This window comes from Danaus plexippus, chromosome 8 (genome assembly GCF_018135715.1).
Source record: "Danaus plexippus chromosome 8, MEX_DaPlex, whole genome shotgun sequence".
In the NCBI taxonomy this organism is placed as follows: domain Eukaryota; kingdom Metazoa; phylum Arthropoda; class Insecta; order Lepidoptera; family Nymphalidae; genus Danaus; species Danaus plexippus.
Window position 1 is genome coordinate 732,885 of NC_083542.1, and position 252,210 is coordinate 985,094.

Genomic DNA, 252,210 nt, shown 5'->3' on the forward strand with positions numbered 1-252,210 from the left:
ATTGTCAAATTGTTAAATGTCATATCGTTATTTTCTTTGTATAAATTCGAACGAAGTTCCTAAATATACACACATATATATATGTATATATATTATACGCTTATGATTATGAAAACATACGAATAAATATTAAAGTATTCCCAAAAACAAAGGAATGTAATTAGTTTATATCATAGAGGCATTTGCTTAGATTATAGATAAAGAGTCTTAGTCTAATCTTAGTCTAGTGAATGAAACCCATTTTTTATTGAAACAACACAGCATACTGGTATTGAAAGTTGCGTAGTTCGTTTAACTCTAATAGACCCTACAGACCTTATCCTGTCATGTCAATTATATCTCTCAGACCAGGGATCTGGGTAAGGGATATAGTTCGTTTTTAAAACTATAGAAAATGGATTATATAAATAAAGTCTTATTTCTAAATTATATAACTCTAATTACAGCAAATATAATACAACGGTTCTTAAGAATTATGAGGTCTTCAAAACTCTTCTTATGCATAATGTCATCCAAATCCATGAAGCCGCTTCCAAGATCCTGTGAACGTATGTATATATACATACATACAAGAATTTCTCATTTAAAGGTTAAACGAAAAACATACACATTCAGCTTAATATATAGTGTAAGTTATTAAAAAAAAAAGTGAAAAATGTGAGAAGACTGATTATAACTGCAATTTATTTATATTATATAAATGATTGTGAACCTGGTAGATGATGAAATTAATATTCAGAGCCTCATGTTGACTCAGGACCATTGTTTAATTTGAATAATATAATTCTGTTCATTAATCAAATATAATTAGTAATATTAAATATATATTATAATAACGGCGAAAATTATAATCTCTGACAGGAATAAACATTTTAATTCATTTTAAAGGGATTCATGTACGATTCTCTTTATGTATAGCAAATGATAGTAAATACAATGATAATGTTATAAAATATTACTTAACAAAATAGAGCTCTATTATTATATTTTTTGTTTAATATAGAATAAAAATTTTATATCCGTATTGTTCAATAACTAGCAATGTTTTACATTTCTTTATTAATGTAAAAATTTTCTTTCAAATTACGATATATGCAAGAAGCAAATCAATATAATATACTAAAGAAATATTTTTATAATAAACGAAACATAAGTTTAATGGTTACTAATTATACGCTTATACGAATATAACCGTATATTATGCTATGAGGTGGAGAGAGGAGCTCGGACGGTGGAGGTGAGCGTTTAACGGGCGTTAGATAGGAGTCCCTTAAACCTACACCTGGCTCGCAAGTCCCAGGCACTGTTGAAGCTCCTCTTTCTGCAACGCGATGGACCCGGCACCCGCACAAAGAATCAATAGAATGCTAAGAGGCTTTGTCTCGTCATATAACCAGATGTCAATGTTTACAATGCATAGTTTATTTTAACAAAAAGGATACTGTACTCTCATTCACTGATGTTCTTTGAGAATTTTAAGTTTATTTATTAAAACAACAATGTTTTAACTCTCTGGTGTACCCATATGCAAGTGCTTGAAAAATGCAAGCGAGATAGATGATAATTTTCTTACAAGCAATATATCGTTTGACATAAAAAAATGTTGTCTAAATATAAGGTTAACTCTCATTTTATGAAATTGAGTCGATGTGCCCGTTTTTTTATTCATTTTGATAACTTTTATGTTTTTACTTGATAATATATTCTCTTTCGCAAATAGCAATAAGAGAAATAAAAAAAAATCGTAACATATTTCTTTAAAAGCCGTAGGCAATTTTTTTATTTAGTTTGAAATATCCCGAAATAAAAGTATGCTAAGAAAAGTTATGGTAAAAATTTAAAGATATTTATATAAGTCACTTTTCAATGATTACTAAACTAAGCGTCCCGTTCAGATACAACATTTATCTTATATTTATAGGAATCGAATCGTTAAATTAATCAATAAATAACAAAAGCAAACTACACTTAAAGCGATCCAATGTTTAGAGGAAAGTCACAAACTTTTTCATGACTTCATACAAAAATATAATATGTAAATAATGACTTTCGACCTGAAATCATTTTATAATCAGTTGTGATATTTTTTGTTATAGTATAATTAAATCTATCACAAAAATTTTAACGAACCGTATTTAATCGGAGCAAGGTATATAATAATCTATATATACTATATACTTATATATTAACCAGTAAATTATATGTTGCACGTAAATCCTACTCTCAATGTATATTTAATTGTTCACGAAACGCCCTATTATTAATGTACAAACGCCCTAATTAATTTATAATTGTCCTACTCTATGAATATTTAACTCTATGAATCATGTTGTACATACAATTAATTCATATTTATACCAAGTCTGTTAAATCTCCGTTTCCGTAATGTATATAGGATAAGTGATGACTATAATCAAAAAGATTATATATTTGATTATTTAATTTCAAAATCTGAAGGTATGATATACCCTAGCGGTGTTGGTTTTAATGTCATATGACATTAATGAATTGTGTCCTATGTATTAATCAATGTGCTTACCTTATTGAGAAATTTTACCATAAAGGTTTTAATTTTTATTAGCAACTCGTTACATTAAAAGAATTAGTTCCTAAATATCATTAAAATTGCTTTGTAGCAATAAAATCTGTTAGTTTTAGAAACTAATGATTTCCTAACATTGAGACTTTCCGACTTAGACTGAAACTGAGAAGGTTTTTACTTAGAGGACAGATAATAAATCGCCATTTTGTCTTGTACGGGTATTTTTAACATATTCCACGTGTGCTACTCGGGAAACAATAATTTATTTACAATTAATCAAATAATATATGCTATTATATAAAACTAATCAGTCTTCACTGTAGTCAGTGATTTAAATCGAAGTCTAATCAAATTTGACATCGAGGCATGATCACAAGACGTTACTAACGTTTCACCTTAAAATCACATGTTTAAGTAGTGTACACTTACCACAAGTTGGCAACGAAACACTACATACTGAGAGTAACCAGTTTTTCAATCGTAAGTCGTAAAAATATTGAGCTTAAGAGCCCTATATATTTTTTTTGTTTAATATTTTTCTACATCCTATCTTAGCAGCTTTAGTAAATTAGTTGTTTAGCTTTCAACATAGTGTTGTTACAATTGAATCAGAACTTATTTTCTTAAAAAATTAAATAAATTTGGTAAAATTTTATAATAATGAATTTCTAAGTAAATTTATACTTATCTAAAAAATAAAAAATCTGTATATTTATTTTTAACTACATAAAGCTCTTTCCTACTTTCTAAGAAAACGTGCTTACAAAAGTCAATTTGAATCAAATTGATAGCCAATTACGGAATGTAATAACGTTTACAAATACGTTAGAATTAAACGTGAATCCGATTCACTGATTTGGAATATTTTAATATATTATCACTTGATATAATATTAAATTTGGAATTCCTTTATTATAACGGGACAGAGTAACATTCATTTGACGAATATTTTTTTAGTAATGTTTTTTAATGATGGAATTTTTATGAGAAATATTTACTAAAATAATTTTCAATGTTCATGTCGCTAAAGTATTAGAACCCTAGTTTAATATTTAAATTAATATTTTTATGCTTTATGAATTTTATTTTCCTAGCAATTAAGTAAAATATTAAGAATAGTAAGAAAACTTAGAAAATGTTCTAAGTCTCTTGTCACTGCCTCTAAACGTGTCCATAACTTGAAGGACTTTCATATACACCATGACACAACAGACGAGTATATTTTTCACATAAAGCACAGGTTTTTCAAAGCAAGAATTAAATAAAAATAAACAAAGAAAGGAAAAGAGGTAAAAAACTATCCAATAAGAAACTATGATACATTATTTTCATCAAATATTTTAGGATTTAACTTATGTTAAATTAGATAAATTTGAAGAATATTTAAATAAAATTGTAAACAGGAAGGCGAGTGGAGAAACTTTATTACTTCATGTTCGTGTCATCCTCTATCAACCATGTTTTTTCACTTTATATTCCATAACTTTAAATATTTAAAAACTACATATAAACTTCACATTGTTATTATTTTATTAATTCAAAGATTTGTTTAATTTATTCTTCTTGTACTTCTTCTAACTTTCTTTCTTTCTTCTTTTTTATAGCTTCTATATCTCATATTTATCGCGATCAAAGACTTTTTGTCCTTTTTATTGTTAACCCTAATCACTTTTATTCGCTTTCTAGATATAACATTATTATGAATCTTGATTTATTTTATAATAATTTTATTTCATAACAAAATTGTTGAACATAGTCAAAGATTACAGAGATCCATGTATTTGTTCAAAAGCTTTTAACGTAAGATAAATTATGTTAAATTTTGTGACTCATGAATGAGATCATAAACACGTCTTGATGTTCGATCCTTTATTGCTCGACTTTTCGATCTAACGCTAACTCTTCAATTTTATAGCCATTCAAAGGACATGTCATAAAACAGACATAGAATTGAAGTGATGGCTCTCATAAAGTACGTCCCAAAAAGAACTCGGGATTTAACTTTTCGTATCATAGTCTAGATTAAACAAATTGCTATAAAAACTTTAATTGCAACAGAATGTAAAATGAAATTTATATTAACTTTTAATTTAAATCCTGTGAGAGGTATCAGGAAACATTGAAGGGGAAAAATAAAATCAAATATGAGAACAGCGTAGCAAATTTTGACTAACCTCGATTAACAGAGGTTCAGGTACACAGATCTCTATACAAATAAAAACATATTTTTCTTAGGTTATTGTTATCAAGTGGCAAAGTAATGTATATTTTATATCAACCATTCTTTTTAAAGATTTTCTTAGTTCAAGAAATATGAAGTAGATACTGGTACATGGGTGAACTGACTAGCTTTGTCTGATAGCTTTTTACCGCCATAAATAAGAAAGTTTTTACATCTTCTTTATATTTCCAATTACACCAAATATGAATCTTCCTTCAACTATACATATTTATAGATGTTACTTGTATTTTTGCTACGCACATGTTTACCAATTAAATATTTACGGTTATTTCATGAATCTTTGCAACTAAATGTACATTCTTTGTAGAATTATTGAAACAGAGATCGAAATCATTACAATCAAATTGATTTTCTTCAAAATCGTTTTTTTTCACGAGCCAATAAATTCATTTTAATGAATTATATTCTAGTAATATTTTTTATTCAGACACTTTCATCTCGTCTGCCCGTGATCAAGGGTGCTGTGAAATCACAGAACCGTCGAAATTTCGTAGATATAAAATAATATAAAACGGGTAGTATCCTTATTACTCAGCTTCATTTTAGATTTTTAAGATTAAAACTGAAATTTTCAAAGCAAATCATAAACGGTATCCTTAGCACGATGTTGCTTTGTCACACTATATGCGTTACCCATTACTCATTAATACTAAAAAAATTTATGAATAAAATAAGGAAAATAATGTTAAAATATAAATTAAACTATTAACTTTCGCTATAAATTGTGGCGATGCAAATTTGGGGTAATCATACAGAGCTCAAATTCAACATTTGTCTCAATAGTCACGTTTCCATTGTAAAATTAAGGCTAATGAATATATTCCACTGAAATAGAGGTCACAAACTAAACTAGGAACAGTGAACAGAGAGTCAGTAAATATGGAAATTATTTATTAAAGATTGTGATTGTTATTTGATTTTTAATATTATTACTTTTATTTAATGTTTACTGAAGCGTTTTGTAAAGAATTAATTTATTAGGATGGCAATATCAACACAAATAGGATAATAAGTCGTCTTGAAACATGTACACGTAACAAATTACCAAAAGCAGCTAAATATTACATAATTTAATCAAATGTTTTATATTTTTATATAATTCGGAGGATATATAATTATGATCATTCTTCTAGACCATGCTTTTTACTAATCTCGTTGATAGACTTCTAAACATGCCATGCCATATTATGTCACGCCCCACCAAACACTCCAGCATATTTTTTCCTAACTTATTATTAAACTAGCGGTTGCCCGCGGCTCCGCCCGCGTGTTGGTCGCTTTTCGTATAACCATATATCTATCAAACTTCTTTATCCCTTAAACGATTTTGACGAAACAAAGTTTTGACAATGCTCCTAATTATATGTAATCCAACTGTGAAAACCGCGTTCAAATCTGTTGAGAAGATTTGAAGTTATAGTGTACCAGACAGACAGACAGTCAAAAATTCCAAATATTGTTTTTTTTTGGTTTCTATGACTCTTCTTTAATTGCCTCCTATCAGTTTTTTGGAAAAGTATTTAATGTACAGACATCCGATTTTTACTGTCTTATTATATGTATATTGATAACAGGATACATTATTCCACATATTTGATTTAACTAAACATCTCTTAATTTCAGTATATAGTATTTATAATAAGTAATATCAACTTTTTAAATAAGTATCGTATTTGGAAAATATAAGTTAACAGAAAAAGTTAACAGATAATTATCGTATCAATTGCCAGCTAATTCGTTTCGCTTATTAAATAAAATTTGTGTAGCTAAATCTTTTCATAACAATATTTTCGTGGTCTTTTTAAAAGCAGGTACTGTTGGGAATCAATTAGGAGTAAAGCTCGTATACCATAATAAACAGGTAAGTATAAGAAAATTGAGGTAAACAGATCTTTAGAAGCGATACACGTCCAAACTTGTACATTACTTCCCACTAATGCTGGACTTAATTAACAGATATCAATAGTCAATCAATATATCCAATGATTATTATTCGACCCAGGAACGTACTAGCCATTCTCGTGATAATGTTTGTATACAAATAGTGATGGCCATTTCCTTAATTTGAACCACACATGTTAAGTTATATTTTTCAACCATTTTAAATAGAACTATAGAAATAAAAACTTTAAAGATATATTTATAATCTTCCTTCGTAACTTGGAACATTTTAATTTATCCATAATTGACATGTAAAATAATTTCCTTATTGTAATCAGATCTAAGACTTTCGCGAGTTTTATTCATTTAAATGAAACTAATATATTTTCGGATATACTACGCGGATTTTATTAGATGTGTGGCATCTCGTCTGCCCGTGATCACGGTTGCTGAAAAGTAACCGAAACGTCGAGATTGTGTAGTTTTAAAATAATAAAATCCGCGTAATATATCCGAAAATATATTAGTTTCATTTAAATAATTTTCTTATCTTTAATTATTTGTATTTACACAATGAAACAACCACAATTTTGACTATTCTTGTATAGCTAATGTTATTTAAGTGCTAATGAAATAAAATTTCGTGAAATACATTAATTCGCTATAGTGACAGCACTTCAAAACAAGTTTTTTCTCCTCCATAAGTAAACAAGGACTTTAACGTTTAAGAAATGCAAAATATCTGTAAACGAAATCTTTATTTGCATAATTTTGTCTTCCATCTAAAATTTTCTATAGAAATGTTGTTAGAAGGAAACATTTTCAATTTAACTGAGTTTTTGACTTTTTTAACATTTAATGATATTATTTCAACTAATCCTGAGACATGTTTACTTAAACAAACACTAGAGTTATATGACCTACGTAGTTCATATATTTTTAGTAGTTAATAAAATAATCAACAAAAGATCTCTAGACGAAAGTAGCGGAATCATGATTTTAACACTAAAATTATTAAAATGCTTCAAAAATAATATTACAGGCTAGGAAAATACTTGTTTGTGTCTCTTGATCTCCTTGCAGACATTTTGTTTTCTTGGTACGAGCACCATAATGAAAACTCATCTGCAAATTGGGGGTGAATAATGTTTGCGCGTTTATATTAATACCGCAATCTTTTCAGTCCTAAGTCCTGAACATGGCTTCAAGCATGTTGCGGAACAATTTCGCTATGACATCACGCTATACAACTCTGCTGTGAAGAAGATTAGTCTACTCGTTATGAATTTGGACGAACATCATTTCACCTTCGCCACGTTAGCTTTCTTTGGGACTGATTCTTGCAAAAAAAGTTATATAGTGCCTCTTTTTCCAAAAAAATACCAAATAAGTGTCCTCTATCATTACTGCACCACAGTTGTATGGGTCAATTGAGGATTTGTGACTAGTTTTTATTCCCTCTTTATCGTGTAAATCTTCCATAATAACGTTGACATGTGTTCCCGGAGTGTGGTGAAGAGCCGTGGACCTTTATGTCACCGTCTGAATTTGCCGAACACGGTGCATAAACGAGCACAACCACGAGGGTGTACCTCGCGATCACCCTAATTGTAAGATATGCTAGCCCTGGCGATATACTAGACATTTCCATAAAACTATCAGAAAAGATTGTACGTACCAAGAAACCGACTTCATCGTATAAAATTTGGTCTGCGTCTCTGAAATACAGATTATTCCATATCCTGGGCATTTGAGGTCTTTTCTCTCTATTCGGACTTCACTCGAGCCCTAATGCACTAAGTTACACTCTTTAGTTTTGATTTCAGTTGGAAATGATTTTCAACCAGGCTTAGCTCGCACTTGCATGACCTAACCAATTGGCGGTTGGTCAATTTATAATTGTGAGCTTGGAGAAAAGCATAGATGGTAGGCATCTCCCTTAAAAATCAAACCAATTATAGTTTCAAACCAAATAACGAAAGTTAAATAATGTTATAGGTACTGAGTCATAGAACAGATCATAAACACGTTTTAATATTCGATTATTTATTGTACGAGTCTTCGATATATCGCTGAGCCTTATCAGTATATTTTATAGCCATTTATAGAACATCTCATAAAACAGAAGTAGAATTTACAACGTGATAGTACTCATAAATATTATCCTGAAAAACAAAACATGGCCCCCGAGTGTCAAGTACATTTGATTTTATTAAAATAAGATACGAATGAAATGATCACAATAATCAAATATATTTATTTACAATGTTAATATATCCTATTTATTTAATGCTGAAGACAGTATCAGGAAATGATGATACTGAAAAATGGACCAAATATAGGAATAATGAGGTGAATAAAGCCTCATAGAAACTAAATAACGACAGTTGGACCCAAGCTCAATAGTCTAAGTAGCATAACTCGGTTCATTTTTTAACTAATTATTATTATTCTCCAATTATAAAAATATTTGATCCACATTAAAAACAATTGTTTGAGAAGCACTTATAATAATTTGGTTTTAGTTATGAAATTCAATAAGACAGTTCTATTATTGTTTTTCTATTAGTTTAAACTTAGTTGGGATGTTAAAATTCAGCGACTTAATATCTGAGTCCTGACATTTGTTAGGAACATTAAATATATATACAGCGATAATTGTCAGTTTCGGGTGATAAAAAGTTTTAAGAATTGAGCCATTGATGTTTTTTTTTTATGTGTCATTGATTATTTTTTATATGGAAAGGAATGTTATAGGTTGTCCGCGTTTTATTTGTCACAGTACTTACAATGTTCGTATATAACACTTAGTGTATGTTGATTTTAAATAAAACAATAAATCGAGCTTAGTTGTGGCATTCGTTGTAGTAAAAGTTTAATACATTTTCGAGTGACATTGTTACTTTAATGAGAAATATAATTTGATAAAGTTTAAGTGCTCTTAGTTTCACGTATATTATAATTCAATTCATGTCAAATTTAGACAACATGATGCTGCAAGTCCATTATATTATTCTCTCACTGCAATCCTCATTCACTCTGGAAATTAATTACACACATTTTGTTAATTACTTTGTAACTTTTCGATAATTCGTACTGATGAAAATAAGAATAATAAAATTTTACATACATAGATAACTAACATATAATTATAATTAAAATATAATCTATAGAGAATTTGAATGAAAACGCAATTCAGAAACATACATGTGAACGATAATAATATAACAAAAGAATCCATTATATATTTATATATGTGTGTGTGTGTGTGTATGTGTGTACAATGTTATATAACATAAATTCGTGGCTTGTTAAAACGGACTAACCCGATAAAGCCAAATTTATGTAATTACAAATGTATTTCATAACACGAACCAATAAATTCATTTTCCGTTTCATAAACACAACATCAGCCCTACATCGGTTAGCTGCCGGTTTGTTTCCAAATTAATTTAAACAGATAACAAATTCACTTACAGAATATACTTTCATTCTCGGCTGAAGTATCTCTTAATGTGTTTGAATTCATTGATTCGGACATAATTTAATTGATATCCACAAAAAACAATATGTCTAAGGAATTTCATCCATTATTTTAGTTAAAAATAGTAAATATACAGATTTTCTTGTATAGATAGTGTTATTAATATGTTTCCAAAACGTATTTATCACTGTAATTTTATTAAATGTGGTTCCGTAGCTTTATTTTTGATAAAAAAAATACACCTTAAGATGTTCGTATTTATCATATAAGTAGTTTAGAACTAAAAATGAGCAATTGAGCTGTTGTCTCATACAAGTGATTGTAATCCTGGTAAATATTGAGTAATAATCAACACCTTGTATTGACTCGGGACCACTGTTTTATTAAAATAATACAATACTGTTCATTAATCAAATGAAATTTGATGTTCGAGCTGTGATTAAGTAACCACAGCTCGAACATGGGCTGGCTCGACCGGGGAAGTACCACCCTCACACAGAAGATCGGCTTGAAGTAGTCTGTAATAGATGCTTTTCATTTGATGAGTAAGAGAGTCGGTTGCCCTTTCCCCTTTCCTCCTCTTCCCTGCCCTTTCCCTTTCCTACCCTTTCCTGCCTTTTCCCTTTTCCCACCCTTTCCTCTCCCTCTCCCACCACTAAGGCTGGTCACGCATCTGCAACATCCCTTATGGTGCACATGATCATGGGCGACATGGGCGAAATAAAAATTACTTACATTTTGATGAACTAGATGGCGTGTTTCAGATTACTAGTAATTCTTTTCAAATTAAAATAATATAACTAGAACAGTAAATTATTTTTATGTTACATCTACAGACACGAATACTTACGCCTTTAACAACTATTTTTATGAATAATCTTCGTTATTTTAAATCCTTCACGATAAAGAGTAAGTTAGGTTAAAATTTACTCTAATAGGTGTTAATAAAAAAAAAAACATTTCTCAGTGTCCTCTTGGTTCATGTAAGGTATTTTAATGTATTCATTATTTCATAGATATTTATATTATAATAATCTTAATTAAAGGTAATTCGTCCAGATGTTTAATTGTTACGTTGGTGTGTACTCATATTGTGTCTTATATTATCAAAAGAAACCAAACTCTTTTTATAGAACAACACAATGAAGCTTCTTTTCGTATTAAAATTTAGGAATGGGAACATTTTACAACTACAATGAACTGCCAGTAAGTACTCACAGAAGAAATAACTTTGAATTAAAATTTTATTAAGACGCTTTATGAAGAACTAAATTGAGATTTATGAAGGCAATGTCAATATAGACAGGATATTAAACACACATAGGCAAATATATTAATAAGGGAAGAGACTTCTTCTGTAATTCACGTTACGTTTTATGGGTTCTTAAGAAAGAAAGAGAAAAAATTTTAAACTCTTAGATATAAATATGTTTGTTATTATACAGTTCTATAAAAGCATTATACATGACGTGTAAACAATTACAGACCAAATGTTTAATAACTTTGATCCCTTCCTCTTCAATAGGATAGCAATAGATTTGTCAATTATTTTTACTTTAAAATTATAATTTTTCAAACTAAATGACATCCCGTCTTTTTCGGTGAAAAGTAAACGAAACGTTGAGAGTATGTAGTTTTTAAAATAATAAAAAACGAGTACAAGTCATAATCCGGAAATATTAGTTTCCTTTAGTGAATACTCGCGAAAGTCTTAGAGGACATTAAATGACGTAATTGTGTTTTAAGTTATTACAAAATATCTTTTTTTTTGTTTTTGGTTGTTATAGTAACACTATGTATATATAATATCATAATAAACGAAGCGTTGTTGGAAAGTCAAAGCTATTACGAAATTATATTTACTCATGTTTTATTAAATTAACTTGAAAATAGCTATTTGTTCTGGAATATATGTTTATTCTTCTTTAGCAATTGAGGAAAAAATACATACCTACAAGAGGATAGAACAACAAAGGAATGGCTAATATTTCCATTAATATATTACTAGATACCTACTGTACGAGAAACAAAACAAGCCGACAGATGTTATGAGAAATTTCACGGCTGGAGATTCCGTTATTTCACAATTGTGGCTTTAATTAAAGCTCCCTTTGTTTTAGATAAATATGTACATTTAAAGAAGTGTCGTTTAGATACGATACTAACATTATATAGAAATGTTTGATATTTATCGATAACATTTCTTCGAACACAATTATTGTCCCAATGACAGATTTAAAAAGATAAGAATAAGAGAAATTGAATTTTTTTTATATTTATATTCAAAATTGTATATTTATAAACTTGTACGTACTTAATGTAAACGAAACATAAAAAAAACAATTTCTTTGTATGAATAAAATATCATATAACAAGTGACGTTTGTGACTTCGGGAAATGGACATCTTCGTGTGAACCAGAAGATTCCTGATGAAGGCATGAAATGAAATAGGACTGCTATCACTTCAGTCTTGTAGTATTGGGTATAAGTTATGACTTTTAACTGTGTAATTTTTAATATAATACACATATAAGTCAATTTCGTAGTTTTCCTGGAACATGTGACTGGCAGCGAACCCTATATAACTCACCAATTATATACAGTAATCACAATTAACAATTGTAACCTAAATCATACTCACTGATATTAGCTATTATTTTATAATTAGTTCTTATATATGAAAACTAAATAATTTCTAATATTGAACATCTACACTCTACACCCATTTAGCCATTATTTTTATTATAACCTAACCAGTTGCCTTTGTATAGTTTGTGAGAATGAGAGGACTTATTTTTATTATACGGTTCGTTTAAATAAATTTAAAACATGGTTATTATACTATATATAGGTCAATTAACAGATGTTCATATATATTTTTTTGATTGTAACAAATATAATCTCTTTAAATTTTTGGCAAGTTCTACTTTGATTGTATATAAGGTATGATAAAAATTACATCCCCTTAACATAAGTCATATTTTTTTATAGATAAAATATTTTCTTCAAATAAAATAATTCTTGTATAATTAACAGAGCTTCAAAACAAGTTTTTTTGCCCTCCGTCAGTAAGTAAGTTCTTTAACGTTATAAAAATGCTAAATATTTCAAGCGAAATCTGTAACAACATTCATTAGCATAATTTTATATTTGAACTAATTTTGTTCTATAAAATTTGGTATGAAAAAAATATTTTTATTTTAAAAGTCCATGAAAATCTTATTGTTGGATTACTATTCAGTCGTTTTAGTTTAATCATAAACAACACAAATTTTATAAATGAAATTAATGCGAGGCTCCGCCCAATAAAGTATATTTGCTTTATTATAAGCTTTTATTTAAATCATTTGTATTTAAGGTATTCTTTCATAAGAATTATTGTTAAAAAAAGATACCTACATACATACCAAACCACTCAACCTACATAAAGTATTATAACAATTTGGATAATACACAGGTAACACTGAAAATGTTTAGAAAATAAAAAAGGGTTTAATGGAGAAATTTGCCAATACTTTTAGTATTTTTCAAAGTACACTCCGTTTCTCTCTACACATCATTGCATTCGATGGAACCACTGTGAAAAGCAGTGGGTCCATCCTTCCTTAGAGGTCTCTTCTATGGCGTTTTGGTACGCTGTCACCGCATCTTCAGAACTCGTAAAGCGAATTCCTCGAACTTTATCTTTAGTTCTTGAGAGGTTTTTTTTATGCGAAAGGCGGCAAACGAGCAGACGGCCTACTTGATGGGCAGTAGTCACTGTCGCCCATGGACATCCGCAACTAAAATGTTGCGTATGCGTTGCCAACCTTGGTTGTTGAGGAATGGGAGGGGTGGGAATAAGGGGATTGCAGGAAAAGGTGGGAACAGGGAAAGGGCAACCGGCTCTCTCACTCCTCAGACGAAACGCAGCCATTAAAAGCTACTTCACGCCGATCTTCTGTAAGAGTCTGGTACTTCCCCGGTCGAGCTAGCCCATATTCGAGCTATAGTAACTTGACCAAAGCTAGGCTCTACCACCTAAAAAATAAATCTCGCAGGACGTGAGGTCAGGACAGGACAGTATGGCGTATGACTCATGATGTCAACACCTGCCATAGTCAAATATATATATATATATATATATATATATATATATATATATATATATATATATATATATATATATATATATATATATATATATATATATATATATATATATATATAAATATTCACCAGTCCATTTTACGGAGTGAACTGAAGCTTTGTCGTGGTGGAGGAGGATTCTGCTTCGAGAGCACTGCTGTCGGATTTTTTCGAAAACGACAAACAAATAGTTATTGACATACCAGTCTGCATTAACTGTTTTTCCATCTCCTAGCACAAATGTCGCGAAATAACCTCTCCGACCAAAGAATGAAGCATTTATCTTTTTCCCTTGACTTCTTCATTTCTTTACCTTAGTTGGCCGATTCTCGAAAGGAAACATCCACTGAGCTAATTGTCTTTTGGTTTCGGGTTCGTAGCAATATATCCAGCTTTCATCACCTGTGACCATGTTAAATACAGCATTTGAGTCATCGTCGTTGATTTTGCAACACTTAGCAACACCAACGAAGGTCGACGATTAAAGTTTGGGGACCGATCTGACACAAAGCTTGCTGACGCCTAAATGTTCATGTAATATTTTTTGAACTTGACTCATACCATTTCCTAGGTTTGGTCGCATCTGCTGATAGGTCACTCTCTTATCTTCCTCTATCATTCGTCACACAGCACTAACGTTATCTTTAGTAGTCGCTGTTTAAGGACATTCTCACGCGGATTATCATTGAGATTGCAACGTCCACGCTTAAGCTCGTTAAACCAATTGTAAATAGTGGCACCACATGGGGCTTCATTAAGAAATGTTAATCGCAGCCTTTCAAAGCTTTGTCGTTGAATAAGCTCACAACGAAAGTCATAATAAATCATTGACCTAAAATTTTCTCGCGTCAGGTTCATTTTCACGTGTAACTAGAGTTTTAGATCTGCTGCCAATTCACAAAAGCAAATGACAAATGAATGCAATACACTACATTAGGTGATCAGAGAGTTTTAAAATTGAAATTTAAAAAAGTTTTCATTAACAATGTTTCTAACGAGCCAGTTTTAAATATATTCAGTGTTATCCACGTAGAAGATATATAGCTAATGAACAAGAAATCCTGACTTTGTCTATTGTATTAAATATTAATTGTATTATACTTACATTAAATTTCCTAATAAAAATATTAAGCGCTGAGAGTGAATTCAATTGCCAGGCGATGTTAAAATAATTAGCTGCTTATAGACTTTGTTATATACATACATATAAACCGATTTCTACATACAATTACGTACATTTATCATAGATTCTTTTGTGAGATGAAATACAAAGATATCAATATTTTCTCCTTACACTTTTTAATCTTTAAATATTACCAAGGAAGTAATGAACACAAGTGATTGACAAAAAGTATCCTAGCTCTTCTTTAAACAAAGATGTATTGTCACCTAGTAATTAATATAAGAAATTGTACGTTCTCTTTTACAAGAATTTTTATTATTACGATAGCATTATAAAAAATATACTTGCTTATAATATATTAAACACGTAAGAATAAATCATCAGTCTAATTTCTTATCCGCTGCAAAAAGCTTTTATGACAAACTTATTAAAATTTCTTATAATGAATATGTGCTATAAGAGACACTTTCTTTGAAAATTTGATGTGTCATGAGCGTATTTTGTTATTAATTTCCTACTCTTCATTCGCAGCTGTAGTTTATCAAGATCAACTGTAAGTCACTTGAAGACAGAGTAAATTTTCATTTGAATAAGTCTGCCCTTTAGTTCTAATGCTGACAAGTGAAGGCCACTTTATCTGGATTTCTTAACAACGGTTCCATTTTCACTAAAAATCATATATTTTTTCATTATATTAAGAAACATTCTTTCAATATCATGTTTTCATCCTCATTATACTTTACCTATTTGATTTCTTCTTCTTAGCCACCAGCAACAAAACAAATAAAAATTACGTCAGTTTGTTACGTTACGCTATGTTAGATATTAAATTTAAAATGGCGAACATCGTATTATATCATATAATATTCTACACAAATTATCTTAAAATTCAATTAATTTAAGAAACATGTTTAAATTCTACAGTCGAAATTAAGATTCCTTTCAAAAACCGTTTTATATAATAACAAAAGTATCATATGCAATCGTTATTAAATGTGCACAAATGAATTCACACTGAAATTTTGGTGCAATGACAAATTCCAGGCTCGTTAATTAGCTATTATGAGGGCAGAGAGCTACAATTTGAAGCTCCGATTGCACAATGGACTCGCAACAAACAAAGATCTAATTTACTATTAGTTTATATACCTTCAGAGCATGATTCTCATTTCAAAAACACTATGTAGTGACGTCATTTTTCGCATCGTAAGGACTATCTTTCATTATACACAAATAGCGATAACAAACAGGCTCCATGTAAATCAAAACTTTGTAAATAGCCTTAATACATCACTTCATTATATAATCTTTAATAAAACAAACCTCAAACATGTACATAATAATATATTGCCATTGAATAATATATTGACATTTAAGCTACCGGCTACCCAACACCTGAGACAGTATTACGGAGTACATTAATATTATATCTGAGACATTCAAGTTTGTTGGTAAATAATCCCTTGGGAACAAATCCCTGGACATGATATATACATAGATTTAGACAGATAGCCAGACACTCTCATCTCGTCTTCCCGGCAACAGGATTAGAGTAAAGTAATCGAAACGTCGGGTTTATGTAAAAATTTAATCCATTAAACTTCAGTCTTGCTTTGTTACAAACACAGAAGCATCTTTTATTCTACTTTTACTTTGTATTCTATGGATTTCTAAGCAATATCGTATCATTCAATAAACTATTTAGTTAATATCTTTAATATTCGTTAACATTACAGTCTCTTTCAGAAAAGAACCTGTTGTCGAAGAATCACCTAGTAAATGTTGTTGAGATTGTCAAGATTACCTCACCTTAAGTAACAATGCATAAAGAGTATGGCTAAAATTATATATTTAATCATCACTTCCTACTCATCCTACTTATATCCAAAATTATCATAATTTGTTGAATTTATGAGGTCAATTCAGAACCTGTTGGCAGTTTTACGAGTCGACGATTATATACAATTCCCCGGGGGTCTAGTCGAACAAAGCGATTAAAGTCTCATTAATTTTTATTTTTTTGAATAATCTTAATTCAGGGGTAATGAGGCGAAATGAAGTTTACCTTAATAACTTAGGTTTGAGTTTAATCATCTTTGAAAAACATTATTCAAACATCTCGGTGTCAATTATTTCGTCTTTTAAAATTGCTATAAATATGATTTCAAGATCAAAGATCGTTTGATGGGAGAAAATCACCAGAGGCGTCTCATTCATGTACCATAATCGATTAAGAAATTCCTTTGTTATATTGCTTTGTTTACTTAATAAGGGTTATATTGTGCTGCAGAAATACAATTATTGCCTTCAGAGATGAGATTCTTTGTTTCACTACAGGTATTTCCAAAATACGTATACGCTTCTGATGAATTGTTCTTCATAGTGTAATGAAAAAACAATGTTGGCCTTATCGTGATCTTAATGACAGCTAATAAGACGATCTCCTTTATCAACAGGGCCTCAGATACAAAGTGTTAAGTACAGTAAAACTATTCATTTCCTTGCTAAATTTGATGCAGTGAATCTCATGCTATGGAATAATAAATTAAAAAGGGTACGAATACTTTTAATGATTTCTAATTATCATTTAGATAGTGTATAGTGTATGAATTTCAATGTTTCAAATTACCATTGAATATAAAATACACATTTAAACATTTGGGGAACGCTAAGCACGTAGGAAGGCTAGAAATAAATTCTATTCAAACGTGTTAAAATTAAATAATAATACTTAATTTTTGCTCGATGTCCCTTGATTCCACTTTAATAAAACTTGCCCTAAGTTATCATCATCATCATCAGCCTATCGGAGCCCACTGCTGAGAAAAGGCGTCTTCTCACATGGAGGAGGTTAGATCATTAATCACCGCGCTTGCTCAAGACGGTTGGATGTCAATCTTATAATTTGAAATTATAAGACCAGGTTCTTCACGATTTTTTCCTTCACCGTCCGTTAGTGGTGTCTTAATACTCTTAGAAAGTACATATGAAAATACTAAATACTCTTAGAAAGTTCGTATCGGAAAAGATCACATTGGTACTTGACAGGTTTCGAATCCGCGCCCTCGCGTTTGAGAGGCGGGCCTTTAACCTCCAGGCCACCACTACTTCTACGGCCCTAAATTATACGAAACTTATATATCAGTGGTATTCCAAACAGTCTCTCGTCGTTCTAAATTCTATTAATAACCATGACTCATAACATGGTATGTACTATATACATTACGTGTTACTACGAGCATATTTTTTTATTTATTTGAACAACATTAATATATATGATTGGAAAACAATATGGTGTCATCATGAATTCACATAAATTTATAAGTATATATTTTATGTAATCTTGGAAATCAAATCGCTATTTTGGAAACTAGATTCAATAAACACAACATGATCAAGCGGTTAAAATATTAACTACAACCTTAACTACGTGCATACAATATAATTACAAATAAAGAAAAATAAAAAAATAAACCATGAAAGGCGGGTAGTTGGTAAAATAAACATAATATCGAAAAACAATGTGAATATATAAATGAGGAATGAAAAATTATTGGCCCTTCAATTCCACAAGGTATATAGCTTTTTAGTAATAAACACAGAATAAAAATATTAAGTCTATTTAATTCTCAAACAGTTCATCATAAGAGATTAATTGATTCATCTAAAAATTATCTTCTTTTTGTTAGTTTAAATGCTATATTTTCACTTATTACATATACTGTCTGATTGAAATCCATTTATCAGATATTTAAAAGACCAAATACGTATTAATTAGATAGAAAATATTGCCTTTCGTGCTCGTATATGTAAAAAAATTCATATCAAAATAAATGCACTCTAGTTAAACTCAGCATAAAATAAACACAAATGGAAAATGGAAATTACGGAAATGGTATTAATTCATTTATATGCCATTTCATTGAAAAGCTTTAAATTCAAATCAAACAAAAATATTCAATATAAAAATACGCGAACCAATCCCACAACCAAACAATCAAAATATTTGTCGCATACCTCGCGCCTTTTAACTGAAATAATTGACAATTGACTACATTTTTTAATGTGTATGTTTTTAATATAAAACAAATAGATTTTTTCTTTGTAAATCTTACGGTCGTTTATGGTATATCATATAATGATAAATATTTTAACGAATTAGAAGACGATTAAGAAGCCCTTTAATGTAAATGAAACTAATATTTTTCGGATTTACTACGCGTATTTTATTGTTTTAAATACTACATACTCCCGACGTTTAGGTTACTTTGCAGCAACCGTGATCACGGGCAGGCGGGCAGGCAGGCAGACGAGTCTTTTAATATGTTATTGTCTTATAATATGTTATATAATAGTTTCCTGTCACGAAAATGTATATGTAAGAGTGGGTACACAAAAAAAGGCAATACAATCAGTGAGTAACTCAGTGAGCACTTAATTCCCTAATGAAAATGAAGTCGGATAAAAATAATTTTTGTCAGATAAAATAAAAAAATATAATTTCCGGAATATGGCTTTTATGGGCAATATATATAATATACCATTATTTTTTGTCTTTCAATTAAAATAGTATTAAAATATAGTTAAAACACAGCCAATGTATCCGCCGTTTGGAATAATTTATGTGAACAAAATATGAAAAACCCACATACAAATCTAAAAAAATCTTTTAATGCTATTAAAAATATAAAAAAATAGTTAATGTCCAGAGCATTATATTATATTTATATGAAAGTAATCATTACGCTAAAATAACATTCAATGGACAGAAGATCTTAGGTATATCAGAAACGTTTTCAATTTAGATAAAATCGCTTGAAAGGAATGTCAAGTATTCTATCTGATAGATATAGATTATAATAAAGGCCTATTCAGGATACAGAAATTGAACGAGTGTGACCCGGAGTCTCATACGTAAAAGGGACTTGTGATTAATGACCGATCTTTTAAGAAGCCTCTGCGGTTTGAAAAAAATATAACATCACATCATTACGTTATGAATATAAATAAAAAGGTTAGTAGCCTTATATGTAATGCTATAGAAATGATTTTCTAATAAATTACAGACGACACTTGGAAGTCGGTTGGCCTGGATACAAGAAACAACAAAACTCCATGAATGAATTACTCGAAGAGTTTTATTTTCAATAAAGAGTTAAGTGTAAACCAAAGTATAATTAATAGACTGAAAGACCCTGAACTGGAATTTGAAAGATTGATAGCTAAAACGCTCAAAACAAGGACGTTATTGTTATATACAGATACTATCAGAGTAATCACTTATCACAGATGAAAATTTAAATTATTTACTCCAAATAAAATGTATGTATATTACACATGTATTCACATTAGGTGGATTTTATTACAGGAATTACTTATAAAATACATTCTGCACAAACTTTTGTTGAACGGTTCAATAAAATATTTTGTTCCTTCAATAGCTTACTTTCTTATTGTTACTGTTACAATTAAATTATACAACTCTTTTTGTATATTGAATTATCCTATTTATTTATTGTTATATTATTTTAAATCAAGCGTCAAACTTCACGGTTTGCGGTTGTTTCATTGATCTGGAAAGAAAATAAATGTTAGATCAAAAAAATATATTTCTCAATGTATCGTGTGTTTGAATTATTTTTTTGCTTCTATAGATCGTTTTTCCGACCTTTCTATTTAAGTTAAGAAATATTTTTTTCCTATATATTATTGCTTCTAATGCACAAGTTACTGAACATTTATTCATGAAATACTTTGATAAGTTGTTGGAAACAAAATATACTTAATTTTATATTTTTATAACAACTCTTAAACATCATCATTTCAAGATTAATGAAACTATAGTTTTCGCATTCAACTCTCGTAACTCGAATTTAAATAAGTGAGTTAAGTCTGAAAAACAAAGTATTTCTAAAATTTGCCATACATTATAAAGTTAAGTTTTTTCGTTATTTGTTTAGGGAATAATGATCTAACACTATGGCAGTTTTAAACGAATGAAGCAAAAAATATTCTTACTTAGGATGCAATATATCCCAGTTTTTCATTTCGCGGCACAACTTATCAACCTCATCGGGCACTCGGCAACTCGTACGTGAGAGACGGTTCGATAAACTCATTTCCGACTTGAGTTCCGGGAGGGATTGTTGACCAACTATAAATATAACTTATCATACAAACATGTTCTGTTAAACCATATATATTACTTTAAGCAGGAAAACGATATCTCCTAGACATATTATAAGTAAATATCAAAATAGAAAAAATGTACAGTTCCATCAAAAATCCTACTTGTTTCTTGTCCATACAATAAGGCTCTTTTAGTAGTAGAAAGGAATAATTCTGAACTAGAAAACACCCCTAACATAAATCTATTTCGTTATATGACTAAATTTTTCCAAAATAATCCCAAGCTCAATGATTTCCGTACAGAAATAAAATAATATTTAGCTAGATTATTCATCGTAACAGCTACTTTGTCGCCTAGAGCGGGTTCTTCATCAAATTTTATTAAATTAATGCTACACTCAACTTGTTAAATAATTGTGAACCATTGATAATTGATATTAATCGAAGTCTCTTCCAGACATTCAGAAGCTATAAACGTTAGTATTCTAGTTTCACGACGACTGAATAAATGAAGTGTAAATTTCATTGAAAAGGAGTATTCACATTCAGCGTAACATCACATACCACCTTCACGTCACGACTGACACAAATATCAAAGAAGAGAATTTCAGAGGAACTTTTTCCACCAGCTGAAAAGATTAACTGTGTTAGGTGATCAGGGTACACCCTAATCACCTTAAAAAATACTAACATTACCAAAATGAAAACTAAGAGAGGGAACGAATAAATGAATAGCCGTTATTATTGTAATGCTATATAAAAAAATAATATTATTGTATAGCTTTTGTATTGAAAAGCATAGTTTTTCTAACAAATCTAACATTACAAGACCGCTAGTTCACATACGATATGATTTAAGACCGTTACGTGGCGTGTGTCACTGTATTAGTTAGTTGTTTGATTTTTTCTACCACAATATATTTATTTCTGCTCTTGTTTTTAAACGTTTCATTAATATTTCAAAGGAATAATTTAGTTTTAACATATAATCATTTACGTATGAACATTTTATTTTTTAGCGTTTCCTTGTTTTTAAAACACGATTGAAGTTAAGTAAAAACGTAATTGTAGAGTTATTTTTTTTAAGTTTCTCATATAAAAACATGGTTATAAGTGCTGTATTTATTTTTAAACATAACTTTTATGGGATTGTTTTAATATGTACTGAACACAAGTTCTTATAATTCAATTACCTAATGGCCCTACTAACCGCGTCCGTTGTATCTCTTCTTTAATTTCACTTGACGTGGGTTCTGTTTTTGCACTTCGCCACTTAAGTAGTCGTCATCATGGTTCTGACAATCACATGACTGCTTAGTTTCAAAAATCGTCCGTGTAACATGAGCTTTGTTAGAAAACAAAGAAAGATTTAAATTCTTCATCCTTTTTTAAGACAGTATGAAAAAGTGTATAGACGTGTGCTCTCAATCGCTATATTATAATAAAACACATTTATCACAACTCCTTTACTACATTATGTGTCAATAAAGACAGGCTATTCTACAAAAAGTATATTCAAATAAGTAATATAAATCAAGATATTTTTTATTATGACAATCCCTAACATATTTTTTTATTTAACTCACCGACATTTTTAAAGACATGGATGGTCTGATTCACGCTATTGTAGGAATCACTTCTATTTGTAGGAATATTTGTATTGGTTTCCATTGTCAAACTATGAACCTCCTGAAAAGGAAAAGTCTATAAAATAGTTTTCTTTTTTGTACATAAAATAATTAGGTAATGAAAACGAGGACAAAAGCGAATTTTAATGTGCTGAACCTTTTACTAAATGTATGAAATAGAGGCAAAATTTCTGTTGATGAGTAAATTATAACCTGATCTCTAGTATTGTTGCTTTAACTGTTCCCAAAACTTTTGATATCTTTATAAATATATATAACATGCCTAATTTCTACAGATGAACATTAAATAGTTTATTTCTTTTATAAACTAGAAACAATTGAACAATAAACACACTTCAAGTCCTTTATCTGACAGACGCTGTAAAGTTGGGTTTCCATTAACAAATTTCCAGAATCCCAAGCATTTTTCCTGTAAAGATTCTACGTCGTCAACTCCATGGACAGGAGTGAAGTCTATACTAATATATTGAGGTGTCAAAGGTTCTCCAATATCAGCCCTTGCTGTGTCAGAATCTTGTAAATCATAGCTGTTAATGTCTGTGATTGTAACTTCGTCTTCATTTAAATGCTCTCCACCCTCGTCAAATTCGTCGCTGACACGTTCAACGTGGTCAAGAAATTTAATATTTTGTTCATTTGGTGGCATATTTTCGGTATTTCCATACCAATTATATTTTGAAGCACAATTTTCTTTCGTTTCTAAATTATTGCTAATTTCTCCCATAGCTATTTCCTAAGAGATAGATTAGTTGACAGCCTTCACTGAAACTCAGAAAACATTAAAATTATTTTCATGACATTTATTAGACGTTTCATAATTTAAACGATTTTTTTTTAATGTATTTGCAGAAGTTGGTTAGTTTGTATATACACGTATAGATAATTATATATTATATTTATATAGAAAAAAATATTCATCTTTATTATTTATATACCATTAATAACCCCTAATAATATTGACTTTTAATAACCCGCATTCATAAATCAATGCTTGCAAAAAAAATAATTAAAAAGCGGTCAAAGGACAAATCAAACTACTGACAGTCCGTTGTATCTGTACTCCATATATGTAGGCAATACATTATACATCATTTTCATATTTTTGTTTTTGTTTTTGTAGTAATATAAATTATTTAAGTTGAAATGCTAGAATTACCGAAATCAGAAGAAACAAATAGAAAAGACGAAGACGGGATATGCAAGTAAGTTAAAAAAAAGTAACATTTATCTTCGTAGCGTTGAGGAACTGTTATATAGATATACTTTCACTCATAGCTTATAATTTCATAGAAATTCAAATAAAAAAATATTGTCAGGAACCTCCGCGAGATCAAAGATATTTAAAAAATAATATTTTTTTAAATTTCATTGCTTTAAAGTCGTTAAAATCTAAACTCCAGATGCCGCCCAATATGTAAAAGTAGAAGACGAGTGTGGAAAGGAAAGATTCAGAATACCTCGACTGAACTCCTGCTAGAGAGGAAGCCACTCCAAGAGTGCTTCAGGAGATGGCCCACGGTTATTTATTATATAATATATTATACTTTGCTAATCATAAAAAAAATTACTGCCATAAAATGGATTAAAATTGCCAATGAAAAATATAATTAACAATCACTTATTGATAGGGTTTTAAATTAATATATTTATAAGTTTTTCAATATCTCCTTTAGATTATTTAATTTTTTTATTATAATTGTAGGCATATATGAATTAATTGAAAGTAGGACAAAGTGTACTATTTATAAAATGATAGGTTATATAATTGCAGAAAGTGTACGCGAACAGTCCCTGCCCTTTGTTCGCTCGTTCTCGTCGTGTAACTATCATGAAACATGACGAGCCGACTGTAGTTCGCATCTGTCAAGCTCCAATAGACGACACAAATGATACTCCTTACCTCAAGTTGAAAGAGTTAGCCCAAAAACTAGGTTAGTAACATAAAAATTATAAAACATTAATTATAACGACACATATTTTTTAAAACCTCATACTCATTCTCAATGGAGATCGTGATACAATTTTAGTAGTTGCTTTTCGTATGCTCAGCTAGAATACCCAAGTCTTTCAAATGGTTACTTTCCTTCCTACTTCGATATTTTATGTTTACCTCGTACTGTTTTAATTATTTTATTCTTTAAAGCAGCAATACTATTAGATAAACTCAAAGCTCATTTGTCGTTCTGTAACATAGACATAAGAGATTTCATATTAAATTCTAGGTGCCTGGCATGCTGTTAGAGCTCGATGCGCGTTCTGCGGTTGCTGTAAATGCTGTGGCTGTGGCACTCGCTGTTACACACTAGGCGAACATCACGACGATGACCGCAGACGCGAAATGCGAGACTTTGACGCGAGAGTCAAAAAAAATTATCAAGAAATGAGAATCATGTATGACAAAATTTAAATTTTGATCGTCACACATCCAACGAAAAAAGTTAAGTGTTACATCTAACCCGTATATTATTTATAACATTTACTTTACGTAAATGATATAATAATATACTTTAATAATTTTAAATAGATAAAAATTCTATTGTAATTTCCTTAGGAGTAGGTAGTTGACCTTAAGTTAAAATTGTTCGAGTAAATAAATAAAACAATACCACCATTAACTAAAACTAAGATTTTCCGATTTACTACGAAATTATTATTATTTTGAACTACATACAATGCTGTCTTCCTAGTACTTAATATAAAGTTTGTTTAAATGAAACTAATATATTTAGGATATACCACGCGAATTCGTCTGTCAGATATTCACATCTCGTCTGAACGTGATCACGGTTGCTGAAAAGCAACTGAAAGGTCGGCACTATGTAGTTTTAAAATAATAAAATTCGCGTAGTATATCCGAAATATATTAGTTTCATTTAAATGAATAAAACTCGCGAAAGTCTTAGATATCATTATATAAAGTTTGTTGATAGAAACTGAATTGATGATAAAATATATTACACAACATTCCAGTTTTCTAATGGAATTCGAACCTTCTGTCATACAGTCCGAGTCCAAAAATTAGTACAAATATTTTTTATTATAAATTCAAAATAATCAATACCACTAAACATTAATTAACTAGGATTCAACTGAACAATTCGTAGCTAACAATTTGCACAGTCAAAGTTCTGAGACACATAGATAACCCTTGTAAGGTCGACATCAACGAACATTCGATTCAAACCAAAACTAATATCAGGCCTTATTTAACACGAGACTTCAATTTATCAATGTCGGAGTCCGTTACTTCAGGATTTGGGCTCTCTCCAATTCTCAAATTGAGAAAAATGAAGATTACCCATGTTATTTTGTGTTAAGTTATAAATTATTTATTATTTCGAACTCGAGGCTATGTATTTAAAATATTAAAACGTTACATTATTCAAAAACCCTATTTTATTCATGCTAACTTTGAAATACTTAAATTCTTTTTTCTCCTACTATTTCTTTATATTTCCTAAACTTTCCTAAACATACATATATATGTAAATAACATAATACTTGCGTTTATATTTTTTAATTAATATTTATCCTTGTCATGAATACAAAATATATTTTTATTTATTATTCGTTTGTAGAACATTTTAAACAACACAGCAGCACTATGAAAGCATTTATTATTAAACAGCCTCTTAGATAGAAAATTAGCCTCTTACATCGCCGTGGGTCAAGAATTGAATACTTCAATTATCCTTTCAAATACTGTCACAGTAAAGGTATTGACGTCTTAATTGATTGTATATATTAAATTATCATTCCTAACTGGTCTAAAATATGTAATCCTTAAGTGTTTAATCTAATAATCTAAAACCGAATTTTATAACCTTCATAATAAAGATGAAATAAAATATCGCACGATTTCGTAAAAAGAAAACTTAATAAAAGTTAAAACTATGAAAACTTGCGGAATTATAAAAGATTTTCTTGACTCTCTGTCTGTGAGGAGCTTTCCAGAACATATATTGTAATCTTCAAACAGCCTAAAAGATTTTAATAATTACAAGAAACTAGTTTATTGTCAGCTTTATAAAATGCTCTTATTCAAAAGTACTTTCTTAAAAAATTGTTTAATTTTATCTATTCGCTTTAAATGGCGAAAACTTGCGTATATTTAAGTCAAGAGGTTCCTCAATTGGTATTGATATTTTTATAAAGTTATTGTGACATTTTTGTCGATATACAGGATCAATGAGTCATCTGTATTCGAAGGCACGAGCCCCGAATATATTTGCATATAATAGAATTGTAGAAGCGTTAGTCCTCTATATTGAATATTTTTGGGCCATTCTTCATAAAAAAGCAATTTTACCTGCCGTAAACATTCTGATGATTTCAATCATTTTATTGTTAGTAACCTGGTGTTATTGTTAGGATTTGATAATTTACTTAAGGTTTAAGAAAAATTAAAGTTTACATTGTACAAAATTATTTTTAATTTCTCTGTCTTTGCAAAATAATTTTTTTTCAGAAAAACATAACCGATTATTACAGTGTCTTTTTTCCTGACCATTGTTTTCATCAACATTCGTTATGAGTTTTGAACCAAAATTTTCAGCACATCCCGTTTAAAACAAATTTTATTTTGTTTTTTATTAGCAACCGTGATCACGGTTCATGAGAAATAACCGAAACGTCGGGAGTATGTAGTTTTTAAAATAATGAAATACGCGTAGTAAATACGAAAACAATAAATTTTATTAAAATGAATACTCGCGTAAGTCTTTGATCTCATTACCCACGGTTGATATGAAGGTTTAAAGAGGCTTTATAAGTACCTCGTGACTTGCTACAAAAAACAAAATTATTAGGTAGAATTTTTAATTATCTTCAAAATCACTAATTACAAAAACAATTTTCAAGGCTATTAATCTCTTTTTAAGAGGCATAATTTTATGGTCGTAAAACAAATCTTACAAGGCCTATAACGTGAGCACTAGAAATAAGATAAATCCTGAATTGCAAATACTTACCACGACTCCATAACACACGCAGAAAATGACGGAGAGAAATCTTTTTGACATTTTTATTGATGATAGCGAGAGTGATAGAGATGTCACAAAATATGTAGAATATTCCAATCCTTAAATATATGTGATTTTTATTTTATTTTTTATTATTGTTATCAACTGAAGATGGATTCATTAACTAAAAATATCTTTTACTATTTAGTTGTACAAAAACATTTCATTTTCCCTTTAGTAAAATCAACACCGGTACAGTCAGAAAACTCTATACGCCATCTGAATATTTTTAATTAATTAGAACAGACAACTTAATAAGATTTGTGTTTTCTTCCCCTTCATAAAAAGCCGGATATTATCTCTTATCTTAATTTCTTCACTAAAGATCATTTCGTAAAACATAATTTGGAGACATTGATTCGTATTTAAGAAATAAATTACCTGACTAATTTTTTATTCGGAATTAAACAACTCCGGAAATAATCCGGTCTATAGAAAAGCTGAGCAATTATTTGGAACATCTTCAATAATGAGATGCTCTCTAAATTCATCCATCAAGCAGAACACTTCCACTATTCCTGATCTCGTTGGACTAATTGATTTTAAGCATTTACTAGTGAATTCTGACAACTCAGTTCGCTTGTTTGCAAACGAGTGAAAAGGTTAAACATTGTAAATTAAGAATGAAAACAAAAATGTTTTTTACACAATGTACATTTAAATAATTAAGTGTTGTAGCCATTGTTATCTATACGTTTATAAACTTTAGTAGAGACAACACAAAACCAAAATGTTTTATAATTCCATCTATAAATTATTGATTAATTACAACAATGAGCTCAAACAGGTAGATAACTTGATTTAATATTTAAAAACTATATCGTAATATTTGCACAAAATACATAGTAGGAAACATCGTTGTCATATTTATAGTTGACAAATGAAAACATATCAAAAATAAATGCAGTATAAAAATATCAAAATACTCCAAACCACTCCTTATAAAATAAAACTATTTTGAGTTCTAAATAGCCCTTTGTTATTGCTGGTGTATTTTGAGAATTTTGGTTTTTTATAAATAGAAAACATATTAAAACAAACATACACATGTATTTATATATGTGATGTTTTTACAATACAAACTAGTATATTATTTACGTTAGGTCTACAATAACATAACTACAATACTGTAAAAGTCAAATACTTGAAACAGTTTTAGTGAGAATCGATTTCATGTTGTTTATTGTCTTGTTTAGGAATATTAAAAAAGTCTTTAATAGCTAATTATAACTTTAAGTACGATAAAAAGTTCCCATTAGCATCACAGATCCTTAGACATCGATTCTTTTCTGCCCCAATAAAAATTATTTGACCAAAATAATGTGTCGTTTTGTGATATTGTTTGAAAAGTAATTAGTAAAGCAAATGAATACCAAACATTACTATTAAAATTTTATATAATATTAAGTGAGAAAAAAACAAAACGACTAAGTAAATATCCTTAACAAGCCATTTTGTTTGATACACATTTTGTAGAGGTATATTAAAAATAGCTAGTCGGCCATATTGGATAGCTTACTTGTTGGATTAACAATGACGTCACAATATAACCCATAACTTTTAACATCAGAACTGAAGTTTTATTTTAAATTGTGGCTGCATACGTTGAATATATGTATGTGGTTCAAAATTTTGTTGCAAAAACATACACACTATATACATTGCTACTAAATAAAATACTATATAAATACCTTTTATACTCCCTCAATGAAAAATATCACTAAATATAAAGGAGGAACCTGATTTAGAAATGCACTAATAGATTTCGGTCGGCGTAACTTATATTTTACTCTACAGCATCTCTACAGCATAGGTTGATAGTATCTTGATAGAGACGATTCGTATTTAAGTTGCAGGTAAACTCACCGAATAAATTGACTTTCCTCATCTCAAGGTACTCATTAAAATAAAATAATACTAAATAAACATTTATTGCAACACGAACCATTCAAACGACGAAAGTGCCAGTACTATCACGTAGCAGTGATGATTTGTTCATACCTGAAATTGAAATTGTTTTGATGTATACACATTAACTTCAAAGTTACATTAAGCAACAATAAATCAACTATAATATTATCGTAACACCTCAAACGCCTTAACATTATCATAACGATGAGAATATCAGGAAAAGTTTTAATATATATTAATGTATTCCGCAGTTTTCTCTCATAAAAGATCGGATAATGAGTAGCTTGTTCAAATGTATAAGACACGAAGTATTTTCTGGCGAGTGAATATTATTACTTAACGGCAATTTCTGTTCTATATTTTGTGCTCTGTAAGTAGAACTTTTAACTTTATTAATTAATAAACCTCATCACATTTAATACTCTTGATAATACCCTTTTTCTTCCTTTTAAAAAACTTCTTAAACCTTTCTAAATTTTACGCTGTGAAATATTATAAATTTGCTGTGATTCTTCTCTTATATTCAGTTTACTTTATAATTAAAAATTAAATGACCATTATTACCTGTAAAGAAACGTGTACAGGCACTACTTTGTAACAAAATACCTATTTAATTGCAGTAACGGGCCCCGGACTTTGGTAGCTGACGAAGTGTTTCCTAGCTAGTTGGACCCCTTATAAAGTGAACTGCTCACAGCTTGGTTCTAATACCATACTGCGCTATTTTCTATTTATCAGTTTCAACTAAAGAACTCTAAGTAACCTTCAACTAATGTTTTTGCTTGCACCGTAAGATGATTGCAGTTCTTTGAACATGAAGGTACCTCCACAGACTCTTTTTCATCCCCCTGTAATAAGAAAAATAAAAGCATAAAATATTGTGCTCTTCAAAAATGCTCTAATTCTAGTTATTCTAGATATACTACCAATTAACTAATAAGGCTTCATTTATCAATCTAGTAATAGCATCTATCATGACAGCTTGTTCTTTAAATGTATACCTTACCTATCCTAACATTAAATGCAAAACAATTTACAGATATAAGACTTCTTCAAATATAAATAATTAAACAGTACCTAATGTATTTTAGTCTTTTCCTTATCACGCTCTTTATACTATATGTTAATAGTAATTTTATATGGGGTTTTCCAATAGGGACGCTTGAACTTTGACAGCTGATTGCGGCCATGTTGTTTGAGTGACAGCTGTCAAATGCAGTGTGTTATATTCATTCCGTCCTCCCAAACCACCATGGCAGGTTACAGTGTCGAGCAGCACGTGCAAATCATAAAATTGTTTTATGAAAATGGGTCTTCAGTTCGAGCAACGTTCCGCGCACTTCGCCCGTTTTACGGTCGCGATGATCGTCCTGCCGAGTCGACTATCCGTCGATTGGTGGACAAATTCGAGTCAACCGGGTCAGTTAACAATCAGCCGGTTCCCGTGCGTCAACGTAACGCGAGATCTGCCGAGAATATCGCCGCTGTGCGCGACAGTGTCCTCGAAAACCCGCGGCAGTCAATTCCGCGTCGCGCACAGGAACTCGGCCTTTCGCAGACGACAACTTGGCGAATTTTGCGTTGTGACTTGAGCCTGCACCCGTACAAGATCCAGCTGACCCAAGAGCTCAAGGTTAATGACCATAGACAGCGCCGTGTGTTCGCTGACTGGGCATTAGAGCAGTTGGAAGTTGACGCCGATTTTGGCAAAAAAATCATCTTCAGCGACGAGGCGCATTTTTGGATGAATGGCTATGTCAACAAGCAAAATTGCCGTATTTGGGACGAGACCAATCCACACGAGGTTCACCAAGTGGCAATGCACCCGCAGAAAGTGACTGTTTGGTGCGGATTTTGGGCCGGAGGCGTGATTGGTCCGTATTTTTTCGAAAACGATAATGGTGTGGCCGTCACCGTCAATGGTGAGCGATACCGGTCGATGATAACCAACTTCTTTTGGCCTGAAATCGAGAATATGGATCTGGACAACATGTGGTTTCAACAGGACGGCGCTACGTGCCACACAGCACACGCTACGATGGAAGTTCTGCACGAGCAATTTCTGGACATGGTCATCTCGCGCGGAGGCGACGTGAACTGGCCACCGAGATCGTGCGATTTGACCCCGCTGGACTTTTTCTTGTGGGGTTTTCTTAAGTCGCAGGTCTATGCCAACAAGCCGCAAACCACCGATGCCCTCAAAGTCAACATACGCCACGCCATCGATCAAATACAGCCCGATTTGTGCGCCAGAGTCATCGAAAATTGGACCTTTCGTGTGCGCGCCACCAACCGAAGCCGTGGCGGTCATTTGAATGATGTCATATTCCATACATAATGGGGTCGATAGACCTTCCAAATAAAAAAAAAAATTCGCAAATATCTTTCCTACATGTATTTTTTTTTTGCATTTCAAAGATCAAGCGCCCTTAATGGAAAACCCTATAGAACATGCTATAGTTATTCTGTGATAAAGCATATATCATCTAATATGTCTTGTAAATTTTAAACAGTTAGACAGTAAACTTATGTTGTTAAGTCAAACATTATAAAAAGTTAATATACACGCTATATATCTAGAATGATTTCCTTATTCCCACGTGAATATAAACCATTTCAGAATGTGTTTTATTGTTTGTGTTCAAATTAGATGTCATTGGAATCCATGTGAATATTAATTCTACGTAATAATTTGTACGTATTGTGTCCACAGTTTTGAAAAGTGGAATGAGAATGAATCTGTTACATAATTATACTCTCCGTAATGCCCAAAATATGAAAGCAGTTTTTTACGTAATACATTATTATTACGTATAAATAAATATGTAATTTCGTACTGAAATATCCAGTTGCTTCGTTTCCTCGTTGTTGATATCCACACTACAATTTGAGCTTTGTTCTTGATGGATATCAATAACAATGTCTCGAATTTGGATAGGTTCCCCCGACGCCTTAATGTCTTCCGCAATATCAGGAACAATCTGCACATTTATGCGACTCATGATTACAATCTAAAAGCAATTAAACTAAGTGTAATTACGAAGATTTTCTTACATCCTTTAATTCTACTATCTCCGCGCATGATGTTGATAGCGATATTTGTGGCGGGGTCCAACAACCGCAGCAGAGCAGGGATAATACGGACGTTATACAGTCCGTAACATACTGTACGTATATAAAAAGTGTAACGAATCTATGAAACAGAGGTTGGAATGTGTATGGAGTAAACGCAAACATTGATGTTTGCGATATGACAAACCGACAGCTCTGATTGATTATGACGTTACATTAATAATATTAAAAGCCTTCTTAGATATGACATGTTGAAACTATTGATTTGGCACACGTTTGATCATCAAATAAGTTTTGCTTACGTGACTAAATAAAGTGCCATACATGTCTAGTATAATATAAACATATATTTCACATTTATTTAAACTGCTATCAATTATATATTAGGTAAACTTATACAGAACTTTGGTTTCAAATATTTCTTAACCGCCCACTTAAGATCCATTTATAGTAAAAAGACCATATTAAAAGTAACCATTAGGTAAATTAAGGCTTAAAATGTTCAATTAATTAATGGTCGTACCACAAAATGAAAGCCTCTGAGTGAACACTGAATCCCTTTCATTCCGTGTTAGAACGAATTAACATAAAACTGCTCTACCAAAAGACATATTACGAAGCTGATTTATATAACAAATTACTATTCAGAACATTTACACAGCTTAACCGAAGACCAACAAACTCGTATAAACATAAGACTCGTGTTATAAGCTTGTTTTAAATATTTTTGTGTGACAAAACTTTTGTTATACAATTCGTTTCATCATACATGAGTTGACTGTTTCATTAATTTTAGCATCCATAGAAAACGTTAATTTCCTCACGGAATATCCATGCACGGTTCTCCCGACAGAACTTGACTGACGTCGCATCAGTTGCGATAAAAAAATACTTGTTAATGTGGATAAAATAAAAAGCAATAAGCTGCTTATAACTGTTAATATTTATAGTGTGAATCAAATTTAATAAAAACGTTGTGGAAATCTGTTGTATTTTGATAATTAGGTCATCACATTTCAGAAGTAAATAAAGATAGTTAAATAAATCCATATTGTATGTTTCAAAAGCTTGTAAGTGAATACACTGTCCTTAGCACGGCAGGTTTACTCCAAGGGTGATAGGGAAACTGATTCACAGTCTCACTTTTATTATTATTCTTCTAATGTTATTCTATTACTAAGGGTTTTGAAACCCTACTTAAATATAAAATTTTATATTATTATTAAACCATGCCCTAAATGCAGCTTTAACTTGTAACAAGGAAAAGATAACTGCAATGTGATATAAAATTCTCGAGACATTCTAAATTGTATGCACCATAAGACACATAAAGGGAACACTTTATAACAAACATGGATTCATCGGCCATGTAAATAGTTAACGTTGTAGTGAATCCAATAAGGTATACTTTATGTGCAATCAAAAGAGGAAATAATATTAAAAGTAAAATTAAACCGATGTTGATGTAAAAACCAAATAACCTGGCATTTCTTTTTGACAAAAAAAAAACGGAATGAAGGGAATAAGCACATCACTTGTACAGGTACAGTCAAGGTCATTATAAATTCATCACAGCAGGGAGATAAAAAGTATTTCTCTCTTCCCGCTCGGTCAAATAGCATGTGGTGTGTTAATAGCTACAAATAATAGGAAATAAACGGAACAATGTGGCACCATATATCACGGTTTATGCTTTTTAACGTAATGGTATGGCTATGAAACACTCCCCTTGTTCTCGAATAAACGCTATAGAATGATATTATATTATTTATAGCAAAAATCTTTATTTCTGATTTCGTTATACCTTATTATTAAATAATATATTGTATACGATACTTATTTTCAAGAAAAGAGGGCAAGAAAATTTTAACAGTGGAAATAATATTTTTATTTTAAAAATCGTTTTAAATTTCATACTTTACAATAATTTTATATTGAGAACTATTTTTTTTATAACATTATTGTATTACTGAATTAAGTAGCTTTCCCATTCTCCTCGCAACTGGGAATAATGAATCTTAAATCTTAGAAGTTATATTCATCATTCAGACAAATCAGAGCTCAATAGGATAAACTAAGATAAAGAAATCAATAACGTGATTAAATATTTTAATATCTGAATAAATTGTTTTATCTCTGTTGCAAACAAACATAAATTTTTCTTTTTTTTTTCTAATAAAAATATCATGTAAGCAACAATAAGAGTCACATATCAAACAACGGGACGGTCAACAAAAAAACGGGAATTAAAGTAACCAAGCGGAAAACTGACAATAAAATTGAGTAAAGCAAATGAAGATCGAGTGAAGTGGGGTTGTTTACGCTTGTTTAGGACGAGGGACGAGATCCGCTCACGGTCACAGTCAGTGTGACACATACCGACGAGGTTGTGTTAAATATACAGTTGAAGAGTTTTTAACGGCTCTTTAATTTCCAAAGTGCTTAATTTGACAAGGAAAAAGAAAGCATTTTGTCTTTTTCTATAAATTTATACTTTGAGGAATTTTTTCTTTAAAAATCTGTGGATAATTATAAAATACCTTATTTTCAAATACTGGAGCTTAAAAGACAATTTTTAATGGAGTGGAATGAACCAGACTGAATGTTATTGATAAAAGGTTTTTGTTTATAAATTCTGAGAAATCCTCGGCGCTGTGTTGTGTTTTATATGTTTGTAAAATTTACTGTATAATTAAAAGTATCAAACCGCACAAGACAACGTTTATAACACTGTCTAATATTGGTTAGTTGCAAGGTGGATGTAAATTACAAATTATTTTTATGAATAAAAATCTGATAACTTAATAAAAATTCAACATATATGAAAATAAGTGCACCACAAATATATTATATCAACTTCCAAGTACATAATATGATACCAAGTTTCTCTCCACAAACTCAATATCATAACAAATCCGCGTAGTCTTGGTATTAAGTTACCAACAATAACTTACTCGTTAAATATAAATCAAATGTTGTTATGCCCTGTTATATCCCACCACTTTGAGGAGCTACGATAAATTTTATACACGGAAATTATGTTTTATCATTGGCAGTGACAAAAAAAAATGTATTTCCGAACCCAAAAATCATTGATCCCCACTCAAGTTTTAAATCAGAAATTGATACCATTTGCATTTTTGTAAACTGAAACAATTTTCGTTATGGCGATGCGGTGCTACGAGGCTATCCATTCATAAAAATGCAAATTGATTAGTTCCGCCCGTCACCAACAAACAGGGAATATATCACAAAGGTAAATAAATTTATTATAACGACATTTTTAATCAAGTCCACAATATAACACATCACAGGGGAGCTCAATTCAATTTGGAAATAATGCAAAACAATAAACAAAAGCTCTGTCGAACAATGATTGACAAAGGACAGCTTTATCGTTTCAAACTTTATCAATTTATGTATTAATCTCCAGTGAGATTTCCTCAAATAGTTTAATTAAAAACGTTATACATTTTTAATTAAAAGCGTTGGATTTTTTGTTTTTATATTTTAGTGAAAAAATTGGTCTTCGCAATGAGATCTACGTACCTACGTAACATTTTACAACTTATCATATATTTATTATTCAAACTTAGTTACATATTAAATATTTCAGAATATATTTTGACTGATTTTTTTCATCATATTCTTATAAATTAACTATTCAGGTACACTTCTTTGCAGATTGTAAGCCTCCACTCGTATCGTTTGTGGACTTTGATTGTTTAATCTCCATCCACCCAATGGATATACTCTACTACTGAGCACAACCTCACCTTCACCACAAAACAGTTCTAAGCTGCAGCTATCCAAGAATATTCGCCATGTAGTTGAACCGATAGGTTTCCATTCTACTTGTCTTATATCTCCAGATCCTCTATCGACTACAACTTTACCGATATCAGGGTCCCATCGTATCCAAACTTTGCCTCCGCCTTCCTGACCATCTAATAACAAATCAATTTTGTTATAAAGGTCGCTCTCAATAATTATTTCCACAGCTTTTCCGAATTGGTGTACTTGTCCAGGCTTCACTTCATCCTTGAAAGCGACTTCATTCCTCAAATTCAGCATATCAGAAACTGGCTTCATAAGTATTCTGTTATTGACCAAGTTAAGCTCTCTAGTAATAGTCATCATACCTGCCCAACCGTCGACGTCTTCAGGGTAAGGTACATCCCACATACTAAACCAAGCTAACAGATATCGTTTTCCGTTCGCTTGTGTTGTTGTGGCTGCGTAAAAATCATGACCATAATCTATTTCCTGAAACTCAACTTCGGGAATAAATTGAAATGTGTCGTAGTCAAAACTTCCAATAATATATCCTGTCTGGTGTGAGTTCTTATATCTGTCTCCTTGTGGTGAGACTCCTTGAGGTGACATTAGTAAAATAAATTTCCCATCTAATTCGAAAAAATCCGGACATTCCCACATGTATCCCAAAGATCCATTCGATTCGCCTAATACAGTTAAAAACTCCCAATCAAACATATCTTTAGACTTGTACAAAAGAACCCTTCCTCTTTCATCTGAAGTCTTACTACCGATGATTACGTAATATTCATCTCCGTATTTCCAAACTTTAGGATCGCGAAAATCGGGAGCGTTATTTGGTGCATTGGGAATTACCGGATTTCCTTCATATTTATAAAAATTTACAGCATCATCACTAAACGCGAGGTACTGGCTTTCGTTGAAATAAGGCTGCTCATCAATGGATCTGCGACCAGTGTAAATTAATGTCAAAACATCCCCTTGGCTTATAGCACTACCAGAGAAACATTGTTCTGTTCCCGGTAGAAGAGCTGTTGGCATTTGTTTCCAGTGAACAAGATCAGAACTGATAACATGTCCCCAATGCATAGGGCCCCACTCGCTTTTATATGGATAGAATTGATAGAAAAGGTGAAACTCTCCGTTGTGATATGAAAATCCATTGGGGTCATTCATCCAGCCGACTGGAGGTGCGACGTGGTAGAGAGGTCTGAATCTGTGATTAATTTCATTCTTCTTATTTTGTATATAATTTTCTAAATCTTCTTTCTCATTTTCATAATTATTATCTACACTTTTTGAATAGGCCAACGCTAAGATGCATGTGAACGCTATAAAGCGATAAAATTCCATGTTGATAACGAAACTACTGACAGTGAAACAACCTGCACTTCTTATTAAAGATGTTCGCTATCTATTGAGTGTTTTGTTTGTCTTTTAATGGTTATCTAATAATATGGTACAACGAGTGCTTACTTACGCAAATTTTGCCATTAATACAATTTTTTGCCTTCGACTTTACTAATGTAATTTTTTATTATTCAATAATTATAATCCACTGATAGCTTGGTCATATGTTGGTGGTACGTAGCTATAATATATTTAAACGAATTTTTTTTATCTCAGAGAAGACAATTGTAACCAATTAGATTTTTTGAAAAGTCCTATACAGATAACAAACTCTCAATTGTAGAGTGGAAACAGTGTCAAAATCCTTTAAAAGGTTTCGATTAGATCATTACGAATAACGAATTAGGAAGAAAAACAAAAAAGTATGAAATATTAGTTAGTTCAACAACACATATATCCACATAATGATTAGAGAACAGACATTTTATTTATGTTTTAGATCACTGAAAAGTAAAAAGCAGTTTTCATGTTTTTGCTAAATGATTTGTCATAAACGATACAATACAGATTTTAATACGATCATTGAAACCGTTTGTAATCCTGGTGAAAAGGTAACTGCAAAGTTATACGTTTTATTTTGAAATATATATATAAATATATATATATATATATATATATATATATATAGACAAAGATTTCTAGGATTATATCGATGAGGCTGGATTTGTATCGAGTCTGCACAACTGAAAAGAACGTCTAAAATATACTTTCTGACGATGCTACATATATACCAAAAACGGGAAGTTAATAATGAAAAAAATACTAATTAAATTTAAAAGTGTACCGTACATTAGACTTCCATTTTTAAACATAAACTGACATTTCTACTTAGTCTCCCAGGGATTTGTGAGGAAATTATAAAGGGGACTGAACGCGGATACGAAAAAGATCTGAGGATAAATATCATATGTTTATTATAACTTGACTGATGTTTATAATACTACTGTCAAGACTATATATTAATAATGGCTATTATACTATTATGACTGGTTAGTTTATTTAATTTAAGGCGCCCATTTAGAATATAATAAGCAAATGGTGTGACAACAAACACACGTACCTTCAAAATATAGTTTATATAAAACTAAGATTTGACAACTTAAAGCAAGATATATCTTTGAGATATTTCTAAAATTTTCACCACACGGAGACGCTGTTATCGACGTGATAAAATAAAGATATGTCAAAGTTAAATCTTTATTGATGATAGCAAAGTAAATTTGATTGCTTTTTGGAAACTAAATAGGAAAATTATCAAATCGTTGACTGTAATAATTTGTAAGTTAACTTAAATATAATAAGGCGAAATTTTTCTTTTGATCGCATTAACTTTTTTATTCTAATTAACTTCGTATTTAAAGAAATGTTGAAGTTGTTATGACTTTAATTTTGTTAATCTATTTCTTTTTAATTATATTGAAAACACTTTTTGTCTACTTTCCTTATGTTATTCTAATTGGCTTGGAAATTGTCACCGGGTAGGGTGGGAAATCCGCTTGGGACCTACTCTTTAAATTGAGCTTGTGGGTGGACCCTTCCCAATGGTGCCTCTAAAAAGCCAGACCTCAACTTACGACATCGTTAAAGAGAGAACACGAAGGAATAAAGATGAAGAAGTACGGCTTCTACGTCGGTGAAGGTCCTGTGGTTTTGTACATCGATATGTTCCGGGGTATTAAGGTCTGAATTATTTGTCTTTATTTTATAATCAAGGTCCAAGAATACATTTTCAAAACGTCGCTGTGCTAACCCAAAGTTAATAATATCGCGTTTGGTTTGGTTTCCATATAATATAACTAAACAAGGACAATGTTCTTTAATGTTTTTAAAACAGAACAGTATACCTAAACATGTTTGTAACTCTTTAAATATCAGTAATTTCGAATGTTGTAGTAAGTACAGAAGCTAAGAAGATAATTTTGAGGCTTTTTCTTCAAACAGCTTTAAATTTCATATATCAATCCATGATATTCCATCTTTTTCACATTAAGATATAAAATAGAGATAAATAAAATTACATTTACTTATAACGTTCAAATAACCTCCGTTTTAGCGATCAAAATATGATATACATTTTATTTAACAGAATTTCTCTTTAGAATGCATTAGACAAACTAATTTGTTACAACATACTATGGTGAAGTAAACATTTGTAATTGTAAATACATTTAATCTTAAAGACGTAACAAATTGGCAACTTTCGATTCTACGTAAAACATAACTAAATAATAGTCGTCCCCGACTTAAAAATATGTATTTATAATTTATCACAAAATCACCTTTTTACAATATATTTCTATGCATTGGTACATCTATTACAACTTACCTTTTAAAACATTTGTATCAATGTATAAATTTAAGACTCATTTTGAGTCTTAAATATTAATTTCTTCAATAATTATCATAAAATATTAATACGTCCTTTTTATAAAATGTTGCTTATACGCAAGGCTAGCAAGGTGATAAGGCTTATTATTGTTCCACTAAAACTTTTAATTCGAATGCTGGCATTGTCCGGGACACTTCTCATTAGAGTATAAGCTGTAATTTTAAGTGTCTGAGGACTATTACTTGTAAGTCTCCACCCACCGAGAGGATAAACTCGACTACTGAAAACTACTTCACCTTCTCCACAAAACAACTCTAGACTGCTTGTATCCAGGAAAATTCGCCAAATTTGAGAATCAATAGGTGCCCACACTACTCGTCGCACCTCTTCTTCTCTGATCACAGAAACTGTACCATTTTTTGCGTCCCATTTTAACTGCACTTGGCCACCACCGTTTGGTCCATCTAATAACAAGTCAATATTCTGATTTAAATTACCTTCAATTAAAATTTCTACTGCTTTACCAAATTCTTGCACCTGGTTGGCTTTAAAATCCCCCTGGAGAGCTAAACTTTCTCTTAGATCAACAATTTCTGCAACCGGTTTCATAATTAAACGATTGTTAACGAACCTCAGCTCCCTAACTAACGTAGTTGTGCCTATCCAACCATCAACATCCTCCGGATGTGTCACTTCCCACATACTAAACCAAGCTGAAAGGTATCTACTGCCCTTAGCTTCCGTGGTCGTGGCAGCATAAAAATCGTGACCATAATCTAGTTCTTGAAATACACCATCTGTTTCAAAACGACTCGTATTATAATCGAAAGTTCCCACCATGTAGCCGGTCTGATAAACGTTTTTATATCTATCACCATTTGCTTTTACTCCTTGAGGTGACATCAATAAAATAAACTTCCCGTCCAATTCGAAAAAGTCTGGACATTCCCACATGTATCCCAATTCCCCAGTAGATTGTCCGAGTACTGATAAATATTCCCAAGTTTTCAAATTACTTGATTTATATAGAAGCACAGTTCCATTGCCATTGTCTTTACTGCCAATAACCGCATAGAATTCATTTCCGTGCTTCCAAATTTTTGGATCTCGAAAGTCAGGTGAATTGTTAGGAGGGCTTTCAATAATTGGATTTGAATTGAACTTTTCAAAGTTAACTCCATCTTCACTTAAAGCAAGATATTGACTTTGTTTATAGAAAGGTTCTTCTTCTGTAAGAACATGCCCAGTATACATTAACACCAGCTTATTGTCATCGCTGATACCACTTCCTGAGAAACATTGCTCCTCCTCAGGTATTAAAGCAGTCGGCTTCTGTTTCCAATGAACAAGATCAGTACTAGTAACATGGCCCCAATGCATTGGACCCCACTTACTATCGTAAGGGTAGAATTGGTAAAAAAGATGAAATAATCCATTGTGATAAGCAAATCCATTGGGATCGTTCATCCATCCAACTGGTGGTGCCACATGATACAAAGGCCGATATCTTTGGTTTATTTCCTTTTGTTTATTTTCAATATAACTTTCTAACTCCCGTTTTAATTCGTCATAGGTTAAATTTGCCGTTTGCGACAACCCTATTAAGCACAGACACAGAATCTTTTGTATCAGAGACATTTTGATTTATGATGACAATCAAGGACTTGAAAGCTTATATAGTCTGTGAACCTTCCATTGCACAATTATCTTTTAATTTTATCACCTCAATGACACACTCGATATTAATTTCCGCAAACATAAGATTTCACCCGGAAGTTCATTACACTATTAGATTTAAAGAATATCGATATAAAACTTGTATAAATTTTTTGTTTTATTTATTTTGCTAATTACATACATTTAATAAATTTGACTAAAAGATTTTTTTATTTACCAATTAACAAGATATGTAAGTTAAAAAGGTATGGTAGGTAGGTACTTTTGAATATTTGGACATATTGTTCTCTTGATCTAAGTATATTATTACCATACAAATATATGTTGTGATGATAGAAGTACCTAGTCACTTGAAGTACATTAATAACCTTGATTTATTCGCTTATTTAGCTCTCTTACCCCTGTTTATAATAATCAAATATAATTATTTATTTTTTATCATCTGCTGTAAACAAATCTGTAATGATAGCAATAATCTATTAACTATTAAAGATACCAAAAGCCGGAAGCATGTGTAAAGAGTTTATTTTACCGTTAACTAATAAAATATTAAACAATCAAAGAACATGCAAAACAGAGTAGTTAACAAACTCGTACTTACTACCACAACTACAATTTACTTAGTGGCAAATTGTTGTCGACCTCACCTATTGGTCGTACCCGTTGTCTACTTGCTATATTAATGAATAAAATTAACGAACACCGCCGAGGACCCTGGGGTTGTATGGACAAAAACATCATATGACGTCACTGATGCCGTTCAACCCTTGTCTAAACGTGAGAACCAGAATTCTTTATACCTTATTCAAATGCAAATACTACTGTTTTAGTATCACTTCATCATGTATTTTTGAATGCTTTAATTTAGTTAGTTCTCGAATACATTTTTTTTGCAAATGCAATTCATAACATAATAAGTAATGCGTTTGATTAAAATTAATTTAACTTCACATTTATACACTGTACATGTATAAAATCTGCACGTGGTTGAAACTTGTCCAACCCAGTCCGAAGAGGGCCTTATTTGCGTATGACATGCCCGTACCGCAATATATCTTGTTTATTTAAAACGATTACATTATTAAATGAACACTTGTTTCGGGAAAAGGTATTGAATGCCATAAACTACAAGGAGATGTATATAATAAATGACTCATAATAACTAATTAAACAGAAGAATGTATGATATAATGTACAAGTCTTAAGGGGAAGATATCATTGTTTTCTGTATAAAAAAACCTTGTTATTCTTATTTTAAACTATTGATATGAATCTTGACCCAGCTACAGGTTACAAAACTCGATTATAGTATTAGTTTTATATTTAGTTTGTGAAAAGATGTTCATCCGATTTTTCTACTTTTCCATGAAATAGTAAAGATGAAGATATTACGAAGTGATTTCTCAGTTGAAGACCGTGTCTTGTGAAAGACCAAGAGATTACTGATTAATTGTCGACCGTACTCACAAAACCCAAAAGTTTATACAATAATGTACTGTACTGCGTTCCGAATGAAGGCTGGAATTTAACTCCGGAACTTACGCAATTATTTAAATAACTGAAATAATTGCATGAAATTCTGCTATTTATATATTTTTAGAACTGTATCTAACGTATTATGAATTTTTCGCTCTTAGACTGTTCACATTATCTTCCCTTGAGAGAACTTCACTGAAAGTATAAAATTTTAAAGGTATTTTCTGAACTCGATAAAAATTTTTGATCGTTTAAAGTACGAACTTCATGAAATACAGTTTAAAGTGGGTGACATTATATTAATATCAATTTAATTAGGACTTTATAACGTCAAGCAACAAAATTCAAGAAATTGTTCAACAGGCAAACCAAGTAGGTAGCATCAAAAATACAAAAGATGTCTTCCTTTGTAGAACGATTAACCTTTTAAGATATAATGCTAGTCCTAGGACTCGCCAAGTTGACGCCGATCCCTCCGTTTCTGGTACAATTTAAGATACATGCATTAAGAATTACGGAGGAAAAACTTTCTATCAATTAACCATTGATACTTGCTTTGCAAAAAAATACCATAAATTTAAAGAAGCATCTGTTAGTACAATTTATTGAACCTCAAACGCGAATTTCTGATACTAAATGTACCTACTTGATGTAAAACAACAAAAATATAATGTGAATACAGAATATAAATATAAAAACGGTTTCGTTAGTTAATAATCTATTAAGTTAATAATTTATTTATAATAAAATATTGACTTAGTAATTATAAGGAAATAGGAAGATTTTAAAATAAGTGGATAAGTATAATATTCTACAATTCAAAAAAAATATTTTTATATCAATAGATATCGGACACTTCACTGAAATAACTACACCTAACTACTCCACTTACAGTACGGTGAACACTCACGACTAGTTGGCCGTGACGCATAATATGACATATTACTATAATTGTTATTTTATCGGCTATCCATTTTATTATACTTCAATGCTAGTCCTTCATGTGTTTAATACAAAACGGTTTGTAGATAGATACTTACAAAACAATTAAAAGGAAAAAAATAAATTTGCGTTTTTGTGACTTAAGTAACAAAAACTTTACTGTCATTTAAAATACAATTTCCATTTATTTTTTCCTGCGATAGTAAGGAAAAGTACCTTTTTTTGGACCTTTAACCGGAGAGCTTCTATGGGAAATTCCCTGAATAAACCAAACCCCTGCAAGTATTCTAATAAAGTGTATAATCTTTTATTATTTTGTAAGAGCAAAAATGTTTTCTTGTTCTTACGATAGGTCCCTGTTTCTATTATCATAGGAACGATTGCTTAATATATTTTTCTTTTTTAATTTCTATAACACTATTACTGGCGCTCATACCATATTAAACATTTCAAAGGAAACTGGCAGTGTTATCCTCTCACGATGCTAATTAACAATATCCTGTTAAATGCCGACATCTAACCAATTTCCGTAGTTTAGAACACGTTTTACACGACACACTACCAAAACATTCCTAAATCATCCCTCTATAGTTGGTCTAAAACATATTTCCTCGAATCTATTCCCTTATTACACGCATTGAATTTCAAATTTAAATTAATACAAAGACAAATTATAGTACGTCAGACCAATTTGTATGAATTGATGTCCACGGAACCCAGTAGCATTTGTACCTTTTGCTTAAAATATTCTAAAACGTGTAACGTTTGATGGTCAAACAATTTTATATTTATACCTCACCTTACTGTTGAATCACTGAGATCATTATTCTAACTGTTAGAAACATTTTAGGTAGAAAAAAATAAAGGAAAGAGAGACTGCACACATTAAAAGACAAGCAACAACATCTGTAAACAGAAATAGTGAACAACATAAGTAAAACGACAGAACTAATTTGCATTGGCTTTTATTCCCAACTTAGTGCTTGGTCTATATAAGCTCGCTTCTATTTTCGCTTTAGTCTAAATAGTTGGAGATAGAGGTCTGAATAGTTTACGAATACTGCTATGCGTAGTACAAATATTTGAATTGATTTCAATTCCAACAGCCTCCGAGAGAACTTTAGGTATGATTTCAAATTTCGATGTTGTTTAAGCTCATCTTCCCACCTAGAGATTGCACAATTGGCTTCTAATCATAAACTTATAGAATTTCAAATTTATATAAATGTTTTTAGTTGAATGTTAATTAATATTTAATAAAATACTAATGACTATTATAGCGGAAGTTTTTAAGACCATATTTAGCAAACATTTCACTGTGCTACTGACCGTAGCTATTCAAATAAAAACAAATGATTATGAATTCTTTAATATTCTGTTACAAGACTTTAGAACTATCTGTTTGTTCAAGGACATACTGTGTATGTTTGTTTCTTAGTAACATAAAATATAGCAAATCAATTGACAAGGACAAAAAATAGAGAACCTTCTTAAAATAACGAACTGTTACTGAAACTGAAAGCGAGTGACGAAGTCAAGTTTGGGGTAAAAAAATATATTTTTATACAGTTTATCATAAATCTTATAAGTCTAATAATACATTGTATTTACAAAATATTTTTTTCATATATCTTACAGAAGCAAATCTAAGGAACAATTTTACGACTGGTAACATAAAACCTTTCGTCATTTGATATATATTTCCCTACTATATAAAGCAGTATGCTCTAATTCAATGTCAACATTAGTTTCCCCACTACTAAATATATTCTATAAAGTGGAGTAAACTTGTTTCAAATAAAATAAAATCTTATCAGTGAATAATGTGGGCGCATCGATCGCCCACAGATAATCTAAATGATTGAAGTCAGGATCAGATATTTTGTAGATTTGCGTGGTCGGTGGTAATCTCTTGTAAAGATCTTTGACATCGGCTTCGCTAGATAGCAAATCGTTTTCAGCCCAGAATAACGTCAGAGGTAATTTTATTTTATCGAGGTCATATTCTGGTGGTGCTTCGTTACCGTACACTCGGAGGTTTAAATCGCTACCGTAATCGAACTGCTGGAATTTACCACCCGCAACTACTTCCTGTGCGAAATGTACGGCTGTTTTCCACGAGGTTCCTGTACCTATATGGGACAAGAAAATTGGTAACAGCGTTTTATTGAACTGCTTCTCGTTGTATCCGCAGATGTAGAATAGGAGATTCTTGCAAACTGCAGCGTCACGGCCGTCCACATCACAGGATTTTGTCATTTTCCCTAAAACTGAATTTTTTGGTATAAACTCATAAGAACCGTATAACATTTCCATCTGAGCCACGTTACTGGCTACTTTGCTTAAAGATTTTATAGGTGTTTTTATATCCGATAAGAAAACGACCGGAGCTAGTGCAAAACCAGCGGTTAAAATATCATTGTATTCTGGTCTCATAGTCAACATTGCGAAAAGTATTGTGGTTCCCATGGAGTGGCCAATGTAAGTTACTTTTGTACCCTCACCCTTTTCCTTCAATATGTAATCTATAATAGCTGGTACGTCGTATACCGCCACGTCGTGCCAAGAAAAGTTCCAGAAGGACTTAGAATTAGTTTTTAACCAAGCATGTTCTCTTGAATATTTGTTTCCTCTTATGTTAGGCATCCATACATCGTAACCGGCGTCGGCTAAGATGTATGCTAAACTTTTTTCTGGACCATTGAGAATCCAATCAGCTGAACTCGCGAAAAGACCATGATGTAAAATAATAGTCTTCCTTGGGATGCCTCCTCCATTCTTGGAACGAGGGATTCTATGGATATTCAACAAGTAACCCTGAGACATTACAATATGTGTTTCACAGGGGTAAACATTACGAATTATGATCGAAGGCACTGAAAGAACGATATCCGGGTTCTCCATTCGGTCTCCCGCGTCTTCCCTTTGTAAAAATGACCATGAATCAGAAAATTTTCTACCACTTTCTTTAACACTTTCCACGTAATCATTTAAATCATCACTGAATTGCCTTTGCTTATCTTCGAAGTAACTGAACACTGAATTCTTCATTCGTCTCGCCTCTTCAATACTGGAAGTGAAGGCTTTCTCAGCCTGAATCTTTTGATCTTTAAAAAACGCTTCCATATTACTTGTATGTTCATCCGCTACTATAAAGGGCCAGTTAACATTTATCTCAAATGGAAAAGCTAAAGCACTCCCGAAACACACAACCAATATGAATACATTCATAGTGTCCAGTGAGATTATTTTATTTACAGTGTAGCCGTTGATTGCAGAATATTATAAGTCTACGTCCTGACCTACAGGTCAATTGAGATAAAACAAGACGTGTGTAGGGTTTTTTTCATTCTTATTTTTTTATATTTACAAACTTAATTGACGTAGGTACGAGTATATAAAAATACTGTTATGATAACCCCTCAATGGAATTTTTTTTCATTTTGTAACAAATTAATTAAAATTTTTATTTTAATTATCCTATTTGAAAAAAATGGTTTATGTCGTATTTTATTTCCCATGAATTAAACGTACATTTATATAATTTGTCCTGGATGTATATTTAAGTGACATTCGCAGAATATACCGTGCACTTCTATTACGAATGAAGGCCACCCCACCACTTAAAGAAATGAAAATTAAATTGACCCGATTATTATTTCACATACACATAAAAAAACCATATTAACAATTCTGTTTACATTTGTATACTTGCAACAAGCATTGTTAAAATGTTATTAGGTATACAAATGTTATTGGATATTTCCATAAATAAATTAGATGGCTATTTCCATATAATTTCCAGCTAAGGAAATATTGGAAGCTTGTCAATGTATGATATATAAGAAGTGAGACAATTAAAATGTAACCAAGGGCTGACGGGGATTATTATTACTAATGGTCACCTTGCACCGCCTCTATAACCTGTTGATAACTCTATGCCACGTGTCTATATGATAACGGTTTTACCCTGACATTAACGGCCAAGAATAATCTTGTTACAACATATCTTTGTTCTAAGAAATATTATTCTGTAAACATCTGTTGCCTGGAATAATAGGTAATGCTTTATTTATAGAGCGATCAATTTTATAACATACCAGCTTCTGCCCGCGATTTCGTTCGTTTGGCATCAAAATGGACATTCAAAATAACGGCAGTACCTATCGCGTGTCAATGACTTTATATAAATTTCCTTTGCCACCTTAACACTTGCTCGTATCGTCAAATAAATACAGATTTATGAATGAAACCAAAATACTGTTTTCGGTTTGACTATGTAATTTATAACGTAACCGTGCTGTTCAGGATCAATCCTTATATTTTTCTGATGTATGTGTGACTAGTTTCATTAAAATAATTATCATCTACACATACGTCCATTCATACTAACATTCCTCTTATAATATCAACAGGAGAGAATTAAGATACACAACCTTTATATGGATTTGAGGATATCGAAATTAAGTACAAATATAATTCTGCATATTGGACTGATTTTATTTCAAGCTTTACATTACATTAAAGAGAACTACATCGGCAGACTGAAGGCAAAACAGATAGGTACCTGAAGAGAGCTAACTCGTGTTACAAGTGGCGCCCTGCGTGCGGTATCAAAGATAATATACTATAATCCTTAGAATTATTTTTATGACTGATTATAATTAATTACAATACTACAACTTGTATTTGAAAACTAGAAATACTGGCTTCAGCCATTTTGTAGGACATTACTAGAACAAAACGCTGAACGTGAAGGATCAATACTGTAACTGTTCCTCGAACACTCAGTGAAGTTGTTTCCTTATCATATAGTATAAATATGTATTTATTATATATTTTTTATATTAAAAACATTGTAGTGTAGAAAGATTAATGAAAATTGTTGTCCAACAATAACATCTGGTTCGTTTAAAATACTTACTTGTTCGGTTGGAACTGGCAACCCCGAACAGTTTTCAAGTCTATTGTAACACATTAATTATAGCATAAAAGTAATAAATATTTTTTTCAGAGAATAAATTTTGAATTAAAAAATATTGCGTTAGTATTAAGAACCGTCCTTAATTATGCTGTTAAAATAGTTGGGAGACAATTTTAATTAGCTATAACAAGAACTAATCTAAGGTCGCTTCGTTTGTAAGTCAGTCTAAGGGTCAAACATACTTACAGATTAAAAAATCGAGTCAATCAAATATAAATCAATTCAAATGACCAAATTTATATTTCATAGAAAAACAGAATATTTTTATTGATGCCTATATTTTAAACGTTCGGTTAAATCTCCTCGATTTATTTACACAGTATAAGGATAAATAAAATCAAACGGGAGGGAGATAAAATACGTTTATTTCTTAAAATTTGTCAATTATAAATCAGATATAGCCGTACGATATAGACATACCGCGGACACCGCGTGGAGCATGTTATATATGCAATTTACACAAATAACTTACGGGCACATGCTCAGCCAATCGAAAACCAACCTTAAAACTATACGTCTAAGGTACATATGGTTCAAGATTGTTATATAGACAAATACCTATAGCATTTTCAATGCCTTATATATTATATATAATATATTTTTCACTTTCGCTACCTACATGGCTAGGAGACTGTCACACGCGCCCCACGCTGCTTTTAATATTATATAATTACAATGTTTCAAGCCGGCTCGTCTCGAGACACGAACCGGGAACGCGGGCCGCGACGTCGCTCTTTATAGTAATGTAGGAAGCAAGACGCGTCTCACAACGCTCCCTCAGATATCGGAATAATCTAATCACTGGACCTGTTCTGATGAAACTCAAAACATAACGGACATTGTAATGTAACGAACCACCTACCGGCCCACACACACACGCGCACACACCCACACAGGCACACATGCAGACGAACAGAATCCTCACCGACGCCGGTCCAGCCGTTAGACTCTAGGAGGGAGACAGTAACATACATACACATACTAAACCGCCCGCCGGCTAAGCCGTCACCGAGCGAACTCTGCGTGTATTCGAAACGGGAGCGTCAGATACAGAACGCTAAAGCCTCAGATATTTTCACCATTTAAATGCTAAGTTTACACATACTAAGTGCTCCTTTTCAACTAATTAATGTAACATATGTATACATAACACTAATATAATCATAACTTTACAATTTTTATTTGTATTTTTTCATTTATTTATTATCATTACATCGATCACGCTCCGACACCGGCGGTACACAGATGTCGCTGGGTGAATGTGTTGCAACCAAAGGATTCGTTAACATAAAGCCCTCGACTCACCGGACGTGTCGTTCGCTTCCAGAAGACTTCACGCGCCGCCGAAGCGAGGAATACTGACGGAAATTCATTCGTATATAAAAATAAAAAATTAAAATAACTAATTTGTTCGTCAACTAACCTACTCGTTATAAAATTCTGTCCTACTTGAATCCAATTCAAGATTTAATTAGAATCGTATATTTTAAAGCATACCATTCCGCGCCGAGTGTCGTCGACGGCCATCTTGTTTTTGTTTTTATTTTTTTTTTCATTTATCTATCAAGCGAAACGAATTGTTCTATTTAAAAAATTTCCTAAAAAAACGTCCACTATTCAACAATAATGTCAACTGCTTTAACAATGTTTATTTGAACTTAGTCTACGATTATGTGAATGGTGTATAAGTAATCGCTTTCCTGTGTCACACAGCCTCTACGGGTCCATCGCCACTACTACAAGTTTGCGTTAACAGACGAGATACGGATCGTTTCGCGTTCAGTTTCATATACGATGGTATCATATATTAAATGCAAACTTGTAGTACTGGCACTGGTTTAACAGCCTCCGTACATGGGACACCAATTAGTCTAATACGAGACTGGAATCCGGTCATTGCTGAAAAAGCCCAAAATTATTTTTAATCTATATTCAACAAATATTATTTTTTGTCTTCTTCTAGGGCTTAAGAACCCCACATCTGGTCCCAGGGTCGTTCGTGTTATCAATGGATTCAGACATAACGCAATGCGACGCTCAACGCATTGAGACGCTTTAAGGATTTTATTTATTCATCGAAAAATTTCGTCAAAATTTGTGAATTATTATATTTTTTTAGATTTCCTAGCAATATCCATAGTTAGGTATCAATTTTATAACAATTTCAATATCTTGTACTCGACGTAAAATTCGTATGTTTTCATCTATATATTTTTATTTATTTCAATTAAACAGATAAAATCGTGAAACACAAAGCATCAATCGAGCTAACGCTGTACTCCATATGTCACATACTGAGAATACAATCCTATAATACAAAATAATATTAATATCCGACAAACGGAATATATTGTTGACCGAGTCAAATTCATTGTACGTTAAGATCGGTTGCTTCGTCAGAACGCGCGGTAACGCCGGTCGGCCATATGCTTCTATGCTAGAGGTAATAAATTATATATTATACGATTGCACTTTCGATTACAAAACATCTATACAGTCGGCCACGAGTATACATCCCGCCGATGTGACGTGTATCCGCCACACAGTACGAACACACAACTCACGTACAACGAAAACCGTAAACGAAAATAACGCAATATGCCGTCGCTTAGCGTAACTTAAAAAAAACAAATCACTCGAAACTACACTTTACGCTTAACACTGTAGGGTTCAAAATAAAGATTCTCATAGTTCAATTTATTGCTACACTGACGAACCGATGACGCGGCGTTGTCGTGACGCGCGTCTTTTTCCCGCCAAAGTTGTGACTGTGCTGCGGTTCTGACTCCTCGCTGACCAATCACGGGCTCGGTTGATGACGCGACGCTGCTGTTTGAGACGTCTCCACCAATGGGAGGACGGTCGGCCCACGCGAGGCGCCCGTGCGTCGCGCGGTCAATACGCGCGTCGATCTTCTATATCGGACACCTGGAAAATATCAAACGAATATATTATTATTACTAGTTAGTGTCCGAACTTCGTCCGCGATATGTGAAATAGCCGTCAGCGACTTCATACTAATGTTTAACAGCTGCGGCCCTTAGGAAAGTATATATATTTTTTTTAATAAATTGTACCTTATATGTCATTCTCATGTCTAAGCTACATTATTGAAAAATTTCCATCCACACATCAACACACCCTCACAACCATTCTCATTTATAACACAAGTAGAAATATGTTAATACTAATTGTCCATGTACGTACATGATGCTTGGGTCTCTTGTGGGGAGGGTCGTCGGGCGCCTCCTCTATAACCAACTCTCCACCCAGCGCGCAGTTCTCGTCACCGCTGTACCCGCTAGGAAACAATCACAGATAACACAACACTATACAGTAAGAATCACGGACTAACAACACTCTTGTATATATATGTAACATTGTTTATATAATGAGATCTAAGACTTTCGCGAGTATTCATTAAAATAAAACTAGTATTTTTCGGATTTACTACGAGAATTTTATTATTTTAAAACTACATAATCCCGACGTTTCGGTTACTTTGCAGCAACCGTGATCACGGGCAGACGAGGTGTGAATGTCTGTCAGTTGGTCCTTGTTATTTATCATCTACCGCCATCGATTTCTTAATTTTCTGGCCTACCGCTCTGGATGCCGGCAGAATGCGCTTTCAGTGTTGCGAGGTCCTGCGGTGTGGTCATGGACATGGGATGTTATATTTTTAAGGAGGGGTCCCAGGTGTTGGATTGTTTACATGTTCAAAGAGCGACCCATACATGAACATGTCGAACAGAAACCTCCTTGAGCCAAAGCCTAGTATCAGTTTTAATACAAGCGTTTGATAAGTGTTTGTGTTCTGAACTCACGCGTAGTAAGGTGAGTGCTGATGAAGCAGTAGGTTGGCAGCCTGGACCTCCTCCTCGGGTATCGACACCAGCCCACCCCCCGACGTGCCCACCACGTACTTCTCTATAATAGAAAATACCATATAATATTGTAAATTGTATGTATAGTCAATGTTGTTAACTAAATATTAGTATGATGTGTATGTTAGGGACGTGCTTGCTTGGTCAGTCTCTTTAGTCTCAACAACAAATAATGCTTAAATGTTCTTACAATATGTAATGGCAACCTCAACTGCTATAATATTTTCTATTTGAAATTTAATTCAATAATATAAATGTTTTTTGTGTGCAAAATTCAATAAATGTACATTGTTATCATGATATGTGCGACATGATAATGATATGATAGCGATCCCCACCTTCTCTCTCCCCTCCAGCTCCGTTGGTGACAACCGTTATCTGATGTCCGGCCATCACTAAGCCGCTGCCGCCCGCGTACACGCCGTGACCTGCAATATAATATTTATAAGAACACATACGCTGTAACGGTAAACCTAAATATGGCGTAATGCCTTTGAAATGGTGCGAGAATGTAATGTTCATGGCAGCGGGAACAAAACACACCCATGTTAATGAGAATAATAATAACTTTAGACTTGTACATTTTTGCGACACATAGTAAAACGTAATATATTATTATACAATCCGTGTCGGATACTCGGTGACATATTATGGCCTCTTTGTACAGTCTGCTGGCTGTATCCGCAGAACATATCTGGTTGTAAAGTTTTGTAACTGTCAATTGTTATTGTACAGCATCACTTTATTTTTTCTGTTAACATAACACAGGGAAGTGTACGCGTATTGAATACTGCAGTAGTGTCTGTAGTAGTATGTGTACTGACCAGGTGATCCGGGCGCGCTCTGACTGACCCCACTTCTCTGCGGGAACAGATATTGTGACGATGATGACAAGCGTTGTTGGCCGGACTGCTGGGAATATAACAATGTGATAAATACGTGTTTCATACTTAACTGAAATAATGATATTTTACATTTTATTCAATAAAAAATTTTAGTAAATATACGTATTGAAAAAATATGTTATCTCAGATGACAATAATAAACGTATTTTTCGGATTGCTACACGAATTCTATTTATATGTGTGTGTGATCGCACACTTCGTCTGCCCGTGATCACGGCTGCCCCAAAATAACCGAAACGTCGGGAGTATGTATATAGTTTAAAAAATAATAAAATACGCGAAGTAATCCGAGAAATATTAGTAACATTTAACTGAATAATCTTAAATTATAACCCTGGAGGTGTTTTACCCACAAGTCGTAGGTCTCAATCAAAAGTCTCTTGAGGGGTTCCAAAATAATTCATCCTAACATTTTTAAATTTTGATCTTAAAGATGAACATACATTGATACATAGGATGCTTAGCGTGTGTCCGTCACTTCTTGTGATTATAGCATTTTTAACATGTGACTAGTGTATACATTGTCTTGGAGAGGTATCTACGACCGTGCCATACGACTATCCATTCGTAACTGATACATGTAGTGTTCGCTATATAAACTATATCTCATACACACATACAACCATCCCATATTACAGATTTTAATTAACAAAAACTACTTTTTCTCATAATTCTAGAAATTAATAAAAATTTAATTAACATATAGGTACATAGCGGAGACATCAAGATAATGTACGCTTTAATTTATCAAGAAATCGCCTATAGTTCCCGCGGGAACACGCAACGACAAAAACAAGACCGGCTTATATCCATTATTATATTTCCACTGGGCCTCGCTCGGCGGTGGTAAAAAATAATATGTCAAGTGTAACGGAGGCATCGTTCGCTTCAATAGAATTTGATATTCTCGTAAACAAAGCTGTTGGCCACGGGTACTCCGTTCCTGTAGCAATCACACCTCAATGAGCCCGCCACTGTTTTTAACGCTCTCTTCATCATCAAAAACTGGTCTTGTCAAATTGACACGGTCATGGTTTACTCGTCAAAGTCTATTCGTCTTTGAAAAGTGAGTCCTACGTGATGAATATATAATGAGATAGTTTTTGTCTGCGACTTCGTCTGTTACTTTCAATGTTAGAGCTGACCGGTCGAACTCTGTTCCTCCTTAATGCGGTAAATAAGAGTATTTTGGATATTATATTTTTTCGGATAGCATGCAAAGTATCTCGTGTCCTTTTCCTGGTTCTGAGCCATCTCTCCGCCAATGTTCAGTGTAACCCGTGAAGCCGTCCTGGAGCTGTAACTAGTGTTCTCGTAACTAACGCGACTTTCTTTTATTATAAAGATGTTTATAATCATTGTTGTCAATCAAAAGATCTGCATAAACCGAACACTGTACACAGTTTGCTCGACAGGCTGTGATGAATATCAGCTGAAACTGAGCAGTGAAATTGCATTTTCTGGTATTTAGCCGGCGGAACTACATGTAGATACCGCTAAAAAGTACGAACAATATCGTGACGAGGCGAGTATTGACTGGTATCCAAGAGTACCTTACATCCCTCCAGCAAATAACTAGCAGTGCCCAGTTTTTTCCAAAAATCTACTATAAAACAACTCGCTCTGCCTATCTAAACACAAATATATATAGTATTCATAATATAAGTATTTATTATAATAAATTAAAGTATTTTTATATAAGTACTTTATAACAATTAAGATTAGAGTATCCTTCACATCTCTAGAGGCCAAGACAGCTCTCAGTCAATATCAGCTGATCACGTTTGTTTCCAAGCCTGCTACATTCTATTGAAATGAACTGTAAGTAGATTGCTTTAATATAATAGCCTTGCTGCTGAGCACGACACGTACAAGACGAATTTAATTTAGTTCTAAGGAACATTACACTCATTGTGACAAGTAACGTCATGGGCAGGAACTAGTGTTCCCTACAGTCCTTTGCTATTAGTGTAGTACCTGTTGTTCATGTTCCTCGGCGGTGAAGAGGTCAGGCGTGGGTTCTCGCGACAACTCCTCAGGCGTGACCAGCCCGGAGACGCCGACTTGAGACGGAGAAGTAGGAGCGCTCCTGGAACACGTGACGCATTACAGGCTAACGGAGTACGTATTGTTATGTCTGTGTAATACTTTAACACAAATTGAATTACAATTTTTCCATTTTATAGTATGAAAAGTTCATCAACACAGACAGTATTCGAGCCGGCCGCCGGTGACACGCGCCGTCACAGCCGCTGGAGCCACTGAACCATCGTCACAATCGATTGCGTTTAGTCCAATGTATATGTAATAATAAAGTTCCATGGGCTGAGGCGGCTCCAGAGGAACATTTTTTGCCAGTGAGTTCGTAGTGATAGAATAGTTGGGCAATATCTTGTCGTAAATATTTAGTGCAGATGTTTTTCTTTGAAATCTATATGAATTTAAATTAGGTATATATATAGATACTATATATGAACGTACCTTGAGGAGAGGCCGAAGGGTGCCCTGAACTGAACTCCCCTCGGGCGACGAGGTCTGAAGGCCAGCTCGATGAGTTTCCCTTCACTCTGTGGGTCGATACGCCAAAAGCTGCCCTTGCCCGGCTCTTCCTGACTACGAGGAACCTTGATGAAGTAACTGGAATCAGAGAGCTTTAGATTACATACATCGTCATCATCATCGGCTTATCAAAGCCCACTGTTGAGCAAAGGCCTCTTCTCACATGGAGAAGGTTAGAGCATTAATCACCACGCTCGCTCAAGACGGTTTGGCGATTACAATCTAATAATTTGAAATTATAAGACCAGGTTTCCTCACGATGTTTTCCTTCACCGTCCGTCAGTGGTGTCTAAACACTCTTAGAAAGTACATATGACTCGGAAAAGATCACATTGGTACTCGCCAGGTTTCAAACCCGCGCCCTCACGTGTGCGAGGCGGGCCTTTAACCTCCCGCATTACGTACGGGTTTCCTTATAACTTTTCAACTGAATTCAAATTCGCTCGTTATGACATGAAGGTTGTGAATGCGGTTCCCGTTAATGGAGGGTTAACTGTACTGTGTGTATTAACCGGTTGAGCGACAGGTTGTGTCGGATCGAGTTCTGCCAGCCCTTGTCGGCGGTCCGGTAGTAGGGGTAGTGCTTGGTGATGTAGCTGTAGATGCCGCTCAGCGTGAGCTGCTTGTCCGCCGCCGAAGCAACAGCTTGGACTATCAGCTGGGCGTAGCTGGAAATATTGTAATATATATCACGTACTGCATTATGAGAAATAACTTGTTTCATAAACATTTGTTTCCATAAAAACGCTAACAATTTACTCATTGAAAATTTGTTCTCATTGTAAGGGGCCATCCATAAAGTACGTCACACGCTAATGTGACATCGTGTGACATGGGGCATGGGGGGTCAATAGAATTATCACGTCACATCTCTCGATTATTTTAAAATTGATATATAAATTTTAAAAAAATTGACATTACATCAGAAGGGGGGGGGGATTATAAAAATATGACAAGGACGGGGCAGGGTTTCAAAAGTCCTAAAATTCGTGTGACGTATTTTATGTATGCCTTCATAAAATGTATTCGACTATGGAATTTACTGAATAGTAATTATCTTTCATCACAATAAAGTAAAGGCGACGTGCGAAGGAATTTTGAACTATTTTATACATATATACTATCACGAAGCGCAGCTTCTCATGTGACGTATACCTGTACGGTGGTTTAGCCTCGTCCCGCCCCTCGCGATGCTCCCTGGCATCACGGGCGTCCCGGGAACTGTAGCCGGAGTCGGACGTAGACGAAGCCTGGAAACAAACACACAGCTATCATTATATTTATCACTATTTTAAGTGGTATTACCGATAATCAGAAACCTTTAAAACGCTATCGTTGCCAGCTTATAGCGAGCGACTCGATATTAGAGAACGTATAGCGAGCGCCAACTCCCACCAACAACGGTTCAGGTGTGATTTCAAACCCATATAATAAGCTTGCATACAACAACGGAGCACTGCATGAAACTAGTTCTCGACCGTGACATCGCCCGAGCAGACTTTGGAATTGAGTCCGGAGAGAAATGTACAAAGAGACATGGTGACCGACAGGCAGCGACATCTATGGTATACGCCACGAGATTTCACACACGCTCCGTCCCGAGGGATCTACCCGGAGTCCGGAATAGACTACAGCCTGTCTCATTCCGACGTGTGAGCTACGTCGCAGTAAAGTAGCATCAGACATCATCATCCAATGCTCACCTTCCTTCGCATAATTGTAAGTATCTGTATATCGATCTGTCACACACTATACACGTACCGCGGTTCCGTTCGAGTTCGGTCGCTGGTGGTCGGCCAGGGCGGCGTACTGCGCCACCAGGCCGAGGTCCGGGTGTCGTCGGCCGGAGGAGCCGGCGCCCCGGGGCGACGTGGGACAGCTGTTGGTGGCGCTTATCGTACCTGGAATATATTACAATTACACACACGATTTTACATAGACATATAATTCAGTTTATTTCAATGTTTATATAATGAGATCTCAGACATTGAAACAAAACTAACGTTATCGGATTTACTACGGGATTTTTATTATTTTAGCTGCGTACTCCCGACGTCTCGGTTACTGTGCAGCCACCGTGATATACGTGATGAACATTAGTCTTATTTCAATTTTAGTTTTCTTTTTATTGTAATTTATAATCGAACTTCCAAATGCACGTGGATGTCATTATTTTTATTTATGTTGTGACTTCATTCACACTGACAGATAGTTAATTGCTTTAATGGGTTAATTTTATTTAATTGCTATATCTTTCTATGAATTCTTTTACTCCAATATATTTTTTTTATATTTGCTTTATCAAACGATAGCTTCTTATACGTAGTGACGTCATAACGGAGACATCACATGTCCAGGTTTATTACGACTGAAAATAGTTTCAAGGACAAATCCTTCAGGCTAATGAAATCAATTCTTTTATATGAATCTGCCGAACAGCTCGCTTCAACTGTCCATTTTTGTAAAATCAAAGTTTTGAGTATCAAATGTATAAAGAATGAGGCTTCTTTATGTAAAAAAATATCATTAGTATGATTTGATATCAGCAATATTTATACTGCGTAGTTGTTTTTTACCTGTCGGCGAGGGAGCAGGACTCCGTCCATCGTTGTCCACTGGTATGGAAATACGTAGCGGGGGCAGGGGTGGGCCTGCTCCCCCAGACCCGACGCCACTCTCCTCAACCAACGACTGAAACTCCAGGCGGATGTTGGTAGACGGAAAACGGAGAGTACATCTGGAATTATAAAAACATTATAACATTACAACTATACAGTATTTAACACTGATAGTATTAAGTTTGTCATTGACATATCCTTAGATCGTTAGTAGCTTGTTTTACTAAAAAAACATTTTAACAAGAGTTTAAATACATAGCCTAAGGTCAAATTTAAGATATTTATCTCCTTTAAAATTTTAAGAGCAATAAAAATTATACAAAAAAATTATATTACAAATGACATCAAAGTTATAAAAAGACCTCAATTAGAAAAGTAAATATAAATAAACCTATCAAATACATATATACATATACCTATATTACGTTAAGGCAAATTCCTTTCACAAATATATTAATCTGATATTACAAATAATATTATTATTAATATATGTTAATATTACATCTCGTTATTCAGATCGAGTGTGTGAATGTTAGAGGTGTTCGGAATTTTTATATGGAATTCCCTGAATATTATCTCGGTAATAATATTAATATTGTGCAATATTCTGTAAACAGATCGCAATCTGCATGAGGCCGTCTGTGGTTGTTCTAGTTTACACTCGGAGGTCGATATTAAACTGATATATCCCACTACTCATAGCAGCATAACAAGGGTGTAAATGTCAGTGTATGATGCAAGTGTTTTTTTATTCCATCAGCATGTAGGTCGCTGGAATCACGACTACTGCATACAACAGTCACCTTTTTTATTCCTAGAACGAGTGCTGACATCGATCAATATCATAGTTTGTTTTATAATAAAATTTTTAATTCGCAATTCGTTTATGTCGAGTCTATTACGGCATCAGCCTCAAATATACGATCGCTTCAATCGATTAGAATCGAGGAATCAGAAAATTTATGACCTCTAGGAACTTTATCGACAATATTTGTATGAATTTTATTGAAATAGTTGATTTTTGGATTCCTATTCCGATTGCTAATCGATCAATTGTAATGTTCAATAAATAATGACAATAATAGTTACGTTTCTCCTCAATACATGAAGCACACCGTTTGTATTCAAATTCAATCAATACAGCACTGTTTACAACTCCGCGTTGTTTACTACATATTACGTGTGACGGAAAATCAGCTCTATACTGGACGTGTTACGGTCGAGATCGTTTAATAAATTTAATATATTATAAAATACTAACAATTCATCGTGTGCTCTGTTAATGTTTATTATAATATATTAATACCCATTTCTATATACTTGTATAAACCTGCATTGAATGATGTCCTATCAAATGTACACGTCAAGTTTGTCGACGTAGACTGGTAGTAAGCGTGTTCCCGTTTACTACTAAATCAATACGAGCCTTACAATTTCCACGTTCGACATAAACGTATGTAGCTTCTATCAGCAATAAACACGTCACCCGCCGAGCCAAAATGAGTCTTATCTAGCAGGCATCAGAGTAGGAAATGTTAACAGAACGAAAAGCGATCAATTCATAGCAATAAAAACTCTATTCCTATCTCTATAAGGTCGTTTTTGGACGTTGAGTTTACAGTACATAGTATCGATCGTGGCCAGCGAATGCGTCCTTCACCCCGTGCCCTTTTAAAGTTAATCGTCTGCTTGTAAAGGAGTGACGAGTTAGAGGGTAGTTTAACGAGTCGCTCTCACCCAAACGAAGGTGTTGTGTCTGGCTAACGTTGTTATTGAAACAAACAGACAACTTACAACACATTTCATATTATTAAGATAATGTAGGCGTGGCAGAGTCCTAACTTTAGTTAACCAAAGTTAGTTTATTGAGTACTTTTGTATTAAATAAATCGTTTTATATTAATTTTATAAAGATTTTTTATTTTCATAATAAAATTCAATAAACAGAATAGCAAAACATAAAAATACATTTCTGTTTAATAAAATAATATATATACATATATATATTTCCATTACATATTATATTTAATTATTCCTCGTTTTTAATGATGACACTATTGAAGCAAATTTAACTGCAACTCACTAATACAATATTTTTTTATGTATATTTATAAACCTTTGTCATAAAAACTATATAATTTATATTGATTGATGTTATAACAGGACATAAAATAAGGAGGCATTTATAAAATACGTGAGATGTTTGAGTGGGGGAAGGGGTCGAGTCAAATGTCATCTAATCTTACGCTAGATAGAGGGGGTCTCGGCAAATATCACGCCATTTTTTTGTGATTGAAACAAATAATGATCTGAATATGATTCTTCACGAACGTTTTCTGCCGCTTCTATACCTCCATACCTCATCACTCAGCTTGATGTTTCTTTGACAATTCCGCATTTTAAATAGCATGACGGAAAATCATTTTTAATACGCAACTAGCTACCAATTCAACCGCTGAATGCCTTCATCAGCACGCCTTATGATCTCTATTGCCCAAGTGTATGTGATGATTTAGAGAAAAAATGCTGCAGAACATGCGATATTTACTTTGCATCTAGCACAAGAGCTGCAGAGCACAGGCGAGCAGGCCACATCGCACCTGCTAAGCAAGCGCGTATGTTCCGCTAAGTGCGACCCTCACGGATTGTAACACGAGCTAATGAGTTACTGTGCGAAAGGGCCAACGACTTAAGCGTGTCTAGATTAGAACGAAGTTGAAGGAGGAGATTATTTTACTGAAAATTATATGGACATGTTGGTTCCAATACTATCTCTTGAGACTGCGCATGATTCTCCATGGACTGAATTAGAGTAGATATTCTTTTTTAAACTACAGCAGTTAGGATTTAAGTACATATTCTCTTATTAATTTTTTATTACACTTATAATTAAACCCTCAGCAATATTGATAACTAGTCTTAACTAGTCGTAAATAAAAAACATTTTTTTTTCTTTTTACAATAATAATCCAACGCGTTAAAGAAACCCACATTTTGAAAAATCTCACGTGAGATTAGGGGAGGGGGTTGAATAAAATCTCACGACATCTCACTACGGGGGAGGGAGAGACAGAAAATAAAAAAAATACCTCACGCAATTCATGAACACCCCCTTATATGTAGTTTGAATGAATTCACGCGACACAGACGATAGATGGCGCTGACGGTTTGATAACTCAAGTAAATGCACAAGTTGGTTAATTCACACCAAACTCAATACAGGAGTAAACGTGGAGGAAGGACGGGTCAAATATAATAATTATTTAACAGATGAAAAGCGAGACAACCTTTAACCTTTTCATCGAGTTGATTAAAACATTTCCCAATTATATTGAATAACTATTAACCAGAAAACGATAAATCCTAACAATTCCATACATTACTAGAGTACATTGAATTGTATTATAACATATACGTGTAGCGTCGTTCTAGAGACGCACAGATACCTCTGAGTAGGAAGTGCCCACAAAGCCTGCTATAACGGAAGCCCATTGTTTGTTAAGGACCCGTCTGTAACCCGCTCCTTGAGCTCCTTCACGTCATTATAATACCCATGTATTTCAGACTTAAACAATTATAATGACCATATATTCTGGAAATATATTAAATAAGTTGAAATTCTCGTCTTATGCCTGAATATACGTACAAATATATACGAATCTATAGAAAAATAATAACTAATTTTAATCGATTTAAAGCGTTCTGTAAGAGAAATGAACAATGTTTTACATGTCTTATATAATAAGAATAAATCCCAGCTCCAATGTTGGAACGGGAATAAGTCTGAAAGGTCGCAGCGCCACACTCGGCTCGTGTAACAGACGAGGGTTCCAGATTATTAATACATCTGATGCATACACGCCGCTTAATCGATGCAGTGACAAATAATTATACATTGGAATTAGTACTTGGATATAACATAGTAAGTCCTAACTTAGAATCTTTATTCGTTCCTTGGAATCAAAATAACATTGAATACATATGAACCAAATAGTCATAATAATAATCATAAATTATAGGAAGAAAATTTATGTTATGCAGTTTTTTTTTTGAGACGTTTATTCTTTACATATGACATATTCATTTTATTTCGACATTTATATGAGAATAATTCACACCGTATCAAAGTTAATACGAAAACGACTATCTATGAGGGTTCCAAATAAACTGTTCGGTCATAAAAAAATACAATGTAAACCATTACTCCACTATATTTGATATCGTTTAAAAATTAACCAGCCCATGATCGACAAAATGTTTCAAAATACACCGACTAAACGAATAAAACACATTAAACAATTATCACACTGCAATATAATATTCGAATTATTTTAAACAAAAAACTTTCATTATACATTGATTTTGATACGTTTTAATATAAATATAGAGTGTAAATTTGAATGTCAGTGCTGTTTAGGGTTGTAGTTAGGCGCGACGTCACAGCGGACTTCACCCACCCCTACGAAACATTAGATTACAATCAAACACTTCATGAATAGAAATTAAAATGTTTAAACTCTGTGCCGTGGCCCGTGAGTATCAAAGGCATATCCAGGGACCGAGCGCTGCTTCATTAATTGCGACATTACTAATACCTACGTCTGTCTCATATCATTAATTTATCTCTAAGTATAATATGTTAAGTCGTAGGGCTCTTCCCATACAGATAAATTACAAATACGTATTTTCCGAAACGATACAGTGTGATGTATATCATTATTTACTGTATACATATGTATAGAGAGAGAGAGTGGGGGTTAATATCTGTATGTATTTATATATATATATTTCGAATGGCTAACGATGTTTTTGAAAATACTTTAGTTAAAAATATATAAGCAGAACAGCTAAAAGATGACCTACATTATAAAATGGCACAGTGTTGCTTTCTTTTAGGACAATGACTGTCTGGAGAGTGTCGAGAACCAACCGTGGGGTGAACAGACCCAATACAGACAGACATACAAACTAACCCGGCCATCACTGTACCAGCTACATGTAACAAACAAAACTAAACGACTTCGTATAATCTATTAAAATACATCGAACAAATATTTCTATAATAGCGAACAGTTTCGTTTTGTTGGTTTTAAATGTAAAATTCCTTCGAGTCACATATTGTTTGAAGCGAGCCGACTTGCTCGACTCGGTATTTGCACACAATACGTCCTGGACGTCCAAAACCTGACGCTTCAATGGACGGATGGCGGACCATAAAAAACGACTTGTGACATCAGCAGTGTGACGTCATTGTTGAGTCAGCAAGCAGCACGAAGCTAGCACCAAGTTTAATGTCTCCGCAGAATTACTAGGTATACTTATACCAGGTTCCTTTATATTACCAACCGGTTCATAAAAGAATCGGCTCACCAACCCGCCTTGTGTACAAATTTAATAATTATTTTCGATTGATGTGAAATTTTACTATTTAAATCACTTCATAAATATAAAATATTTAAATAGGAGTCATGATAAATCAAACATTTGATGAAACATAAATTGCCAAATAAATTGTCGTTAGTAATGAGATAAAATTAGAAGCACATTTACAATATGTATATAAATTATTAATAGACGTCTGCCGTAAACAGTGTTAGTCATACTATAGAATTTAATGTCATTTGGATGTTTATTTATTTATAAAGGTAAATGATTATTTTCGTATTTGTTCATGTTTGTCAACACTGAACTGGACAAATTTGGATAAAATTTTATTAAACATAATTTTAATCTGGAATGCATAATAGGCATATATTATTAAAATATGGTCGCGGTCAGAAATTCATAAAAATCTTATTAACAACGGTGTCCGTTCGTGTTATATATTCAGATAATGTCCCTACGATAATACGAGGGCGAAAAAATATTCGGTATTTATAAATTATAGTTTAACTAAGAGACCAACTTTAATCACTTCTTCATACCCTACTTTACGTTGTACACAGTACAAGTTACATAGTAGGTACACAGTACACATTACAATCTAGCATCAGATGGGTTGTCTGTAACTGATATAAAAACTATCAAAGTACTCGTTTACTTAGTCACATGACATGTATGATACTGTCCTCCAACACCTGCACGTACTGTGTAGCCGAGTTTCGACTCGTACTAATGCAGACTCTAACAATTCATTCCAATATATCTTATAAATAATAGATCATATGTTAACTGGGTCGTACATGTATTATGTTATTCAGGTCATGGCATGTGTATGTGTGTACACACATTGTAAATGAAATAAATCAATTGAAAACATACGAGCAGGCACACAATTCATGTGTGTACAGAAATATAATAAATATTATTTAAATGTAAAATTGTAAAATTAAAAAATAAACGAATCTTCGTATAGTGTTTAGTGGGTAACGTCTCGTGTGAGTAACACCGAGAGACAGAGAAAGTCTGTTGCTAACCAGACGATTGGTGACTGACGGCTGGTTACATATCAACAATATGAGCGTTAATCCTGTGGCGGTGATACGAAAAGATCACACTCTAGCAGCATCCGAGGACATGCTGTATACGTATGAGATTAGAGTTTAAAATTGCTCGTGTCACAGTACGTTTCGAGATGTTTTATAGTCGATCGGACACAGGATACTCTAAATTTCTGCTAACCGTAACCAGATATGACCAAATATTTATAGAGGACGAATCGGATCGAATGTTAGAACGGCTCTTAAAAATATTAGTACAGAAAACGAGGGTAACATGGCATGTTATGATATATGTAGGTAATATCACTCGTAATGCTTAGAAATTTTAACAATACGATAATGTACGGGTGGTCGTTATAACAAATGATTATTGTGTTATATATTCATACAAGCTCCTGGTACTCCTCGGCCTCGCAGACATGAGGCATTAGTGTAGGCCGAAACGGCGTCGGCGGGTCTCATGGGAGCAGTGACCTCATGCGAAAGCCATGAAGTCACCATTATATAAAGGCAGTTCACAACGACAACCTGATTTGGGCGAAAACTCCACAATGTCTCAAGGACGAGGCGATTGAAAACAAACAAATCGAATTTTTTGATGATGGATGCCTCCACTCCTGTCTCGTGAATATTTTTTGCTCGTTTTTCATTTTCAATCGCAATCGCAGTGTAAAGCTATTTATATCAGTGAAAATAATACGAAATGACGGAAAGACAGCAAGGGATTACGCAGTCTTCATTTAAATATAATATAACTCTCCTTTAACAAGACACGGTTTAATTGTTACTGAAGTAAACCCGTGTTACATCGTTAGTGTGACACAGGGGAGGCGGAGTAACCGACTGTGAATCGTGAATGTTTTAAGAGTGGCCTGTAAACAAACAACGTCAGGGGACAAAAATAGTTCATGACTAGAACATCGCTCTCGCCGACTGACGGAGCCTACTGTATTTTTGGCAATGCAAACGATGCCGGTGGACCTTCTAAAAAATACACAAAACAAATGAAATCTCATCGAATGCAATGCTTTTGTAATGTGAATGACTATGGTATGAAAATTTCATCACAAAAAATATAACTACGTTACTTTATATGTAAAATATATATTGTATATATGGTTTCCCGCGATGTTTCTATTATTAAAATAGTAAAGGATCCTAACATGGGCTGTAATTTAATCACAGACACGAAATACATTCGACCGAATGCACCAAGATCAGGTCCTGACTGAGTATGCTCGGTGGAATGCCGTCTCCGAAGCGATCTCGCTCTATATACGGACGAACTTACACGTTTACTTTGTGTACGTACACATCTGGGAACTTTGGACCTTAAAATGTTGAAGAAATTTATATTACTATCAAGATAACAGATAAAAAGAATTGCCGAGTTGATGTAATATATGGTACAAATCATATTCTCCGTACGTCAATATAGATAGCGATTTTCGATTGTTTTATCTTTATCAGTGATGCAAACGATGCCGAAGAAAAATTTTGTTCGTAGAAAATGCATTTCGATGCTGTCAAAATAAGTATAGTATAAGTATAGAAAACGTTTTGTTATGTTGCACTTTTAGAACAAATACATCAAAGAGCCTACCAAAATAAAACAGTCTTCTTATTTAGAATATTCCCAAAAAAAAATATATCCGTATAGGATGATTAATATCCCAAATACTATCCGTCCGAAGCCGGTCCACGATATAGCAAGTGTTACATAATGCAAACATCATCAGTAACACGAAGATATGTGAGCCACGATCCGATTCCTGACATCTTGGCGCCTTGGATCATACCCAAAACATTACACAGAAATATCTGGTTAGGAACACTGCGACATTCCATCAATACGTCTTCACATATACGTAAAGCAACATAACATGTCTTTATCGAATTGAATCAAAGTGTTTATATAATACGAGGCGGTCGATAATGTTGTACGTCCGTGGATTATTCGTATAACCTTATTAATATATAAATAAGGTCGAAATAACAATGACACCACACGGTTAGCAACAGTCTCCTCCTCGTGTTGTGACTCGGAACGGTAATGTTAAAATGAAAACCTTAACAACTGCCAATGTTGCCAAGCACTAAATAAAAGGAAACTCGCTTTTCGGAATGTATTTAAAATAATACGTTGGATATAAAACAAATAATACATTTGATGAATGTTATCAAATCGAAAAAAATCGAAAACTAATAAAGATAAATTTCAAAGCAAAACTTGCGTAGATCGTTGCACTCATGCGAAATTCAATTCTAATATAATGATAATAAGTCTCGCTTTTAATAACGATACAGCTGTAGACTAATTAACCTTTAAAGCCGATAATATTTTTAGTGTCGCTGTCAAAACAAACATCAGCTCTGACTAGTCAACGCTATTTATATGTAATTATACAACAGAATCTTAAATTATTCTAGAATTAAAAAATCGTTTATTTTAAACAAAACATCCGTCTTCCACTGAGCTATAGTCACGTAATCTCCGTTGTAACGTTCCACAAAAAAATACAATATTCTATAAAAAAAAATCATTCGATACTATTAAATAAAGGAATAATTTACACCGATAAAGAATTTAAATCTATTATAATATTGTTATAGAAAAGAAAAATAATGTCTCTATAACATGTGTCTTTATAAATAAATAACTTCCAACGGTTCAACTCCTATAATGATAGTCAACCAGACGTTTAACAACAAAACATATCGGCAGTATATTATTCAATGGAGTCGTTTGAAATCTCATTACAACGTGTTTTCCTCTTACATAATCACGTCCGAAGTAAACAGAGCTATGTTCAACGAATGTAATCAATTGCTATCAAACGTTTTCGAACGAGATATATATGTATATAATTTTTGCCCGCGACTTCGTCCGCGTGAATTTTGGAATTGGGTTCTGAGAGAAACGTTTAAACTTTTAAAGTGTGAGAAAACAATAGAATTGGTAATGATCCCACATAACAGCGACATGTCTTCGTCACGTGCCTACATACACACACACTACAACTATCACTGCACGATCCCGCGAGAATTCCAGGAAAAATCATAAACTGTTTTTTTCTGATGTTTAAGCTACAACACTGTAAAGTTTCATCGCGATCGATCAAGTAGTTACTGCGCTAAAGAGCTACAAACATGCATATTCACTTACAAACTTTCCCGTTTAATTTTAGCACAATAACCGTCTAGATTTAACCCGGTTCATAGAAAAATAATATCAATACAGTATCTGTGTTATTAAATTCGGAAATATATTAACGTTGAGTCATATTGAACAACAAATAATTGACAAGTTATCAGTTTACGTCATTCAAGAAAAAAAAATCAAACCTGGTGAATTTGCAAGCCTCGTCAGCGATGTTTAGAACGAAACTGGGTTTAAATTATATATATGTACAAAACTATGTATTGTTGTTATAACCTACTTAGTCCTAGACTTTGTCATAATATAGAAAAATACTGATTATCACTCTAAAGTTAAGATTAGGTAACTTTTCAATTGACTCGTTAACTGACAAGACCCTAGACTGATGAAGTGATTATAGGACGCACACGTTCATATTGAGTGATATTTATTCCAATGTGCAATAAACTTGTATTGAATGTAGCAAAAATCTTAGCTGTATAGATGGAAAGGCAATCAAACCATTATAGACCTTACCGCCGAAATATTAAAAATAGTTTTGTATTGAACAGACTTCACCTATAGACTAGACAAATAGTTGAATGACCCAGTCTGATAACATTATCAGATATACTTATAATTTGAGCATTTCGTCTTAGTTATGAACAAAACTATAGCAACGTACACATAAACTTGCAAGAATAAATTTTATCAAATGATTTGTTTATGATAAATACCGTTATAGAGAAATATGTCACAATGACTCAGTTTCCGAGGTGACTCAAAATAGAAGCAATGTTATTATTTTGGCAGTACATACGTACCAATTGTATGTATTTTAGAATATTAAAATAATTAATGCTTTAGTAAATAATTGAGAAACTAATTTGAATGAAGCTAACCTAGTGCTGTCAAACAATCCATGACATATTTTATAAAGATCTCCCTTATAATAAATATAATTATCCTTAAGACAAAAACTATTTTTATTTCCTATTATAACTAACTGTCATATAACCCAATGAAAGTAAGGTCAAATGTATCAAGTGATTAAATTTGTTTCCCAAAGAATGTTCCGTGGCTATAAAACCTACTTACATAGTTTTATCTAGTATGACCAAAAAGGTTTCATTACCGGTTGGAATGATTATAGTTATTCAACTTTCAATATTATAATATCCAAATAGGTCGCCAACAAACTTAAATTGATAAAATTCTCCATTTTTAATAATTATACAACAGGTTAGATACAACAAACATTATATAGAAAAGTCTGAGAAATTCTTATAGAACGATACATTTTATTTCAACACTGCTAAGGGATAACTTTCCAAATCACATTCTTAAACAGAAAATACTTCCCAAATTTCATATTCGTAGTTAAAATGAATCTATAGACAATTAATTCTATGAGTTATAAGTTGTTAAAATAAAAGCAAAAACTAAAACGACTGAGTCAAACAACTCAGTTCATAGTATAACACATTTGCTAAACTCACTGAATTAGACTCATTTTAATGCAATGTCATTACTTCATATAACCAACATTCTATTATAAGAACCATGAAAAAACTTCATAATGTACTTTAAGTAATAACCACGCTGTTTTAAGTGGCTTTTTACTTTTTAAGCATGCAAATATTTGATTTGCATGAGGATCATTCATATTATATATAATTAAGGCAATTATTTTATACAAAACATATATAGAGAAACTTTAATTCCAAGTCTCAATAATTAAATGTATTTTTATCTGGCATGCTATTAGTATAAACAACAATTTAAAAAGATAGATAATTAAAGAAATTAACCTAAATAAAAAACATAAATATTTACATTTTTTTTTCCAACACCACAGAAAATAAATGGCAAACAATAACCTTAGTTTTTTGTGAGCAATATATTATTAAAAAAAAATGAAAAGTTACATAACACATGTCCTATAATGTGTACCAAATGCACCCTTAAACATAGAAATATTGTTAAAAAAAAAAACAATAACAACAGGTGGGTAGATATAAACAAATAGTTTGTTTACAAACAATATCAGTAACTAGCAATGGGTCATAATGCTGACCTTTGCTGGCTTATCTATGGAGAGTGTACTCACCTCTTTGGAAGTAGCATCGCGGCCGCTCCCTTCCGTTGGAACACACCATCGACGAGCACGCCGTTCTTACTGTTGCAAGTCAAATAGAACTCCGGGTGGTCGTAGAACAGTTCGAGATGCCGCCGCGATATAAAACTAGAATGTCCCATGTTTACGTCTACTTGACCCCGGCTAGAATTCCGCCCGATTATCACCTTCTTTTGGCGGATCATGTATTCGAAATCGCGGCCATCGAGCCGCGCGATGGCAGTCGGAGCCGGCTCCTGTGCCCATTGCACTTTCGAGGGCGACGGAGGCGCCGACTTGAGGGAGAGGAGCGTCCAGGCATCGCTCTCCGAGCTCCGCGATATCTGAGTCTGAGCCATTTCAGACGCGTTTACTAATATCACCAACGTCCACACGCGGGGCGCGCACCCTCGCCGCGATAGCACATCACAGACCCTCTGTGCCTCGACCCGGATATCCGGAACCTGCCGAATCCGTGTCCCTTCTACAATTTGAGGTTACTGATGAAACGCACATGCGCAAAGTTTCGGCTTGTACGGTAAACAAGAATTATATAAATCACACCACCACGTGATAAAACTGTATACATATACCTAGTATGAGAGTGTAGATCAATATTATTCGGTATTGAAAATCGTCCCCAATGAAATTTAGATACTTTAGGTGATACAAAAACTATATTTTTGCAATAAGGCCGAAATAAAACACTAAAATAAACACGAGGCGAGAACAAAAATAACCAAAAACGTCAATTCGCTATACGCAGTTTACAAGATCGAAGCGCCATCTATGCGACTAAGAGAAAGAGACCTAAACCTTTTCGATTCCATTTCACTTAAGCTTGAATTAACCTAATGAAGTATATGATGATTCAAAATAAATTGAATATAAATTTGCTAGTGAAGAATATATAAATTTATATAGATTTCATTCATATTTTTTTACATATTTTTTTAAATAAAATAGTTTTTACTTTAAACATAAACCTATCTTTAACCAAAATATGATTTTCAAATAATTTCAACTTCCTTGTAAATCTGATTACGTAGTGTAGTCCTGGTGAACGAAATGTTTTATAGAACTGTCATTTTTTTCCTTTTGACATCAATGCATTTGTCAATGTTTGTTAATGTACAGTTGCGAGTGAGCTTCGGCTACAACTTTTGGCCTTTTTAAAAACAAATTAAGGCTTAATATAATGCAATAAATTAATAAAACGTAACATTTCAAGATTTTATAAAAATCAAAAAACTTTTGCATTGCTGAACTAATTATAAATCTTGGTGAGTACAATTTCTACGTATATATACAAATTATTTGTTTACATATTATAATATAAAAATTGAGCGATTATTAGTGCACTTGTGGATATAGCGAATGTCGTCCAGCTTGTATTATATGTTAGTTATTTGATGCTACTTTACCTTAAATTAATCTACATCATATCACATTTATAAACTGTTATATTCCAATTGTTATTGGTATTTTCCTAACGCTTCCTGCATTATGTATGTTGTTGGTGGCAAGAAAACCTTATATAAATGAACTGAATTGTATTAAACTAACATTAAATTATTTTTCATTATGAAAAATGTTCTAGAAATTGAGTTGATGGTCTAAATATTAAAATAAGTTATATTAAAAAAACACTTAATTAACCTAAGCTTCTGTTAGTTCTTGAAATAAATGAAAAGATCTTATTTAAAAAAATGAATGTAATTGCTATTAAAATAATCAAGTTTATCTCAAACAAAAAATATCAGACATAATTTAGAGTGAAATCAAAAGGTTTGAGTGAGAAAAGACTTCAATAGGACTTAATAATCTATTTATCTTGAGACCATTAATAATTCAGTACTAAAATAACTGCCCCTTCACTGCTGCTTCACCGCTGCTGAGTGTTATTCTGTAGTCATTATTTTCTTTGCTATTATGAATACTTTGTTCGAAATATTGCCAGTGTTAATATTCTTTCTAAAAATATCTGCTTTGAAGTAGTCTAAGAAAATCGTATTTTGTATTTTTGCTCTTTTTCTTGGCCTTTTTTTTGGACCATTTCCTTTTTTTTTCAAAATTATATGTGTGACTGAAAAATACAATTATCTATTTTGTACTTTCTTTTATGTAATACTATTATCTAACGAATTGGGTATTAGAAAATTTCATCAATTTTAGATTCTTAACAACACCAAAATATGTGACATGTCAGAAGTAAACAAAACCTCTTTTGACATACAACCTCCATACTCCTTATGTATATAATTTTAATTTATTTACAACTTGCAACTTTTTTTGTGCTCCAAATAGCTTTATTATATTCACAATAAATAGCAGGCAATTTAAATTGATTACATTGTAATGCAATCATGTAAGGTCTTAGGATGTATCTGAAATAAAAGATTTTCACATCTCGTCCGCCCGTGATCATGGTAACTGCAAAGTAACCGAAACCTCTGGAGTATGCTGTTAAAAATAATTATAAATGTGTAGTAAATCCGAAAAATATTAATTTTATTTGAAATATTTTCACCAAACCTACAATAACCTCTGCCCTTACTATTTGTCCGTGATTCAATAGTGACAGTTTTTTACACAGCTATATCATGAAAAACCTATTCAAATTCCATTAGTTATGTAGCATTGGAACCCCCTTGGGATCTTCTGTTACTTGGCCTAGTTTAAAGAGTAGGGGTTGGTGAAAACCCAAGTGGCAAAGTGTTCCCAGACATAGTTGTTGTAAATTGTACGATGTGATTTCATTTTTATAATTTCTCTTATAAAACCTCTTTTGGTATTTAATACATTTATTGCCATATAATGAATTTGTACTAATACTTTACTAAGAGTGAACTAACAATACCTTGGATTATAAAAGAAGCTGTTGTTATTGTTATATATGAGTGAAAATATAAATGTCATTTTTAGAATTTTATGGAGTTTAAAGTATCCGTAACGTTGTCTGTGGGTGTATATTACCCGGGACAGTTGATATTTTGGTATGCTTAAACAAAGCACGCGAACTATATCATCGGATTCATATAGATTTTAAATATAAATAGGATATCGACTTTCTCGACCTTTATGTGAATATATCGAGAAACTTACACAAACAACTGTGATCTCGTTAATTTTAAAATTAATTATAAGAGCACTCTAGCTTTGTACAGAGACCTATTCCTGACCTTGATTATCAACTCGACTTTACTGCTACAAATACATAGCTACAACCGTAAACTCAGTTATTATAAACGATAACATGGATTTGCCTTGATAATATGCAAATAACCCATATTTAACTGTTACTCGTGTTGTTTCCATTTCACGTAATGTACTCGAACAGTATAGAAAATATAGATTGTGGATTATATTACAGAATAAATATTTTAATCATGATGGAATTTACACGAATGTATTAATAAGTTTATAGGTTATTAAACGGAAGTTTGCTTAGAATTATATAATTTTTTTTTTTAAAGACTATATTCTATTTGTAGTTTTTTCCGTAGAAATGTCAGATCAAGTGCTTGACAAGGAAACATGGCCGACGGAAGCCGAGGCGGCTATCAACGACATCAGGAAACATGTGAACTTCGCCCAAGTGGCTCCAAAGCTGAAGAGCACGGACCAACGGATATACATCAACATCACGACCTTGGAAAACTCGCAGTACTGTATAGAGATGTCGGCGTCTGGCTTCAGAGTGGTCGGCAGGAAATACAACGACACGAGCCTTTCCTCCATAGAAAATATGAACTACGAAACGCCATACGCGTTGTTGAACAGCATAAGTCAGAAATACAGGGAGTCGTTCGGAGGAGAGCTTATGAACAAGCTGCTGGATCTCGCAAAGAATTCTGAAGGCTGAGTGTGCTCGTAGTTGCTCTGCAGTATATGTAGTGTTCTTGCTTTACTTTTGTAGAGACTACTTCACGATCACTGAACTGCAGGCGAAAATAATTTTAGCATTCTGATTATCTCGTGATATGTAGCAGAGCTTAACGTACCTATCACAAGTTCGTGACTGATTTTATCAATTATTTATATCGAATTTCCAAACCAAAACACGTATTTCCCAGTACGGTTGAAATTATTAATATTGTATGTAGTACAATAACCGAGCTTATTCCTCTGTGTGTTGGTTGTATGCTGACTGAGTACAAACTGATGTTACTTTATATGAATGTACAATAAAGTACAGCTGTATTAAAATATTAACCTAACTGTCATTTCATTACTGCCCCTGACTTATCCGACTTAGCCAATTCGGCCTTTTGTTCATGAAAATAGAATTCTATTTATAAACAATTTCCAACGAACCAAACACGTCACTAAATATATCGTACAGAATATTAGGCAATTGAGTTGAAATTTTAAAATAAAAGGACTGTTTGAATATTTATTTTATAAGATACATGATTATACATTAAAGGCATAAATATGATAATATTACAGAGGTATTGTATATTAGACTTCAGGATAATAAGACGTTAATCATCAAGTTGGGTCAAGGAAGCCACTCCCCTGTTTATCCAATGTTTCTCCGGGATATCTGACCTCAAAGTGATATACATCACAAAATTACTCGAGTGTCCAGTTGTAGCTAGAACACCTTTCCTCTCGCTAGTCTTATAGGTGGGACAAAAATAGCAAGGAGGTGGGTGGAAGTCCACTATCAGAGCCGGTTGGAACCAAATTATAGGTATGGTATCGAACAAAATCTTTGGATAGGATTCGTCAAGCTCCATTGTTTCTCTGTTCCATCTGGCACCTTCTAGAAACAATCCCTGTTGAAGGAAAAAGCGTTTTTTTGGATAAAAATGTTCTTTTTGGAATCATTGTTTTTAATTTTCAAGCATAAGAATGCAGATCGTTCATGCAAAAACAAAACTGTGCAGCCAGTGCGAATTATTGATAAAGCAAGTGTTTTTTCGTATTACGAAAAATTTCTGGAAGAAACCTGTAAAAACCGCTGATGTTAAGATTCAGAGGCAAACTCCACTGACACCAAAACCATTCTAATATTCGTTAAAAAGCAGCAATCATCATTAATGATGGTTTTATGTTAGCAACTATAACCCAGCAAACCAAAAGATCTACTTAAAGCGACACAACCCTTGGACATTCTTATTAATCCAGTCAACTCACCCATACAAACACACTGTGTTCCTGATCTTTTTTATCCACTAGTTGACTTTGCTGCTTGTAAATAATCAGATACACGTGTTACATAGGAGCCGGAACATAAATTAACACTCAAGAATTATATAATATACGATGGTTCATACTGACACTTTCGATTGTGAAAGAAGACATTGCACTATACCAAATATCTTTATCAATTTCTCACCTTACAATAGACTCCGAAGCTAGGTTCCTCCTCACACTCAGATTCCATGCTGGTTATAGTGAATTCAAAATGAACTTGATCGATCGGTATGCGGTTGTGACGGGAGTAGTTCTGAAGTACGCCCGTTAGGAATGACTGTGTGAAGTAAAAGCCCGATAACCAGAAGACGGTTGGCGGCCCCTCGTCTATCCAGTCTTGGAGGAATTTCAACCTAACAGTCCAAGGAATGTTCCGATTTAAAATAAGTAATATGATGCAAGTTTTGATATGGTAGTTTTAAAGTCTCTTATTACTTATGAGTGCAATCGTATCCCTGCTATGCAATAGTCTATTCACTAGTGTACAATGTTAAATTCACAAAAAAATTCAACTCAAAGAGTCAAAGTAAGCTCCAAAAATATAATATAATATTTTAAAAGACTTTATAAACAGATTTCACTGTTACCCAATTGACGTTTACTTGTAGGTACAAACCTGGCCAGGAAGTCGGCTACGTATGATCCGAGTGGTTTCATGGAGGGGTAGGACTTGGACATCCAGGCTTCGGGTACGATACCCTTAGCGAAGGCTGCATGGCACTGCTCCAACTCAGCACTCATGACTGCCAGCCCCTGCGCCGCCTGGTGTACGCCATCCAATGTACGGGCCACTACGCTCAGTAGGCGGTTGTAGCGAATCAGTTCCTTTGAAGATAGAGTTGCATATTACATCGTTGATAGATGTTTCATTTTAATGCACATGTAGAGATCTTTGCCAGGTCTAAACTGCTTTATGTATTTATGATACGGTCGTTATTAAGGAAGACCAATTTCTCTCTTAGCTGCAGTAGAACCAACAATCGTAGTCCATATAGTTTTCTTAGGTACTTACTTGCTTCAAAACTGTATTCATGCTATTATAGTACTGAACAGGATACTTTTCAGACACTGCGAGAACATCATAGGCTCTCGGCATACGAGCGAGAAGGTCCTTGGTGAGTTCGACCACACCTCCCCCCTCACCGCCCTCTCCCGCGCCGCCCGACACGATACTCGTCTGAGTTAATAGACAACCGAAGAGTAACTGGAGAAAGAAATTCTTTATATATGCATTGTCACCTACATAATACATATGTGTATCTGATGGAATGAACATTTTCCACTAATTCAATCTTAATTGACCAACTACTATTTACACATACTTTAGCAACTTATCAACTACTGCTTTATAAGTTTTCAGATTTCTTTTCTCCGAGCTCAGAATATATTACATCATTGTAATCCGGAATTCACAAAAAAAACAAATTCCGAACAGACAAAGCATCTTTTATTACGAGACGTTAAAATATAGGGTTAAAAAGACCAACATAAGAAAGCGACGCTAATAGGCGACATTGTATATGAAGAAATCTCACCGCAGCAGTTTCTTTATTGTCTTTAGTTATGTCAGCGTTCTCATGGAGACCGAACACTTCCGGTTTGGCGATCATCGGTAAAGCTTTGATGTGTTCCAACACCGAATTATAATCCATGCTGGGAGGGATGCGGTAGTCACCACTCGGAGAGAAGGAATAGCTGGAAAATTAAACAATTATTAGAAAATCAATTACTAGATCGATAAGGACAACCGATGAATTAGCGGTTAGCACTTCATGTCTGTAGTGACGTCCTCGTTGTAAAATATGGATAAAAGTGACAATATAAGCCTCCTGTCTTTGTCGTCTGTCACCCTCCCTCCATAGTTACACTCGCCAGCTAAATAGTTGAGGGCATCGAATGGAGTCTCCGTGTATTCTGTCAGGAACATCTGAAATATACGTACTTTTATACATTTTATTTGAACTTATTCTGAATTTTAACATGATAGTGAAATTAGACAATCAAAAATTACAGAGCGAAAAACTTCTACCTTGATATTAATCAAAAAATTAATTATAAAACTCTATTAAGGTGCCCGATGTGTAATGAAACTGTGTACAAGAAACTTTAAGGAACTTAATTTCAATATTAGTGGTATCTCATTTCTATCATAATAATTCATATTTTTTTTAATTGAAGACTTTGTTACTTTATTTTTTTTTTTAGAAAATAATGTTTCGATTGATTTCAACTATTTAGCTATTATGCAGGACAATACTACAAATGTCATAACCTACTGATTTTATAAGTTTTTATTATATGCGCAAGTTAGTGAGGCTGTACGGATTTAAATATGGATGTTTGTTGATCTCTTACGTAAAACTATTTAATGTTGTTTGATGAAATCTAGCTTAGACATCGGAATAAGACGTAATCCGCCAGATCATGCCATAACAGTTTTACAGACATGTTACCGGCGGTTGGCTATCATAATATCTATTATGTTCTAACACACTTTACATTATTTTCTCAGCCTACGTCCAAAGTCCACGCGGTCGAAGTCGAAGGCAAAAACTAGTACTAATATAAAATAAAACGCATTTTCACATCAATCAATAGTAAAATTTCCTAAAACTAAATGATAACGAGACGGAGAAATTCACTAAAGTCGATTGTTAAATCCAATGTTTTGTTTTATATAAAAATATACACTGAACTTTTCCATCGTTAGGTAAACCTATTAAAACTTAAGCATAGTATACTTTCTTTGCTTAATCGACGAGTTTCGTAGGCCAGTTTAGAACTAGTATTTTGATTGCCAACCTGCAGTTGCATGATGCATATCCTCAAGTCGCTCTCGTTGAACTCGTACTGTATATTCCATCCAAGAGGTCCGAAGGCGCGTCTCTCTTGCACGATGGCGTGGAAGAAGCACAGGGCGAACAACAACCTCCTCCATTCTTCCGTTCTTGGGCAGGATATGTAGAACTCAGGATCGCAGATGGGATCCGATATGTACGAGCGATATATGTTGTTCTTTAAACCTTTTGGTGCTTCGTTAGTCATTTTTACACCTAGAAATATTTCAAGAATTCATTATTTTGTATATTAATTTAGAAGAGGCTTTGAAGACCATGTTTTCAATGTAACATATTTGTATATAACATCCGAGTTCCCACTATAATGTATAATATATATCATTTTATGTGGATGCCTTCTTTAGACCAACTAACTAGGTATATAGTCATAATCATAGTAATAGAAACAAAGAACTTATTACTTTCACGAACACCCTACCAAATAATGGGTGGGAGGTAGCTCGGAGTCTAAATAGATAAGTCTTTGTTGATTTTAAACATCAATGAATACCGTTCTGTAGTACGGTGACGGGGAAGGCTCGGCTGGGGTAGGAAGTGAGCCAGCAGCGGAATGAAGGATGCGTGGTGTGAGGAGACAACACCTCGCTGCAGATGCGCTCCAGTTCGCCCATCCACGAGTCCATCACGTGACAGTTCTGAAGAACCACCCAGCCGCCTGTTATCGTTGCCTGCTTTATCATGTTCGCTGCTATCGGACCCTGGAAACACATTTCGTCTACATAATAATACCAACCCAAAGCTGTTAAAAATTCACCATCACCCACGGGTTTTTAAAAGAAAATATTTGTTATTATTCTTCTGGTAAAGTAAATAGTATGTAATGTTTAATCTGGTTAATAAATTAATGATACCATTTGTAATGTTCCAATATTCTTCTTTAATAACGTTCATATAACAGCATCATCAATTCAATATAAGTTTCATAAAAACTCATCAATTAGATTTTGTGGGCAATAAAGTCTGTTACTCTACAGTACCTGTCCTTGTCCCAGAGAAATTGTTTCGAAGGAAATAACTTTCTTCTCCATAGAAAACTTCACCAGACCAGACATGGGGTCGGAACCGGCGGATAGGATGAATATAAGCGGCGAGCAGCAGTTACTGTCATGGTAAGATTTTTCCAAGTCGAATGGCGGAGGTTCTACGTAAATCTGCCCCATCTCCCCGATTACATATTGTTGTACCAGAGGTATCAGCTTGTCAGGACGTATACACCTAAAATTATTTATGCTGAATTCAATTTAGTAATTAAATTTCTACAATAAAATTTATATTCTCATTTTTAATTGAAAAGTTGTAACTATGCCGTTCCGCACTGAATATTATAATTATCGTAATCTATTTAATTACTTAAGTATACAATTCATGTAGATTTTTAAGTACCTCAAAATTATAAGCTTGGGGATCCCCTTGATATCCTCGTAGGGATGAGGCAACGGGTTCTCGTGAGGCGCCGACAGATCGTAGAAAGCTTTCCAGTCGTCGATATTATTTTCAACATTCTCTTTGAATCCTTGTAATCTATGGTACAAGTTATTGTAAAAAACAGTATCTTTAATTAAAACTGTTTGATGTAACTTATATGAGCAATGCCAAAGTATGAATGTTGAGAAATGTTTAAAGTAAACAAACAAATTTTCAGTAATATTAAATAGAGTATATGTAGATTGTACCCGTTAAGGTTGCTGCTGCGCACGATCTCTGACCAGGACTTATCTGAAAGCCATACAGGTGCAGGGTTCTCGTACGGGTTTTCGAGTGCGACGCCGCCCGTCAGCAGGAAGGAAACCAGCTCATCGTCGATCATACCCTGTACATCACATCCAGAATTATTATTTTTTATGTAATCGAAGTTTCTAGGTAACCAATCTTCAGTTAATGTATAACAAAGCGTAAGCCATAATAATCATGAGTATATCGAATTTATTGTACCTTAGCTCTAAGTATCCCAAGCGTGAGAACAAGAGAAAAAATGAGCTTGTCCTTTTCAAAGAGACTTCGACAGACGTTTTCGTAGATACTACGCGTAAAGTATGCATTAAGACCGCTTAGACGTTCGTCTAGGTTGTCGCTTTTTGGGGAGTTGAGGATAGCCTGGTTGTAAAGGTTTATGAACCTGGCAAACGGTATTAATTTATTCAAATACTCATTCATAGAAAGAAAGACCACTATATAAAAATATGTTGAAAGAATAAACACAAACTTACCAATTCAAGGAGTACTGGTACATGGGATCAATGTTAGCGAGATCAGAAATACAGAAAAACAGCACAGAACTGTGTTTTGAGACGGGCACGTACAGCTGTCTCGCTTCATCTATCTCCAACTCCGTGACCGCTGCTGTCGCTTGCTTCGCTTCGATTTCGATTGACAATATCTTAGATGATGACAGTATCTGATTTGCTGATTCGTCTTCCAAAATGTTTCCAGCTGAGGAAAGTACCTGCCGAGATAAAGTATGTGATCGTATTTAATAATTCCGATGAATTTTTTTTCGGGGTTAAGTGTTTGTTTGTTTTCGACAGTGTTTGTTGGTTATGAAACTATTTAAAAACATTTAGCTTTCTTGTTCAGTAATTTCATTGTTTTAAATAAAATACCTCTAGAATCTTGTCCTCGATCTCTTTCAAAGTCCGTTTGTTGTTAGCTCCCTCCACAATAAGCTGGTTCTTCTTCAGTTCTAACTCCGGCCTATCTTGTGCTACTACGATCCCAAGCAACTGATCCTGCAGGCCTTGAGGAGTTATCATGAAGTTCAATAATGTCACCTGTTGAAAAGATTTACGAATGGAATTCCATATGCAAAGTTTTAGAAACAAAAATTAAAATAAAAAAATTATAGAACCTTGACAGCAATTTCCGGCAAATAGTGTGGATTGCTTAACCTCGTAGTGATATAGAAACGGAAGTTGTGATTGTACTCGAGAATATTGTCACCAAGCTTAAGACAGTCTATGCCTCCGGACCTAAAACATGAAAAGATCCAATCCGAAAATCGTACTCCGTGAACTGTTTAGGGTGAGACGAAAAATAATTTAGCTAATAATTATACGTTAGGCATATTTCACCTAAATATATTCCGAAGCAACACGGGCTCCAGCATCGCATCGAGTTGTTCCCGAATGTTCTCCAGGATGACTGGCAATCCTAGCTGAATAGCGTTTTCCAAAACCCGTCCGTAGTTGGAGTCGGTTAGTTTTATTACTTTAAGCTGATTGTCACGCTCCATGTTCTTCACCCATTTGTTTGCTTGTTCTGTGTATTACAATTTTTAAATTAGTATTAATAATCCCTTTAAATCGCGTGAAAGCCGTTTAACAGTTTAGGTAATATTATTTCTACTGTACATAATCTAAAACTTTTTACTTGCTAGTTAAATAATATTTTTTATAATTTTATAGAATAAACTTGTTTCTGTCGATAGTACTAACCTTGAGGGTCGATCATCAGTGGCCACCTTCTGGAGCGTTCTACTATAATTCCGTTCTCGATAGAGAAGGCGTCAACGGGAAGACCGGCTATGTTCCAAGCTCGGATCACTACCGGTTCACCCAGGGTATTGATCAGAGAGAAGTTCAACGAACAGGGGATTTCTAGACCAAATAAAAGCATTACACTCAAATTCGAAATCCAAGTTTAATATTAAGAATTAAATACCAATAGTATGACCATGTTATACAACCAAGTTAATAAATTTTATGTTTTTCTTTACCCAATTCCTTAGTACGGTCATTCCACATTTGTATCAATTCCCTTCTGTAATTCACGGTGTATGGACCAAGATAGGCGATGAATCCGGCGGATAGCAATACATCACCTGATAGTTGAGCAAATTTTTTGTGTTAGTGGTAGTCAGTGGTCATGGATACATTTCTTAATTTTGTAGCTAATTTTATACCAATGATATTGCCAAGCAATTCTTCGAGTTGATGTGCTAAATCTGTCCAACGCGCTTTCTCTCCACCGAGACCCCCGATCAACTGTTCAGCGCGGGACAACTTGGTAGAACACAGAGCAATCTCATCTTCTAATCCTTTCTTCTTTCGTGTCATTTCAGCGAACTCATCATTCAGAGCCTTAATTTAGATATATCTTTGTTTAAAACACACGTATGGTTTTTCCTAACTAAAGATTTCCATGTGAAAAGGAATTTGTAGCTACCTGCAATTTGTCGAGAACGCTCTGCAACTGAGCTCGCTTTTCATTAAGCGTGTTCATCTGCGCTTGAAGTTCCGCTTCTGCTTGAGCTAAAGCCGCCTTCTTAGGAGCTACCACCTGATATAAAGTTATTATTTTAATTATATATTAAAAATACTTCATTTTTTTTACTTAGATGTATGAACACTTCAGATTTAAGACTGCTATTCTTAAGTGTACACAGGGAATATACCTTAATGACTCTATCGTACACATCCATAGCTCGAACCCACTTGCACAGTCCTTCACAAGCGCTCGAAACTTTTGCAATAACTGCTGGTTCAAAATCGCGGTCTGGAATGTACCTTTAAACATTTTAAAATTGAATTGTTTTAATAAATTTATAATCTGATAAGGATCATGCGATGAAAAACCCGATATAGTTAATTAATACTTGTCTCGGATTTTTTTCATAATAGGTACAGGAATGTTGTCCTTATCGTAGTTTCTTAAACTCTCTAGAAACTTCATATCACCCAGCATCTTTTGCGATGGACCCCAAAAATCTTCATAGGGTTTTCCTGGGGAAAAAATTGATTTCAAATATAACAATCATAAGAACTTGTCCTATAACTTCCGTCAAGTATTGTACCGTTGGCGTCCATTTTTCTATCACCCTTAATGCCCTTCATGACGCACACTGCCTCCATAACTAGTTTAACGGCTGGCGGAGGATTTTTCATGGCCTTGACAAGAGTGATATCTGCAGGCTTCAATGTATCCAAAGCGTGAAGAGCGGCTTGTAAGGCCGGCACAGCCTCAGCTAGATCAGACTCACAGTCATCCTTCATTGCTTGAGCGCCAGCCGCCGCTTCGTTAGCAAGAGCCTCGTCGGCTCCTACGATCTATAAACCAAAACAAATAATAATTTCTCATTGCAATTATCAGTTTTGGATGAATATTATCCCAATTTACCTCTTTTTGTTTCTCCACGACCACAGTGTCCTGTTCTATCTTTATCATGAGTTTCTCTGTTTTATCTGAGGTGTCCACTAGCAGCGGTTGGAGATCGATCAAGTTCTGTTGCATCACAGCCACCTGCCCAGCTGCAAAATCTAGTTGTTCCAGACCCGTCTCATATCTGACGGAAGGTAAGAAAATTTATTCAATGTTGAACATAAAATAGAGAATTTCAACAAAACATTATTTTGTCGGAATCGGAAATCGGAACAATAATATGAACAAATTACCTCAATCTGGATCGCGTTATCTGATCGACTTTAAGAGCATAGAGATTTTGAAAAGCTTTTATTAGCTCCAAGTAACTCGTAGGCGTTACATACACCTTTCGATTTTGCTCTGTAAAAAATCTAAATGCAAAATAAACACATTAATTTTCACGTATTTTTTTCTAACATTTCTGGACTTTTTATATGTACATCTTTGGGCTGTACGTTTAGCCGGGTACGTGTCCGTTACCTGTCGCTGAGCGCAACAACACTCATATGAAATAATTGGCAAAGAGTGACGCACGCCTCTCGCAACTCGTCGCCTACGTTTTCCATGCGAGCGATGAACATGGATGCCACGCGCTCCAGCGCCTCCGGTGGCCAAGCTGTGAACCTAGCAAGGCAATTAGATTTTTTACTAGTATAACATTTTAATATGTGAAAGTTCCAAAATGAAATTCCCCATTTTAGGCGACTTCAGGCATTAACATAAATTTAAATTTAACACTTTGAAATAGTTCTCACATGTCACTTACCAGTCAATTGTACAGCAGTTTATGAGTGAGGGGAACATTCTCAATCTATTTCGAAAAGAGTCTCCAATAGGTGATAAAGCCAGCACGATACGCAGGGAAGCTTTGACACGTTCTACATACAGACCAAACATCGCCAAGGGTGTAGTTTCCATTTTTTTGCCCTAAAAATATATTTCTTTATTAGGTATACATCGAAATGTTTAATAATACTCCTTTTTCGTAAAACAACTACGTTATATCCATCTATTAATAGAGGAACACGTTTATTGATTTACGTACAGATTCTCTCACGACAGCTTGCATCTTATCTAGTATCTCGACCTTCTCATCCATCCCATATAAGTTAGGAATATCACCAGTATTTAGTAGCATGTTTATATCTTCCACCATGCCCTCGTACATGATCTACAAAACAAACGCTTTTACAGTTTACATTACCACGTACCATAATGAAAATAAACACCATTTAACAACAACTAGGTGATTATATCTCACTTGGTTGTCAGCAAACAGAAATACAAGAGGTTTTCCAATGATGCCGGCCTTCATCAACATCTTCCGTATGTCATCACGCCACTCATTTTGCCCATAAACCCTTGATATCTCTATCTAAAATTTTATCCAAGTACATTTATATCTAATCTTGATTATAATATGATAGGTAGAGAAACTTTTTTGTAAAGAAGATCTTATTATACCTGTATGACGTTCATTTCCAAGATGCTAGCAGCAAGTTTGACAGCACTACTTCTGCCACTGCCGCCTACGCCGACAAGTAAAAGGTTTCCTAAAACGAAACATCGGTACGATTTAGTGGGATTTAACTTTTGAGAATATGCACATATATAGAATTGGATTATTATACCATTATCCTGCAACAACACGCGTGTGCAGCGTGATATATGATCAAGCGCGTATCGGAACATCACGAGTGCCATCGGAGAAGACGACACCACGTTGTATTCATCCAGGTAATACTGCATCTTCACGGCCATATCTTCTAGATCCAATACCTAGGAAAGATACAAGAGAATTTTTAGGTAAAATTTATGTTTCACCTTGGTGTCAAACAAAGTGAGACTTTCCTAAATTATGTCGGTAAAAAGTCATTAGCAAAACAACTAGATCTTATCACATGACGAGTTATTGAATATTTACACTGCAAACTAGGGAAAACTTAAAAAAATCCTTCTCAGTATTAAATACCTGGTCATAGATTTTCGGATCCGCGTCTGGTTCCATATAGTTCCCAAAGAAAATGTTAGCGGCGTGACTGTTGGAGCACTTCTCTCCTTCAGGCACATAGCCCAGCTCCGTCAGAACCTGGTCCAGGTGAACGCGGTAGTTGCCGTATACCGCCTTGTACACCACGTCAAAGAGTTTCAGTCTAGAAAAAAAAAATTAACTAAGGAAAAAATAAATTCAACGTTATGATATTTCAAGGATGACACATGGATTGCGCTGACTATAAAGTATTTTAATATTTAAATGGAACTAATATATTTTCGGATAGACTACGCGGATTTTATTATTTTAAAACTACATAATCCGGACGTTTCGGTTACTTTTCAGCAACCGTGATCACCGATGAATTGTTTATATTTCCAAAATTTCTTAATGTCAAGTTACATCCATAAATTATTATTTAATTTAAAAACTAAATAAGTATAATGGCGACCAATACTGATCCTATAAAAATCAAAAAAGAAAAGTTCGGTATTAGAAGCATTCAAAAGTAATAACTTGCTTAAAGTAATCATTTTATGCATTTACCTATCAACATCGTCCACTAAGCGATCATAGAAGACTCGATAAGTCTCATGTACCCAGAGGATCACAAGTTTGGATAGATCCTTCATTCGTGACGACGGGACTAGAAGAACTCCACGTACAACTCTTGCAAAGTCACGCAAATTAAACAGGTAATGGCATTTGCTGGGTGTTGGTAAAAACTGCAGCGTGACGGCCTTGTACACTTCCATCGTGGCGCTTACAACTGCCTAATATGGAAGAGATTCAAATATAACAAAAAATTTATTCGTCAAATTAGCCATACTTGAGCTGATGTGTGATGAGACATTGACATTTATAATTACCTTACTTTGCCGGGCCAAACTTTCCGTAAAACCCTTTGCGAAGTGCCAATCCATGATTGTGACAAAAATTTTGTTCAGAGTGTTGTCTTCGAATGAATCCAGTCCAATTAACAACATATGACGCGTCAGGCGCGAGGAGATCAAATTAGAACCTCCTCCGGGCGGCAACATCGCCGATACAAAGAGCTGAAAAGATATATTTATTAAAACAACAATAATTTTACCAAATATATGAACGGATGACTTAAACTCATTATTTCCTTAAAAAAATATGCCTTGAATGGTTAACCTCACTTGAGTTGACCTCAACTCTTAAGTAATTTAATTCTCACTAGAAGCTCTTAAGTAATTTAATTTTGTTTTCTTACTTTCTACACAACATATATTTTCATAAAAATAGAAAATCTGTAACTACCACTTTTCTTTTGAGTTGATATTGTAATTTTTTTTCGTATGAATGATGTATGAAAGGGCAACAGATTTGAGAAGAGAATTATTATGAGACGTCTTAAGTAGATATTACTTTGTTAGAAGTACTTTACTACCACCTTCAAAAATTCATCATCTGTCGGACGATATTACTCCTTACAAAACAATCAAAGTTGAAAAGAATCTCACCACATCCACGACCTCTTGTCGCACCATGTCCTTAAGGTCGTACCAATGCCCGTGGTCCAGCCACTGTCTTAGAAGCTCCAAGGGCGGCTGCGCCCCCCACTGCTCGCGCTGCGGCATACTCAGGTCGTCCACAAACAACACGCACTATATATTATATACAACAATATGAAATTATTTGGCAATAAATAACATTACATTTTTCCTGGTAGTTTCAAGAGAGAATATTTTTATATCATTTCCATAAAAGAAATAATCACATTTTTTATAAGCATTAAAAAATTTGTGTTATAATTATTGGAAATAATAAGAAATCTTTCAGAAAATCACAACAACTTCATTTTATTCCGTGATTATAATATTAGAGCTGTTACTTAAAATTTGTTTTACAGTTTCGTCTTTATTTTAACAATGTTAAGTGTACTATTACTTCTTTGAACATTTTGAAATAACAATTACATTTAAAAAAACTTAGGTACCTTTTTTCCCATAGAAGGACCGAAAACACCTTTTCTACGTCTATCCACTTTTGACATAATGATATCCTGAGTCTGGAATTCATAGCACAACATTTATAAATAGCACTGAATTAGCTTGTACGATATATTTTCTTAAAACATTCATTACCTGATTGGCAGTAGTTCTAGCGGAGAAATTAATTGTGTTGGTGATATACTTCTCCTTCGGCAGAGTGAGTAAGAAATTAAGAATCAGTGAAGACTTCCCCGTGCCCGTTGGACCCACTATTAGTATTGGTATCTTAGTCTTCACCATTTTAGTAACAAAGTAACGCAAACATGCGTTTTCGTTTGTCAAGATAATTAAATCGTTAACCTACAACATAATAAAATATACAAATTGGATAAAAAATAAAACCATTCGACATAAACTAATAACAGATACATAGGTTAAATACCTTAGCATTAGGGGCAAGGGGGACTTCCTTCTCCAGCTCAGCCCACGATATCCAAGTTCCATTGTTTCGCTTATCGTAAACAAAATCAAACACCGTATCCTTATCCTGAAAGAGCTGGTTCTTCGTCAGTTTGAATGATTTTGGTTTCGGATAAGCTGCGTTGCTCCCGTCCAGTAACTTCCGAAAGAAAGTATCGAAAGCTTTTCGACTTTCACCTTTAAGGTAACGAAAGCCGAATTACATCACACGTATAAAGAAATTTTATAATTAATGGTTGAAAAGGATCGTTTAATCACCGGTGATGGTAGCGCACAACCCCCACAGTAATGCGAACACAAATGTGCACTGCAGCCACAAAGTGCTCACCTGAGACTCGCCCTCCAACAAACACGAGAAGAGACGAGTGAATGACTGACCAAAATAAAAACAGAAAAATGTAGAAACAAATAAGTATTTGATAAATAGTATTCATAACATATGGCGATGCTCAGTATGAACCGAATATAAATACATAAAATAGTTCAAGTAAAAATTTTTATTTTTAATATTGGGTTAGTTTTGAATATGAAGGTGTTTTGTATTATACATACAAAAAACTGATGTATCTCTCCAACTTGTACGAAATGCCGGCATCGAACTAGAAAGAGGAAGATCGGCGGCACGAGCCAGTCGATGAGCTCCTGTATTAGGTCGTATTGTTCCGGAATGAGCTTCTTACATAGGTGTGTGTTGTATGAAGTCAGAAAAGCTCGCCAACCTTAACATAACATTATTTATGAAAATTTTGAATTAGCTTGAGAATACTTTTTGGTTTATCTTAAGTTTCTTCTTGAGTTTATTACTTATAATGATTATTTTAAGAACAGACTCCTCAAAGTCATGTAAACCTTTCATGTTGCTTATTCTCCATTACCTAATTGTTCAGGCTCCATGTAAATCATACCACAGCGAGAGACCGTGGCAGGCGAAGCAAATTCCAGGTCAGCCGGCTCGAAGATCAAGTTCATCTTGTTTGTCATCTATTATGTTATTTAAAGAGATTCTATCTTAATTTATATTTAAGAATTGTCGTTAAGCAGTAACAATAAAATAGACCTCAATTATATTTGTCATTTTCTTAGAAATCAACTCTATTGGTACCGATACCTGTATTATCTCCCCGCTCATGAGGCACAGCTTCTTGTTGTCGTCAAGCACCGTGTTCATGTTCTCTATCCACACAGCGTCCACGGGACCGTCGAACAGAATCCACTTACGGTCACGAGATGCGGACATCGCGTATTCACGGAACGCTATAGCTAACACGCCGTCTGACCTGATAGTGACACACATGATTTACATAAGTTTTCTTGCCGCAATATGCTATCTAAAGTATTGAAACATTCATAAAAAGATTACATGTTTATAGTGTTTATTAAACAAGTGCAAACAAACTAAACATTTATATAGTGCAATTTTAGAGTATTATTTATCTAACGGCTCAATTCGTGAGAATCTAATCAATCCCATCTCACCATTCATGAGACGCTGGATCGAAACACCCGTATAGCTGTCCCATAGTAATCGCCTTAGGGTTGATAATTCTATATATAGCTCCAAACTCTTTGTGTTTTGGCGGAGGTCGCATCAGCTGCAGCGCTCGTAACGATTCTGCTAGTGACTGATAGGCCTGGGTCTTTCCGCCCATAGGCGGACCGACTATCATAAACCCATGGCGAACCAGCATCATCTCGTAAATCTAAATTAATAGACGTTACTTACTAGTTGCTGTTAGAAATATTTTAAACGAGCAAACAATTTATATAGAACGAAAAGGTACTTGTATGATCTTCTCGAGATACCAATCTGTGGGCTGCAGGTTACGCTTTTCCAGCTCTTTGTTAATGCAACGAAGCAGCTCCGAGCGATCTGGCTGCAAGATGTCCACTCCCGGAAACAGATCAGAATAGATACCGGCGAATAAAGGTACGTCCTGGATAAAAATAAATATATTGATCCTAGACACCTGCTAAACCGTAGTTTATTTTACTATGTACATTTCACTTGTAGCTTCAATTATAAAATTCACAAGTCAGTTGTTGCGGCCTTGTATTTTTTTTTTTGTTTCATGTATCCTAATTTATTCCAATCATAAATCTAAGAAAGTTTTATAAAATAACAAAAACTGTTTGTAATTTTATATTAATAATATTAATGAGGGACTTTCATATATCCTCGATCACCTGAGACAGAAACTTGGGCATGTTGACGTCGACAATGGCTCTCAGCACGAGCTGGGCCTCATCGACGTTGGGTAGAGCCTTCCTCAGTGCGCCCGCCGCCACTAACACGGACTTGACAGCTCGCATGCCGTAGTCGTAGTGGTTCTGAGAAGACAGCTGCTCCGAACATAGCTTGTAAGCTTGAACTATCTTGCGAGCTAAACTGTTGTCAACGAGACATTAGAAAGACTACTTAGTGGACTAAGTAAGACTACTACGTTCTCGATTATATGGGGAGTAACTGTAAGATTACCGAAAGAATTTCATATTTGTAGATATTTTGAAAACAAGCAATTTAATCAAAAAATTGTTTCAGTTAAATTAAACGAATATTTTCGGATTCCGTGATAACCGTGATCACGGACATCTCGTCTGCCCGTGATCACGGTTGCTGCAAAGTAACCAAAACGTCGGAAGTATGTAGTTTTTAAAATAATAAAATACGCGAAGTAATCTGAAAATGTAAGTTTCAGTCTTAGAACTCATTAAATTGTTTAAGTTAAAAAACGTACATAAAATTATTGCAAAGGTTATTGATTGTTTAAGTTTATAACTGAGCAAGAGCATATAAGCTCCTAAAGAACTGCTACTGGCTTCCATACTCTATATCTTTATAAAATTAACTTATTATACTAAAATAGATGAAAAATATCTTACGGTCCAGCATTAACGAATCCATTTGAATATAGCGTGATCTCTCCGATCATGGCGTAATCGGGCACCATCATAGCCACCGTACGGAACAACACCTTCAGGTTATCAGGCAACTCCGTTCGACCGGCATAACTACAATGGCCACATAATAATTTGACTTTACAGGTTTAAAAGTAAAATGGGTAAAACCTTATTCATCAGCAACAAAAAACTCACCCAGGATTCATAGTTATGAAAACGGAACAAGTTGGATTCAAACTAATCTCTGTTCCTTCAAATATGAATCGCTTTTCACGCCTCAGTATAGCGAGCTGGATGGAGAGGATTTGTTGAGCCACCACCGACAGCACCTCGAGCTCGATACGATTGAACTCGTCGAAACATGCCCATGCACCAGATTGGGCTAAGCCCTGGAATACATTTCAAACAAACGGTTTTATTAAACTCATATAATACTCGGAAAATGTGTACTGTATAAGTGCGACAGGTATATAAACATTTTTATTCAATGTATATCTTGATCTTAAAAACTAGACAATTTTGTAGGTAAACCACGTAACTAAGTCCTTGCCTGCGGAGTGAAACTGAAATGTGGGCATGTTTACTGACATACTACAATTACTCGTATATATTATATTACAAAACGCGCACGTACACTTGGCTCGCTGCTTCGCCTATAGTACACACTAAGTAATTATTTATACATAATGACCTACCTTAAAGAATTTCCCCAGCGCCTTATAGTCTAGTCCATCTGAGCAATTAAAGACAACGCACTTCTTGGCCACAGCCTTGGCCAAGTCCTTTGTTGTCTCCGTCTTCCCTGTTCCAGCAGGACCTTCAGGAGCGCCGCCCAAATTCAACTTCAACGCAGACATTAATGTCCTGGTGAGTGACGCTCATTTTAATAATTATCTGCTGACTGTGGCCCGTTTTATTTTTTATGCAAAAATATGTTATTTTTTCTATAAATATAACAATAAAATTAACGTACAGCTTTCGTCTTATTGTACATTTTGACTTTATTCCCATAAATTTCCTACTCCACACAACCTTAATAATTTCAGATGATAAATTCCACTTAGCAATATAAATATTAATTTCCTTGTAAATAAATATTAAAGCCTTACAAATTGAGGAGACCCTATTCTATTCAGAATTTTATGTTAACCTGTGACGTCATCTCTACTCTCTCACTAATATTTTTGTAATGGATTTTTTAAAATATTTATACATGAATATAACCAGAACACTTTCCCCGTAAATATATTTTTTACATTATTACCTGTAGCACCTGTCTGTAAGCGGTGTCGCTACAAGTCTCCCGATGTTCCCGAGATACTCGAAGCCGTACTCTACATCCGTTGTTATCATGGAGCAAGTGATGCGATCACCTCTCCAACTGTACCGCAGCTGAGAAATCCAATTAAAGTCCGTTATATCCCGGACTCTTTTTAGCTCCATTTCCTCGAGGATTGAACGACCTTAAAATCAACAATATATTAGAAATTAATTTATATTTTTTAAAGTAAAAATTCAAAATATTGAAGTTACCATGCACATCAATGACAATCAATGCTTCAACTGTGATCCTATGTCCCGGTTCCAAATCGCCTTGAACAACATACACCAGCCCATTGATTTGCTCCGTACTGCGGTTAATCAAGTCCGGTAAAGTATTCGTCTCAATGGCCTCGATTGCCTCGCTGGTGTATTGAACGCATGAGCCGGCCTGTACGATCTGTCCGGGCCAGTTGAGAACCCACTCCTCCCTCTTAGTGACAGTGTACGCTGTTATTGCCTCGGCAGCCACATCACGCAGACTAATCATCATCTGCTGTTCAAGTTGTTGCAGCCAGCGTTCCACCATTCCCTAAATACTTGTGATTAGTTAAATAAAAACTTAAATTATACATTTTTTTTATTTTGTTCAAATAAACTCTTATAAGTATTCTAACCTTCGCATCCGCAGGTTGTATAGATGATGATAGACCTACAATTTCACCTTCGGAAGATGTCATGCCGACAATCTCTTTAGCCATGTTGAACTCTAATGTATATATACCCTCGAAACACTTCTTGAGGTGAGGCTGAACGCGCATGGGGTCCTTGGTTTCCGATAATATTTCCAGGAGTTCGTCGTTGGATAGGAAGAAGAATCTATAGTGAAATATTTGCATTATTCCTTACTACTATATCAAGAAAGTATACATTTCTTTTTCTTTACAAACCTTGGGAAGAAAAGCCTCTTTTTTTCTAAATAATCATTCAATCCACGTTGGATATCATCGAGGAGAGCATTATTGAACCTCAACTTCTTAAGTAGACCGGGGTAGTCAGTAGCGGGCAGCACCATGGGCTCCTTGCTGGTAGCTGCCATTATGGTACGCCACTCCTTGTCAACATCTCTGAAGTTACGGGCTTCAGTAGGCATCTGTCGCATTATGTCTTCAGAGGAGAAGATCGGCTCTAAATACATCCAAGTTGCTTGGCACTGGAACGCAAAAGGAATATATATATAATACAACGTTCATGAAATAAAATTATTTACGCTTCACCAGAGAAGATATGTATGAAAAAGAAATAAAATACAAAAAGTCAGATTTGTCGCAGAAGCGAACTTTTCCGGACTGTGTATAACCAATAATATAAATAGTTGTGAGCAAAATTATAGTCTTCAATAAATGTGTCCTAAGATTTTAAAATAATTAAAACATTAAAAGCAACTTCGATGCTAAATTTCTTCATGTCTGCTACTATTTGTATGGACATGTAAATGTTTCTTAACCTCAAAAAATATTTCCTAAACAGAACTACTAAGAAGCAAAATTATACTCAGAGACTATTCGACCTACGTTAAAATTTACAGTACTTCTGTTAAAAGCAAATTAAAATATCCTACTCAAATTGGGAACCCTCAGTACAGAACTCAGGCCGTTAATACATAGGCAAGAACACAAAAAAAAATTTGATCTTATGTCATGAGAGTCAGAAAGATCCATCTCGGACATGATATTCCTTTCAATAATTAGTTATTATTTTATATGTACTAGAATCTAGATTGTCCACAAATCCACCAGGCATATAATTTCTATGTTCCAAAGCGATTACCCAGAAAACCGTGCGGCCTATTTCATATATAGTTATACAAATCTGACGAAGGCAAATTTTCCCCCTCGTCAATGATAAGTCGTCGAAGAACTTGGACCTTGATATTACTTACGATAGGTTATCTACATTTAAATCCAGGTTATTGTGTTACTTTAAAAAGCATATAATGAACAACTGGATTGTATATTTCTTTCCATAATAATTTTAATTGAATGTTAATTGAGTTCTATTTTTTTAAATACATCTTCGGTTTAAAGACATTTATTTCTCATAAAGAACACAAAAGTTCACTTATAATAAGAAATTACAATAATTTTGCTTGAGGGTACATTTAAAAGTCTGCCTTATGAATTATATACAGTAAAATGAAATGTTGCGGGTAGTTATATCTTGTGATGTTCTATAAAAAGAATTACAATTTCTTTGTAAATTCGATTACTATATTAGTTATTATATATTGTTGTTATAACGTTGGTAATCCTTATGCATACATTTTTATAAATATATAATAAAAAAAGTGCTTGTGTCAAAATAGCCAAAATTTTACCTGAAGCCATTGGTCGAGGATGTCCTGCATAGAGATAAGTTTTTCTTCCCAGGCTACCATTTCAGTTTCGAAAGCTTTTACATACGGAGAACCGCGCATAGTCTGAGACTTGAGAATGTGATCGTCCAATTGCTGTTGGATTTCATCGAGTCCAGTGAGAATACCAACACCCGTATCTCTAACAATAAGAATTGTCAATGTTCATTAAAGTTCCGACCTTTTAAAACGCATAATGAAGGTAGTATTATCTAAAGTAGTATATCAATAAAGCTATTAAATAGATATCCCGGTGGATACATAGAGTATTATTGGTTGAAATTAAAGTGTCATTTTTAAAATCAACCTGTATGGCACGATCTCGAACTTAATCCCGATCCATTCGTCCTTCATCTTCATTAATGCCTTTTCTAGGGTGTACTCCTTGGAGGCGTATTGCTCGATCTCCTCGAGCTGGGAGGCGAACACGTGCACTCCTTGCTCGACCATATCGGCCAGCGTCGTCTCAGGCTCGTGCACCACCTCCGCGCCCACCAGCTCGCTGATCCGAGCCCAATGACGGTCACGCATACCCTACATTATATGTTGTTTTATCATTGCAATCTATTGCTTTACCAGATCTATCACCTCATAATTAATATGAAAGGTTAGCTTGAAAACGAAAATTTCTGAGATGGTAAATATGTTTATAATGGTCTTGAGCGCTGAAATCATCCGATGTTACATCGAGGCTTTCAATCTTCGTATAAATTTAAGTCCACAGACACGATGGGTACTTCTCATTGCAATTATTTGTTACATGTGACAACAGTAATAACTAAAAATATGCGTCACCTGGTTACATATGGCGCACAATACGGGCAACAGCACTTTGAATTTATCCAGCTTGTTGCGGACCATGTCTGCTATACGCTTAGCTCCAGGGTACTCGAAGAGCTGTCGGCCAAGCTTGTACAGCAACTTCCACCAAGCCTCCACATCCTCAGCGATCTGCTCAGCGTCCAGACCAAGGAACGGTCCGTGGTACCTGAAATTAACATTTACTTATTAACAAAAAATAATCAATGGCAAGAAGGTTTGCGTGAGAATATCGTTAAATAAAACAAATCGTTCTTTTAGTCTTTGGTTAGTTAGGAGGATAACATATACTTTGTATGTACAGCAGCTAATATGGCAAGATGATGCCTACGGGTCAAGAATCAACTATTCTTAATAAAATTGATAAAAGTTAATTACAAATCAATAAATTGATAAAATAAACAAGTTAATCACCATTTCTCATATCCGTCATAGAAATCAAATGCAGTATGCCACAGCTTGTGAAATGGCTCGATGCCGGCCAACATCGCCTGAAGACTGAAATATACAGACGGTTCCTGCTCCAGCAGAGTCTCCTCGTTTATTATCTCATCCGCTTCGCGTTTGTCATTCTTATAAAATAAATATGATATATTAATATGTAAATTATTTTAATAAGAATTACAGTAACTTAGAATAGAAAATACCATAAGGTTTTTGTTGATTTCGTCCACTTTCCCGACAACTTCTTTTAACAGATCCAAATTAAGCAGCGGTGGGTCAAATCGTCGGAACAATTCCAATTCCTTCTCGTGTTTCTTCAGTTTCTCCTCAAAGATTGCTTTCCTTGTTCTCAACTTATCTTCAGCCATTGTTTTCTTAGTGTTGAGTGTTTTAAGTGTTAGTTCTATAGTCTCTTCCATGTCCAAAGGCCAGAGGAACACTCGAGTATTGAGGTTGACGTCTTCGACTAAAGAGAAATATTTTGTGTCCTTAATTATAAAGATCCATACTCTCTTGCAATAATAATATAAACAAATAATTTAAAAAAATGTTAACATTACAATCAAAATCTTAGCAGAAATTAAAATAAGCTGATACTTAATATCCAATATATATATGTCGTACATGTAAGATGTGCGTGCTGCATCAAGAACAGTACATGTTCGGCCGTGGTCCGCGCTTGTTCCTTGAGGTCGAACAGTGCACAGTCGCGGCACGTGAGTATATAACCGAGGAGTTCCACCAGCTGAGCAGTACTCTCCGGGCTCTCAGACGTCCGCGCTGCCATCTCCTCGTAAACATTGCAAATTCTGAAAGACGGAAACTTATAACACAAACTCGGTAAAAGTAGCAAAAGCCCTATTAAGTATAGAACATTTACAGTAAACCAAACCAGTTTGTCGTAAATTGTAAGAGTCCTTGGAAGGCATATGTATATCTATAGCATAACTCACGTTAGCTTGACGTTGCTTAAAAGAGAATCAAAGAACATCTCAGTAAGTCCTTAAATCATTTCTAGTTATTAAATTTGTATGAGATACTTACTGTCTATTCCACTTCCTGTTAACCATAATAAAATGATCCACAATGTAAGAGCGTAATCCATCTACAACCCGCCACAGTACGTCGTTGACGGGGGCGCAGTCCAACATCACCATGTTAAGGGGAATGTCTCTCCGAAGAAAGGCTATCTCATCACGAAGATCCTCGTACATGTATATACGCGCCGAAAAGTCCTAGAGTTGTATTAAAATGATTATAAACGTGATAGTATTATAACATTGATGTGGAGTAACCAGATCACAATTACTTTTAGGTAAGGTGGCGGTTCCAAAGCAAAAAAGCTCAGAAGATCTTGATATGCAGTCCCATCCAGGATGTAGAAATAATTTTGGTATCTATTTATAAAGTTAACGGGTCCCATACGATTAACTTGAAAATGTCTTGTACACTTATTCATAATTTCTGTCATGTACTCTTCATCTGGATAGACTGCCATTAAATAAGGATTTGGTCTTTGTGAACCTATAATAAGGAAGAAAATAAAAAATATATATCTTTTGTGACAATATTCGTAATAAATATTAATAAGGAGATGAAAAAGTTTATTTAGTTACAAACTTTAATTAATATTTGTATAATAGTAAAGACATAAAATTGCAAAGTTCATAGAGAACTAAACAAAAGATACCTATAATTTTCCTTTAGCTGGAAACGTCTATACGAAAATATAAAACTGTCTTAAAGTTAGGTTTCCGACCAAGGCCACATTAAATATAGCAATCCAAAACCAACCGGGATACATGATAGTGTCAACGCTGGGCAGTTGAAAGTTGACGTTGATGATAGAGTGGAACCAGCGGAGTATGAGCACGCGCATCTGATCCAAGGGCGGCTCGAAGACCAGGTTGGTGGAGCCGGGCTGAGCTGTCACTTTGATACGTAGGAGAGGTCGTTTAATGAACATGTAGTCCCGGTACTCGCCAGTGTAGTTGTTACCCTCCTGTATGTAAACTTAAGGGTAATGCTGCAGCAATTATAACATAAGTGTGTGTAGCTCCTACTCACATTTGTTTCGCTAAATAACAAATTGATATTTAAAATAAAAGTAGACACATTTAAAACAATCACTAATCATATAACCTCTTACCCTATATTCTTCGAAATATTTCGCAAAATGGTACACACTTCTTTCTACTAAATCTCTAACTTGTCTTGACATCAGAGCATGTATGCAACTGTAAAAATATTAACAAAATAAACCTTACTTCACTCAACCACTTCATTTAGTTGAAAAAACATCAATAACAATAAAGCAAAGGATTGGAAGTATAGTTTAAATAAACCTTCTTTGTTTTCAGGACCTTAATATATAATTTTAAAATTTTATATAATATTTATATCGTAAATATAATTGTCAACAACCTAAAGAATTTCTCCACTTGAAAGGTTGACGCCTGTTTCTTTTTAGAGACGTACACAGACCAATGTTTTCTCATCTTAATCATTGTATCTGCCACGTCGATGAGCCAGTTATCCATAAGCTCTGCTCGTGTTTCAGCACACAGTTTATTGAGGCGCTCAGTAAAATCCGAAGGATACTGCGGAAATGGTTGGTCCTGTTGCATCTTGTCCATGTCGCATATGAATATATTTTGGTATCTGTGGTTTTAATTATTTCAATATGTAACACCTTTGACCAACACATTAAACATAAACATTAAATTCAAATACTCCATCCATTGACGTCAGTTAATTCCTTACCTCTCCTGCCAGATCCGTCGCAGCTCGAGCAGTATTGGGTTGCCGTGGCAATATCTGTAAGAGAGCGAGTGTTTGGCACGCGTGACGTCATTGTGCCAGGGCATTGGAGCGCGAACAGCCAGCGCCGGCCATAGCGGTGGCAGAAAAGATATTTGAAGACGAACGCACTCCTCAGGATCAGACAGTACGTAGGAGAGGAGACATCTGGAACAAGTCGTACATTTGATATTTTTATGTCACATAGCGAAATCCTGACTTCATATCCAAATTAAATAGATGAAATAGTATAACCAATTAATTAGATTTGCCTGACCTTTTCATAGCCATAAGGAAGAACTCTTGAATGTCCGCTTCACTCTGCTTAACACACATTTGATATGTGAGTATCATTAGACGCTTTTTAATAGAGGCGGTCTGTTTGTCCACCACTGCTTTTGCTCGTTTATATAGGTGCATTGGATATTCTGATAGATGCTCAGCGGTAAGAGACTAAAAAAGGAAAATAAAATTCACACGGCACGTTTGAAAATAACAATTAAAGAACCTTTTAAAGCTCTTTACCGTTGTTAGGTAGTATTGTATTCTCTCCAAGTCTTTCGGATGTATATAGCGATAATGTTCCTCCTCAGTCACTTTTATCATCTCTAATTTCTGCTGATCTGGGTCACGAGGTAACTCAAACTCTAAGCGTGCTAAATGCCTGAATTTTTTTTGGGTAATGTTAATAAATGTGCCACAAGACTTTTTATTTACAAAGGATATAAAATATTTATTTTCGATACTTTTTCAAAGCTTCCTGTGCAGCTAATTCAGCTTCAGCTTTCTCTTTCCGTTTTTTCTCGATTCTTCTTTTCTTAGCCTCGGCTTCTGCTGCTTTTCTCTTTTCATATGCTCCAGACACCAGATCTTCTAATAGAACTAGTCCTAAAACAACATCAATAATGTTGTTACATTCCTAAATATTAAATCTAAGTTTCACGAATAACTTTTTAGATATATACATGTACATGCCTTTCTGTAATTTGTGTTTGTCTTTTTCCTTTTTTAAAGCCTCCAACCTTTCTTTCTCCCTCTCAGCCCAAGGTTTCAAAGGAGGGAATTGCGTTTCTCCATTAGGACCAAGTGGACCATATAATTGTGGAGGCACTCGTCTTTTGGGAGGCATATTAATGGTTCTCATCGTCTTTGAAGCTCGAGTGTAGCAATTTCCTATTTTAATAATAAATAAAATACAAAATTCACTCATTCGTTTTTTTAATATGTACTAATAATTTGTGTAAATCTTTCCACCTATTGAGTCTACAGGTTTTGCGTGGTCAAAGCTGTCTCGGTACGGAACTCCTCTTGTCCACGATTTCTTCATCATTAATGGAGGAAACTCACTGCAGCCGCCTTCACCTTCACCTACAAATAACGTTAAATGGATATTTGAAATATGATTTTTTATTGACGCAAAAACATTGCGTTTAATAAAATGTCAAATGAGCTAGATCAGCTGCTAGCAAATATAACGAACAGTATGTGTATCGAATATAAATGTTAAAAATAGGAATGAGCAGAGTTCGTTATATATTGGACAGAAAACTACATGGAGATAATTCCAACAATTTTTATTTTTATTTCGCTGCAAACCTGCTATTGTGTATTATATTAGGATTTTTCAGCTTAGACTTCTTTTGAGCACAATATAAATAATAATATAATTGAAATTCATTAATAAATAAATCTGCACTAGAATACCATGTGCAAAATAATCTTTCTCTTTTCGATTTAAAGCATCATAACCTTCTGGGTAATAATTCCTAGCAGCACGCAGCAGCTGACTGTCTCGATCCAGCTCATGATTGTAACCAGCTCGAGTCAGTGTTGGCAGCTGAGGTTGTTTCGCCGCATTTTGCACAAAACGAGATGGACAAGCTGTTCCACTGGGAGGAGGGCGCTTACGACCTCTCGTAGACATGACTGAGAATATTTCTTTATATTAATGGAATCTTTATCTAGATTTAGATTTGATGGTGATTATTTTTATAGTTTGCTCAATGTTAGTACTACCACTTATGCTAAAAATATACGCAACGGCACACAGTAATCGTTTCAGTTATTAAAAAAGCATTCCCAAATTTAACGAATTCCAATATCTTTGTACAGTTTGCGAGTCGGTTATTATTTTTACAAAAAAGTTTCCACAGATTCATACGCCTCATGATAAATACAACTAATTTAAGGATTTAAAAATATTTACTACTCTGTAGAGTAAAAAATTATTTTGGTCTTGGTACGTTTTCCGTCATTCAACATACGATCTTAGTAAACATTGACCTTGAGAAAAAGCCCTGCATAATAAACTGTAGTTCATAGATGTATCAAATAAAAACCTAAGGACGTTAACGTATCCAAAAACCTGTCTACTTTACCTTAGTATTAATTATAAAACACCAAATTATATATTATTCGTAATAAAAACACAAACTCATCGGGACTCAGCGTCCCAAATGATACGTTGCCATGACAACGTGCAACCTTCACTCATTTCTGTTCGTTATCAGACAGTACCGTTTTGTATATCACCTCGATCGTGACTTAAAGAAAGATATCGATATATACATTTTTACTGCAGCGACATCCTTAATAGGTATTTATAGAATATTTTTATTCTACAGAAGTCCAAAGCGCAGACTTGACTTGGAGAAGTATCTAAAAATGAAATGGCACGAAAAGTTCCAATGTGCCGTTTGGTGAATACTCTGGTCGGGGGAGTGGAGGGGACCAAAGGATCTTGTATAAATTATAACCTCAATTAGCGTCATATTTGCTATGAAGTTAGTGAGGTTCTTATCCTTACAAAGACTATCTAATCTCTACCTCACACTAATTTTATCTTTCTGTTACGATGAGAGCCTTTTATGTAGAAGACAAACTTTAATGAGAGTTATTTGACGTGTTTTACTTGAACAATAACAAAATATTTTTCAAAAAAGTTGAAAAAAAAACAATGAAATATTCCAAGAAAATATATTTTGATATGAACCGTAGTCAAAAACAATAGTAAAAAATTACTCACAGAGAAAATAAGGGGATATAAATTACAATTAGGTTTAAAAAATTACACTAAGAAATTATTATAAAGGTATAAAATGTTTCCTATACAGCACATTGATTCAAAATTGATTCATTATAATAGAAAAAATAAATTCAGTTACACTAATACAACCTTTCCTTACATTACTACAACACATCTGATCCATTCAATGCATCGTATGGACAGGATATAAGGACAATGAAAATGATTTACTGGCACATGGTGAGAACAGCTTCTTATATAAAAATATTTCCATACATCATTTATAACGGCCTGGAAGACAAGAATTTATTCATAATAATATGACTCTATATAAAAATATATTACTGAAGTGAAACTTCTAATGAAACAGAACTAGGTGGCACTAAGCATGCAATGCTCGGGGGAGGGGGATAGAAAGAGACGGAGTGAGGGTAAATGGGTGGGTCAATTGTAAGTTTTAAGCAATGTTTATAAAGTCTGTCTTACAGAAGCAAAATCAATTTCCACCCCTTCCTATTTTCGTTTCCACATTGCCAAGTTTCACTTCTTCTGTGTGAAGGACTTCACTCATTATTATTTTTCCCATATATATCCTCCAGAATCCACCCTCCTATCACACTGGTGTAACTCCATATGTAAGTATAACTCTCTTAATCTGACGTATCACAACTTCAAGCACCGCTCATGATTTATAATATTATGCTTTCAATGAAAAATTAAGGTCTATGTAATAGTTAATACAATACACATAAGATGAGACTTAAAGTAATTGACTGTATTATGGCTTATCATGTGCCGGAGATCCAGGGTGAAGAGAAATAGATTATATCATGAAGGTTACTCGTAGGGATGTTTTGAAATTTGTATTGTATATCCTCTATTCTATGTAACCCTCAAAATATCTTCATTATTACCAACGCTCGGACACATGATAACTAACTTCCAAGTGCAATGTACTTCAAGAATTATATTTTATTCTTGTCCTTGTTCAGATAGCTGCTGGATCCTTGCCAGCTGAAGGAGCTGTCCGTGTCTCCGTCATTGGAATTCCGTCTCTCGGTGTGATAGGAACTGGGTCTGTTGTCGTGCAGCGACCTCGGCCTGTCGGCGAACGAGTGACTCAGCCGTGAAGCGTCGAAGTGGTAGCCGGCGTTGGACGGCTTCCTGACCTCGTGCAGGTACCGCCAGGTGTGACTGTCCTCGACACACTCGGACTTGGGACTGTACAACCACTCTGATAATATCAACACAATTATATGAGTATCCTGATTAATAACACTAGAATAGATATCATGTATGTGTGTGGCAAGTATAGAAAAAAATTCAACTTGAAGTTGACAGATAAGGTTGATGTAATTATTCTTGCCATAGATTAAAAAAATATTGTTTTTAATGTGTGTAATTATTATGAATTGACAGTAATATTATTTTGCTGTGGTTTTAATCTACGAGTCTTTCATAATAATGTATATAGTTGCAATGTAACTGTTTAATTTGTATCGTAACATGTCTGTCTGTATTTCATCTACATCCCCTCACCTCCATCAGCGACCTTCTGTATCGCTTTGAGCAGGAACTCTTTGTCTTTGGCGTGTAACCGTCTCAGACGCCTCAACACCTCCGCGCTCGAAGCACGAGCTAGGGACTTGGCTCGCATTATATACACACAGGCGCTACGGAACAAATATATACTGGCTATATATGTACGTCGATAGTCAATACCATATACACATATAATAACTTGATGATAGTCGTTACGACACCGCTGGACATCTCCTGAGGTCCAAACAACCTAACCGAGTGAGATTGTCACATCGGTCACATACAGCAGGAGGTGTACAGTATCGGAGGGATTCTTTTATAAAAAAAAAAAAACTTTGTTAAATATCAAATAACAGATTACTCACCACAGCGCCAGCAAGAGAAAAGCGAGGCATCCAGGTCTAGTGACGAAGGTCAATATGTTCCTGAGGGCTGGATATCGGTCCAAACCCAGCACGGTCCCGAGGAGTGAGGACACGGGGTTATAGCCCACCAGAGCACCACAACGAGATTCGCGGGTCAAGAACAGCGAGCCCAGGGAGAACAGAGATCCGAAAAGAGACACAGAGACCAGCGATACTAGCACCGTCTGCGTTTGAGCCGCGCGGAACATCTACACACAGACACACAGACTATATATAATATATACGTAGACTATATTCAGACATAGAAGATATTCGGCAGATTGGTTTCTAGGATGCTGTTATAATACAGCCGCTCTATTGAAAGTACTAATATCACAGTAATGTATTTGTGGCAGCCGGTTTTTATGTAGGACAGATTCCATATTGGAATAATAAAGATATTTGGCAAAAAAAGAAAGAAAGACGCGTACTGTATACTGTGAATTGTGATTATTATTCTGTCTTTAAGCTTTGGAAAACTTATTATTTTTTTTTATTAAAAAAACGGCTCATTTCTGACTTATCATTTACCAGCCATTATCTATTATGTTAAATCTAAACCTGTCACGTTAACGTTTTAGGCTGAATCAAAGAAAATTTTGATACAGATTAAAAGTATTCATTGTATTGTTATTTGGAATTAAAATAAATTACTGGAATATAAAAAGTCAGCATTAACTTTGTAATTTGTCGATATGCTCATGACAAGGCTTACAACTTCCTAAAAGTCAACCAAAACCTGATACCACGACCTTGGCCACTTGTCAGAATTTTCCTGTATACTTTATCTTATTTGCAACTCCAATAATTAGTTCTTACTAGTGGCGCCATCTGTGCCGCACTATTATAATATAATTCTTACAATTATTTTTACGACTGGTTATAATTAATTATAACACTGAGCCATTGTAATTTTGTAATGGCAACATCTAAGTGTCACCTTGTATTTGAAAACTATGAATACTGGCTTCAGCCATTTGGCAAGACACAAGTGGAGGTGACGCCGAACATTAAAAATCAAGGATGAAACTGTTCCGGAACATAGCACCGATTTTGAGTTCGATGCTAGTTTCAGTAATCCCTTTTAATTTTTATAATGAGAACTGAGACTTTCGCGAGTTTCATTCATTTAAATGAAACTAATACTTTTCGGATATACTACGCGCGCTTTGTATTAGTTTTTTCGTTTAGAGTTCAGATATGCAATATCTATGACCATCACTATTAAAAGTGACTGACACTAAATTAAGCAACTATGGTACCTAAATAGATTCAGAGATTCACTCGACCTTTATTAGATGAACCCTTAGTACTGACAAACTAAACGGTTCAAACCGACGAGTACAATACCTTCCGTCCAGTGTAACAAGTCCTAAGCGCCGTTTCCTTCTTGATGTAGAACAGCAAAAGATATTTGACGGTCACCGAGACCACCAGCAGCGGGCTGAACACCAGCCCGAACCATAACACACACTGGTTATACATCAACGACACGGAGTTAGACGAGATGTCGAACTGGGGGGCAGCGGTGAGTTGGCATCTGGAACGAGGCGGAAAAGGCTTGGCGGAGGGATGAGGAACAATGCAAACAACTTGTGTTGTAACTAAACTATCAAAAACATCAACAGACAGCCAGAGAGCGAGAGAAAAATGGGACAGGTCAGTGGATTACACAGCGGTTGTGAATTATAATAAAATTATGGGGCCAAAGAAAAGTTCAAAATTTATATGTTTGCACAATTTTTGGTTCGTGGGTCATAGTTTGGTCTTTAAGAAAAAATATTTTTTTGAATTTTGTGCGGAGGTTTATACCTCGCCATTATTATTGTCTTATTCTATATTTACAGTCCTATAGAACAAAATTCATAGACTAAATTGTACGGTGTATACTAACTTGTACATAAGCCCTCTAGCGACTTCCACCAAGGGAAGTAATATCAAGGAGACGAATGCATCGAGTATGATGAGACGATAGCTCTCCTGACCGACGCGGGTCTCCCAACACTGGATGATGATAAACAATATTATATAGATCAACCAACTTATAAAGAACTTTTTATACACGGGGTAAAGTTATTGTTGAGTTATTGTTATAATTTGATTAGCAACTCTCATGGGGTGGGTCTACTAAATCAGCCAAAATCTTACTCTGAAATGTATTTTTTTTACATGAAATTATAAGCACTCTCTAATATACCTCTCGGTCTCCTCTGGTCCAGTACAGCATCAGCAGCAGTGTAGTGGACACGTGCAACACACACGTCCGAACCAGACATACGTATAGGGACGTGCGACACGAGTAGTGCTCCAATCTACACACATGATAGGAATAAATCTCTAACTGTGGCTAGGGATGCAAAAAAAATATCTATAATTAAATAAAACAGGCTGTTTGTAAGTATTACTGTAAAACAAATAGTGTGAAGTCCGTCGACGCGGAAGAAGTGACACTTCGTAATTGTAACCAATTCTTATCTACTAAATATAGAAATAAAATACTGCCCCATTAGAATCGAATGAAACTAAAAAATATTGAATATTATAAATACATTAATACAGAACAACAAGTACGTATAGCAGCTAATGTCACGACACGCACACTGTTTACTTCGCTGCACAGCAAGAATACCATGAGCATGTGTTTGCAATCTACCGACTCACTCTCTGTCTCTCTCTCTCTCCTCCACTTTCTACATTCGTGTATCTTTCTTTCTCTCTCCCTCGCATAATGAGTTCCACATCAAAAAACTCCCTTTATATGTAATGTAACATAGTTATATCTGCCTATACTCAACGACTCACTTGACCACCAGATTGAATATGACGGGACATATGACGACCACCGCTGTGATGACGAGTGACGTCACCGGCTCCAGGCGCTCCGTCCAGCCGGCGGAGTCCATCATCAGCCACAGAGCGTACTGAACCCCTCCGATGAAGCCCAGAACCAACACCATGATGAGAACTTTCACAACACGATACAACACCTTCACGTACCAGGACTCCACCGACCTCTTGCTGTTCTGCTCGCTAAGGATCTCCTGGTGCGATATAGATAATTTTTGTTGTTTATAGATGAGCCGGTAAGGTGATGAGAAGTTAAACAGATAATTCATTATTGATGCCTTATAGACGGCAGGAAACTTAATACTTTGTTTTTTTTAAGAATTAAAAAAAAAATTAACCAACAGACCGAACTACAAGTTTTCGATTTTACGAATCTCTGCTACTGCTATATATATTACTTGCCTTAAAGTCATGATAGAGCGCGGCGGATGAGAGGGCGGCGGCGGCGGGCGAGGAGACGCCGAAATCCCACCCGCAAAACAACTTGGACGACAGCAACTGGCCCACGGAACCGCTACCGTGAGGAGTTATGAAGTGTCGGCGGTAGGAATACGCACTCCTGAGAATTATGATAAACGTGATGGAACTACGGAGAGGAGAAGAACGTCAAATACAGACTTAGGCTATGGCTGTGCAAAAATCTCTGTCCACACCATCATACATTGGTTTCAAGATATTAAATTTCTGCACTCTACTATTCTGCACTAAGCCCACACACTAAACATAATTCTAAATATAAACTTAATGTGTATACATACTGTAAGAGCGGTTGGATGTAGAATAAAGTAAAAAATATATGACATACTAATAACGATGGACAAAAAAATATAATGTTTTCTCAATAGCTTTATCATCTAAATGTTATTACAAATCTATACGAACTCACTTGTAGCACAGGACGACGAAACACGTTATATACAGGGTGATCATGGCGAAGAAGTAGGCGTGCGGCATGTAGTAGCTGAGGGGCTCCACGCTGACGACGGAACCGTTGTGGTAATGGCCGTAGAACAACAGACTGTCAGTCAGACCGCCCTGGGTATGAATATGGTGGAATAATTCCCATGACATGTAAAACAAAAGACGCTGATGTTTCTGCTGTAATAGAGTCATTAAAGGACATAGTTTATGACAAAAGACCTCATCTGACCTGTCCAGTGATAAAGTCGAGAGCGCTCAACTCGGTGGTCCGATTGGAGGCGTTGTCGTATAGAGCCTGCGGCACTACTATGAAACTGATGACGAAGATGGACAGCAATAGATTCAGACAGAACAGCCAGCGGAGAAGGTGGAAATACGCGCCCACCGACGAACCGAGGTGACCTTCTATGGTACGAATAGCCTCATACCATAACTCAATGGAGAATATGAAGTCTCTGAAGTGCTCTCTCATCTGAAACGTTTTAAAGTTATGATTTGAATTCTGTATTTTTTTCTTTTCTGGACTTTTCGATGTTGATTTCTTTAACCAAATATCTAAACAATGTCATTTTTGTGAGCAATATTTGAATCCCTCACCCTCTTCCAAGTAAAGCTGAGCCGGTACCGCATTCTCTTGAACATTGATATCGGTCTATGTTTAGATCGCAGACTGACCGACGCTGACAGTTTTGCTCGAACGTTCCTCTTCATTGTCAAACCTTGAGGAAGATCCCTTAGAGCTTCCCTATGAATGGATAATATGGAATGCAAATAACTTAAACAAAAAAAAAACTTTTTTTAATATATTATATTAATATATCTCGAAGAAAAACAGGTAACAGTTATCTTTCCACAATTAATTAAATACTCAGATCAAATACTAAATTATTTTGTGCCGTTAGAGTGAATTATGTAACGCATGGTAAATAATTAGTGTTCCTAAATTAACTTGCACCAGTTAGCGCCGCGTTCGCTCTAACTCAATATAATGACAAAACTGCTCCGATTTTCGCATTTAGAAAAGCAAAAGTAATCGAAAAAGATTTGTTCACTAAAATGTAATATAGTTACTGAACGTAGTATGCAAAAAAATTATGGCAGATTGGTGGTCCATGGGCTAGGACCATCTCTGATTCAAAAATGGACTTTATCAATCTATCAGCTACTAAACTAAGGGCTTCTTTCTTTTTCACCGACCTCCTTAGCTCTTCCGAGAGTGGATTATCTTCCATGAGCTGCTGGTGCTGTTCCATACCTCGTACAATATAATCTGCCTGCTTATCGGTGGCATCTGGCACATCTGTTTCCTCACACATGTCCAGAAGCGCCCTGTGAGAGCTGTTTGATCGTCGAAGTCGTACCGTATCTATTGTATATTTTATAGTGGTAATATAATGATTCTTGAATGATTAAATAAAACTCCTTGAAATATTTACGTCCACTAAGGAGGTTATCTATTCATTATATTCTACCATGACTGGTTACAAAAACACAAGAACAGCATTCTATTTTTTGAGCAACCAACATACATAATAAGTTTAAAATTCTCCTATTACTTTAATAGTCTATATTTTTGTCGACAAAATGGTCATACAAAAGTGCAGTACCAATTATAAGTGCTCTATGAAGTTCTTATAACATTATCATAGCTATTGGTGTCCACAAGCTTCTTGAAATTCTAAGATAGGGAAGGTTAAAATTGTATAAAATCCTCAATATTTATAGATCTTTTATACAATTCAAACCGTGCAGAAACATTAAAACTTACTCACATTTTGACAAAGTCTATTATTAATTTAGCCCGAGATTCAATAATTAAAGTTTATTTTTCAACAGTAACTTCTATCATGTACTTCATTAAATGTGTAAATTTGACAGACAACACAAATTCTTCAATATTCAAAATATGCTTGTGGCCTCAAGCAACTGGTTCACTCACTTTCCATTCAATTAGACCTAATTAAGGTCAGGAGCATTACCCTTTTTGTTTTGTTATGGTTATTAATACTTTGCTCTCTGTTAGTCCTACACAGACAACACTGAAAAGCTTAATCATTCACATGTTTGGATAATTGAGCTACCTTAGTAGATTAGTTCGTATCAAAGTTATGGGCCATGGCTTTAAAAACAAATACTATACTTCTGTTTAATATATAACATAAGTCTATTTGATGTCTGATCTATGAGTCATTTTAACTTTGTCATGATATGATACTCACTGCAACCAGCTTGTCGAGAAGGCATAAAATTGACAACTTGCCGAGCAGCATTGCTCCTGAGTGTAGATGTTCGTAATACACTGGAAGGTCTTAACTCTATCTCTTCTGCGCCATCTTCCATCTTCACTTTATTATATTGGTATGTGTATTTTTTTAATCCCTATATGCGATGAATCAGTTTGTACTTCGACTACTTACATTTGTATATTATTAGTGTAAACAGTACAATATAATTTTCCGTTTTTGATAAGCCAAAAAATATAAAAAAAATACGTATAACTTTCTCTTATATCAATTAGTTACGATTACTGAATAATGCTTAATAAGGTATTATTTATTTAATTGATTATATTGAAGTGAGCATTATCAGGATATAAGATATTAAAGCTTCTTATTATCATAAAATTATTGATCATAACATGACTGTACTATGATAAGATAAAGATCATTATAATTTATAAAATATAAATAATAATTTGTAATTGTAATAGGTAATTCAGATTTGTTTTTGTCATGATTTTGATTGTTGACGTCCATCCATGACGTTTGTTACATTCAGTCAATAAATATCACCATAAAGAATAGAATAGAAAGTTGCCATTGTAGAAACATTTCAGAAAAATATAATGTATCATAATGTTATTTCTGTTTTCTTTTAATGCATTCAATATGACTGATAATATTTAGTTATATGCCATTTAAAGTGTGTTCTTATCATAGGAAGTATAATTCATTAAAACAGACAAGAAAATGAAAAGAAAAACAAGTCAGTAAATTAAAGATTTATATACATTGTAAATTCTCAAGAATGCAGAGTATAAATTTTAATTACTATATTAATAATTGTATAGTTTTAAGTTTTAACATAAGTTCAATTTGAGGTCATCATTAAACTTAAATTAATTATAGAAGACGAAGTCAATTATTCGAATGTGTCTTTGTCTTCCTGGTGTAGATGTAAGTAATTTGTTATAATTTGTATTTCACTGATAAATAATTAATTTCTTTTAATCTTGTTATTTCAACACACAGGCTACTACTAAAAAGTATTATTAAGAGGAATGAGTAGGAAGTTTTAAATGATACAGGAATAATATACGCTTGTTATTAGTATAACATTTGGTTAATACGGGGACTTTTCTTTTACAGCGTCGATGCAATGGCAGCAGCCTCTAATGCGTCCGTAGAACAGGTTCGAACGATTTTGAATGAAGTGATAGACTGTCTGGAATCTCCAGATTACGCATCTAAATTGGACGAGGCCAAAGAAGCAGCTGGAAATGAAATGCTTAAAATGATGCAACTCGTATTCCCAATGGTTGTTCAGATTGAAATTGAAACTATCAAACGACATGGTTTCAGTGCTTCTCGAGAAGGTATTTGCCCCTGTGCCAGTACTAATAACCTTTAATGTATTGCCTATATCAAGGTTACGAATGACAGTTAAAGTTTTCCAAAATAAAACTGTTAATACACACATTATTCTAATTTAAACATAATGTTATAAATCAATGACAGTACAAATTTCCTAGAAGTTATCCTTAACATACATACAAGTATGTTGAGTATTTAAAATATTTTTCTACTGTATGAAAGTAAATATTTACTACATTGCTTAAGGTATTGAACTATTTCAATGATTGATACAAACATGTCACAAAGGACACTAACTTAAGTTTTACTCTATGAAATAAAGCATAATTCCATTAATATTTATGTATTAACCAACATTACAACCATAATTATATTACATTTCCAAGCAATTTCCAGTTTTTGATTAATTTAATTTGCACATGATAATATTGGTCGTTGATGTATGAAAAGCATTGAATGTTTGTTTTTAATTTGATGATAGAAGTGGCAAAGGTACAATTCATGTGGAGTGTTCGAATATTGTTAACAGGTATAGTACAGTTCACACAGCTGGTGCGTGAAATGGAAGTTATGGACAATGAAATAGCTCGGCTTCACAGCAGAATCCGGAGCCACTATTTACCGCCCGTCTCCATCAGTTCCACAGTTGACACATCACTGTGAATAATTAAGTGAGTATTGCCATGTAATAAAAAAATTAAGATTGAGGGAAAATTAAAAAAAAATTAGCTAATGTATTAGTGTAAGTAATTATATTGTATGTTTCATTAAATAATATAATGAACATTAAGTTTATTCTACAAACAATTTTTGTGTATGTAAAATTATTATATAATTTAATCCTATAGAATAAAATCCATGTTTATTTTTAAATGTGTTTATATATTACCTTTGAATAAATCTTTCATATACATGAATAGCTATATTTCAATTTATGTATTATGTTTAGCAAGATAATGTAGTAATAACATATATATATATATATCTCTTTTGCTATTTCAAATACACTAGAGTCCGATTATTACGACCCATTTGTAGTAAATTAGGCCCGGTTATAATGACCAACATGATGTATTACAATTCACATCTTGGATGATACCAGACTGCTCAGGCACAGGCCATGTTTGGTCTTGAATCTTACTGAATAATTGTCATTCAATGTCAAAGCAAAGTCTTAAAGTATTTAAGATTTAGGATAAAGGTCCTAAAATACAAATTACAGACAAAATGGAGAATAATACTCATCTCTCGCAAAAAAATTGGGAGTCGCTGGTTCGATAATGTCATTGATTTTAAAAAACGTAGTTGAGTATACTTTCTCTAAAAAATGCATCATTTAAAATATAGTACAACCATGCATTTTGTTTCTTTATTTAAATACGTAAGTACGTATGTGTCTAACATAAAAAGGTTTTATATTCATAAAACGCTTCGTATGACGTCCGCTAAATATGACGTGTTCGTCAGTTCTCTTCGATGTCATTATAAACGGGATTCCACTGTATTTGTAGACAAATTAATGTCTGTAAATTGGTTTTCATTTTATGGATACTTTTCCAAAAGTAATATATATAATTTTTTTTTTGTTATAACCTCATTAAAACCTTTAGAAATATTATATGAAGATCTTAATTAAGAAATTATAATTTTACATATTGTTTGTTTTACCTATATCAAATTATTTAATAAATAAATATAGTTAGATGTGTATCGACACTAATTAAGGACTCTTTTCATTTCAAGCTTGAGGAACTTCCATACATCATAAACAATGTGGTAGGTGCGAGTTTAATATTATGAAATGTTACCATTACAGGAAACCGCTGAATAATCTCGGTAAAAATAGAATCTCAAACAATTGGACATTTTGTAAGATGAGGAAGAAGAAGTGTCTTTATATAGTGGTCGTGGTTGTGTTTCTTTACTACGTGTTTGGTGTCGATGACTATATACATGCCAGGAGTTACGACAAGGAGTTCGACTACCCCCTCAGCATCGACATACGGCCTCTGGTAGACGAAGTCCTAGCTGGGAAGAAGCCCTCACTGGCTCCTATTAATTTCTACCCATACAGATTTTTGAGCAATTCTGGGAAATGTACGTTAATAGAAAAAATCGATTTGTTCATTATCGTAAAATCTGCTATGAATAATTTTGAAAGACGTGACGCTATACGGCAAACGTACGGAATGGAAACATTCAATCAGGGAATCGTTATGAGCACGATGTTCTTCGTCGGCGTCGATGAACCGAAGTCTGCCACCCAAAGGAGGCTCGAGCATGAGATGGCGGACTTCAAGGACATCATCCAAGTAGACTTCCAGGACACGTACGACAACAACACCATCAAGACCATGATGTCCTTCAGGTGGCTGTACGAGCACTGCCCCATCGCAGACTTCTACTTCTTCACCGACGACGACATGTACGTCTCCGTCAAGAATCTTCTAGAATACCTTAAAGAACAAACTAAGACTAAAGAAAGGGACCCGTCAAGTGGGACACAGATAAACGTGAGAGATAGCTTATTTTACGCTGGCTACATGTTCCATTCGAGTCCTCAGAGATTCAGATCGAGTAAGTGGCGGATCACCCTGGAGGAGTATCCTTTCGACCGCTGGCCGCCGTACATCACGGCCGGAGCGTACGTCGTCTCCAACCGCGCCATGAAGGTCATATATGCGGCGAGCTTGTTCGTTAAGAACTTCCGCTTCGACGACATATACCTGGGAATAGTCGCCAAGAAGGCGAACATACCTATGACGCATTGTCCTAGAATTTACTTCTACAAGAAGAGCTCTTCCATCGATGGGTACAAGGATGTGATCGCGTCCCACGGGTTCCACGACCCCGAGGTTCTCATGGCGACTTGGAGACACCAGCATCTTCAGAGCCCCCACACCAAGGTCGGATGAATTGAGTATTGTGTGCTAGATCTGATTGATTTAACTTTGGAACTAAGTATTCGTTAGAGCAATTCATAGTGTACATTATTTTTATATGTGGAAAGAATCTTATCTTCAACTTCAAATAACATCTGATTTTTAAGTAATTTTATATAATATGTATATGTATATATTTTATTGTGTAGAATTTTTTTAGTACAAATATGAATATTGATTCATAATGATGTCACATTTTTTATATGATAAGTTTTTTTGCTTTAGTTTTTATATTTATATAACCATTAAGGACGTGTTAGATGTTTAAATAGAAAACAATTGTAAAAATCCACTAGTCTGATGCAACTATTGTGCATAAATGATTCCTTTTATTTTGTAATAATTAATTTAGTAATGAAACTAATTAAAAAAAATTTCAACAACCATATATTATATCGGGAACAAAAAAACATCAAGTCATTTTTGTCTTAACGGTAAATATTCTCACAATCATAAAACATGTTCTTTCGTTGCCTTATGTATTAGATAACAAAGAAATATTCACATATAACAAACTTCAAATAATGACTATATATGAAGATAATAAATATGATCGATGCATAAAAATTGCTATTCATTCTATATAATCTATATTCGAGAATATAACTTCACAGGATCGAGTTAAAACTTGCCAACAGTCAACAGTTAATATTAACTTGTTATTTATGTAAAATATCCTTATTAAAAAACTATTTACACTAACAAGTGTAAGCACATTCAATGAAAGGTTTATGTTAATGTATTAATTGGCAAATTTAAAATTTTTCACAGTTCCTTTCCTTCCATACAATATTTATGAATAGAATTAGACCAGAATAAAATACACTTCATAAAGAATTGTGCGAAAACAGTTTTATATAGAGAATATACTATGTATTATAATAAAAATATTATTGTCCGTCCATTCATGGTTAGTGGCAATGATATGTACTAGATATAGTTAATTTGTGTCTAAGTTAATTGAGCAACTTGTCTTATAAAAAATCTCACCTCAACCATAACATACTTATGTACCGGACTTATATCCAAGGCACTGTCACCATACTTTACTGGATATTATTTTACTTGGAATTTGGTAGTCAAAATATAATATAGAGGTTTTAATGATAGATATTTGTTTTGATGCGTTATTGCGAGCGATTTAAAAGTTTTAAATTTATGTTGTTTTAACGGGGTATGCAGCGTTAAGTTCTTTGAACACATAAGTTATCTTCATTATAGCCAGCCACAGCTGTTCGTCGTCCACTTGACAGTGTAAAGTCATTCTGATCGTCTTCTCGTCGAAACAGATCGCCTTCAGTATAACGCCTTCGTCGTTCGGCGTCTTGCAGTCACCCTGGATAAGAAAAAATATTTAGACACTCATTTCAAAAAGGAATTTTTCAACTATTCTGTTATAGGTATTTAGTTTCAATTATATATTTCAAATTTCTACCTATCATATATATATATATTCCATGTCAGGATGTGTGTATGTGCTCACCTGTGTCTCAGCCAGACTCACTTGGGCGAGTCTCTGCAACACCTGGTCCGCCGTCAGACTGGTCTCCCGGGAGATTCGGACTAGCACTATGTTGGTGTGTTGACCCTCCACGTCCACAGAGAAACAAGGCAGGAAGAGACCTTCGATCACTGGAAATGAGGATACCGTGGAGTATATCTCCATGAATATAATCGATAGGATTGACATTTAATTGAGCTCACAAAATATAATATGAATCAACTTCACAAAGGATCGATTGAGTGACTTTACTAGTTAAGGGAACTAGATCTGGGAAAAGGGCTTCTTACCTATTGCTTAAGGGACCTATTGCTTGTTACAGTTACTGTCTATACCCAAAATTTCTTTCTGAATATGCAGATATTTTAAGTCAAAGTTAATTATATCAATCGATATCCATACTAGTTACAACGAATCAGTTTTTGTGATCCCTCGTAGTTCAGAGCCAGGACGTGTTTGGTTCTTATTATTGGATATAAAAAAATATTCACTTATGTATATATATATAAGTCATCTGAACGTTTAAAATTCATAAGGTAAGAGATCTAACATAAAACCTATCAGAACGGCATAGGTTCGTCGAAGCTTGAACGCGGTAGAAGTGGGAGCGAGAGGTACAACAGCTTCATCTCTCTACAACCTACTGTAGGACTTGGGCCTGTTCAGAACTAATATCAATTTATTCTTGGAACGTGCTTCGGAGGCAGAACTTGTAAATGGCGTTTAAAGCGCGTAAGATAGGGGTCCTTTAAACCTACACCGGGGTCGCAAGTCCCAGGCACTGTAGGAGCTTCCTTCCCTGCAACGCCTTGGACGCGGTCACAGTGAATCCATGGACTGCTAAGAAGTTTCGTGTCAGTACCTTTAGCGAGGATGGCAGCTCGCTTGTGGTCCAAAGCCAGAAGGGGTACCACTTGGTCCAAAGACACTAAAGCGGCCGCGGCTAACACTCCCGCCTGACGCATACCGCCGCCTAGCATCTTACGCATACGACGAGCTCTGAAACAACAGTTATGTTATATGTTTGAATATGATCAAATCTGTGTTTGGTATAGATAGTTAAGGTTGCTTCGTAAGTAACAAACACTTGAATAATATAAGTATTACAAAAAATATTTTACTATAAGAAAAATTTATGATAATTTATGCAGTGGAGGTCTGTAATAGATATATAATGAACCCACTGCTGTATGAAGCTGTATGATCCAACCAGGGCCGAGCCGGCCGGCGCCGACAGTCCCTTGCTGAAGCAGATGGCGACACTGTCGCAGCACGCGGCGACACGCGCGGGGGGCACCTGGAGATACGTGGCCGCGTTCACGAGACGAGCTCCGTCCAGGTGTAATGGAACACCGCGGCGGACACACACAGCTGACAGCTGCTCCATCCACTCAAGTGGCACCACCTGGAAATATGCAGGTGTTAGATAATATTAATGTGTATTGTACACCCTTAAGTTAACAACAATTAGAATTAATGTAGTTAAAAATGTACAATCTTGACGGCCTTATAGAGAGCGATCTCTACCAGACAACCAACAATGAAGAGTAGAATATACGTATTAGGTATTTCATGGGCGTAAACATAAAGAAATCGTAAAAATAATACAAATTAAAACAGTGAATAAGTAACGACTCACGTGGAAGTACTAAAACATTTCACACTAGATCTGGAACTGAATAATCTATATCACGAGCATTGTTGGGAGGCTTTCTATCATTTAACGTGTTTCAAGTGGCGCCATCTGTGCCGTACTAATTATAATATAATCCTTACAATTATTCTTATGACTGATTATAACTAATTATAACACTGAGTCATTGTAATTTAGTAATGGCAACATCTAAGTGTCACCTTGTATTTGAAAACTATGAATACTGGCTTCAGACATTTGGCGAGAAATAAGTGGAGGTGACGCCGAACATTAAAAATCAAGGATGAAATGTATATATAATTTTCACCTTCAAATGCATACCTTTCCACCACAAACATTGTGAGTATTTTCTATGGCAACCATAGATGTGATGGGTGAGTGTATGTCTGACCCCTGGAACCGTTTCTCCAGTTCTTCCAGGTCGAATGTTCCATCTGGTTTGTTCTGTATTGTACTCAACAATACTCCAGCCACATGAGCTGCACCACCTAGAAATATCATCATGGTAATGCTATTTAATTAATATATAGTAAAACTATATCATTCTATTTTCCAAGCTTATTGGATGCAGAACGTTCATGACTTCAGTCATTATACTCTCTTCCTAGTATAATATCAATGAAATTAATTAATTTCTGTCATTTAAAATATGGAGTATTTATCTCCAAGTAATAATTTGTTGACTTTTTTTAAGTTCTGCTTATTTGTCTTTTTCGGATTTTTTTTTGTTCTTCCTTTTTCTTCGTATTGTTATTCTATATCATTATATAAGAGTTTAATTATATGAAAACAATATAGACTAATTTAATTACAATCGAGAGTTATATAATAATTGCATGTTTGAAGTAAAAAAAATGCTCTTTTATTTCATCAAAGCAATAAAAAAAATGTTACCTTGTTCATATTTATAAATATGTGATAAATTGCCAACAATGGCTTCAGCACCTCGCTTGTTACAATGGACCATAACTGCAAAAATATAATATTCTTGTAATTCAATTCTTATTATTTACAGTAAAAAAAATTGTAAGTATAGTATAAGACACCAGAATAGATTTTAGAAATTATGCTTTAAATATACAGTTAATAAGTTACATATTATGATTATGATAGTGGACCTTTGTCGGTCCTGTAATATTATACAAAATATTTATAACAAAACAGTAAAATTAACAAATTGTATCATTTCATACTCGCAATAAGGTTGGCCATGGTACCACTTGGTACAAATAGAGCGGCCTGCTTCCCTAGCAGGGTGGCTACTTTGCTCTCCAACGCGTTCACAGTGGGGTCCTCGCCGAACACGTCGTCGCCCAAAGCCGAATTCACCATAGCATGCTTCATAGCCTCCGTCGGCTTAGTGACGGTATCTGATCGTAAATCTACTATATACGCCATAGTTAATTTACTATATTATATACTTCAACGCTCTTAACTTCTTCAAATTATTACATAAACCAGTTAAGTGATTCTGTTTGTTTTATAGTACCAAGCGACCGGTTCTAAACTTATCTCAAATAATAGAGTAAGTTATTTATACACGATAAGGCTATCGTACTTCAAGAAATGATTGTTGCTTAACATTAATTTATTATGGTCTAGTGAGGTCATTTCCTTCATAAATGTTAAAGTTGAGACACCAAAACAAAACTGACAGATCTTAGGAGTACTTGAGATCTTGTTATTTGTCAATTTGATCTGGCAGTTGAAACTATAATGTCAAAATTTAAAAAGTTGACAAATTACAAAATCTTTTGTAATATATGTGAATTTAATAGATGATGTGATGTGATCGTCTTTATGTAGAAAACCAAAAAAATATTTGATTATAAAAATGGATTTATTTTGTATATCCTTTCATTATGAAGAGCTTTATTAAAATTTATATTGGAAAGAGTTAAAAAATAAAAGATTACATATTAAAGAATACAAACTATTTTTTTTTATTTCAGATTTATTGATGATTTAATCCTTTTAAGAATAAATATAACTTACCACTATTTTAAATAATTGAATAAGCCATATTTTTAAAAAAAGTTTTAATATATTTAACTTTTAACAGATAAAATACTAATATCCAAAATTAATCATCTTTTGTTTCTTTACGTATCAAGTAATTAATTTGATATAACTGTGAAATAATGAAACTTAAAAGTTAAACATCATTTTAATATCACTGAACGTGCCCATTTCTGAAATGTGTTTTCTATTACAAATAGCACGTTTTACAGATAAAATATTTTTTTCCTATTGGACGTTAGACTGTGTTCGAATCGTACTTCAGAAGTAAAAGCCAATCCCTGTGATATATTTAACGGTTTTAGTCAGAATTTTAGAATTTAGTCTCTTCACACCTTGACATATTGGAGAAAGAAATAAAATCTCAATTCTCACTTATTTGGAGTGGTTTGTGAAATGTGACCATTGTTTTTACTGAACACGTACTTTAGTTACAAGTTTAAATAAAAGTTAAGTGTATGTTAAGGACAGTTTGAATTAGTTACTCGTAGTTACCGTCCAATTGTACAACGAAAAGCTCGTATAATATTTCGAACAGAAGGTGAATTCGGGCGTCGACCGGTCCATCCCTCCTACTTGTAACCGTTGCTGTCACTCGTGTCAGTCCAAATCGTCATTTCGTACGTGTCGTGCTACCGGGTAAGACGAGCATTTCGGTGGTTTCCAACAACGTGTTGTGTAGTGTCGGTCTGTGGGACCGTTTAATGTGGTATTCAGTGCCGGTGTTAGGGTATCGCAAGGGTCGCGCGTGATTCGGCGCGATGGTGGATATGGATAGGAACGACCCGGAGCTCCGGTACCTGTCGGTCGATCGGAACAGTTTCAACGACCCCGCGACGCAGGCCGAATGGACTCAGAAGAGACTAGTGTGGGTGCCCCATGAGACTCATGGCTTCGTGGCCGCTGGCATCAAGGGCGAGCGGAGGGATGAAGTGGAAGTGGAGATCGCGGAGTCCGGGAAGCGGATGTTGGTGCCCATCGACGACATCCAGAAGATGAACCCGCCCAAGTTCGACAAAGTCGAGGACATGGCTGAGCTCACCTGCTTAAATGAAGCCTCCGTTCTTCACAACATCAAAGACAGATACTACTCCGGATTGATATATGTAAGTATCTATGATTCACTAACACCAAACTATAGGTATCCAATCCATTACTCCTTTCAAGTGTCCAAAGCTTGAGGACATGACAGGTCAAGTGTAAGTTATAAAAGTTTCATACACTTTCTTATACTTCAGGCATGAGACAATAAATACATATAATTCAGAAACAAATGTTAAATTCAAACAATATTCTAACATCTACAAAACTGATACCAGTTCTAAGTGTATCAAGTTGTTTGTGTCACTAATTACTTTAAAATATCTCACCATATATGGTAAAACATTTTCACATTCCTGGTAAGTGTGTTGAGGTTAGGCTGAATCACTGTGGTGAGGTCATGCTTGGACAAACATTTTTGGTGTTAGCTATTGTTTATGTAAACTCATTATGGCTCAACTTAAACTCAATCTAACAAAGGAATATCATTGATACAAGATACATTTCATTTTAATTATTTAATTAGGATTCATCCATTCTAAATGCCATTAAAAATTTGCATGGTGTAAATCATAGAAGTATTATATTTTTATATTAATTCAAGTATTTTGTTGCATTGATTACTTAAATATTCCTTAAAATATCCTGTTCGTATGTTTCACTTCAAATTCTTATCTAATAGGAAAAGTAATTGTCATTTAGTACCAAGAAATGTGTGTAATAATTATATTGTTCATATATTAAAGCCAGTAGCAACAAAGTTATTATAGCCACAAATATTAAATTTAAATAATATGGCCGCTTTATAATTTAATGACCCAGATTACCAAACATGTTTGCGTAAATTTATGCACTTTCAGCGTTTTCCTTTCTGATATAATACAATTCACTTATAATATAGAGAATTTTTAACAAAAAGTTTTATTTACAGTGTTGCTATAGATGTATCCTATATATCTTTATGAAATTTACAATTAAGATTATACTTTTTTATATGTGTACATAATAATTGTATAAATGAATTTATTGAACCTCTTTTTATAACGATTGGCTGTATAAGTTTTTTTGTCACGTCGAATTTTCTTTTTTTTTTTTTTGGATATGATATGATAATACGTGAAGTATACAAACAGTGTTTCGATGTTCCGTGTCGGGAACAATCGTAACGCTCGCTCGTACCTCCATCGCGAATGAATAGCGAACAACCTTTGTCATTCAAATTAACGGATTTTACGCTCCATTGAGTCGGTCTGATTAAACAGCGCTATAGTGTGGCGCCGGAGACTTGATAAACAAAAAATTATTCTCTTGTCACTCGGTACTAGTATTTGTAATTAGTGTTTTGGGAAATTTTTCTTAAGGTCATTAACCGTTGTGAAAGATAACAACTAATTGGTGTGATAGTTATGCAAATGACCTTTAGGTTTTGGTGGCATAATATATCTTGTTAACGATAATGCCGTGAAATACGGTTTTAAATTTTTTTATATTTTTTTTATATCCAAGTACGTCGAGTAGATAGCGTTTTCTCTCACTAAATTCTAGTATACATCAGACAAAAACGTTGTGTATTCGAAAAAAATCTTTATATCCGAAAAAACTTTATCTGATAAGAATTCTAATAAACTTAATATCGTATATCAATATTATTATTTGCTTTATTCGTGTGTTTCGAGGGTTAGTGACCGCTGACATTGGGAAAATGAATTTACGCCGCTGTCTTTACGGACTTTGTGCCAAATGTCCGCCGACGAGCAAAACTTGCACAGGTCTTTACAGCGCGTGATGATGTCATGCAGCATTGCATTCAAATTATCATCTGCATGGGCACTAAATAATCGAAGACGATAAACGCTAAACAAATGTTTGCGTAAACTGGTTCTCGTAATTATTTTTCGTTTACGAAAGTTATATGGTTGGAAATATCGCTGTTACAGTCGCGATGTCTCAGACGGACGGATAGTATTATTTGCAGTATTTATATATTCATGTGAAGCTTTCTATATATGTATATGTTAGCATATTCACGGGTTAATTTAAAGTGTTTGGTCAAAGCGTGCTCGAGATGAATGTCAAGGTGAGGCGCGCCTTCGGCCGAATCGGCCGCGGCGTTCGTCGACCCCGTCGGAGTGGAGGGGGGAGGGCGCTCCTGGGGCTCCGGGGGCCGGCCCACGCGAATATATGCGCTGCGTTTAACCTCCACAAACGTACTGTCGCCCTGGTACTTTCTGCTGCAGAGTAATTTCACGTCACATTTGTCTATATAATGGATTTACTTTCGTCTAAGTAGAAATGAGAAAACCAATGTCTTTATTCTTAGTTACATTATTGTAACGTAATTATTTTTTTACGATTATAATTTTGATGTTTACTTGTCCCTGAAAAGATGCACACACGCAATGTAAATGTTACAATTAGAAAAATCCGTTTAAAATCTAGTTCACGTTCCATATAATATTTTTAATATGTTAAAAATGGGATGAGGTATTTATATATTGTTTATATACGAATTGTAATGTAATATAGTATTGTGGTCAAGTAAACGGTTATCATTAGAGTTAATTTTCAAACTCATTGTAAGTCAAGCACGATGCTGGCGATCTAAAATAGACGCGGCATCTCGAGGCGCGCTCTGTGACAAGCTGGATGCATTCGACGGTGACGTCATCGACTTAACTGATAACACACGGACGCATTGATAACAGAAGCCTAGATATAAATTGAATATTAATTATTAATTATTACATATATATAGATGCGACCACAGTGATGTAGTTTTATAGGCTGATACATGATATACATAAATAATCTCCGGCCGCAATTTAATTTGCACGCGTACGTTAGATGCGAGTGTTGATTGCGTAAAAAACTATAAAGAGTTTTGGTCCTAATATATGTCGGAATAAAAACGTGTTTGCTGTGAGTTTTTGTCGTCCTCTAAGAGCACCCTTCCCAGTCTGGGCCGAGCCTCCCGCGGGTCGTAGACGGGGCGGTGGCGGCTCCGCTGAAACTTTCAGACGCGAATACATTGTTTGTATTTACAGACATGTCCGATGTATGGATGTATGACATTTTTCGAGGGACAAAGCTACTTCCACCATTATTTGATACACTCATTGGTTAATGCCTGATTATTTATTATATTCTTTATGAAAACTATCATAATGTATAACTATATATCTATCTATTTGAATCGTATACACAGTCACACAATATAAAGCTAGTATTGTTTATATTTTGTTCCTAGACAGTCCTATCGATGTTTCACTATACTTTTTCCCGCAGTGCGGGCTGCAGTTGTTTCAATGCGTCAGTTTAAGCTATCCATGGGTATAGTATGCCCATTACATATACATAATGTGTTCATATTATTTGATATATCGAAATATAATGTGTATTTAAAATCATTACGTTATCTGGTAAGACATATTGTTTGTTGTGCGTCAGTTTTGTAATTATTTCGGGTATGCTGATCTAATCCCGTGTACCGGTGTGATGTAACCAAATGTTTCTAGCGGATTTACTATCGTACCGACACGTTCCTGATATATTCACGTCATGTGTTAACTACACCACTGAATTATAACATTGAAAACTTATATTCGGACAGTTTATCTACTATGTTATAACTTGTGACTCGTATAGTAACTTATTTTATGGTTTTCGCCATGTTAATACCGTCTAGACGGCGTGCCTTCCGTTTCCCGTTCCTGCAAATTTGCTAAAAGCCCGTCAACGACCTTCAACATAACCATACCTATCTGATTGATGGCAAATGGTTCTAACGACAGTTATTAGCTATGAAAATGTAAAAGGTTATTACCTGCGGGCTCGTTAAAACTAAAAGCATTAGTATAAGTATTTTCAAACTTTAACTGGGAAGTAAATTGTAGGTTAAAAGTATAGAAAAAATACATGCTATATAATATAAAGTTTCAATTTTCATTGGCTTTCCATAGAATTAAGTGGATGTCATTCTCTGTGCCATCAGGTCTTGTTTTTGTTACTGTTACCTTATCTTCATCGAATATAATTATAATCACATTTGATAACTATTTTGCCGATACGTTTTTGTATGTTAGTTTTAGTATGAACCGAGTAGCGTTCAAGAAGCCCAACAAACAAAATAAGCTCCACCGACGTGTCTTTAAACTTGAAGTATATGTAAATTAGGATTTGTTTCGAGAAATATCTCTTTTACCAAAAAATATTATTTCATATTTTTATTAAAACATTAATTAATTTTGGTATTTCCATCCATATTATCTTACGATCTCCAAATCTTTGTATATAATTTTATTCTTTCAGATCAGTTACTTCTGGTTTAAAGTCATTAATAACAGCCATCGCTCGTTAAATCTGTCGACCAATAAAAATATTGTAAGGATGCGAGCGATTCCTTTATATGAATTGATGCGAAATACATTGCTGCTGGATTTAATGTATTTAAAAGGATACTCACTTCTCATCTAACATGAATGCTTACAATCGACTCTTTATATTTTTAACGCGTTTTTTGATTATTTCAAAACTACATACTCCCGACGTTTCGGTTATTTTGCAGCAGCCGTGATCACGGCCAGACGAGATGAGAATGATCTTATATATATTTTAAACTACCCGACAGCCTGACCAGTCTCATCGAAGATACTGTTCCGACCAGGGGAAGGGATTATATTTTGTATGTAATGTTTGATGCTAGTCGCGGATGTCTACAAGCTTTATCATGATCTTTGATTACGACCAATGCTATTAATTAACTTAAATATTGCATAACGTCCCTTAATAATTACGATATATATTTTTTTATAATATGGCCTTCAGACGTGCAAAGACGTGCACACTGCACAGTATATTCTGCCAGTGTCATGTAGAATGGAGGAGACAAGATCCGGGATTGACTTTCGAATGAAGAAAATTTTAACAGTCTCGACTTAAGTCACAATTTTACGATATATTCTTATTATTATATTCATTTAGCGCGATCAGTGTCAACAGCTGACAGACAACTGTCATACAATTGACAGTTTCTTCAAAAGCGATCACCTAAGACTATGTATGTTTTGTTGTTATAGGCGCTGGTTAAAATATAACATGAGTTTAAAAGAAAACGCCACGAATTTAAGGAACTGCTTCGAGTTATTTCAACACAGTATTTAAAATTATATTATAATTAGTGCTTACAATTAAATAAACCGTCGACATTAGCATTATATTCCACAACTCCAGTGTGAACGATGCCCATGTTAAAGATGTTTCGGTACTATTTTCTAGATTGATATAAGTGTACGAAGCTGCTACGAAGTTTTAGGGAGCATTAAAAATGTATGAGATGAAAGGATTAATTAGATCGATAAAGGTTTTCTTAAATTATAGTTGAACCAAGATAACGATAGGCAATTTTTTTATAGATATTATTGTATTCAAAAGGAATTATTTGGAACCATTCGTGGTACAAACTCTTTGTTTATATTAAATACAATTCTGACAAATTTTCTGAGTCTCTCAAACTGGCAGAGATCTCTTTCAAGATATAACTTATCCTTTGTGCATGCCATTTCATTCCTAATACTGTATTTATTTCTACTCTAGGTAGGTACACAAATAAATTAATATATTTCATAATGTTAACTGCTTTCCGATAACTGAATATAGCAACCTTATTTACTAAGGTAATCTCAATGGTTTTCATTATATTTAATTCTACATAAAATGAAGCCCGAATAATAGGAAGTGAGGCGTGCAATTAGTTTATGAGTTTTAATTAAGACTATTCATAGCGTCTGAAACGAGCCATCTCGTTACGTCTTTGTAACATTGTGGATGATTGCATCCAACTATCATTATAACAAAGTGTAAACAAAAATTATATATGTATGTATGAAAAGGACAATTTGTCTGGATTTATTTTTTATGTTTTCTAGGCTTTATAGTATACGCGTGACAATTGACAAAGCTTTGAAATTATCGGTGACGTTACCTTTTGGAACACAATGCGTTTTTGAATGTGTCTACAGGATCGTTTTGTATAGTATTGCCGGTTATAGAAAGTTGCTATTATTCCATGTTAGGTTTCGTTTGTCAGACGATCCATCACACCGACTAGCCTCCATGTGGTTACCTTACATGGAAGTCTTTAAACTACCATATGTCATATTAAAAGTACAGCCTACCTCACGTCTATAAACAAATAGATGCGCACGATTGTCGTCATTCATTTGTAGCAATCAGCATTGTTGTAAGAATGAATTTTGTTTATCGTAATATGTGTATTTTTAGTTTTTTGTGAAACATAACTCATGATTGGGAAACAACTGTACAGATGGTGGATTCGGACAGATATTTCGTTTTACCTTTCTGGTCGTGTCTCCGGACTGGTTCGTTAAAATCACATCGACCTTGATCCGCATGCTGTTTGTTGCAAATTCAAAAGCTTTTATATGCATGTACATATAACTAACTATAAAGTAATTTGGTCAATTTCATGAAAAAATATATTAATAAAATGTAAATTAATAAGGACGATGAAATTATAATTAATAATATTATTATATTTTATTTGAAGATATCGCAAATTATTCCGCCATGTACGTAGTTGTTGCGTGTATATTGCGCAACCCTGTGGAACCTTAAACGGAGCGAGCCTTCGATATGTGGGTCGCTTTAATGCCATCTGGTCGAACAGGCTACTGACGTAACTGTTCAGACCCTTGTGCCATTTTATATTAATGCCGTTATAAAATACATAATACCGGACCTTCCCGCACACAGCCCATGTAATAAGAATGTTTTAATATTTATTAATACGAAATATATAATTAAAATTTGATTTGAATCTAAAACCTCTGTCATAACGTTATCCACTTGCTTTCCAAACTGAGCTATCGTGTCTTCGCTTGGGGCTCGCTCGAAGTTGCTTTAATGTTAAAGAACAAAGCTTTTGACATATTCTCCTTCCCCTTTGTGTTAAGTTTGTCAATACTTGTCTTTTTATTGTTAATTTTCATGTTTTTTCTGCTGGCGTAAATAAACGTTTTTTCTTCTGTAATAAAAGAATGAGGTCACATAAATAGTAACTTTTATCGACACATTGTTACCATGAGAATTGATACATAAATTATGTGAGTGTTTTTTGTGTACTTTGAGAACTATCGAGTAACAAAAAATATTAAACATATTCAAATAAAAATTTAATATCCATCAGATATCGTAGCTTTTCGAATTACTTTTGGACTAATCAATCTAATTTTTTTTGTTGAGACAATTTCTTAGAAATATAGTGTAGCTCGCATAAGCTATTAATATTATGTTTATATATTCGTGTTATAAGTATTTTATATATAACTTATTGTTTGTGTTATAATGATGTAATCAATAACCCTGCTTGTGTAATCTCTATTGATCTCATTCACAGCATTGTGTTATATCTGCATCACTATCGCCCTCGATACACATCTACTATTGTCATAGATTATTCATAAAATTATATTTTAATATAGTATATATTTACTGCATGTGATCGAAAGTACTACGTTTTCCTTGTACATATTGTATCGAGAATACCTTAGTAATAGCCATATGTAGTAGCCAGTGAAGATGGCTAGTCTTCCTGTAATAATTTACAATTAATTATATGTACATATAAATGCTCTGATGTTATTCAAACCAGCCAGACGTACTGTAGTGGTTTCCTTAGATATGCCCGCCGCATAAGAAATGTATCTATTAACATGTAACCGACATATATATCTGTAGATACTCTCGGACGCACGAAGGCCGACCGGATCACAGCTCACTGTAATGGACAAAACTAAACACTTGTATTATATATGAGTTAGTATTATTGAGCTTTTATTATACTAATTATAAATATCGAATAATATATAAGGATATAATTAAGGTTTCCTTTCACAGTCGTCACTGTTGATAACGCCGACATTAACATAATACATCGTTTATATTCAAAGGAAAGCGGCCTCGTAACACTCGGAAGGTCTATCAAGGCCCCGTATGGTCTTAAAAGGCCTCGGATTTGTTTGGTGTCGAAGATTCATTAATACTGTAATAGTATTACTGTACGAATAACAATTACAATAGGACTTTGAAATATTTTTTAAGCTTGAAGCAGTTTATTTACGGTTGTATATTTTTGTTTTTTTTTTTTTTAATTCTGCGTTCCGTTAAACGCTCGCACCGCTCTCGCCCCCTCGGTCGCTGTCGTCGGGTCAAGTGAATCGGAACGGGTCGAAGGTTGATAAACATTTTTGGATATTTTTATTACATGGTCTTACAGTATTTATGTGGTTACATTCTAAATTAAACATTTAGTATACTACGAGCTTTTTATTGCTTTTCATTTTGATATTTCGATTACTCTTCAACATCCGTGGTCACAGGCAGGCGAGATGAAAATGTCATATTTATATACATATATGTATATAATTAAGCGTACATAAAAGTAGTAGGTATAAGGTGTAATTAAGAGTATCATAGCCTTATTTGCATTCAACTATCTCGGGAGTTGTAATTTGCACATTTTTTAACACCTAATGGGTGTTGTTGATATAATTACTCCAACTATTTAGTTCACAGCTGTAAGGTCGTCTTGTTTAATACATTTTAGATGCTGGATTAAATTAACTTAATTGTATCAGAAAAAATACACGACTACAGTATACAGTATACAGTATTGAATACCTCGTATACAAAAGTCGGTTGAATGTGATTAATACAAGTTCAGTTAATGTTGCCACGCATAATGTTGTATTATCTCTAGTGCAGGTGGAATCTATTACAGATTACGTTGATAGTACTTCAATGTATATCTGTAAGGTTCTGTCTATATGTTAATACTAGAATTTTTCTTCGACATTGTTTGTATGGATTTCGGCTGTATAAAAAGTCCTTTGTCCCGAAAACTCAATTTTCTATAAATCTGAATATTAATATCGTGGTTCAATTGCTATCTTATGTAATGAAAATCGTGAGCTGTCTTTAGTATAGCGTAAGCAATATAATGACTTTGTAATGTTTTCATAAGAGCTGTTATCAATGTACGTAGTGAGTTCAACCCAACTCTGTGTTGTCGATGTTACCGGTTTTTCGGAGTAGTCGGTCCAGGGCTCCGCCCCCTCCCCTCACTTCAGGGCTCGAAGGTCGTCGCTCGGCCGACTCCGCTGGTATGACAATATGGCGGTATCAGTACCGGATGTCGGGTGACGTACACATCGTACATCCGAAGGTTTTTTACGGCGATCTCAACGCAAGAAAGTTAATTTTATTCTCCAACGAGGATTTGACGGTGGATTCGACAGATTTCGTCGCTAGATTGCTGTTCTAAACGAATGTTTGGCAAGGAAAATCTCAATCCATAAATCCAATTATCTATTTCATCTCTCTTTTATTCGGATATAGGCTTATTTCAATTTCGCTTTAATATACAAAATATTGTATCCGATACTAAATTTAAATACATATAAACCAAAATTCTTATGCCTGAATAATATCTAAAATTTATCATATAGTTTGTTTGAGGTTTCGAATGAGGAAAATTTGCGTGTTCTCAATACAATAGATACATGTCAATAAGTTTATATAACGAGTAATATAAATTTAATCACCAATTTAAAATTATATTTAAGCGAATTCAATAAAGGTGATAGATTCAGTGGAGATGTTATTTGTGAGATGTGTATGTATGTCTGTGTTTTACCAAAGGTCACGCTGAGGTCACTGACCTGGACCGCCTGTTATCACACTAATTGAATAACACGCAAACATTATGTATATCGACTATTAAAGGAGTATTGGAGGTTTATAATAATATTCGTTTGGGATGTTATCGGTATACTTATTTGGTCACCGTCTATATTACAATAATATGTTTTTTTCCCGTTGGTTTTAGTATTGATATCAATTTGCTCTAATTACATATACAATTATAATACAATTTTAAGATACTATACATTAAATGAATCATCTACGGGACCTGGAATTGACATTGCAACGTCTGGAGACTGGAATATTTTGTTATATTTGCTTTATTGCTACTTAAGTTAACGTGGAAGTGGAAAAAAATAATAATTTAAATTAATTTAAAAATTAATATAGTATTTTGTTTGAAATACTATATATTTAATTTTATGACAACCGAGAGTAAAATTACTTAACCATAACAGTTACCTAGTTTTTATTTGAAGTTTTTGATTGTATATCAGTTCCATAATGTAAAATCTCCAAAACAGAGTTATCGTTTGTATGTATTTGTTTAGTTAGCTCGCTACTGTAAGATCGCGATAACAAACGCATAAACGAAAGACGAAAAAGATAATAATATTGACATCAGTGTGCTTAGTACAATTTTTGCGTAGTCGTAAAACAAACGGAACGTTAACAGTTTATCGTTAGTTCTACGCATATTGTGTTACGGCTAAGGAATGGGAAACGCGAAACGCTAAGTATGTAGTTAATGAGATTAAAATAAAATAATTTTGGAAGCATCTTTAGATTTATAAATAATATTATATATGTGTGTATGTTGAGCGCATAGCTTCAGGATTTAACCTGAGGTAGTAACGAGTGACGTGTTCAGTAATGACTCACCAGTAACGGCCTCTCAACGTTTTTAACGAACACGTTCTGTAGACCTACTATTAGTTTAAATCGTCAGACTGGAAACGGACTGTTTTAAGTTTTTCATTCGAATTATATCTACGTCTAGTTTTCCGATTCAAAACTATTCGCTGAATTTATAAGTATATGATTTTAAGTAATAATTATATCTACTATTAATTATAGAATAGAAATGTATATCTGTTTCTTAGAGGTCATTATTTGTTTATGGACGTGGTACGTGATGTTATTCATTATATAAGTAGTCGTTTTATAATCAAACTGCCAACCCTGAAGAAATTGATTGTGCCCTTGTAAGGTTGCGTATTAAAAGTATTAAGGATTCAATGTGTGTATTTCTTATAAATAATATCATAAAGACATCGACAGTTATTTCAATGCAATAAAGAATTTTCAACGCTTTTTATTATTTATACGACTTGTCACGTCGCTGACAATGAACGCACACGATTTATATTATATACATATGTATATTGCTTTTTATATTCATCTTCAAACAAACATCCATCAATATCAGTTATCTTCGTTATAATATATAATAAATAGAATATAAAGTAGTATTCAAGTTACGGAATTTTTACCAAACATAAGTCATACATTTTGTGACACAGCAGTCTTTGTATTGAGATACGTATAATTTTAACAGTACTACGATGACATTCGAAGGATCTCAAGGTTAATGTTCTGAGAGGAACATCACGTACGTTCATTATATTTGTGACGGCTGACCATTATTGAATTGTACATTGTGTTATGAACCGATTTTCATTTGGAATTAATGACGTCATCCCAATCGAGAAGCATTTAAGAACTATCCTAATCACCCGTGCTTCTTTTCTCAATGATTTACTTGTGAATACATAAAGGCTTGTATATAACAAATTTCCGTTCAATTTAGATTAGTATTCAAATGGGCGAGAAATAGAAGGATATGGAAATGAATAAGGGTGATATAGTGATATCGTACCGTATCGTAAATTTTTACAATGAAGACACGAAATTTAATCAGACTTAATCAAGTGTCTGTTGTGCAGAAGTCATCAATTGCAACATCCTATATCTCTAAATATATCTCGCTACTAACTATAATAATTATTAGAAGTTTTTTTACTGATATAATTCAAAAGATAGAATTAATAATCCTAAATGATTTGAGTCAACAGTTAAATCTATTTCTCATTTATATTTCATTATGATTCAGTCTTGTGAATCGCTCTTAGAGTGTTTTTATTCACCACTGGTTTCGATGAATCAATATTGGTTTTTGTTTTGGAGAAATGTGCGTAACTGTGTGTCTGTCATGACTCAGGGTCCTGCTGATGTATATCATCACATGCGTTTTATTTCGTCAGCTATTATAATAACTTAATGAGAGTAAACAGACTGTTTTAGTTCAAAATGATACGTCTTTGTTACTTTAATATTAATGCTGGAATTTTTTGTCTGTTTTAGTTTAAACGAAATATGAAGCGTTTTGAATATGCGTGATAGGTGAAAGGCTTTTGAGGAGGTTGTAGTGTGAGTCAGAGCTTAGCACTTTCCGTTTGAGGTATAAACATATGAATCAGTGAAAGAATTCCTCATGATCAATTAATATTTATATCTTTTGATTTATTTCACTGTATTTTTTTTTGTGATCATTTATAGCGTGAACGTATACGTTTGGATTTCATCAGAACGCTGCGTGTGGTCAGTTCCTGGTAATAAAATGATCACAAGTGTGATGGTTCGATACGACTATAACCACTGACGTGGCGTATGAACACTACCTTTAATAGTAATCTGCATCGTCGGACTACACACGGACAGTTTGCAGTATTTCAGCCATATGAGTTAATTTTTATTAGTGAAAAACTCAAAACCGTCTGTTTTAAGTTGGATGTTGCTAACAAGTGGTAGGGTTACTGTATTATTAAGGTCGCAGATGTTTCGTATAAAAAATATACGAATTCCGTACACCTATCACGTGTTAGCCTTGACAACGTAACAAAGCAAATTTTAAAAGTTTCACGTAACATGAATTCATTGTATACATCCATACTGTCGGTATGAAGTTCACAGCACAAACCTGTATCGGGGTTCAGTTACTAGGAGTTTAAATGATATTAAGCGCTTGTAATGTTTTTTAATCCTGGATTTATTTTTGGGTATACAATAACATCAGAGTACAATTTGTAAGTGTTAATAGTATATAGAAAACATATAAATTGGCTTTTAATTTATAAACACTTTCGTGATAAAGATATCGAAGGAGTTGTTGAAGTAATTAGTTTAAATTATAATATGTTCATTTATTTGTAAGTCATTAAAATTTGAACCGTGGCAACACTTAATAGTTTTACGATAAATTTCCTTTACCTATATATAGATGTCATGTTTTTTTGTAGTACAGTTTTGTTAAATCTTCTCATGTTACTCTTAATAATAAATCACATGAGAACAAATTTTCAACATCTTATTTTTTTTTATAAGTTTTCCTATATATTTAAAGGTTTTTCTAAAAAAAAAAAACATAAATAGGGGTCAGTAATATTAGTTACATTCACCAAATACTTATTAATTAATATATATTTCAGTGTGAATTAAAATTTTTGTTTCAAATTGAATTCCAGTATAACATTCCTAACGATCTAAGACAAATAGTGTGAGGTATGTTAAGGCGCGGCTGGCTGTGGCTGGTTTGTTTTTTATGTAGTGTCATGTCTGTATTGTAGGTGACGGGAATCCTAGTTTGTTCCGCCTCATATTGATGGCAGTTCAACTATCACTGGCTGTGATATATTATTCATTATGATACGCAGCTTTTTTTTGGACCTCCCTTAATCTTAATAATTTTTATTTGTAGTAAATCAAAATCAGTTCCATAGATAGATAGTATTGTAAATAAATAAGAAGCACTTGTGTTGTATGTTATCTGTGATCTTTCCTGGAGTCACCTGCAATGCGGCTGTTGGTGGACAGGTGTGAAAGGAAATTATTATTATTCATATATCCGAAGATATTACTTTCCTGCTACAAATAGACCTCGCAGACTAAGTCTCTAAGTTGATAAATATAAACGAAATAAAAATGTATAATTGAGGTAAATTTATATACATAATATGCAAGGTGCATGAATTCGCATTAAACGTGATTGTTGTGATATCAATAAATATTTTTATATAATGATAACAGCACACTGATAACGATAAGGGCTGTGTCTCGATTGCTATTTAAAGATATTATTCATAAGAAAAATATTATTTTCGTATACATGGTATTAAGTGTATATACTATAGTATGTATTCAGGATGTCAAATTGTAATAGTAAATGCTTGAGTAACAAAAATTTTTACAATTATGCGTATTACAAGCGAATATATTACGTTGGGAAAGTTACGTTTTTTTACGTCATTTTTTACACAGTACAACATTTGACAGTTAGCGCTGCCAGCTTTAAGATGGAGAGTCTGGAAAAGTCATTAGTAGGAATCTTAAAGACGCTTCTTAAGATTTACTCCAACAAATAATAACAGTCTTCCGAATTTTTCTACTTAGCTATGTATCGAGATGAAATACGTCGAATATTGGCTGTTCCGTCGTCTGAACTTGTTGTCAAACCTTATCTAGCTCATGCATTCTGAGATCGTGTTGCGACAAACAGACAATTACATCTCAATATATGCAGGATGCATTTAATGGTTACCGATTAATATTGTTCATGTAACAGAGATATTAAACATAACATGGGGGTAGGCGTAAACTTTCCAAACTAATATCCCTCTTATAGTACAGTCCGGTTGTTTGTTTTATCGACAGACATACTTCAAATCTTTATCAATAGTGCAATAGTTATGTTTATCAGGGGAAGCTGCGATGTTGGTCCTAACATCCTGTGACGAGTCGACGAACTCTCACATATAGATTACCTCACCACTGAAAAACTACATCAATTTATATCTTTATATGAAAAAAATCTGTTTTTTTTTTTGTTAATTTTAATAGATTGAAGAATTCAGTATCAGACTTTGTATAATGACAGTAAACAGATTTGTATGAAATTGGATCGAAATTAACTTAAATTACCTAGTTATTAAGGTGTTTTTCCTTTATTTTAAATAAGACAATTAGTATAATAGCGTATTTCTATGTAATGTCACTTAATGTATACAATACGGAGCAAATCTGTTATCTAATGGGCCATAAATCCAGAGCTGGTTTCTTTAGCCAATTTCGGAGTACAGTGGGCGGCCACCAGACAATTCTAAACGGTTTCTCGTTTAAATGTACTTTGGCTTAATGTATTGTATTGTACGTATTGTATTTTATAAACGGTTATTTTGGCTGAACATAATGTACGTAAGATTTGAATAATAATTATTGTAATGAATAGTTAATGAACACTAGAAACGCACGGATTGTTATATAAGTACTTGATTACTGTCGGATCTTGAATGCATGTTTAGGTGTAATCTATTAAAGGAGAATAATTAATACATAAATAAAATAATATAGGTCGCAATTGAAAGTTCATTGTGGCAAAACTACTGGGTACATAGCAAATATTATACGGTTTAATTTATTTCACACTGGACTCTCATCTAATAGAATTAAATATTATAATAAAACAACGCTATTTAGTGCAGAACAGAACTAACGTTTTTATTTAAAGTAGTTTTGACGTTAACTAAACCATCACAGATGGCAGCACAAGTTCACAGATAACATTTTAGATATTACTTTTCTACACCCCCACTATATCTAACAATGTTATATTGATAAAAATCAGTATAATGAACAATTATTAACTTTAACATATGTGCTGAACCCCCAACTTATCCAATAAATAATAATGCTTATTAGAGCACAAGCTCTTTGTAAGTAAGTCAGCTGGCATCTCAGCTGATGGTAAATATTTAACATTCACAATATTATTATTTACACATTCTCTAGAAAAATGATAACGTATGTCAATGTGTTTGCTTCTCTTATGAAAGATTGGATTTTGAGTTAACTTTAATGCACTCTGGTTATCATTATATAATTCAATAGTGTACTTCTTATTAGTTATTTCAAACTGTAAATTTCTTAAATAAAGAGATTCCTTACATGCTTCAGTTAAAGCCATGTACTCGGCTTCACTGCTTGATAAAGCCACGGTCTTCTGTTTCTTTGTCTCCCAAGAAATTACACAACCTGACAAAGTGAAACAGAAACCCGTGTAGGATCTTCTATCAATAGTGTTCCCACCCCAATCAGCATCTACAAATCCTTCAATGACAGAGTTCCCATCTGCAGAAAATTTTAAACCATAATGTTTGGTCAATTTTAAATATCGCAATATGCGTTTTACATATGAACAATGCTGTTTGGTATAGGAATTATTAAATTGACTTAAAAAGCTAACTGCAAATGCAATGTCTGGCCTTGTAAGAACCGCTAAATACATTAAAGAACCTATCATTTGTTGATAAGGAAACAATAACTTATCTACATTATTCTCATCTTTAGATGCATGTAACTTAGTCTCCATTGGAGTTTGAACAGTTTTACATTGACTCATTTTGAATTTAAGTAACAGCTGATCAATATAATCTTCCTGACTTATTGATATTGTTTTCTCACATTTATTTACTTTTACATTTACTCCAAGACATTTCTTGATTTCACCTAAATCTTTAATTTTAAAATTGTCAGATAAAACATCTTTTAAGTGCTTAGTAGCTATAATATCATTTGAAAAAATGAAGAAATCGTCGACATACAGAGTAACAATAGTTTTTAACTTATCCTGTGTTTTCAAAAACATACAAGGTTCTATCTTAGATTTAACAAAGCCAATTTTTAAAAGACATTCCTCTACTCTCTTGTACCATACTCTTGAAGACTGTTTTAAACCATACATAGATTTCTTTAATTTAAGAACTTGACCTTTCTCTACTTTCTCAGAAAAACCTTCAGGTATTTGTATATAAATGTCTTCTTCAAGAATTCCATACAAGAAAGCAGTTGTCACATCAAGATGTGTTATATCAAGATTAAGTTGAACAGACAGAGCAAATAAAAGCCGCAATGTGGTATGCCTCACTACAGGTGAGAAAGTGTCAGTATAGTCCACACCTTGAACTTGTGAAAAACCTTTCGCCACTAAACGCGCACGAAACCGAATGTTATTATCACAATCATATTTTTTACGTAACACCCACTTGCACTTTACAACTCTAACATCTTGAGGAGGATTGCTAATCTCCCATGCATCATTCTCTTTGAAACTTTGTAACTCTTCAGCCATAGCTATTTTCCACTGTTCTTTTTCAGGTCCGGCTAAGGCATCCTGAAGAGACAATCCTGTCACATCATCATATGTGCTCTCACCAGCACAAAAATTTGAACATTTGAACCTGTCTGGTTGCTTCCTCTCTCGTGTAGGTCTTTGAGGTCTAATCTGCGGGATATCTTCAGCTTCAGAATCACTAGGTTTATATGTCTCATCAACCACATCCAGAAATGTGTCCTCTGAGCTATCTGTGTGGTCAGATTCCGAGTTTGGTTCATCTATATTAACTTCTTCTTCCCCCACTGAATCAAAACTCTGAGAGGAAACTTCCATCTGACATTCAGATTTTGATTCCTGCTCTATTATAACCACATCTCTACTAGTCAATATTTTCTTTGTTTCTGGGTTATACAGCCTGTATCCCTTTATGTTTTCTGGATATCCAAGGAGAATGCATTTTTCTGACTTCTTGTCCCATTTCTTGCGCTTCTCTTTAGCTACATGGACCATTGCAGTACTACCGAAGATTCTGATATGGCTTATGTCGGGCTGACAGCCAGTCCATATCTCATACGGTGTCTTATTACCCAATGCTGCAGCCACGCTTCGATTCTGTAGATATACTGCCGTGTTAGTAGCCTCACCCCAGAATTCTTTCCCTAGGTTGGCATCAAAGAGTAAGCATCTTGCCTTTTCAACAATAGTACGATTGAATCGCTCACATAATCCATTTTGCTGCGGTGTGTATAGATTACTTTTTTGGTGTATTATGCCAGCACCTTTTAAATGATTGTCAAACTCTTTATTACAGTATTCTAATCCATTATCACTCCTTAATACTTTGATTGTCTTCTTAGTTTGATTTTCCACCTGGGCTTTGAATTCTTTGAAACACCTCAAAGCCTCATTCTTGTGTTTTAGAAAATAAACAAACACCATTCGACTACAATCATCGACAAACAACAAGAAGTATTTGGATCCTCCTATGGATATATTTTCCATAGGCCCACAGATATCTGTATGGACTATATCTAATAGGTCACTGCTTCTCTGATTGATACTCTTGAAAGGTAACCGACACTGTTTGCCTTCGCAACATGTATCACATGAAGATTTACCAATATCCACTTTTTCATCAAAAGACATACCCTGTACTGCAGTCTTCATCTGATTCAGGTAGTCTTTATTAATGTGTCCTAATCTGCGATGCCATGTAACACCTGATACAACTGATGCAGCCAAATGTTCCTGGTTTTGTAAGTTTACTTTGTACACTCCATTTTCTAGTAATGCTGTTGCTACTAACTTATTATTTTTGTTATATACCGAGCAACTACTATCAGAAAAAGATACCTTGTTTCCTTTGCTTATGAGTTGGCTGACTGATAGCAAGTTAGTCGCCAGACTTGGAACACAATAAACGTCTTCAACCATAATTTCGTAATCAATATCACCAGTTGTAGTTATAATTTTCACATCGCCAGAACACAAAACTGACAACTTTTCACTGTTCGCAACGATAATTTCCTGTTTCTGATCATACGACGCATTCATAACCAAACTTTCATTTGCCGTAAGGTGTACACTGGCTCCAGAGTCAATATACCATGCATTTTTACTGAAATTCCCGCTCAGGAACACAGCACTAAACGCATTAGACTGCATTCGGGGTTTTTCCTTGAAGTTCGATGCGTTATTTTCGTTATTAGTACATTGATTTCTATAATGGCCTTTTTGTTTACATCTGTAACATGTCACGTTTGACTTTGACGTATCGGCAGTGCTACCAACATTGACATTTTTTCTTGACGCCATTTTATTTTTCTTGTACTTAGAATTCGAACGAGCTGCGAACGCGCCGCCAACTTCATCACGTTCCTCTATGGTTGACTCCATGTCTAACAATTTCGATTTGATAGAATCAGCCGTTATGCTAATGCCTGAATGCTCAATTGCCATGATCATCGGTGAAAATCGATCCGGCAATCCTGCTAATAACAATGAGCCTGTCCACTGGTCATTTATTTCAAAACCCGTGCCACTTAATTTTTGAGCCGTGTCAATAATTTGAGTCACGTAGGACGTCATTGAACTGCAGTTTTCCAATCTTATCGAAATTAGATTCCGTAACAGATTTATCCTTCTTGAAAAACCGTTGTCATCGAATAACTGTTGTAGTTTATCCCAGAGTTCTTTCGTTGTTCTTACACTTTTCACATGTACAAACAAAGACGGGTCGATTGTCATAATCAATTTTGCTCGAGTTTTCTCGTCGTCTGCAGCTCCTACTACAGCTCCTTCTGGCTTTACACAATGTTTCATGCCTTCAAGGATTAGGAAATTCTCTGCCGCGAAGCTCCACTCGCTGTAATTTTCCCGCCCGCGTAATTTGGGTACATTTACCAAGTAGTTTGCCGCCATCGTAATTCTGAATAAAATACTTTTATTTCACGAATGTCCAGCCAATCTACACAACACAGTGTAAACGCGTGTCGAAACAGTCTTTTTAACACTCGTACCGTGACGAAATACTTGTTAAAACACTACTTTTCATTAATTTTCTGGGCCCATAACCTATAATAAAACAACGCTATTTAGTGCAGAACAGAACTAACGTTTTTATTTAAAGTAGTTTTGACGTTAACTAAACCATCACAGATGGCAGCACAAGTTCACAGATAACATTTTAGATATTACTTTTCTACAAATATAAAGTTAAAAAACCTATTATTTTAAAAATCACTACAGCTTTAGTGATGTGTGTTTTCTTTTTGATAGCAAATGTATCAAACGTCGAGTCTAGCGGCCAGTGAGTTGTCTAAATATCATAACTAAATTTAACACATTATTTCGCTAAAATTATTCATAATAATAGCAATTGACGGTAACACGAATTGCTGTGAAACATATGGCGTACAAGAAAAGGCCGTTCGGTACACTTCGCGTATTTTGAAAACGACACCAAATAACCAAATATGGCTAACAGCACAAGTCACGTACTATAAACCTTCGTTTGTAACCATAAATGTACATTATGACTCACTCGCTGCCAGCACATATAGAGACATCGACTTTATTACATCGCAATAATGCATCGTGTTATGTGGGAGATAGATAAGGTGCAACCTCCTGGGCCGGACGATTATATATAATTTGATAAGGAGTGAAGAAATGCTAACGTAATTTTTGATGCCATTACAGAGCTATGATAGTTGTTAGTGACGTTTGAAACCAGCGCTTAATGTATGAGTACAAAATTATGGATTATCTTTTAATTAGTAATCAATGATAACCAATTCCGGTCTTATAAGCGACGGCCTTGCACTAGATTAGCAGCTGATTATTTGATAACATTCCCATCAGATCGAACTGAATCAAGGGACATTGGTTTCTCATATTAGAACTCCTCTCATATTATTATATGACTCATATTTTTAATTAATGTGGATATTGAATAATTTTATAAGAACGATTGTTTTATGGACTAACCACGGACAGATATCGCGCGACACAGACGAAGCTTTGTTGATGTTATCGTGCGCTCTCTGTGAAACAACACCCGTACAGATGCTGTCATGAATGAATGTTGATCATCTCACGTCTGTGATAACGTCAGCTCGCCATCGTCCCTTGACATTCATCATCTTCATCAGGCTATACTGATGTCTCTCATAGTCTGACATACGAAAGTTTATGTATAATAGGTCCCCTTAATAAACTTCATAGCAAAAAGCACTTAATGGATTTTAAAGTAATTTAACTATGATATAGTCAATGCTTCAGAGAAACGCTCGAGTTATGCCGAACGTAGAAGGAATATGTTTTGTATGCAGCCATATGACTCAGACGATAGATTGCGCTGACGGTTGGTTACCATAGCCATATATATATGAGCACACTATTAGCTTCTTTCTGAGCTGAAATCCGAAGTCTGTTCAGACGAAGCCGCCGGCAACATATTGTATGAATATAAAAACCGTTACGAGCGCCTCTCCATAACGATATCTTGTTTTTTCTATATGTTGAAATTCTTGAACATAATGTGAGTCACCCTCACTCATGTGATGGGTGTGAATGTTTTATGTATGGATCTTGGAACACTGATTGTTTAAATGATATAATATGTATTCTATAAAACACTAGGTTATGTCCTCGGTTTCTCGCGTTATTTGCATGTTTATTGGAAGTAAGAAAAAAAATAAATCCTGCGCTTACAAAGTGTTGTTTTAATAAGACATTTTTTTGTCGTTGAACTAGTTAGAATATTGTTTTTGTTGTGATGTCTAGACGTTTTCTTTTTTCGATCTTATTTTCTGTTATCATCCTATTTATTTAAAAGTCAAACTGTAGTCTGTACTCGTTTTTACAATCAGGTCATCAATAAACTGTGAAGGACGTTGCTTGGATCTCTCCTTATGGGCAGGTTTCTTCTATATTCATCTTCGCCTCCGGTTTGTTATCACTATTACGAATATAATTTATGTATATTATTTTTATATAACAAAATAACATTCTCTGAGCTGAATTCTTATCCGGTGAGTCATCAGACTTGATGGTGCCACGATTTTCCTTTGTGAGCATATTTTTGTTCAACAACTGATTACACAGACGGTATAAGTTTTTGTTATTTTCACCCTTATTGTAGTGTATAGAGGGTTGATATTGCTTAGCCTTTGACACGGATTACGCGTCAAAACAAGCCCCGACCGCAGGTTTCGCTTGTCGTAATCATTGAATATCACCGTTAGAAACTATATGATATTAATATAGTCTTATAAAACAATAATACTGATTCAAGATTTCATCACTGTTACTTGTTAAGCCATTATTCTTTATCACTCATTCAAATATTTCTAAACTAATAGTAACACACATCAAATATGTAAGGAGTTTGTCCAGCTGTCAAATCTCGTAACATTTCTCAGACTGTCTATGGCAATACCATTTGGTGTACTCACCAAGGTACCACACGTTGGGACAGCTCGGACCAAATTAGGCGGGCGTGTCGTGGAAACTGGGCCGGCTGGTCATACAGATGTTGCATCAGTGATCAAACGACACACTATGGAATAAACCTAACGAATGTTTTAATCAATTTAATTATCACACTACGGCATCTATAAAGATTTCTGTCATGTAATATTTATTAATTAATAATGAAATAATTGTCAAACTAAAAATTTGTCACAGCATATTATTTTTCATATATATCTTGTTCTGAGATCGTAAAGTTACAATGTTATGGCATAACGTCCAACAACACAGAGGACTGTTCTATGATGTTTAATGTTTATATAACATTACGGTGACCTGTATAGGGTCAGATCGCAAATTGATTCAACGCCAATAACTGGCTCCCTTATCACTCACTGATAACAGGCCGTTTGATGTAGCCGAGAACATACGACGTTGGATTGATTTAATAAAAATCGATATAAAATCTTACATCAGATTGAATTTACAATAGATTGTGAATTTTGTTGCAAATTTAAAATATATGAACTATATGGTTATATATAAATATCGTATAGATTAAGAATACTTTTTCTAAAGTCACAAATTATTTTTCCATTACTCTTAATATCTCGACATCTACTCGATAAATCTTTTCTATACTTCCTTTACATTATATTATTAATTAGTATTAGGTAAAATATATCATAATTATATAGCCAATTAATGTTTGTTGTGATAACAAGTTATAATTGCTTGTTTGTTTCGATTTTATAATTTGTTTATTGCATTCGAATGATCTGTTTCGACCCTAGCATAGTGCGGTTAGTCTCATTATAGATAATTCTAGGTCTTTCTTAGTGAATAACTAGCCGAGATTCGATCTTAAAGTAACAACAACTGTATAATACTTAGATTTTATTAGAAATGTTCACGTTAACTGTCAATTAATATCACATATTTGGAAAATTATAAACTTATAAGTTTGTTTCAGTCATACAGAAAGTAGTAAAACGATTTGTATTAAATACTGTCTGTTTATTTGTCACGAATCGTATGTAGCGCCGGGTGGAAACTGATGTTAAAATGAAGTCGTACGCTTCACTCATCAAACAGAGTCAAATACCATAACATTGACCCTTTATTGATGGTGTATTCCAACCATGATGTTGGTCGTGACGAATTCTATAGAAGCAATCGTCTTCCTGTCTTGACAACCAGCTGGCCATTAACTGTCTTTGAGAAATGGATCTTAGCAGCCTATTATTAAGATCGCTATCAACGTATTTTTATCGGTAGTGTTAAATAAAGAAATTCAGATCTAAATTTTCTTTACAATTTAAATTGGATCTAATAAGACTTATCCAACCAAACAGGATATTTTTTGTAAATACCGGAACTTAAACTTTCCTACACTAGTATCAGGTTAGCACCATCCAAAGCTCTTTATCATCTTTCGTTGGTTAACATTATATATATTTTATTGAATTTATTTCTTACCTCAACTAATCTAACGTTCTTCTGTCAGACATACTCTGGTCTCTTCTGCGTGGTGGTCAATCCGTACAAGAAGCTGCCGATCTACACGGAGAAGATAATGGAGCGTTATAAGGGCATCAAACGCCACGAGGTACCACCGCACGTGTTCGCAATCACCGACACAGCATACCGCTCCATGCTGCAAGGTATACTACCAAACCTACCACCTACACACCGCCATTAATGTATACTTAGATATGTATATATAATAAATGTTTTTGACTTAAAATCAGAGCACCACATATTTTCGTACATTATTTTTATTTATATTTTCTCTTCAAAACTAGCCCACTTAGGTCTCAATTTGCAATGTTATAGGGATGTTCTAATATTCTCTTTGTGATGCTTTTTTTTTATTTGTACTAGTTTACCGATATAACTCTAGATTATCGTAATAAGGTCCCAACACTATTTCTTCTTTAGCGTCGAACGTTTTAGGGTAAAGCTCAATGACGCAAACAGAAAAAGCCTTTCAGTGTACTTCATATTTGATGTGACTATGAACTAATGGGACGTGTTTGAATCGTTTGCCAAGTGGCAATGTCATTACACACGAGTTTTAACTTGTGATATAAGTTGAAATTATTTTAGTACTTAATGAGATCTAAGACTTTCCTTCTTTTAATCCCTAATCTTTAATTAATGAATCTGAACCAACATCTGCAACTCGTTTTCCAATCGTATTGAATTTAAATTTCCTTGTACATTATCTAGTTGAATTTTTACATATAATATTAGCCGAATTGCTTAAATGCTAAAATGAATGCAGCTGAATGGTTGGCATAGTACATGTTCCGTGTGTAACAGATCGCGAGGACCAGTCCATCTTGTGTACCGGCGAGTCCGGTGCCGGCAAGACCGAGAACACCAAGAAAGTGATACAGTACCTCGCGTACGTCGCAGCCTCCAAGCCCAAAGGCTCGGGCGCGGTGAGTGACGTCATCACACATTAATACTTCAAACAAAGTGTACATTAATTGTTCCAGTTTGTATAAATTGTATATTAGTTCTGTAACGTTTATTTTTCTGTGTTAAAGCGTTTTCATGTGTACCGGTTCGAATGTCGCGTCCGGGTAAGACGGAGTAGTTATTTTTTTTTCACGTCACAAGCTCTTAAACAATATTATTATTATAAGATTCACGTATTATAACACCCGTGGACATTTTGAGGTCATCCGTTATTGCTAGATGCCAGTAATTTTTGCTAAATCGTGTTATACATATATTTTTTTTTTGCTTGTAAAAAGATTTAAGCAAAAAGATTCTACTTCTGTGAGTTTTAATTCGTTTTTATATTGTTCATAATTATTATTCAAATTAAATAATATATAGAGCTACTTATGTTAGACTAATTTTTTTTTTTTAAGTTATAAGAAAATTTTGTTATCAATTTCTCTCTGTATATAAAAGATTTAAAAAACATATTAGATATCATTTTTTACTGTTAGTCATGTTTTTTTCATTATATAAAAATCCTGCTATGCAATATAGTCAGTGGTATTTGTTGTTAATTTGAAAAGAATTAGTATATGTATACATTATGTACAATACATAGAATTTAATGCACAAACATTTCAGCAGACGTAATATATTTCTTTTTCTTCTATTCTATAACGCTCGCGACCGACACAACAGGGACCTTCGCCGCAGTTGATCATAGTAAGTGAAATTTCATTAATTTAATTATATCATACACTGAGATAAGAAACACATATTATATTTTTTTGTATATAACAGTTCCTTTGTAAGTGTTCTCTTGTATTTAATGTAAATAATTTATATTATATAAGCCGCATGCCAATGACTGCGCTGAATATCACTTATGTATAATGTATGCGAATCATTACACGCTGCTACACTCTCTGTACGCAGAGCAATGGACCGTCGTTTGAGGTAATGAGTAATCAAACCAATTATATACTTAGGACATAACACATATCATTATATGTAAAATACTGACCATTATATGCACTACATTCAACTCCTTCCCAAACAATCGATATGTTAGTGGTCAATCGCATCCCGAAGTACCGATTGGGTCATATAAGGAGTACATTATGGGAGCTTTAAAGTCAAATGCATGGCCGTACATTAGCCAACGTTTAGAGATTCATTTCAATGTTTTTTACAGGGCGAATTAGAACAACAGCTGCTTCAAGCCAATCCTATCCTCGAAGCGTTCGGTAACGCCAAGACAGTCAAGAACGACAATTCATCGCGTTTTGTAAGTCATATGCGAGTTTGTGTTGTGATATGAAGGACTTTATTATAATAATATTCATCGTTGCAGGGTAAATTCATTAGAATTAACTTCGACGCGTCCGGTTTCATAGCTGGAGCTAATATTGAAACCTATTTACTGGAGAAGTCGAGAGCCATCAGGCAGGCGAAGGACGAGCGGACGTTCCACATCTTCTATCAGCTGTTAGCGGGCGCGACCTCTCAGCAGAAGGCGGAGTACATACTAGAAGACCCCAAAAGCTATCCCTTCCTCACGAACGGCGCGCTGCCGGTGCCGGGCATCGACGACGCCGCGGAGTTCCAAGCCACCATCAAATCCATGCACATCATGGGCATGAACAACGAAGACTTCAACTCGATATTCAGAATCGTCTCAGCGGTCCTGCTGTTCGGCTCGATGCAGTTCAAACAGGAGAGGAACTCGGATCAGGCCACGTTGCCTGATAATACTGTTGCACAGAAAATTGCTCATTTGCTAGGTAAGAAATTGTTTGGTTTGATCCTTTTACGCCGCTTTTGAAGTACATATTCATGAATTTAATTCTTTTCCAGGTCTTTCTGTGACAGAAATGACAAAAGCTTTCCTCAAGCCGCGGATTAAAGTGGGTCGTGATTTCGTCACCAAAGCACAAACTAAAGAACAGGTGGAGTTCTCTGTCGAGGCTATCGGCAAGGCTTGCTACGAACGTCTCTTCAGATGGCTGGTCAACAGAATCAACAGGTCGCTGGACAGAACGAAGAGGCAGGGCGCATCGTTCATAGGGATCCTCGATATGGCCGGTTTTGAAATATTCGAACTGAACTCCTTCGAACAGCTGTGTATTAATTACACGAACGAGAAGCTGCAACAGCTCTTCAACCACACCATGTTCATCCTCGAACAGGAGGAGTACCAGAGAGAAGGCATCGAATGGAAATTCATCGACTTCGGTCTGGACTTGCAGCCGACGATCGACCTCATCGACAAACCCATGGGCATCATGGCCTTGCTCGACGAGGAGTGCTGGTTCCCCAAGGCGACGGACAAGACGTTCGTCGAGAAGCTCGTGTCGTCACACTCCGTACATCCGAAATTCATGAAGACGGATTTCAGAGGCGTCGCTGACTTCTCCATCATACACTACGCGGGGAAAGTTGATTACTCGGCCGCCAAGTGGCTCATGAAGAATATGGATCCTCTGAACGAGAACGTGGTGTCGCTGCTGCAGTCCTCGCAGGATCCCTTCGTGTGCCACATTTGGAAGGACGCCGAAATAGTCGGCATGGCGCAGCAAGCGATGACCGACACGCAATTCGGCAAGAGAATAAGGAACGGGATGTTCAGAACGGTCTCCCAACTGTACAAGGAACAGTTGACGAAGTTGATGGCAACGCTGAGGAACACGAACCCGAACTTCGTCAGGTGTATCATACCGAACCACGAGAAGAGGGCCGGCAAGATAGAGGCGCCCTTGGTCTTGGACCAGTTGCGCTGCAACGGTGTGCTCGAAGGTATTAGGATTTGCCGTCAAGGTTTCCCCAACAGGATCCCGTTCCAGGAGTTCAGACAGCGCTACGAGCTCCTCACGCCGAACATCATCCCGAAAGGCTTCATGGACGGCAAAAAGGCGTGCGAGCAAATGATAGAGGCGTTGGAACTAGACCACAACCTCTACCGCGTCGGTCAATCCAAGATCTTCTTCAGAGCTGGAGTGCTGGCGCATCTGGAGGAGGAGAGAGACTACAAGATAACCGACCTCATAGTGAACTTCCAAGCCTTCTGCAGGGGATTCCTGGCGAGAAGAAACTATCAGAAGAGATTGCAGCAGCTGAGCGCTATAAGGATCATCCAAAGAAACTGCGCCGCCTACCTCAAGCTGAGGAACTGGCAGTGGTGGAGGCTGTACATTAAAGTGAGCATCTCACATACACTTAAAATTCTATAATCTATTCTATCGCATGATACATTCCCAGGAATGCGACTGTCGTGTTTTAAAAACACGCCAACGCCATTATTATGTAGGAATTACTATTATAATGTAAATAGCCGGCGAGGGTACGCCGATGGTTTATTGTTTGTCCCCGGCTGCTGGCTTTGTTTCGGCTCTCATTGTAGCGATCCTTGTGTCATCGATGAACAATGCCCTAAATATTGATTACATAATTAATAGACGCGTATCCACGGACTCCAGTCCGCCGATTCAATTGATATGAAATGAATATGACTGTTCACAGAGACGGGGACATTGAAGTAAACAGAATTCTTTATATTCTTATAATTTCCAGGTGAAACCTCTGCTAGAAGTGACGAAGCAGGAAGAGAAGTTGACTCAGAAGGAGGATGAGCTGCGCCTGATCCGCGAACAGCTGGATTCCCAGCTGAAGTTGTGCCAAGAGTACGAAGCCAAGTACCAGCAGGCTAGCGTCGAGAAGACCGAGCTCGCTGAGCAGTTACAGGTGATGTAGATATTAATTATACATATGAAGAATTTCAAGGTCTCTAAAATACCTCACAAATTTATGAAGCAAAGCTTACAGATTTAGAGATAAGTTATAGTGCAAAGAAATATATCATATTTGTTTAGAAGTTCCATCAATGATTATAACGCTGTTTACGCTTTAATTACAATAAATAAGACATGTTTGAAGTTTCTATTTCAAGAGATTGTGTTTATTGAATTTGATGACAAAAAATGGTAGACTTTAGTATATTATTCTGTCAAAAAGATTGGTCGTGTATAACTATAATAATCATTTATATATTCATCATAGGCGGAACTTGAGCTATGCGCTGAAGCCGAGGAGTCCCGCGCTAGGGCGGCCGCCCGCAAGCAAGAGCTGGAGGAGCTGCTGCATGACCTGGAAGGAAGGATAGAGGAGGAGGAGGAGCGGTGTGTAGCGCTGCAGCAGGAGAAGAAGAAGCTACAGCTGAACATACAGGTAGAGACTGATGTGACAAACAGCTCTATAGACGTATAGGTCGTTAAAATTCAAAAGGAATTGTGAATGAAAACCTAGAAATACCGCGTCCCTGCTGCATCTTCAATGGAGCTGCCGCGTCCACGCACGGTTCAGTCAATTAATCTTACTATATATTATATGAGAATATAATATACATAATGTTACCAGTAATACAGTTTGTTGCTTAAGTAATGGAGACGCCGGACATACATGACGATTAACAAATATATCATTACATATCATATCATTGAACGATATGTTTATTAAATTGTATTGTGTTTTCTTCCAGGATGTGATGGAACAGCTGGAGGAGGAGGAGGCAGCTCGTCAGAAGCTGCAGCTGGAGCGTGTCCAGTGCGACGCCAAGATCAAGAAGCTGGAGGAGGACCTGGCGCTCAGTGACGACACCAACCAGAAACTCCTCAAGGAGAAGAAGGTACTTCATTATTTTGTATGAAGCACACAGAACTTATTGATCACATGTACTTTATAACGTTACAAAATTAAGTGCTGCATTGATATAGTTCATAAACTGTTTATAATATTTCCAGGTCCTAGAAGAGAGAGCTAACGATCTCTCACAAGCACTCGCCGAGGAAGAAGAGAAGGCTAAACATCTGAGTAAGTTGAAAGCGAAACAGGAGTCTGCTATTGCTGAGCTGGAGGAAAAACTATTGAAGGTATTAAGATAACATCACGTAGAAGGCAAAGTAACGTATATTTTTGATCATGTGTAGGAATTTTCTAATATTTTTATTTTAAAAATTCTAGGACCACCAATTAAGGCAAGAAGTGGACAGAACCAAGAGAAAGCTGGAGACAGAGCTCCAGGACGTTAAGGAACAACTGGTGGAGAGGAAGGCGCAGCTCGAAGAACTGCAGATTGTACTCAGTGAGTTGGCGACTTGGACTTAGTTTAACAAATATATAGTAATGCATTGTGAGAGGTATTCAGGGGTTTGTTGATACGACAGGACAGTGGCTTGGAGACTACACAAGTAATGTCACTCACAGTTATCATTACAATATCTGTTAGACCGTCAATAATCTGTTATATTGTAACATTGCACATGTCATAAACAGCTGATCAGCTCTGTGGGGACTGTGTAATGTATTTAATTGTATGACATTAACGTAATTTCCCTGGTATTCACAGAGAAGCGCGAGGAGGAATTAGTGGCGGCCAACGCACGGGCCGACGAGGAAAGCTCACAAAGGAACAACGCACAGAAAGCGGCCCGGGAGGCCCAGGCGGCGCTGGACGAGGCACGGGAAGACCTGGACCATGAGCGGGCTGCCAGGAGTAAGGCGGAGAAGCTCCGGAGAGACCTCAACGAGGAACTGGAAGCTTTGAAGAGCGAACTGCTGGACTCTCTCGACACCACAGCCGCCCAGCAGGAGCTGCGGTCCAAAAGGGAGCAGGAGGTGGCGGTCCTCAAGAAGTCGCTGGAGGAAGAGGCCGGCGCTCATGAAGCGGCGCTGGCGGACCAGCGACACAAGCACTCGCAGGAGTTGCAGCTGCTCAACGAACAGCACGAACAACTCAAGAAGGCCAAGGCCGGTGAGTCCAAGGAATGATGAGAGGTTTCGTCTCATTAGGGGTTTCCCAACCTCAAATATGGGGAGATTAATTTCATGAAACCAAATATCAAACGATCACGAGTTATATGGATAACTAGAATCCGTGAAAATCAGCTTGAGAATCTCTGGTCTGTACATTGTCGCTCACACTATTAGTTTAGGAAGGAGGACAATTGACAATACATTAATTATATTTCCACTATGTCTTTATTATTTTATAAGGAGGCTCTAGAGGCTCTTTATTATTTTATAAAATACGATAATTCCTCAGAAAATCCTCCTCGCTCTTTGATTCTTTGACAGATGTCACATTTACGGTTTCCAAATTTGAAAATGTCACGTCTGACACAGACGTTAGTCAATCGAAATTTTTTACATGTCACGGACCAAACTTTTGTGCTTTTATTTTATCAGAAATTTTTAATGTATGTAGCTTTGGTACGATTATACAATGGCGGCTGTTAAGGAATTCAAGCAGAAAATCTTTAAATTCGGTTTACCGAAAGACGGCAGCTTCGAAGTAGAGAACGTTCAGGGTCACGACGAGGGTAACGCTTTCACGTCCACCAGAGATTACTGGCAACACATGTGCAAGGACGCGCCCGCCGAGGGCAAGCCGGACGTGTCGCTGCAGTATAAGTGTAACTATATCATAATGACTCGGGACACATGGTAGGAGTTCGGTTATAGGTTCGTCTGTAATAATTCCGCTACAGAGGAAATGTGGCCTGGTATTATTTGAAAAGTATCTGCTTTAAAAAATATATTCAGTGATAATGACCGTCTCTCACTTTAATTACAATTTCATATACAACATAAAGTCTGAAATTCGTGTGCTTAGAAATTTGTTTGATCTACAAATAAATATATTTTTCATTGGTTGTAACAAATAATCATCTTTTTTTTAGTTTATATCTTTAATTTAGACAATCACATTAATTTTCTTAAGTCGTTTAAATATAAAAATGTATGCCTCATTTACAATTTGTATTTGCTTCCTGTATGAAATCTTTAGCATCCGATTGTAGGTGTATATTTTTCTATTATAAACGATATTTTGTAATTGACTCCAGGTCTGGAGAAGGCCAAGCAAGTTCTGGAAGCTGAGAATGCAGACCTGGCGACCGAGTTGAAGAGCGCCAGCGCCGCACGCGCTGAGAGCGAGAGGAGGAGGAAACAGGCTGAAGCTCAGCTACAGGAAGTGGCCGCTAAACTACAGGACGTGGACAGAGCCAGGTGAGAAAATTAGTAAAGAAGAAACACAAAAAAAAAAACAAACTAATTTGAGCGTTTAACACGCGTTAGATAGGGGTAGCTTAAACTTACACCTGGGTCGCACGTCCCAGGCACTGTTGAAGCTCCTCTCCCTGCCACGCAATGGACCCGGCACCCTCACGGTGGATCCATGTCGGGATAGATTATATTTTCAAAAATCAAAAAAAAGTTCATAAAGCGATCAAACTTATTTAAATTATTTCCGGAAATATCAGAGCAACTCTTCAGTATAACGAATGGTTACAGAGGTTTGCTCTGATTGATAATTATTTAATTAAAATTGCAATTGTATGACCATACAGTTATGTATGGAGGAGGTGTTATATAGTGTACATATGCCTTTATACCAGGGCGGAATTGGCGGAGCGCTGCGTGCGGCTGCAGAGCGAATCGGAGCAGGCGCTGCAGCAGCTGGAAGCCGCTGAGCTGAAGGCGTCCGCCGCAGCCAAACAGGCCGCCACCGCCGGCGCCAACCACGTGGAACTACAGGTGAGGACTTCAAACGCTTTAAACGCAATAACATTAATACGGAAGAATGAACTTCATATCCTGCATATCAACAATTGTTAAAGGATTCCTGAAAAAGATTGTAGTATATAAAGACAAGGTATATAATGGCTTCTGTTTACAGGCCCAGCTCGAGGAGGAGACGAAACAGAAGCTGTCGCTGCAGACGAAGCTGCGAGCTGTGGAGCAACAGCTGGAACAGGCCAGGGACCAGCTGGACGAGGAGGAGGAGGCCAAGGGCAACCTGGAAAAACAGGTATGAGGGCAAATTAATAAAAAAAACTTGTTTGAAACAAATAGAGGTTGAATTTTTGACAATTAAATATTATCTCATGTCTGTGGACATGTAACTTGAATCATTTATTTCTCTCTGAGGTCAGCTTAAAAATCCATGTACGCAAAATCGCTGACATCAACTAGTGACCTGTATAACTATAACTAATAAGGCCCACATTAATCTATATTAATACTGTTATAGAAACCTTCTGTATAAGAACATTAATGACTTCCAGGTCGCAATGCTAACCCAACAAGTGGCCGACGCCAAGAAGAAGGCGGAAGAGGAAGCGGAAGTCGCCGCCGCCCTCGAGGAACAGAGGAAGAAGCTCAGCAAGGACGTGGAGGCACTGCACTGTCAGCTGGAGGAGAAGCAACAGGCCAATGACAAGATAGAGAAGAGTTAGTATTGTATACTTATATATATATATTCTATAACCTTCTATATTTAGAATAGACAAATATACAAATTTAAACATTGTGTACATCTAACTCCATATCTGGTACTGCATTTATTTATTTTTTTCATTCATTATGGACCAATCCTAGGATAATAAAAATATTGTTTGTCTGTGGTTAGTAGTTGGAAGAAAGTAGTTTGTGTCTCATATGAGTGATTGTTGTAAAGGTAAAAAGAAGATTCAGGAGGAGCTGGAGGACGCCAACATAGAACTGGCGGCGCAGCGAGCCAAAGTGCTGGAGCTGGAGAAGAAACAGAAGAACTTTGATAAGGTAGGACCGACTGGTGTGACGTGGAGCGAGGGTAGTTGGATGGTGTACGACGGATAGTGAAGAGAAATGTGTCCAAAATATATTCTCAAGAGCGGCAATTAGATTTAAAGGAATTATAGACTTTGCAGCAACACGTGCGGACGGGCAGACGAGATCCCGGCTGCTGCAAAGTAACCGAAACCTCGGGAGTATGTAGTTTAAAAAATAATAAAATACGCGAAGTAATCTGAAAAATATTAGTATCATTTTAGTTTTTGTTGTCTGTTTCGTTGTTTATGTACGAATCATTATATTTTTTGTTTATCTTCAAAGGTCTCCCTAATTCTGAATGTTGATATCCATCGCTCTGTCTAGATGTCAGCACTTTTCCTTCATGGCGCTTATAGAATGTTTATATTTTTTTTTATTTTCTCTTACTTGTCATTAATCCTGATGTTAATTTATTCTTCCTTATCTTGAATGCCTTAGTTTTAATTATTCTAGTTATATACATTATTGTTTTTTGTTCGGCTAGGTTGTTTCTGAGGAACGTGCCGTGGCCGAGAGGAACGCGGCCGAAAGGGACGCAGCGGAGAGGGAGGCTCGGGACAAGGAGACACGAGTCCTTTCACTCACCAGAGACCTGGACCAAGCCGCCGAGAAGGTACGGCCGCGGCATACATATTATATCTATACATACATAGCTCCAGATATGGTGGTTAAATATATTGAATGATCAGTTCAACCAGTCAAAGCTGGTTTGATAAAGCAACTCACTATCATCCATGAGGCGCTGGTTCTATGAATTTTTCATTCTATTACTTCTGTTTGAATTTTAATTCGGGAGACATTCAGACACATGACAGATTGATACACAGACTGTATTGACAAAGTTGGCGGTTGATTGAATTACAATTTACCCGTAAAATACTGAATAGCTACCATTTACTGGGCTGTAGATAATTTATAGTTACTTGATGATGGGTTGGAGTTTATAGAACGAAAATCACAAATCACAGATGATAATGGAATCACAGTATTGGTAGATATTGATATATAAAAAACAAAATTATTCACAGATCGAGGAGTTGGAGCGTTCCAAGCGCCTCCTGCAGTCGGAACTGGACGAGCTGGCCAACACGCAGGGGACAGCCGACAAGAACGTGCACGAGCTGGAGAAGGCCAAGAGGGCGCTGGAGTCACAGCTGGCCGAGCTAAAGGCGCAGAACGAGGAGATCGAGGACGACCTCCAGCTCACCGAGGACGCCAAGCTGCGCCTCGAGGTCAACATGCAGGCTATGAGGGCGCAGTTCGAGAGGGACCTGCAGGTGACGATGGCGGGCCACTGGATGCTATGGCGATTAGAATGAATGGAAATATTAATGTCATGTTATGTTACAGGCTAAGGAGGAGGCCGGCGAGGAGAAGCGCCGTGGCATAGTGAAGCAGCTGAGAGAGCTGGAGGCGGAGCTGGAGGAGGAGCGGAAACAGAGAGCAGCCGCCGCCGCCAACCGGAAGAAGATGGAGGCCGACCTCAAGGACGCCGAGCAGGCGCTACATCTGGCCAACAAGGTCTGTATGGTCTCTCACTGAGCAGGGACGGACTAATATTAAATGATTGAAGATTTTTAACGGTATCAGGAGGAATAGCAGGATTTGTATTTTCAAGCCAGTGGTTGTCGGAGCTCGCTAACAATCAAGTGACACTCAACGTATTGGGGATTCCTTTTTGATCCTTTACCTTTTTCCAGTTGTGTGTGTATCGGTTTCCTTTAATGGAAATTAATAAATTAATTATATAACGCGATTGAGTCAAACAACATTGCGATAGCTCTTGTTTGTATATTTTTATCCAGATTTTTTGTTTTCTTGTTATTGTCGTTTCTTGTTGTAAATTTTACGTCGTTATATTTCAACATGATTACATTTAATTTAAAAATAGTTTGGCGATCAAATGTACGAAGCATAATGATATGACGTATTGGCAGGTGAAAGAGGACGCGGTAAAGCAAGCGAAGAAACTGACGGCTCAGCTCAAAGAGGCCGTGCGAGAGGCGGAGGAGGCGAGGGCCGGGAGGGAAGAGGCCGCGGCCACCTCCAGGGAGGCCGAGAGGCGCGTCAAGGCGTTAGAGGCTGAGGCGCTACAGCACGCGGAGGAGCTGGCGGCCGCAGAGAGAGCCCGCAGGCACGCAGAAGTCGAGAGAGACGACCGCGACGACGAGCTCACCGCCGCCGCCGCCAAGGTACCGCGGCGAGCGCACACACGCGCACCATAGTGCACAAATATTTGTTATTTTATTTCGCCTGATATTTCTGATGTATTGCTAAAAAGCATTTTTGACGTAAAAATGTATGAATTAGCCAAAAAGAATGATATTTAAATAAAGCCTTTAGATGTGTATTAATTGCTAATTATATTTCTGTTTCAGGCGACTCTTCTTATTGACGAGAAGAAACGTCTAGAAGCGAGAATAACAGCTCTGGAGGAAGATTTGGATGAGGAGCAGTCGAACAACGAGATTCTCAACGACAGACTCAGGAAGGCTCAGGTGGGTTACATATGACAGTTTGCTATATGAAATGAATTAAACTACATCCATACATATATATCGTTGTTTCTAAAGGGGCGGCAACACGGCTGACGTCACTCATGTCCCTTCTTTCAGCACGATCCATGATATATCAAAATGAGACTTCAATTCTTCTTAATATCCTCGTATTTCTCGAAGGTTCTTCATATTCACATTATTCACCGGTCCGCACGAATTTAACTGTATTATCGTAGAACAACTCCGAACGCCGCGTCTATGCCAAAATTCAAACATAGATTCTGCTCGTAACCAGTCTTTGATATCATAATTGGTGACAGCCGCAAGTTGTTGTTGTATTCGTCATTGATGACAGCGCCGACATATAACCGGGTATATGATAACATTTCCAGAACCAAATCGACCAGCTGACGATGGAGCTGGGCACAGAGAAGGCGGCCACACAGAAACTGGAGAGCAGCAAACTGGTGCTGGAGAGGCAGAACAAGGAGCTGAAGGCCAAGTTCGCTGAACTGGAGACCTCGGGCCGGGCCAAGACCAAGGTAACTCATATAGTCCAGTAGCCGAGTTGGCAGAAACACTGGGACTTGTTATTCCCCAACATTAGGTTCGAATCCTGCTTCAATGAGACTTTATATGTTATATATTAATTATCATCTCGTTGTCTTGTTCTTTGGAAAATTTGATCAGACAGCATCTTATATTGGAAAATTTGTAAAAATTTTTAAGGCATTGGCCGACATATCTCTAGATATTTTTAGTGCATTTACGATAAGTCAATAGTTTCTGTCGGTATGAAAATATGAAGTTACTAAATCTATGTTTACTATAAAATATTAATGTAATATTAATCGTGATTTACAGAGTATGATCACGTCCTTGGAGCTGAAGGTCCAGAACTTGGAAGAACAGCTCGAAGCGGAGTCCCGCGAGCGACTCGCCCAGCAGAAGGCCTCGAGGAAGCTGGACAAGAAGATGAAGGAACTGGCGCTACAGCTGGAGGAGGAGAGGAGGCACTCCGACCAGTACAAGGAACAGATCGAGAAGGTGAAGTGGCCAACACCTGGCACCTGGAAGTTACCAGGGCTCTAAATGTATTATGAGTGAGACGTATACGTGAGGTTATATACAAGTCGCAGGCAATGAACCTAACCCAAGAGGATAAAAATACCGCGGCAAATTATAAAATGCGCTAAAGTTATGAAATATTTTATAAAATGGTGACAATTTACAATCTGCTGTCGGCGATGTGTATGACGCTTCACGTCTGAAAACCGAAGCCGTTTGTAAACGGACATAACATACAAATTGCCTGCGACATATACTTGTTATTCGTTCTCATTCATTTTAATTTTAGAGATTACAGATGTTTCACACAGTATCTGATATGCGGTGATGTTGCTACAGATGAACAGCCGCGTCAAGACGCTGAAGCGCGAGGTGGACGCCGCGGACGAGGAGGTGCAGAGAGAGAGGGCCGCCAAGAGGAAGGCGCAGAGAGAGCTGGACGACCTACTGGAAGCGCAGGAGACGCTCTCCAGGGAGTGCACCAACCTGCGCAACAAACTCAGGTACCATACACAAGAACTTTAAATATTTTTCGAAGGTTCTACCGTTATTATTATATTACATTACTAAGACGTGTCGTTGATTATCAGACCCTCCTTGGCCGACGATAGCGACTAGAGAGGCGGCGAGCGAGAGGTAAATAGGGTTGCGCTTAGTGTCGTGCTATTAAAATGGCAGAAGTAACAATTATCGTTAAGATAAAAGGGAAAGATTAAAAAGGGTTTATTGAAGATAATTCTGATGGTTCGATGAGCTTTGAGGGGCTGGCTGCAGGAGCTTAGAGTGGCATCATTGACATCACATCAACGTATCATGCGTAACCGAGTTCATCCGTGTGGAAATGCTTTGACTGTGTTTTGGTTGTATTTTACATGTTTTTTTACTTATAAAATATTAATTGTATGATCGGGAACAATCGATTCGACACTACATTGTAGGTAAGATACTTCCTAGAAGGCTTCGAATATCGTTTCTTTTTTTCCACACTAACAGTATTGTCTTTAAACAGCTTGTCTTGTGTATGTTGTACATGTGTGTTCTACGTGTTCTCCAGGCGTCAAGGCGGTCCGATGTTGTCCGGGGCGTCGTCCGGTCGTGTGAAGCGCTCGTCCCTGGCCCCGGGGGGAGCCTCCGGGGACGAATCCTTCGACGACGGCACCGACGCCGCCAACTCGCTCGAGTGAAACAACACACCGATAGATGGCGCCGACGGAAATACCGACCTTACACTCCGAGCGCTCGACACTGCTAACGGTCCTGTGTCGAGGACTCGAACAATATATACTGTCGTTTTAGTCTATGCTTTCTTATTGTATCGCGCGGTTCTTGATTATTATATTGTATCGTTTCCTCCGACGCCATCTCCTAGTTTCGAAGTGTATTTATCAAGCTTACGATAATCTCGTCTGAAAAAAAAAAATGTATAAGGTATGAAATTTTATGTAATTAATTTTTCGGCCAAAGGATTTGACATTTTTGTAACATGATAAAGTAACGGAGTGCTAAGTACAATGCCGTGTGGAAAGGAATCGCGCCGCTCTCGGCCCGCGTGTCCCCGCGCGCCACACGACTGTCTATATCCGTTGGCTGTAACGGTCGAGTGAGGCGACGCCCGACCGCATCCGCGTTCAGTTCGTATTAAGTTTGTTTTCTCCTTTGTCACACTAAACGGTGGAATATAAAATTTTTGATACGTTTGTACATAACGATAAGCTAACGATATACGTCGAGGGAGCCTCGCCTCCGCTGTGACCGGGCCGTGTTTCCCGACTGTATTTTGGTGCTCGTTTTTGAAATTGCATTTTACTTGCGATGTGTTTCCTCGCGGTCTGTTTGTGGACGGTTTTTATGAATTTGTTTTCCGAGTTTTTTACACTGCGAACTCTCGTCCAGCCTAAGGCGGAACCAGCAATCCCTCAGTATTAGTATCGTGAACATTCCTCGCGCCGGTCCCGACGAGATCGGCTGATAAATTAAACTAATTGGTGATATTGTAATGAATTTTGTTTTTTTTTTCTGAAGCCCCCGAGTATTATTATTTGTGTCAAATTACACGTCTGGTGTTGCATTTATCGCGACTGAGCGGAAAGACTGTTGCGACAATATTTTATATCCTTGACATTTTTCAGATATATATTTTTTTTGGGTCGTTGGGTATATCGTAGCCGGGTGAGGTCACCGGCTCGCCCCCCCCCCCTCCCTCTCCCAGCAAGTGTATATAATGTCAGTGGTGTGCACTGATCGCTTAGTTGCCATAACATTTTAATCGTAGTTGTAAGTCGTCAGTCTCAACCGACGTTCGAGACGTGTTGGTAATATTCTCCGCGCTTGTACTTACTGGTGTTTTCTAAAGATTTATTTTTTATTTTTGGTTATATTTTTTTTACAAGTTAATACGAATGGTGTATTACCTCACGCCGACGAGCGTCCCAATCGTCTGTTGATCACTATGCCGCCGGCGAGCCGCGTGTCTGTGTACACGCGCGTCGGTTCGCCCGGTTTATAGATGTAGGTAAAACATAGTAATACATTGTGGCCTTAGGTCGCGGACGCCGCGTCGTCTTGGGACTAGTGTTTTGTATCGCGCCTTTTATTATCGTACCCCGAGTCTTGATTGATGTCTTGACCCTTTTTTATGATATAGTTTTGTTTCTGAATAATAATATAAAAAAAAATTAAATGTAAGAAAACCATTGAAGCATAAACATATTTTACATAAATATTATATTTAATTATTAACAATATTGATAATTGTAAAATTGGCCATAGGTTGTAACGAGTTATCGGTTGGCATGCCAATTAAACAATTTTTCATGATTTTTAATAAGAGCGTGTTTTATTTACCCCGAGTTTGTCACTTTGTATAAGGTCCAAGTTCTGTTTCTCCCATTCATCGTCACGCCAGGGAGAATCTTGATGATGGACTCTACAACTTGCAGTTTCAGATTATATTTAGGGGGCGAGAAGTATAACAGCTAAATCTCTCTACAACCTACTAAAAGACTTGGGCCTCTCCAGAACTAATATCAGTTGGTTCTTGGACCGTACTTCGAAGACAGCCCTAGTGGGTTTGTTTCAGATTTCTTTAGGTAGAGAGAACGCGCGTTAGTTAGGGGCTCCTTAACCTACATCTAGGTAGCAAGTCACAGGCACTATTGAAGCTCCTCTCCTCGAAAGCGCAGTCTGAATCCATGGAATGATCAGACGTTTCGTCTCATATTTTGTTTATTAGAACAGCTTGTTAGTTTTCTCTTTTTTAGGTAATTTTAAGGCCACTGAATTAAATGTTGATCCATTCCATAAATCACATTGTTAACAGCAATTTTATTTAAAAAAAGAAAAACAAATTATTTTAGTTCTTTTTCTCAAACGCTTGGCTATTATCCTAAAACTGGATTATTTTGTTATCACCATTGAATATTTATAAAATGTGTATTTTTGTATTTTTTTTTTTTTGTTAGCAACACCTGTTCAGTGACATGTGATGTGATGTCCTCTTGCTCGTATAAAATCTTTGGAAAGACATCAAACAATGCCAACGTAGTTCCAGCTATCAGCCAGCACAAAATAATATACAAAAATATTGATTCGTCACCATTTGCTATCAGTATAAGAATTCTCACTAAGTTATTTCATTTAATAATCAATGTTGTCTCAGTTATGCGGGTACAGTTTGAAAGTTAATATTAAATTATTGTTATTTCTTACTGCACACCAACAAATAAAAAAGATATAATATATATGAGACAAAGCTGTTCTTATTGCTAAATAGTATATTGCGTTCCTTTCTGAGTAATATTCGGTATTACTAGAAATATAAAGTTACGAGATACGTTAATTTATAGAAGAGTTTTCATATTGTCATCACGAAATGTGTATGCGTTAATGAGTCGCAAAATGCCGATCTAATGATTTATGAATGGTGGTTTTTGGCTGACATTCTATACGTCACCTTTTGTTCTATAAATAATTAATTAGTTTAAAAATAACAATCCTAAAAGAATAAAACTAGTCATTTATCTTTATTGTTTCATTTTATTGAAAAATTACATTTCTAATGTTAGTGATTGTGAGTCTATGACAAATCAAGAAAACATCATCCGTAAGTTAGGGTTAAAACTGTAATATTTTGAAATGCACATGATTTTATATTAAGTTTTGAGTTTTCTTATAGGTACTTTAGATGAGACTTACGAGATATAAGTTTTTATTTGGTTTTAAGACAGCTGACGGTGACAATTGACAAATGATGTAAGAGTGTCAGTTAGAAATTAGATTTCGCGGAACGCTTTACTTCAGACTACTATTTAAAATGCTAATATATATATGAATATATGATTATTAAGCAGTCTTATACTCACTGTGGTCTGATATACCGGGTTCTACTATTTTCGGCTAATTCAAGGAAAAATTTACACTATTATCGTTTCCTAAATTCAATTCCATACATAATGTCTGACGAAATTACCAATTATTTTAATGTTGCTGTGGATTTAGTGAAAAATGCGGGAAACCTTATAAGTGAGTTTCGATCAGGGTGTAAAGTTTTCGAAGTTAAATCGTCGGATATTGATTTAGTAACAGAAATAGACAAGAAAGTCGAGGAAACTCTTATAGGGGGCTTATCGAAGAGTTTTCCCAGTCACAAGTTTATTGGGGAAGAATCTGTTGCCAGCGGAGACAAATGTATACTTTCAGACGATCCTACATGGATAATCGACCCCGTCGATGGAACCCTTAATTTTATTCATGGCTATCCTTGTAGCTGCATATCTGTTGGTCTGGCCATAAACAAAAAGGTTGTTGCTGGTATCATATACAATCCTGTCTTAAACCAATTATTCACAGCTATTGAAGGTAAAGGTGCTTTCCTTAACAGTACACCTATACATGTCTCCCAGGTCAAGGAGCTGAGAAATGCTCTAATATCATTTGAAGCTGGGACTAGTCGTGACGAAGAGAGACAGAAACTGGTGTTAGAGAATTTTAAATTAATAACTACAAAGGGACAAGGTGTCAGATGTTTAGGATCTGCGGCTTTAAATATGGCCATGGTTGCAATGGGAGGTTCAGATGCGTACTTTGAGTTTGGCATACATGCTTGGGATATAGCGGCTGGAGACATTATCATTAGAGAGGCCGGTGGAGTCTGTATTGATCCTGCCGGAGAACCTCTCGATCTACTGTCCAGGAGAGTTTTGTGTGCCTCAACTCCCGAACTTGCCCAAGAATTAGCCAAATCTCTTAAACAGTTTTATCCCGAGCGAGATTAAATCGTTTTTAAAATGCATTTTACTTGTTCCTGTATTATGTATTCTGTGTTGTATACTTTTAATGTGATGTTAAATAAAATGTGTAATCTCATTAATATATATGTTTTTAAATATTCAGAATTCTTTGAACAAATATTGATAAATCTAAATATTCAAACATTTGACAATATTTAGTAGAAAAAGTTGAAAGAATATTAACAATATTCTGTTATAGATCAAGTTATTGTAAATCATAGACACCATTTTATTCAAAATATGTATTATATTCTATTTTTTTTAATATCAATAAATAGAATTCAGTAGAATAACAAGATTTTCCCATTTTATAAAAGAATTAGTTACCATGGATGTCCCATGACTTATACAAAGTACTTAAATACAATATTCATGACAAAAAAATTGTATTATTGCTACGTTTTATTAACACAAAGTCGGTGGTTTACCTCTATTTAGAATTTCCTAAAATATATCTTATGAGAAGACGAGTAAAGTATAGTTTGCTTTTGACGACATGTTTTCATTCATTCAATTATGATCATAATTAAAGAGTTAATGAGTCAGTTCTAACGCTGGCGGCATAAGTATAGTATAGTCAGTTTAGAGTCCAAATTTTGTTTAAGTCAAGTCAGTTATAATCACTTCTTAAAAACACAAATAATACTATTGGAATCTGACAAATTAAGTATAGTAAGTACTTCTAGGGCCTCATTTCTTTGTATACAGTATAAAGTTACGTCAAGTATTTTATTTCAAATAAGAAACTTATCGTCAAGTCGAAGTCAGTGTCAATTTGATATGTCATTTGGTCAAGGTTGGTCAGAACGTAAAAATATTTGTCATAGGAAACATATTTTCAACATAATATGGGCCAAATACAGTTTTCCGTCAAATTTACAATCATTTGTTATTTACTTTTCTATAGTATTTGTCCAATAAATTAATTGAAAAAGTCCAAGTCCAATAAATTATTTTAAGTTTTTGCATTAAAAATTAATGTCTAAAAGTCATGTCAGTCATCTTTCTAGTCATTTGTAAAAGTTTTGTCTCTCTATGTAAAATCCAGTCATTGTAAGTTTTTATAAGTACAATATCACGTCAGCTAGACCTATTTTCGAGTAATACCTATATCATCTTTATTCACATGTATTTGTTTTTTTTTAGAACAAATAGAAAACTTATTTAATTACACCAATTTTAAATGCACATTACATATTGAAGTATTTCTGTTCATAAAGTTGTCTTTTTTCTATTATGTTTGATTATCCGTGTCGTTTTCTAAAACCGAAATTCATAGGTCTTGGCACTTCCCGTAGAGCGTGTGGGTCGATCTTAATGCTTGGCATCTGTGGTATTTGCCCCGAAAGATCTTCTTTCTCCTCATAAACCGCCCATTGTGATGGACTGAAAGTTACATAACATTTTAAAACAGGAATTGAAATATTATTCCAATATTTTTCCATACATTCATTCAAATACATTTCTGAGGTGATTCAAATAAAAATTAAGATAAAGATATTTTAATAATTACTTCAAATTATTTTACTCACTTGTTTTCGCTTGGAATAATTTGAAAAGCGACCGATGGAGTTTTCGCTGAACTCGATGGTTTTCTTGATTTTATCTTCGCTCTCACATTCATTGGTCTCTCGTCATCGTCCAAGCTGTCGTTGCCTAACCTCTCCTCGATTCCTATGTATTGGTCAGTGTTGGTTTTATCTTTTCCGCTGCTCGTTTTCTTGAGGTCGTCGCTCTTTGTTTCAGAGTATTTATGTAAGACGTTTTGAATGAAATAATATTTGTCTTTCTTTTCCGTGGTCTCGTCATCGTTACGTCTCGTCGGTCTCTGTGAGCTGGTCAGGTAAGGTTTAGTGGCTGTATCGTAAACTATGAAAGTTGAAAGTTTTACGTTTTGTTTGTCATCATCGTCCGTCTCATTGTTTACTACGGTCGAGAAGTCTAAACTGACGTTATGGTCGCCAGAGTCATGTTTGTTCGTATTGTCTTTCGAGTCTTTAGTGTCATCATTTACAATCTTGTCTCGTTTATAAGTTCCTACATAACCAAAAGTTAAAAGTTTGTACAAATTTTCTGTTGTTGAGTCAGTTTTGTCTGTCTGTGTATCGATTGGTCTGTTTTTTTCAGTCTGCACTGAGCTCTCAGTTGATAACTTCAACTGTGGAGTCGGTGCTTCGTTGTCAATCGATCTGGCTGATGACTGGAAGCTTTCCGTCACAGGCTTCTGTTGCCGCGATTCAAAGTCATTGTCAAGTTCGTCTCTGTTGAAGTAAGGTCTGTTTGGACGGCCGTAAGTGTCTTCGTAAGTCTGATATGTGACTTTAACAACGTCACGATCGTGAGAACGTCTAGTGGTCTGCCGCCAGGAGTGAGTCGGTCGGGGAACATAGTTAATAAGATACGTGTATTTGTCAGCAATATTCTCAGTAACGGATATGTAAGGTCGTCTGTTTGGTCTGTTATTTGGTATGTTGTTGATAACAACTGATTGTACGCTTTGTACGTCATCATAATAGTCATTGTATTGTCTAGTCGGGGGGTTTCTTTCGTCGTCGAAGTCGGTAAAGCGTCGTGATTTGTTTCTAAAGTCTAGTTTATCGTCTATAACTACTGTAGCGTTAGGTTTGATCGCAGTCGGTTCTTCGTCTGCGTTTTTGTCTTTGTCTTTATCAGTGTCATCGGTCTCTGTCATATTATTAAGTCTAAATTTTTCAGATTTTTGTTGAGTCAAAGTTTGAGATAGTTTTTGGGAATGTTTTGTTGTCGTGGTCGGTCTCACGGTTGTTCGCTTGGTTTTTGTCTTAGAACTCTGTTGATTTTCGTCAGATTTCTTAATATTATTTGAGTCTGAATGTAATTCGATCCAAGCGGATAGGTCAAAATTGTTAAGTAAGCCATTACGGCATGATATCCTGTCATTTTTTGGATTTTCATGTGAGAGGAAAGCGAAAGGTTGTATGTTATCTATTGAGTCCAGAGTACTACAAAGGACCTGTGACAGAGATATTCGTCTTATCTGTTGCAATTGAGCCGGAGTGAAAGATGAATCGAATCCACCATTTTCGTACCTAAAAAAAACAATATGGAAGTTAAAAATCGATGAGGATACACATCGAAAATGTAAGTTAGGATTCTAAATAGGTTCGCTAAGATTGTCAAATAATTTGACACAAATAAAAATTTTAACATTTAATACTTATTTGAGTAAACTTAATTTATTATTCAGACTATTTCTGACGCTAAAATGTATTGTCTCTCTGGCAGTGAATTAAAAATTATGGGAGGTTATTACTTATTAGATACTATTCTATTTGACACGTTTCTCACCAGAAGCGATCCCCTTTCCGTAAGTTTGCGAACTGTTGAGCTATGATGCATGCAAACACCGGCCCCACGAGGGCGCCTGCCACGGGGCGCTCGGACACGCCGCCCGTGAAGAGGTCCAGGTCATCCACGTGTCTAGGAATGTAGCACACTTTACATGGAGTGATAATCATAGACTATCAAGTCACTTGAAGGTTTCATCAAAATCCGTCCGGTACTTCTTGCATGAGAGGGCAACAAAATTCCATAAATATTCAAAATCTTTCGAATTTCCAGTATTAGTAGAATATATAAACTATAAATTCCTTACCTGTATAACACCTTCAACTTCCTCACGACCCGTGCCGGCATCACCCTCACTAAGTCATCGAAGTCCGTGATGGGCGTCAGTCCGCAGGGCTCCCTCCACGCGGTATACGGCGGCACCCCGTGGTCTCTTCCTCGCTGGATGTTAATAGCAGCCAGATCCATCCCAAAGTTGAAGTGATTGGTTTGAAACAAGTGGTTGGTGAGTTCTTCCGTAATGAATTCGTCCCTCTTCTGTATGTGCTGGTTCAGCATCCCCAGCAGCAGCCGGTCCACGGCACCCACGCTCCAAATGTTGGACGGGTTTGTAAGCTCCGCGTGGAGGGAAACGTCTGACAAATTTGATAAGATTTTAAAGATATGCACTATTAAATCAAAATTATACATATTTAGTGCAGTAGAGAGTTATTATTTATTGCCTCAAGAACGTACTGTTATTGATCGGTCTGTGGAACTTATCAAAGCGCATCATCGAGGACTGAACCAGACTGTGTCCGAAGCGGAAAGCGGCTGTACCGAAAGAACTGGCTGGGTTCGGATTGGTCTTGGCGCTGTAGCCCTTGAAATAGCCCTTCGGAAGAAGCTCCAGCTCAAAAAGACGCATCACTTCAGGACCTGGATATAGATATAAATAATATTCATTGTTCAGATTGGAAATAAATTACATTTTTATGAAGATACCAAAATTTACCCAAAACGATCGGTAGGAATTCCCTGTAAGTAATGTGTTGTATCATAGCTCCCACTATTTTTCGAGTTTCTTGATAAATTTTTTCATCGCTCCAGTGAGGGTTAAGGTGCGCCAGTTCCTGGGCCATTCTGCGAATAATATGTGAACAGTAAAATAGAGCCTTCAACACTATATAGATATTATATTGGATGTAGCTCCTTCAGTTACCGGTTATGTTGTCTGAGCCAGACGATGTGTTTGGCGACGAGACCGGGGTGTTCATTGACCCGCGCGTCCCCCGACTTGAAGCAGTCCGTGGATAGAGCGCCCCCGCGGCACAACTCATCACGTTCAGCCGGCAGCAGAGGACGGCGCTGCTGCACCCGCCCATACTGCAGCATACCTGGACAAATTAAACACGCATGGATAACGATATGGATGCAATCTCTACGACTTCATATTTATCATTTGCATGAATTCAATGTATTCCATAACCTTTCAAACCAACCGTGCTTTTTATTCATTGTTTGAAATCCTCCACGAATTGGTTCCGGTTTATTATTATTGATAGTAAAAATACTATACTTCAATGAGACAAGCTCCAACTCACCATTCCTGAACAGTCTCAACCTGTCCGACTGTCTCGCGGAGCTGGCGTAAAGTGGTGATCCGTCGATGTACGAGGACACGTGGTTGAACTGTTCCCTCCAGCCGAGGGCGCAGTCCTCCCGCGGCGCCGGAGACGATCGAACGAAGTCCAGGCAACGAACCCCGCGGGGACCGTAGAAGGGATCCGAGGGTGGGACGGCGATCGGAAGACATTCCGGGTGCTGAGGTGCACACGAGCAATTACAGATCGCTTAATAAACTTAGATTGATACTAAGAACATCAATGAAGCAAATTTATAGCATAAAAAGCTTTTATCAAGTTATTTCCTCGTATATGGATTTGTAATGTATCGTTCTTAGAAACAATATATTTCATATTCTTGTTTTAAATGTTGTTTAATACGTTACCATGAACTCTTGAGGTATGAAGTCTCTTCCTCCGTCCTTGCAGCACCGCGGCACTGAACCGTTGAACCCTCGGGACTGGGAGGAAGACGTTATGTCGTGGTCCAGAAATTGACCCCACTGCATGAGCAAATGCGTTATTCCAGAATTTTCAGAATCCTTGTCCTCGTGTACCAGCGCGCTGATTTCTCTGGCTGAAGGTAAGGTAGAGCCGAAAATTGATTTCCTTGGTGCTTGAATACCATCGGAGTAAACTGGTGGAAGGAACCGTTGTACCGGGGTCATGGTAGCACCCCAGCGAGGCCGACTCAGGTTGTTGCAAGTACCATCGTGAGTGCGATATCTAAAATATATAATTTTACTATGTAACGATCAAATATAAATGTATAATAGTGTCTAACAAGAAAAGTATTACCTTTTGGATGCTGGCGGACATTTGGGAGCGCCTCGAAGGGGACATTGTTGAACTAGTGGGGACTGGCGCAGGGAGCTCGCATCAGGAAACTGGTTTTCTTCCGATCGACTCTCAAGATCGTCACTGTCAACGCTGCACAAGAACCAGCGACATTTAAAATAAATAAATGAAATGTAGGTATAGCTACTTGAGAGCATCATATATTTTATGAAAGTCGCATAGGTTTGCGAGATATTTCTAAAACCGTTTGATTTAATGTTTCTTGTATTATTTTAATTCAACAAATAATGTGTACTTTTTATAAAAAATATACACAGGTTAAGTTTTATTTACAATTTAATAAATTATTGGTTTTGTTATTAACACACCCAAGTTATAATACACCGGTAAGTATTTTCTTTCCTTGTTAGATGGTTAATTTGTATTTAAAATAATACGCAAAGAAATACGAAGTAATTTTTTTTCTTTCTTTTAGTTATACATAAATGTTTGGCTACGAAATTATTATAAGAAATATGTTTGTATATGAATGACTATATATATAAAATTGGTAAAACTAGTCCTTTTTAATTACTATTCAAGGCTTTGTAATTAAACGTTAGCGAATAAATCTTTTTATATAATTTTACTGCGAGAAAGTAACATTGGGTAACACTAATAAAAAAATAAACATATTAAAGCCTCAACAGTACTTATAAAATGGAACCTTTGTGATAAATTCAAATGAAAAAAGAATTTCTCTTATATTTTTAATATTAAATTGTCAATCATTAAAGTAGTCATGCAAATTATTTATAATTGATGCGTGATAGTATATAAATGCATCCACGGTCTGTGATTCGGTGTTTGACCCCAGAGAAAGTGAAAATAAACTTTCCTTTGGCCGCCGGTTCACACATATATGTTATACCGGTTTTATGAAACCCGTGGAAAAAATTTGCAACGTTTTCAAAACCTCTTTATAAACATGTTTCGATAATTTTTGAATAAAGAATAACTTGTCAATCCGGATCTAATTGTCCGATGAAATTTCTATGCATCTATTTAAACACTTTTACAACTTATTTTTTTATTTTTAAATCTATATCGCTAAAGATTTTCACGTTTTAGCTCTTTCTTTTTTTTTATGTAATGTGGCATGAGCCGACTACTTACGTACCATTAATAGTTTTTGACTCATTAATCTTCGCATATTATATTATTATTGCAGGGTACTGAATGAGAAGCGGAAAACGCTTCTAAAACGTGATAATGAAACTCGCTTTTTATTAAAACCTTTTTTACAGCCTCGTATTGCTAGATATTAATTTTTGAATCATTTGGTTGTACCGATTTTAAATTTTTAAAATTAATTTGCTAGACATCAGATAAAAAAGTCGAGATTAACGATTATGACATTTTATGAATATAATATAACAAAAAATATTTTAAAATGAATAAAATAAATACACAAAAAAAAATACAAATGGAATACAATTGGTAATAAATGAAAATAATAAATAGTTTTTTTTTACCAATATTATATTTGTAATATTGGTAAAAAAAAAATAGAACGAAGAAAAAGAAACGCAATTTATTTAACATAAATAGGAGGCTTATTCATTTAAGCCGGTTTAAGTTGTTTCGGTTACCACGAATTACTTGAACGCAAAATATTTATCAAAAATGTATTTTACTTTGATCTAATGCACATGGTATCTCACATTGTATTTGAAATACTTTGTGAAAAACAATTTTTTTCATTATTATTCCAAAACTTTTTAAATTATTTATACTTGTTTCGAAGGAAGTTTTGTAATTGCTTGCTTAATTTTTTTAAAGAGCAATTTATAGAAAATAGAAAATACGATATAAATATAAAATCTATTGTAATTTTGTATATATAGTATTTTTCAATTAAATAAACTTAACAAAAAGTTTTGATTTTTGTCCATTTCCCTTACAAATTTTCGCCTAATTACAATAACATTTAAAAATATTAAAATTACTGTACAATTTTGTGTATGTATTGTGATTATTAAATATTTTTATTTGTAAGCTTGAAAATACAACGATTGTTGTATAAAAACGGAAAACTAAGATAATTCAACTTACCCTGTGCATCCAAAAGGCAGTCAAATCCAGTCAAAATAAGTCAATCCATAAGTCAAGTCAAGTCACATCTGTCACACTCACTGTCACTGTCATCTGTCAGGAGGAATCATTAATGTCACATAGTGTCAAGTTCAGTCATATTAGTCGTATTAAAATTGACTAGAATGTTATTTAAAATGTTTTCAAATCAGTGCTCCCGCCATGGCGACAGCGGTGGACTGCGCGCGGGAAAGGTTTGTACGCTCTCATATACTTCCACTACCTCTGGGTTTCGCAAATATATTTGTCAACAAGACTTGGATGACTGGATTTAAATCATTATAAATGCTCATTACGATGTTATGGTAGTTAAATAATTAAAATAAATTTATTAAACGCTTCAAATAATTCAACTAAATGCTATGTAACATTTAATTAAAATCTTTTATTATTAACAGTGATTTATTTTAACAGATATTCCATCCGAAACAATGTGTACATGTAATGAAGATTTAACAGATTTTATGACTTTTCTTATATGATGTTATTAAATTAAGTTATTAATGAAGAAATCATAATAATATTTGTATCTGATTTAAGTGATAAGTAATTTATAAGACGTAATATCAAGTTTACTGAGCGTTTCTATTCTGTTGAAAGATTGACAAATTAATAAAAACAAAAATCATCATAGGGATTACGTTGAAGATCGAGCAACAAGAAATATTGCAATATTTACAATAATGTTTCTTAATATCCGTTAAAGTAATAAGTTTATTATTGTTTAACAATATGATGATGGATGTCGGAACGGACAAATTATAAAACGAAAGCTGACATTTAAAATATTCATGAAAGTTGAATTCAGGATAGCTTATTCGTGAGATCATTTTTTTAATCTACGTTACATTTAAAAACCATAATGCATTGACTAATAAATGGCGTTTAGTTATGGAATGAGTGAGGTTCGAACAGACTGCGTTTCGTTTCATACATACATTGATTAATTATATAGTTCGTAGACATGGAAATTTTATGTTGATAAAGTAATTTCAACTTGCAGTTAAAAAAATAGTTAAAAAAAATAAATGTTTGCAATTTTCTGGTCTCCGCTGGTTGTATAATCGTATTGACCACAACATAATAGTGTCGTAATATTGGTACGTAGGCCTTTGATGGATGCAATTTTTTATTGCTATTATTCGTGCCTAATTCTATGTAGTGATGTCTTCGTTCGTATCCGATTGCCTGAAATCGATCAGAAGTTAATTTGAGGTAAGTACTTATATGGAACCAGCATATTAAAGGTGGAATTTGATCATTTCGTATCAATTCAATATTTTTTTGTGTAATGTTACTAAAGAAACTTTATTAGAAGTTTTGCAAGTTATTCTTGACACGCTCATTTCGGATGTCTTGATGGGAAAAAGTCAAGATTTTTACTGGCATAGTGCTTTACGACCTACGCCTTGACGTCTACTTAACTCTTTAATTTAAGAAAAGTTTAACTCAATGAACTGATTCTGATTGTAAATTGCATAATGTTATATCAAAAGTATCACATCATAGAGGGAAGTCGTTATTTTTCACACAGTTTTTATGATAGTCGCGTGAAGTCATATTCGTTCCGTCTCACAAACTAGCGTGACTCTTATGTTCCTGGGTTATATGAAAGTATGAATTATTCAGGCAAATGTATCCAATTGTTTTATTTTACAGAAAGTACTCTTTTACTTATTTAAAGAATATTAACTTGATGTCATCGTATAGGTATTGTAGATTTTTAAAGAAAAATAATTTAGTGTATTTCTAAACGGAACTCTTGACATGTCATCGGAATTTTTATTCGTTAATATAAACTCAGGATAAATGAAGCAATATTAAAAAAAAACAGATTTTTTGTGTTTACATTAAACGGATCAATCTTTACCGTTTTTTGGTAGACAATAGTTGTCTTTTTCTTTATTATTCAAAGGTACGGCTTTAAATCTATAATGTTAGGTACTTATATTTTTCTATTGAATTCCTTTCTATAAAAACATAGGCGTTGGTTTTACGTAACAAGGTAGATTTTTTTACAACATATTTATGATTCTATGAAGTTTTTGAGCGGCAAAAAGAGCGGTGATCATCCCTGGTGGGGATCGAACCCACGACCTTTGGATTAGAAGTCCAACGCGCTATCCTCTGCGCCACAGGGACTGGATGAGGGAGCAAGTTAAAATGACGTAAAGAAATTGTCAGTATGCACTTCAACCCTATAAGTTTCTAACTGATCGAACACTGATTATATTGCATTAAACTTTTTGAGGCACATTAATAATTCCTTATATGAATTCGCTAATTTACTTATTATCTGCGAGTCATTGACCTGAGATCGAAATAGACGAGAACTTTCACGTTTTTAAAAAGATTCAACAATTTTTATTCTCGGTTCGACCATTTAAAGTGGTGACTTGTTAAAAATGTTGTTACGTAACCTTTCAAATATTATATGAATTTGAATTTTCACTTCTATTTAGGTACTTTTTATGACGTTACGCAAGTTACTCATATATCAAGATGACTTGTCAGTTGGTGATTAAATAAATAGTTAAAGATACTTTTTTATTTATTTTTTTGATTCTAAGTATAACTATATTAATTATTCTGGCGTCGAAAAATCTGTATTTTAGAATTAATTTCTCATATATTTTAAATTCATATTTTTTTATTTTTACTTTTATTAATTAATGATGTAAATATATTCCATAGCGTAACAAACAGTTTGAAAAAATCTGCTTAATCTGAAGTCAGTGTTTTCATTAAATAAAAATGTATTTAATCGTTATAAATATCAATAGTATGATATGTGTATACATTTTTCATTACTTTTTTTAAATTAGCTCCGAAATAGATGTATGAAGAAAAAGTAATGTTTTTATCTGTGCCGTGACGTCACGAGGCCATCAATTTGATTTAAATGTAGGTAATTTATGTCAACGTCACCCACTCAAACGGATGTTGTCTATCAGGTCCAACAAATAAAAACGTTTACATTACCAAAATATTCCAAGATTCCAATACAAATGAAGCCGTAGTATTAAAAAAAAGTTAATCAGGTATACCAACTAAATTAATGATTTGATTTTGAAAGAAAAGGTTTTTTAACAGCTGTAATAATTATCCATCCTTCAGACGAATTTATTTACAAGCTCATATTTACGATATATGTAGGTAATTAGTGTTGTTTAAAAATTTATAGTGAACAACGCAATTTCATCGGTAAATGAAATTTTGTAATGAAAATCGTTATAGTGATGTCTATTTAACGCTCTTAATTCAAGTCATTATCTGAAATATATTATTTTATATCGCATTAATTTTTAATAGGTATTACGATATGAAACGATTTTTATACAGTTCCTTAACTGTCATACAGGGAAATGCTCGTTTGTCACGTGATGCTTATGCAAAAGTTTTTGATGTGTCACGGTAGTGCGGCGGGCTTTAGAACATTACAGCCATCTATCTGCGTAACAAACATACGAACACACATTAAAATCGTAAAAGCTGTTGTCTATAAACATTAAATGCGACACGGAAGGCGTTAATCAATATACAGAGGCAGACGTCACCGCTCGTAATTAGCGAGCTTGAAACTTTCACTGGAATTGCCAGCACGAGAGCACACTAGACTCATATTATTATTATACCTATAATATTTATTGTAATTAACTGTAATTAATTCAGATACTAATAATAATAATAAAAAAAATATATATTATCCGTAATTTTCTTCATAAATATATTTTATACGTAATAATTATTTATCCATTGTAAGTTAGTATTAAATAAAATAGTTTTTATATACATAATTCATTCTGTTATTAAAATTTCATATTTATTCTTTAATATAAATATTAGAAAGTAAGCTGTCTAATAACTTTGAGCGCAGTGTACTTATGTTCAGTCAAGTAAGTCGAGTAGGTATGCGTTACATTTATATAATGTATGCAATGTCATAACTTATGACGTCTGTCATTCATATGAGACATTTGAAATTAATGTTAAATAAATCACGACACTGGCAGAATATACTGTACATGTGTTTGTACGGATGATGGCAACATTTGTAACAACCAACCAACCAATGTTAAATAAAAAAAAGCGTTTACTAAAAAAAAATATAGATCGTTTATCTCGTTCTGTCCAATTTGTATGTAAATTCATTATTTTTTTTATTTACATCTTTAATTTCATTTAACAATATATTAAATATGTGCTAGGTTACTTAAGTGCAATTTAAAAATCCATTATTCCATTAAAGAAACTCTTTAGTTGTTTTCTCAAAAGATAATTCAAATTTATATTATAATTCGTCCTTTAAATGAAACCGTTGACATCGGCATAACATACCACAACACCGGTGTGAATTAAGCTTTAGCAAAGAAAAAAGTATAGACCATGTTCTCTAAAAATGAATATTTAATTCTTATAATATTTTAAAAGTTTCAGTCAGCACACAATACTAAATATGCTTATCCTAAGTTTGCACTATGAAACTACACACGGAGCGTTACCAGTTTTTCTTTTAATAAATCCTCACGCGTTATAGTGTTTACGTAGGATATTTAGTGAGAACGGGAAACGCTTTGTATGTAGTTCAATTATTCAAACTTGAGATAAACTTTAAGTATAGTATAGATTAGTACTTCTTTAAGTTTTTCAATAATATTTTCATTAATTTACCGAGACTTAGGTACTTTATACTAACCTCTCTGGCTTTTGTAATGTTAGTGAGGATCTGTTCGTGTTGTTACAGTACAGTTAAAATGTCATTTAAGATTATATTACAAGTAAAGTGGTCGGTAAATGATAATGGTTTTTTAAAGATGCAACAGAATTGATTACAGAGTAATTTAAAGAAATATATATACAAGAAAATACAAAGGATATTTATAATATGTTAATAAACCTCTTTAATCAGACCTCCATGGTTAGTTTATACATTCCATACAATACACTAACTAAAATAAAACCAACCTAATTTCGTTTCAGTTTCTAGACTAAGCAAAAACTGAACTCATTGTTAGCGCTAACAATGATGAGAATCAACTATAACCAGCCTTCCACTAGAAAGCCTCGGATTTAACGATCCCAAATCATTCTTAAGTTATTCTGCTTAATTAAATTACTTTTCATAGTTATATGCATACATAGTTTCTTGTTCGTTTAGCGTTAAGTATGTTATTAAAGTTAATCATAATTTAAATACTATTTTTTTAAGGTCAAGATATGATATTATTAAGGTATAAAATATATATGATTTATCAGAAGTTATTTAACATTTCCGTAGCCGGAGCTTCTGTTACATAGTATTTAAGGTTTTTAATGAATGCTCCAATTGTTTTCTAGATAGTGTGCAGTGAAAAATAATTTCATTGCAATTAAATTACGAAGCATTGTCTCCGCACAATGGTGACTTGAATTTTGCTATAAGTAATCGTAATATGGCATTGTCTCAGTTCAACCGGTTTTTTTTGCGTATTTACCGATTAGAAACACTATTCTAATGATCGTATGCGTGTATGAGATAGTAGTAATGTATTGTTTTTGATTATTATGCATATATTTTTTTAGGGTCTTATATACATTGCAATTTCAGACGAATGTTCCCGAAAATACATTAATTTTATATAAATAGTATAATAATTTATGTATTGAATTTGGTATATTTTTATAATCCCCGTACAATACTGTCTGTTAGGTCGATAAAGGATTTTTGTATTTATAGATTTGTTCCACGTTTTTGTTCAATAAAAATATATATTATAATTTGTACGTCTGCGTATATAAGAACTATTGCCACGGCTTTCCCTTTCAAGTGCAAGGTCCAACTTTCACTGGCCACTTTCGATTTTATACGCCGTCCGCACACGGAAATGTATCAGGAGTAAGTTATAAAGTAACTATTGTTATTATAAAATATTTATATTGTAATGTAATATTTTTAATTTCTTTTCATTTTGATGAATTTATATTTACTGTTCTATATTTTAAAATACTATTATATATGTATATATTTTTTAATATCTTCAATTAATCAATCATTTTATATTTTTTATTCGGAATTCTAGTGACAATATTTTATTATTTAGAATTAAGGTACGTCGGCTGAGGAATTTTGTGCAAGGTTTGAATATTGAAATAAAAAAAAAATTAAGAATGGAAAACATACTTTTAATTTTATTTTTTATCCAAAGATATAATTAAAAACTAATTAGCACGAGTCTGTTATAATAATTAATATGTTATTAATATATTAAATACAAGTAAATATAAATATAAACAAGGTTGTGTTGTGTGAAATCTCACATCCGTGCCAACCGGCCAAACTTTCTACGCTTTCGATACAAAGTGACTATTAACTCATATTTGCTGGGAGGCACTTTCTTTCAACAGGGAGAGTTATCTTTCGCTAGGTTGTATAGTCTGGCTTTGCTTGTTTAGTTGTTTACGACAGTTGATTCAGGTTTTTGCCTTATTTCATTCATTTATAAATACCTCTTTTTTGTTTGATTGCAGTGAGCTTTGGATGACGGGAAAGACCCAAATTATGTTGTTGTAAAAATAAATTATCTTTCTACGTTATATATAATATGTCAAATATATATGTTATACAATTAAGCCTTTACTTGAACCATTCTACACACACACACACACACACACACACACACACACACACACACACACACACCCCACACACACACACACACACACACACACACACACCCACCCACACACACACACACACACACACACACACACACACACACACACACACACACACACACACACACACACACACACACACACACACACACACACACACACACACACACACCCACCCACACACACACACACACACACACACACACACACATTAGTATAATTCTTTTCTTACGTATTTTTAATTTAATGTGATACGAATGGTGTTCTCCTTAAAATAAGACATTTAGAATTAATTTAATGTTTTTTTTTCTAGACATAATAATCTATTAATTTAATTTTACGTTTTAAATTTTTAGGTAACGTGTTAAATGTATTGACCTCGGTCATTTAACTGCGGATACCAATTTCTGTAGATCAAAATAGATCATTGTTTTTAGGTTCGGTTCAAAATCAAAACTATCTAGAAGTAGGAGACTTTAGCCTTGTCTTAAATGCATTTTTTCTAAATTTCGTATTACAGAAAATTAGTTTGTGATATAAATTGGATTCTAACGAAGGTCTTATAAGCACCTTTTAATGCTGTACTGTTTTGAAGCAAATGTTACAGTACTGATGTATTTTTCCAAAAAAATAATGCTGGGATATTTGATAAAAATCTTTAGTTAATTATCTTGTTATTATAATAACAATAACTCCGTAAAACTGATGCTTATTGTTGATAGTGATATATTTTGATTAAATATAGTCCAGCTGTTACAGATTGGTATACTTATGAATTATTATTATTTTTTTGCTAAATAAATCAACTTATACAGTCGTATGCTAAGATAAAAATCTTATTTGTTTTAAAAAGAAGGATTGAACTGTCGATGATTATAGTTCACTTCATGGGAAGTTTAATATTACATATTTATGTGTTTGTATGTTCGTAGATATAAGGTTTTATTAGTCCAAAGAAATTTTATTGGATTGGATAATTCGTTGGACATTATAAAGTACCTATTAGATTTGGTAAGTTCGCTTGTTTAGTCCGATAGTGTTGTTCTATAACGAAAGCATTTTAATAGCTACATAAAAATGTAATTAATAATACATTTCCCAATTTAAAAACTAACAGTGTTGTCGTCTGTGATGATTTCTTATATCAAATAAACGATGAACGCAACGTTTTCGATTTCTCGCTTCACTGAACGTTGAGACATTTGGCTTAATTCACTAACTGTTAATTGATTGAAATTACAAATACCTTAAGATAAAAAACAAAGTAATCCAAAATATTAAACGATCAAAATATAAGTTTAAGTCTTTATATGTAATTATTTATATGTTTTTTTTAATTTATATCGGACACAACCTTTGCAGATGTGACACTGACATCAAAATTCTGTTCTGTATTGCTACGGGACGCCATATTTTCGTGTCTAGATTGTAAATTAACTTGAAATTCACTGTCAATTGTGCAATTTGACATTGTAAGGGAATGTTCGCGCATTGAAATGAGTTTGAAGCCATTGTTGTATTTATAGCGTCTTAATTACTGTATATATATATATATATATGTATATATATACATATATTATATTATGTATATATATACATATATATATACATGTAAAATTTAAATTATGAAATTAAACTATTACTAAATAATGAGATCTGAGATTTTCGCGAGTTTTATTCATTTAAATGAAACTAATATATTTCGGATATACTACGCGGATTTTATTATTTTAAAAATTATTTAGATTTTTGAAATAATAAAATCTGCGTAGTATATCCGAAATATATTAGTTTCATTTAAACTATTACTAAATAGTATACTTTTACTCGAATTTAATAATAAGATTCCCATATTGCACCTTCCTTCAGATGAATGTTGATTGAATAACATCCTGATTTTCATTTCCAAAAACCTCGTGTTTATTTTATTTGAAAATTATTTAGAACTAATAAAAATCATCATATATTCCACGTGATTTATTTTGTTGCACTATCGTTTTAAAATTGTTTTTATATTGAACCTGCGATTGTTCTCCTAATAGCTTTTTCTACAGTCGTCACGAGCTAACTTGAAGCTGCGTGAAATGACAAGTTTCAAATAGAAATACTTCTAATCTAGTTTTCTTTTGATATATTTTTTGCGTGATCAGGTGTATGTAAAAAACTTTAAAGTTATTTTCAATTAAGTTAACCTCTTAGCTCACTCTCATTTAATTTTTATTAGACTTCAATGTAAATCAATTATTTAACTAATTAAATTTAAATTATTTAAGAACAAGTAGAAAAGTCTTGTAAATATGTACATAGCTCTCCGAATACTATCTGAGATTCTGAGACGCTACATTTAAGTTACGATTTTTACGTAATATCTATATACTAAGTATATAAAGTATTTCAGTAAATAAGTTATAATGACCCTCTTATTTATTACCTTCATTGTTCTATTGTAATTTGTATTGTATACCTACATTCAATACGGTATTTACGCTCGCGTCCGAGTCGCGAGACGAGGTACAAGGTGAGTGTGTAAATAGTCGCTTGCGGCTCGCCTCGCGTCTTGTCTCGCGCCTCGGAGCGCTCGCGTCCGGATCTGCGAGCTGTGATATGAGACGAAGCGCAAGACGAGGTACGAGGCGAGAATGTAAACGTAGTATAATATTATAAAGTCTCATTTCAATTAGACTTAGTTATGTTTTTAGTAAGCTTGCTTACTTACATATCTTTAAGTATTAAGTACATTGGAAATATTTGAATATTTGAAAGTAGATTGTCTAAAGGTCAAGGAAAAGTACCATCGTATTTAGGCACCGCTTAATATTCAAGTATTTTGTCCCTTAAACACTTCAAACAGGTTTGATATCTTTATTAACGCAGGTTATTTATTCAAAAGTTATTTGTTTAAGCGATACAAGCACAGATTATCGTCTTTATAATAGGATATTTTTTCACAATGTATATATACTTTGAACGAGATAAAAATTATAAAGATCGCGTTGTGATAAAATTTGCTTGTGAATTATTTTAGTAGTATAATGAGATTCTTCCAGTTAACCTTTTTAAGTGCAATTAAATTGATGTCCTCTAATCACAACACGACCTGGATGTTTGACTAGCTTATGCCATTTCCATATCTTTAGGTCTCCACTTAGGATGTTGCGAAACGTTGCGGAAATGGTCATGACTTTTAAATGTTAATGAGAGGAAACCTCTCAGCATTCAATGGATTCACCGTGCGCGTTGTAGGGAGAGAAGCTTCAACAGAGCCTGGGACTTTCGACCCAGGTGTAAGTTCAAGGGGCCCCTATCTAACGCGCGTTAAACGCTCACCTCAACCGTCCAAGCTCCTCTCCCTACCTAATCAATTTGAAACGAACCTATTTAACGACCTAATTGCTACACGTGATCATATAGATGTAGTTCTGCGCTATCGGTTTCTTTATCATATTTTAAGTTCTCACCTGGCTAGTTCCCTGAACCTCGCCGATGCCTGGAGAGACGCGTATCCATACTTGGCGTAATTGTCCGCGTTCTCTGATGGCGCATTAAAGGCAGCCACGTAACGTGCTGGGTCCTTTTCGTCCAATACGAGACCTGGTGTTTAAATTTATTTACTACCTATATAGAGGCATTGCTTTTTCGACTTGATTTTTGATGATATACGGTGTAAAAATATTTTGTTTAAAATTGCCTATCTGCGTAACGCCCTTGTACAAAACGTTAGATACTTAATATATAACTCTCGTTTATAACCATAAAAGATGATAGGGGCATTTTATTATGTAGTAATTCTAATTTTTAAATGTTTAATACTGTTAAGTCAATTGAGTGTCTGTTGACTGCATAATGTTCATTGTAAACTCACCCATAGAATAGAGTTTTGGCTCTAACACACCATACAGTTCATGCATTTTCTCCATTCCATATTTCGCAGCTTCCAATATATCTTTCCTGCTCTCTGTGAGACTTCTGTTATAGCTCTTATCATCGGCTATTTCTCCATAATCCTCTTCATCATCACTATCATCATGTCCAATCAATGTTTTAACGTCGCCTTTGTTTTCATCGTCCCCCGTGTTAATGGTCTCCGTCAAGTTATCTTTATCGCAGTACTTAATAACTATTGTCGACACGTTTTTCGTTTCGGACACGGAGAGGTTTTTATTTTGATTTTTCTCTATGATGGTGATGCTCTGAAGATCCTTCGATATCGATGCGTTCAGTTTGGGCATCAGATTTTTTAGGACATCTAAAATTGAATACGTGTTAGACTTCGTGTTGTTAGGTTCTATAGTCAATACTTCAACAAAGGTATTTCTGTCAGGCTTCTCTGTTTGTTTCGTGATCCTTTGTTCTTTATTTTGTTTTGATTCGGACATTTGAATATCAGTTTTGTCCTCTATACCACTCTTTATTTGAGTCACTTTTTTGTCCGTATGATGATTGTCTTCGTTATGTTCGGGTGCTATAATTATCGCTTCGTTGAGCTTATTATTGTCGTCAGATGTTGACAGATTTGCTTTGATTCGTTTGATAGAAGCTATTATGTCATTGACTAGCTCCTCTTGAATGGATTTGCTTATATTTTGGTTCGATTCAAAGAAGCTTGTCGCGTTAACGAACAGCTCGGCGTCTCTCTCCTTCCAGTACGGTGCATTTGATGGCGTTCTTTTAGTATTGAAAATGTCTTCGATGATTCTCGTGAAGGGACAGTTGTGTGTTGTGTTTTCAACATCCGATTTGCTGTTGGTTGTCTTGCAATCAGCGGTGATTAATATAAACAAGACGATGATTATGTTTTTATGCCTATCGATAGAAAATGAATATAATTTTTTAAAAATTAATATAAAATAATAAACAAAAGTCATGGAAGTTAAGAAAGTAAATAGGTATTCACTTAAGGTCATACGAGATTTGTTGGAACTTAGAAATTCGATAGAAAGTATTTGCCTTTTACTGCTCTTAATTTATACATCAAGATTTTGTTTTATAAAATAGGGAAAGCTGTGATAAAATATTATGTACGTGTCTATTGCGTGACGGGCGCTTGTCAAGTAATTCATTAGTAAATTAAATGTCACCTGTGTCACATAATTTCTACTAAAGTGCTATGAACTTTGCGATTATTATTAATCCATGCATAGAGATATTTTTCACTGACCTGTATCTATCCATAGCTGCTAGAACATCACCGTTTTCGTTATATCAATTCAAAAATAAATCTTATACAGATACAGCTGTAAAAATTGTTTCCACTCCCAAATTAAGACAAGTACTGGCGAATATGAAGTCACTGATCCCGTAAAAAACTGGTTCGATATCGACAGTCCCTCTTTTATTTGTTACTTTACGTTTTATGTCTGCTATATGTCCCTCGAGTGGTGTCCAGGGCGGGCGAGATGTTACTACCTGGTTACATAAGAGGAGCTGAGAGTACAGTTAGGAGACCTTGCTCCGAGCGATGACCACGGCTTGCTTGTTTTGCAGCGAAATGGGCTCTCGGCCGCTCTGCACACCGACGATTCAGACAACAGGTTCGAATTAAACACATACAGATTTATCTTTTAATTTTTGCAAACGTGTTCTTTGTAAGCCTTATTAGAATTAATCTTAATAAATTAATTTGCAGTCCCACTTTTAGATTTTAGCTCTAAGTCAGCTTAGTAATTAGGATGTAATAAAATAAATGTAGTATAAGATTAAAATATATTTCGTTTCTTACAAGCGTATGGTATATATTTTGTGTATTTATATGTTATAATAGTGTACGGTGTAACAGCGTCTCGGTCGTCAGAGGCGTATAATTATTAGAGGCGTCTCAGACCGGACAGCAACGATTTCGTTCATCGGTGAAAGACCTTGCGAAACAGCAAAAACATCATTGTATTGAAGTTTTTTGTTCGTCGGCTTGCTTCATATATTTTGATGCATGCAAGAAATTCAATCAAGCTCTACTTACGAATGTATCAATGAGTACAACAGCCTGCAGGAGTTATGGCTGAAGGCGTTAATTAAAAATCTTATAAAATTCCCCGATTTAGTGTATTAACTCTAGTCATATGTCTCAATAAGTTATGACCCAGAAGATAGTATTATTTGAAGCTGAATATCTTTTTTATTATCCACACCACGTGATGACCAGTTTCTTGTATTCTGTATAATGTTATATATATATATATATATATTGTATAACTCAATCATTCGATTGCCAAACCTATGCTATGTTATAACCGTATACTCTGGTGGTATAATTACTTATAAGAACAACTGTTCGTATTGTAATTGAACCTCCTAAACTTGTATGACGCGAATGTCACGTAGATATCACGTAGTTTGTGTAGCGTTACGTAAATACATCACGTTTTAAACTTACCTCGTGGACACCATAAGGCTACGGCGTGTCATAATCCTTTAACCCACATTGACTAGTGACGATACTTTGCTTTGCTCGTAGAATATTAATTAAATTATTAGTACGAAACGAGTTCGCTGCAGTCATTGTTTGATGAGAACTTAGCGTAATAATTCATATTTTACTCATTATGACTTGTTAAGTTGCTCAGTTAGAATTATATTATACTATATTATTAAACTATATATATATATATATATATATATATATATATATATATATATATATATATATATATATATATATATATATATATATATACACATACTGTCCCATATAAAACTATTAAAATGTTTGCTGTTTAACGTAATTGTATATTATATTTTTTATTTTAATTATTTATTTCTGTTTATAACATCTCAATAATTAAGGTTATCACTACTACAGTAAGTCTATTTTAAAAAAATCTGAAAAACAAACGCGACTCTATCGCTTCTGTTTAACAATCTTTTATAATATATTAATTAAATTAAATGAAGTCGATGTCTGAAAGCAAACGACCAAATAACTAATATAATTATTTTATTTTGTATAACATCGGAGTATTTGAACTAAATCTATCAATTAATACAAAAATATATTTTTATAAACAATATAACTCTGTCTCCCGAGATCACACCTTAGCTTCCATGTTTTCTTCTTATCACAATCGTTATCTGAAATTAATAGTGTTTCTATTTTAAATATCTACCCACTTGTGTTGGAACTGCTTGACCACTATTGAAATTAAAGAAAAACACAAAAAAAATGTATCTCAATAAATCAATTACAACATATTAATTTATTTTAAAACTTGTTTACATATATCTTCTGATAATTTTGATTATTTCATATCCATAAAACGTAATCATTATTAATTAATAAAATACCATGTATAAAGATTGTTCTGCGCCATCTAGTGATTAGTTCGTAAACTAAGAACTAAGCCTGTCTGTAAAACATCTTTTATCAAAGCGCCATCTGTGAGGACAATAATAAACTAGTTAGTCAGCCGACCTGCCACAAGAGCTCGCTAGTGCGTCCGCCGATCGTCCCGCCCGGTCTTCTGCTGCTTGAGGTCATTGATCGCCGTCACGCTGCCGAAGAGAACTTTCGCCGTCACTTGCTGCAAAGTGCATGCAATTATAGTTAGATCGTACGTGATTGATACCACGTCGGGATCGTTAACTAGCACTCATTACTCTCGGTGCAGTGATCACGTACAGAGTAGTAGTATGTAGTAGTAACGTTCACAGTTACGAGACGAAACATCAAAAGACGCAGTCTAAATCAATAAAGTAAATGTTTGTCAGTGTTGCCCGCCTTGATCGTAAACTTCTGCACAATTAATTTATCACGACCAAATGAGACCATTAACATAATTCTGTTCCAGAGTACATTCCGCCGGTAGCTGTAGGAAACACAGCTGGAAAGATTCATCACAGGCTGAACGTAACGCGGCCGAAATACTTATTACATAGATTGCATAGGCCGCCAAAATATCTAGAACGAGCGCGATTTTAGTGAATACCTAGAAACTGAGCACTGGAATTCCATTCCATCTAGGTATTTAGGAAATAGGTCAAAGAACGGCAATTTCGTTAGGGGCAAAAAAACATTCGGAGGTCTTTAAAAAGCGCTAGACGTGGCTAGGGACTCCACGATGCACGGCATCTATCTGAACTATTTGCCGAATAAAGCGACGAAAAATGCAGCCCTTCGTTACACTGTAGAAGATATCCACATAATATAAACGAGATATTTTTAATATCGAAGGAATTCTAAACAGTGTTCTCTTGAAACAATATCTACTTGTATATTTTTAAGGAATGTTTAGTGAATACGTGGAAATTGTTGAATAGTGATCCGTGGACGGAGGAAGATTAATAACGCTTTGAAATGTCGTCTTATCTTAAAATATTTACATTTTAAAAACAAGATTAACTTTTCGCTAGGTTTAAATGTATTAAGTTATTTTTTTTTTAAGTTATCTTCTATTTCGAAAAAGACTTTAATGATTCATAATGTAAATAACTAAAAGTTTATAATTTAATTTTAGTTGAAAATAACTCGCATGTAACCTTCGCTGGCCGGAGTGTTCCGAGAGAAAAATTCACTATGTTCGTGTAATGTATAGCATTGCTTCAATACTTTGCTACACAACGTGCCGTTACAAAGACATCAGGAAATATTGTATAAGAGAATATACATAGATCTGCAGGATTGATTTGAAGTAATAATTTGGACTCATTTCTCCTTATTCAAGAGAAATAAATGTTTTGAAACCTTACAATAATATATAAACATGATCCACGAGCACTGTTCAAATTAAATTAAAAGTTCTTAATTCCATTCCTATGACGAGCTTCATGATGGCCACTCTACGTGTAAGGCACTGGAAAAAAAATAATATCTTCCACCTTGGCAAGTGTTCAGCAATGAGAGGTCGTGCGGTCATTAGGCTGGTGCTTTTGGTAAACGGTCCTCCTGTAGCTCGTAAAACACCCGAAATACTGTCCCTCTAATGCCTTCTGGCGCAAAATTTTTCCGTAAATTGTACGTAAACTTAACGTCGAGGGTGATTGCAAGGGTGAGAACTCCCTGATGGCGAGTCAACAACCGAGTCAGATTCCGATATACAGAATTTATGAGAAATATTAGTAAATGAAAAAGCTGTAATATTAGCAAGTTGAGTAAATTGAGCGGGAACGCCGAAACTTGGTGTACCTAATTGAAACATTTCGCTAACGGTGGAGAAAGGTGCATTAGCCTGATTTTCGGGTTTATGGAGGCGGTTTATAATAAAAATAATTTATATGTTTAATTTTAATGTTCCCGCGCCCGACACGTTTATAGCATCGCTTGTTCCTGAGTCATACGCCCCCGAGGGTGCAGTAAATACTGGATCACAATAAAGTTACCGACATTTTTTCGCCGTCTTTCTCGTTTTAAACTTTTACACAAGCAAATGATTATTCATCTAAATCTCATGAATGTATATATTCTTGTATTTTTGTATCTTTGTCTTCACGTTTTTATCTAATCAGAATTATTTGACACGACAAACTAACGATGCAGAGTGATTATTATTTATGATTAAAAAAATACCTAAAATTAATATAAGCCTACGTTGTCTTCTGTTACGTCACCTGTCTGCCGGTGAACGACTCGTTAACATTGGTCCAGCACATAGACAAGAACGAACAGACCATAATCATTAAAAAAAATATATATTTTGTAGTATTTGTAATTTTTTCCTAACATTTCGAATAGTCAATGTGTATTTATTCGTATTAAATACAAACGAACTATATAAAACTAGTTTGTTATTCGTTCTAAGACTTTCGCGAGTATTCATTTAAATGAGACTAATATTTTTCGGATGTACTACGAGTATTTTATAATTTTAAAACTACATACAACGTGATCACGGCTGCTGCGAGTAACCGAAACGTCGTGAGTACGTAGCTTAAAAAAAAATACGCGTAGTACATCCGAAAAATATTAGTCTGATTTAGTCTGTAATTCTTATGCACCAGGTGTATTAGTCGAAATAACAATCAAATCGATATTGTATTGTGTTGAACTCATATATAATTTGCGATATAAATACATGTATGGTAGTTTCATTAAAAAAAAAATATGATCAAATTCTTTCATAATGTAATATAATAATTAACCTCGTATATTTATGTATTTCTCATATATATAACCAAGGTTTACTGCGACGACTACCAAAAATATTTTTTTTTATTAATTCTCATGTTGAAATAACTTAAAATACACCTCAATATCTTCGGATCACCGCCTGCTCTTAATCTAAATATAAAATGATTGGAACCGGTAACTTAAGTAATTAATATATGTACAAATATATAAAAAACTGTTTATTTGAATGTCTCGGCCCGACCTTAAAGTATTAAGTTAATGATTTACATATAATATATTTTTCATCTCGTATTCCTTTCATTTCCAGCTGTCCCTGAGCGCGTTGACCAATGCTTCTCGTGGATTCAATAATTCTCAGCTATTCTGGTGTGAAATCCTTGCTGAGATGTCAGCAAGGTCTATGATACTGACTTGTCTCTTGAAATGTCGCAACATACATACGATATAAATTGCATCGCTTGAGCAATTAACCTTTGAGTTAATATAGTTTAGAATTTAATTCACTTGTCTAACTGTGAACCGTTTTATTACCTGATAGTTCCCGCCGGTGACGCTAGGTGGCGTGTACCCTCTGCTGCCGTAGCTTGGTGTGCCACCTCCATGGTACAGGGTGTTGTTGTTGGCGTCCCTCGTCGTAGCCGTGGAGTACGTTGATTTGCAGTTTTGAGACATATTGGAACTGAAAATGTTATTTATATTGTTATAAAATTGTATTATAACACATCAACTTTTTCTAGAACGCAGATAAAGTTAAACGTCAAATGAAATATTTATTATCTAAATAAGTTCTAGAACATATTTTGAATGTTTCAAACATGGCTGCCGATAGACTCGCATTCGGTTTTTTTTCAAGCGAAATCTCATCAAAACAGAAGTTTAGTGTTAAAGCGAGGCCTACACGCTTTTCATCAAAGCTGTAAGGAAACCTGTTTTGCATTTTCAAAATGGATTCGCGTTGATCGAATTGCAAATTTGATAGTTGAGCCTCGAATGAAGTTAAATTAAAATCAAACTTTGAGTTAATTAACATTTTCAAAATCACTTACACGAATAGTTTTAGTCGGATTTCAATTTGTTTATACAAGTTTCGTGAATTTTAGCTGCGATATGGATCTACGGAATTTGCATGATACGTTCATCTCACTGGCGTTATATAACTTTGTGAAGAATTAAATTTTTTTATCTCACAAAAAACATTTCTGTTGAATTTAAATTCAACTTTCAACTTATCTGATCTATACTTAGATTAAAATTTACAAACACTGATGAGTTTTAATTAATTGCTTAATTCATCCGTTTATCGACGGATTCAACTGTCTTAAAAGACAATATGACATCTGACAGTTCCTGTCACATGTAGTGTACCTGTCACTTTTATATTATTTAAGAATTGTGGCGTAAGAAAACAAAATAGTGATATTGATTTAAACTATGAAAGAGAAAGTGGCAGTGGAATATAAAATATATAATAATGGGTTCATTACAAAATAAGTATAAGTCACCAGTTACGACCGTACACATGTATATAAATCATTTGCAAATATCAACGTACAAACATATTGTAGCTTTATATTTAATGTAATGAATTGTTATTATAGGAAACGTCGGAGCGTGTTTTGTAGAGACTTAAACATAATTAATATATACATTTCAATATATTACAATATATTAACGTTAATGAGTTATGTGGAAGATTATTTTTCTTGGTGATATTATTTTCAATTGATTCAGTTTGTCAGATGGGTTAAGTTGTTTATTTAAGTATAATTTTTACTTATTATATATTATATTTGTTACAAATTCATAGAGATTTTATTAATTCTCATCAGTTTTAATAAAGTAGCATCTCTATTAGTGTACACTTTTATAAATATAAATGACATTGAATTAATTGAAACGTTTTGTTTCAGGATTTTTTCTTTTTAAGTTTATTTTACGAACCTACCTACAAAAAAAAGACATTTTTGATACTTTCTTGAAATATTTTTGATATTTAAACAACTTGGACTCAAACTTTTTTTGCAGAAAAATAAAATTTCATTTTTTTTTAATAATGTTGATTGCGGACTTTTTGCTTCCTTTCAAGGTCACTAAAAAACCTTAAAAATATTTCAATATATATATTTATTACACTTATTGTTTAAAGATTTTTACATTTTTGCAGACTTGTAGGTCATATGTCAATTACAAAAAAAAAAAAACTTCCGTGTTACTAAAAAGTGTTCCAAATTAAAAAAACCGATTCTGTAGTGATTAAAAGATAAAAAAAAAAATAAAAAAAAAGAGAATCAAGAGCGCATGATTATTTTGTGTCGATGTAACGCGGCCGGCAATTAAAAACCCGTCCAAAACTGTAGCAAGTTTGAGTACAGTTAATAACTGTTCGCGTAAGATCAATTAACTGTGGTACGAATTATAATGATAATCATACATTTTGGACTGTCTTCATTCTGACGGTTAGCAATTAAAAAGTATTCTGACGTTAGCTGTCATTGATGAAAAGAACCATCTGTGTACAGCCAAAATCGGAAATTTAAATTTATTAATAATTTCATGCGTAACACATAATGTACGAGTATGGTTTAAATCTGTGTTATAGTAGCGATAAATATTAATTTTTTAATCCCATTAGCATACGGTATGTTAAACACAAACAATCACAGTCTAGACCGTTGTTATAAACGATTGACTGATAACATAACATTAACATATAATATAATCATATATATTATGATAAATGTTGCCATTTCTTCGCTTCCGCATTATTTATTTAATAAACGTGTTCTTGTATTATATTATTATGTACATGCATAATTATAATAATACATTAAATGTATTTTATAATGAAGGATTTATTTGTAGTTAGTTCGGTTTAATGATTTTAAATGTAGTTCGGTTCGATTCTATTAGTTGCGGTTCGGTTCATTTGAATCTTGGATAGTGTCGGATTATATTGGATCTCCTTTTATTTAACTAAAACCATATTTATGATAATCTGGATAAATGGATGTTTGAATGTTTTTATTTTTATTAGACGATCATCGTACGCTGATGATTAAGATTTTTTTTAATGATGAATTCAAAATTAGATTTTATTATTTATATTTCGATGTCTTAAGATAGTTTTATTGTACTTTTGATGGATATAATTATAGACGTAAAAATAAATATATATATAGCTTTTTATTTACCAAATGATTGAGTGTCATCGTTGCCGATATAACCATTAACCGTGTTGCCGTGACAAGTAAAATTAACATCTACAAGTTTTTATAATCACACGGTAACCGAATATCGTGAAAGGGCTAACTGGTCCGCTGTTCCAATGTGGGGCAATTATGAGTGTGTTTTAAAATGATTTTCGACTTTTCATATATGAAACAGGTATTGTCTGGATCCGAGTTACTTTTACCAAACCGTTCTGATGTATACGGGCACGTGTAATCAATACTTTCGTTTATATTGAACCTCCCAACTTCTGTAATGAAGATTCAGACGAATATTTTAAAATATATATGAGAATATTTATTTATATCCGTCCAGAGAATGTTTTTTAGACGGACTGTTGGTATTAATACTTTATTTGACCACCTGTCACGTATTGAACAATCTGTCCAGGAATATCCTAGGTCCGGTTTATGTATGTATATTTTGACTAACTGTTTTGTTCTACATTAACTAAAAGCGTGTCCCGGATATGAAACTCGTTTATCGTGTTTTGTAGATGGGAGCCGAGTCCAGACGCAGGTTAGACCTCGTGTAATCTATCGTTATAAGAAAAAGCTTGAAATCATGAGTTATCCGAACAAGTTAAATCATACTCAGTTATTTATTTTATTCAACATGTTTAAATAGACCTTCTTACTTAATTCTGTCAGTATTTTTTTTTAGTTTAAGTTTGTTTTGCTATAATTAACATTTAAATAAAATTAATGTTTTCGGATTTACTACGCGATTGTTTTTTTTTTGGTTATTTTAAACTACACACTCTCGAAGTTTCGGTTACTTTGCAGCAATCGTGATCACGCGAATACGGGATGAGAAATTAGATTCCCATATATAATTAACATTATGTTTGGTTTAATCTAAAATGTATATATTTAAAGTTAAATGAGTTTTATAACGTTAATAAATATTTACTATAATATTAAATTCTACTTATAATTTAAGGTTAAAAAACGTTGTTATCATTTAAAAAAGATATAGTTAATGGATTGGAATGGAAAAGTGATTTAACTTACTTCTCTTAGCGAAGGGACTGTGCGATCACATTGTTTAGTGTGATTCATATACGCAGGTGTAACTTGCTCACACTTATATATACATGTAAATATTTTTTAGCTATGAATCGTAACGGTAGTTGACCACATCCGGGTTCATGTATTTGGGGCATGTACCACAATGGGACTGAATGGATCAATTATAACTAACAAAATAAGTGCAATTAGGACGTTCAAATTTGTTTTTGTGATATTTGGGATTTTTTCTTCGTAAATTAACTTCGAATATCTACTATCTGGCCTATATATTAGTTTATAGTGTTTATTTTGTACTTGATGACGTTGTTTGCAAGCTTTGGTTAAGTTATAACCTACAGAAGTACCAACATGATGTCTTAGATGCATCAGATTTGGAATATTGGTAGGTAAGAATGATATCAAAATTTACTATTGGGGAGTTTAAGCAAAGATTGTTTTGAAACGGCTTGGTTATGTTTTTGAAACAGTATCACTAGTAACATTTAACTAGTATATATATATATATATATATTATATGTGTGTGAGTGTGTACGTGTAACTTTTGTTTAATGCTAGCATATTTATTGAAAGATTATCGTTTTTATTTTATATGTAGTCGTTAATAACAACGTCAGATCATTGTTTGTATTGTATATTGTTAAATTATTTTCTATATCTAAGATGTTTCCGTATTTCGTAAGTAGTGTGTTTATTATTGCGAGTGCACTAGACGGTCCACTAAACTTGTGCGCCAATTCTTGACGTGTGTGGTCACTAGAACAGCGCTTCTATCGAGCTGTACTGTAATATATTAATGAAAAAACAAATAATTCTATACAATGTCACGTTTTTATTAACTTTAAGAAATGTGTGTGCTGTTAAAGAATGAGTATTTGAATTTTAGTCACGTATTTATGATGTTGTATGAATCGCTATTCTAATGGCCGGATCGAGGGCGTTGAACTGCGCCAGCCGAACATCCGGTGCAGAAAAATTTATATATTTATTTGTTATTCGCTTTGAAAATCGATTTTAAGAAAAGTGCTTATATAGTTTTTATTTACATACGTAACAAGATACATACTGTTTACAATATTTTATGAAAATTTGTATGAAATGCTCTATTCTTTATTTCTATATTAATATTTATCTCATATTCTTATGACGATATTTTTAAGAGAATTCCTGTATTTTTTCCGAAAATCACATTTGTGTTTTTGCAATATATTTTCTTACATTTATATTTAAAAGTCCATTAGTGCATTAAACATTGATAAAGAATCTAACCAGACATTGTTTAGTTTGGGTCCCGTCGAGTGAACTGGGGTTGTTCATTTGTTTTATATGACAAATTATCTAATCTATTAACAATTATTAGCGTGTGATATAGTATTAAATTTTGTTTTTTCCTTCATATGACCTAGCGGATACAAAATTATCTTAATATCTAAAATCCTGTGACAACTTTAGAGTTCGTCGGTCCTAGCAGACATATATTTCTACGATACAATTTCACTTTCATTAATTTCATCATTATTGTAATGTTACGTTGAGTTTAATTAAGTTTCTCAAACTTTTGAGGGTAGAATCATCAGCCAACTAACCGTTTCTTTAGTTAAAAGGGTTAACGTGTTACATTCGATTGAGACTGAGTTTAGTTTGACCCTGACCTGAGTGTTGATCCGTCCTATACAAATAAAGCTATCCTATCCATTTTAATTATTATTTGTAAGTGAGAAAGTGAGATAAGAGATTCCGTGAGTAGAAAAAACTAAAGGACTATTGGTACTTGGATATAACACTTTCTATTCACGTGTTAGAAATCTCAATGGAATTAAAATGTTCGATATAATTTTATTAAGGTAATTAAATAATTAGTAAACGCGAAGGAAACTATTAAGCGTTGATTATAACTGAACGGACAAGACGCCAAATTGTAACTCAATTATTACAAATTAACATAATAAGCGGGTATCTGATTTTATAAGTTAGTGGCCTGTAAACTCGTGTTGAACTCATTTTAATTGTATTACGCGATATTTTTTTTTTTGTTTCGAGACTTTTTATTTTAATTCCTCCATGTTGGTATCTGTTACAGTATGTGAAAGCAATCTCAAAGCTTTTTTTAATTCAATGGCTGTAAATTTATCAGGAAATGTCGATAAATCTCACGTGTACACGTAATTAAACTGTTTCATATTATATGTGTTTAATATTAAGTTTTCTATGGGATTTAATTTGACTGTATTTTAGGGTGAAGTTTAGTTTTATTAAATAAACCTATGCTTTTTCTTCCTTTGTTCATGAATGGCAAAAGAATTTTCTGACAGGATTCATCACCTGCAATGAGTCAAAGTAAAAAGTAGTCGAGAGATTAAACACTATACAGAATTAACTATTGTTTGTTACTCAAAGTACTATAGAAAGGACGTCACTGTTTTACAATGAAGTTGTTCAATTATAAGTGACTTTAATAAAGATTATATATATAATATATATATATATGTATATATTTTTAACATTAAATATATATTATATATATTTAATGTTTTTCCATCTCTCTTTCTCTTGTACCTACACCACGCTTTCTTATCTAGTTTCCTCTATAAAAAGGGTTTCTGGTGGAGATCGCCTTTAAGAGATAAGTTAACTTGTGCATCACATTTGTTTTATAATAACGTAATGAAACTGTTTCTACTTTTGTACATAAATAAATGATTATGTCAACTATTAAGACAGATATATAAAATACAGATATCACCATACATAATTGAAATTAAATGTCTTTGAAACTAATATTTTTAGAATAATACTAGGTACGCTATCACTAACCATGATCACGGTTGGTACACAGTAACCGAAACGTCGGGAGTATGTAGTTTTTTAAATAATAAAATACGCATAGTATAACCTAAAAGTATTAGTTTCATTTGAATGAATACTCGCGAAAGTCTTAGATCTCATAAAATGTCTTTTTCATACTTCTATTATATTAAATTTCAATATAAATTTTATTTGTTATGGATACAAAAATTAATTTAGTTGAATATGCCATTTCGATTCCTTCCAATCATTACTGTTACGAGTGTAATAACACGGAAGCCGATGAAATATTAGCTCTTAATAAATAACTTGCGTCATATTTCTACATAAAACATTATGTGGTTGAAGAAAATTATCTTAAAACAGCTGTATATTCACACCGAACGACTTTCAAATATCAAGGACGAGTACTGAAATCATCCTAAAGGAATATTATTGTGTCTCGATTAATAATATAAAATATTAAGTGCGGTAAACGTATGCTAGTGTTAAATTATACGGTCGTCTAATTTGCAGCGTAATCATCATCATTATCATCATCAGCCTATCGGAGCCCGCTGCTGAGCAAAGGCCTCTTGTCACATGGAGAAGGTTAGAGCATTAATCACCACGCTTGCTCAAGGCGGATTGGCGATTTCAAACTTATAATTTGAAATTATAAGGCCAGGTTTCCTCACGATGTTTTCCTTCGCCGTCCGTCAGTGGTGTCTAAATACTCTTAGAAACTACATATAACTCGGAAAAGATCACATTGTTACTTGCCAGGTTTCGAACCTGCGCCCTCACGCAGGACAGGCGGGCTTTTTTAACCTCCAGACCACCACAACTTCGGCAGCATAATAATTTGAATTAAATTTAGATTTTAAGATAAAAACATTATAATTTCTCTATTTTTGTGACTTCTTAGCTACTTATTAACTACATATTAACGGTCATAACTTTTGGGAACTCTGAGTCGATTTTCATGGGCCCCACTAGTAGGGCGCATTCCAAAACTTGGATGGTATTTTCGTTAAGTATCCTTTATATGAGCCTTTACCATAAGCCCTATGAACAATGAAAATGATTGAAAAATATTTTCATCTCATTTTCTAACGCTACATATATATGTCAATGATTTAATTAATTAGCAAACAAATCAGTTTATTATAGTTAGTCAGATTACTAGAATTCTTCGATTTCAATTAGAACTTATATTTAGTATAAGTAATAATGAGAAAATTTATATGAATTGAACCCGCTATACAGGTTACTGATGTAACGTGGAATGTAGAGAATCAGAGCAATCTCGACCAGGGATAAGTTATGAGTAATTTGCACAATCACATGTAAATGTGTATTAAGAAATTTTTACTGATCTGTGCATCATCACGAAAAACAACTGAATAAGATAAATATTCTGAATTGTATAACCTATAACTTAGCTGTTAGTTTAAAAATATATGTTCTTTATAAAATACAATATAAATTTAATAACATTTTATGAAACTAGTATACGCTCAAAGTTATCGTTGATGTATTTTGTGGCATCATATCATAGTCAATGTATGACAGGCGGACGAAGTTGGGTGTGTAAGCTAGTGACAAATAATTTAAATTACCCCAATGTCACAAGCGGCATTTCAACGTCACGGACATTGGCATTGCTCTTGCCTTTGGTAAGCATGACTAATTTCTTATCACCCAGTCACCCTTGCTTTCTTTGTTGCGGGAGGTCGTATGATTCATTGCTGGTTTTTTTTTAATTTATGTGACAATAATTATAGATTAATCTGTTTATTTTACTTTAGTATACGATGATTAATTTTGATAAGATAATATGTGATAAACAAGCTTATCAGTCTATAAGATAATACAATACAAGAGCTATTTAAATCGGTCTAGTGAATTTAAGCTATTTACACACAGACGTAGAAATAGATTTAAGCAATTATAATTTATCACAATTAATTCTACACATATAAGTACATACTACATTCACCATTTTTGTAATACTTAAGTTTTCAGTATTCTCTGTTAGGCATACTTCATTGTTAATGGCTACGTGAGCTTTAGAATATAGTTACAGACCGTCTTCGTCTACCTTCACTGATAGTAGAAAGTTAAACCTACGTCTAGAAAGCTGAACCTTGTAACACAATAATTAGTTGGTTCCAATCGCTCCGGCTGTGATACTGGGAAGCCGTTTTAATAGTGACGGATATTGTGGTCAGGTTTTTAATGTCACGTTTTGTTGATAGATTCATATTATACATTAATATATTTACGAAGCAGAGCTAGGTTCGTTTGTTATTGAGTACTAGGTTACAATTTGTAAGTGATACATAACTCGCTGTAAATTTCGTCTTTGTAGTAAAAATTTTAACAAAATTATTAATTTTGGCTTGTCATGAATAATTAATTATAAATAGTATTGAATGATGTTGAAAAATATTATGGAGCAAATATAAAAACAATTTTTTATTTTGTATCAATTTTATGAACATTCATAAATAAGTGAACCAACTTACACAAAAGGCCACTAAGAAGCCTACTAAAATTAAAAATAATATATAATTATACATAGCTGTATAATATTTTTACATCGCATTTGGTGATCTTCAAAATTGATTTTAATATTTATTACTAGTTTCTGCCCGCAACTTTGTCCGAATAGATTTCGAAACAAACGTATATAATATGTGAAAACAAAGATATGACAACCAACTGGCAGCGACATCTACATTCTGTGTTATGTGACTCTATACACAATGCAACTGTTACGGTGTGTTCTAGAGGAAAATGACAATTATTTTCGAGATAAATTATAGCCTATACCTTATTCTGCTGTCCAAGCGATATTATTGTAAAGCTTCATCGAAATTCGGTTATTGGTTTTTGTTTTAAAAAGCTACAAACATAACTTTTCATGTTGTAGATGAAAAATGAAATCGATTAATGGCGAGGACTTGCGTCACTTGAATTCCGAGTAAGCTTTGGAATTTTTTTTACTGTTTTTTTTTTTTTTAAGAATTACCTGCTCTACACGTTTTTGCGTGATTGTAATGCAATTTTACGGTTTTATGCTGTTTTTTTTTTAATTATAAGGTCTCGTTCATTCCATTTGTCTCACTTGGACTTAAATTGATAATGTTAATGAAAGGTTTTCAATAAATGTAACGAAATCAAACATATATAGTACTTATTTTTTGATGCACCTATATATGTGTAAATTTTTTTAGGAAGGGTTTTTGTTAAAAAATTTTTAGGACAAAAATGGATAGGACCGAAACACTTATCGTCAGGCAATATTTTAAATTTCTGACAAAATAAAATTGACAAATTATAATCAACGCGCCGATTCATATTCAAAAGTTTCGTACTAACGTTTAAAATGTTTCAAACATAAATCTAGAAGCAAACAAAAATTTACAGCATTTTTGTGTCACGAAACTTTCTTTGAACTACAATATATTTCATCAATCTATTATATATGTAACAAGCTATTTTTAGAATAAATCCTATTGATAGCGTTGATTAATTAAATGATATTTTTTATCAGATACAATTGGTAGGTCCCAAAACTAATTTGGACTTTCTAAATGCCCTGATATCTGCACTCGAGACCCGCTTCGGCCATTGGACGTATATTTTGAACATTAAAAGCCTCTACATATCGCGGAAACAGAGTAATTAATCTTGAAATATATATTTTATCGTTTTATTATAATAAATTTTGACTTTATTTTGAAAAGTAAAAAAAAATTTACGAATGGGATTTTTATACGTAACTTTAAATGGAAATCCCTCTGTCGAGACAATGTTTCCATACGGAGTTACCAGAAAATATAATTGTAACAGATCAAAAATAAAAAGGCAACAAAATTTAAAACGTATTTAAACTTACGAAACATTTAATTTGAGTTTTATAGTTTATTTTAAATGCTTGTGATATTGAAAGCTATTTATTTGTATTATAAACATTAATTTTATGACATGCCTTTAATCGACTGTGTTTAAATGTTATCTCTTTATGAGGCCGTTTTGAAGAAACGGATATCATGAAAAAAAGAAACTAATAATTTTGTAATAAAGGCGTATCGATAGATTATATTAATTACAATTACAATATCGATAAATAATTACTTTGAATATGTAGTATACTTGTGTTTGTTTTTTTTTTTATTAAGAATAGGATGAATAAAATGTTAAGTAATACGAAGTAATGTCAGTCTCTCCGGTGTGATTTATTTCTCTACTATAGGGTCGCAATTCACTGGGCGCTGGTAATTTATCGAAGTCCAATAATATTAAATTTGTAAGGTCAGAAAAAATACAGTTAATAAACATTAATGTAATGACTTCTTAACTAGTAGTCAAATCTTTTAACCTGTACGTTAATAAATAGTTTGATAGTTGAGTTACAAATAGTTTTTTTTTTTTAATTTGTCTACTTCAATAAAACAAAATGGCGAAACTTATTAATTCGACCTATCGTTGTTTACTTGGTATTTTATATGTCATGGATTTATATGATTATAATAAAATTTTCATTGTTTTTTTTGTTGACGTTACAATGTTAAAGTATATGGCTCACATTTCTATGATTTATTTCAAAGGATATGGAAACCCTTTCGTCCTTGACGACGCGGCGCTAAATAATTAAAATTTCGCCAAACAAAACCCCCAAGCGTATAAACTTTGGATAGTTATAAAATTAGACTACGATTTATTTGTTTTGTTTCTCATATAAAACGTTAGTCATATTAACATAACATTGTTGAAAAGGATTAACAACAAGCAAAGGATATTAGCTGTTCAGTGAGAACAGATTGAAAAATATCGACCGAATCAAATGAGATATGGTCCGATAGTAAGATAAATTGATTTCCTAATTGTTACTTAATGCGACCTTCTTTTTACAAAAAAAATAAATAAACTATTTACATTTATTCAACACGAGATGTCAGTCTCATAATTCCCTTTGATATGTTTTTATCTTGTTTGTAAGGTGTGTTGAATAAAAATAATATAAAAAGTAATTAAGTTTCTAAGCACTGTTTTATATTTTCGTTACAAGTTTGGATAAAAGAGCATAAATATAAAAACATCGTACAAACAGAAAACATGCAAGGATAAATTATAACTGTCCGTAACTACAATTTATAGTCTAACTACAACATAAACATGCTCAAATTGCTTTGCAAATTAACCGTTGCTGGAATTTTATAATAAAATTGTAATTACCAAGCTGAAACATGCGCATTTCATTCGGATACATTAAGGTATTCGAGCGAAACTGAACATTATTAAATGTAAAACTGAATAATAATAGCAAGTAAAACCTTTTTATAAAATACAACTCACCCTTATACGATTAATCAAAAATCACAGCCCAGAAAACAAAAACTAAAAAAATATGGCGCGCAATATGAACAGCCTGTCAAAAAGGGCGGGCAATTTGAAAAGAAAAGTTTTTAAAATTTGGAACGGCTAGTGTCGCGACTGCATCGCGATTCGCGTCGGTCGGATGTAATGAATGGTAGTGAGGTGCCCGAACCGCTTTGTCGGTAAATGTGTGCTTTAAATTGTGGCGGGAGTAATGATTGTTGATGCTTTCATTAGCGGTTATTATTTTGCTCTCGATTTTTTAGGATGTTTCTTATGTACTAGTCATTAAGGCTATAGTGATTCATGGGTTGTATGAATTTTGATTGCGTGGCGTGTAACAAACGTCTAGCATTCGTCACTGCTTGCATGTCTAATTCATTTTGTAAATATTATTTTCAGTGGCCATATATTTTGTATTTATAAACCTATAATAAACATGTTTGCTGGTTAAATATCAAAACTATTCGCATCTTTCGGTCGTCTATAGATTCGCTTAGATTCACTTGGCATTTCGGCTGACAAATGCTCGCTCGGTTATTAATTATATGGGCATTAAAACCGTTAGCCACAACACTATTGTGAAGTAAATGGAATTACATTTTGATGTTTAATTAAAACATGAATTTATTATTACTATTGCATGTACTGTTAAATTATTAACAAACTTATGTAGTTTTCGATGGCTCAATAAACTTATTCAATTATGGTTTTGAAGACAAAGTATATATACATTTATTATAAATACTCTTTTAAAGTAAATTTCTTCGTTAACTTTGAATACAGATAACTCTTAAAATAACAAGATTCCAAATAAAAAATATTTATGAACTGAAAAGGGTGTTTGTTTTTTGTTCTTGTATTAAAGGATTCTTGAATTGAGAAAAAAAAAAAACCAGCTCCTGATTTAAATACGAGTTCATCAATTGTACAAAGCTGACATATATGTCACATTTTAATTCCTCTTTTTTAATATGTTAGCGGTGACGTGAAGACAAAAGAGCTTTACGTTAAAGAAAGTTTTTAATTAGTATTTCCCCGATCTGTTTCAATGTATCGGAATGAAAGAAAATGTTTCCCCTCACGCATTATTACAGTACGCAGAGTTTGTATAAAATTGTTTACAATTTACATATGTTTTTATGTTTACACGAGAAATATATAGTAAACATATATCGAATGTAAATATCTAATAATATATGAACATGAATCGTGTTCGAGTGAGTTATGGGATGGTATTTTTCATATATATTGTATGTTAGTTGTATGTGAGCTTGTGTTATTTCTGAATGTACCGAGGTTTCCCACGTCTGCAAGCCTGATGCAATTCTACTGTCTAATGTCAGAGGTACATGTTTTTTGTGCACCGTTAGTAACGTGCGGTGTAAGCTATGAGATATATTCCTACTTTGCTTATATTATTTTAATTGATATATATTGAGTTGCTTATAGTTTAAATAGCAATTATGTTTCAGATAATTCTATATTGACTCATTTTATGTTACTTTTTAATATTTTATTGGACAAGGATTTGGATTACATCTTGCGATTAACATATTTTTTAATTTATAAGATAAAGAATTGAATTACTCTTAAATTGTTACTATTACGAATTATTCATGGATTTTTTGTTATATTTAAATTATATATAAATTATTTAGAATTTAGGCAACACTGCACGGACTGTTAGAGAGATTTTTATAGACAATATTGTTTATATATACAGTTTAATGAAGATATATAAAATTTTTAAGCTATACTTGTGACCAGCCCAACATTGAGTGCATGGAGTGAGTCACAAGAGGAAGCGATTTAAATAGCGTTATCAATATATATAACATAGTTTTCTTAACATTCGTTTCAGATGTATTACATACCACGATACAATGTTATCACATTACTTCCATATAAAGTTGTTTACAATACATTTTATTAATTAAATTTTCCTTTTTTATATTACGTTTCTCGCCTATTTTTTTATGACTTGAATGCCAATATTTAATGTGTTCATAAACTTATATACGCAGTTTCGTATATAGATATTCTTTATTACTTATAGTCGAGGAGGAAATAATAAATATAGGTAGAAAAAAATTGCCCCACAGCCAAATCCGATCTCGGTGATAAGAGCGTCTCTGTAGAGGGACAAAGGTCTAGGATTGTGTGATTGTTTGAACGTGGGATTAGAGAGACGTGGTTCCGTAGGTACAGTTAAGTACGGGAGTACGAGAAAATCGATATTAAAATACCATATAATGTGAAACAGGCTTTATATATTCATATTATGTCTCTTTAAATGTTAAAGGTTGCAAACGATAAGACGGTCTACTTGATAGAAGGTAGTCACTGTCGTCCATGGACATCTGCAACATAAGAGATGTTGCGGATGCGTTGCTAGCCTTCGTTGCTGAGGAAGAAGAGAAGGGTGGGAATAAGAAGATGGCAGGAAAGGGTGGGAACAGGGAAAAGGCAAGCGGCTCTTTCGTTCATCGGACGAAACGCAGCCATTAAATTAAGAAAAGATGTTAGATTGAAAAGATTTATTACCAAAAAGTTTTCATAACACTTTAAATATTTATATTATAGTATAACCATTTGTGAATTAAATCCTCCGTACAATCAATCCCTATCAGCTTATGATATAAAACTTCACATCAAAATATCCTTTGTAGAATCAGCGGATGAACACCGCTGAACCGTAATTGAGCTCAAAGGCTTAATTTTCGAATGGCCGTTAAAAATTTTGCAATACTCCCGGATATGGATTGGTATTGTTACAAAAAAAGTCCAAGTTTTTGAAGCTGGTATAAATTAAATTACTTTATATTCATTTTTATACTTACACAGTTAAAACCATACCTACGTACATACTAGTATATGTTAGTTGTATTAAAGTCTATAAAAATCTTGTTCACTAAATAATATAAATACTATATGCTTTTGGTTATAAGTTTGTTAAACTTAATCACCAAAAGTCGCCATTTTCAAACGAAAACGAACTATCGTCGTGAGGCTCAACGTCATCAATGGATACGTAATTAGTTAAATCAAATTTGTCAGCTAAAAATGTATCCGGAGGATAGGTACGAGCTTTTTCAGTCGAGAAGAAATCTGATTTTGCGCTCTCTAATTTAGTTGTAGTTTCAATTGCAGCCGTTTTCTCGGTAGTGCTAGTTTTTTCATTATTTTTCCTCTCGGGCTCTGGGCGGCAAAAATTGTCCCAGAAGTACCAGCCGTGAGGGCAAATGAAGATTTGAGGGTACAATTGGCCGTGTTTGGAAAGGCACACGTAGTAGTGATTTGGACTGTCCTCCAAAGCTGCGGCCTGACCTACTTTGGTGCATGTTGGAACTGGTCGTTTACTGCACTGGCCATCCCTTAATGGAACCTGAAAATTAATTACTTATAACAACTTGAAACATTGCTTTTATTTGTTTTATAGTTTTCAGTTTAATATTGGCCATGTTAAGATATGATACGAGATGATGGCAAAGGTGGAGTTCTTACCGAACATTGAGCAGTCATTGGATTGTAGCCGTAATGTCTCGGACAAAGAGCTACTCTATGGTCTGCTGGTCTACCGTATGGCACATCTTCAGGAGGAGAACAGAGGTGGAACTTACGACAGTCAAATGCGTCCGGGAATATACCGATCTGAAATATAATAGTACCATGTACCAATGTAAATGTTACTTGTGTCATAGCAAAATATTTCCGTATTAAACGGCTTGAAATAAATAAAGTTACTTCATTAAAATTCGCCTCGATTAAATGTTGTTTCTGATTAAATTTAAGCCGTTAAGACACATATAGGATTAATGAGAAATCTATTTAATGTCGCTCCACACAAAGACCGAGTTCGGAGTCGTAAACAAAGTTAATAAATTGTCTATTATCAATTAAGTGTCTCGGCGAATAACATGATTGTATGTTATTTTCTATTATTGTATAGGATTTCTACTCAGTACTCTATTTACTCCACTATCTGTCTGTGAAGCTTCGCCTTGACATTTCCGTTTCGATTGTCTGATGTACGAAATCGTCTTTAATGTTTTTGTAAACAATAGTCTCTTACGGATCACGACTTGGATTACATAAAATAATAAAACTAAGATTATTCACGATAACTTGACTTATTGATATTAATATGAATCTAAATAAATAAAATGTACAAGTTTTGCAGTTACGAGCTCATCACAGCAAAACTGGTTGGATTTTTTTTTCATTTTTATTTTATAGGTAGATAGTCCATTAATTAAAAAAGGATATCTTCATTCCTCTATAAATATTTAAGTTATAACAAACAATCGTTTTATAACAACCACGTGTTCAATTGTCTTTATTTATGACACATAAGAAAACTGTAATAATATATCAAACACCAAACGCAGTCGGGCTTATCAGCTAGTGTATATTATCACTCGTACTCAACGCGTAGTGTTTATATGGTCTAATGCTATTATAAGCTTTCTTATAATATAGTACCTGTTCGCACGTATGACGGTATTTGGAAGTGACAGCATCACATTCTGGGACATTCTCCTTTGAACATGTCTTCAGATGGGCATTGCAAGTTTCACCATCAAGGCAATGCTGGAGGGGAACCTGGAATTTAATTATTGCTTTTATCATATGAAGTGTTTGATAGGTGCAGCGTACATACAGGAAATACATATTGTTTATTTCATATCTATTCACAGATAAGTTTGTTATTTGTTTAATTGATTTGTATGGCAGTGTATATCCACTAGTTTTTCACATTAGTCAGAAGATTTACTAATACGTCACTATGTTGATATTATCATAAGATTTCAAAGTAATTAATGTTTTTTTCATTATTAAATTAAGGTCGAGCTTCAAGATTTCTTTGGGTGTCTCATGACCGAACAAAACAAATAAACGATAATTGTTTTTTTAATTATTATTATAGGAAATTCAAAGATCTTTAATTCTCATTACCTTCAACCACCCTACTGGCAATGATATACACGTCACAGCCAGAGAGCAATTCTGGCACGTGATACCAGGTTCGGAGCATACACCTTCTATATCCAATTCTCCCTCCCCAAGAGACCAGCCCAATGGTACAGCTGCCATGCGGTTGCCTGAAACCACGCCGCTGAGATCAGCTGTCACCTGGAAATTTTATCGAGATTGAATAGTAATAAAAGTCTTGAAATACATTATATTAAATAACATCCCTAAAATAATTATGACAATGGACAAATCCAGGTTGGTTTTGAATGAAGTAAATAATGGAATGATTTCAAATACACCGAATTGAAATTGTCCTTTTATATTGTTACGTGAATGTGGAGAGTTAGGACTCTCATCAATTAAGAAACCATTTGGGATGTCTTTTGAAATTCCCTTTTCAATTTCTTACATTATTTGTAAAGGATTGAAATTAAATACATAATATCAGATTAATAATGTTTTTTCTTCCACACGTTTGTACAATTATGTGGCGTTGTGTTTCCAGTAAATAATTGAATAACTAGAACGTAACACAAAGGAGACATTCTATTTCCATATTATTTTTATCTTGTCTGTTTATGAGCACAAAAACTGATGCATATGAAATGAGATAGTACACGAATTAAAGTCTGTCATAAAACCAGGAACACGTAAAATCTGATAAGATTTGCAATGATTTTATTTATTATAAGGCCTTTTTTAAAATATACTTACAATACTGCTGTAGCCGAATATGGTGATTAGCATAAATTTTAACAACATCTTAGCGTCGTCTCTCGCAGTTGTTTTAAAACTAAATGCGTAAATATATTTTGGAAGGCCGGTGCACTTTGACCCAAGTATCTCATATCGATAACTTATTGATATAAATTCGGTTATTATAAATCCTACTAATATTATGAATGTGGGAGTTTGTGAGGATGTGAGGGTGTATGTCTGGATGTTTGTTGCTCTGTAACGCAAAAATAACTTGATCGATGAAATTGTGATTTTGATGAATTTTGCTGCCATGTAAACTGAAAATAGAAATAAGGCCATAATTTATCCTGAAATTTCGTTAAGTCACCTCACGTTTAAGGTATATCAGTTGTATTGAAAAGAAGTCAACTTACGCAGGCAGTAGATGTCTGAGCTTAATTCCGAAGGCCACGCGGATGAAGTCGCAGACAAAAACTAGTATTTAATACATTAGTTCCCTGTGTTACGCGTCGTGGCCTAAACATATCAGTATATGTATTACTTATAATAAATTAAATAGGAAAAATTGGAGTGTCTGTTTGTTATTACAATTTAAAAGCATTTTATTAAAATTATATAAAAGCATTTATAACTATTTTACGCCTATGTATTGTTTCTGGCTAATCTTTATTGAAGTTAGACCGATTTCGATGAGAATTTTACTTGTAAGTAGGTCATGTCATGAGAAGTAACTTGGCTACTTTTTATCTGAACTCAAAAAGAAGAACTTCTCGATTCGATTGTTTGTTTGTTAGTTTAATGAAGGGAACATTGTCCTATGTATGTATGTTGTAGGTACTACCATATCATTAGTATGCTAGTTTCAAAACCTTGTACAGGTGATAACACGTTTTACAAAAGAGGTTTAATATGAGGACAAAGCCACCAGCAACAGCTAGTATATGTATCGAGTCGTCATCGTTATCCAGGGTCATAAAATATTTTTTTTGTGTGTTTATGTCTTGGAAACATTTTTTTGTGAAAAAATACAAATTGATATTAATTATATATATTTTTTTATATAAAACTTGATTTCTTTATTTATATTAAAATTTATATAAATGATATATTCAAAATGTATGTACGCTACCGGCATTTGAACCTGGGAATTACGAATTATCATATTAGAAGCTTCGTGATTGACATTGTTTTTCCATAAGCCTACATATTTTCGAATTATTTAAAAACAATTAGTGTGCTGATGAAAATATTATATACAACAAAATTTTAATAACACATTTATTAGGCTGTAATTAAAACTATTAGCTAGAAATATTCAATGTAGTGGGGGGTGAGAGGAATTTTAGATTATTATGTGTCAAAGTATGTCAATAGATTAGTCATAGGTTTAGCTACAATGTAAAAAGGAAACGATAATAGTTGTCAAATAAGTTTTTTCTAGTTATTACTAATATTTATGGCCTAACCAGAAAATCTAGCAATAATGGCGTAAAGCAACATAGTTCGATTGCAAACACTAATTGTTGTAATATTATTATCTTGTGTAGCGTCAGTTACCAATAAGATTACATTGGAAGCCTCATTTGTTATATTGGTTTCAATAATTAATGAAATGTTACATCTATACTTTACAAATCTATGTAAATATCATATTACTTCTTATACTTATAGCTTTATTATGGTGAAAGTATTATAAATCAAAAATAAAATAATAATATTAAGTTGTTACAGTTTTTTTTAATAGCAAAATCACAGATAAATTCTATTGCATATCATAAAAGTGAAGTTAAACATCCGATGTAAACAGTTCTTTACGTAACCGTAATATATATCATTTGAAACGATCATTTACACGTTAAATGTAAATGTCGTAAAACGCTTTCATTTCACTCCCGAATGTGTAATTTACTGTATAGTTAATTTAACATCTGTCACAAAATCTATTTGATGTATAAAGTCGTTTTGCGTATCGAAAAATATTTTACGAGTTAAATACGGCTATAAAATTATACATTTCCGAAAGTTTATAATACGTGATGACTTACGGCCCATCGATGATTCGTGATAACCTTTATAATTAGATGACTTTAGGAACAATTTTATCTTGACTTTTATTAACCTGTGATTACAATCTTTAGTTAGGAAACCTTGTCTTAAAATTCGTTTAGTATGTTTAAGATTGTAGTATATAAAGGCAGTGCTGTAGCCTAAAAAAGGTTATGCTTTGTGGCGCGAATTTTTTTATGTATGTATGGAATGGAATGATAAGAACTGGGTATCCATATTAACGGCGAATACATCACTCACCTTCGGTTTTCTCACAATATCGTAGTCATCGCATGGTCGATGAAGGAACTCAGTACGATGTTCGAAGTCCTCCCAACGGGTAGAACTTAAAATGAACATGGATAAGACGAAACTCATGTCTAATGTCCATGTCCCATCTACCACTGCTATGGTTTAGAGATCGGTGCTTGAAGTTTTTGACAAGTATGTATACCTGGGACAGAGAGTCCAGTTAGGAAGGTCCAACTTCGAGAAAGAGTATTTTTTCGAATCCAGCTCGCATGGGCAGCTTTCGGAAAGCTCCGTAACGTGTTTTCATCCTAAATACCTCATAGCCAAACGGATTAGCTTTTTGAAATGGTAGTGGGCAGGCCATTTAGCAAGAAGAACAGATGACCGTGGAGACACGGATTAGAAAACACATGGATCACACGGCTGAGATGGATGGATGGAATTAGAAGCTGGAGTCATTTAAATATTATGGCACCAAGTTAGAATCTATATATTTTTGTAATTTTATTTTTTATTTAACTGTGGAAGTTGAAAAAGTTTTGAAAAAAAATCAACTCTAATAAAATTTATTGAAATTTATACATTTTGACTCGAAAGGTCTAATAAAGTACTCTAAGCTAGATGGTTACAGTTACTGTTTGTCGATTAAACTTCTGTTGTGAAAAATAAAACATCGCGAACACAAGTGAAATGAAATCTAAAAAATTATTGTATTATTTAATTATAAAAATATAAATAAGAAAATACGAGTGGAAACTCAAAAATAAAGAAAAAACGATCACGGTTGCTGCAAAGAAACCGAAACGTCGGGTGTATGCAGTTTAAATTAATCGTGAAAGTCTTAGGTCTCATTATAAAGAAGAAACAAATTAAAAATAATGACTAAGGTTTCAGCGAGTTTCCATTTAAAATGAAAGCATTTATGGTTTCTGTAAAGAAATCGAATCGTCGGGAAAATGTGGCATAAATTAATAAATAGTAACGCGTGGTATATCCGGAAAACTTGATGTTACTTTCAACTAAAATACGTGTTAAAGAATTACAAATAATTCCAAGGAATCGATACAAAAGTTGGAGACAGTAGCAGATATCAGTATTTAATATTAAAATAAAACCATTTTTTTATAAATGAACCCCCAAAAATATCAATATTATTAAGTTTTCTAAGAAACATTTATTTATTTTAAAGTCGAAACTTTAAAGACTAACGTTGAATTTATATAAGCTGAACAAACCTCATTGTTTCCCCCGGCGCTGTAACTTAGACGAGAACTCGGCAACTCAAAGTAAGAAGAAATTAGATTTTAAGTTTTACCTATGAGTGAAGACTCGCATCACCTCGCACTCCTTCTAAGTGATAGTATGGTGACAATGTTACGCTCTTTTCTCATTATTCAATTTTATTTCCACCTATTTAAGTATTGTTAATGTAATCTTAATTCTATTCCGCTTTGAATTGGATGGTTGTGAAAATCCTTCCATGGCAGGATGACAGCAAAACATTGAAGATGAATATACCTACAATAAATCATGGTCTTTGCATATAGAAGTATATTACTTTCTGCTCGCGACTCCGTCTTTTTGAACATCAGATTTGCACTAAGAGAGAACGGTATAAACTGTATTAAAACAATACGTATACATATTTAGAAATCAAAAGAAAACAAGACTTTTATGAATGTATTATTACGTGATAAATACGAACAGTCAGACGGTGAACACGTTTTTATTGTGAGCAAAATATTCATTTGGATCCCAATAATAATTATATCGTTGATCAAACACAGCAATTTCGATCAATATGTAGGAAGGACTGAGCTTGAGTAGTGTTTAATATTACTGATACCACAGTGAACGTTTCGATAAAAAAAGTAGTTGAATTTAACGCAAATAATTTATAAAAATAAACAAATTATATAATAATAAATGTCTTACAATATCCGGAGTTTGTCTGAACGTCTGCTTATCCTTCGAGGAACGAGAAAATGTTGTACAGCTGTGTTTGAAAGGTACGTAACTTTTAGCGAGTTGCTAATAAACAATGTTTAAAAGGCCTTTGGTGAACAGTTCCCTTTACGATCCGATGCATGCTAATCATCAACTTAGCCTACACCCTAGAAAGACGTCTGACATTGACGACAGATAATTAGACATGACAATGTTATATTACTACAATTCCATAGTACAATAATCTTATTAAAAAAAATATTGTTTTAATTATGCATCTTAGTTAACCGTTTTAAATATTTATTAGAATTGTAATTCATACTTTATACAATTAATATTGAATCAAATCTAAGTAAAAAATTAACATTAATTTAATGAAAATAAATAACTGTGTATTTTTTAGGCTATTGGGCAACTAATTCGTATCACATAAATCATTTTATAACTGATAGTGACAGTTCTATATGTTCAAAGTGCTATAAAACTTACAGTCCATTGCTTGATATGCCATATCTAACGAGCGAATGGTTTCTTACGCACAACTGAGCAGCTTAATTCACTTGTGACATTTCTAAATAGAGTTTCTAATATAAGTTTGAGATAATAAATGTCAGTGCAGTATCATTTCAAGCTAGGTATACTAATGTCGATTGTACAGTATCCTTACCAAAAGTTTACAACATCGTCCTACATACAGAAGGTTTTCAGGTTTTATTCACGAATATTCGAAAACGACGGTATCGGTTGTTTATGAATGGAAACTTAAAGTCTATGTATCTAGTGTGGGGATGCAGCGTCGTAGTTTGGGAAATTGTCTGTGATTAAAATATCTAAGTACTTCTATATAAATGTCTGCATTCAAAGTTTATTACAACTATTAATGTATGATAAATAACTCCTACTATAATAACAAATGTACATTGTTAATAGAATATACTCATTGGTTGTGAGAATATATATATTTTTATATCAAAGGTGGCAAATGAGCAAGCGGCCTACTTAATGGAAGGTACTCACCGCCACCCATGAACATCTGCAACATAAGGGATGTTGCAGATGCCTTGTCGACCTTGACAGTGGGAGAAAGAGAGGAAACGGTGGGAAAGGGCAACCAGCTCTCTCACTCATCGGATAAAACACAGCCATTAAAGGCTACTTCAAGCCGATCTTCTGTGATAGGGTGGTACTTCCCCGGTCAAGCCAGCCCATGTAAGAACTGTAGTTACTTGACCACAGCTAGGCTCTACCATCTCTAAAAATTAAGGTAGAAATTATAGTAACATCTGAAATTATTCCTGGTATCCTTAGCTTTTGCCCTTAAATAATTTGATATAAAAAAATATATTTTATTTACTTATAACTTAACCAGTTATACTAAGATACAGTGAGGCTTATCAATTGAGGGTGTATAAAATATTTTAAGTCTTTATTAATGGTATGCGCTGTGGGTATGATTGTATAAACTTGTTTTAACATTTGAAATATTGAATTAAAAAATGTTTTTGACTAAAAATAATGCTGAATAGGGAACTGAATGTTATAGATTATTTTTCTACGCTCCTTTATGAATTTCTAGACGAAATAAATTGGTTTTTAATAATCATAAAGTAAGCTCAACTCCGTTTAATGATCTCCGCATTGATATTTATATTTCATTTATTCTTGTTCAATGTTTTTAATATAAATTAGTAATTATTATTTACCGTAAGATATTGGATTGGTTTCTGTTAAGAAGTGTTATTTAAATATTTTTTTGAGAACATCATTATGGACAAAGTGAAACGAACGAACGACTTTAAAGATAAATCTGACAAATTACAAAGAAATATCTGACCGATCAGTGAATGATATTGGCCGGTAAAGGTCTTAATATATAATATTCAAATATTTTTTTATAGATAATAACTTTCTATCATTTTAATACTACAATGTGGGAGGATGTATGGACTGTTAACGCTCCGTATGTAGTAACGCAAATATGGGGTACGCATACTTATCATTTTAAAGGTTAAGACTCATATGATTATTTCAAAAAGTGTTCTCAAAAAATTTTTATAATTAATTATTTTTATTCGTCTCTCATTACATGTTTTGAAAGTTCTTTTTTTAAGAAAGGTCTTTTTTAAAAGTAATAAATAAATTAATAATAATTATCATCTGATATAAAATAGTTACTTATTGTATAAAGACGTGCTTGTATAACATTCTCGAATAATATTACTGTATCGTATGATGATGAACGATTAGTTCTTTATGTCGGGAATTTAAAAAAACCGCAATAATCGGTGAAGTAATTGTATTATAAGGTTCATATTCAAATCAAATCTGTATGAAAATTATTATTTTTGTTTTGTTGTACATTATCGGACATTTGAAAATAGTTTAAAATCAAATGCAACATTATCGCCTAAATCAACTCCGAAAATTTATTACGGGAACATTTTCTGTAAATAAATCTGGCCCAATTAATGAGAATAGCTGACTATGACGTCCGATTATGTTGAAACCTCACTATTTTTATACTTTGGATTGGAACTACAGCATTGTGGGATGTATGATTTATTAAAGACATGAATATACATACAACACATACAGAAAAATTACACTTTTTGAACAATGACATTACAGAAATTGTACGGTATGTACAAAACAAGAGTGTTTAAAAATCGCAAAAAATTATAATAATAATGAAGGAATTTTATTTGCTGAACAAGCCTTCATCAAATGTATTTAAACCAAAAATAAACGTGAAAATACATAATTTAAGTAATACAACTACAATCCAGTTATAAACACAACGTAGACCATAACTGTTTTTCAGCTGCTCTCACCTGTACTAATATATATATATATATATATATATATATATAATATATATATATATATATAATTATATATATATATATATATAATTTAAAAGAAAAGTTGACAATTCATTGACATACAGGAAAGTGAATGTAATGATGTTCCTTAATAATTAAATTATGTATTCATTAACGCTACCAGATTCAATTGAACATGAACAGACATTACTTATCGATTTTTGTTTTGAGATCACAAAGTTACGGTTGTATAATTTTATATGTTTCATATAAACTTTTTAATGTAACGGCCTTGAAAAATAAATATCACATAATATATATTTTTTCCATAACAAACCCTATTTTCTTTATATTTTAACAAGAATGACGTCAAAATACGTTTGCTGATGTCAATTTCATCAAGTATGATTAACGCCTATTATTATTACCATTAAAAATACGATTATTTTTTTCAACAATGTCTTAAAACTATTTAATGTGAAGTGAAGGTTAAAATATACTAATATCTCACGCTGATGACACTACTTGTTTAATTTAAGCGTCTAATATAGTGAGTTCTTTTAAATTAAGCCAATATTCTTCAAACCTGGTTGGTATTGGTGGTAGATTATGACCAAAATCCTCCAAAAGAAAACTACACCAGTTAATATACAAAATCAAGAATCACAAGACAAAAACTTGCAGAAGGCGTTCACCTTTGAAGACGGGGTTCCTGAAGAATAATAACTATATTACTATAATTATATTCTACATACCACGAACTTACTACTAAACCTACATTAAGTTATGAGATCTAAGATTTTTGCGAGTATTCATTTAAATGAAACTAGTGTTATTCGGATTTACTACGCGGATTTTATTATTTAAAAACTACATAATCCCGACGTTTCGGTTACTTTGCAGCAACCGTGATCACGGGCAGACGAGATGACATCTCGTCTGCCCGTGATCAAAATGTTTTTAAATAATAAAATCCACGTAGTAAATCCGAATAACACTAGTTTCATCTACATTAAGTTAATGAAAAATTTTTTATAACAACGACAAATTTATTTAACATAGTCAATAAGAGGGAATAGAAATCGACAAACGTGAGCTAAGACTTATATATATTTGTTATTTGACTAAAGATACCGTTCGATCCTTTACAATAGAATTGAATGATTGCGTTTCGCTAAATAAATGTTATTGTAATAGAATAATTCCCTTCAAAGAATAAGTTTCGAAATACTCCATGTTTGGTACAAATTTATACGTATTTTTATTGTGAATTATTGGAGAATTTGCTTCATTGTAAATCGTTGTCGATACCGTCTGGAATTGGTAAATAAATCTGGAATGCATAGAGGTGAATGTACGAAGGCTTCTTTTGTGCATGTCTATTTTATTTCCGTCAAAGTTGAATTAAGAGTTACATAAAGTTGCCGAGAACTGATCCTTTCCAGATATCTCATTTATATTGAACTATGACTATGGGGAAGAAAAAATCTGCTATATCATAAATCATCGACCGGTTTTGCTCGTTTATAATCTAATATCAAGATAAATCATTAGCTAACAAAAACATTTATCAACATAAAATAAAAAAAAACAATTGGAGTTTTAGTCGGATGCTCGTGATATTTTGTCTCTATTGAGGATAAAACAAAATTGGCGTCCCCCCAAAACCTTGTTCGTGACATTAACACAACTCATGGAATCGTATTCGCTGATAGGGAAAATGTAATTTGGTTCTTGATTCTACATTAATATTAAGTAACCTTTAATATCAAGATAAACTCTAGATAAACTCGGCTATACAACTATTTTAAAAGTAAAGTTGCGTTGTACATAATAAATTAATTATAATTTTAAAATTAACCAGTTAGAAATAGTTATATATATTTATGGTGAAAGTGGAATAATTTGTTTGGTGAAAGTGGAATAATATTCTTGCCCTCCTAAGATAAAAGAAAACTTGCTAAAAATTATCCAATAATAATTACGATTTCATATTTAGACTTGGTTATTAATGGATTATCACTTAAAAAACAGTTTTAAATCACAAACAGAAGCTTTAACTTCAATACATTAGTTTGGTAAAAATGAAAATCAAATTCAATTAACTTGTCGTCATTAGTTCCTTAAACATTGACAATGTCACGAACAATTTTTTTTTGCGAAGTAGGTTACTGTGACACGATCCTATAGATACGACATGAATGAAGATCCCTAGATGATTGTGCGGTGATTTTAAGATTGAAGAAAAGGAAAACAATAGAGTTATCACAAATATTTAATTGCACAAAAAGCTCCTGAAAGGTTTATTTTGGTTGTTTGCTAAAGAGATGACATTAAAATAAAGAATAATTTTAGAAATTTTATTTGGGCATATAACCAAGTTCATTTTACGACATTAAATAAATGGATTAAATTAGTTTTGTATAAAAAGTAATAACTAGCTTCAAGGAAAATTGCACAAAACTCTACGTATTGTTCTTTTTTTATAATATGACCTTCATCCGTGCTAAGACGTGCACAGTATATTCTGCCAGTGTCATGTAGATTAGAGTAGACACGATCCGGGATTGACTTTTCAATGAAATAAAATTTAACAGCCTCGACTGAAGTCACATTTAGGAATTACATATGTTGGTAGATCTAAAACAATACGTATTGTTCTTGTCTTCTTTGAAAATTGAATGACATTTACATCTTATAAAACAGCGAAGATATATGGTGTTATGTTCAGAGAGTATCATGTAGCTGTGGTTAAATTTATGGAGCAGGAAAATCATTATCTGGAAGATATTAAGCAAAGAAATGTAAAATTCAGTCAGAATTACAGAGATAAACATGTACAGTCTCTGTGCCCACTGAGTAGAAATAATTAAATAATATTCTTTATAAATATCCTTGCAATTAGACGGCCCCTTTAATAATAATGAGTTAGTAAACATCCTAAAGAAGAAGAACCTCTCATTTTTTAATAAAAACAAATTCTCTTAAACAAGAGCGCTCGTTCATTTTAAAATTTTCGTTATTTTTGTTTCCGATGTTAGTTTGTTGGTAGAAACTATAGTTTTTTTTTTAAATGCATCGAGCTTCAATAAAAATATTTGAAATAAGAAACGAGGTATCTTAAGACAGGACGTATAAAGAGGAAAACTAATGTTAGCTTTGTGCAGTTGAATTTCTGACTTTGATGGAGAGTTTCAGCTGTTAAAGTTTAGTTTTGAGGCTGCACATGAGGCTTTGAGGCTTAAAATGTTATTTTTTGGAATTATATAGCGTTTTAGTCTAAAAATAAAATCGTTATCTGATTTTTTTACTTAATTTAGTTAATAATACATGTGACAGTAAAACACTTCTTAAGGACTTTCAGATTAAAGTAAAATTTTATATTTTTCGTGTTTATTATAAAACTGTGTTTCAAATTTGGTTTGTTAAAGAGAGGAGCTTGGACTGTGGAGGTGAGCGTTTAACGCGCGTGAGATAGGGGCCCCTTAAACCTACACCTGGGTCGCAAGTCCCAGGCGCTGTCGAAGCTCCTCTCCGTGCAACACGATGGACTCGGTACCAGCACAGTGAATCCATGAAATTGCTGAGAAGTAACGTCTTTATAATTTATAATATACAATTAGTTCGATTCTTATATAATTTTATTAATTACATATATATTTGTTAACAATATTGCGTGATGTTAAGTATTCATACTATTAAATGAAGATCTTTCGTTTCACACACAGTCCTAGTAAAGCCTGTGTATGTGTGGTCCTTCATTATAATATTAATGAGTGAGATGATGGCTGGCATTATATCGTACTGGACATTCTGGTGACTGAATCATTTTATTTCGGTTAGTTATTTAATGTTGAACATTAAATAAATCATAACAATGATAAATTAGAGTAAAAAAAGTGTTTAAACAATTTAAAACAATGCTTTTTTTTAAACTGTTAGTAAGGCAATTTATTTATTGTATGAAAACGTGGCGGAGACCTCGGGTTTTGTGTAGAATTGGCAGAGTCCTTGGCAGTCCTCCAGTGAGTTGCCGGGGACGGTATAATTATATGACGTGTCTTAAAACAAAATAATTATTATATGTAGTATTTTTGGAGAACTCGACTCTTTGAACTTGTATACTTCACAAACAAATATGGGAAATAGAGCTGTTGTCGAAACTTTAATACTAATGATTTAGTTTAAGTTTATATTAAGATTATGTAAAAGTGATTTTCTGTAATTTAGTTTAAATCTAAAGAATTGTCAAATATTATCATGTTAAATTACTTTGAAAGCTACTCGTATACTTAGTCCAAATTTTCATCGTCACACTACCTACCGTCAATTCCTATTGCTCATTCAATAACCCAAATTAATATTACAATGTGTGAATATTTATGCTTAAAAAACAATTAACGTTCCGTATGTAGTGTAATAATGTTAGCAAAGACTAAGCGTATTGGTGATTTTAAAAGTTTTTGTGGGATCAGTTACTGAGGAAATTAAAATCGAAGTCACGAATTTCATTAAAAACTTTAGTTTTGTGAACTTGAAAAGTGGACGAGATCGAAGACGGTCTCTTGACAGACTAAAAGAAATTATCCAAAAAAATAATGGAAACACACAGATCTTATTATAATAGATGTAAAGTATAAACTATTACACATAAAAATATGTGTAGAGTAAAAAGCAATTCATAATACACTTTAAAATCCACAACAGTATTGAAACAAACAGAACTATATTTTATTCTTAATAGAATCAGTGAAGTGTTTTGAATAATTTAAATGAGATGCATTTTCTTATAAGGAATTTTCTTTTCATAAGCAAGTTTGTTTTCATCTTATAACGTTTTGAAATCATATTCCAGGCAAGTATTTTTAAGATTATTTCTCTTATTTTTGTCTCACCGTGTGTCGTTTATTACTATTTATTTTTAAATATTAAAAACAAACAAAAGAGACTTAACAATAATTATCGATTATTTCAAATGATATTGTCACAATAGAATATGTGTTTTCCCAAAAAGTAACACATTTATTCCAGCACTTCAGTTTTCACACAGACGAATACAAATATAATATTTATACATAAAATGAGATTTTCGTTTATGTCATAGTTACGTATATGCTCCTTCATTTTGTCTCTCGTAGTATCATAGTAGTATTATCGCACAGATATTAAATTTTATACGACTTTTCTAATTCATTCCGACAGACATTGAGTGAGTGATATCAAAAGTAAGGTGTAGAACTTTTATACAATGTTTACAGTTACACTTTATGCTGAGATATATTTTTATTTCACATCATTTTGTTTGTTGACTGTAAGTTACTGAATCAGTTAAGTAGGTGGTAGCGCCTAGCTGTGGTCAAGTAACTACAGCTCGAACATGGGCTGACTCGACCGGGAATGTACCACCCTCTCACAGAAGCTCTGCGTGAAGCAGTCTCTAATGACTGTGTTTCATCCGATGAGTGAGGGAGTCGGTTGTCCTTTTTCTGTTCCTATCCTTCCTACCATTTCCTTATTCCCATCCCTTCCTCTTCCAACACAAAGAAGGTTAGCAGCGCATCCGCAACAGAGATATTGTGGATGTCCATGGGCGGTGATGACTGCTGGCCATCCAGCAGACCGTCTGCTCGTTTACCACATTTCACACAAAAAAAATAAAAACAGAAGTATATCCTGATATCAAAAAAATGTATTACAATAAAAAATATAATAAGTATGTTTTACACAAACATTTTTTTTATTTAAGCCTTCAGCTGGCTTCATTCACGCTATAATCGTGGAATATTTTTCTAACGTTTATATTTAATGGACAAGTTATGATTTTGAGTACTGTGTCGAGAAAACACAAAGGAGTTTCTCGAATTGAATAAAGCCTTATTCATTTTTTTAAGAAGTCTTATAGTCATTATATTCAATAAGTTTTGAGAACATGTTTACGATGGACGATATTTGTTTTTATCATTAATTCAAATAATCCCATATACAGTTGTCACGTTTTTAAATCGATGTATTTTGAAAAGTTCGGATAGCTAAGTGTTCGCTTCACTTGGGGCCTTATAAGCAAAATATTTTTAAACTTATCCTCATTCTTTTTTGGTATTTTTTTTTGGGTTATTAATGTAGGTGTTGTTTCATGAATATGCAAGATGTTGTTCTAAATAATATTTTTACGTATATGTTCTCTCAACATAATTAAATAATTAGAAAAAAAACCTGTTTAAAAAACTAAGTTGGTTTCAATAATTGTACATTTTCAAAGTCAGTTTGTGTTTATAAACATTTTATTTAAATGATATTTTAATTTCGATTCAGTTGAAAAATGATGGCAAAAAATTCTTTTATTTGTGATGTTAAGTTATATTTCAAAGAGGGCGCAATTTTAAACATATGGTTTTAGTTATTCATATTTATAGGCCTAGTCCCTGTCAGGCCTAATTCTTTTCGTATCTGGAACTGAACATCTGGCCATTATATATTGAACATTTAATATACGACAAAAAATCATTAAAAAATTTATTTACATGGTCCAAAGCTACAAAAAACATAGCTTCTAATTGAACGATGGTTTTTATATATCACAAATAATTCAGTTTTTTATATTTTAAAATATTATTTAAAGTTCCCTATTAGGACTAGTCCTATTATTTTGAAATTATATAGATACTTATGATTATTAATGTGGAATATAAAAAAGGTAGAAGGTTGTGATGATGTGTGTGTTAGCTTCTCTTTCATGGAAAATTACAAAAAAAATAATTTTGAATGGATAAACCTTTATCTTATAATTCAACTCCACTTTCCAAGTTTACAGTTTATAGGGGAACAAATCATCGTACTTGCAGTTCGTCACTCAAGTCAAGTCATATAACAAACAATATTGATGTCGGTTGTTTAGCAAATTTAATGTATTAAATACACTTGATTCACTTCTCTCTTAACATAATAAAGATAGTAACAGGAGACAAGTAGCGGACATAAACTAGTAATTTCAACTATTTTAACAAAATTTCTCACAAGGCTGTTAAATTTCTAGACGAAAATAAAATTGGTTTTTAATAATCATAAAGTAAGCTCAACTCCGTTTAATGATCTCCGCATTGATATTTATATTTCATTTATTCTTGTTTCATGTTTTAAAAATAAAAAATTATTACTTACTGTAGGATGTTGGATTGGGTTACTTTTTAGAAGTTATATTTTTGATAAACATTGAAAAAGTGTTTAAAGATGAAAGCGAACAACTAAAAAACTTAAAGGATAAAAAAAAATCTTACTGTTAAAGAACAAAGTAAGGTCTGAATGATGAGTGATTAGTAAACTACATTGGGAAATAAAAAACAGGATCCGTAAAATTTAAATAAAATAATTTATAGATCATGATTTTCTTAAAGTTAATAAGAATTTTGTAAGCATTTTTTTCGCTGTTTCTTAATATCTTGAATATGAGTAAAATATCTTTCGTTCGGTTATCGTTGTTAATATTAGGAAATTAAAATCATCTTACTGAAAGTTACATCATCCAGAAATAGAGATTTCTATGGATAAATTCCGTTAAATCCGTGTACAGAATTCCGTAAAAAAGGGTAAGTTCGTATCAAATATTCTATATTATCTTGTTTGCCTAAACAGGGTAAGTCGTCCGAAAATTTGGTACTCATTTTTGTTACGTTTCAAAAGAATTCCACTGACTATTAAAATTGTAATTTTTTATTCTTATATGATTAAATATATAAAAGAAAATTGAAAGTGTTCTTAACAAAGAAAACTTTCAATCGACGCAGTCAATCCTTTTTTTTAACTGTATAGTGCTCGGCTGTCGTTTGATGAAACCTATATTTAAGATTATAATGAGTATAACCTAGGCATTGTAGATACGCCGCGTCTGTAGGACAAGAAATCTGCGTCACTTAAAAATAGCAAGTGCGAATTACTAGTCTCTAGGTGGCGATGGGCTGGCAGGAGATGACATGGAAGACTTCTGTCTTTCCTATAACTTCTGTCTTATGAAAAGTCAAATGTCAGTATGAAAAGAACAAATATATATATGAAGACAGTGAATAGATTACAGTGAAGGATGCTAGTGGAACAAGGCCATTAACTTATAACCTAATAACGCAACACGAATGAAGTCCGTATATTGCCATTATACAGTAGAATAAAAGCAAAAAGATATATCCTCCTCAGTAAATACGTATACACACATAGAGAAATAACGAACAAGCAAATGATATTAAAATCGTTTATTTATATGGTCTAAACTATTCAACAACAGAGATAAATACATTGTATGAATTATTGAAAACAAAATAATATACATTTACTCGCTTTTCAGAGAGCATACCTTTTAAGGTAATTGAAATTTAAAGAGTCTAATATAAAGAACACTCTGTGATGTCAGTGAGTTGGAAAATAAACAGATTGTCCTTTTGTTAAATCAGTGAAATAAAACTTGACAATGTACTTACGTCTATTGTTATAATAATACAATAATTTATTTAGGTCTTATTCGACTGGCGCACGCGGCCTCATCGTTAACATGTTCTTGAATTAGGTTGAAATGAGAGACGCAGATTTGACTTGCTTATGTTCATGGACTTTATTGTTTTAGTTTTTTTAAAGCGTATTATTTAAAATAAAAGAAAGAATGGTAAAATATCTCAAATAATTAAAATATATTATTTTAATCGTAGTAAAATTATCCCTTCAAATGATATTTTCTCGTTATCCTAAAGATAATCACAGATTTGGTGCTGTAATGGCATTTGTCAATTTAATCGTCGGACTTCAGTAACATTCAACAGTGACAGAACTGTTGCTAACTGAAAGTTAATCTTAGAAATAACTTATAATCTATAATGTCTTGTTTTATTTCTAATATAATTGATGGGACGAGAAAAGTTATTACAACGTAGAAGCTCATTACAGCTTGTTATGAGTTTGTAAGATTTCTCCTTTCACAACTTTCGGAAGCTATGAAATATTTAGCAGCGTTTATTTTCTATGTTTTATTATTTTCTATATTAACCGAACAAGAGGACATAAAAATTTAATAATTGTAAACCACCGATATGTATTCTGTTATTTATAAACGCTTAAAAAAATATTGTTGAGCATCGTAAATAAAATTATTATTTCGTGTATTGATTATTTAATCTTTTAATTTTATTATTTCGTGTCAATAATTATCCCTAAATTTTATATTCAAATGACATAAATTTTGTTCTTTCATAATATAATGATACATTTCAACGTCTAAAGAAATAATTCTCATTATAATAACTAAGCAAACCTTACGATTGGTGTTAATTTGAACATATTTGTGTCCTTAAAGGCTGTTTTAATAAAACTATTAAATAAATTGGTTGTATTAATTCGAAACCTTTTATTGACGTTATTACTTTTTGTGCTGGTTGCCGCTAATTTACTGAATCATTCAACGGAATTGAAAAAATATAGTGCAGTAATAAACATTTAATTGAAAGAAAAAACCGGTCTCCAACGAGAGCAAAGATTTATGTCTTTGTGTAATTGAATTAAAGACGTAATTCTCGCCCTGACATTAAACGTTAAACATAACTTACTCACTATCTCCCAGGCGTGTGCACAGAGATTTGGGGTAGAGTAAGCAGAATATGTTCGATAAAAATTTCCCAATTTTCATCATAGTTTCCTCCTCTCAAACTTGGATAATAATGGGATCTGATACTTTATCGAGTATTCATTTAAATGAAACTATTATTTTTATCGGGCAGACGAGATGTGTGCCGTGATCACGGTTGCCGCAAACTAACCGAAACGTCGGGTGTATGTAGTTTTTAAAAATATTTAAATATTCGTAGTATTCCGAAAATATTAGTTTCATTTAAACATTGATAATATTCGCGCATAAAGTTACAGCAATCCGATCAGAACTAACATCTTATATTTTATAAATCTATCAACTACCTCTGATCCATGTAAGTACCTTATTACGATTACGATCAGTTCATCACCGCTTTATGAAATTTATTTAAATCGGAATATCCAGTGGTGATCCAAACATTCCTATTATTTGAAAACAACAAACAAGGAAACAAAATAACTTGTTTGTGTGTACACAACCTGCTAGCTAATTATCATAATACTTTTTTATTAAAACGAGTAACATTACCTTTTTTAGTTAAATCTAAATTGCTCACACACTTTACCTTTGTAATTATTTTAATTTTATCATCAAAGAACAACAAACGACAAATTCAAACGACAATTGAAAATGTACTCGTAATTAATTTCGTTAAACACACATCACCAACACTGAGCTCAGAAATATAATTTTCCATAATTCTTTAATAAATTCACTTATTAACTACTTAAAACTTATTCACTTGCGCTTAGAAAGACAAATGACAATATTCAATAATAATAAAATGGCGAAAAAATATATGAACAGTTTACCGACCAATCAAATAGTCCCGTTTCATTTGACAATTAACACAGTTTCTATGACATTTTAAAAGAATAATTCAGGAAGCAGTGCCTCTCTAACCATAACACATGCATAGTTTTTGCACACAAACATGCAAACATTTTCTGCATACAACACGAGATTTGTACATCGTCCTTGAGATTATTTGTATGGAAAATATGCACCTACGGTCGCTGTGGTTGCACAGCGGTTCTAGAAGTTAGCAGCGGCCGATGAAAAATGGTTCGTTTTCTGTTTATAGATGGCACTTTTAATAATAGATTTTTTTTTAATTACATATTACAAAATATCTTTAAACCATTAAACATTCGCATTGCGTAGTGTATGATTAAAATTATGTAAGTAAGAATAAAACAATGTAGATTTAGTTGTTATATGGGTAGGGTAAGCAATGCTTATTTGCATCTACGGTGTGCGCGCCACTGCTATCTCCCAGTATTTCGTACAACTGTCATGTCACTTTCAATTGGATAAAAGTACATATGGTTTATTGATATAAGTTAATTAAAACTTTGCTTACTGAGATATCGACTGAATTGATCGTATTCATAAAACTGCATTCAATTGTATTGGGGTTTATTAGACTCACAAATCCCTGTCGATTGTTCCGATAAAGTCTCAAAATTTTTCGCCGAAATCAGATATATTTTTTTATTCTTAAAAGACAAACTTACGACCTTTTTTATTAAATTCCCTAACTATACTAAAAGTTGAGCCTGCAAAATATTTAACAAAATGATGTAAGACAAAAAATATCAGAATCATTATAAATGATAGATTATGGAAGTCATTAATTTTATTTTCTCGAAACAAAAAACAAGCTGAGACAAATGTATATGAACTGAAGTTAAAAAAATATTGAAGGTTTTGCTGGAATGCTGTTTCTATTTAGTATAAAACAAAATTGCCGTTTCCCCAAAACTTTGTCCATGACATTAAACATAAACTGATAAAGTTATGTTAAGACTTTCTTTACTAATGCATGTTAATTACTTAAGAAAACTATTAAATATAGTATATCTCTTTTTTTCCTACTCTTGCCTATCCTTGACTAAACTGCGATCTCCAGTCTTGTTTCCTTTATCAAAGTTGTTTCTGTCAGAGTTATTAGAAGATAAGTCATCCTTTGTGCATCACATTTCTTATAAAATATTATAAATTTTAATTTTTTTTTTGATATATAAATAAATAAATATCAAAAATGAATTCCATTAAATTTGTTGTCAATTTAAAATTTATTAATATATTTGTCGTTGTTGTATTATTTCTTTTAAGATTGACACGTCACTAACAATTTTTTTTTCGAAGTAGGTTACGGTGACACGATCCCACGGATACTACACGAATGAAGATTTCAAGACGATTGTTCGGTGACTTTAATATTGAAGAATATGAAACAATAAAGAATTATTCTTAAGTATATTTAATTTTCTAGACAGCATTTCAATTTTTTCCACTGTTTCCTCGAAAAGATGACAGTACAATAAATATTCTTAGATCTTTTTATTTCATTGTAAAATAGGTTCACGGCAACCAATAAACGTATTAAATGGTCTATTCAGGTTTGATTTAGTTCTCAAAAAGACAGGATACGAATTCTTGAAAACATTTCCAAATAAATATATAGATTCATATGTATTTTCCCTATTTTATTAATATTTTTATAAAAGTTATTACTAGTATAATTTTATTATACTAAGTTTCCTTGAATAATTTAATACATATGTAGATCTAACTTTTGCTTTTTCATTCTAGTTTTCGACGAAAGTTTCACGAGGCTTGAATTAAAAAAAAAAACTTGAAATTTGCTCACGAGATATGTAATGATAGGATGTATGAGGAGCAATTTTTGTTAGTTTTACGTAGTTCGAGTTCTGACAATGTTGGAAAGTTCCTTCGAGCTGCAAAAGTGAGGTCCTAAAGTTGATGAAACGTTATTTATATGGTGATAAAAAATTGTAGTTCCTTTGTCTTCTAATTCAAGTGATGATGACATTTTATCATATATTTAAATGAAATAGGGTTGCTAAGTTACTAATTTATTGTAAATAGTTTTTGGCAATACATAGGTTAGAAGCTTAAGATGAGCGTTCACATGTCCGTATTTGCGTGTTGTTTTGTATATATATATATAGTATCATTCTTGTTATAGATACATATGAAGGTATGTACAAGACACGAGCAAGATTCATATTTTTTTATATTTATATCATTAAAATATATAATTTTGTCAAGCATTGTATATGAATAATAGGATATATAATTTATATAAAATAATCATATATCCATGTACGTATTATTTTCTGAAATGTTATTAAAATCAAATATTTTAGCGAATAGCACATACGCTCGTAACTAGACAGACTTAGTTTACTTCTGTGTTGAGTTTATAACATTTCAATGTTGTATTATTTTACAGAAACACAAACCATTGGAAAGTAAAGGTTTTTTATGACTTAAAAATGTTGTGATTAAAACGAATTTAACACAGATTAGTGTAGTAAAATAACGCTACAATTTGAAACTGTTAGTAAGGCAATTTATTTATTGTATGAAAACGTGGCAGAGACCTCGGGTTTTGTGTGGAATTGGCAGAGTCTTTGGCAGTCCTCCAGTGAGTTGCCGGGGACGGTATAATTATATGACGCAGTAAAAACAAAATAATTATATGAAACAGTTTTTGAGAGCTCGGATTTTTGAACTCGTAAGGCCCTCGAGTAAATGATCAGAAATGGATTTTATTTTAGATTTTAAATCCATTTTCTTTAATACTAATTGGATGTAGTTTTAGTTATATAATGTTTATATTACTGCATATATTTTTTTAAATTTAAGATTATGCATTTTTATAATCACATAAATAATTACAAAATATTATCAATATTAAAATCAAGGAAGTTTAATGCCATTGTAAGGTTACTGCCGAAACACTTTGCTTTACTTTGGTCCTTTCGGACCAAAGACAAGGAAAGAAATCATTTTATCCCTATATTGGTAATCATTCACTAGGGGACAAGCCTGGAAGTGACAGGATCATAAAAAGTAAGCTTAACATGTTAAATCATGAGTCCTGATCTTTATTCAGCTTTCTTGCACTTACGAAGGACCTTGCCTTATTATATTTACTCAAGGCCCAACATAAGAGTCACTTTCATAGTTCGTGACTGGCATGCAAAAGTTGAGAACAAGTTACCTGGTGATCATTTAAGGACTTCAGTTGGAAAAATTGGCTTAGGCTTGGATAATAGAAGTTTATCGTACATCAACAAGAAACACAACATTATGAGCCCTCATTTGCAACATCATTCTTGCCAAAGGTACGCATGAAAACCGAAGTGACCTTACAAACTAAATTATGTCATTATCAACACTCCCTTAGACCATCCGTATCCCATGTTAAGATATTCCCTGCAGCAAAAGGTCAATTCGAACATTACTTGCTAGTAAGTTAGATTTGTCTAAGTCTTAATATCATAAGCAGTATCACAACTTACATGTATGTGAAACGAGTCTAAACTACAGCCTATATTAGACTAGCAGTAGAAATTGAATTGTTGGATAATTTTCTGAATCATATTTAATCAAAAGTACAAAGTTCAATATTCAAGTTCGTTATATTTGAACTCTTAAACTAATGTGAACTAAGCAGTAAAAAGCCCAAAAATCATAATTATGACTATCAACAAGAATTTGAGGACTGGTACAGTATAGATCTGAAATATAAAGACCTCCCAAATGAACAGGCCAAAGTAAGATACACAGAACTTTGTAAAGTTATATAGGAGATACATGAACAGATATTCATTGTCGGGGAAATTTAAGATAATTCTTAACTCAATACACCGCTCATCATGCGTTTCATAGAATGGAAATTCCTTCGTATGTTCTATGATAGTTCTTCTAGAGATAGGAGTCTCAAACACATTGTTATTGTACTTCAGGGACTATACTATAAAAGTATGTTTAGTTATATCTAAAATAAATAAAACCTTGTTTTAAAAGAAGTTTTTTTTTTAATTAACTCACCCATGTATATGGTGCATTGTATATTGTTTCTAGGTTCAAACAAAATGACAGTATCCTTACAATATGTTTTCATAGTGACTCTACATTCGGAGCGTGTTCAATTTTTTGATACATAAATCTTCGCACACAACAGTATCATCGTAGATTTATGCATTTATGAATGAAAAACTGGAAACGCTCAATTTTGTAGAGTCACGACACAAACTTTTGGTAAGGTCAAGTCAAATTCAATTCCTAAACTATGATAGGTTTTTATCTTATAAATAGACATAGGTCACAGATAAATAAGAGTTAACAAAAGACTACAGCTGTTAAATATATACATATGTATATAATTTGTGAATTTACTTAGTGATATAAGTTTTAGAATATTATTCCCTTTTTTTAATAAGCCTCAAGTTATTATATTGGAAATTGTGTTATATTATCTCAAATAGTACAATTGAAAGGTTAAAAAGACTGAAGAGAGCGAGTTCACAAATACATTAATGCCTTTATTCAACACAGAAATATATAAGAAATATGTTCTTTTTCACGACGTTTTATTGATAACAAATGATTCAGCTTATCTCTGAACTTTTTGTCACTCAGTAATAAATAAATCCTTCTTGTCTCCAACAAGAGGCATTTTTCCTATTCTTAAATATCAAAATTAAAAGAATTATAACTATTAATTTTTATTATTTTATAAGATCCGTCCAATGAGTTTAGAGATGCAGAACGAGTGGTTACACATGGGAGATTTTTTCATCCCATTAGCACTAAAATGGCGCACTTTAATTTATGATCAGTCGCTAACATTGCAAAAATTTTATCTCAGTGCGTTTACAAATGACTCTCCCAGATGCGAGTAATTTAGTAAGATGGGGTAAATGTACCGAAAAAACTTGGTATATCTGTAGGAAGGCAGTTGGAACTGCTAAGCATTTACTGGTGCGATGTAGGGTACTCCTGGTACAGTCAATACTCGCGTCGTCACGATAGGGTTCTGGAAATCATATTTGAAGCGGTTAATCTTTCGGTAGCCAGAGCGCAAAGCGAAATAACAACAAACGAGCGATCAATAGGTTTTGTGGGAGAAGGCACTAGGGCTATGAAATCAAACGTCAAGCCTTACTCTCCATCCTTAAAGCGGCTTCGGATTGGATTGTAATTATGGATACGTATAAGAAACAATACATAATCCCAGAGGATATTTGTGCGTCGGCCTTCAGATGAGACATATTTATGTATTTGCAAATTTTAAAGCGCATTGTGATAACAGAGCTTACGGTTCCAAGGGAAACCAACATCCCCAAAGACCATATCATCAAGGTCAATGAGTATCACGAGCTCATTAATGAACTCATTAGGAATAGGTTCGTTGTGGATATATTTTGTTGTTGTTGATTTATTTGTTCGAGGTATCAATTCATTCTTGGAACGTACTTCGAAGGCAGCCCTAGTAGGTTCCTTTCAAATTTGGTTAGGTAGAGAGAGGAGCTTGGACGGTGAAGGTGAGCGTTCAACGCGCGTTAGATAGGGGCCCCTTAAACCTGTACCTGGGTCGCAAGTCCCAGGCACTGTTAAGGCTTCTCTTTCTGCAACGCGATAGACCCGGTGCCCGCACGGTGAATCCATTGAAGACTAAGAAGTTTCATATTGATGAAAATAATAAAGTTTAATATAATCCACTTAAAATTGATTTTAAATTAATAAATGTTATATACGATATAATTGTTCAGTTCGTTTGACTTTATAATAATTCGACAGTAAGATTTACACATATGCAATTTTTTAAATAATGAAATAAACTTAACGTATGCAAAGATACAAAAATTCACGTATGTGATAATTATTGACGAACATTCTTATTTCATTTCAATTACATATATTTATTTTGTAATAAAAAATCAAAAATTTATGTATTGAATTGCAGAAAAATACTCAAATAGTTTACAAGACACATTTGCAGACCTGAACTTTATTAGTAAAGACCCACTTATAGTGGTGTTGTTTTTCATTTTTACATGGTTATATATTTACATAAAATTTACCAATATAAAACTTTTTTCTAAACAGCATTTAGATTGAGAAATATGTAATAAGATTTGCAATTTTTTTTTAACTAAGTTACATTTGATGGATACGTGTGTTGGTGTAACCGGCAGTCTAAATAAGAAGTGGGATAGGTAAGAGGTGAGCTTTTAATGCCGGCGCACGTACATTTTACATCCATTGCTTTATTTAATGCTTTAAGAAAATTTATGGATTATACGAAATATTCTTCGAAATTTAGATAAATACGTCACATTACATAATCACCTATATGATTTCTTTGGTCGATAAGTGACAAAAATTTTCTTACCCGCCTGTGGTGAAGAAATGAAGGAGTTTCAGCATAAAGCGAAAGAGTTTAAAAGCAAAGTTCTTAAGTTCTTGCTTATCAATAGTACTCTTCACTCATTCATAAAGTCCAAAGTGGCGAGGTTAGCTAGAAGGCGTACTGGATTATATAAGCTGCAAGAAGAACAAAGATTCGGATAAATGAACAGAAAACTGATTAAAAATATATGATTAAATTCTGATTAAATCAGTCCTAGCTGTATCAACTGCTGTATGAAAGCTTATATTTTTTGAAAATTATATTTACGAGTCCAAATTACGAGTCTCATTCCGTCGATACTTTAGTAAGTTTATATCCTATTATTTTATAAAGAGGGAAGTTTCTTTTGTGTCTATAAGAGAGCGAACAATGCAGGCTATGATAAATGCTCTCCGCAGCCCACGTACATTTATTCTGTAACTCAAGAGGTGTTAGAAACAAGTTGACCGTGTTTTTGGTGTAAATTTATGTTCAAAAGGCTCTAAGTTGGAAATCATGAAAAACTACGGAATAAATCCATCCTATGCTTTCGAAAACATTCCTATTACCCATTTAGGATGACAACTTTTAAGGTTAAGGAGGATGGTAAACCGTGAACTTTCCAGAACAATCGTTATTTCCAGAAGAATCTTATGAATAATCACCTGTTCTATTTCACGAGGACAATATATTATTAGCTTATATAAAAATAGTATATTTTAAGCGGCAATAAGTATACGGATAGCATTCTGTTTGTGGCACCAAATTTTTATTTTATTTGACAATGATATTGAAATGATTAAACAATAATTTTAAAGTCCTTTAGGCGTTTTTAACTTTAATTTGATATCCTTACAACATATTACACATCAAACAAATACACCCTTATAATAGGCGATATTAAGCATATAATTGCTTACTTTAGTAAAATGCTATCACAATAATTACTTGTTATTAAAGTGTAATATTTGAAAGGGGCAATTAATAATTCGTATACGGCTATAATACATAAATTATCGCTATTCCCTGGTCCTTAAAGCTAACGTTGAGGCGTTAATGGCTAGCTATCAGGTGAAAGTAACGCTCGTTTGACTAACGGTTTCATAAAAGGCATTACTTCTGTAATTACTTCTAATAAAAACAAAAAATTGATGAGTAAAACCCTATGGGACGTCAAATTTGTAATTTTTAAAATATTAGTGGCTTTAAGAAGCAAAGAGAAGCAAAGGAATGCGTTATTTGAGGTTTTCATACCTTCCATTTAAATAATTTTGTTATTTTTATATGAACATAAAATAGTATGACAGACTAATGCGACTTTTTGTCATAGTTAGGGCGTAAATGCTAACACTTACTGATGGGGACTGCAATGTTTCCATAGGTTATCATCAAATGTATTGTTATGCATAAAAAAGAGCGACGAAGCCTTTAAATTAAAAAATATCCTAATGAGACAAACTATTGTAAAACATCATCAAACAATCACTCAAACAAATAAACAGTATCAAACATAATTGCTTAAACCGTAGCAGAGCTCGAGACAAAGAAAGAAAAATATGTGATAACAACGGCAAAACAACGTAGTTTATTGTACAGAAACTTTTATTTTGTTTTGAGTTACGTTATAAAGTCATGGTTCCGTCGGCCACTGACCGGCCCTGCCAACGGCTCTGCGTTCCACACAAAACCCGGGCTTAGTACCACGTATCTAAACAACAAATAAATTGCCTTGTTAACTTTTATAAATGTATTGTAGAATTCTTTTATGTTCTAATCCCACTTGAAATAGTATGAAGTATATTTTATTTAGATCTTTCATAATAGTGAATTACATATATTTTAATTTATTAATAAATTTAAGAATACTTTCTTATGTATGAAATTTAATTGAGATGGTTGTTACACGTTTGGGTGTGATGACTAGTAGTTCCTTGATAAAGCTTGAGTTTTGTAGGTATTCATGTTTACGAAGAAATATTTGAGGCAAATAGTTTAGTTCAAAATATAGTTAGGATTTGTTTATACGCAATCTACTCAATTCAGACAGTAAACTACTAACAATCAAATATGATTTATAATTCAAACGGTTGAAAATAAATATTATTTTGCAATTTCATTTAAATTTTGCTGATTGAATAGTCTTAAGTATATAAATATAAAGTATCTTGTGACTTAAATAAAAAGTTAAAAATGATTTTTTTGACAACCGTACCACCGAGATGACTAGCAATTCTAAATTGCAAATCTAAAAACGTTTTTTAGTGTGACATATCTAGCCAAATAATTATAATAAAAAAAATTTCAAACACTTTAACGGAGGTAATTTTATTTTTATGTCTCTTTCTTTTGATTCAATACGTGCGAGTTTCTATACGAACACTTTTATCTGCAGTGGCGTAGCACTTTTAAAATATTTGGCCAATGACTATCCGAGCCCGGGCTCCTGCTGTAAAAATGTCGCTTTTAAATTGTTCCGTATAAAGAATACACAACCAATGGGACCGAAAATTTATACAATTAATATTGATGAAAGTGGTCCATGATTTATTTAGTGGAATAAAATCATTGTATTGGTTCGATTTAAATACAATTTAAACGAGCTTAATGCTTGGAAATTTATAATTATCTTCACGTTGTTGGAATAATTCTAATAAAACCGATTTTTTTATTGGAGTCCATGTAAAATAGTCAATTTTTTAAAGGTCTGCCTTTTCTTATTTATTATAAAGGAAAAGTTTTAATCCTTAGGGATCATAACCTTTGATCACCAGTAAGGAATATTTCTTGTACTTCTGAATAAAACAGTGACAAAAAATTTGTTACTAGATTAACTGTTCTATTGTGAAATGTGCTTATTTGTATCTTTCACTAGCATTTTGAAGCAAAAAACAGTTTCTATGGGGTTTTCCAATAGGGACGCTTGAACTTTGACAGCTGATTGCGGCCATGTTGTTTGAGTGACAGCTGTCAAATGCAGTGTGTTATATTCATTCCGTCCTCCCAAACCACCATGGCAGGTTACAGTGTCGAGCAGCACGTGCAAATCATAAAATTGTTTTATGAAAATGGGTCTTCAGTTCGAGCAACGTTCCGCGCACTTCGCCCGTTTTACGGTCGCGATGATCGTCCTGCCGAGTCGACTATCCGTCGATTGGTGGACAAATTCGAGTCAACCGGGTCAGTTAACAATCAGCCGGTTCCCGTGCGTCAACGTAACGCGAGATCTGCCGAGAATATCGCCGCTGTGCGCGACAGTGTCCTCGAAAACCCGCGGCAGTCAATTCCGCGTCGCGCACAGGAACTCGGCCTTTCGCAGACGACAACTTGGCGAATTTTGCGTTGTGACTTGAGCCTGCACCCGTACAAGATCCAGCTGACCCAAGAGCTCAAGGTTAATGACCATAGACAGCGCCGTGTGTTCGCTGACTGGGCATTAGAGCAGTTGGAAGTTGACGCCGATTTTGGCAAAAAAATCATCTTCAGCGACGAGGCGCATTTTTGGATGAATGGCTATGTCAACAAGCAAAATTGCCGTATTTGGGACGAGACCAATCCACACGAGGTTCACCAAGTGGCAATGCACCCGCAGAAAGTGACTGTTTGGTGCGGATTTTGGGCCGGAGGCGTGATTGGTCCGTATTTTTTCGAAAACGATAATGGTGTGGCCGTCACCGTCAATGGTGAGTGATACCGGTCGATGATAACCAACTTCTTTTGGCTTGAAATCGAGAATATGGATCTGGACAACATGTGGTTTCAACAGGACGGCGCTACGTGCCACACAGCACACGCTACGATGGAAGTTCTGCACGAGCAATTTCTGGACATGGTCATCTCGCGCGGAGGCGACGTGAACTGGCCACCGAGATCGTGCGATTTGACCCCGCTGGACTTTTTCTTGTGGGGTTTTCTTAAGTCGCAGGTCTATGCCAACAAGCCGCAAACCACCGATGCCCTCAAAGTCAACATACGCCACGCCATCGATCAAATACAGCCCGATTTGTGCGCCAGAGTCATCGAAAATTGGACCTTTCGTGTGCGCGCCACCAACCGAAGCCGTGGCGGTCATTTGAATGATGTCATATTCCATACATAATGGGGTCGATAGACCTTCCAAATAAAAAAAAAATTTCGCAAATATCTTTCCTACATGTATTTTTTTTTGCATTTCAAAGATCAAGCGCCCTTAATGGAAAACCCTATATCTATTAAAACAATGAAAAAAATACCTTATTTTATTGAATAAATGTGAAATTTTGATTTCATAATTTCAAAAATGATTTGATTTGAGATTTAAAACCAAATTTTTATTTTACGTTCAGTAATTTTATTATTGTAATCTCTTAAAGAAATATGTTTTATATTCTACTTTATAAAAATATTTTAAAGGGACCTCCAAGAAATATGTCTTTTGATAATTTTGTGGTAATAAAGTCTAAAATTGATTATCCTAATACATTCGCTTCTGCTATAAAATGTACTAACTAATACATGTCACCTATATCATTAAGAAATAATAAAGGCATAACATTATTTGGTCCAACGAAAGCTAGAATAAAATTTTTAATCAGCTTTAAGAATTAGTAAAATGAAAATTTTTAATTAATACAGCAACAGGAATTACTTTAGAATTAGTGTCTAAAAAAAATTATGCAATCGGGTAATTACGAAATAATACGTTGAATAAAATTGGAGCACACAATTATGACTTTAGTGCAATAAAATAGTGTAAATGTTTTAAAATTTTCTGAAGCAGTCTCTATCTTATTTGAATTTGTTGTATATATTCTGTACCAGCTTATTTTAATTAAACTACCTTCTATACTCTTATTATCTTTATATCTCTTGGTATCTTCATGGTTCGCGGTTTTGTGGAATTATTAATGCGGCCGCCAATAGACCTGCAGTTTTTTAGATGATACCCAGCAAAACATCACTGCCTTTCAAATAACCTTTAAGCTGTCCCGTATTTATTCAGCCACAAATTTAGTATTATCGATTTCGCTGAGTTATACCACAATGGACGCCACAATAAATACTTTCCATAAAGCTCTAAGAGACTGTTGCAAGCAACTTCTTTTGACATTTGTTGTGAGAAATACTTTTTGAGTGAAAATGCCGTTTAAGTTGTCAAACACAGTTACTGGAACAGAAAAGTTGTTAGCTACTAAGATAGTTAGCTCCACAAGCCAACCCTCAAACTTTTAGAAGCACTACGTCGACGTGCATTATCAGGTTCGCACTATGTCACAGAAGGTGTTGCTTATATTGCTATTGCAATAAGAAAGCGACTATGGTCTGGGCCTGGACAAAGTAACACTTTAATTTCGTCTAACGGGGATCACAGTTGCTGTATAGTATGTAACTGAAATTTCAGGTAAAATCATATTTTCTTTTCAAAGCGTCCTCGCGAAAATCTTAGGTTTAAAAATCATAAACACATTTTAACATATTTATCATCCTTGCCTTTAACAAGTTACGATAAGTAGTAGTGTTTGACCTAAATTAAAATTATACTTTTCGGAATACATATTCAGTCAGCTATACATATTTTACTAATTCCGAAATTAACGCTGACGAAGTCGCGGGGAAAACCTAGTATTATTATAAAATAAATCAGTTAAAAAACTCGTAATATATATTTTATTTACAATATATACAGTTCCAACATAGATATATATCTACATCTAAATAGTTTGTATAATAACACTTGTTCATTATTTTGGCTGTAAAGCTCTCACTCCTCAACTGAGTTTAATTAAGTAGCTTGATTTAGTTAAATTTTGAAGGGGTTAAATTTTTTTAAATAACATGAGGTAGATGTTGGGATCTATAGTTACAAAAATTAAACGGAACTAGATATAAGAAGTATGTTTAAGAATATATATATATAGTATATATTTTAATGGGTTAATAGTTGTGACAATAAAACGAGGGGATTGCGTTAAAATAAAGTGAAGTGTAGATAATAGAAAAAACATAAAAAGAGTCTCGCTTTTTACAAACGGACATGTGTAGAATGATTGCATTAAAAATAATTTGTTTCAAGTAACCACTGTTAATATTGAATTTAGTACACAAACTATGTCGGGTTATACCTATCAACGGGAACAAGTCTATATGCTGTATTAATGTCGGGAACAAGATTTTGGCAAACTGCCAAATAGTATATTATGGCCCCACAGAAGATAGTAAAGGCATTTAATAAAAAATAAACTATATATATATATATTTTTTTGTCTGTGTCTCTCGTTTTAAGTAACATATAGATTTAATCAGCATTTATTACGAAAATCTAGATAATACAAATAAATATAGGATAAGTCATAGCGGAAAATTATGGCTAATTCTTCTTTACGACATTCTTCTATTTTCCTGCAACAGTAACTAAATATTTTGTACTCACATTGTCTTTTATGTTTTAAATTTAATAAACAAATGTTATCATTACATGTTCAGGTGTCACAACGTCGGTTATTAATGCAAGTTAATATTTAAACACCAAGTAAAAAAAAAGTCGAAATTTTAAAATTGACAATTAGGTAATAGTCTTAATGTATGTTACTAAAGTTACGAAGTGGAAAATAAGTCAAGTATCGTCCGAATTATAATTTTTGAAAAGATAAGTCAATAGAGAATGTCTGCGTTTCATAAATTTAATAAATCAAACATAGTAAAAGATAGCTAAACGCTTTGTGTGATTTATCTAAAATTTTGATTTAGGTATACTGTAAAATATTACTGATGACACAGAGAGCTCTGACGATTTGATCTATTTGAATAATGCAAACATTTAGCTAGCTAGTCGCTGAAAATTTTTGCATTGCCAAAAAATTTTAAATTTTAAATGGATTTGCACAGATTGCTGAAATCAATTGGTGGTATGATTTATATTCTAAGTAAATGCTTGATCCAAGATTTATTCTTTTTAAATAAAATTACAGCATTATTATCCATAATCATTATATTAAATAAGATTTAGAACTATTTTACAGTAATTCAAATAAATATTTAGAGTAAGTAAGAAAAAACTTAATAATTTCCTGGAACTAGTGTTTTTAAATTGAAGTTAATGGTCCTTATGTCTTTACATAAACATATAAAAATTGAAAGAAAACTAACTGAAGATCACACAAGTTATAATAATAAAAAGATAGGCTCTTTGTCAGTATTTTATATATCTGGTAATAATCATTGTATTTAATGGCAACAACACCTAATGAATTTTGCAGTAACTGTGATTAATTTGATTAGAATTAATTCTTTGTTAAGTTTAATTTCTTGCTAAGTAACTGTTTCTCATCTGCTTGACTGTAGAAGCCTCTAAACCTCCTATCTCCGAATCACTGTCCTAGAAGCTTTACTCTCTAGCCTACGATTTTATTATTTAGGCCCACGTCTTTTTTAGTCAGTGATTATTGTAAAAGTTTTATTTTATGTTGGCTCTGAGAGAATTACGGTAACAATTGACATAGCGTTGCGACACATGCACCAACAGACGAATTTGCTTCACCGCTACAGATTATTTAATCTCCTAAAATTCTATAATTAACTGTTATAATTGTGTGATGATTTGGGCTTCGATTGTGGCGAAGTATTTGCTTATTCGTTTTAATTTTATCTGTAGTTCATAATGAGGACAAAAATGATGAACAAAGGACTTATTAAAATAAATAAATGTCACTGAGCTTCAAATTGTAAAGACATCGAATTGAATTGACAGTTAAATGATAGCAATATAGTAATTGCATTCGATTCAATGTGATTTACTTTAAACTGAAGGTACAAATAAAAGCGCAGCTAGTAAAATCGACTTTTTTAAATTTTTTTTTCACGTGGAACGTTTTGCTTGCGGATATGTCTGTATTTGAGCTAGATGCTTTCTGCGACATCATCTATAAATAAACTTGAATTTTGGATCAATAGACAAATTGAAATCTATGTAAGCTTATACTTTAAGTTGCGAATATTTTTTATGTGGAACTAAACAATTGTTTATTAATTATTACAATCATACAAATATTCTATTATATCAGTTGAATTTAAACAAATAAAGAAAAAATAAATATACAAAGATAATTTTTAGTTTATGTTTTAAACGAAAATAATTTACATTGATAGCATGTCACTCCCGATATTGGATTTTAAATCCAAAAGATTAGCTTACTGGCATGTATAAAACAATGGCAGGTAATTTGTGTAAACATGTGAGTGTAGGCGATATAAAAGACAGGTGCTTAGAAAAAGCTCCGTAGTTGTCTAAAATGAAACTGCATATAGCAATAATGTTTTTAATGTTACCAATCATATTTGCATTTAACGAAGAATTTGTTAACTTAGCCGTTAGCTAGTTTCAAAACAAAAATACTTTTTTCATGACACTTTTTGAAATCAAAAGCACTTTTTTGATGAACATGCATATTTTGTATCAAGGGTAAATAATCATTGAGGCAACTTTGGTTCTTTTATTTTTTCAACACTAATTTCCGGGGGAGAATTGACATAACTAAGTCGTTTTCGGCTTTGAAGAATAGTTTCATTGAAATAAAACTAATATTTTTCGAACTCAATACGCGTGTATAAATATTTTCATTATTTATATCACCTGGATCAGGAGGCGTCGGTAATAAGTCTACCTAGATGTTTATTTAAAAACTAATTGTAACGTATATTAACTACAGCTAAAACTAGTTTAACAAACTACACTAAATCTTAGTCAATAACACATAGACAACACAAAAAAAAAAACAAAAAATGTAACTTAGAGAAGAGTGGAAAGTATTTAGGTTTTCCGAAGCCAACTTCACTTTCCACAATACACCCAAATCCTTGTTAAAAGTCCAAAAACAAGACCTACAAAGTTGCTTATTAAAATTTTTTTAGAAGTCTCCTTCACCAAAGACATTTGATCCTGAGATGATATTGACTTGGAGCCCGGCTTCAAGCGTGCCCGTCTTAACTGACACTTCCTTTTTATTGTGCATGAGATTGCAAAGATCCATAATATCAGGTGAATTTTTCTACATTAAAGAATCCCCACTTCAGGTTTCCCAGCATTTAAAATATATTACCCTAAATATCAATATGCACAACATTCTCAATACTGCTTTTAAAGAATTTTTTTAAAATCATTATAGTCTTTTATATTTAGTTATTTAGAATGCATTTCATGAAAAGTGAAACAGCAGATCTTTTTTATTTTTTTTAAAGGTTTAACTACATAGTTGTTGATTTATGGATCGGCGACTACAGCCCACATCGTGTTTATGTACGTAACAATGAAGCATGTAAAATAAAAACTTTTTATTTATGGAATAAATATCTTTAATGAGATCTAAAACTTACGCGAGTATTCATATAAATGAAACTAAAATTTAACCGAGATCACGGAAACACGAGAGCGCGGTTGCTGCAAAGTAACGGAAACGTCGGGGCTATGTAGTTAGAAGAAAAAAAACGCATAGTAATCCGAAAAATATTAGTATATGTAAGTTAATATATATACTTACATAATTTATGTACTTGTAATATTTTGTTTTGTATTTCAGAGTAATTCAAACATAATTTATTTCCACTAACATGATATGACATACATATATGATATGCTGCGAGATTGCTTCTCTCTCAGTTTGACCTATGACGTAGCATTCCCAGTTAGCCACATCCAGTGAGTTTGAAGGATAGAGAATCAATTTTAATCTAATATACGATAGCCAAAGTTACTGATAACATCGGTAAACATGTGGACTGGTGACGACAAAGAAAAGAGCCTTCATACTTATAGACTTAAATATATAAAACATTATTAAGGCAAAATAATTTCTTAATTTGTATAGCTCAATTTTCGTTTTCATTTCAGTTTTAAAACTGACTACTGACAGGAGTATTCAGTCTTCTAACTTACAATTATTGTACAAGTAGTGTCGTCAGTTGGTTTCCCAACGCGCCACCTCCCAGTATTAAGTCACTTTGGGAACAAGTAGGGATGTTAATGTTTGTGTTTTAATATATTTCACAAGTTAATTGCACTTTATTATAGACCAGATTATTATTCCGATACGAAGTATGCGAAAGCTGAATATCAACTCAAAAAGAAAGCACTCAATTTAAAAGAGAAAGGAAAGCCGATATTGAAATTGGTGAAGGACGGAATAAGCTTAGTCAAAGAGGGAGGTTGAGATATTTTTTTTTATTTATAATATTTGACATAACCTAAACTGAAAATAATAGTTTTATTTAAATGAATACTCTCGATTTTTTTTTTGTATTCATTATGTTTTATCAAGTCGAATCAGAAAATGTTAGCATATTTATCAAATAATGACTTTAAATAGAAAAGTTAAGTTAATGTCGCATGTTCAAATTAAAGGCTATGTTTATCACGGTGAAGTCGATAGTGCGAATAAAATAATCGCTGAGACATTCAACCAACGCGAGATATGTGACGTGGGTTCCTTACAATCAAGGGATAAGACTTCGGCATACATAAGTGTTCAGAAAAGGAGTCCCTATAAGGGATTCTTTAAATGGAGGCAGGTAGTTGACTTAGAAATATAATTATAGTTATATAAAATAAATATAATATAATAAAATTTATTTGAAAATTATTTTATTATTTCATCACGTAAATGTTTAGTATAAAAGCGTTTTCTTTTTGTAAATTTCATTATAGAAAAAAGATTGATTTTAAAAGTTTCTTTCTGTATAAATCAAAGCGAGCCAGACATAAAAAAAATCATATTATCTTAATAACTTCTTGTTCTTCTTTCTTCTTCTTCAGTTCTTTACGTTTAACAGAAGCGGGAATTTTAAACCGTATACGTAGAAGAACCTTGGTTCGAACAGACAAATGTGAAATAAGTTCTCCGCGAGCCCTGGCTCTGGGCAACGGCGCCGCTCCCGCCTTCATATTGTGGGCTGCAGGATACATGATAGCTATTCTATTGTTTATATTACTCTAATTTAAACATTTAAAGACCAATAATCCATTATATGTAGTTTTGATTAAAGGCTGTATTAAGTCCTGTTTAGTCTCGACGGAAATCGCAAGATGGAGATATACAAATAAAGAATTATATAACAAATTTCGTTAGTGTTTATTTCCTAAGTATGCCATATTTTTAAACATCTTTCAGCTGAATATTTGTTGCTTACAAAATTATCGTATAATTATTATGGATGAATGGAAGAAATTCAAGATTAGTTACTATTTGGAACTTTTATTTCTTAAACAAAGTTCAAATCAATTAAACATCCTTTTCTATAAAAATCACAAACAACTGAAAAAATATTTAGAAAAAAACTGATGTTGTAAGACGTGATTGAGATGTTAAAAATAAATTTTAGAGGTTAGTTACTATTAAGTAGTTGGTAAAAGTCCACACTGTAGCGGCAGTCAGAAAATAATTTTAATTCCTTAAATATTCTTAAAGGTAATTTTAAAATAAGTAAATATTATTTCTTATAACTGTATACAATTCTTGTGGAAACACATTTAAATGTTGTAATTAACAAGTAATAGTTGGACCAAGACGTTTTAAATAAATTTATTATTCACTTCCATTAAAAGTATTTTTAAATTCCAATGGTCGTTCACTGCGAGGGTCACGAGAGCTGATTTCCCCGGAGGGGTCGCGGCTATACCACGTAACACTTACAATAAATTACTGTTTTTCTGTCACATTTGAGTGTTGAATATGTTTTTGCAATAGAAAACTATTTACTGAGTTGTCATATGGGTGGAACAGAACGTAATATTTGTGATTTGATCAATATTTACAGTACTAACATGTTCAACTCAATTCATACAAGATGTTTATATATATTGTATATAATATATTAAATATTTGTTATTTTTATATGCTTTTTGTTTATATATTTTAGCTGGGTAAAATTTTGTTTGTAACATAAGAATTTATATTACCTTTTGTGGTTCTTAGAATCCCTTTAATATTTTGATTTTAAAACTTTAAAATTTCTTTTAAGCCTTGCGAAAGAAAAACAGAGAGAATGAAATGTACACAATATTTCGTAAAAGTTATTAAAAGCTAAGTTTATATTATCACTCGCTTTGAAAACCTCAATTCGGAAAGTTTTTACAGCAATGTTCTGTATTTTGTATTATATTTACTTTTTCCTGAATATTTTACGGGAATCTATTTTATGAATTTGAATTCACCACATATATCCACTCACGTCCATCTTTTTAATAGCACATATATCCTTTTGATTACTGCCTATGATTGCTTTCTGTAGGAAAGTTGTTTGTAACTTTTCTTGTCACAGTCCATACAAATTTATTTTGTCATTTTGTTTAAATATAGATGTAGTTTGACGTTTGATAAAGGAAGTTGTGAATACATGCTTGAATAAAGTTTATTTTGATTTTATTTGATTGCGTCCTATCTGCAGTGGCGTTGCACGTTCCAAATATTTGGCTCGAGACTTGGTGACTCCGAGCTATTGCCAAAACAATTTTGGTTTTAAATTGATCTGCTTAAAGAATATGTACCAATTGAAACCCAAAATTTATACACTGCATATTAATAAAAATATTTCATTGGTCCATGAATTATATCGCACTTTTGTGTTTTGAAATTTAATTTAAACTTCATTGCGGTATTCTAAACGTTACGAATGTTGAAAAATTATGCAGTCAGGGTTGATACAAATATATTATATTAAAATTCTTTCTCATTAGAAAAATAAATCAAAAAATATCTTTAATCAATTTGAATTACGAAATATTTATTATATTTCAAATAACCTGTATTATTGGCGGATTACTTTTTGTACTACCCACACTTTTAGTGGCTATTGTGGAAAGGTTATGTATTATTTTATTTTTAATAATACCTCCCTTGTGTGAGGAATAGGAAATTTAGTAACTATACTTGACATATAACGTTTAAAAACTTCTTCTGGATCGCATTCCATGCTTAGAGGAACCGGCACAGTACGTTATCGTTTTCCACCTCAGTCTATTATCCGTAATTTCTGTAGTCATTCCTCTATCATGCATTTTACGTTACACAGTTCATCCAAGTTCTTTTGGGACGCCCTCTCCATATCTGACCAATTACATCAATCCGCATAACATGACTATATCGAGCTAGTCTCATACTCATTAATTTCTCCTGACTATCCATTCTTGTTAATGCACACATCCATCTCAAAATTCGTAGGAAAAACTCAGTAAGCAAGCAGAGTGCTTTTATTCACAGCTGCTGCAGTGCAACATTGTGATCTATTACAATAATGTGGGTCCCACCACTGTCATGGAGATCTTAAGCTTATAGGGCATACATTGAGTATTTTCGACATTTCATCCACCCAGTATTCATTCAGCTCACAACCTCCCGGTCATTACTGCCGATGTTTGGCAAGAAAAAGTCGAAATTCTTTGAGCATACCATCTAAAACAATCTTTAGCCCCACATTCTCTGGTACCTCAAGCGTCGTTTCTCCGAAAAGTACAATATTGTTGACAAACCATATAGACCAAGATACCTTCTCTTGAACTCGGATGTCAGTTCATCCATTGTGAGAAGAAACAAGTAATTGCTTGAAGCCGACCACTGACGTAAGTTTACAGCTACATGGAAGTTATCTATTTTACTGGATACGGATCGAACTTCAATACATGCAAGGCTGTACTGCATTCTAATAAGCTGCTGGTATTTCCCTAACATTTTTTTCGCTTTCAAAATCCGCCAAAGAGCCTCATGGAGTACTCTATCGTACAGTTTCTGTATGTCAATGAACACCATATACAAGTTATTGTGTGAGCGCATGTGCTCTTTGCACCGAGATGTCTTAGCGCTAAATATGGTGTCCGTTGTACCGTTTCCTTGCCTTAACCCGAACAGGTACAGCGTTACCTCACTTTCCATTTTCGATCATAATGCTATCTCTTTTCCCATACTGTGAGAGTGTGTGTTATGTTCTTTATTCCTCTATATTGCAGTCCTGTACACTTGTGTTTTGAAAAAGGGCCCTAGCGGGCTATTGCATAGTTTATCAGGGATAATCTCTTATTGTAACCTATTTATTTACAAATAACATAAAAACGCTTCAAATACATAAAATATTACTAATTATAAATAATGATTTATAATTAATAATAATTCATTAGATTTCAGTGAATGCATTCCTTAAGTAATAAGTTGAATAGAAAATATATTTCTCATCTTGTTTCTAAAACAGTTTAAAAAAGGATATTTAGATTCAAAAATATAAATAAATTTTTGTTTTATATATATTTGTTTAACACGAAGAGCTATAGTTAAAGCTCGTGGTAAAATTTGAGTACGACTTTTAGACTAAACCTAAAATAATATCTTTATGAGAATTATTCTCCAAGTGTGTAACAGTTTGAGTGCTGGCTGGACTCTGAGGAATAAATTTAGTATATTTCAAAACACTAAACAAAATTAGCATGAGATAATTTTCATGTAGGTTTTTGGTCTGTAAAAGCTGATCACTTTTGAATAAACTAATTTAATTATGAATTAAATGAAATCATGTCATATTATTTTAGTTTATAAGACGTTACTAGGATTAAATGTTTGATAATTTATGTCAATACAATTTCTATACTGATCACAAAATTTATATAGAAAATAAATGCAGCTCGTTAAGTGTTGCTCGGCATTGCATTCGTTTAAAGATATTAGTGAAACATTAAAGGTGACTTCACTTTTAAAACGTATTTTTAATTTATGTTATATTCTGATATCAACATAAACAATTCGTTCGATCGCTTCTATCCTTCTGATTGTACTTAATACTGATGGAGTAAACAGCAAACCACAAACAAAGAACTTGTCTAAATAAATAAATTTGATTGAGCCTGAGCTTTGTAAGGACATCAATTTGACAAGTAAATGATATCAAATTTGCAATTTAATCAATTTGATTCAGACATTTGACCTAATATTACATTGACAGGAGCTATTCAGCTTAATAAAATTTTCAACATGTTAGGTTTGCCTCGGCACTGCAAGTTTTTGTCCTAACTGTAGCAAAAACAGTGCAATTTCAAAAGCGAATATTCTATTATGCTCTAAACAAGCAATGTAACATACAATGCAGTTCAAAATCATTTCAAAATTGTTGATAAGAATTTTCATGAATAAAAAAAATCACGGCTAAATTTATTATATAGTCAGGAGTGATATAAAAGCAGAAGTCAAGATACTCTTATGCTCCTGTCAGAATGAGGTTTCATATAGCAGTGTCGTTGTTAACGTTACCAATAATATCCGCACTTAATGATGATTTCATAAACTTAAGCATGAGTTATTTTAAAAATAAAAATACGTTTTTCGTTTGTATTTTGACGTGCAATGAAGGCTGTGAGTGTCACAAACATAGTTTATTTTAGGAAGTGTTATATGTCGAATATTAATATATATATATATATTTAGGGTAAATTATTTTGAATGTTTCTGAACATTTACTTCATTCCACAGGGTTAAAATTTTCAAAAGTTGCTTTCGATCATTCCATAGGTGTTACAAATGTTAACATAAAATATTTTGATAAAACAAAAAGTAATAAAATTGACGTCTGTTTGAGTCGAACATCACCGAGCATTGGAGTGCTGATAGATTCAAAATGTGCATTATTTGAGAGCATCGTAACATTTGTAAGTACATTTTATACTTTTAAGAAAACATCAAGTCATTAGGCTTCATTTCCCTATCACGATAAAATATAAATCATTTCGATACTGTGAGTATTCATTATTTTATAAGTTTACAAAATTTATACTATATTGTTGTTGCAGGCGTCAGAATATGTTTTATTCGATTCAGTCCATAAATGGCTTATCTTGCATGAAATACACGACGGAGTTGGCGATGACTACAGTTACAATGACACCAAAAGCTTAACTAAACATATTCCTTATATGACATTATTTCGTAGTCTCAACTTAAGTGTGAATGCAGATATCGTGGTAGCGAGCCATAAAGGTACGTTTCCACTAAGATTTCATTGCATTAAAATGGAAAACAGTTTAGTGTATCGCGGAACTCGGTAATTATTTATATTTGAGATTCGGATGTTCACATGCGAGGAATAAAAATACGTATCTATTACTTTCTAGTGATTAAATTTTATTAGATAATATAAAAAAATGATATGTTTAAACATTTATAATACGAATTTTATAAAATATTAGTCACGGTATCTTTATTATGAGATCCATATTGTACAAAGTCATGAGAAGTTTATTACAAAGAAAAAAAAAACTAAAATTAATATAATCGTAATATTTTAATTTCAAATTCAATAATCATTCTAATATAATAAACTTTTGTTTCGCTGGTTTTTATATGTCTCACATGGACACAGATGCGAGTATTCTATTTAAGTTAATAATAAATACTAAACATAAACTCTTAAAATTAAATTAAAAAATAATTACGGTAAGAAAGCTAGCATCAGTCAAGTGCGCGTTGCACTCGTTTACGTATTATGCATTAATTCACAAAACTTTTTATATAAGTCGAAGTACTTTTCAGTCACTAAATCAATATAAAAAATTGAAAAATAAAACTTAAAGATTTATATTGTTATAATACGAGTCTTACTTGATAGGTTTTTACTATTTGATATACTCAGTGAATATTTCAATTCTGTTACCACTACGGTTCCTGAGTTACAGTCAGCTAGCGAAGATTTAGTTAAAAGGTTTATAATTTAAATGAAACTAAGTTTTCCGGATACCTAGCGTTTTTTTTAACCTTTTATATCTACATAATTTCGACATTTTCTACACAGCAACCGTAATCAGTCACCGAATATGCGGACCTATGGAGATATACAAAAATAAAAAATCCGTAGTATCCGAATAACTTAGTTTAATTTAAATACTTGCACACGAAAACTTTAGATATTATTTTAAATTTTAAGTCATGTGTCCAAAAAAAAAAGGCAAAGGAAATGTATACCGTCGAGTGGAGAATTTAACTTTAAAGAACATGAAAGAAAGACGTCACAATGTCGAAAATAAAATAATAACTTTCTGTCCTAAAAAATATACCTCGTGTTCAACACTAGCGAAAACGAGCATATCTTACGAATGATAAGAGACACAATGTAGCTCATAGAATAAAAAATATATATTTTCAGATAATGATTCTTGCATTCTTTATGATGTGTTCAATTTTGGCAAAAATCGAGATGGAAGATTTGTTGTCAAAGCCATTGGCAGCTGGAATACTGTGACAGGTAAAAAATACGTATAACGTTTAAATGTTATTAAGTGAAGACGTGAAGGCTGAGTTTCTACTACTCTTTCTCAAATTTTCTCAGGAATTTATTAAAAATTCTCTAAACCAATCAAACAATACCTTACATTTAATTTTGACTGTGAAAGCTTGGTCTGAATTTTAATCACATTTGCGGTAACGTTCGTAAAAAAACGCATGTGGCAGAATAACTATAAATGTGAAAACTGTGTAAACCAATCTCTATATTAGAAATTCATTGGGTGTGAATTTGTACAAATTCTTTTATTTTTGATAATTTCGCCAATAACTTTCAAATGGATTTGTAAAGTTAAACATAATAATTTTATTTTTTAAATTCCAGGTCTAAATCTCACAAGAACTTCTAAATATTACCGGCGATTTGATTACCATCAAATGGTTTTAAAGTTGATACTAGTCGTGAGTATGAAGTACACTGAATCAGATTCAATCCCGAAAGTTTAGTCGTTTGTACTTGCACGATATTTAAATCGTTTGCAAATAAATAAATTAATGCAAAAAAAGTTGATTGCTAATTCTCTGATGTAAATCTTTGTTAAGATGTCTCCCCCGCCCAAAAACTTCGACCCTCAGATGCTTCTGACGTGGAACCCAGCTTCGAACGTGCCCGCTTTAACTCATACTTCGTCCATATTCATGCACGAGATAGCAGAGATTCACAATATCAGGTGACTATCATTGCCTAATTTTAAATTCTTTAGCTAGTTCATAATATTATTTGCGGAAATCATTTGGTCACGCTTCTAGTCTAGCTTCTATTTACACGTTAATCTCACGTGTACAAAGTAAGATACCTCTCTAGATTTGTAATATTACACCATCAAATATTATCTGTTATTTTATAGGTATAATTACACTGTAGTGGATGTATGGATCGGCGATTATAAACGGGAACATGCGTATGTAAGTAACTCATAGACAATCAAAAGCAAAAAATGTCTATATTATTAATTATCGTAAATAATTATCAGTTTTAATGAGTGTTGCTATCATATTGTAGACCGCTGCAAATGGTATTTATTTCCACGAACATGACGTCACTCCGGTTCTAAGAATGCTTTTATCTCATTTTGATAAATATGACGTAGCATTCCCCGTTACCCGTGTCGAGTGAGTTTAATTTTTTGCGTAAAAATACATAATGTTAATATAAAATATCATATTCTTTTTAAACTTATATGCAATTATAGTAGAGAAATAAAGCACTGTATAGATGGGTTATATGTTATCAGCATAAAACTGTTGTAATTACTAGAGTGAAATGAAAGAATGTGGATCAATGGAAGGGTGACTTGAAATACGTTTTAAATAGTAATTAAGAACATAGCACTATTTCTGTTAAGATAACTTATAAAAGTATTGTATATTACGTTAATTTAAAGATAATTCGATGGACCGGGCACCCGTACGGTAAATCCATTAAGTGCTAAAAAGTTTCGTCTCTTGTACTGAGAGACAATGTAAGTTTTCCGATGGAAAACTATTATCTTCATATACTAAATTAAGTGACGATTGGTTGGTTGTTAGAAAGAATATTACAAAAACTCTTTTTAGGTCTTATTACGATACTAATAGAAAAGGTCTTGGTAGGCGACAGAGCTTATGTAAGTTTTAAGTTTTTGCCAACCTAGGCATGACACAAAACATTAATGATAGATATTTGAAATGAGTAGAATTTCTTATAATTTGTATTTTTTTTTATAACAGGACAAGATTTTTTTATAAAATTCCAACCCAAGGAGTTGGAAAATTCGAGAATAAATTTTTAAAACCCTTTTCAAAGAATGCGTGGTTATCTGTTGTGGGAATTACCTTACTTTGTGGTTTAATGTTACTGCTGTCAATGATTGTGGAGGAACGAAGACCATTATCATTGGTTTACCCCATATTCTCAGTTTTAGCGTTGATTTGCCAACAATGTACGTATAAATAAAATATATTATGTGACGTTCCGATGTCTTTACTACACCTTAGTATTAACGGAATAAACTTTCTTATGGATATTAAAAGGAATATTTTCTCTTTTCAGTTTTTGAAGAATTTGAAGATTTGCGATCTATTTCCTCGGGTAAGGCAGTTAAGAAAATGTATTCAAGAATATAATTTTTCAATTTATAGCTTAGTTTTCATTGTTATATTATTTCAGTTCGAAAACTGACTACTCTAGTGACAGGAGTATTCTGTCTTCTAACTTACAATTATTATACAAGTAGTGTCGTCAGTTGGCTTCTGAATGCGCCACCTCCAAGTATTAACTCACTTTGGGAACTTTTGGATAGTCCACTTCAACCAGTTTTTCAGGACACGGGTTTCAGTTATTCTTGGCTACAAGTAGGGGTTATACTTTGTATAAGCAGTGTTATGTTTAGAATTTCTGTGCATTGCATTTACTTGTAGGTACCAAATTATTATTACAATACGAAACATGCGAAGGCTGAAGATGAACTGAAAAAGAAAATGAAAAAATTAGAGAAAAAAGGAAAGCCGATATTGATATTCCCAAAAGATGGGATTAGTTTAGTGAAGGAGGGAGGTAAATGTTTAATATTTTCCTTATTGTCAAGAATTAAGCAATAACAAATATTTTTCCTGTGATTGTTAGTTCCAAGTTAGTGTTAGTTTGATTATTTAAATACTAATATTAAATTAATACAACAGAATAATAAAAATAATAATATACAATTACCGATTACTAAAGATCAGTTATGTTATATTTAGTCAAACATCGATGACAAATTAGCGTTATTATCATTGGACTAAATATGTATTAGGAATAATAAGTTTATCTGTCCTTAAAAAATTGTGTACTGTTGTGTTACGCGATCGATGCCTGAAAGGCAAGTGAGGGCAGCTTTATATTATTTTTGTTATCACGTCTGGGACAGGAAACTCATCTCTTTCTCCAATGCGACTGTAATTCTGAACATTGCTAAGAGTAATGAAAAAGGACACATTGTCGATTTGATGCTTCCACTGGAATGACCTAGCCAGCTGACCTGAGAATGACCTAGCTAGGTCCCACCTTGGGTGGCAGGCAAAAAACTAATCTAACACCGAAGAGGATTTCTAAAACTTTATAAATAGTGGTAACCTCAGATCTTCACAAATTTTTAGGCTCTGTAAAATTTTGTTAATTGACCACTATTTCTATGACTATAAAGACCGGATTACGATCTCAGAAGTTTTACAAAGAACAAGATTTTACACCAAAACTCAATCGGGCTCAATGTGGTAAACTAATCCTCGTTTTCAAACTCTTTCATAGCAAGAGCTATTATAAAGACGTGTTCTTATACCCTGATGACAAAGTAACGATTGATAATAAAGATAGTTTCCCACCCCTGAATTTTTTTTCAAAAAACGTCTGTTTCAATTACTGCGATCTGGTTTTTTGTTGATAGCTTAGTAGGCACTGAATATTTTAAAGCTTCCCGAGAATACTATTCGGATAGTGGGGAACAAATAAGAGGTTATTATAATTCTATCCATTGCTGTAATATTTAAATATCAAAGATAAAGAACCGATGTTGGTGCTATGTTGAGCATATTATTCCTGTTTTTGCTAACAGGTAATTCGATTGATATGTTAAAAATAATAATAGATTCTAGTATAGTGTTCCTCAAGGTGGTTTGAAGTTTAAATATAATACACAATAATAAATAAAATATGACTCTATACTTGGTATTTTTTCTCCATTTATGATAAAAATATTCTCAAATAATGTTCTAGAATATATTATTATTATTATACGGTGCCATAATGATTTTCTTATGACAGGAACCTCGAGAGTATAACTGTGACTTACTTCTCAAACTAAAGACAAAAGGGACCATCATAAATTACTCTCTAAACACAAATAACTTACATAATAATATCAATTCTTGTCAAAGGCTATGTTTACCACGGAGAAGTCGATAGTGCGAATAAAATAATCGCTGAGACATTCAAGCAACGCGAGCTATGTGACCTGGGTTCCTTACAATCGATGGATAAGACTTTTGCATACATAAGTGTGCAGAAAAGGAGTCCCTATAAGGAATTCTTTACATGGAGGTACCTGAGTAGAAAATTAAATATTAGTTCATAGTCATTACATCATTCAGTCATTAAAAAAAAAAAAAACATCCTTATAGCATCGTGTAAAGATTTTCGTTAAAATGATCGTTTAAAAAAAAGTAACGTAATACGTGTTGCCAAATTAACTAATTTAACTTCCTCCGAATTCTAGTTCTTTACGGTTAATGGAAACAGGAATCTTAAATCGTATACATAAGAGAACTTTGAGCGGAGCCAACAAATGTGAAGGAAGTACTCCGCGAGCCCTGGCACTGGGAGGCGCAGCTCCTGCCTTTATACTGTTGGCTGCAGGATACATACTGGCTGTTATATTGGTTGTTTTTGAAAGGTGCGTATGTAATCTAAATGATATTTTATAAAACAAAAAATAAATTAAGTATTCTCTAATTAATGACCTTAATCAAAAAAACTTACTTATATTTTGTAGAATCATTCATCATCATCAATGATAGAAAATATGGAAATAATAATGTTAAGTTCACTCATTAATGATTTCTAATACGTAAAGCAGATAATTTGCACACTATTGTATTGTGTAGTGTCTAAAAATCTTAAAAATAAAAAAAAGTGATGGATGATTTGAACATGATGGCTTTTTGAATTTAAAATAAATATAGTTACAATTATCTATTGCTTTATTATTACTTTCCAATCAAACCACTCCAATTGCAGCTCCAAAGCTTTCAATATATCAAAATACATACAGACAAAAGTCAGTATCATTGCGGAATTTTTAAACATTAATCGTGCGTTGCCACCCTTGATTGGGGAAGAGGGAGAGGAAACTATGAGGAAACTAGAAGGTGGGAAAACAGAAAGGGCAGGAAAGGGTGGGAATAGGGAAGAAACAGAAAAGGAAGGAAAAAGGGAAGGCCAACCGGGTTTAGCACCCATCGGTAGAAACGCAGCCATTTAAGACTACTTCACGCCGATCTTCTGTGAGAGGATGGTACTTCTCTCGTCGAGCCAGCCCATGCTCGAGCTGCAGTTTGACCACAGCTAGGCTCTAGTACCTATGAAATATATTTATCACAGTTATGAAACTCTTATCAAATAGTTTGATATTTCCTGATAGAGAAAAGACGAAACCTCTCAGCATTCCACGGATTCATTGAGCCGGTACCGGGTCCATCGCGTTGTAGGGAGAGGAGCTTGAACTGTGCCTGGGACTTGCAACCCAGGTGTAGGTTTAAGGGGCCCTTTATTAATATGCAATAACAATTTGTACTTTTGTGACTATTCTTTTATATTTTTTAAAAAAAAT

The 252,210-nt window shown here is 33.6% G+C and overlaps 19 protein-coding genes, 2 long non-coding RNA genes and 1 other non-coding gene across 29 annotated transcripts; 8 read left to right on the forward strand and 14 right to left on the reverse strand.

The window, feature by feature from the left end:
* Positions 1–20,181: 20,181 nt before the first annotated feature.
* LOC116775294 (uncharacterized) lies at positions 20,182–23,940 on the reverse strand. Of its 3 annotated transcripts, none has more exons than XR_004353827.2 (5): positions 23,514–23,940; positions 23,117–23,219; positions 22,724–22,875; positions 21,420–21,555; positions 20,182–20,974 (listed from the first exon to the last, which is right to left on the reverse strand). XR_004353827.2 is itself a non-coding variant. In XM_032668166.2 (5 exons), exons 1-5 carry the CDS (start codon positions 23,901–23,903, stop codon positions 20,935–20,937), a joined length of 804 nt encoding a protein of 267 aa, XP_032524057.2. In that variant the 5' UTR covers positions 23,904–23,940; the 3' UTR covers positions 20,182–20,934. The 3 variants fall into 3 exon arrangements, 2 of the variants coding, with proteins under 2 accessions (XP_032524057.2, XP_032524065.2); XM_032668166.2 differs by having other exon boundaries at positions 22,741–22,875; XM_032668174.2 differs by lacking the exon at positions 22,724–22,875.
* Positions 23,941–24,239: 299 nt separating this feature from the next.
* Positions 24,240–25,735, forward strand: LOC116773569 (uncharacterized). Its single transcript, XM_061521308.1, has 4 exons — positions 24,240–24,381; positions 24,580–24,697; positions 24,951–25,110; positions 25,402–25,735. The coding sequence occupies exons 1-4, from the start codon at positions 24,323–24,325 to the stop codon at positions 25,584–25,586; spliced, it is 522 nt and encodes a 173-aa protein (XP_061377292.1). The 5' UTR covers positions 24,240–24,322; the 3' UTR covers positions 25,587–25,735.
* A 4,380-nt stretch (positions 25,736–30,115) lies between these two features.
* Positions 30,116–33,470, reverse strand: LOC116775179 (uncharacterized). The gene is made up of 4 exons (XM_032668024.2): positions 33,166–33,470; positions 32,949–33,092; positions 30,875–30,959; positions 30,116–30,201 (listed from the first exon to the last, which is right to left on the reverse strand). Exons 1-4 carry the CDS (start codon positions 33,346–33,348, stop codon positions 30,149–30,151), a joined length of 465 nt encoding a protein of 154 aa, XP_032523915.2. The 5' UTR covers positions 33,349–33,470; the 3' UTR covers positions 30,116–30,148.
* Positions 33,471–36,427: 2,957 nt separating this feature from the next.
* LOC116774705 (sucrose-6-phosphate hydrolase-like) lies at positions 36,428–38,936 on the reverse strand. Its single transcript, XM_032667439.2, has one exon. It carries the CDS (start codon positions 38,311–38,313, stop codon positions 36,844–36,846), a length of 1,470 nt encoding a protein of 489 aa, XP_032523330.2. The 5' UTR covers positions 38,314–38,936; the 3' UTR covers positions 36,428–36,843.
* Positions 38,937–39,553: 617 nt separating this feature from the next.
* LOC133318881 (sucrose-6-phosphate hydrolase-like) lies at positions 39,554–42,354 on the reverse strand. The gene has a single exon (XM_061521306.1). It carries the CDS (start codon positions 42,335–42,337, stop codon positions 40,796–40,798), a length of 1,542 nt encoding a protein of 513 aa, XP_061377290.1. The 5' UTR covers positions 42,338–42,354; the 3' UTR covers positions 39,554–40,795.
* A 3,389-nt stretch (positions 42,355–45,743) lies between these two features.
* Positions 45,744–48,064, reverse strand: LOC116774697 (lipase 3-like). The gene has a single exon (XM_032667426.2). It carries the CDS (start codon positions 48,023–48,025, stop codon positions 46,565–46,567), a length of 1,461 nt encoding a protein of 486 aa, XP_032523317.2. The 5' UTR covers positions 48,026–48,064; the 3' UTR covers positions 45,744–46,564.
* Positions 48,065–50,126: 2,062 nt separating this feature from the next.
* LOC116775708 (forkhead box protein K1) lies at positions 50,127–72,240 on the reverse strand. 3 transcript variants are annotated; one of them, XM_032668673.2, is made up of 13 exons: positions 72,036–72,239; positions 71,437–71,926; positions 59,706–59,866; positions 58,891–59,030; positions 58,285–58,379; positions 57,642–57,797; positions 57,052–57,207; positions 56,548–56,659; positions 54,490–54,577; positions 54,004–54,093; positions 53,606–53,708; positions 52,986–53,079; positions 50,127–52,706 (listed from the first exon to the last, which is right to left on the reverse strand). In XM_032668673.2, exons 2-13 carry the CDS (start codon positions 71,799–71,801, stop codon positions 52,674–52,676), a joined length of 1,593 nt encoding a protein of 530 aa, XP_032524564.1. In that variant the 5' UTR covers positions 71,802–71,926; positions 72,036–72,239; the 3' UTR covers positions 50,127–52,673. The 3 variants fall into 3 exon arrangements, with proteins under 3 accessions (XP_032524564.1, XP_032524572.1, XP_032524580.1); XM_032668681.2 differs by having other exon boundaries at positions 54,490–54,574; positions 71,437–72,240; XM_032668689.2 differs by having other exon boundaries at positions 52,986–53,070; positions 71,437–72,240.
* On the forward strand, positions 63,646–75,662 carry LOC116775727 (GSK3-beta interaction protein-like). Of its 3 annotated transcripts, none has more exons than XM_032668709.2 (2): positions 63,646–63,669; positions 74,949–75,662. In XM_032668709.2, exon 2 carries the CDS (start codon positions 74,951–74,953, stop codon positions 75,305–75,307), a length of 357 nt encoding a protein of 118 aa, XP_032524600.1. In that variant the 5' UTR covers positions 63,646–63,669; positions 74,949–74,950; the 3' UTR covers positions 75,308–75,662. The 3 variants fall into 3 exon arrangements, with proteins under 3 accessions (XP_032524600.1, XP_061377291.1, XP_032524593.1); XM_061521307.1 differs by lacking the exon at positions 63,646–63,669 and adding an exon at positions 72,545–72,725 and having other exon boundaries at positions 74,937–75,662; XM_032668702.2 differs by lacking the exon at positions 63,646–63,669 and adding an exon at positions 72,547–72,725.
* Positions 75,663–75,832: 170 nt separating this feature from the next.
* LOC116775693 (dynein axonemal heavy chain 3) lies at positions 75,833–102,167 on the reverse strand. The gene is made up of 71 exons (XM_032668660.2): positions 102,084–102,167; positions 101,455–101,631; positions 100,960–101,073; positions 100,681–100,878; positions 100,452–100,593; positions 100,231–100,369; positions 99,983–100,158; positions 99,670–99,873; positions 99,331–99,567; positions 99,056–99,143; positions 98,701–98,908; positions 98,216–98,430; positions 97,951–98,141; positions 97,531–97,715; positions 97,110–97,372; positions 96,877–97,034; positions 96,439–96,631; positions 95,951–96,177; positions 95,608–95,785; positions 94,181–94,443; positions 93,908–94,109; positions 93,504–93,822; positions 93,235–93,433; positions 92,666–92,834; positions 92,166–92,359; positions 91,953–92,081; positions 91,257–91,458; positions 90,854–91,006; positions 90,549–90,772; positions 90,181–90,349; positions 89,948–90,053; positions 89,625–89,791; positions 89,331–89,445; positions 89,035–89,249; positions 88,746–88,952; positions 88,598–88,669; positions 88,122–88,265; positions 87,504–87,689; positions 87,181–87,407; positions 86,614–86,794; positions 86,273–86,420; positions 86,106–86,194; positions 85,903–86,016; positions 85,687–85,812; positions 85,408–85,568; positions 85,122–85,265; positions 84,893–85,012; positions 84,618–84,783; positions 84,295–84,547; positions 84,097–84,223; positions 83,896–84,007; positions 83,667–83,780; positions 83,404–83,581; positions 83,218–83,322; positions 82,937–83,098; positions 82,574–82,760; positions 82,351–82,471; positions 82,106–82,273; positions 81,713–81,948; positions 81,438–81,621; positions 81,179–81,315; positions 80,889–81,026; positions 80,483–80,720; positions 79,996–80,203; positions 79,450–79,700; positions 78,417–78,574; positions 78,183–78,342; positions 77,660–77,851; positions 77,264–77,472; positions 76,790–77,000; positions 75,833–76,226 (listed from the first exon to the last, which is right to left on the reverse strand). The coding sequence occupies exons 2-71, from the start codon at positions 101,627–101,629 to the stop codon at positions 75,930–75,932; spliced, it is 12,348 nt and encodes a 4,115-aa protein (XP_032524551.2). The 5' UTR covers positions 101,630–101,631; positions 102,084–102,167; the 3' UTR covers positions 75,833–75,929.
* Positions 102,168–102,667: 500 nt separating this feature from the next.
* Positions 102,668–111,179, reverse strand: LOC116772996 (transmembrane channel-like protein 3). The gene is made up of 13 exons (XM_032665347.2): positions 110,664–111,179; positions 109,642–109,810; positions 109,042–109,189; positions 108,674–108,916; positions 108,410–108,558; positions 107,926–108,082; positions 107,479–107,717; positions 106,874–106,988; positions 106,571–106,680; positions 106,027–106,216; positions 104,638–104,885; positions 104,270–104,403; positions 102,668–103,964 (listed from the first exon to the last, which is right to left on the reverse strand). The coding sequence occupies exons 1-13, from the start codon at positions 110,782–110,784 to the stop codon at positions 103,696–103,698; spliced, it is 2,292 nt and encodes a 763-aa protein (XP_032521238.2). The 5' UTR covers positions 110,785–111,179; the 3' UTR covers positions 102,668–103,695.
* A 280-nt stretch (positions 111,180–111,459) lies between these two features.
* LOC116770854 (protein C10) lies at positions 111,460–112,910 on the forward strand. Its single transcript, XM_032662497.2, has 3 exons — positions 111,460–111,620; positions 111,813–112,039; positions 112,567–112,910. Exons 2-3 carry the CDS (start codon positions 111,823–111,825, stop codon positions 112,698–112,700), a joined length of 351 nt encoding a protein of 116 aa, XP_032518388.1. The 5' UTR covers positions 111,460–111,620; positions 111,813–111,822; the 3' UTR covers positions 112,701–112,910.
* A 1,001-nt stretch (positions 112,911–113,911) lies between these two features.
* On the forward strand, positions 113,912–116,088 carry LOC116770847 (beta-1,3-galactosyltransferase brn). The gene has a single exon (XM_061521096.1). It carries the CDS (start codon positions 113,912–113,914, stop codon positions 114,950–114,952), a length of 1,041 nt encoding a protein of 346 aa, XP_061377080.1. The 3' UTR covers positions 114,953–116,088.
* On the reverse strand, positions 115,349–119,800 carry LOC116770834 (uncharacterized). Its single transcript, XM_032662471.2, has 7 exons — positions 119,328–119,800; positions 119,029–119,103; positions 118,456–118,622; positions 117,665–117,885; positions 117,343–117,479; positions 116,463–116,611; positions 115,349–116,315 (listed from the first exon to the last, which is right to left on the reverse strand). Exons 1-7 carry the CDS (start codon positions 119,530–119,532, stop codon positions 116,136–116,138), a joined length of 1,134 nt encoding a protein of 377 aa, XP_032518362.2. The 5' UTR covers positions 119,533–119,800; the 3' UTR covers positions 115,349–116,135.
* Positions 119,801–120,435: 635 nt separating this feature from the next.
* LOC116770824 (myosin heavy chain, non-muscle) lies at positions 120,436–160,549 on the forward strand. 2 transcript variants are annotated; one of them, XM_061521095.1, is made up of 28 exons: positions 120,436–121,259; positions 144,564–144,720; positions 145,382–145,503; positions 146,210–146,233; positions 146,706–146,798; positions 146,865–147,294; positions 147,368–148,707; positions 149,081–149,251; positions 149,567–149,734; positions 150,045–150,191; positions 150,307–150,435; positions 150,527–150,647; positions 150,912–151,316; positions 152,410–152,572; positions 152,962–153,100; positions 153,243–153,374; positions 153,631–153,796; positions 154,023–154,126; positions 154,641–154,769; positions 155,185–155,433; positions 155,507–155,677; positions 156,094–156,348; positions 156,535–156,654; positions 157,047–157,196; positions 157,519–157,701; positions 158,062–158,225; positions 158,313–158,358; positions 158,777–158,916. In XM_061521095.1, exons 1-27 carry the CDS (start codon positions 120,915–120,917, stop codon positions 158,338–158,340), a joined length of 5,805 nt encoding a protein of 1,934 aa, XP_061377079.1. In that variant the 5' UTR covers positions 120,436–120,914; the 3' UTR covers positions 158,341–158,358; positions 158,777–158,916. The 2 variants fall into 2 exon arrangements, with proteins under 2 accessions (XP_061377079.1, XP_061377078.1); XM_061521094.1 differs by lacking the exon at positions 158,313–158,358 and having other exon boundaries at positions 120,438–121,259; positions 158,777–160,549.
* A 1,423-nt stretch (positions 160,550–161,972) lies between these two features.
* On the forward strand, positions 161,973–163,115 carry LOC116775448 (inositol monophosphatase 1). Its single transcript, XM_032668355.2, has one exon. It carries the CDS (start codon positions 162,057–162,059, stop codon positions 162,993–162,995), a length of 939 nt encoding a protein of 312 aa, XP_032524246.2. The 5' UTR covers positions 161,973–162,056; the 3' UTR covers positions 162,996–163,115.
* A 122-nt stretch (positions 163,116–163,237) lies between these two features.
* Positions 163,238–182,825, reverse strand: LOC116774203 (uncharacterized). The gene is made up of 13 exons (XM_061521193.1): positions 182,685–182,825; positions 181,389–182,329; positions 180,985–181,117; positions 168,740–168,871; positions 168,328–168,667; positions 167,921–168,140; positions 167,539–167,713; positions 167,332–167,459; positions 167,073–167,255; positions 166,645–166,972; positions 166,338–166,469; positions 164,543–166,078; positions 163,238–164,396 (listed from the first exon to the last, which is right to left on the reverse strand). Exons 1-13 carry the CDS (start codon positions 182,696–182,698, stop codon positions 164,255–164,257), a joined length of 4,404 nt encoding a protein of 1,467 aa, XP_061377177.1. The 5' UTR covers positions 182,699–182,825; the 3' UTR covers positions 163,238–164,254.
* Positions 172,942–173,014, reverse strand: Trnar-ucu (transfer RNA arginine (anticodon UCU)). Its single transcript has one exon. It is a non-coding gene; the product is annotated as a tRNA-Arg (tRNA).
* A 1,615-nt stretch (positions 182,826–184,440) lies between the features above and the next one.
* LOC116776511 (uncharacterized) lies at positions 184,441–200,182 on the reverse strand. Its single transcript, XR_004353933.2, has 4 exons — positions 199,991–200,182; positions 188,115–188,262; positions 184,932–185,040; positions 184,441–184,591 (listed from the first exon to the last, which is right to left on the reverse strand). It is a non-coding gene; the product is annotated as an uncharacterized LOC116776511 (long non-coding RNA).
* Positions 200,183–201,198: 1,016 nt separating this feature from the next.
* Positions 201,199–203,210, forward strand: LOC133318894 (uncharacterized). Its single transcript, XR_009752625.1, has 2 exons — positions 201,199–202,216; positions 202,317–203,210. It is a non-coding gene; the product is annotated as an uncharacterized LOC133318894 (long non-coding RNA).
* Positions 202,537–205,853, reverse strand: LOC116773561 (uncharacterized). Its single transcript, XM_061521396.1, has 5 exons — positions 205,703–205,853; positions 204,971–205,147; positions 204,497–204,616; positions 203,519–203,665; positions 202,537–203,399 (listed from the first exon to the last, which is right to left on the reverse strand). The coding sequence occupies exons 1-5, from the start codon at positions 205,748–205,750 to the stop codon at positions 202,977–202,979; spliced, it is 915 nt and encodes a 304-aa protein (XP_061377380.1). The 5' UTR covers positions 205,751–205,853; the 3' UTR covers positions 202,537–202,976.
* Positions 205,854–242,591: 36,738 nt separating this feature from the next.
* LOC116771549 (uncharacterized) lies at positions 242,592–243,481 on the reverse strand. The gene is made up of 2 exons (XM_032663433.2): positions 243,082–243,481; positions 242,592–242,659 (listed from the first exon to the last, which is right to left on the reverse strand). Exons 1-2 carry the CDS (start codon positions 243,479–243,481, stop codon positions 242,592–242,594), a joined length of 468 nt encoding a protein of 155 aa, XP_032519324.2.
* A 1,565-nt stretch (positions 243,482–245,046) lies between these two features.
* LOC116773551 (ionotropic receptor 75a-like) lies at positions 245,047–251,621 on the forward strand (the record flags this gene model as incomplete). Its single annotated transcript, XM_061521271.1, has 14 exons — positions 245,047–245,238; positions 245,380–245,566; positions 246,729–246,827; positions 247,191–247,267; positions 247,409–247,536; positions 247,714–247,771; positions 247,869–247,978; positions 248,576–248,787; positions 248,898–248,936; positions 249,015–249,199; positions 249,266–249,401; positions 250,760–250,922; positions 251,098–251,274; positions 251,374–251,621. Coding segments are annotated over 14 exons (1,785 nt in total), but the record flags the coding sequence as incomplete, so codon positions are not given.
* Between the last annotated feature and the right edge of the window lie 589 nt (positions 251,622–252,210).

Bases quoted from the DNA above. Each gene is read 5' to 3' on its own strand.
- LOC116775294 (XM_032668166.2), bottom strand. From the start codon at position 23,903: ATGGGAGAAATTAGCAATAATTTAGAAACGAAAGAAAATTGTGCTTCA. The intron at 23,220-23,513 runs GTGTGTTTATTG...TTTCCTTTTCAG, and splicing joins TGTCAGATAAAGGACTTGAA to GAGGTTCATAGTTTGACAAT. The intron at 22,876-23,116 runs GTGAGTTAAATA...TTTCTAACAAAG, and splicing joins CCATGTCTTTAAAAATGTCG to CTCATGTTACACGGACGATT.
- LOC116773569 (XM_061521308.1), top strand. From the start codon at position 24,323: ATGCTAGAATTACCGAAATCAGAAGAAACAAATAGAAAAGACGAAGAC. The intron at 24,382-24,579 runs GTAAGTTAAAAA...TCTAAACTCCAG, and splicing joins GACGAAGACGGGATATGCAA to ATGCCGCCCAATATGTAAAA. The intron at 24,698-24,950 runs GTTATTTATTAT...ATATAATTGCAG, and splicing joins GCTTCAGGAGATGGCCCACG to AAAGTGTACGCGAACAGTCC.
- LOC116775179 (XM_032668024.2), bottom strand. From the start codon at position 33,348: ATGTTTGCGTTTACTCCATACACATTCCAACCTCTGTTTCATAGATTC. The intron at 30,960-32,948 runs GTACGAAATTAC...TTCTTATTACAG, and splicing joins CGAAGCAACTGGATATTTCA to GGGGATGAAAAAGAGTCTGT. The intron at 30,202-30,874 runs GTTACTTAGAGT...TTTCAATTTCAG, and splicing joins AGCAAAAACATTAGTTGAAG to GTATGAACAAATCATCACTG.
- LOC116774705 (XM_032667439.2), bottom strand. From the start codon at position 38,313: ATGGAATTTTATCGCTTTATAGCGTTCACATGCATCTTAGCGTTGGCC.
- LOC133318881 (XM_061521306.1), bottom strand. From the start codon at position 42,337: ATGTCTCTGATACAAAAGATTCTGTGTCTGTGCTTAATAGGGTTGTCG.
- LOC116774697 (XM_032667426.2), bottom strand. From the start codon at position 48,025: ATGAATGTATTCATATTGGTTGTGTGTTTCGGGAGTGCTTTAGCTTTT.
- LOC116775708 (XM_032668673.2), bottom strand. From the start codon at position 71,801: ATGGCTCAGACTCAGATATCGCGGAGCTCGGAGAGCGATGCCTGGACG. The intron at 58,380-58,890 runs GTACGTGTATAG...GTTTGTTTCCAG, and splicing joins CGAACTCGAACGGAACCGCG to GCTTCGTCTACGTCCGACTC. The intron at 52,707-52,985 runs GTACGTACATGG...GATATTTTCCAG, and splicing joins ACAAGAGACCCAAGCATCAT to GTGTCCGATATAGAAGATCG.
- LOC116775727 (XM_032668709.2), top strand. From the start codon at position 74,951: ATGTCAGATCAAGTGCTTGACAAGGAAACATGGCCGACGGAAGCCGAG.
- LOC116775693 (XM_032668660.2), bottom strand. From the start codon at position 101,629: ATGTCTACGAGAGGTCGTAAGCGCCCTCCTCCCAGTGGAACAGCTTGT. The intron at 90,350-90,548 runs GTGAGATGGGAT...TGTCACTATCAG, and splicing joins GATCCAGCGTCTCATGAATG to GTCAGACGGCGTGTTAGCTA. The intron at 85,266-85,407 runs GTAAGTGACATG...TTGCCTTGCTAG, and splicing joins AACTGCTGTACAATTGACTG to GTTCACAGCTTGGCCACCGG.
- LOC116772996 (XM_032665347.2), bottom strand. From the start codon at position 110,784: ATGGAAGATGGCGCAGAAGAGATAGAGTTAAGACCTTCCAGTGTATTA. The intron at 108,083-108,409 runs GTGAGTTCGTAT...CATAATTCTCAG, and splicing joins TTCGTCGTCCTGTGCTACAA to GAGTGCGTATTCCTACCGCC. The intron at 104,886-106,026 runs GTATTGTACTCG...GTCTGTGTGTAG, and splicing joins CTTGTTACACTGGACGGAAG to ATGTTCCGCGCGGCTCAAAC.
- LOC116770854 (XM_032662497.2), top strand. From the start codon at position 111,823: ATGGCAGCAGCCTCTAATGCGTCCGTAGAACAGGTTCGAACGATTTTG. The intron at 112,040-112,566 runs GTATTTGCCCCT...TATTGTTAACAG, and splicing joins TTTCAGTGCTTCTCGAGAAG to GTATAGTACAGTTCACACAG.
- LOC116770847 (XM_061521096.1), top strand. From the start codon at position 113,912: ATGAGGAAGAAGAAGTGTCTTTATATAGTGGTCGTGGTTGTGTTTCTT.
- LOC116770834 (XM_032662471.2), bottom strand. From the start codon at position 119,532: ATGGCGTATATAGTAGATTTACGATCAGATACCGTCACTAAGCCGACG. The intron at 118,623-119,028 runs GTAACATTTTTT...TGATATTTCTAG, and splicing joins TATTTATAAATATGAACAAG to GTGGTGCAGCTCATGTGGCT. The intron at 116,612-117,342 runs GTACTGACACGA...CCTCATTTCCAG, and splicing joins AGCTGCCATCCTCGCTAAAG to TGATCGAAGGTCTCTTCCTG.
- LOC116770824 (XM_061521094.1), top strand. From the start codon at position 120,915: ATGGTGGATATGGATAGGAACGACCCGGAGCTCCGGTACCTGTCGGTC. The intron at 145,504-146,209 runs GTGAGTGACGTC...CCGACACAACAG, and splicing joins AGCCCAAAGGCTCGGGCGCG to GGACCTTCGCCGCAGTTGAT. The intron at 157,702-158,061 runs GTGAAGTGGCCA...ATGTTGCTACAG, and splicing joins ACAAGGAACAGATCGAGAAG to ATGAACAGCCGCGTCAAGAC.
- LOC116775448 (XM_032668355.2), top strand. From the start codon at position 162,057: ATGATTATTAAGCAGTCTTATACTCACTGTGGTCTGATATACCGGGTT.
- LOC116774203 (XM_061521193.1), bottom strand. The intron at 167,460-167,538 runs GTAACTGAAGGA...TATTATTCGCAG, and splicing joins TGGCTCAGACAACATAACCG to AATGGCCCAGGAACTGGCGC. The intron at 166,079-166,337 runs GTGAGAAACGTG...TGTTTTTTTTAG, and splicing joins CGGAAAGGGGATCGCTTCTG to GTACGAAAATGGTGGATTCG.
- LOC116773561 (XM_061521396.1), bottom strand. From the start codon at position 205,750: ATGTTGTTAAAATTTATGCTAATCACCATATTCGGCTACAGCAGTATT. The intron at 205,148-205,702 runs GTAAGTATATTT...TAAAATTTCCAG, and splicing joins TATTCGGCTACAGCAGTATT to GTGACAGCTGATCTCAGCGG. The intron at 203,400-203,518 runs GTAAGAACTCCA...ATTAATTTTCAG, and splicing joins CAATGACTGCTCAATGTTCG to GTTCCATTAAGGGATGGCCA.
- LOC116771549 (XM_032663433.2), bottom strand. From the start codon at position 243,481: ATGGAAAGTGAGGTAACGCTGTACCTGTTCGGGTTAAGGCAAGGAAAC. The intron at 242,660-243,081 runs GTTTGTCAACAA...GTAATTGGTCAG, and splicing joins AAGGTATCTTGGTCTATATG to ATATGGAGAGGGCGTCCCAA.